Genomic DNA, 253,541 nt, shown 5'->3' on the forward strand with positions numbered 1-253,541 from the left:
ACTATGTGCCTTGCAGAAGGCATTGCGAAGCTTCATTTTTAAGAAGTGCTTTGAGACCTGCAGGTGAATGGTGTGATATAATATGAAGGTAGATCTTTGTCTCCAAGGCCATAGCTCAGCAAGAAGAAAAAGGTGCTATGCAAAGTTGGGCATTTTTGGATGCATTTTTATTTGGGGGCAGGGAGGGCATGGTTTGAAGGGCTGTATGAGTAATAAATAAACACAGTCAAGGTAGCACATGTACAAGGGCATTGGAAATCTATAGGGAATTTTGGGGTAAAATCTACAGCAATTTCTCTTCCCTTCCCCCACTTCCTTTTCTCCAAATATCCACAGAAGTTCTGGGTAGTTGTTTGCTTTCTATTGTATTTGTCTTGGCTTGTCTATGTTAATAGTGAATAATGTCAGAAGATGCAAGGTGGGTCAATCAAAAGCAATTGTTCTCTTATTCAGTGTCACTGTGTTGGCTGCCCAAAGAATATCCCAAGCGCCGCTGCAGGAGTTAAACATTTAAAAATTGACAACACTGTAAATAGTTCTCTCCATCTTTAGGAGTGTAGCAACTGTCTGAACTGTCCTAATAATAGTAACAATTAAAAAATACTTACTAGGGGCTTGTGCTTAAAAAGTTTCTACTGGCTGGGTGGGCCCTTGGGTGGGGCCCATCCACACTGGGGACTGAGCTATATTAGTTTGAACTGTTTTCAATCAAGTTCCCTCAACACAGTTTAACAGTGGGTGGCTGCATTCTGCTCTCTCCCTATGCAGAAGCCTACTGAGATATCAAAGCAGGTTGCATGGTTGTAAGTGAGGGCACAACTGAGCCCTCACTGCTAGGCCAGTGGGCATAACCATTTTAAACCCATTCCGCTAAGACAGTTTAATTCCCAGTGCAGAGATTGCCCTGGGAACTGTAATTGATACAAATATTTTTTTCCTACTCTGGACAATTTCTGGACTAAGTTCTTAGCACAATGAGCTCTTTGTTTTTTTCCCCATAGTAGAAATAAGCGCAAGTATATTTCTCACAGTACAAAGGACCTTATTCTTGTAATGTTATATAAAGCTAAATAGCTTGGCAAGATATAATGTGCACTAGAAACACTAATGGTCAGGAATAGCACAATAGTCAGTCCTAAAAGACAAGTGAGATCCTTTAATGGATGTTAAGGCCTCAGTTTTAAACAACATGGATTAAGTTTAAGTGCCACAGTTTTGACCTTGGTGCCGCAAATTGGGCATCCAAAATTAATGGACACTGTTTAGTTTCTTCCCCTAAATCTCTTTGGTAGAAAGTAACCAAATAAGTGGTGCTGCACACAGAATGCTTACCACCCTCCATGCATTAAAAATGTATTTTAAAAATACGATAGAGATTTATGGACTTTTCAATGAAAGGTGAAATGGTATGCTTTGTGTTTGCTTTTTTTTTAAAGAAAATCCCCTCAAATTAAATATATAATGAGCGAATACTTTACACCGTCAAAGAACCTCACATATATTAACTGGTTAACGCTCGTATCCCCCTGCAATCTAGGTAAATACTTTGCCATTTTACAGATGGGGAAAATGAGGCACACCTCTTTGGGGCAGGGACTGGCATTTATTTTATACTTGTACAGTACCTAGTATAAGGGGGCCCAACTTGGTTGTGGCCTTTACGAGATACCGCAATAGAAATGTTAACACAGGTTAATTGATCAGTCCAGCGCATTACAGTAAGTCAATATCTGACCCAGGATTTGAATGTAGTAGAACCCAGATGTCAGTTTTCTACTCGGCTAAGGTTTCTCTTATTATCTATGTATACTTTGGAATATGCAATTTGACCTTTTTTGTGTACTTGAAATGATCAGAAAACCTGACTGTTCTCAGATTTTATTTTAACTGGGTGATGGCATAGGCTGGGGTTGGCATCTTCCAATGAAGGCAGAAATGGAAATTTCAGGAGAAAAAAGATCCCAGATTTGTTGACTCTGAGTTGGAACAAAATTTAACAAAGTGAGGCTGTCTCCACAGAAGCATTCCTTTTCAAATTTCCCCCCCGTCACACCACCCTTACAGCTGCTTCATCAGCAGCAGCCAGGTGCTAGTGTAGACTGTCTGCCAGCATTTTAACCACAGATCTAGAGGTGACTGTGATTAAAATGCTTCCAGTGGAAATGATCACACAAAAGGAAATGAAGAATTAATTTCTCATCTGCTAGCAACTGCTCAGCTACTAATAGCCACTCACTGTAAAATTAAAAATAGTCCAACTCTAGAGGAATGGTTCAAAAAATAAGGGCATTTGTTATGGAAAAATTAACACTCCACTGATGTACCCAGCAAAATATACACAGAACAAACAGATACTTGGATATTTGGTTACCATTTATTCAATACTCAGGCAAAGTACATTCACTTGCAACCCCCATCCCCCCAGCACACCCGTCCAGTATTCTTCAATATTAACATTTGATAGACATTCCTGGTCTATAAAATGCATGTAATCAGAGATTTCTCTCCATTTAATAAAATCACTAGAAACGATACGTCATGGGGGCTGTAATGGTACTCACACTAAAAGATGGGAACACCCTGTGAAACAGAAAGAAAAGGAGTACTTGTGGCACCTTAGAGACTAACCAATTTATTTGAGCATAAGCTTTCGTGAGCTACAGCTAACTTCATCGGATGCATCTGATGAAGTGAGCTGTAGCTCACGAAAGCTTATGCTCAAATAAATTGGTTAGTCTCTAAGGTGCCACAAGTACTCCATTTCTTTTTGCGAATACAGACTAATACGGCTGCTATTCTGAAACCTGTCACTATGCAAAGCCTGTGAAACAGAGAGATCTGATGACTATATTACTCTATAATGTCTCTTTAAACAAAAAAGAAAAGGAACACGGCTGTTACTCTGAAACCTATCTTTAAACAAAAGCTCATTGTAGTAACGATTATTGTTTTGCTTCTGAATCTTACATGGCAAGGATTTGTAAACCTGTTAATACTTCCTACATAAATAAATAGCAATAAATACTAAAAATGCTTTCAGTGTTCACACTTCAAGTAGTACAATGGTGGGAAATTTGACGAGAAATGAAAGTGAAATGGGGTACAAATGCAATAAAATATAAGGTATTCAAAAGTACAGCAAACGGAGTGGGGGTGGGTGCCAAAGATGCTCCCCACCTGGGCCGTCATTTGGTCTAGGGCGTGCCCTGGCCATGAGCAGTGCCTTTTCCCATTTGTTCATCATCTGCTGATGGGAGCAGTTTATCTACACTCTGGCTCTTGCCACAGCTATCCAGGGCTTAGTGACCCTCTCTCTGCAGAAGCACAGTATGACATCATTGTCGAATGGCTGTGCTTGCAGATCTGTGTTAGCCACACAAAGCATACCACTCCATCATTCCAAGACTGCACTGGCTCCAGATTCACTTCTGGGTGTTATTCAGTATATTTCTATTGATTACATGTGGTGTGGAACCTGGTTACCTGTGGAAGCCACCTCTATCCCATTGTAACAGCTGAGATAAGCTGATGTGCTTTTTCTAACAGTCCACAGATTGGACTGTCTAGGGGTTGGTGGCAGAGTATATTGCATGGAGGCCATATCTACCCTCCATTCAGTTTCCCTGGGCCATTTGTCCAACAAAACCATTCTGCTGTCCTTCAGGGCATGACGTAAAGCTCTTCTGTTTACTGAGAGTTTTGCCTGTAGGGGAGAGGCATATCTCTGCTTAGTTGATTGTGGGGTTATCTCTTTAGATTTAGTTGAACAGACAACTAATTTTGTATTGTTTGTATTGCATCCGATGAAGTGAGCTGTAGCTCACGAAAGCTTACACTCAAATAAATTGGTTAGTCTCTAAGGTGCCACAAGTACTCCTTTTCTTTTTGCGAATACAGACTAACACGGCTGCTACTCTGAAACCGGTATTGTTTGTGATACTTTATGTACATGGGCCCAGAGCCATTGTGATGGGTACATTTAAAAAATATATGTAAGCCCTGTTCCCAGGGGCAGATTAACGCATGGGCTCATGAAGCTCTTGCCCAGGGCCCCTGGCCAATTTGGGGAGCCCCAGAAAAATCTCATGATGCTAGAGCAGGAGGATTTAGCTGCTGGCTGGGCTGGACATGCTTTGGGCAAGGCTTCTTGGATGAATTGGTGTGGAGATCAGCAAATGACTGTGACTGGAGGGAGCAGCAGCAGCCGCCACCTCTACGTCTCCTGCTTGTTTTCTTCGCTGCTGCCCATGGCTTCTCACTGCCGCTGGTGACGGGGTCCCCCTGCCTCCTCCTGTGTCTGGCTGGGTGGCTGGGGACAGGCAGTGAAGGAAGATATAGAACACCACCTTCTGCTGCATCTCCTCCAGCCCCAAGCTGTGCAGAAATGCCCACCCCGGCTGGAGTCCTACGAGCCCGAGCTGAGCTGCGAGGACACGGGCTGCAACCTGCAGCATATCAGTGACCAGGAGAACATAGACGGTAAGGGGGTGGGGTGGGGATCCGCTGGGATGGGGAGCTCCCTACAGCCAGGGGAGCCAGGGAAATCCCCCTACAGCTTCCCCACCCCCCTGGGGCCGGGGAAATCCTTACTACCTCAACCCACAGGGGCAGTCCCCAGGGAAATGCAACCCCCACAAGCACACAGGGAGCCAAGGGCAGGGGACTCTCTGTTGTCTTGCTCAAGGTGGGGAAACATGGAAATCGCCAATCCTTCCGCCCCACATGTACTGTGGGAGCCCCTATTGCCTCTTCCTTACCTCTCAATGTTCAATCACTTCTCTCCCCAAGGCGGGACCTATTCTCTCCCCTCCTCTTCCAGTTTTTTTCCTGGTTTCAGAGTAACAGCCGTGTTAGTCTGTATTCGCAAAAAGAAAAGGAGTACTTGTGGCACCTTAGAGACTAACCAATTTATTTGAGCATGAGCTTTCGTGAGCTACAGCTCACTTCATCGGATGCATACCGTGGAAACTGCAGCAGACTTTATATATACACAGAGAATATGAAACAATACCTCTTCCCACCCCACTGTCCTGCTGGTAATAGCTTATCTAAAGTGATCATCAGGTGGGCCATTTCCAGCACAAATCCAGGTTTTCTCACCCTCCACCCCCCCACACAAATTCACTCTCCTGCTGGTGATAGCCCATCCAAAGTGACAACTCTTTACACAATGTGCATGATAAACAAGTTGGGCTATTTCCTGGATTTGTGCAGGAAATAGCCCAACTTGTTTATCATGCACATTGTGTAAAGAGTTGTCACTTTGGATGGGCTATCACCAGCAGGAGAGTGAATTTGTGTGGGGGGGTGGAGGGTGAGAAAACCTGGATTTGTGCTGGAAATGGCCCACCTGATGATCACTTTAGATAAGCTATTACCAGCAGGACAGTGGGGTGGGAAGAGGTATTGTTTCATATTCTCTGTGTATATATAAAGTCTGCTGCAGTTTCCACGGTATGCATCCGATGAAGTGAGCTGTAGCTCACGAAAGCTCATGCTCAAATAAATTGGTTAGTCTCTAAGGTGCCACAAGTACTCCTTTAGTTTTTTTCCTGTGTCTTTTGCTGATTGTAAATGTATGGTGAGACAGAAGCTTTCTTTGGGTTTCTTTATACCTCCATCCACAGTTTCGAGGCCTTTGGATTCCCCTATTCCTGTATCTCACAAGGCAGCATTATTTACCCCATTGTAATATGTCACGATGTAGCCCTACTTACCCCCACCTGCACCCTGCGACCTTTGTGGACCCCGCCTCCCCAGCCATGTGGTTCAGAGCCTTGGGATCTTAGTGTGGATTCTTGCCATGTACATTGTGATATGGCATTATTTACCTGCCTGCTCAGCTGATATGAGGCCTTCCACAGTATAATTCTCCCTCCTTAGCATTGGATAAAAGACTATAGTGCTATTTACCCCATTTAAGATCTTTGTGTGTATTTCCCCCCTCACCCAGCATGGACTGATGGCACTATTTATGCTGGTCCACTGCTTCCAGACCCAACTCACTCAGCTATGAATTTCACAATGAATTGTGACCCACTCAAATTTACTTAACAAAGATGGTCAGTGGAATCACCTGTTGTCATGGGCTAATGGTTATCTATTGCAAAAAGAAAAGGAGTACTTGTGGCACCTTAGAGACTAACCAATTTATTTGAGCATAAGCTTTCGTGAGCTACAGCTCACTTCATCGGAACTATCTATTGCTGTGTGAATTCCAAAGCCAAGCCTGGTTGGGGGGGATAAAACATAAAGGACAAGCCCAGATAGCTACAGAAGTGGGAGAGATTTATCTTGTGAGGACCTTCAGTTCCAGTGACTTTTTCCTCTCCATTACGCTGATGATGAGGCATTGGTAGAATGGAGTGATGAATATTCTATCTCTGCAGTTTTATTGGAAAAACTATATTCTCATTGGCTTAGTAATGAGTCATGACTGAACATCCTGTTGTGTGCTCTGGCTAATCAGAACCTGGCCTATTCTTAAAAGTGTGATTTAATGTATATGTATAAGCTAGTTTCTGATTGGCTGAAATAGTTAGTCTTAAAACTTAATTGGTTCAATGTCAATTTTCTCCTGGTTTGACATGAATTGCCTTTGGCAGAAAGACAAAAGAGTCACTTTGGCACACACATCAGATTCTTTCAACATTTTTTCATAGCTTATGTGATCAGTTGCAAACTTTATGTTAAACCAGTTCTCACCATTGGCTGAAACTTAGTTCTTAATAATGGAATAATTTTACCTCAGGTTAGGATTATTTCTTTTAATTAAATTACTTTCTGGAATTGTGACTTTTGTCTTTCCGACATCTTTGCTTCCACAGTAGAAAAATTGTAACAGCCTCAGCAGGTGGGGAAAAAGTGCATAATGATCAGGTTTAAGAAAACTGAGGGAGGTGAAAGAACCACTTGTTGACCTGTGAATGACTGATTCTTGTAACCCCAGTTTTGTCCAGATTAGCAGTGAACACTCTTCTGTAATGGTATGCATAATATCTAGCCATATTCAATTTCTATGTGGAAAAACTGAGCACTTAATTTAGGCATAATGAACTGGGATATGATTTGCTTTATTATTAATGCAGTGTGAAAACACTGAATGGAGTCTTTTTATTAATGCATTTTGATACATTCATGTTTTTAATGGGATGTGGGGGCCCCAAATGTTCTTGGTGCCCAGGGCCCCAATAAATCTTAATCTGCCTCTGCCTGTTCCACTAGTTGGCATGAGCCAAAATGGTTGAGGGCTCTGAGTCCTTAAGTTAGGGAGGTATGACCAGTTTGTAGCTTTATCTATTCACTGGCAACTGGATCCAACCTCATCCCTTGATGGTGTAACTGTGTGGTACCGCTGCGTACATAGTGGGCGGCACCCTGACTCAGAGAACAATTCCGATCTCCTGTATAGCTTACCCCATACTCTGCACCTGTGCTTCAAACACAGTGTGGGTGACACAGTGGAGCAGTTCTGATTTGATCAGACACAGGGCAATGATGCACTTACACTGTTTGGAAATCTGTTTTCCCCTCCACAGGCCTAGATTTCAGTCATTGCTTAGCCAGAGGGTAATCAGACCAAGTAGTTTTTTCCCCAAATCCCCTTTGTGTAAGGGGGTAAAAAAGCTCATCTGTGCAGGAGACAGAGTTTTGTTGGGGGGGGGGGGGGCGCTCCAAGTCGGTGGAACAAACTCCTTCAGGAACCTTCTGCTCCAAGTGCCAGGGGCACTTTTTTGTCCACCTGTGATAGGACACATGCCCAGCTCGCTGACAGTAAGCCTAATGAGCATCCCTGCACTCAGGCAATGCTAATTAGGCACACCTGCAGTGCATGCACTGCCTGGAGAAGGGGAGCTTAAAGAGGTGAGGCAGGCCACAGAGCAAGGGGGTAAAGTTTTCCTGAGAAAGAAGAGAGGCTGCTAGAGAGCCCGGCAGCCAGGAGAGCCCCAGCCCCAGCTTTTTCTCCCCCTTGGTTTAGGGCAGACAGACACAACATTCCTGAGAGGGGCTCTGGGTGTCTGCTCTCTGCCAGTGCTCTGTAGCTGGACCTGAGGAGCAGTGCCAGGGCCTGGAGATAATTAGACTCAGAAAGGACCCCATGAGTGAGCTTAGCTCCTGTAGGGAACAATGAGCTTGCCCAGGAGTGGGGGTTCTCATGGCGATCCACAGGCAAGAGGCATAAAGAGATGATGGCTGAGAGCTGGCTGACTACAAGTGTTAGAAAATGTGGGCATGATGCCCTGTTCCTGATACAAGGCCTTGAGAGAGAAACAGGTTCTGCACCAGTCCTTGGAGAAGGGGCATGAGTTGAGATGGATCCGGAGCACTGGTGTAAATGGATGGCAGAATGGCAACAGAGCAAGCCAACCCGTAACAGCAATTCCAGGAGCAGATGTTGCAGCAGTCGACAGCCCAGTCAGCACAGCAATAGCAGCTGCCGGAGGAGATTGTGACCCACCGACAAGAATTTCAGAGAGACTTTTTGCAGCAGTTAAAAACCCTGACCTCTGCTCAGGGAGGCCTGGCAGGGCCCAATATACCAGGGGAGCCATGCCACCTGTGCTAGTGAAGTTAACAAAGATGGCCCCCAACGATGATCTGGAGGCATTCCTCACCATCTTTGAGAGGGTAGTGTTGGCCACTCAGTAGCCTCCGAAGCACTGGGAGTTAGTTTTAGCCCCTGTGATGGGGTGTCCACCCCATACAGGATTGGAAAGGGTTAAGATGGCCATGCAGGCCAATTAACTCTACAGGCTGCACCTGGAGGAGGAGGCAGGGACATAACTGAGAGCAGGCTGAGCTGTGGAGGAACAGGTGCGGCCTATATAAAGCCAGGTAGCTGGCAACAGATATGGGGAAGGCTGCAAGAAGGCAGGCAGCAGTCTCTCCCTTGGAAGAGGGATGAGGGTTTTGGAGCCGCTACACCCAGAGGGAGAAGGGGAACCAGGTGTGATAGGAAGTAGTCTAAGGAAAGAGCAGTGAGGGCTGAGAGAGGAAGGCCCAGAACTGCTGAGCGGAGAGTCCCTGGACTGAAACCCGAAGGAGAGGGTGGGTCCAGGGTCCCCTACCAGCTACTAAGGGAGTGACACCTTGGGGCAGTGAGAGGGAAGACTGCTTAGGACTGCTAGGGAGAAGGAACTTTGCTACCCTGGAACAGGGGAATACGGGGTGATCTGGCCGGAGGGCTGAGTCACGAAGAACACGCTGCGGTTCCTGGGACAAGAGGAGCTGCAGACCTGTCAGAGAGATAAATGATGGCGTGTAAGTTGCGGATGGGGATGTTGACCTCAACAGCTAATCCCCAGGGTGACCAGGAGGAGGCACCAGACCATCAGTGAGTGCACCCCATGACAGCCCCCTTTCTGAGGTACAGGCACAGCTGGTCTACCATAGCCTTGACCCAGAGCAGGCTAGAGACTACCAGCAATTGAAGACCGCTATCTGGATATTAGTGAAGAGACACATCGGCAGTGTTTTAGGGTGAAGACCTACCCTAAGGGGGCATGCCCCCAGGTGGTGGCAAAACATTTAAAAGAGCATTGCTGGCAGTGGCTTTGCCTTGAGGAGTGCTCCAGGGCTTGAGTTGGGCCTCATAGAGCAGTTTGTGTCCATACTGATCAAAGGAGGTACAACAGTAAATAGTGGGAACTGCCTGTAAGTTCTTCGCCAACAAATAAGGGAGTAAATAGAGATTTTGCAAAAGGAAAAGGAGAGAGGGTGGAATGTTGTAGAATGGATTTTATTTAGGTTTGGAAGGATTCAATTTTTATTGGTAAATGTCAGTAAACATTGATTTCACTGTACACACACAAACCCATGAAAAAAAATATTTCCCTCAATACTAATAGAAATTTACAGATAGGCTAAGTAATAAAAAATGTTGCTTGAGAACTTATTAGAGTTTGATTTAAGGCTATTGAATTTGTATATTTTGACGTGATATTTACAATTTGTGTTTTAATGACAGGTTTCAGAGTAGCAGCCGTGTTAGTCTGTATTCGCAAAAAGAAAAGGAGGACTTGTGGCACCTTAGAGACTAACAAATTTATTTGAGCATAAGCTTTCGTGAGCTACAGCTCACTTCATTGGATGCATGCTGTGGAAAATACAGTGGGGAGATTTATTTACCAGCACTCCCAGTTATCTTCGAGACACCACTGACTTCCTGAGGAAACTACAATCCATCGGTGATCTTCCTGAAAATACCATCCTGGCCACTATGGATGTAGAAGCCCTCTACACCAACATTCCACACAAAGATGGACTACAAGCCATCAGGAACACTATCCCCGATAATGTCACAGCAAACCTGGTGGCTGAACTTTGTGACTTTGTCCTCACCCTTAACTATTTCACATTTGGGGACAATGTATACCTTCAAATCAGCGGCACTGCTATGGGTACCCGCATGGCCCCACAGTATGCCAACATTTTTATGGCTGACTTAGAACAATGCTTCCTCAGCTCTCGTCCCCTAATGCCCCTACTCTACTTGCGCTACATTGATGACATCTTCATCATCTGGACCCATGGAAAAGAAGCCCTTGAGGAATTCCACCATGATTTCAACAATTTCCATCCCACCATCAACCTCAGCCTGGACCAGTGCACACAAGAGATCCACTTCTTGGACACTATGGTGCTAATAAGCGATGGTCACATAAACACCACCCTATACCAGAAACCTACTGACTGCTATTCCTACCTACATGCCTCCAGCTTTCACCCAGACCACACCACATGATCCATTGTCTACAGCCAAGCTCTACGATGCAACCGCATTTGCTCCAACCCCTCAGACAGAGACAAACACCTACAAAATCTCTATCAAGCATTCTTAAAAGTACAATACCCATCTGCTGAAGTGAAGAAACAGATTGACAGAGCCAGAAGAGTACCCAGAAGTCACCTACTACAGGACAGGCCCAACAAAGAAAATAACAGAATGCCACTATGCATCACCTTCAGCCCCCAACTAAAACCTCTTCAACGCATCATCAGGGATCTACAACCTATCCTGAAGGATGACCCATCACTCTCACAGATCTTGGGAGACAGGCCAGTCCTTGCTTACAGACAGCCCCCCAACCTGAAGCAAATACTCACCAGCAACCACACACCACACAACAGAACCACTAACCCAGGAACCTATCCTTGCAACAAAGCCCGTTGCCAACTGTGCCCACATATCTATTCAGGGGACACCATCATAGGGCTTAATCACATCAGCCACACTATCAGAGGCTCATTCACCTGCACATCTACCAATGTGATATGTGCCAGCAATGCCCCTCTGCCATGTACATTGGTCAGACTGGACAGTCTCTACGTAAAAGGATAAATGGACACAAATCAGATGTCAAGAATTATAACATTCAAAAATCAGTTGGAGAACACTTCAATCTCTCTGGTCACTCGATTACAGACCTAAAAGTGGCAATTCTTCAATAAAAAAAACTTCAGAAACAGACTCCAATGAGAGACTGCTGAATTCGAATTAATTTGCAAACTGGATACAATTAACTTTAGGCTTGAATAGAGACTGGGAGTGGATGGGTCATTACACAAAGCAAAACTATTTCCCCATGTTTATTTCCCTCCTTTCCACCCCCATCGTTCCTCAGACCTTCTTGTCAACTGCTGGAAATGGCCCACCTTGATTATCACTACAAAAGGTTTTCTTCCCTCCCCGCCCCCCGCTCTCCTGCTGATAATAGTTCACCTTACCTGATCACTCTAGTTACAGTGTGTATGGTAACACCCATTGTTTCATGTTCTGTGTATATAAATCTCCCCACTGTATTTTCCACTGCATGCATCCGATGAAGTGAGCTGTAGCGCAGGAAAGCTTATGCTCAAATAAATTGGTTAGTCTCTAAGGTGGCACAAGTCCTCCTTTTCTTTTTGTGTTTTAATGGTTATCAAGTTTTAACTTTTTTGAATCTCAGGTTTACTGTCTTTAAATAATTGGACCCTCTCCCCAGATTTCCCAAAACTATAAAAATTTAAACCGATAAAAATTTAAAATGGCTTAAAATAAACATTGATATTATCCATCAAAATAACAAAAATCAAATTCTGCCAAGCCTAATGTTTATTCAAAAGTCAGACCGTAACTTTGCAAAGCACCAGTCGCATTCAAGAAGAGCTCCACTAGATGGCAGCAGTGAACTGCTGGCTGGGAGATGACCTACCTCCAGCTGCCCATAAAGAGAACAGCAGGGAAGGAGCTGGCAGCCAATCCCTTGAGTTTCTTTTCATTTTGGAATTTACTGTCAATTTTCACCCCCAATTCTAATACCGTATATATATTTTTTAACTCTAATAAATAGAGTGGGAGCCACACGGAAGTTGGAGAGGAAGGATGGCCCAGCGGTTAGGATGTGAGCCAGTGACCTTGGTTCAGTTCTGTGCTTTGTGACCCACAGACACCCTGTGTGACCTTGGCAAGAGATTTCATCTCTCAGGGCCTCAGTTCCCATCTGTGACATAGGGGGAATAGCCCCACCTCATGGGGTATTGTGAGGAGAAATACAATGACGCTTGTGAGGTGCTCAGATAGTAGAGTAAGGGTGGCCATATAAGTACCTCAGACAAATGGGCAGTTTGGCTCTGGATCCAGAATGTTACAGATAGAAACCCTCTAGCAATAGCATGCTGAGAGTGTATTGACACGGTGGTTCTGGGTTAGAGATCATAGAATCATAGAATATCAGGGTTGGAAGGGACCCCAGAAGGTCATCTAGTCCAACCCCCTGCTTGAAGCAGGACCAATTCCCAGTTAAATCATCCCAGCCAGGGCTTTGTCAAGCCTGACCTTAAAAACCTCTAAGGAAGGAGATTCTACCACCTCCCTAGGTAACGCATTCCAGTGTTTCACCACCCTCTTAGTGAAAAAGTTTTTCCTAATATCCAATCTAAACCTCCCCCACTGCAACTTGAGACCATTACTCCTCGTCCTGTCATCTGCTACCATTGAGAACAGTCTAGAGCCATCCTCTTTGGAACCCCCTTTCAGGTAGTTGAAAGCAGTTATCAAATCCCCCCTCATTCTTCTCTTCTGCAGGCTAAACAATCCCAGCTCCCTCAGCCTCTCCTCATAAGTCATGTGTTCCAGACCCCTAATCATTTTTGTTGCCCTTCGCTGGACTCTCTCCAATTTATCCACATCCTTCTTGTAGTGTGGGGCCCAAAACTGGACACAGTACTCCAGATGAGGCCTCACCAATGTCAAATGGAGGGGAACGATCATGTCCCTCAATCTGCTCGCTATGCCCCTACTTATACATCCCAAAATGCCATTGGCCTTCTTGGCAACAAGGGCACACTGCTGACTCATATCCAGCTTCTCGTCCACTGTCACCCCTAGGTCCTTTTCCGCAGAACTGCTGCCTAGCCATTCGGTCCCTAGTCTGTAGCTGTGCATTGGGTTCTTCCGTCCTAAGTGCAGGACCCTGCACTTATCCTTATTGAGCCTCATCAGATTTCTTTTGGCGCAATCCTCCAATTTGTCTAGGTCCTTCTGTATCCTATCCCTCCCCTCCAGCGTATCTACCACTCCTCCCAGTTTAGTATCATCCGCAAATTTGCTGAGAGTGCAATCCACACCATCCTCCAGATCATTTATTAAGATATTGAACAAAACCGGCCCCAGGACCGACCCTTGGGGCACTCCACTTGATACCGGCTGCCAACTAGACATGGAGCCATTGATCACTATGGGTCCTTCCAGTTAAGGGTGAGTCAGGGTCTTCTCTGTCTCACCGTGGTGGCTGTCCATGAGCTGTATCACCTTGTTCCAGAGCTCTGGGGTGTCCTGGGAAGCCCTCTTGCCCAGCTGCATTCTACTTTAATTGAATTGTTGGTAGGTCAGTCACCAATATGGGCAGCTCCATTCAGTGTGGATGAGCCATGAAAAGTTCAGCAGTGCGTCTGGTGAAGACGCTCTATGCTGACAGGAGAGCGTTCTCCCATTGGTATAATAAAACCACCTCCACAAGAAGCTCTCCCGCTGACATAGCGCCATCCACACTCGCACTTCTGTCGGTATAACTTACATCGCTTGGGGGGCGTGATGGCTTATTCACACCTCTGAGCGACATAACTTATACCAACGGAATCTGTAGTGCCGACAAGCCATGTCATGTTCTCAGGGCTTGCCCAGAGTGCATAGTGTGCTTAAGAAACCCCTAAGTGTGTGAGACTGGGGTGCTTCCCCTGTCATCTGTGTGAGGCATCTCTAGCAGAGACAGTTCTGTTCCATGTAATGCAGTGTTGGAGGCAATGGCACGACACAGAACTCAGTATGTTACACTAACCACTTTTACCTGCTGAAGAATTCAAGGGCAGCCAAAGCTCCAGTGAAGTCAGATCTTTATTTACCTGTTAGGAAATGACAGAGCTCCCTGTAGCAGCATGGGAATTGCCATACCAGTTTAGATAAGTAGGGTCCGTCTAGCCCACAATCCGGTCTTTGGCACTGGCCAGCACCAAACACTTTGGAGGAAGAAACAAAAACCCCATAGCTGATGATTATGAAGTAATCTGCCATAGAGGAAGTTTTTTCCTAATTCCTCTCAGTAAGTTGTTGGCTTAAGTCCTGAAGCAAGAAATGTATAGCTCTGGTTTTTAGGTCTGGTCTAATGTAACTGTGGATGTTCTCACTATCCATATACATTTCTAATCTTTAAAAATCATATTAAGCTCTTGGGCTCAATGGCACCTGGAAGCAAGGAGTTCCACAGATGAAGTATGCTTTGGGATCTTTTTATTATTTGTATTCCAGTAGCAAGCCCACTGTGCTAACTGTTGTCCAAGCACCCTCAAAACACAGTCCCAGCCCCAAAGAGCAGCAGTTTTTATCTTGTTTTAATTACACAAGAAGGACACAGTGTTGGGAATATGCTTTAGTTTCTATCTGCTCATTCTGACAGCAAACAAAAGACTGAGTAGCACAAAGGAAGTCATTATCTACAACAGAGGGTGCTTCAGGAAGTTTTAATGTAAACAAACCTAATGAGATTAGTGCAAATGAGAGTGGCCCATTCTGTTACAGGCAGTAATCAATAATAAAGATTGTAAATCTATTTAGAGCCTTTGAATTGTAATGGTAATGAGCTTACATTTATGGCGGCTTTTAGTGGGGTGGATCACATATACTTTAAAACTGATATACTTCCTAGGCAGGAATCACTCTATTCAACACTGTGATGCAGATGCCTCTGGAGTGAAACATGGCAACTATTTCATCAGTTTCGGACAGGAAGTGAAGAAGGTATTACGGGTGGTGTCTAGCTGCTCTGTAGTTATATTTGCATTAAATTTCTGTTCCACAAAGGTTGAAAGCATCAGGCTGAAGACTGGTAGGCAAGGTCTGGTCCAGAGGGAGACTCTTTAGGGCAAATCTGAGGTCATTTGATCAAGGGGTTTCCCTGTACTCCAAATAATGAGCTGTTTCAAAGTTGCAAAAGTCTTTTAATGCTTTTTTGCACACAGCAAGGGGAAAATGGTGGATAAGAGACCCACAACATATATATCCCTGGACCGCTACAGAGGTTGCCAGCTCTCATGATTTTATCATGAGTCTAGTGATACTTGGTGTTTTTACTTACATCTCCAGCTCCTGGAGTCAAGTGATAATGTGAGACTCTCAGTTTTCATTTTAAAAAAAAGTTTCTAGCCCACATGGCTGTGGAGAAAAGCTTGAAAATGTCACCTAAGTGCTCCCTAAAGGCTCAGAAACCAGAAGGCAAATAAGAAGAACTCATTTAAAAAAAAATCTTATTTTTCTTAAGCCAATCTCATGATTTGGGGAGCCCGACTCATGATTTTTGAGTGCTTGGGATTGCCAGGATTGGAGATGATGCCTTCTTCTGCCCAAGTCATGTATTTCAGCTGGGAATCACTCTTGCCTGTGAATTTTAAATATTTATATGTCTGTGGATGGCCCCTGCCACTAGATACTTTTTCTACACTTCATCTCTGCTCTGTGGAAACCAATAGCAGTGCCTTGAAAAATGGTATGATCCAGGGCATATGTGGGCTGAAGTATGAGCTTGAAGTAACTTTGATGGGCTGCTAGAATTGTCAGAAGACTAGCTCAGGTGCAGCAATAGTTCCTCATTTCCAAGCTGGCTGAAAATGACAGTAGAAATGACTTACACCCACTTCCCCTGTTTATTCCCATCCCTGTGGCACCTGGCCTGAGGAATTCACCAGAAACGCTCCTCCATTTCTCTCTAGTGCACGGAAGACCCAGTGCCGTCTAAGAAACAGGGCAGCTCTGTGAGGTGAGAGTTATACTCCTTTGTGGCACATAATATATGAGTCTCAGTCCTGGTGGGCCTCTCAGAACAGGAGAAAGGAGAAGAGACCTCAGTTGCCACAGAGGTTCAAAAGCAAGAGCTGCTGTGGCCTAGGGCCATCTTTCCTGGCTGATCTCTTCTGCAGCAGCCTGCCGCTGAGGAATTCCACAGACCTGGGATTTGGAGGGGCTGCTGGAAGTGGAGGTGACAATGTTAGTTTGAGAGGCTGTGAAGTGCTAGTGCACCTCAGACCTCCCAAGCTCTTGAGGCAGCAACAGAAACTTCCCAGGGCCCTAAAGCCTAATTAAGAAAAATCCTATGCAATTGGCCAGGGATGAAATCAGTAGGGCTGTATTGAAATATAAACCGGATTTATAGCAATCACTCTAGAAACCTATTACAGTGTTTGAAGAACAATCTCCTTTCTCTAGATAGTTGTACCATCTAGAATTCTGTTGCAATGAGAGAGTTCTCTAAGGTGCTTTAATTGAAAATAAAACTACGGAGAAGTTATTTTCTATTAAAGGTTTTTTTCATGGGCTGGTTGCTCCATAATAGTGATACCTGGGGCCTCTATAACATCTTCTTTTTTTTTTTTCCCTGAGGCTTATGAAGTACTTTTCATTAAGCCCCATAGTTCCCTGTATAAAATTATTTTGGAGATGGGGAAATTGAGGCAAAGAGTGGTTAAGTGACCTGCTCACAGTCATGCAGCGATTTGGTAGCAGAGCCAGGAATGGAACTGAGGGCTCTTGACTGTCTTTCCCCTGCTCTAGCCACGAGGCAATGCTCTCTCACAGAATGTGTATTTGTATGTTTAGAGAGCAGTGTTAGAACTAGGCTTTGAATGTCAGAAGCTCTTTCACAATGAATTCTTAGGGGCCTATTTATGCTGGAAGCAAGGGCTGCCCTGCCAGACTTTGTGTTTATGCCACATTGTCACTACAGCTGAAAAAAGCTCCATGGTTTCTAGCTGCTTTCAAATGGCTGGCTGGCTGTTCAGAGCGTGTGCTTCAAGATTATACTTGAAGTTAGCTGGGAGCTAGAAGGCTTAAAGAGATGAACACTCTACTTCCTCTGTAGGGGAAAAGCCAGTCCTGGCCAGTCTCATGTACATGAATTATAATTTTACTTATCTATAGTGAGGGACTGTGTATCTGGCTGCAATCCTAGAAGTTGTGGGTTTGAGTCTTGCTTGATTTCACCCAGAACGGCCCCTGCCAGTCCACCCAGCTACAAATGGGTACCTGATCCATTGGGTTAAGGAAGTCAAGGGCGGTCAGACCCGCTGCTAGCCACCTCTCTCCCTTGTGTACCATTGGCTATGGAAGTTGATGTACCTCAACCACATCAGCCAAATGGGGCTCGGGGCGGACTTTGACTTTTACTCATAGTTCCACATACTGTATTTTGTCTTAGTTGGAATGTGTCTATGTTGTGATTGTATAAATGACAATGGATTGTTACTGTGACTCTACGCATGAAAGGGCATAAGAATTGTGCAAGATATACCCTGGAGTGAGTGGGTCGCCCTGAATTACAAGTAGTGGACTCTGGCTTGGGAACAGGCTTCAAGCTCAACAGAAAGTGCAGAAGACTCTGTTCTAGATAACAGGGACTGTGTCCAAGGATTCTGGTTTGCTGTGGGTTCTCCCTTCCGCCAGGAGACTCTGAACCCTGTGGGAAGTGATTCTGGGGGACTGGACTGTCTTGGATCACGCTGAACTCATGGTGGTGCTGCTGCTCCATAGCTGACTTTGCAGTGAGGCCTGACTGGACCAATGGCAGTAGCCTAGGGCCAACTTCACAGCACCCTTACCGGTGGTGGCAGCACAGAGCTGACTTTGCTGCAAGACTGACCAGACCGGTGGTATGCAGTGTGGTGGTAGCCATGTCGGTCCCAGGATATTAGAGAGAGAAGGTGGGTGAGGTAATATCTTTTATTAGGCCATCTTCAGTTGGTGAGAGGGACAAGCTTTCGAGCCACACAGAGCTCTTCTTCAGTCAAGGAGTACCCTTCCCAGACCGGTGGTGGCAGAGGAGTTGTCATAGAACTGACCCAGGTAGCTGCAAATCAGAGCAGGACCTGGTGGTTTAGACCTCTCTAAGATGGGGCAGACAAGCGGAAGAAAGCCACATCTGATTCCCCCCTGCTTTTCATTGAGTCTAACTGGATCTTTGAATGAGGTTTTAGGAAGGTGAGGATTGCTGTATGACTAAGGGTTCTGGACCAAGCCAGGCAATGAATATTTGCAATTGTAGGGTTGGCCATGCCAATGGTTTTGCTCATTTTATTGCATTTAAATTCATGTCAGGTGATCATGTTTCTTTTGTCTCTTCACTTGTCTCCAAATAAAAAGTATTGTGATTCCATTTTCTTAAGGACTCCAGAGTACTTGCAAGAGGGAAAAAAACACCTACAAACATGACCAGGGAGGTTATATTGTAATTCCCCATAGCCAGAAGTAGGAGTACAGCCTAACATCAGCACCTGACAGAAGGGTTACACTGATAAAGCCTTGAATGATATAAGAACAGGACCAGAAATAATCCCTGTTGTAAACTATCTCCCCTGGCAGACTGTGGCTGGAACTGCTGACTGAGCCAGGGTATAATCTCAAGAAGTGGAGGTGAGGGCAGGGATATTTTTGCAGGGGGCACATGGTTCTAGAAATCTCTTCCCTTTTGTGTACACCAGGTTACATTTGTGGGGTCCTTTCAGGGTATATCTGTGTGCATGGTCTGGATATGTTGTGTATATTTATTATATCCTGGGGAGGGTTGTTTGCGTTTTTTTCATTCCTCTCTGGGACCCATTGCCCTTCTGTATCATTACAGAAAAAGAAAAGAGCGACAGTACTAGTCCATTTGCTCCTCACCTGCTGGTCATTTACCAGTTGTTCTCTATAGTATATACTGAAGTCTGTGGTGCTCTGTCCTCCTTAGTTTTAAATGTAAATGAAGTAGGAGCCCTGCCTCTTTTAGGCCCTGGTTCAGCAAGGTCCTTAAACACTTGCCTGACTTCACTGACTGCAATGGACATAGAGCTACTCACAAGCTTAAGTGCTTTGCAGAATTGGGGTTACACTGCACACTTTAGCATCTGGATCCACTCACAGTGCAGCCTCCTTCCTTCCCATACAATGTCAACAAATGCTGCAGAATCCCATAGAAACTACTGCACATGTGGAAAGTGCAATTTCCAAACCCTCTTAACTCCGTCAAATAGAAACCAATTTTCACCAGGGCACTTGGGTGCTTCTCATCAGCTAAAACAATTTCTCTGCCCAATTTCAGCTTTCAGCCTCAATCTTCCAGTAAGCCTTTGACAAGGTCCCTCACCAGGGGTTCTTAAGTAAAGGAAGCAGTGATGGGATAAGAGGGAAGGTCCTCTCATGGATCAGTAACTGGTTAAAAGACAGGAAACAAAGGGTAGGAATAAACGGTCAGTTTTCACAATTGAGAGAGGTAAATAGCAGGGTCCCCCAAGGATCTGTACTGGGACCTGTGCTATTCAATATATTCATAAATGATCTGGAGAAGTGCGTGAACAGTGAGGTGGCAAAATGTGCAGATGATACAAAACTACTCAAGACAGTTAAGTCTAAAGCTGACTGCGAAGAGCTACAAAGTGATCTCACAAAACTGGGTGACTGGGCAACAAAACAGGAGATGAAATTCAGTGTTGATAAGTGCAAAGCAATGCACATTGGACAACATAAATCCCAACTCTACATATAAAATGATGGGGTCTAAATTAGCTGTTAGCACTCAAGAAAGATCTTGGATTGTGAATAATTCTCTGAAAACATCTGCTCAGTGTGCAGCAGCAGTCAAAAAAGCAAACAGAATGTTAGGACCCTTAGGAAAAGGATAGATAATAAAAGAGAAAATATCATAATGCAACTATATAAATCCAGGGTATGCCCACACCTTGAATACTGCGTGCAGTTCTGGTTGCCCCATCTGAAAGAATATGTATTAGAATTGGAAAAAGTACAGAGAAAGGCAACAAAAATGATTGGGGGATGGAACAGCTTCCGTATGAGGAGAGATTAAAAAGACTGGGATTGTTCAGTTTAGAGAAGAGCGGGGATATGCTAGAGGTCTATAAAATCATGACTGGTGTACTGTAGAGAAAGTGAATAGGGAATGTTATTTAGCCCTTCACATAACACAAGAACCAAAGGTCACCCAATAAAATTAACAGGCAGCAGTTTTAAAACAAAAGGAAGTACTTCTTCACACAATGCACAGTCAACCGGTAGAACTCATTACCATGTTGTGAGGGCCAAAAGTATAACTGGAATAAAAAACAAATTACATATGTTCATGGAGGCTAGGTCCATCAATGACTGTTAGCCAAGATGGTCAGCGACACAACCTAATGCTCTGAGTGCCCCAAAACCTCTGACTGCCAGAAGTTGGGACTGGACGACAGGGGATGGATCACTTAATGCTTGTCCAGCTCTGTTCATTTTCTCCAAGCATCTGACACTGGTCACTGTTGGAAGACAGGATCTGGCACCGCTGGTCTGACCCAGTATGGCCATTCTTATGTGCTTAATCCATTTCAGTGCTACCGCCACTTATAAAAACTGTACTAAACCAAACTTCACAACAATGCTTTTATAACAGGGAAAATGTGCTCGAGCCTCTCCCTTCTCGTGCAGAAATACCTGAACTATTTTAGCTCAAACTTCTCAGAAAAATTCACCTTTAGGGCAGGGACCAGGTTTGAGAAAAATTTCAGCCCAGTGGGTGAAAATACTGGAAAGTTATGAACAACTGAAAACATGAGATTGTTTTAATGGCGCGCTTCATGTAACCTTAACTATAGTGCTAGCTAGTGTACCAGCTATAATAATGTTTTGATCTACAGTGCCTTTATGTACACAGGGAATTGCCTGCCTGCTACTGTTCACCTCGTGCCCTCCCTCTCAAAATCTTCCAAAGCTCCTCCTTCCACTGATGTGTCTAGCTAGAGCGACATGTATGAATGTGGTGTGTTTTGTGCTGTTCTCTATTCTATCTGCTCATACCTTTAGAAAGTAAGAGCTTTGAGCCAAGGATGCTGAGCCCAACAGTGCGCTTGGTGCTTTTAGAACAAAGACGACACAGTTCTTAGGAGCTCCCAATCTATTTCAGATACAGAGAATTATAGTTTGTGCTTGGCACATCTGATCTATGATACAGCACTGTGGTACACCTGCAGTGGTATATAAATAACAATGATAGCGTTGTCCAGAAGGCTTCAGGCATCAGGAGCCAAGAAACAATTAAAATGTATTATTAGCTGTTGGCAGCAATTGTGAGGGGGTGTTAGTGCATAGCTGACCTGGATTATTTACTAAATAAAACCCTCCAGGATAATTCACACATCAAAGAGATTTGAAGGAGCGCAGAGGTCGATGGAAAATGTCAAAGCAAAGGAAAACACCCTTAATATTTCAATGTACAAGACATGCCAGTGATTACCCTGTGGCTCCTACTGCGTCTCCTGGAACATCAGCAGAGCGTGGGGCTATATAAAGCCCAGTCCTACCCATGGTGCACTCAGTGGAAAAACTCCCACTGGGTTCAGGGGGAGCAGGAGGGGGCCCATATCCATAGGGACCTTACAGGTGCTGCTATTCTGGTGTAGCAGACAAGTAGTTACGGGTGAAATTTCCCAGGTGTCTTTTTGCACCTGGACCCAAAGACGTACCAACTTAATGTTTTTTTGTGGTGTTTGTCCCTGCCAAAGTGTGTTTACTGTCATGGCGACTGGGGCAAGTGTGGAAGATGCAGCAGATGATTTAAAGCTCCCCCCACTCCCCTTTCGTGCTATCCTTTAGGTACATACCACAGGAGATGAGGCTCTATACATATTGCTAGGTCCAGTGATCAGTGCCTGGCCCTCTTCAGCAGGAGGGCACAAGGCTGTGGTGTGGGTTAGGGGTGAGACATGGGGGTTGGTAGAAGAATGTAGGTGGACCTTTTTTCCAGTGCTTTCCCCAACTCCATTTAGGAGAACAAAGTTGCAGAAAGAAATGTAGAACTGTCAGTAAGTGGCAGATGTCCTGGGTGAAAGGAAGCAGCAGCTTGTGTCTCAGAACTTCAGTGACACATGCATTCCCTCTTTCCCTTCCTCTCTCCCCAGGGACCACTTCTGTCTCATCTGAGCAGTGACTATGACAAGAATGGTGCACTTCAGCCAGAGGAGACCTCCTTACCATGCTGCATTTATTAGTGTGTCTGAGCAGTGTTCGCTCCGAAGCCCGCATCCATCCCCCCACTGTGTGGGTTCTAGGGTGCATAGTAGACTGAAAGCACCAGCATCAGAAAGTTTGCCTGACTTGTGCTGGCACAGTTCTCCCTGTGTCTCACCACCCCCACTTGTTATCCCTCAGAGGCATCCCTCCCCCACTGCCACTCCCAGAGCTATCCTCTTTCATCCCTGGCGACTGCCATAGTTTTAAAGAGTGGCTCAACGCTGCAGCCCCCATCCCTGTCTTCCCCAGGGTCTGCTGGGGGCACTACCTGGTTGCCTGCAATCTTCCTTTTGGGATGGGGGACTGCCAGTGATGGCCACTGCAATCCATTATAGTCCTTAGTATGCATGTGTCATGAAGCATCTTCACAATCCCAAGGCAGCAGGGTGGGAGAAACACTCCTGTCCCCTGCAGTGATCTCCTATCCACAGCATCATGAGCAATAGAGCTCCATGAGATATTTTTCAGAGTAGCAGCCGTGTTAGTCCATATTCGCAAAAAGAAAAGGAGTACTTGTGGCACCTTAGAGACTAACCAATTTATTTGAGCATAAGCTTTCGTGAAGTGAGCTGTAGCTCACAAAAGCTTATGCTCAAATAAATTGGTTAGTCTCTAAGGTGCCACAAGTACTCCTTTTCTCCATGAGATATTGCACACCACAGCTGGAGGGTGGGGGCAATACACGCCAGGAAGCAGTTGAGTGTATAGCAGGTCACCTCTCCACTCCCCTTCCGGCTCAGGACAACCACGTTAAAGAAAAGGGCCTGAGGGTTTGGGGGTTCCCTTGGCCTATAGGCAGGTGCCATGTGGAGAAATTGTGAGGATTCTGATTGAAGATGAGGTTTGTGTCAAATCCAAACCTCCAAGTGAGCCTGTAACAACTGATCTGTTGCCAACCTCTATAAATGGATCCTGCCAGGTTCAGTTCATGGACCCAAAAACAAAAGAACCCAAGAGAGTTTGTTTAGCCCTTAATGTGATATGCATTTTTTCCCTTCAATCCTAAGAGAATTAATTATGAATTAGAATGACATCATTATCAGTAGATACGAATTCAGCACCATGACACCCCTGGCACAGCCTGTTCCCAGTTTCAGTCCAAAACAAGAGAACTAAATCTCTCAGGATTGGTGGGAGTTGGAGGCTTGGCAGCAATGCATGCTGGGAAAGGGATATAAAACAGCTCCCTTTTTTTCAGTAAGGCTGAGTCCAGAACCAGTGGTTTCCCTAGGTAAGTGCACTGGGGTAGGACCAGGCTGGAGCACAGAACCCAGGAACTGAAAGATGAATGCCTGGGAAGAGACGTAAGAGAAAGGATAAGAAACACGTAATGGGGAGAAGTCTTTGTCATGCTGCTACAGAGCACTAAGGTGAACAGAGCTGGAGGCTGGTCACAGAGTGTTCCTTAGTATCCCAAGGAGGTGGGAGAATATGTAGGATGCAGCACTCGGGGGGAAATTAAAGCATAGGCAAGGAGAGGATGGCTGCTTCATTGTCTAGGTCCCCTGGAGCTGGAGCTTGTAACAGAGGGATGGTGTGACCTCCTCATTGACTCCAAGGGGATATGACTAGATATACCCTACATTAAGGCCTTTGTGATCTACTGCAGCCAAGGGTTGCACAGACCCTGGGGAGAGGCTGTGGCCCAAGGAAAAGAGCCGAGCGACTGTTTTGTTTCATTTGGACTCTTGGTTACTTTGAAAGGGCTGAGGGTTCTTTCTTTTTAATTTAGCCAGAGGGCTAAATTAAACTACCCAACCACTAAGAGGGAATGTACTGATCAGTGGGAAACTGAGGCATGACTGCATTCTAGCTGCAAGAGGTAAGAGACCCAGCTACAAAACATGGAAGACAAGATCCTTGCATCAGGTAACTTACAGTCCAATTCAGTTTGATGCAATTCAGAGGATAAAACAGCTCCGATATAAAGAGATGCAGACATGGTTGTGAGATCAGCACTGAAAGTCTATGCAAAAGAAATGTTTGAAGTAGGTGAGCAAGATCACTTGGCTTATGGGAAGAGAGAATTAGAACCAAGGGTATTGTGGGGTATGAAGGAAGGTATGGAGCATGAAAAGTAGCCCGGGGGAATAGTTTGTTCTCTGGGCCAGGTAGGGTGACCAGATAGAAAGTGTGATAAATTGGGACAGGGGGTGGGGGTAATAGGCACCTTTATAATAAAAAGCCCTGAATATTGGGACTGTCCCTATAAAATCGGGACACCCTAGGGCCAGAAGAGAGAAGACACTCTCTCCCCTTTTCTACAGTTTCTGACTGGGAGTATTTGTAGGGTCTTCCCAGGTCTGTCTTGGAAGAAATTTTACTCGTAGCTTTGGCAATACAATGAGTTGCTTTGCTATATCCCACATAGCTCACAAAGGGACCAGGCAGGGGATACTGTGTAAAGATTTACTACAAGCAGTTATAGCAATTCATTCTATTCCACCCATTCATTCTCTTCTGTGGAGCAGTTTCAAGGAACATTCTGATATAGTGCAGCCAGTCAAGCAATCTCACTTGGTAGACCATTGTAAGGGCTTTAGGTTTGAATTATTTCCCATGCAGAGGCAGCGGGCCTGATTCTCAAAGACATGGCCCCTTTATGACTTTGGTGAAGTAAAAGGGACCCTAAAGGTGGTGGAACTAGTGTGAGAGGGTTTCCTGGGTGGTGAAGAGCCCACACCAACTGCAGTGCAGACCCGGTGTGTTGGGACCATGCAGGGGGTGAGGCCAAGATGGGACCAGAGTGTGGCTGCGGTCCAGTTATTCCTGGCTATAGATGTGACTCCTAGTCAACTTTGAGATCTCAGCTGAGGTGTGTTTTTGCCCTGTCACACTCCATTTCCTCTTCCTTTTCATGATACCTGTTTGTGAACACTGCTATTTTCAGAGCCTCCATTATAAGGTTCAAGGCCTCTAGCATGCCACCCCCTCAGCCACTCTCTGCTTACCCTGTGGGAGTTCCAGAGGGTTGGCGGGCCAAAGGGCCTGCCCGGTAGCATCCTATTGCTAAGCAACATAGTCCTGTCCTGGCTAAGTTGTACCGCTTGGTTGCTGTAGTAACACCCATCAATTTTGGAATGCTAGAGAGAAATAGAAAGAATAACCTTCATTATTTAATGATTGATTAGTTCATGTTTATAGATTACTTTAAAAAATTTAAATTGCTAGGTAAGGGCTGTTAATTGGTATTGTAAAAGGGTGTCCTGCCCCTTTAAGGGACAAACTTCTGGAGCTAGCAGCCCTGGTCAGTTATCAGACCCAGCTGGGAAGGGAGTAAGTGGTTACAAAAGCCAGCAAGTGGCTCAATGCGGGGAACTGGGATTAGGACTGGAGGAAGGAACTATCTGCAGAGTCTCTGAGGAAGTCTAGGTGGGAGGTCCTAGGAAAGGGGTGGCCAGCCTGAGCTGGAGAAGGAGCCAGAATTTACCAATGTACGCTGCCAAAGAGCCACAGTAATATGTCAGCAGCCTCCCATCAGCTCCCACTCCTGCTCCCAGTGCCTCCCACCCACTGGCAGCCCTGCCAATCAGCGCCTCCCCCTCCCTTCCTGCACCTCCTGATCAACTGTTCTGTGGCATGCAGGAGGCTCGGGGCAGGAGTGAGGGCATAGCAGGCTCAGGGGAGGGCCTCTGGCAGAGTCAGGGGTTGAGCAGTGAGCACCCCCCGGCACACTGGAAAGTTGGCGCCTGTAGCTCCAGCCCTGGAGTTGGTGCCTATACAAGGAGCCGCATATTAACTTCTGAAGAGCCGCATGTGGCTCCGGAGCCACAGGTTGGCCATCCCTGCCCTAGGACTTGTGCCTGCATCGAAATCCCCAGCTGGAAATTTTCTTTTCCTTTTGTCATTTTTTGGTGACTTAGACAATAAATAGAGCCCAGAATCAAGGGCTAAACACTAATTAGATATCGCTGATAATTCCCCAGGCTGGTAAGGAAGCCAGTATCTCAAATATGGTGGAGAATGAGGGCATGATGATTGGCCCTGACACAAAGAGAGCATATAGTTGGTTATAGGGTTAAAAGGGGAAACTGAGGCTTGGCGCTGTACAGCTACCCTTGGTCACAAGGGCACAGGGGCAGCTCACACTGTTACAGGCGCATCCTCAGCTCCCACTGGCTGCAGCAGGAGCAAAGGGAACTCAGCACCTCATAGGATTTGCCTTAATTTTGTTAAAAAGAAGAATTGCTACATGGGAGGCATCTAAAGACACCTCTAATTATCATAGGTGAGCCTGGTAGCATCACCTGCTTATTAAGGTTTCTCAACACTTTCCATCATCATTTGCCATGCTGGGTGTCTGCCTCAGGCTGAATTATTTGGAAAATTTCAGACAAACTGGTTCAATTGTTTCCAAAAATGAGGCTAGGGAAAAATGTTGTTTTGCCCAGGTCAGCATTTTTTTGTGACCTTCTCTTTGAAAAGTTCTAGTGCCCCCATGCTTTGGAGCAGGGACTTGAAATTTGGGAGGGGCTGATCTCTTGGCAGGGATGTTTTTTTTTTTGTTGTTTTTTTTTTGCTAAAATCAGGAAAATCCTCCCAAATTTGGCCAAGTTATAAGCCATTGCGGAAAAAAAATCAATTCTCACATGCTCAGTAGAGACTCCTTAGATTTAAATAGCTGAATTCCCCAAAGATTCCATCCACACTGGGCATGTTCCAGCCTGGGAACAAGCAGGACTTTTCTTGCAACTGCTGCTGTGGGTCAGGCTGGATCCACTTCCAGATCCAGACATCTGAACTGAGAGACTTGTCTCGTGCTCTCAGTTACTCTCCTGCTGAGACCAGGCTATGAGGAGGAGGAGGAGGCTGCCCGATTTGAATGCAGAGGGGACAAGAGCCTGACCTTTTTTGGGGGGTGGGGGGACAGTCTTGGAGGAATAGATTGGGACAAGGAGTGGGGGGCAGGGGCAGAAACTGGGACTGGAGCACTGCCTGGCCTCCATGTTGGTGAATGTCAGGTGAAATGGGCTTTGTTAGCATAGCACTGTATGAGTGCAAGGAGGAGGGACACTTTACAACTCTGCTCTGACTTTACTGAATCAGGCTTGTTAGGAAGCCAAAAAGCACTAGAAGCTGAGATCGTAACTTCCCAAGTTAAACAGAGATCTCTGTTTTTATATCCAGAGCTGGTACTGGGGCCATTTGGCCCCACTGTCTGCAATGGATGTCCCCAGGATTAGTTCCATGACTGGAGAAGAATCAGGCAATGTCTCAAAGCTTCTGCTGCAGCCAGTGGTTAAAGAACACTAAAACAGGAGGGGGAGCTCACCATTGTGGGTGGTTGCATGCCACTATGGGTCATAAACAAACTAAGGAAATACAACCTAGATGGAGCTACTATAAGGTGGGGGCATAACTGGTTGGAAAACTGCTCCCGGAGAGTAGATATCAGTGATTCACAGTCAAGCTGGAAGGGCAATCAAGGGAGGTCCCACAGGGATCAGTTCTGGGTCCGGTTCTGTTCAATATCTTCATCAATGATTTAGATAATAGCATAGAAAGTACACTTATAAAGTTTGTGCACAATACCAAGCTTGGAGGGGTTGCAAGTGCTTTGGAGGATAGGATTAAAATTCAAAATGATCTGGACAAACTGGGAGAAATGGTCTGAAGTAAACAGGATGAAGTTCAATAAGGACAAATGCAAAGTACTCCACTTAGGAAGGAACAATCAATTACACAGATACAAAAGGGAAAATGAATGCCTAGGAAGGAGTACTGCTGAAAGGGGTCTGGGGGTCATAGTGGATTACAAGCCAAATATGAGTCAACAGTGTTACATAAAAAACCAAACATCATTCTGGGATGTATTAGCAGGAGTGTTGTGAGAAACACATGAGAAGTAATTCTTCCGCTCTACTTTGCACTGATTAGGCTTCAACTGGAGTATTGTGTCCAGTTCTGGGCACCACATTTCAGGAAAGATGTGGATAAATTGGAGAAAGTCTAGAGAAGAGCAACAAAATGATTAAAGGTCTAGAAAATATGACCTATGAGGGAAGATTGAAAAAAAACTGGGTTTGTTTAGTCTGGAGAAGAAGACAGAGAGAGGACATGATGAACAGTCTTTGAGGACTTAAAATTTTGTTATAAAGAGGAGGGAGAAAAATTGTTCTTGTTAACCTCTGAGGATAGGACAAGAAGCAATGGACTTAAATTGCAGCAAGGGAGGTTTAGCTTGGACACTAGGAAAAACTTCCTAACTGTCAGAGTAGTTAAGCACTGGAATAAATTGCCTAGGGAAGTCGTGGAATTTCCATCATTGGAGATTTTAAAGAGCAGATTAGACAAACACCTGTCAGGGATGGTCTAGATAATACTTAGTCCTGCCATGAGTGCAGGGGACTGGAATAGATGACCTCTCGAGGTATCTTCCAGTCCTACAATTCTATGATTCTATGTGGCAAAGTGATGTGTGATGTGATGGGACATGACATGGGGAAGAGAATGGGAACAAAGGAATAAATGTGTCTGAAAACAGTCAGTGTAGGCCCATAGCCAGCCAAATAAGGTGTGCATGTGAATGCACATACCCAGTGTGGTACTGTGAAGGGGAACATCCCTTACCCTTGTGACCCATACACCCATACATCTGCTGTTTTCCCTCCTACCCTTCCTTAGAATCATGAACACTATCATTTCATGATCACTTTCACCCAAGCTGCCTTCCACCTTCAGATTCTCAACTAGTTCCTTCCTGTTTGTCAGGATCAAATCCAGAATAGCCTGTCCTAGTTGCTTTCTCCACCATCCGCAATAAAAAGTTGTCTCCAATGCAATTTGTTGAATAATCTTTGCCCTGCCATATTATTTTCCCAACAGATGTCTGAATATTTGAAGTCTCCCGTCACCACCAAGTCCTGTGTTTTGGATGATTTTGTTAGTTGTTTTTTAAAAAAAGCCTCTTCCATCTTTTCTTTCTGGTTAGGTGAGCTAACATGACATCACCCTTTCATTCTTACTCAGAGACTTTCAACAGGTCTGACTTTCCCTTCTATCTCAACCCCAGTGCAAGTGCAACACCGCTTCCCTTTTTTTCCCTGCTTGTCCTTTCTGAACAAGCTGTACCCTTCTATACCAATGTCCCAGTCACGTGATTATCCCTCTAAATTATCTGTGATGTGAATTTTGTCTCAATTGTGATCATTCATGAATATTTCTTGTTCTTCCTGTTTATTCCCCATACTTCTTGCATTAGGATACAGACATCTAAGCTATTTGTTAGGTTTCCCCTCTATATTCCCTCTTGTCTCTCTTTTGTGTCTGCTGTGATTGCCCATGTTCCCCCCAGATTCCAACCCTTCACCCAGGTTTCCAGTTTTGGACTTACCTATGGGTTTTTGTCTCCTGCCCCTGTTGATCCTAGTTTAAAGCCTACTTCACTAGGCTAGCCAGTCTGTGTCTGAAGATACTCTTCTCCTTCCTCAATAGGTGGACTTCATTTCTGCTCAGCAGTCCTTCTTCTTGGAACAGTATCCTATGGTGGAGGAATCTAAAGCCCTCCTGGCAACACCATCCATGCAGCCATGTATTTACCTCTAGGATGTGTCTGTTTCTGCCCGGGCCCCTCCTCTTGACTGGAAGGATCAATTAGAACATCACCTACACCCCAAATCATTCACGCTCACTTCCAGAGCCCTGCAGTCACTTCTGATCTGCTGAAGTTCATCCCTGGCAGTATCATTAGTGCCCACATGGATGAGCAGCATGGGGCAGTAATCACAGGGCCGGATGATCCTCAGAAATCCTTCTGTAATGTCTCTGATATGGGCCCCGGGCAGGCAGCACACCTCCTGGGGGCCAGGTCTAGCTGGCAGATGACTGCCTCTGTCCCTCTTAGAAGAGAGTCACTGGCCACCACCACTCTTTGTTTCCTCTTGGGAGTGGTGGCTGTGATCCTCCCAGACTTAGGGGTACATGGCTTCTCCTCTTCCACCTGTGTGGGAGATGCCTTATCCCTTGTTGCCAGAGCAACATCATGTTTTTTTTCTGTGGATGGTGGGTTGGATCTGGGGTGGAGCACTGCCTGCTGCCAGAAGTAACCAGTAGCCAGGTACCTCCCTATGAAGGAGCAGTTTTCTCCTCCCCTGATGGTGCTACTGCATTCCTCTCCAGCTGGACTTCTTCCTCAGACTTGGAGATCTCCATATGCATGTTTTCAATGAATTCCTCCTGTGCACAGATGCTCCTCAGCATATCCACCTCCTTCTGTAGCTCTCCCCAGCCTGGTTTTTTGTGATGGGGAAATGCAGGCCATAGTCTCTGCAAATCCACACTGCGGCCTGGATAGAGGCATCTATGGTTAGGTTCTCTGTCGGGACACAGGTGCCTGTGGAGGAACCAGGAGCAGTGCTGCCATTGGCGATGAGGCCTTTCTGAACCATGGTGATTTTATTCTTTCTCCTTCCTAAAAACTCCCTCTCATACTCTCCTGTTCGCTAGCTTCCCTTGGTCGCTTAGCATCTGGCTTTTAAACCCTTCTCTCCTAGGTCAGGCATCACAGAAAACTAGGCTGGGGAGACCATCAGTGTGAGAGATGCCTACTGCTAGAATCTCTAAGGTGACAGGTGGGAGAGCTACAGGAGGAATTCATTGAAAACATGCATATGGTTATCACAAGGGTGATGAAGAATCAAAGGATAGGCAGCTTGTGCCTTGAGAGCACCAACTCAACTATCAGACCACCCTGTAAATGTAAGCAATGTATTTAAGTGTAGTGAGTTTGTCAAGTCTGAGATGAGAGTTGTTTGCAAAAAACACTTTATATGGAGACTTGTTTTAGTAGCCAACATAAAGATTTTATTTTGGTGGGACAGCTCTTTAGAGAAGAGGCTACTATCCCTGCAGCCACTAAAAGATTGTATATGTACCTGGTGAACTTTTTTTTTAATATAAATATCATAATGATGAGGTCTTCCACATTGGTACAGTTTTCAGGCTGTGTTGTGTATCATAGACTGATATTGCAAGTGCAGCTGCAGATTCTCCTTTAGCGCAAGTGGATGGGCTGTGCTTTTGGAGCAGGAGTGTCTGAGTTCTGTTATTGCCACTGTGAAATTCTGAAGGTGACAGGTAATGTTTTGAGACTATGAAGTCCAAGATGGCCATAGACATGGTGGTACAAAGTCCTGTGAATAGCAGAGCTCAAGGCTTACAGCCCAGAACTCCTGTGATCAACCCACTAACCTGCTCTCACTCAGAAATGTGCAAGTGTCAGTTTTTGAGCAAAAGTGACTTTTTTTTTATTTCACAAACATCTAAATAACCAGAAATATTTGTCAATTTTGTGCATGTGCAAAGCACTTTGCAAAAACTCTGCAACTTCCTGGACAGTTTGTAAATTTGAAACTGACACATTTTGTCAGATTCTCCTTCTCTTCCTCCCAGCTGCTCCCCTCTTGCCACCCCAACAAAATAAAAAAACAACTCAGAAAACCCCTTTAATTACAAAATTTCACCCAACAGTGTGGTGACACAACAACTCTATAGCTCTTTGGATCAGGGACAGTCTCTTACTATGTTTGCACGTTGCCTAACACAATGGGTGCCTGGTCCTACTTGGTATCCCATGGCACTGTAAAGCAGTAACATTGTCTGTTGAAGAAAATTCACATTCATGTTTAATTTCATGTGTGCAGCACTCTGATTCAAATTTCCATCTTGATTTCTCACCCAGCCCTACTGGGAGGTTTCCTTCATTGCCTGCCATATGCATGGCACTGTTGCGCCCTCCGTACATTCATGCCAACTTTAGCCATCTGGAAAAAGGTTTCCCCTTGCCGTCCTGGTTCACACTTCCAAATATAAACTTTTCTTCCCCCCACATTTAGCGCGTATAATTACCTTTTTACTCCAGTGCCAGCAGTCCTCAATCAGGCAGTGTTATTAACAGAGAGCAAAGAGAAGGGGAGGGAGAGGTGGGAGAGAGAGCCACAAAACTTAATTTAATCACAGCGCCCCATGCTCAATTTAACAGACACAACGGCTCAGAATGGGGTCCCTGTGCAATGGGAGGGCAATCAGTGGAGCGTCCCTGGAAAGAATTAATTGTGGATGACAATGTGTAAACAGTGCAGATGAATAGGGCATGCAGGTGTGAGCCACCGGGGCCATCCCAGGGACTTTTTCACACGAATTTCAGCTCCTGCACTGCTGACCTGCTCCCTAAAACGTGATTAGTATCGGCGTTGAGAAACCATTCAGGGTGTCAGGACTTGGCACATATTAACTAGCTCCGGGGTGAGGGGAGGGAGAACTTTGGGGGCTATGAAAGGAAGAACGCTGGCGGACAAGAGGAGATTGTTAAAGGGCCAAAGCATCCTTGTTGCTCTGAGATGCACTCTAAAGAAAATTCAAGAGAGCTGAAGTTGAGAAGCATTTAATGTTCCCCAAGCTGTGCTGAAAACAAGACATTGTGTCACAGAACACTTGCTGTGTGTATCTGTGATAAATATTCATTATATTTATGTTACTGACTCTCTTCTTTGCTGTGGCAGCATAGCTCTAGATTCTTCATCTCGAGAGATAAACAGTCAAAACGAGCCAGGAAATGTATAACACAGCTGCACTGAAAACAGGAAAATTCTCCTCAGTAATGTGGCCACTATTCAATATATAAAAATCCCCCTTTGCCAACACACTGGTACACATAAGGAGATTCATACAGATGGGAGATTTGGATAATGGGCCTGATTTACAGAAGACAGGCTGGAGAGATCTAAATTATACAACCTGGCCTCTTGCAGCCAAATGGGGAATTCAAGCGGAGAGGACATGCAGTGTTGCTTGTGATTTTTCCACTAGTGGCAACAGCACTGAGTGATGGACAGAGCTTCATAGGACCTAGGAGCCCTGCTGGTGGAGGCTCTTGAGGGGATAGGCTGGATAAGTGCATCTCCTGAACCCTACATCACTCCCTCCCCCTGAAAGGAGCCTTCCATAACCTCCCAACCACTTCAGTGACTAGGGTTGTCACTGGTGGAATCTGACCTTGCAGTGCACTGAGAAGTGGCTCTGTAACAATGCATTGTGAAGTTCCAGAGCTAAGCCAAGTTCCTCAAAAGTATTTAGGTTTCTAACTTCCATTGAAATCAATGAAAGATGGAAGCCTAAATATCTTTATGGATCTGGATCTTTGTGTCGGTCATGATTCCATGTCGGATGTGCTCAGTTTACAAGTAACAAAATGATTCTTCTAACTGCCAGCAACACAAACTCACCCTAGAATCTGACAGTTACGCTGAGTTCTTTGCTACCGTTCATGATCTTTGCAGTGTTGTTGTAGCTGTGTTGGTCCCAGGGTATTAGAGACACAAGGTGGGTGAGGTAGCAGCTTTTAGTGAACCAGCTTCTGTTGGTGAGAGACTCCATAACTTTGCAAGACGCTAAAAATCATGGATTTATGGCTCATTACAACAGTCTGTAACTCAGTAATCCTTCTTTGTCCTACGACTTGCAAAGGCCTGAACTGCCCACTTCACCTTGAATGGTTTCTTGCAATGTGTGTTAAATCCTTTTCTTAACAATCTGTTCCATCTTGTGTGTAGCAGTGACACTCTGAGGCCTGGTCTACACTACAGGGTTAGGTCGATGTAAGCTTGCACTGATGTAACTGTGGAAGTGTCTTCTCTTAAATTTGGCTCCTGCTGACTTAAGTACCTCTCTATGCCAATTTAGTAACACCACCTCCCGAGCGATGATGTTTTTAGGTTGACGCAGTATCAGCGTGGACACTGTGTTGCTTACGTTGACTGCTACTGGCTTTCAGGAGCACTCCTACAATGCCCCACAGTGACAATACAATCGATACAAGTGTTCCTGAGGATGTGCACTGCTGACACAAGGAACCACATGTGCACCCACACAAGTGATGTAATAACTGTGCTGGCTGTATGCCGATGAAAGTTAGGTCAACATAACTCTAGTGTAGACCTGGCCTGAGTACCTTTCCTAGACCTGAAGAAGGCTCTGTGTAGCTTGAAAGCTTGTCTCTCACCAACAGAAGTGGATCCAATAAAAGATATTATCTCACCCACCCTTGTCCCTTTATACTCTATAAGCCAGAAAAATCTTGCAACTGGCACTTGATTAACAATTCAGATGGTGATGCATTAGGCAGAATAGACTCCATCTTAGTTACCCATGGCTGTGTTAGTAATGGAGGGTTAACAGAAGTAAAGTGTCAGTACTAAAAATATATATATATATGTCAGTCAAATCACCAGCACTGCTGGCCAAAATTCAAAGTGAACTTTGCTGAACACTTCTGAAATTCAGGCTTCTTATTTTGTTTCGATGCCTAACTATAGACTTGGGAGTCTAATTTTAAGCATCCGTTTGTGAATCTTGGCTGGGGATAATACTGACTACATTTGAGTACTGTTGTGAGGCTTAAGTCACAGTGCATTATCCTGCTCATGCTGCAGTCAATAGGAGTCTTGCCACTGACTTCGATGGCAGCAGTGCCAGGTTGTGATGTTTGCATAGTAAATCACATTGACCTTCGTGCATGAAAGGTGCTGTATAAGTGCCAAACTCATCCCTGGTATAACTCCATTGAACTGTAGACATGAGATGAGGGGCCGTTATAGTTTTTGCTTATTATTTGTTAAGCAATAACAGTGTGCTAGGCGCTGTACAAAATAGAAATAAAATCATATACATGCCTCATGGAGCTTACAGCCCAGGGATCTGATCTTGCAACTTTTACTCTCTAGACTGTCAATTCTAGGTATTTCCAGAGTGTTCATCACCATAGTACCAAAAGGCTAAATACAATAATTTAGATTTGAATAGTATTATTCCAGATGCCGAAGTAGATCTTGTTTGTTGCCTTTGCCAGGTTCTATGCTTGTGTTGTTGTTGAGCATTAATAATTCTTCACCTCTCTTACGATGGGAAGGCTATAGCCAGCAGATTTTTGCAGCATGCTCTAAGCACAGGTGGGCTTTGATTCAGTCTTCTCTCTTCTGATAGTTTGTTCCACATACAGACTCCATGACTCATAGTGGGTATCCCTTAGTTGCAAAAGTAGCCCAATTTAGTCCAACTGAAGTCAATGAAGCTGCTTCTGTGAGAGCTGAGAGAGGGTTTTGTGGGACTGGACCCTAACAGATGGACAAATATCAGACAAATACACAGTGGGAGACCTGGTAGTGGAGATGGCTTGGAAGATAACTGGGATTGGTGGTAGCATAATGTTGGCTTGGTTTAGCTTTTTCAATCAACCCTGCCATAAGAGCTGATGTGTGTAGTAATGTTCACCAAGGTCTGCAGATTTCCCTTGGATTCCCTTCACCTCTGATGAGCTGGGTAAACATGAGGCTAAAGGTGCCTTCAGCCTCCCAGGAAGTGTGAATATTACGTCTTTCAAATTATATGTAAAATTAAAGTGGTTTTTTAATGATTTGTGGTCATCATGGAGTATATGGCATGTTTCTCAAGAGTAAGCTTGCTAACCTTGGTGTCCTGGACAAATTTCAACTAAGGTATATTCTCCTTATAGTTTCAACTGGATTAGAACAAGAAATTAAGAATAACACTTTTTGTTATTTTGCGCCAACTGACAATTCTGCATGCAAAAAAAGTAAATGCCGAAAGTCAAGTTGTCTTCAAGAGCTCTTAAGTGATGCTCTGAGGGCTGGTCTGACACAAATTTGCATTGCAAGAATTAAATCTGTTTTAATTTACACCCCTGATTATTTCAGTGCAAGCTTTGTAGGTAGACACTATTTTTAGTTTAGTTTAATTTAAGTTTGTGGGGTAAAAATTCCAACAACTTGGGTTAAGTTGATAAGAAACTGTGATAACATCTCAAGTTTGTACACTGGAAAGTTAGGGATCCAAAACATCTTATTTATTTATTTCGCTCAAGTGTTTGCTCTCTGATTTATAATAATAACCTGGATGATTCTAACAAACAGTAAATTGGATGACTTGGTAGAATAGCATCAAATATTGATGGTCACTAAAAATCAGTCAGTAGCCTCAGGATGCTCAGATAACAAATTTCAAATGTGAACAGGATGAAATGGTGACATTAAATGAAATTAGAAAAATAAATGAAATTTAATTAAAAGGAAGTGGAAAACTATTTGCTCAGAATTCAGTCTGGGGAATCGAGATTTGGATAATCTGAATTCTGTGAGATTTGCAGGAACCAGAAGATGAGTTTGAAATGCTGTGCTGGGATTATTTCCCGAGGCTTAGTCTACACTGCACACTTCAGTGTAATTTATGTCACCCAAGGGGGTGAAAAATCCATGATGTAGTTGCCAAAACCAAACCAAACTTTGCCCCAAAACTCAGTCTGAGTACTGTTTCTCTGGGTGGGGTCAGAGAAGTTTGAGTGACTTGTTTTTCCTGCCATGTTTTTAGGCAGCTGAACATCTCATTCCAGCTGGGAGTCCACAACAGAGGCAGGTTCCTTAGTTATTATATTCACTATTATTAAATCTTATCTTGCATTTCTGTGAGTTCCACTAATTAGGGTAGATTCAGAAAATGGTGAGGGGAGGTGTAAATGATGGCAGAAACTGACAATATATTGATTCAGTCCATCTCTCCCCATCCCATAGCAACCATGCTGCCTTCCCAGTCAGTGCTTGGCTTGTGATAGATGGGAGGTTACAGCAACTTTCTATCACTGTGACATCCTTTCTAGGAGACACCTGCCACCTCAGAGATCCTTTACTTGGCTCTATGCCAGCTTCTGCTGGTGTAGACAATTTAGCTCACAGTTTATCCCAATTAATAAATAAAAGTGAAGCAAAACTAAAAAAACCTGAATCTATTTGCTTGTATAATATCTATATGAAGATCATTAATAACTTGTATTAACAATGCGAGTCAAATCTGAGACTCTATGGGAAATTTGCCTTTCTAATGACATATGGTGTAAAAGTCAACTCCTATCAGTGTGGGAGGAGCCCATATCTGAGTCTTCACACATTCAGCATCCCTGCTGATCAGATTACTAGTTTAATAACAGTGAAAGTGGTGATGAAATGATAGTGGATGCTCTTACATGTTTCTTGGTGGGGGAGAATGTCCCCTCCAATGTCATAAGGGTGGCAAAGTTACTCATCTTGGTGGTTTCTTTCACACCTTAAAGAATGTGTGAGATGTCATCTTGGGTCTGCCAAAAGACACTGGAATTTTGCCCAAATCAAAGTATTGGCTTGACCTGATGACAGTTCAAATTCTAATGAAAGAGATTCTGGGGAGAAGGAAGGGGGTGGAAGTGTGAGTGGGGTGAAAGACCAATGGCAGAAGGGTAAATGAAGGTATGTTTTGAGAATGCTTGAGAGATGCTTTGCTGTTTTTTCCTCTCTCTCTTTCACAGACACTTTGCTTCTCATCTGTGCTAGTTTTCTTGCACTTGGGCCCAGAGTGGTAGGTTGTGCTTGCCAGGCTCAGATGATGCCTGCTACAGTCCTGGTGCTAGCTGGGCTAGTGTACAGGGTACTCCTGGCTGGAGATGGGGGTTCCAGTTTTGGTAAAATTGCCAGAGTCAGTTTCCATCATCCAAAACACATGCAGCACGGTTCCTTTCACTTCTAGATCACCCGCTGAAGTCCAGTCCAGGTAGGCAGGGACCAAAAGTTATCTGCCATGCTGCTTGGTGCTTTGAGTAAGGGGTGTCAGTCCATTACCTAGTGGAAACATATGCTGAAGTGATCACTCATTGGCCTGCTTGTTGGCCATCTCAGCCGAGGTTAAGGACGGAACAAACTGTGCCTTCTGATCTCCTCTCTTTGCCCTGGAAGTGGTCCTTCCAGGTCAGGACTGAAGCACATTCATGCGGGGAAGCTGGCAACTCAGCTGCCCATGCTGTACCCTGTTTTATTGCCAGAGGACTTAAGATCAGAACACTATGCTGACATGACTTTTAAACAAAACAAAAAGAGCTAAACTGGGTGTCAGTGAAGCTTTTTGAAGGAGCACACTTAGAGGAGCAAGATGGTAGATTGCTGGGACGTTCATCTACTTTGCTCCAGTTCCTCCTCTGGTTCTGCACCTTTACTGAGACTTTCGACTCACCTTGTGTTATGGAAAGCAGTAAAGAAAAAGCTTCCTCACTCACCCCATTTGATTCCTCACTGTCACCTGCTGTCAGGAACAAGGCCCTACAGCTGTGCCTGCTCAGTCTCCTTGACATTGTAATGAGCACAGCTGGGCTGCATCAGCTAGACTGCCTGACACAATGCCCTGCCTGATTGTTTGAGGAAGCCAGCAGGCTTTCTGTTAAGCCCAGCAGCAGTAGTAGTGGTTTGCTAGCTGCTCTAAGCATTTGTCCGTGGCTGTGATAGTTCTTACACCTGCTTGTTCCTAGCCTTGCTTCTGCCCCAGCCCTGCCTGGCTCCAGGTAACCTAGTTCTGACTCTTGGATCAGATTTTCTCTCTGGTATCTGGCCTCTGACCCTGGGCTCCAACTTCTCGTGGCGAACCGGGGAAGTCCCGGATGACTGGAAAAAGGCTAATGTAGTGCCAAACTTTAAAAAAGGGAAGAAGGAAGATCCTGGGAACTACAGGCCAGTCAGCCTCACCTCAGTCCCTGGAAAAATCATGGAGCAGGTCCTCAAAGAATCAATCCTGAAGCACTTGCATGAGAGGAAAGTGATCAGGAACAGTCAGCATGGATTCACCAAGGGAAGGTCATGCCTGACTAATCTAATCGCCTTTTATGATGAGATTACTGGTTCTGTGGATGAAGGGAAAGCAGTGGATGTATTGTTTCTTGACTTTAGCAAAGCTTTTGACACGGTCTCCCATAATATTCTTGTCAGCAAGTTAAGGAAGTATGGGCTGGATGAATGCACTATAAGGTGGGTAGAAAGCTGGCTAGATTGTCGGGCTCAATGGGTAGTGATCAATGGCTCCATGTCTAGTTGGCAGCCAGTATCAAGTGGAGTGCCCCAAGGGTCGGTCCTGGGGCCGGTTTTATTCAATATCTTCATAAATGATCTGGAGGATGGTGTGGATTGCACTCTCAGCAAATTTGCGGATGATAGTAAACTGGGAGGAGTGGTAGATACGCTGGAGGGGAGGGATAGGATACAGAAGGACCTAGACCAATTGGAAGATTGGGCCAAAAGGAATCTGATGAGGTTCAATAAGGATAAGTGCAGGGTCCTGCACTTAGGACGGAAGAACCCAATGCACAGCTACAGACTAGGGACCGAATGGCTAGGCAGCAGTTCTGCGGAAAAGGACCTAGGGGTGACAGTGGACGAGAAGCTGGATATGAGTCAGCAGTGTGCCCTTGTTGCCAAGAAGGCCAATGGCATTTTGGGATGTATAAGTAGGGGCATAGCGAGCAGATCGAGGGATGTGATCGTTCCCCTCTATTCGACATTGGTGAGGCCTCATCTGGAGTACTGTGTCCAGTTTTGGGCCCCACACTTCAAGAAGGATGTGGATAAATTGGAGAGAGTCCAGCGAAGGGCAACAAAAATGATTAGGGGACTGGAACACATGACTTATGAGGAGAGGCTGAGGGAGCTGGGATTGTTTAGCCTGCAGAAGAGAAGAATGAGGGGGGATTTGATAGCTGCTTTCAACTACCTGAAAGGGGGTTCCAAAGAGGATGGCTCTAGACTGTTCTCAATGGTAGCAGATGACAGAACGAGGAGTAATGGTCTCAAGTTGCAGTGGGGGAGGTTTAGATTGGATATTAGGAAAAACTCTTTCACTAAGAGGGTGGTGAAACACTGGAATGCGTTACCTAGGGAGGTGGTAGAATCTCCTTCCTTAGAGGTTTTTAAGGTCAGGCTTGACAAAGCCCTGGCTGGGATGATTTAACTGGGAATTGGTCCTGCTTTGAGCAGGGGGTTGGACTAGATGACCTTCTGGGGTCCCTTCCAACCCTGATATTCTATGATTCTATGATTCTGGTTCCTAACTCTGGCTGTGATTCTTGGTTCTGGTAGCTGGCTACTGAACTGTCTGTGACCACTAGGCATGACCACCTGTACCCTGGTCCCTTATCACCTGCACAGGAGCAATTTCCAAGTTCTTGTGAATGTTCTTCTAATGAAAACCTCTTTAGTTTCTTGGTTCGTTTTACACCAACTATCTATGGGCTTAGCAGAGAGGGCCCTCAGGCAGGGTTTTATTATTAAAAAGCATTTATTTCTATCAGAATTATTTGCATAATGAGTCCAGTGCAATTAAAGGCTCCGGCATATGCCATATGGAGTCGTATCCCTGTCATTACCTTGGAAATAACTTCTGTGTCAGCAATGCAGCAGGACTCCGCCCAAAGGACCATCTTATGATGAAACTACTATGCTTTATTGTAGCAGTGCTGAGCTTTCATCATGGAACCTCAACTCATACAAATGTACCTAGTTTTGCATTCAACTCAGTCCAAGTTCGCCTATAGGAGAGTGACCCAAGGCTTAGTTTTCAGCAAACATCAGACAATTTATGGATTGACACTGAAAACATCTGACACTCGGTTTTATAGGACTTTGGTTGAAAGCATGGGAATCTGGATGCTTTTGATTGATATTTACTTTGTGTTTTGAGTTGCTTGAACCCACAACTCAGGAGGGGAGCTCATGCAAATCAAAACCGGTAACTGCAGAGTGCATGCATGTGTCAGCAAACCATTTTCTAGGGAATATGCAGCCTTGTGCAACATGGCAGCCGCCTTGTAATGTAATGTGCACATATTTTTGACTGTCATCTACACATAATCCTGAATATAGTCGTTATTCATACAGGAAATGACTATTGGACTCCACTTCCTAAAATCCTTAACACAAAGTTGGATGTATTGCTGTTAGTTACTGTAATTTTCCCTACAACACCAATGTTAAGGTCCGATTTCTCTTGTAAAGAAAATATCTGTGAATAATAAGCCAGACAGCTAGCTAGAGAAAATTTAAGGTGAGTGGGCAACAGATGTTAGTATAGATGTAGGGTGTGTACATACATACAGAGAAGACTGAAGATCAGTGGTAGAAACTTGCAACTTAACTATGGCTATCAAATTATATTACGAATGACCTACTATAACCTCAAAAAGAAAAGGAGTACTTGTGGCACCTTAGAGACTAACAAATTTATTTGAGCATAAGCTTATATATTTGTTAGTCTCTAAGGTGCCACGAGCACTCCTTTTCTTTTTGCGGATACAGACTAATACGGCTGCTACTCTGAAACTTATTATAACTTGTTACAGCTAATATACAGGGAAGTTCTAGTCTCAGTATTACTTTTTACCCTGGAATGTATTATGCTATACATATCTTACCCCCTGAGATTGGTCTTGTTCAAACAGGAAGCCTCACTTTTGTTGCCCATATTATTAAAATTCACTAAGGTACCTTGTTTTAGGTATGCCCCAAATTAAACAGTGATAGGAAAGAGGGCATAAAAGTATTTGACTTCAGAAAGATTCTGATAGCACATCCATATCTATCCTTATGACAAAATTTTTCAGAAGAAAGGATTTTAGAACGCAGAGGCAAATTTGTTCTAATTGCCAGACAACAGATATCTTCCCAATTCAGAGTTGGATCAACCCCCTACAACACAGTAGTGGCTTGCATAACTATTGAGCAGGAAGGGTACACTGCCTAGGCCAAGCCACATCCTTCCTCAACTTGAAATACCAGAAAATCAATATTAGCTGTCAGCAGTAGGAGGGCTTTTATCCTCTTTAGGCTGCAGCTGGCCACTAGAGGGCAACACTATCAATAATTTTTACATTACAGATTTAAATTTCAACTGCTACACACCTACATATTGTAATAAATTGTATAACTCATCTATAAAACAAGCAAGAATGTCTTAAAAATAATGAGTATCTTTGACAACAGACTCTGAAATACTTACCTACAAACATTTTACAGAAATACATGGTAAACCTGTCCTTTAACCACTCTAATGATCCCTTTTCCTTCTGTCTGTTAAGTGTTTGTGTTCCTGCCCTTGTCTCCTTTCGTATATAATAGAGGTGAAATACTTGACTTATTCCTGACTAACAGTATACCTTGTTCTTGAACCCCAAAGATTTTACCTACTTCCTGAGTCAGATTTTACAAGTGAATTTACTCAGTTTGCAAACAGACATGCTGTTGCTGTGTGCAACTCTTGAATTTCTGGTTGTGCGAAAGGGAGTCCTTGAAAGCACAGGGTATGCCATTATGGCATACTGAGAGACTGCTTTGGCAAATTTGGCTGGTAATGTTTTAGAAAACAAATCTATTTGAGGAACAGTTTCCTTATAGAGTGTGTGTATGTTCTTAAAAATTGGTGCTGCTAGTTTTGCTTTAATATACTTGCTCCTTGGGACCAGGACCATCTTTTCACTATATGTGTGTATGATACGCAGCACAGTAGTACCCTGATCCCTGACTGGGGCCTCTTTGTGTTACTACAAACCAACAATGAATGATACTCTTGTATGACTGGTTTCAGAGTAACAGCCGTGTTAGTCTGTATTCGCAAAAAGAAAAGGAGGACTTGTGGCACCTTAGAGACTAACCAATTTATTAGAGCATAAGCTTTCGTGAGCTACAGCTCACTTCTTCAGATGCATATCGTGGAAACTGCTGCAGGCTTTATATATACACAGAGAATATGAAACAATACCTATTCCCACCCCACTGTCCTGCTGGTAATAGCTTATCTAAAGTGATTTCCAGCACAAATCCAGGTTTTCTCACCCTCCACCCCCCCACACAAATTCACTCTCCTGCTGGTGATAGCCCATCCAAAGTGATAACTCTTTACACAATGTGCATGACAATTAAGCTGGGCTATTTCCTGCATAAATCCAGGTTCTCACATCCCCCCCACCCCCATACACACACAAACTCACTCTCCTGCTGGTAATAGCTCATCCAAACTGACCACTCTTCAAGTTAAAATCCAAGTTAAACCAGAACATCTGGGGGGGGGGGGGGTAGGAAAAAACAAGAGGAAACAGGCTACCTTGCATAATGACTTAGCCACTCCAAGTCTCTATTTAAGCCTAAATTAATAGTATCCAATTTGCAAATGAATTCCAATTCAGCAGTTTCTCGCTGGAGTCTGGATTTGAAGTTTTTTTGTTTTAAGATAGCGACCTTCATGTCTGTGATCGCGTGACCAGAGAGATTGAAGTGTTCTCCGACTGGTTTATGAATGTTATAATTCTTGACATCTGATTTGTGTCCATTTATTCTTTTACGTAGAGACTGTCCAGTTTGACCAATGTACATGGCAGAGGGGCATTGCTGGCACATGATGGCATATATCACATTGGTGGATGTGCAGGTGAACGAGCCTCTGATAGTGTGGCTGATGTTATTAGGCCCTGTGATGGTGTCCCCTGAATAGATATGTGGGCACAGTTGGCAACGGGCTTTGTTGCAAGGATAAGTTCCTGGGTTAGTGGTTCTGTTGTGTGGTATGTGGTTGTTGGTGAGTATTTGCTTCAGGTTGCGGGGCTGTCTGTAGGCAAGGACTGGCCTGTCTCCCAAGATTTGTGAGAGTGTTGGGTCATCCTTTAGGATAGGTTGTAGATCCTTAATAATGCGTTGGAGGGGTTTTAGTTGGGGGCTGAAGGTGACGGCTAGTGGCGTTCTGTTATTTTCTTTGTTAGGCCTGTCCTGTAGTAGGTAACTTCTGGGAACTCTTCTGGCTCTATCAATCTGTTTGACTGTAAATGTGTGTTCTTGTTGGAGGGGAGCAGGATTGACTTGCCATTCAAGGGGAGGAAGCCACCATATCGGGGAATGGGGCCCTAAGCAGCCTGCATTTCCCATCTCAAGGGTGTAAAGAGGTCTGTATTCCTAATGTAGTGTCTGATCCAAAGCCTCTTGTAGTTAGTGGATTGACTTTGTTGAGCTTTGCATCTGACCTGTAAAGAGGGGGCCTCCCTAAGGGGCAAATTCTGCCCCATTCTCCATGGGCTTGTGAAGGACCTGCCTGCCCCAGAACTGCTGTGGTCCCACTGCCTGGAGGAGGCTCAGGATCTATGCAGTTAGTTCCACCAGGATTTCCTGGATACTGCCACAGAATGAGGAGATGGGGGATGGGCCGGTGAAACTGCTGCTGCATAAATCTGCCTGCTCTTCTCCCAGCGAGTTGCAGAAAGGGCAGGTAGAAGGGAAGCTACGCCAGCCCTGAAACTGGATTAATGGCTGTGGTCTGGGGAAAAATTATTCTTAACCTCTGAGGAGATTCCCCACTGCACGCCCCATCTGCACTGGAAAGGGCTGACCAGGGCCAGTCTTAGGGGTGAACAAGTGGGGCGGATACCCTGGCTGGCTTCCCCTAGGGAGTGCTGGACTGCTGTTGTGCTGCTTGGCAGTGTGCTGGGTTTTTTCTTCATTCTGATTGGCTGGCCATTTTTGTTTCATTGACTGACTGGCCCCTTTGTTGCTTGGCCGCTGGGGGGGGGGGGCACCAAAAACGTTTTCTGCCTTGGCCAGCAAAATGGCTCAGCTGGGGCCATTCATGGGGCTGAATACAGATGTTACAGGCTCTGCATGTGCAGGTCACATGAGACCTGCAAAGGCAGAGCTTCGAAAGCATTCCCTAAGAAGGCCTGTTCTGTACGTTAAAGCTGCAGCTGCTGTGACGGTTCTTGTCTTCTCACCAGGGGTTGGGACTGAGACTGCTCACAGTACCTCCCATGGGGACTATACTCCTGTATAAATCTTCTGTACAGATAAGCAGGTCTATTCACTTGAAAGGAGTTTTCACATGTAAATTGAGAGTGCAGTGGGATATGGTGTGGCTTATACACAAATATATATAGTACGTAGATCCTACAAACCCTTACTCTTTGGAGTATTCCAGTAATCCCATGGAAGGGGCCTGTTGCATGAGTAAGATTTACTCATATGAGTAAGGGTTCACACGATCAGACCTCTTATTTTCAAACTTGTTTCTGTTCCCAACAGAGTGGAGCTCTTTTCCTGGCATCTTCTGCCTTTCTTTTATTTATCTATATATTTAGACATAAAAGTACATATAAAGTATGTATAAAGAGTATATGTATGTATTAAAGTATAAAGAGAAGGCCTTCCTCTGCCAGGCATTGTCTCCCTGTAAAGGTGCTGGACTCCACTAAGGAGGTTAATGGGAGCTGAAAGTGCTCAGCACCTCTTAGGAGGTACTCTGGATCTGGCCCACAAGAAGCATTTTTTCACGTCTTCTCCTACTCTTTGCTTCATCCTCAGTATGTGTTACACTTTCCCCTGCTTTGCAGAGATCATTTGTACTCTCCTGGTTCATTAGCTGCTACCCCCTCCTGTCTCTGGACAAAAAAACGGGCCTGATTGTTCAAAAGAACACATGCAGTAATCATTAATGCTGACCCTAATTGTGCCAATTCGAACCACTCAATAGCTCTAATTAAAACCTCTCTTGTGCAGGGCATTGAACAGTAACAAATCTGTCACCCTGAACAATCAAATCATGGAATTAAGAATTTTTTTTAGTGGGGTGTGCAAATTTTGTTGTTGCTGTCAAAAGGGTCATCAGAAGAGGATTAAGTGAGGGCTATTGTGGGCTGCAAAGGAGCCTATCTAAAAACAACCCATATCTTTTGGCCACAATTTGAAACCAGAAGACCCTTAACTCTTTTCTACTCCCACCATCCACTCTCCTACCCACCCCCATGCAGCAATAACACCTGCAAGCAGAGCAGACAAGCTCGTGGATACCAGACACATGGATACCACAAGTCAATTTAAACATCCCCAAATGAGGATGGGGGGAAAGGGAGGGGGGACCCTTTCCTATACCTACAGCTTAGTTTCTTAGGGGTCCCTGACTTCACTTTCCTGTGCACCATAAATAACTGCAATTGAATTAATTGGTTGCATATTTGTTGACACTGGGGTGGATGGGGAGGTGGGTTGGTTGGGAGGATTTTTGTTTTTAGTGCTATGTTATACTGCTTTCTTCAGATCTCCCTTAATCCCCAAACTCTCTTTCCCCCCATCATTTTGGATTCACGTGTCTTTTAGAATAGCTTTATAAGTGTGTGTGTGTTGGGGGGGGGGGGGGGAACAGCATTAAAATTCCTTTGATGGCACCCATTGCACACATCTGTTCTGTTATGTTTCCCCAGCAATGTCTATCAATCAAAAGAAAAAGGGTTATATATACCTCAGTGGGATATTCCAAAAAGATGGTTGCAGGCAATTATGTACTGAATGGCTTCTCTCTGTATGTAGTTTCTGGCAGGAGTCAGAGGGAGAGGATAATTTTTATATATATTTTGATACTTCTTACACCTTTTTTTAAGTGTTATATATATGTAGAAGTATCAAAATTAAGGGAATGATTGGATTGGCTAGCACAAATTCCTGTCTGTGTCTGTCTTATTTAAGAGATGAGCTTGTTCTCTGAACTCCAGATCTTGATCCAGATGCAAAAGCCCCCAAACACTTTGAGTGTTCAGATTTATGGCTTTGGTTCAGTCCATTATTGAGAAAGGTGCCAGTCACAACATTTGGCTCTGGGTCCAAACTACTCCAATGTTTAGCTCCGGGGTTTTGATTTGGGGTAGTTTGAGCTAGCATTTGCTTCCAGCATATTCTTAGTTTGATTACAGTTGCTAGCTGGGACTTGCTGGTGGAGCAGGAATGTTCATGATCTAGTATATGGAGCTCCTCCCTTTTAATCTATTCTGAACCAATCCCCCAAGATGGTGTTACGGGGGGCTATCGATAGAACTGACCTCTTCCATGTGAGGCCACAACTGCCTATGCTGACTGAAGATTCTGTGGCAATTCTGATAGGAATAGGGTGGTAGCTTTGGTGTCTGGGCCAAATTCAAACTCTAGAAACTGCATTTGGCCTCCCTGAATTCCCTCTGCAACCTCATTTGTAAATTGCCTCTTCACTTCTTTTTCTAAACCATTGGGTAGTGTTATTGCGTGCTGTTAGAGCACCACAGCATTCTGCTTTAAAGGCAACTTCATTTCAGTGATGGGTAAAATAATCCACATTTACCGTAAAATTCAACTCAGCCATGACTACCAGCTTCATACAATATACACGCATCCATTCTGTATCACATAGCAATGGATTGTGGCATGTTTTTAAAGCATTTTGAGATTTTACGGATAAACAGTGTTGGATTAGTGCAGAATATTAACACGGTGGCCACCTGAACTGAAATCCACAGGATAGTTCTGATTTTCAGTGGTCTGTCCAAGGCCCTGCAAGTCTGGCTCATAAAACAGTGGAAAGAATCCCCATTTTTTTCCACCAGAAAGAGAGCTGTTGTGTTGTGACATGATAAAGCTGTGTCGGTATGTGATTGACACAACTTCATGCTATTTATGTCTTGGCATCATCATGAAGCAGTGTCACAATGCAATTATTTGATCTTACAACAAGATTAACAGGAATAGGTAATAATCCTGCCTAGCAGCCCAGTTACTTTTCCTCAGATGAATATGCCCCGTGGGAGTGGTGAATAAAGTAGTCTTTCATTGTGACTGGTTAAATAAATTGGAGAATCATGTTGAATGTCTTTGATGATAATACATTGCATTGACATGGGGGGCATGGGAGGATTTCACAGCACTTTACAAATCTCATCAGCTGAGTCTTAGATCAGATGGGGAAATGAGGCACAGAGAGGTTATATGACTTGCTCAAGGTCACCCAGTAAGTCAGTGGCTGAGTTGGGAACAAATCCCAGGAGTCCTGACAAGCTGTCACCTGCTCTAACCACTAGATAACATTACGTCCCTTTCTCAGCTCCGCCTTCTATCCATTTAGCCTATGAAGCCTCATATCGCTGCAGCTTTCTGGGTATGGGAAGGAAATTTCTGTAAAACCTGCTCCAACCTAGATTCCCATGTGCTGTCTGCTTTCAGCCTGGATATCCCCATCTTCCAATCAGCCTCTCTCTCCGCATCTCTTGCTCCCATTTCCTTTGCGGCAACATTGGAACCCAGTCTCTTTACTGAGTCCCTTCACTTTAATCTTCAACAGACCTCTTCTGCTGTTGCACCTTGCGTGTGGTTTTTGAACATGTGGCTCAGCAGCTGGAATGCCAAATGGGTGGGAAATTATATATTTTTTTAAAAATAAACTCTGTATCAGTTTAGTACAGAAGTTTGAACTTGCTCAACTTCAGATACATGGAGCTGGTTCTCAGGGCTGCAATTTAAATGCAGGATTGGATGGTGTCACTGTGAAGAATAACATAGTCTTAAGAAGAAAAGGAGTACTTGTGTCATAGTCTTAAGACAGGTTTCAGAGTAACAGCCGTGTTAGTCTGTATTCGCAAAAAGAAAAGGAGTACTTGTGGCACCTTAGAGTCTAACCAATTTATTTGAGCATAAGCTTTCGTGAGCTATAGCTCACTTCATTGGATGTCTTAAGACACCAGTGTCTTTCCCCTCATTTGAGAAGGAAAAGTCCCTACCGCATTAGCCACTGTAGAAAAGGTTCTACTTTTTAGACTCTGATACAAAACTGTTGGACTAGGGCATCTTAAAATTTGCATCTTGCTATTGTGTCCACCAGCCCTGAAGTCAAAACCAAGGGTTCTCTCTATGGAAGATATTTCTGAGTGTTTTAATGTTTCAAAACTTGGGACAATCTGGTCAGAATTAGAACTGTCCCTGGAAGAAGACCAATAGGTGACAATGTGTGACATTAAATCTTTCAGTGCATTTATTTATGAATGTCTATAATTAGGCATGTTAAACTGATTCAAGTGAAGAAAAATAATCCAAATAGAGACATTTAAATAAGATAGCCCATGTGCTCCTTGGGCCCAGTTCTCCACAGCCTTGGTCCTTCCTTTGTATTCAGGTACACCTTTGTAAAGCAGGTTGGATAACATGCCTAATTGAGCACTCCAATTTGGTAATGTTTTACACACACTTTACACAAGGTGCCAGGCATTGGAGAATTAGGACCATTGACTCTGGTGTGGTTGGCTGATTTGTGCAGTTCATATCACTGTAGTCTGAGCCCTGGTCTACGCTAGGAGTTTAGGTCAAATTTAGCAGCATTAAATCGATGTAAACCTGCACCCGTCCACACGATGAAGCCCTTTTTTTCGATTTAAAGGGCTCTTAAAATCGATTTCCTTAATCCACCTCTGACAAGTGGATTATCGCTTAAATTGGCCTTGCCAGGTCGAATTTGGGGTACTGTGGACGCAATTAGACGGTATTGGCCTCCGGGAGCTATCCCAGAGTGCTCTATTGTGACTGCTCTGGACAGCACTCTCAACTCAGATGCACTGGCCAGGTAGACAGGAAAAGGCCTGCAAACTTTTGAATTTCAATTTCCTGTTTGCATGGTCACCTGAAGCTTGCCACGCTGGCCAGAGCTCATTAGCAGAGGTGACCATGCAGAGCTCATTAGCAGAGGTGACCATGCAGAGCTCATTAGCAGAGGTGACCATGCAGAGCTCATCAGCAGAGGTGACCATGATGGAGTCCCAGAATTGCAAAAGAGCTCCAGCATGGACCGAATGGGAGGTACGGGATCTGATCGCTGTATGGGGAGAGGAATCCGTGCTATCAGAACTCTGTTCCAGTTTTCGAAATGCCAAAACGTTTGTCAAAATCTCCCAGGGCATGAAGGACAGAGGCCATAACAGGGACCTGAAGCAGTGCCGCATGAAACTTAAGGAGCTGAGGCAAGCCTACCAGAAAACCAGAGAGGCAAACGGCCGCTCCGGGTCAGAGCCCCAAACATGCCGCTTCTATGATGAGCTGCATGCCATTTTAGGGGGTTCAGCCACCACTACCCCAGCCGTGTTGTTTGACTCCTTCAATGGAGATGGAGGCAACACAGAAGCAGGTTTTGGGGATGAGGAAGATGATGATGAAGTTGTAGATAGCTCACAGCAAGCAAGCGGAGAAACAGGTTTTCCCGACAGCCAGGAACTGTTTCTCACCCTGGACCTGGAGACAGTCCCCCCGAACTCACCCAACGCTGCCTCCCGGACCCGCCAGGTGAAGAAGGGACCTCTGGTGAGTGTACCTTTTAAAATACTACACATGGTTTAAAAGCAAGCATGTTTAATGATTAATTTGCCCTGGCATTTGTGGCTCTCCTGGATGTACTCCCAAAGCCTTTGCAAAAGGTTTCTGGGGAGGGCAGCCTTATTCCACCCACCATGGTAGGACACTTTACCACACCAGGCCAGTAGCACGTACTTGGGAATCATTGTAGAACAAAGTATTGCAGTGTATGTTTGCTGGCATTCAAACAACATCCTTTCTTTATCTCTCTGTGTTATCCTCAGGAGAGTGATATCATTCATGGTCACCTGGTTGAAATAGGGTGCTTTTCTTAAGGGGACATTCAGAGGTGACCGTTCCTGCTGGGCTGTTTGCCTGTGGCTGATCAGATATGTTCCCCGCTGCTAGCCATGTGGTGGGGGGAGGCAAAATGCGACCTTGGAACGAAAGCACATGTGCTGTGTATGTAATGTTAACAGCAAGATTACCGTGAAAGAGTGTAGCCATTGTTCTAGAAAATGTGTCTTTTTAAATATCACTGCCTCTTTTTTCCTCAACCAGCTGCATGTGTTTCAATGATCACAGGATCTTCTCCTTCCCAGAGGCTAGTGAAGATTAGAAGGCGAAAAAAATGCACTTGTGATTAAATGTTCTCTGAGCTCATGCTGTCCTCCCACACTGACATAGCACAGACGAATGCGTAGAGGCAGACAATGTCAGAGTGCAGGAAAGCACAATATGACTGGGAGGAGAGGTGGCGGGCTGAAGAGAGTAAGTGGTGGGCTGAAGAGAGGGCTGAAGCTGACAGGTGGCGGCAGCGTGATGAGAGGAGGCAGGATTCAATGCTGAGGCTGCTGGAGGATCAAACCAATATGCTCCAGCGTATGGTTGAGGTGCAGGAAAGGCAGCAGGAGCACAGACCGCCGCTACAGCCCCTGTGTAACCAACCGCCCTCTTCCCCAAGTTCCATAGACTCCTCACCCAGACGCCCAAGAACGTGGTGGGGTGGCCTCCGGCCACTCCACCCCAGAGGATTGCTCAAACAACAGAAGGCTGGCATTCAATAAGTTTTAAAGTTTTAAACTTTTAAAAGTGCTGTGTGGCCTTGTCCTTCCCTCCTCCACCACCCCTCCTGGGCTACCTTGGTAGTTATCCCCCTTTTTGTGTGATGAATGAATAAAGAATGCATGAATGTGAAGCAACAATGACTTTATTGCCCCTGCAAGCGGTGATCGAAGAGAGGAGGGGAGGGTGGTTAGCTTACAGGGAAGTAGAGTGAACCAAGGGGCGGTGGGTTTCATCAAGGAGAAACAAACAGAACTTTCACACTGTAGCCTGTCCAGTCATGAAACTGGTTTTCAAAGCTTCTCTGATGCGCACCGCGTCCTCCTGTGCTCTTCCAACCGCCCTGGTGTCTCGCTGTGCGAAACTAGCAGCCAGGCGATTTTGCCTCAACCTCCCACCCCGCCATAAACTTCTCCCCCTAACTTTCACAGATATTGTGGAGCGCACAGCAAGCAGTAATAACAGTGGGAATATTGGTTTCGCTGAGGTTTAACCGAGTCAGTAAACTGCGCCAGCGCACTTTTAAACATCCAAATGCACATTCTACTACCATTCTGCACTTGCTCAGCCTGTAGTTGAACAGCTCCTGACTACTGTCCAGGCTGCCTGTGTATGGCTTCATGAGCCATGGCATTAAGGGGTAAGCTGGGTCCCCAAGGATACATATAGGCATTTCAACATCCCCAACAGTTATTTTCTGGTCTGGGAATAAAGTCCCTTCTTGCAGCTTTTGAAACAGACCAGAGTTCCTGAAGATGCGAGTGTCATGTACCTTTCCCGGCCATCCCACGTTGATGTTGGTGAAACATCCCTTGTGATCCACCAGTGCTTGCAGCACTATTGAAAAGTACCCCTTGCGGTTTATGTACTCGCCGGCTTGGTGCTCCGGTGCCAAGATAGGGATATGGGTTCCGTCTATGGCCCCACCACAGTTAGGGAATCCCATTGCAGCAAAGCCATCCACTATGACCTGCACATTTCCCAGGGTCACTACCCTTGATATCAGCAGATCTTTGATTGCGTTGGCTACTTGCATCACAGCAGCCCCCACAGTAGATTTGCCCACTCCAAATTGATTCCTGACTGACTGGTAGCTGTCTGGTGTTGAAAACTTCCACAGGGCTATTGCCACTCGCTTCTCAACTGTGAGGGCTGCTCTCATCTTGGTATTCTTGTGCCTCAGGGCAGGGGAAAGCAAGTCATAAGGTTCCATGAAAATGCCCTTACGCATGCGAAAGTTTTGCAAGCACTGGAAATCGTCCCAGACCTGCAACACTATGTGGTCCCACCAGTCTGTGCTTGTTTCCCGAGCCCAGAATCAGCGTTCCACTGCATGAACCTGCCCCATTAGCACCATGATGCCCACATTGCCAGGGCCTATGCTTTGAGAGAAGTCTGTGTCCATGTCCTCATCACTCACGTCACCGCGCTGACGTCGCCTACTTGCCCGGTATCGCTTTGTCAGGTTCTGGTGCTGCATATACTGCTGGATAATGTGTGTGGTGTTTAATGTGCTCCTAATTGCCAAAGTGATCTGAGCGGGCTCCAGGCTTGCCGTGGTATGGCGTCTGCACTGAAAAAAGGCGCGGAACGATTGTCTGCTGTTGCCCTGATGGAGGGAGGGGCGACTGATGACATGGCTTACAGGGTTGGCTTACAGGGAATTAAAATCAACAAAGGGGGTGGCTATGCGAGAAACTGAATGGCCACCTCAAGGATAGAACTCAAAACCTTAAGGATAGAACTCAAAACTCAGTTTAGCAGGCCGTTGATTTCACAGAAGGAAGGAAGGAGGGAGGAGAAAATGAATACAAAACAAATCTGGTCTATTTCTTGTTTTGAGCCACTTCATCTATCTTTATACATCTTGCTAGCAGCAGACTGTGCAGTACGACCGCTAGCCATCATCGTCATCTCCTGGGTGCTTGGCAGAAGACGGTGCAGTATGACGACTAGCCATCATCTTCTGCTGGCTGGAGGTTAAAAGACAGCTCACTGCTGGTAGGACTGAATCGCCATGAGAGAAAACAAGGGAAATGTCCTGGCTGAGTCACTCCCATGTTTGCCCAGGCGCCTGATTAAAAGAGCACCCAGGACTACGTCAATGACGACTACCAGTCATACTGCACTGTCTGCTGCCAAAAGGCAATTAACTGCTGCTGTGTAGCAATGCAGTACCACGTCTACCAGCACCCAGGAGACATACGGTGACGGTGAGCTGAGCGGGCTCCATGCTTGCCGTGGTATGGCGCCTGCACAGGTAACTCAGGAAAAAAGGCACAGAATGATTGTCTGCCCTTGCTTTCACAGAGGGAGGTAGGGAAGGGGGGCCTGACGATATGTACCCAGAACAACCCGCAACTATGTTTTAGCCCCATCAGGCACTGGGATTTCTATGCAGAATTCAAATGGGCGGCGGAGACTGCGGGAACTGTGGGATAGCCACCCACAGTGCAACGCTCCGGAAGTCGATGGTTGCCTCGGTACTGTGGACACACTCCGCCGACTACATGCACTTAGAGCACTTGTGTGAGGACACACACAATCGACTGTATAAAACCGCTTTCTACAAAACCGACTTCTATACATTCAACCTAATTTCATAGTGTCGACGTACCCTGATGAGGGGGAAATTTCCCAAGGGCAGGTAGTTGCATCCTTAAAGGGCAGGTATGGTGAGAAAATTGACTGGGAGGGCGGGGCAGGGGAAGGGGAAATCAGACACTCTTACTCCACAGATCTGTATGTATGTATTTAGAGTGACGTCTGCTAGCTCGCAGTATGTATTTAGAGTGACATCTGCTAGCGTAGTGACAAAAATGAGTTAAAAACTTTGTTCTGGTTAGCCTTTCAGCTCTTATTATGCCAGTGGAAAATCAGACATAGTGGAGGTCTGCTCATCACAGCCTGCCAGTGGAATGCCCCTCACGCAACCTCTCCCTTCCCTTGGACAGGAGGTGGCAGAGCAGCTTTCTGCTAGCAGAGAGGTCCCCTACACAAGGGGGATTCTCCACCTGCTCTTTCTGGCCTAGGCAGCCCAGAGAATCTGATCTCAACACTTGTCTCTATTCATTCTCTTCCCAGGCAGAAGGAAGCCCTGCATTAACAAGCCAGATAAAATCAGTTAGAACCGAGCTCCTCTCTTCTGGGATTCATTTGTAGTCCAACCCAGCTTAAACTATGTAGCTCATTCAAAAAACTGGGAAATTCCCGAACAACTTTTTGTTAAAGGTTATTAAGGTTGAAAAATTATTTCACTGGAGTCCCCATTAGAACTGAAAGCAATACTACACATCCTTTGGGAAAAGACTACTTTACCCCCCTCCCCCCAACTTTAGAAAGCCTGGAAAGAAACCCTTAGGGAATCTACTCAGTTTCCCAATGCAGTAAATCCCTTGCCATTCACTGCCACTACCTGACTTATCACTGCCAACTGAATCTTAATTTTACCCCCAACAGTATCCCCCCCCCTTTTTATTTAGGGGATCGTTCTTACATATGTTCAAACATTTCTCACTGCAAACAAAAAAAATTGTTGCTATGCACTATACTAAAATATTCTGCTGTATTGTAATATCTTCATACACTTTTCATAAACCCTCAAAATGATCTGATCAACATATTTCATAACACCAGATGGATCAATCATTTCAATTCTATCCATCAAAATATCCTTGTGCTCCAACACCCCATTACACTAAAAAGAAAATGTACAGAAGTTTGATGTAGTTACTGCACACTATGGCTGTATTCCTTTCAAAAATCTTTACTGCACATTTAATAAGTGATGACAATGTCAGTGTACATGCAACAGCATATTACCATTACAGAATAAAAAAAAGAGGGTGAAGTTAAGGTTGGGCGGGTGATGAAAGTAGGTTTGTGGTAGTGGGAAACTGTCTGGAACTCCTAGCTATCCATTGTTAGATTTTTCATTGTTCAGGTTTTTAAAGAGCTATACAGTTGAAGTGTAATACAGTGTTTGGGTGTTAGCTAGACCCCATTGAAACACACTTTTAATCTTAACTCTTTTTTAATAAAGCCTTTGGTTTGGGACTAAGGCCAGGACCACATTTAAACATTAGAGTGACCTAGCTACATTGGGCAGGCTGGGAAAACGTTTGCGCCTTTATCACTGTAGTTAGGTTGACTTAATCCGCTGTGTAGATGTAGCTAGGTTGACAGAAGAATTCTTCTGTTGACCCAGTTACCACCTCTTGGAGAGGTGGATTAACTACATTGATGGAAAAACCCTTCTATTGAAAAAGGAAGCATCTGCACTACAGCAGCACAACTGCAACACCATAGCTATGCTGCTGTAGTGTAGACATACCCTGAGTTAACGTTTTGTACGGCATCTTAAAAGATGAAAATCCCTATGAAGATGCTGAGTACAATTATTATTATTAAGAAGGTTGGATAGGACGAGGCTTGATGTTTACAAGTTTCCTGCTTTATTCAGGCATATAGATTTTTCTTCTAAAAGGTAATTACACCCCTTCTGTACGGATATGATCCCCTACAGAAACACCATGACTGTTACTAGCAATACCATGTCTATAGGGATTCCAACAATCATCACTATTCTCCTTGTGCAAATTCCCCTAGTACCACACACAGCAGCAGCCATGCCTGCAGATTTGTCACACACTATGATTTCAGTCCTTTCAGATACCAGTGATTTTTATGTTTTAGGCTTAATAAGGGTAAAATTCACTTCACCTGCATAAAGCCCAGGTATTCAAGCTCTGTACAGGGAAGCTGGGAAGGTGAAATTCATCCCCAGTTTAAGATGGCTGCATAACTTCCTGCACTTCACAGTTGCTACTTCAGTCTGTGTGGGGGCTACTCGGGCCAGTGGACCTGTGAAAATGTGGATCTGCAGCCTTTCCCCGGCCCACCTTCAAATTGCTCTCTTGCATCACTCCAGCATATTCTGGCATGGATTGCTGTGTGACTGCAGAGCTGGCAAGCCCCTCTTCCCCTCCTGCAGCCCCTAGACAGTGGAGGGCTTTGTGCTTGTTCTCCTCACCAGAGACGGGTTTCACACTAAACCCAGACTTCCACGACCAGGGCAATCTGCTGTGATAGTGGAAAGGCTTGACCATCTTTCTATAAGATGAGGCCAGATAATTTTCTTTTCCCAATACTACTTTGTTTGGGGCAGATGGACATGCTTCTGAAGAGATAATTATCCAGAGCATTCAAGAATCTCAGACTTCAAAAGATTTCCCCAAACTTGCATCTCTTTTTTCTATTATATTTCCTGCTTCCTTCTTATGCAAAGTGGGCCAAACTTCGCTGTGCCAGGAATGGTTGCAACACCCACTGACTTCAAAGGCAGCTGTACACATTAATCCAGGACCCAATTTTCCCTTTTATTAAAGTAATAATACTCCCTAGAAGTCAGCAAATTGTTGATCATAAGTCAGAACAATCACTTCCATTAAACACAAGCAAAGTTGGCTTTGGCTTTTACTATACGTAGGTCAAAGACATGTCCTGTGAAGGTTCTGCAGTCTATTCCAATGCAATTCAAATCACAATAGTAATTTTTGTGGCATTTAACACACACATATGTCCAATTAAACATTTTCCCCAAACAATGGTCATCAGGAGAACTAATAAATATCTTTAAAACACTATACACATTGTATGCAGACTGTTACCATTATAATAATCCTCAACACATATATGCACATTTTGAGATAATTATTTAATAATGTAAGGTGCATATTTGGTGTAATGTGCCAAATAGCCCAAATTGTACTGATTTAGAATCCCACCTCCAACAATATTGTGTAGTTGGGATGGGGTTTATGCCTTCCTTGTGAAGCATCAGGATACTGGGCTTGCTAGAACTTGTTATGCAGGATCCAACCATTTATCTATCTTCCTTTATTATTTCAGACCTCTCTTTCTTAGAAGTTTTCAGTTAACTACCTGGGCTAAGCTCTCTGCTGGTGTAACGCCATTGACTGAACTGGAGCTGTGTCAGCAGAGAATTTGGCCCCACGGTCTTAAAAGTGATGGCTGGGATTTTCAAAAAAGCCTATGGGAAGGAGCTAGGCACTCAATTCTCCTAGGCTCATTAGTGCATATGAAACTCCCTGATGTCCCAGATCAGCCTCTTCCCATTTGCCAGGCGTCCTTGGGGAACTAGTGGACAATTAAACAGCAAAAATCATTCCATTAGTCTAACTTGTTTAGTTTCCTTGGGGATATTTTTCAGCTGACACAGCAGCATAATATATGCACATCAAATTCTGTTGCACAAATTCAAATTAGATACAAATGTTTAACAGTGACAGTGATTAACCATTTGAATAAACCACTGAGGGAAGTGATAGATTCTCTCTCGATGCCTTCAGATCAAGAGTGGGTGCCTTTCTGGAAGACATGCTTCAGACAAGTAAGTCATTGGGCTCAGTACAGGGATAAGTGGGTGAAATTTAATGGCCTGTGATAGACAAGATTTCAGACTAGATGATTTAGTGGTCCCTTCTAGCCTTAAGCTCTATGAATATATGAAAACCTGCTGTGCATAGCCTTCTCCAATACCTTCAAAGAAGGTGTACATCATCAGGGAGAAACAGCAGATGATCATCAGTGATAGGGAATATTGGCTGTGGAAGAAGTTGTACATAACATGCCACTATGATCAGAAAAATTTTTTAAACACAAAAGAATTTGACCCTTTTGAGATTATGGTGGAGAGATTTTGACCCTCTAAGGAGTTTTACCATGGTATCACCACCCTCAATGCCACCAGGGTTGTTATAATTCTGTATGGGGGATTAACAAAGTTACCATCTCTCCACAGTGATGTTATTGAATATAATATAAATAATTATCTAGCAGGAGAATCCCATCTTGCTTTGCCAGTGGGATATATAGGAAGCACTTTACCCCCTAGTGAGATGCAGCCATCTCTAAGGTGGAACAAAACAAGTCTTTAAGAGTACCCAAGAAACTACAAAACAGTATAGCTCAGAAGCAAAGAATACCACCCCCTATTCAACTGAAATTGCAGGAGGAATGTTAGGCAGGCAGACTGTAGCTACCTACACTGGAATTTAGCCTTGATTTTTAATGCCGCTACTCTAGGGTCATGGGATCTAAATGGATACTAGTATAGAGAAGGAATACATTATTGGTCCCCTTCCCCTGCTCAGTGAAACAATAAAAGGTCCTGTCTCCCTTTGCTTATACCGTATTTCCACTGGTGTAACTTCACTGGCTTCAGTGGAATCACTCTTGTTTTATACAAGTGTAAAGTGAGAGGAGTGTTAAACTCAAACCTTGCCCGTTAGGTCTTTTCTATGGCACACAACTGCTGCATGGTATGGCATAAATCGTGCTCTAGACAGGAAAGGCTCTGGACTGGAATATCAGGGGATGCTGTAAATCAGGATTAACCAGAACTGGCAGAGCTGTGCCAAAGCCTAGTTATGGAATAGGAGAGAGTGATGCAGGTTAGGATAATGGTATATTGGCAGAGCTGGGTGGGGTCCCTAGGCTGGAATAAAAGTGAGTATGGGCAAAGTTCTGTGTGAACGCCATACTGCTTATCCAGTCTAGGCTAAAGTAAAATTTCTCTGTATTAGGGTATTTTTAATTAATGATTCTTTAAAAAAAAATTGAAGTCACCACTCAGCTAACCATCCTAGTTTGCGTAGCTTCCAGTGAGATGCCACACTTACAGAACCTCAATCAGATAGGGTTTTCTCATGCGGGTGGTACCTGCATCTTCCCATGCCAGACTAGTGAACCTTTTGGGTAGTTCTTATAAGATCACTGAATAAGCTCAAGCTAAAACAGTCTACTGAAATGATCATGCATGTCTTGTGCATTTCCATCCAATACCAGGAAACTGTGTAGTGCAAAGGGCTTCCTGATTATAATTTCAAGAACATTGGTAATTATTATATATTGGTATAGCACCAGCAGTGTGTGGGGCATCAGAAATGTACATCAAACTTGGACAGACAATTTAAAACTGAGTTTTAAAATTCACAAAGATTAGAGGAAGAAATCAACACAGGAAAGCCTAATTAATGGGATGTCCCAGGCAGGCTCCCAACAAGAGGGCAGATATTGCCACACTTCCATTGATTGATCTTCTCTGACTGCAGCTCCCCTGTACTGACTGACACCCTTGACCCCCTACAATCACCTCTCCCTTTGGCTAGGTGGGGAAGTGCACAGAATCTGGCATTCATGTTGTGCAGTTAATAGGCCTGTAGGGCGTAGTGGAAAGTGATGCAGTTGGTACACTACCCCCCTCAGGGACACCAAGCACATCATTTCTTTGATGTGCCTGAGCATTACCAGCCGCTGCAGGGCTGGAGGCTCCTACTCTTTCCCTGATATGGCACTGAGATGAATGGCTGCCTTTCCAGGTCAGCAGAAGGCAACAAGGACACAACGGTCTTTGTCTACCTTGTTTTGGGTAAGATGTACTTTGACCTTTACCTGTTCCTGTAATTAGATGTAGTTTGTGAGCTCCTTGAGGGCAGGGACCTTGTCTTATGTTTATACAGCACTCAGTGCACCACTAATACTTGACAATTGAATAATATGCTGGCTTTGAGCATAACTTTGTAAACCAGATTTGCGTATCTGCTTACAGGTGTATCCAACTTCTACTGAACAGAACAGTTTGGTGACGAGAGAGTATCCATTCTGAAACTGCTGGCTCATTCACTGCATGAATATGCTGGAGTGGATTCTGCTTTCTGTTTTGCCAGAAGGAGGACACACTGTTACCCTGGCTAGCACTGAGAGTAAGAGTTGTTAGGTCTAATATGACACAAAATATGAGCTTTGTAAAGCCCAACTTTTACTAAACGATGCTAGGGGTGTAGATGTCTTTCATGGTTTCCGGTAGTAGGGATTTAACTCCCAGCTCCGACCTCCCCCACGTGTAAGGGGGAAGAAGCAGGGCTGAGGACTGAAGGCGGAAGCAGATTTTCAGATAGAAGGAAGGATACTTATAAGAGCAGGCAGATGGAGAAACTGCTTTGGGGAAGGCATGGCTGGTGTCCCATTGGTTATTAGCTCCTGTAAGAATCTTTTAAGTCCTGTAAGAACGTTTTAAGTTTTCTTCCTGCAAAGACTGGACTTTATAAAAACGTAGGCCTTGAGGAAGATGGAGGTGGGGGGAATATCTCTGTGTGTGTGTTTGAGGGGAGGGGAGCAATTGCACTTTTGATTGCTAAACCACCTGTCACTTCCACTAGCTCCTAAACCCCATATGGAGGTTTCTAGGCCATCACAAAGTAAGTGAAATGGAAATGTAAGCTCCTCGCTCCTCCATCACCCTTCACTGTAAGCCTTGCAGCATTGTGTCAGCACAGGACAACTGGAAAGTGAAACTGATTATAAACCAAAGAAATGGTCTGGCCTCTCCCTCTTTCTTGCGGGAGCTAGGAGAGCGGTGAACAAACAGCATTGCGGGGGCACAGGGAAAGAGCTCTTTAGGGCACTGCTAGTTTGGCTAATCCCAGGGGCGATTGAGGTGCATGGTGCTTTGAACCCGCCAGTGTCTCCCGTCCCCCCACCCCGGCGTGATTCCTGCTGCTCCTCACTCTGGACCTCTGCCGCTGGGACCCAACATGCAGCCTCAGGGGGCAACCTGAGAAGCCCACTGGCCCCTCCCTCACGGGGGCAGCCGGAGTGAAGGGGTGAGGGCACACCCATCGCTCCCTGTCATTGGCTCTCGCCCAGCACCAGCTCCGCTGTTATGGGTGCCTCCCTCAGTCAGTCCTGCCTGGCCCCGCCCAGGCAAGGTCTTTATAACGGGGATCCCAATGGCTAGAGCTGAGGCATTTAACCTGGTGCCACTGAAGGGGGCAGACCTGGGCTGCTCAAGTGCCCCGCACGCCCCGGCTAGGGCAAGAAGCTGCCTCTGGCTTTTCAGGGCGGCTGTTGTCCCGCAGGCTAAGGGCAGGGGCAGGACTCCAGCAGCAAGTTGCACTCCGGCCAGCAGAGAAGGGAAGGAAGGGGGTTTGTCTCGTGCCTGTAACCCCCAGCTCCCAAGTGACGATGCTCTCCAGACCCTGGTGGAGCGGGGTGACTCCCCAGCTGCTCCTGGTGCTGCTGCTGCCGCCGCATCTTCCTCCGGTTCAGAGCCACAGGGCTACTGGGCCCCGGGTAAGCGCGAGCGTCTTGCTTTTCCCCAGGATCTCTCTCGCGCTCCCTTCCCCCCGCGCGCGCGCTCGCCCAGCACAAGGGAATCATTATGTCAGGTCACAGCCAGGTGCTCCTCTCATTCCCGCTTGGAAAATCCCCCGCCCGCTCCGCACTGACCCTGTCATACTTGTCAGGTACACCACGGGCTTTTGTGTGCTCGGGTGCCTGGGGACTTCAGCAGCGGTCCTGCATTGCTCCTTGTTTCTGGGATGCACCGCGGATTCCCTTCTCTTCCCGCCCCCAAGACGTGCCCGGTGAGCCGTTGCCTGCCTCCCACACCCCAGAGCGGCTCCCCACTCTGCTCAGACGGGCGCTGGAGCGTCTCTCTGGGGCTTGCTCTGACGGAGCCCTGAGGCTTCTAGCACGGGCCCTGCCGGGCTTGACCCATCGCTACCTCTGGAGTTCGGCTACACACGCCAGGGAGAGACGCCTGCTGTGTGGTCAGTGTTAACTGTTCAGAAGATCCCTAAAATCAAGAGCCCAGGCACTAGCTGAGTACCCAAAACACCGAGGCACGCATTTGTCAGCGGTTAATGCAAAAGAGAGGAGCAAGTTAATATGCCTTAGTTTTATATTGCTTGTCTTGCGTTTAATAGGACCCCTTGGTTCCCAGAATGTAGCTTTAGGACTCTTATTATGCTTCCAAGTAGGGATTAAATGAATCTCTGCAATAAAGCTAGATGCCTTCAGCCCAAACTTCTCCCTCTAGGTGTCTAGTTTTGTCTTTCAGTCTATGGTTGGCTCTTATTGGGGTTGATGATACTTACCAAAATATTAAACTGTTCTGGGGGAGAACACCTCTCTTTTTTAAGTATGGTTTTCCAGCTGGTCTGTTACCACTACATCCCCTAGATTGGGGTAATGACTCTGAATTCTAAGGCCCTAAAACAGTAGCTGTTCTCAAGTCAATGCTGCAAAACACAATTCTGGGTAAGTGGAAAAACTTAATCTGTATGTAAGCATGTTGGATGCATTGTCCACACACACCTTTTGCTGATCGCTCTCAAGTATTTAATTTAGTACTTAATCTAACTACCATCCTAAATAGGGATAAGATCTAGATACCTTTATGTAGGAATCTCTACTCTGAGTATAGCAATAGAAGGTTTTTTTTAAAAAAAAAAGTGAAGTGTTGTACTAAACCAGATAACTGTCTGAATAATATAAACCCACTTTAAAAAAACAAAACAAAACAAACAAACCTCTCAATACTGTGGAAAAACTGTAGCTGCCACATTAAGAAAAGTGTGTCCTTGTGTTCAGCTGCACCTTGTAGCCCTTTTATGACCAGATGTGTAACAGCCGCAGTTAAAATGTGGCAGATTGGATCCAGTGCATATCATAAATCCTTGGAGACAGGAATTTTGAAGGTTGGAGGAAACACAAGATTTTGAGATACGCGTAAGTGTTCTTCTAAATGAAGCTGTATTGTTTGATAGTGAAGCACTTGCTTTCAAAATCCCAAAGGTCTGGGCAGTTAATTCTTGGGTTTTTTTTCTTCTTCTTTCTTTCTTTTTTCTTTAAAAAAGAACATTGGGCTGTTGAAGAATCTATCTAGGCACTTATGTGGCCTCTCATCAGTGAAGTAGCTGAGAGTCTTAATTAGGAACAGCTAAGATGAAGAATAAAACAAACAAATCCTGATGCCAGCCTGCATAATTGCACAACAAGCCTGTCTGTCAAACAGATTCCTTGTAGACTTTTTTATATACTGTATTTTACAAGCCACTTTAACTGCTCCCTAGACTGTATCTTTTTTGAAATGCAAGTTACTTCAAGAGAATCTATAACCCAAACACAAACAGCTGTTGAGTCTGTGTTCTCACCCCATGCATTCAATGAGCTAATTTTTTTTTCTCCAAAGAATTTTCCACAGTCAGTGGGAAAAATCAGCTAATCTGACATCCTAGCTTCTTCTTTATTGGAAAGACCTGTGCCTTTAAAAGTTTCTTATGGGCTCTTCAATATAAAATTATGGATTTTATGTGTATTTAACTAGTAAATCCTCTCCACCCTCTTCAAGTGGTTTGTTGAAAAGAGTGGAGTTGGGTAGTGGTGTGTTCTCCCCCCAACTTGTTGCACTAGCATGTTGAAATTCAGATCCTATCTATTACATTCACCTGATGATTAGGTACTTCCAATAAAGCTGTCAATGGTCTAAAGGTGCCATGCTTTAGATTTCCATCTACATTACAAAAAGTTCTTTGAATTATTCAATGTGGTTTTTTTTATGATGGCCACTAAGCTACACCACTCACTGTTTCTGTGATCCTGAGAATAGATCTGTGATAAGAGTGAAAAGAAACATCTGGCTTGCTAAACCAAAGAGGTAGGAGTTCCTGAAGGGGATATGGAAGTGGGCAGGGTTGCAATTTTAGGGTTTGATTCTGCAGACACTTGGCTTTGGGTGCAATGCTTATTACAATGAAATCAGGCTACTTTAGGGTACTAGGCACTAGATTTTTTTTGTAGTGTTGGTAGGCTTTAACACTTAAAGCTTCACCACTGACTTACTCAATTTGTGGTATTGTTGTAGTTGTGTTCCTCCTAGGGTAGGAGAGATCCAAGGTAGGTGAGAATACCTTTTATTGGACCAACTTCTGTTGGTGGAAGGCTCAAGCTTACACAGCTGTGCTTCAGGTCTGGGGAAGGAAGCAGAGTGTCTGAAGTAAATAAAAGTTGGGACAGATAGTTAAGTAGAAGGGGTGACACATGTTGGAGGTGGTCATTTGTGTTGCCTCTTCTGGTTTAATAAACTGTCTCAACTTTTATTTAGCTGAGACACTCCCTGCTTCATAGGTGCTGGAATTTGAAGTGCCTCTACACCCCCTGGCTTGAATATAGGGTTTCTGCCTTCCTCATCCACTCGCTCACCTACCCCCATAAAAATTGTTCAGCACCACTGGTCTGCTTCCTTCCCCAGACCTGAAGAAGAGCTCTGTGAGTTCAAAAGCTTGTACCTTCCACCAACAGAAGTTGGTCCAATAACTGATATTACCTCACCTACCTTGTCTAAATTAGTTTAGTCATTTTCAAATGACTAGAGTAGTTCCAAGTATTACTCCTGTGCCTGAGTCCTCCATATGACGTCTGATTTTTACAATCCCATTTTCCTACTCTAGAAAGTTTTTCTCCTATTGCTGAGTGAAAGACCTGGTAAATGGTGTGAATATATAGGGATAAGAGGGGCAGGTGGATACAGAAAGTATTGATGACTAGACAGAGTAAAACTAGAAACAGTAACCTTTCACTTAGAGTAATCTTGATGTTTCTTGTTACAATATATCTAATATTTTTCAGAAGTCTGTTTTGTACAAATTGACTGCCAATAAAAGTCACAGTATGGTGCAGGTGGTTGACTGCCTACTGGAGTTCTGATATGTGGGTCTGCTGCTTCGCTATGGGTTGATGAGCCCCTCAAAAGGGGCTTACCAATACTCGTACCTGCATCTTTGTCTCATGGTCTAATAAAATTATGACAGCAGCTTGAATCTATTTGATGCTAGTCTAGGTTCACCAGAGACTTGCTATGCAGAAAACACCTCATTTAGTATGTGCAATCTGACCAGCTTTCAGACTCTTAATAATTAAACATACCATCACTGAGATGGTCTATAGGAAGCTTTAATATCTAGGGTTCCCTAAAAATAACTTGGAATTCCTGATCTAATGTTTCATAACATGGCCTATGTCTTAACAGTGACTCTTCTCTTGAACCACTTCTGATCTCTTTTGTGATCACATTACCACCCTCTTCCTGTGCAGTCTAACATCCATATGTAACCGCAGCAATTGATCATATGGAAAAGTAATAATGTCTCTTAGCTGCCTGTAGAGTGTTCTCATTGCAAAGTTAATTGATGTCTTTCCTCTTTCTCTCGGCTGGAATAGAAGAGCCAGAGCCATGTAATTCTGGCACCAGTTCTGCTCGCCCTGCCAGCAATTGGTCTTCAGAGCACCAGTAGGTCACAGACCAGGTTCAGGAGTCTGCTCCTCAGGCTTGAGGAGCACACTTGGCTGGCTTTCAAAGTCCAAGACTGTTATGTGCCATTTAGTAGTACTTGTTCATCAAATAGCAGACAAGGTGGATTGTGCCCCCAAGCCCTGCTTTTCTCACTTGGGGCTGGAGAGGAGTGGTGGCAGGAACCTCGATCCCCCAGCACAAGACCAGCTTGCATGGTCTTCTGCAGATCCATTTCCTCCTCTTTGAGACCAATACCTGAGTGGGGAGCACTAGGACAGCCTCCAATTCTGTATGTCACAGCAGAGGGTCGTGGCACTATTGTGGTGCCTTAGGGCCACGAAAGCAGTGGGTTTATGTAAGAGGGATAAAGTGTGGGTTGCAGTGCTCCAGAAGTCCCCATAAGGAAGAAGACATTATGAGATAGTGGCACAGTCTTGAAAAGTCCTTCTCCCCTTCCCTGAAAAGCGTAGGATTGATGACTTTGGGAGCTGAACCCCCCCAACATCCCTGTAGAACTGGTCATGAGATTGGGGCAGGTTGTGAGGATCTTTCCCTTCCCTGTAGAGCAAACAAAAACAACCATTATAGAATCCTTTCCTAAAAGGCTTATATGCTTCCTAGGGTGGGGAGCAGAAAATAGCCAGATTTACATAGCCTGAACTCTAGTTAGCGGACACTGATCCTGAAAGAGGGTGCATGATGAGAATACCTACCTGGAGAGAACGCAACAGCTGGGGGAGGTGTTACTAGTAAAGTCATGGAACAGAACAATGGGTGCCAAAGCCATAAACCAGTGTAATACAGGGATCAGAGAAATCACTCATGAGATTGCACTCACCATGGGGGGTGGCTTACCATATAGGGTAATGGTAACACTTCCCCTACAGCTGTCCGCAAGTAAGGACCCCAAATCACAACCTCAGATAATGAGAAACTGAAATAGACTACAGCAATCCTGACCCCCTAAATAAGGAGCACAGACTGCACCTGAAGGAATTTGAAATCATAAAACCTGTATGAGGAAGCCTGTGTTGTAGTCATGTCTGTGAATTCTGTAACCTCCTGCAAGGGAGATGTCCCTACTTGTTCCAATAAACCAGATTCCCTCTGTGTTCTCTCCATTGTACCACCATAAGAGAGTGCAGTCTGTGTTGGTCTGAAACTCTGCTTAATATCTTAAACAGAGAAGATTAGGGCCCACACTGCATAATTCAGATCTGGATTAAAACTGCCCTGATGTTTGGTGCTTGGTTTGGGCTCATCCATGAGCTTTCCTTTCAGTCTTATTAAATTTAATTCTCTTAATTTTTTTGATAGAAGATAATGACTGACTGAAAAGTTGTAATGGCTCAGGTGTATTTTGGAGGGGCTACAATTTTCCCACTACTGTAAGTATGCAACAGGGAATACTCTGGGCAAGATTCCTCTGAGCATAATGCTACCTCTATCACAGCAGAATTGCTATAGTATTATGCCTGGCTTCTGGTCTCAAATGTTTAAATTATGACTGGATAAGATCTTCATTTAAAAAGAACGAGGAGTACTTGTGGTACCTTAGACTAACAAATGTATTTGAGCATAAGCTTTTGTGGGCTAAAACCCACTTCATCAGATACATGCAGTGGAAAATACAGTAGGAAGAGATGTATGTATATACACACACTGAACATGAAAAAAATGGGTGTTGCCATACCCACTATAACGAGAGTGATCAGTTATGCTGATCTGTTATCAGCAGGAGAAAAATATTTTGTAGTGATAATCAGGATGGCCCCTTTCCAACAGTTGACAAGAAGATGAGAGTAACAGGAGTGGATGGTGGGTAAATAAGCATGGGGAAATAGAACACCACTAGCCGTCACCTTCAGCCCCCAACTAAAACCTCTCCAGCGCATCAAGGATCTACAACCTATCCTGAAGGATGATCCCTCACTCTCAGATCTTGGGAGACAGGCTAGTCCTTGCTAACAGACAGCCCCCTAACCTGAAGCAAATACTCACCAGCAACCACACAACAAAAACACTAACCTAGGAACCTATCCTTGCAACAAAGCTTGTTGCCAACTCTGCCCACATCTATTCAGGGGACACCATCATAGGACCTAATCGCATCAGCCACACTATCAGAGGCTCGTTCACCTGCACATCCAACAATGTGATATGTGCTTGCAATGCTCTTCTGCCATGTACATTGGCCAAACCAGACAATCACTACCCAAAAGAATAAATGGACACAAATCGGACGTCAAGAATTATAACATTCAATAACTGGTCAGAGAACACTTCAATCTCCCTGGTCACTCGATTACAGACCTAAAAGTTGCAATATTTACCACCCCCCCCAAAAAAAAAATTTCAAAAACAGACTCCACCAAGAGACTGCTGAATTGGAATTAATTTGCAAACTGGACAGCATTAAATTAGTCTTGAATAAAGACTGGGAGTGGATGGATCATTACACAAAGTAAAACTATTTCCCCTTGCTTATTCCCTCCCTCCCCTGTTACTCTCTCCTTCTTGTCAGCTGTTGGAAATGGGCCATCCTGATTATCACTACAAAAGGCTTTTTTTCTCCTGCTGATGATAGATCACCTTAATTGATCACTCTGTTATAGTGGGTATGGCAACACCCATTTTTTTCCATGTTCTGTGTGTGTATATATCTTCCTACTGTATTTTCCACTGCATGCATATGATGAAGTGGGTTTTAGCCCACAAAAGCTTATGCTCAAATAAATTTGTTAGTCTCTAAGGTGCCACAAGGACTCCTCGTTCTTTTACCTCATACAGACTAACAGGTTTCAGAGTGGTAGCCATATCTTCATTTAAGTAAGTCTAGTTCTACATAGAACAGTTCCAGCTCTTTTTTTTTCTTTGTCTTTTGGGTCTGTGTATCTATTTTATGTTGGGGGAGGGGGGTGGAATCTTAGCAGGTTGACAGTTATGGGGCCCTTTTACTATTTGGATTATGTAGAGGTTAATGCAAAAAACCTACTGGCTCTTTAACTATGCACCCAAGAGGCAAAATGTGCTGATCTGACTTGCATTGTTGGTTATGCACTTATGTAGTAGGATAAGGGTTGACTTTACTTCTGAGATCTGCTTAGCGCAGCACCCAAGGACTAACACTTTGCTAGTATTGTACAATATTTGGTTAGCTTTCCTCATTCTGTGTGACTTGAAAAATAATCCATTATACAAATGTTTGTTTGATTAGCCAACTACTGAGGCTTTCTTAGCAACTTTACTACTGGTCTGCATTTCAGGACCTCCCTTATAACCCTCTCATTTTTAGGAATAGAGGGGTTTTGGCTAAGTTTCTACTTTTAAATATCTGTCTTTCGCAAGGGATGAATTTGGCATTCAGCTTCCATGAAGGTTGGTAACATATAAAAGTGGGTAGGTAAAATACATGAAGACCCTCAGCTAACTGTACTGGCAGTAGGGTGACCAGATGTCCCCATTTTATAGGGACAGCCCTGATATTTGGGGCATTTTCTTCTATAGGTGCCTATTACCCCACCCCCGTCCTGATTTTTCACACTTGCTGTCTGGTCACCTTAACTGACAATGTGCCTAGTGCTGTACTGAGGATACAATCCCTGACTCCATGTAACTTGCAGTCACAGGTAAAGTTCATGACCCCATGTATTATGTAGCTACAGAACTTGCTATGGCAGTGGTTTTCAAACTTTTTCATTTGCAGACCACTGTTAACATTTTTTTTGAATGGTGATGCAGACCCTTTGAAAAATCTTACATAGTCTGCAGCCCCCCAGGGGTCTGCCAAACCACAGGTTGAAAACAGCTGTGCTATGGAAGTCATCCATAGCTGTTGTTTAAACAAAGTGTTTTAGCATGTATGGTAGTGAAGATAACCTTAGTGAATCTAGTGTAAAACTGATGCTGTGACTTCCTGAATTTATAGGCCGTCTGAATCAATAGTGGAGAGGGCTGCAAACTCCCCATTTAAATGGGGGAATGGGGATAGTGGCTCCTGCCCCAGCACAAACGTAGTATCTTAGTTTTTATTTGGACTATACATTTACAATAAAAATTAAGGCTATGGAATTGAATTCTACATCACTTACATGCTTTCTGTCCTTTATCTTGCATCCCTCAGTCTGGGATTTTGGCAAATGGCGTGGCAGAGGTTGCCATCACTATTGGCAATGGTGTCACTTCAGCACTAGGTTTAAAAATTACTCTGCTTTTGGGCAATGTGAAGCTACAGACATGATCCAAACATGCTGCTATAGGTGGGGAAGTTAGGTAAAGGCTAATGAGTGCATTTTGTGGTCATGTCCCCATCTAGTGGCTGGCTCACATAGCGCAAAAGCCCTACTACTGTCAATGAAGTCTCCTTAGCTCAGTCATAGAAATTCTGTGGATCGGTCTGTTTGCTTGTTTTACTTTTTCGGATGGAAAGGTCCTGGTTCTATCCTTGATGCCACATGTGCTGTCTAGTTGAACACTAGTGCTTGTCTCTGGGGCACATGGAATATCACCAGCACTATGACTTGGGAGCCTCTCAGGCCAGACTGAAACCCAAAGGTGCTACTGCTTAAAATATAAAGGAGGCAGAAGTAGCTTATGCTTCTTGGTGGAGGCAATGAAGGTGACAACATGCTCATAGATTGCTGTGCTCAGTCGGCATTCTCTAGAACTAAGCAGTGTGACAACTGCATCTGTGTCTGTTTTGGCTGTGATGTACTATTGCAGGCTCCCTAGGTCTGTAGTATGTGGCACTTGTTAACAAAAAATGCGAGCTCATACCCATCAGTTGAACTGTGTGCCTTGGAACCCAGCTAGTAACAGCCACATTCAAACACTGCTGTGCTGCAGTTGCAAGGTTCTGTTTCGCTTTTGGTCAGGGCCTATCTATTTAGTAGAAAGTCCAGTTGTATTGAAACTGGTAGTGAAATGCATGCATGTAAAGGTCTTTTTCATTAAGAGACTTGCAGATCCTTGCATGCAACATGAAGCAGCCTGGCCTCTTCCATGTAAAAATATATTGGATGTGTTTAAGCTAGGGAACAAAATGGAGGTGAAAAGAGCCTAGGGCACTTGTTCACAACTCTGTCTGGGCCATTTCAGAGTGGAGACTTATCTCTCTCAAACAGCGCTGTTACAATATGTAATGCTTTTAATTGTTCAGTAAGATCAATGAACTTCAGGCTAATGTTGAGGTTTGCAGTGCCCAAGAGGGGGTTGATTTGGGTGCGTATTTGACTGGCTTGTAAACTGTTCAGGATAGGTACCTTCTGTCTCCCTTCTTGTACACTGCTGACCACAGCAGCATTCTGACCCTGACTCAGAGCCTGGCAGGTGGCTGCAATAGAATAATAGCCAGTAGTACCTTCTTGACTTTATTCACTCATGCAACATCCTCTTCTCTCAATAGTTTTGTCATCCTTTCCCTGACTTCCCCCATTTTGGATTAGAGAAAGTTCCTCCCTTTTTAAAAGGACACTGCCAACTTGTTTAAAGGTTTATGGCTGGCATGAGATCAGAACAGTCCAATACTCATCTGCCTTCCCTGCATTTTCATATTACCTGTGGACTAGTCATGTAGGAGGACAAGTCCCTCCATGTTCGATGTACAAGTTTGCTTTATCCCTGGCAGTCCTTCTGTTTAGCTTCCCAGTGCTGTGTGTTCTAGATGGCTTCACTCTGTCCTAGCTGGTGCCACTAGGGCAGTACCATGAATAGTACAGGTATTATGCTGATGCAGCAAAGGGTGTCAGGACAGTGGTGACATCGAGATGGGGATGGAGTCCTAGCAGACTAGTGGCAACAAAATATAGCTCGGTTCAGGATTTCCCAAACTAGCTGACTGGGCATGCTTAGTGGACAGTTTCCTGCAGCCTCAGGGAGAGGGGCCCCTAGAGAAGCTTTGTGGTGGGTGGGGAAGTGTGTGTGAGATCCTGTATCTTGTTCCTATGGCAACCCTTAAGTCTGCCTTTGGGAGGCCCTCTTGTGTATAGGGTGCAAGCTACTTCTCTGAGGACTAGAACCAACACCCTGAATTGGATTGAGAAACTAATGAGGAGCCCGAGGAGAGTTCAGAGCATTGGTGGGATGTGCTCTTGACATGATATGTTGCTTAACATGCAGCAGTCCTCATCTTATAGAAGCTGGAGCTTTCATGAGGTGGTCTCCTTCAGCCCTAGGTATTGACTTGCAGTAGTCTCATCTAGAAGTGGCAATCATGTGGATACTACATGGTAAGTCTGCATGTAGATTAGAAGAACAGGTGAAGTCTTTTAGCAAGCTAGTGGTGAAAGAAGGCATTTCTTGCTATCTGAATAACTTAAGGCAATGATGAGATTTCTCACTATCTTGCATCAGCCCTCCGAGTAGCCCTCTAAGTGGTGAGGATGTGGCCAGTGTCACAACTAACAGTGGTGGCTTTCTTCCTATCCGCATCATTTCTACCTTTCCTGAGAGGACTTTGAACTAGTCATCTCTCATCCAGATGGAGTGGTAATAACTGCTAAAAAGGCAGCATGTCATGGCACTGGCATGTTGCAGGTATTGATGGCTGTGGTGACTGAACTGATCCAGGAGGGCTCGTGTGGGTTTACAAGGAGATAAGATCAGTAATTTTGGTTTCTGCCACCTCTCTCTCCTGCTAATCACCTCAGTCTCACCCAGGTTAAACTTGATGGGGCTATTTTTCATCCTAGATCCAGGTTCTACTGACACCGTGGTGCCTGGGTGGTGGCGTATCCTCTTAGAGGAGCAAGAAAAGTAGCTGGGTGGTGGTGGCGGTGGCAGCATACTAATGTCATCTGAGCCCAAAGGCAAAAAGTCTCAAGTGGCTAGTAATGTTGTGTGATTCAATTTTTGAATACCCCACTTGTTGCCTTAAAGGGGCCTGACGTTTCAAAGAGCTGCACACTAGAATAAGGTGGAGAAAGGTAATTCCATTTCACGGAGGATATAGGTATTTCAAAATTTAGTTTTTGTTATGATTTGCAGACACTTAGAGCTGGGCACTCCCAACAACTGCCTCCAGTACATCACTGCTGGCATCAAAACAAACTTCATAGTATGAAGCTACTGTGCAGTTTTCATATTCCCCAGGGATTTTCTTAAAAGCTCACAAAATAGGGCTGGGAAGAATTAAGTAGGCAAATGCTATACGGCTTGTTGTAAAGCAGGATTTGGTTCTGATCAAAACTTAAACCCTTTTTGCTATGGAGTGAGTGACCTTCCCAAATGGGAAGTCTAATGTGAGCTGGCAAACGTGTGGTTTAGGAAGTGATTCTTTATTCAACTAGGGATACTGTAGTTACCTTGGGGGGCAGGGGGCAGATACTTTGCCTACCTTGAAGTACTTTGTCATATTTTTCTATTTGTAGTGACCGTTTCTCTAGCAAAATGTACTGTGTTCTTAGTTGTTCCACAACACTTATCCCAATACAAGCAGAAATGGTCTCTAATATTGAAGAGGGAAAGAAGTGCCCTGAATTCTTTCCACACTGGGTCACCCATCCAATGGCCCTGCCTTTGGGGGAATATCTACATATGGAAGTCTTCTGGCAAGTCCTTTATATTCTAACCAATCAGTCTTCTAGATCAGAAGGCTCTTGCAGCAGCAAGAACCAAACAAAACATAAAAGGACAGAACTTTTCTAATCTTACTCCAACTTGAAGAAATGATTATTGTAAAACATTTATTAACAGGAATCGAAGACCACCTTTCTAATAAGTCGCTCACAGTCACCCCATAAATCTCCAACACTCTACAAGGAGAGAAGAGAACTTAGAGTGTCTGGCACTTTCTGCATGTGTTTGATGGCATGCATGTAACAAATAGAATGTTCACTTTAGTCCTGTTCGTGGTGAATCTGTACTTTCCCCAGATTATCTGGGAAAGGTTTGAGGAAGCCAAAGCTGATAACTAAGAAAGAGACAATGAATCTTTGATAGCTGGATGGTGAAGACTAACCTTCAGATCCCTTCTTCCAGTCAGTCCTCATTCACCTTCTGAAATACATGGATGTACTTTTTTGTATGGTGGAATTGCACATTCATTTCCACTAGCTTTTTATTTAGGAGAGACTTAAGAAATCCCTGTTCATGACTGAACACTTTTAACCAAACAGTAATACTCACAAAGTAGTAATTTTTCCTTTTAACTTGACTTTGTCACCACTAATGGCATTGACACACAAAGTGCTATTTATAATGACTGATGCTTAAAGGTAGATTTAAACATCTGAGTAATTCCCTTCTGATTTGTTGCATGAGAGCAAACCAGGATTTCACTTTTTAATGTTCAACATAAAACAAAACCCAGGGACTTTAGTTGTGTATTAATCCTGCAGTGAAGTAACCAAAGTCAACACTATTACATCAGATGCTTCTGTGTAATAGATGTCAACAGGATTCTGAAGTCCCTGCAGGAGCCAACGATAGGAGGAACTGTCTAGTGATGTAGATGACACTCTTTCAAGTAGATCTGTGAGTCTAGGGAACCTACTGCTCAGTTAAGCACAACTTGGCTCTATGTATTATGGTGGAAATCTGAGAGAGCACATATCTTTGGTTTCCTTCTGTCCAGTTCAGGGCAATTACACCTGTATTTCCCCTCAGCAAGGGCACCTACTCTCAGGCTTCCAGCTCCTCAGCTGTTGCCTCTCAAGTGGAGATATGTATTTCTCTTCCTTTCTCACTGGGATATTTCCAGGCTGAACAGTTCCAGGCCTACAGTATAGTGGTCTCAGCACAGATAGGTTGCCCAAGGACACCTGCTTCCTTGCTCTTTGGAGAGGATTACCAGGTGTAATGCTACAGTTAAGGTACTACGCAGCACATCCTATGCAAGCCTAATTTATTCTTAAGGTAAAATGCATTACAGAGCAAACCATAATAAAAACCTACAGGTATGCTAATAAGATTACCAGAATCGGCCCCAATCCTAACATGGATTCTGGCAGGAACAGTCCTTCAGCCCCCACCCCAAGGGGATTCCTTGTGGTTACTAGTTCATCACAACTTCAGCGTAGAACAAGCACCTACGCCTGCCAATCCAACCCAACGGATTTGGGGGTGGGGGGGCTGTAGACCAGGGGTTCTGTCCAATTCTGCTGGATCAAGAAGGAGGACCTAAATCAATTTAAAACCAGGCTATGTAGCCATAACCCATTTCTGTGTCTGTTGGTCCCTGGAGAATCCACTTTGAACTAGTTTAGGCAAATTCACTCTGGTCCTAAATCTCCAGAGGAGTCACCTCCCTGGAGAGGTTTGCCTAATCACCCCCTGCTGTTCTGTTTACCCTTCCCATGGAAAAACATCCAGTTCCACAGTTACTCATGCAACCTTACTGTGTCAGGTGTTCTGTTTTTGTCTGGACTTTCTAGTCAAAAAGGGGACCTGGCAGTGTCTGGTCTGATGTACTGATCAGACACCAAAAGTCTACTCACCATTGCTTGGGGAGGCACTGGGTCATCAACCTGCACCTGCACCAGCCCCTGCACAGCCAGGGCTGCCTCCTATCTGCATCTCATGAGTTGGCAGGCAGTAGCCTCCATGTGAGGCTGCAGCTCCTCTACCAGTCCTGGAGCAGACGGAGCCCAGCTGGTTTGGTGAGGGAGGTGGAGAGGATCAAGTGATGAGGAAGGGGGAGAGTGAGTGAGTGGTGGGCAGGACCTGGGGTGAAGAGGTAGAGTGGTGGGATCTGGTTTTCAGAAATTAGAAAGCTAACCCTATTACACAGTTGCATTTTTAATACTAATTCAATAAGGTATAACTTACTTTTCTAAATTCCATAAGGTTTGTTCAGAAAATTACAGGATATTGTCAGTCTCTCACCTTCTAAATCCTCCTAGATGGTGGGGGTTTACCCCTCCCGCCCCCTCAATTGAAAGAGCATGGGTCCAGCCCCAAACTTTGTGTATCCACTAGTTGGACAACACTACCTTTTCTGGTTCTGAAGTCCACCGCCAGTCTGCATTTACTGGAGTATTTTAGCTTTTGTCAATTGTTGTACCAAAATCTCTGACTTAGGGACCTCTTGATTGTTACTGGCAGAGGGTGCATAGTTTTATAGGCCTTCTCTGGGTTGGATAAATACCTAATAATTCACGATAAAGTAGCATGTGAGGTCTCTGAGAGCCAGTATCCCACTGGTGGTCATAATGACTGCAAAATGTATATACAGATAATATTTAAGGAGTTGTGTTTTTACTGAAAATATGTTAAGATACATGTCAACTTCTGGTTACCTGTTTTCTTTTGAATAGCAGGCAAATAAAACTTATCTTGCTGTCTGGCCGTATGTGTTGGGCATTTTATGTCTCCCAATGGATGCCTGTTTGCATACTGAGCCAAATGGTAATAGGAGATCAGGAAATCTGTAAATTTCCCTCTCAGGAAGAAATGAACAGCAGGAGGGGTCCTCTTTGGGTAAAGACAGTGAATTATTGGGGTATAGCTGGGGGTGCAGAGGTACCCCCTCGGTGAGGGATTGAGTGTAAGTTAAGTGTTTTTGTCTTAACCAAACCTGGCTGCAAAATGCTGGAAGGACTTTGGGTCCATTGTGCTAAAGATATGAAAGTATCTAGTTAAGTCTAGGCTGCAGAATGCATGCTATGATTTTTATTTGATGTATAGCTGTTTGGTTCCAGTAGTCCAACTTTCCATCACTGGAATCTCTCTAATTTTTTAAATAAACTCTCTGCTTGTTTTCACTATAACAGCATCCAGTACTGTGTGTTAAGTAGAGTGGTGATCTGAGATGTAACTAGTAAGCTGGAGCATACTGCTTCTTTGGAATAGTGTGAATCTGTGACTAGTGATTATCCAGTGGAACAGGAATTAGCATCTCCCTGGAGTGTCCCATGCACGACTCAAGGGCATTCCTTCAACCCCATAGAGAACAACATGAGATGGACTGTGTCAAAGAAAACAGAGGTGACAAGACTGTTCAATGGTTAAAATGCAGGCCTGGCCTTTGGGAGACCAGGTGTCTCTCTCTCTCTGCTGTTTGACGAGTTCTGTGGGAGCGTTAGTCAGGTCTCTCTAATTACAAAATTAAGCTATTGCCCTCTTGGCTCACAAGGGTGCCAAGGCTGAATCCTTTGTCTGCAAAACAGTTTGATCTCTGATGGAAGCGGTTCTTTGGAGAACAGCAAAGGAAAATCTTCCTTTTTCATAAAGGAAAGGGTTCATAAAGGATTCTTCTCTGGAGAACTGTTTGGTTTGTGAAAACTGCAGTGCAGATCTTACCATCCCCTGAAACTTACTTTAAATGGCAATGCTTCAGAAATGTTTCAAGCTGCTGAAGAGGCCATTAAAGAGGGCTGAATAAATAACTGGCAAGTGTCCTTTCTAGCTGAAGTCTGGAATCCACTCTGGTAATTGCAATATAAACTGTTAAACTCGAAAAGAAAAACAAGCAAAAAAAGCAGATGTTTCTTTATCAGTCTGAAAGGTCAACAGTTCCCCTGGAAAGAGGGAAGAGCAAAGCACCTCTGACTTAGTGTCAATCAACGTGACAAGATTTAAAATGCAATGCAATTAATCACACTTGCATTCATTTAATTCCCCCTCCTTCTCAGTTAATTGCTGGAATATTCATTTAGACCTGGGAAGGGAATTCTCCCTGCTTTCCATCAAACTATCTGTTTTTGTTTGTATTTTAACCACAGTACAGTGAAAGCTTTTTAAAGGTAAGTTGAGTGTGAGATGGTAGCACAAAATAGAGAAAAGACAATGGTGGATGGGTGGAACTGGCATTGCAAATGTAGAGCACTTTTGGGAATGGAGGCTCAAAATGTTAGCAGGAAGGGGATTAGGATGGCTTTGAGATATTTCCTGCCTATATTTTCCTCTTTTCCCACTCCATCTGTGGGCTCCAAAAGCTAATATGTCTGCTTCTGAAATAATAATCTGTAGTATAGCCAGCAATACAGATGACAACCAGGGGTACTGGAACAATTTGTATGGTGGGCATGCTGAGAGCCATTGAACCAAACTGTAAACCCTGTATATGATGTTCTCCACTTCGAGCCAGGGGGTGCAGTAGCCCTCCCCTCCCCCCAGCACTCCTAATTCCAGCACCTGTGATGACCACACGAATGTGCCCCCCACTCTTCTGAAATACTAAACTGCTTTGCTGCAAACTATGGGGATAGAAGGGGGTTCACATTCCAATGGGGGCTGGATTGGGCCCTAAAGAGACTCTGCTTCAGCCACCACTTGACTGCATCTGTCTGTGGCTTCACATGCAGAATCTACTTAATGTTACATACAACAACACAGCCACTTGAATTTAGGGAGACAGGATGTAATTTCCAAAGCCAGAATCTGGTCCAACAGGAATGTTAACAGCATGGCAGTGTGTAGTACACCTGCCCCAATTGTTAATCATGAATTGGGCCTCAGTCATGAGACTTGAGGCAATTCTGGTTTCTCCGCCTTCATGGTGCACTTGAGTCATCTTTCCAAGCTCTTCTCTGCAATAGTGAGGGCTTGAAACATTCTCTTCCCCCCCCCCCCCCCATGAGAGCTGACATTCTCCTGGAGAATCCAGGAGCTGAAGCGTTTCCAAAAAAAAAAAATCCGCACCCCATCCCAAATATTGCAAGACTTATGAGAGTTGAACGCTGATGTGCTTCTGTGACTGTAGCATGGGATGAAGTTGGGACATCAGTGATCTATTCTGATCTCTGCCACAGACTTCCTCTGTAATCCTGGGCAAATTACTTCATGTTTCTGTGCCTCTTAACTCACTCCCTTTTTGTGTAATGAACTTTTGAGATTTATAGATGAAAATGGCAAGACCCTTTGTAGGCAGTGTTTTTTGTATTTTTTTGTTTTGCAAAAACAATATAGCAAGATCCTATGTACTCTGCTCCAAGCTTTACCTAAAGTCTGTGGGGCATGAGCCTGAATTCAGTTGTATCTTCAGGCTATTATTGAAATATGGAAATGGATATAGTACAGTATTTCTTGTACTAAAATAAGTAGTTCTAGAATTCTTTATACTGGCTCCTAGATTTTCAGTGTGCCACAGTCTTGCACTGATGGTGGATAGCTGCTCTGTAGCTGTTTTGGGCTGGATGTGCTAAGGAGGAGACCTGGAGGTTTTGACAGTGGGGTAGTGCAATGTTTGTGCCTTTGACATCTGGAAAGGTGTGAAGAGATTTTTTTTTTGGCTCCCAGGAAGCTCTTGAGGATTCAGATTGTGGGGTGGTGGTCTAAGCCCTGGTGGGTTCTGAAATGTTAAGCCATATGGGGTGGGAATTCCAAAACCTCAAGGAGGTAAGCATCCAAATCCCATTTGATTTACAGCAAGAGCTGGGCACTCAGACTCCCTTAAACTCATTTGACAATCCCAGTCTCTCAGTTCTTGATCCAGGCAAGCCCTGATAGTGCTGGCTTCTCCACTGGGTCCAGGGGAAGGTGGAATACTTTTGCATTACATGGGCAATCTCAGGGAAGCAGTGGTGGTGCTTCTCTTCTGCTAAAAAATCATGGATGATCTGAAAAGAAATCCCCTCTTAATCCAATGACCAACTTTAACATAACTTTATACAAGCTTTTAAAAGTCAAGACCTCTCAGTTCTGGACTACCTCTCCTCTTTCATCTTGCTGGAGAGGAGTATTGCTGCAGACATGACCAAGTTCAAAGGCTAGAGCTGCTGAGTTGTCACTACATACTAAAGTCTGATTGTAATCATGTGGGATCACTTGTGATCCCACAGTGAATGAAAACAGTTTATGAATGCAGCATATTGATATAAATGCAAACTACAGTTGCAAAAGTGATATAGTGAAGCCTATTGCTGATTTTCAGAGAGGCTATTTGAGAGGAAACTTCATCAGCGTTCAGGGTTTATAGTCAGTGTATTTCAATTCTTTTAGAAAAGCCAGTGTTTAGAACCTCCCCCTGTGTTTATCTGTTAAACATCCAGTGTGACAGACCAAGATTCATGGTTTTATCTCTGGCTATCAGTTGCTTGCAGAGTTTATTTTTCTCCCTTTCTGAGGTTGAAGCAACAGGAAGGGTTCCAATATTTGTTTTAAATTTTGACCTTTTGTTGGGACAATAAAAAGGCTAACAATTCCACAGCCACAAGAGAACTCCCAAGAGCAGTGAAACTGACCAGTTTGGTGAAAGCTAAAGTTCTTAAACTTTCAAACACTCCAGGATCCATTTGTTTTTGTGCAACAAATAAGTCTCTCTCAGATGGCTGAGGCCTTTACAACCCCATTCCCCAATGCCTCATGAAGGATTCATTTTCCACTTCAGTGGTTTCCAAACCTTAACCTGGCCTTGCATTTATTGTTGCACTTTAAAGCCAAAGTGTAATACTTCCTTTCATTTGTTATATGGGGCTCTTCCACTGCTGGCCATGCCTTCCTGCAGCACTCTGCTCAAAGTACAGATTTCTCTAGTTGAGGAGAGGTGCAAAAAAATGCAGGCTGACTATCCAGAATAGTGACCTTTATTAGCTTCTGGAAATCCCATTGCTTGAGATGCTAATATTGTGGTGGTACTCTTACAGTAATCAAAGGTGTGCTGTGCTGGGTACTTTCTAGCTCTTAAATGAAGACAAGACACCTTTCCCAGAGAAATTACTCTAGACATGCCTCAGTGAATGGTAACAAACAGTAAAAGGAAGGGCTAAAGAAGAAATGATCTCATTTCATTACTCAGGCATGTGTAAATCTTGAAAATTCAATTAAACAGTTTTTTTTCTAACCTCTTTCTTTACTCAAACATGTAAGTGACTACCTGAACTGTGTTGTGAGACAGTTTGTATAAAAGATGCCACGAAATGAAATGAAATGAGGGAGGGTGTACTAGAAAATAGGACAGGAGTATATGTGACAGTGAACATGCCAGTATTGGCTGAGGGGGTGGACAAGCTGATTTAATAGGTTTCTTCCATTCCTTACTTACACAATTCATAATGGCACAGTGGTCAGACGCTAACAGTTAGCATTTTGAAGTGACTTAAGCTAAATTCATTAGCCTGTCATGTGGAAGAAACATTTGAGGCAACTCTGAAAAATGTAAGAACATAAAATCAGCTGCCACTTGGGATTTGGCAGTTGTCACTACTGCAGGGATGGCTATTCAGAACTTCATGGCACAGCAGACAGAACTCTGATCCTCTTGCTTCAGAGACACAGGCTCCTTACCTGCTTTAGCAAAAGTGGAATAATTCTGTCTCTAGCCATTGGAGAGCAATGGCACACACTCTTTTGTGTGGTACAGTATTTGCGCACTTATCTACAAGGTAGGATACCTGAGGCTTGTAAGGCACCTTTTGAGAGCTGAAGTGAAGTACATGAAAACAACATATTAAATCCCAAAGTTTTATATTTAGAAGTGCAAGGACTTGTAGCCAAGTAATAAACTGCCAGTGCTGAAGAGGTGAGTATGCAACTGTAACACTGTCCTGCCGTGTGCCAAGCTACCAAAAGGCTGTCAGCATGGTGGTCTCTTCGGGGGGCTAGGGTCTCTTTAACAAATTTAATGACACTCTCTTAAAGATAAGCCCATGTTCCCTTATGCTTTTATGCTGTGCTGCAGCAAGAAGATAAGCAGTGGTATGGCTTTGCCTTGAAAAGCTAGTACAACTCCCTTTCCACTTCATTGCATTAGGCCTTGTTATAGCCTAAACACATGCTTTCCCTACTTTTTTTTTCTTTTTTTAACACTATTTGGCTGGCAATCAAATACACAACTTGGTCCACTAAGGAGGGTATCTGGTTCAGTGTCTCCTCATGAATCTGTCTGATCTAACCTTAGTATAACCACACTCCTTAATTTCCCATGATGCTTGTTTGCTTCATAAACCATAACCCAGAAAGGATATAACTTGGCTTAAAATACTTTGGGTAGAAACTTTCCAAGCTGAACTATATACATATTTATGCAGCATAACTCTTGTGCATAACACCCTACAGCAATAGCGGGACAACTCAGTCCTATTGTAGTTCCACTGAAGTGGAAGTGCTTAGGGCAAGGTCTCTGCCCTAAGCACTTTATAATCTCTAAACTAGACACACACAGGAATAAACTAGTAAATAAGACCATGTTGGGTACCTGAGTGTAGTGAGAACAGTAAACAGGAAGGGAATACTACTCTGGGGTGTAAAGAATGAGTGCTCTCCATCTTCTCGGGGCATGTGGGGAAGGGCTCAAACTTCCTTTCCAGTCAGAGAGGCTCTGGTAGTGAATATACATCCAGGTGTTTGCATGGTACCCATTGCAGTACTGTGAATGTCCTTAGAACCTGGTTGCAGACTAATAATGACAATATAAGACCAGCCTATAAGTGAGTGTACTTACTGAATTCATACTTATATGGGCTGTTGGAAAAGAAACTACCAACTTTTGGTTCTTGTCATCTTGATTGCTTATTCCTTGGGTAAATTTGGCCTGGCAGTTGTTCTGGGGCAATCTGAAGTGTCAGTTTGTCACAAGAACTGCATATGAAGAGCACCTTTTCCTGCTGAATGTATTTGCTCCCTATTACAGGTAAATATCTTGACTTTGACACACCAGTTTGTCAGCAATCTGTCTTGGAGGGCAGAGGCAGGTTTGGAAGAGAACTGTACTCTGACTTGCACAGCTTCAGTCGCCAGCTGAATTCTGATTCTAGGAACTAAATAGCTCTGTATGAAGCAGAAGGCGGTATTTGACTTTTTTCAGAGTTTGAACTTGGAGTGCAGACAATTGAAGAATGAATCTTGTTTGCTTTCTACACTATTTGATCTGGAAGTGAAGGCTGGAGGAAAAGCAAGATCTAAGCTTAGAGTCACTCTCCTGACTTGAACTTTTTAAAATCAAATTCTTGATTCTGTAACAATCACTTTGGATCAGGGTGGAAAATAATGTTCCTGTTTTACAGTTTGAGAACTCTTTGGATTCTGGAGGTGTGGGTAGAAGGCCAGATGAATTAAACTAGTAAGGGGGCACTGTGGACTTAGTAGCAAAAAGGAGCTTGACTACTAAAACCAATCCCACTGCCAATCTGCTACATTCCTGACAGCTGCTGCTTATTCTCGCTTGTCAAATTCACAAGGATTTGCTTGAAACTGAAGAGTGAGATGATCATATGCATGCTGGGCTTCTCAAACTCCTCTGTTGCTTGTTATAGCTAAAGCCTGGGTTGTCAGTTGTCCTTCAGTTGTCCTTGTTTAGATTTTTAGTCCATGAAAGTGAAAATTTGTCATGTGTACATACAGTATGTCAAGGCATTCCCTTCACAACTAGGATCAAGGTACTTACTGGGGTGATGGGAGTAGTAGATCTGGAACAAATAGAATGCCCATGACTCCTTTCTGCCTCACAAACCTAAACAAATCACAGTGGGGTGGTAGATGTTTAAGTTCCGAGATGACTTAACACATACTGATGTGCCAGGGGAAAAAGGCTTGGATTGGTATGGTTCATGTTTCTTGTCAACCAACACATGTTGGCTTTTGTTGATCTTAATAGTCTGCCAGTTGTAAAAAGCTCAAATTCATTGTAAAGAACTTCTTGTGCCACGCTCGTGGTGTCTGGGAAGTTGGCATGTGCTGTTGTCACAGTTGAGGTCAGCAAAGAGTTCTTATGTGTTCCTTAGATTTGAATGCAGGTGGGGTGTGTGTGTGTCTTGTTTGGGCAAGGGACCTCAAATGTGAATTTGTTTCTTCTAATAGTCAAAGCAAAATCTCTTGTTTTAAAGTCCAGGACAAGGCCCATCTGTGACTCCCAGCTTACTTTCTGATTTCTGACTGTTTAGAAGGCATGTGTTCAAGCTTCTCTCCAAAATCAAGGGCTAGAAAGTGGCTTTTGATTTTTTAGATGAGAGCTGAGATTGGGGTTCCTAACACTAAATATTGTAAGACTCATGCTGACCAGCTCTAACTTTCAAAATTGCATAGGATTCAGTCAAGCACTAATTGTACGTAGAGCTGGGTGCTTTTGGTTGGCAAGTGGCCAGTGAGAACCATTGTTTGATTTCCTTTCCCATGGGCTTGTACATTTATGCATGGAATATGTGTATAAACTCCAAAACTCAAAGCAAGTCAGTCAAGTCTGTCAGCTTTCCCTTTACTTTATAAACAGTGTAAAGTTGGAGGCTGAAGTCTGATGTCCTGCTTTAGATTTAAGTTATATAATCACTGTAGTATCCGCTTCAGTCTGAAAATACAAGGACATGGATCAATACATTAAGTGTTACATGTAGCATTGAGCATGCTAGGTTCAATAAATCCTCTGGGTACAAAAAAAGCAATGATGCCATCTTCCTTCAACCAGCTGTGAGTTGAGCAGCATGGTCTACTGTTCCGATTCCAGCTATTGCAAGAAGGGTAAGGCTGGGGTTGGTCTTAAAGAGCCTAGGAAACCCAAATTGCCACAAACTCCTTCCATTACAGATCAGGGCAAGGGACTTGAGGGACCTTCACTTCCCCAACCCCAGAGATTGCCAAAGATAGTAAACTAATTCTAATGCTGGCTGTGTTTGGACAGCTCCAATCTCTTCTGTTGTGGGGAGAGTTTACTATGGATGTGTTCAGATGGGCTCTGGATGCTTTAAACTTGATTTTTTTTTTATGCACTCTATCAATCTGTTGGTTGGCACTGTGAATACTCAAATGTAACTCCCTTTTTTTCTTAAACTGGAGTTAAGCACCTCACCCACTTGGTGCATACTGCTTCAAAGAGAAGACATACCATAGTAGTCCATTTATTTGGAGCTGCCAGTAAACATGGGATAAACTCAAGGTTAGCTGGGCTTTCAGAGGAGCAGAGTCAAGAGAACTTTTGTTCAAGAAATCTAAAATGGCTACGAGTGTCCTGCAGAAGAAGGTAACCCTCTCTACATTGAAAGAGACTACAGGATTTCTGTTTAACTCTGTTGGGGGGGCAGGGGGAATGAGGTTATGAAAAATGCAAGAATTCATACATCTCTTCTCTCCACCCCAGATTAGGAGAGAGTATTAACTGCTGCCAAGAAAGTGATCTGTTCTAGAACCATGAAATGTTGCATCTTTCCAGACTTTGGTCTTAAAATTTATATTGAGGGAAAACCTTCATTCTCATCAAGCAAGCTTTGATCAATTATAGGGTGAGCATATTGGTAAAGAATTTTGCCACTTCTCTTCTGTTCTTAGTTGTAGCTGGTTTACATTTCCCCTATAAGGGCCTGGTCCTGCTCCCATTGAAGTCTGTAGCAAAACTTCTATTGACTTCAGTGGGAGCTGGACTGAGCCATTAAACAGGAGCTGTTGATACACACAGGTTTTTCCTTCTTGCCCACCCAAATTGCAGACCGCTTAAACGGAATGCTTTAAACAACAATATGTGGGTAACATCATCCCTCAGTCTACTTATGCTGGTAAAACATGATGTTGGATTTCTATCTGGTTTAGTCCAGTATTGTGGAGTTCTCACTAAGACATGTAGAAGCCAGGCAAGTTTGGGTATAGACCCACACGATCAGAAGAAGCAGCAGCCTCTTCATTTGACAGGTTAGCAAACTTTGGCAAATCTCTCAGTGGATTTGATCTGAATTGGTAATGAAATGCCAAACCAGGACCGAAATCTTGGTCTTAAATTTCACTGAGCACTCAATTCAGTTGCAGTTGCTGAATTACCCTTGTCATCCCTGTGAAAGTCTGCTCCTTAACCCCAAACTTTCCAAGTATTGGGCAGGGATGAATGATTCTCATCTTAAATAGGAATTAAGTTAACTCCATGCCATAATGTGACTTGATGCTTGACAGAGTTGTAGAAATTCACAAGACGACAAGTGGGTTGGGTGTATCTGTTAAACCAAGACACTTACTGCTGGGACAATCTACCACAGGAGCAGATGGGCCTGACCCAACAACTCTTAAATCTTCCATGGTATGAAGCCAAGTAGCCCTTCCTCACCCAAAGAACTCTAACTAGTATCTGTTGGACCACTTCTATTTGTCAAATCTGTACTCCATTTCACCATGAACTACATGGGGGGGAGGAATTCTTTAGAAACCTCCTTCTGGTTCTTTGGATTTTTATTTTCTTAAAGGCTTCAAGTCTGCCAGAGGATGGAAATAGCTCATAAAGTAACTGGTTAATCTGATATGCCCCTATTCTCACCCCTTCTAGTGTCTGTCCCTTTTAAGCTAGGGGTTAGCAAGAGGTCACTGCCTTCCCAGGTGTGGTGCTCTTGTGACTGGCTGCTTTGGAGGTCACTTCAGGAACCGGAAAGGGCAGGTAAATGGGTAGAGTGAATCACTCTTTATGTAGGAGGTGCCAGATGTTCTTCCCACTTGTCACTACAGGGAGCTCCTGCAGCTGACATTTGGAGAGCAGGGGTGGTAGTTCCCTGCTCTTGCTGGTCCTCTGCCTTCCATCTGGTGCAGTCTTAGGAGGTCTTAAAACCAAAAAAAACCACCTGTTACAAAGGAGATGAAACAGTTAAATATTATCCTCTTACCATTCTAATAAAAACCAGAAATTATATCAACAAATATTTAAAAATTCACCTATGTCAACATGAATTTTTCATAGACACAATTTAGTAAAGGCTTTGGGGGGGTGGGGAAAGAAGATGTAACTAACAAAACTGAACTGGATATTCCAAGCAAGTGCTTTAAACTTCCCATTACTTTGTGGCTTGCAGCATCAAGGGTTTCTAGCAGATTTAGAAGTGGCAACAAAAATGTTGCCAAGAACTCCACCTAGAGTAAGAGGAGCTTGTTAATCAGGGTAGTTGCAGTACGGAAGGCCAATTTTGGGGGGAGAGGCGTGGGGGAGAGGAAACTGATACTTAACCAAATAGTCTCTACCATTATAGTAGATCAAAAGCATCTTCAAATGTTGTCCTCTTTCAGGGAGTAGAGATGGGGATGCCATGTCAGAACCTGAAAACTAGCAGGGTCATATGTAACTAAGTGTCCTGCTTTGTGTGGGCCATCTTGCAACTGGCCATGACTTTTTAACAGTTGTCCTGCAAGGGCCACATTGCTACTGTAAAATCACAAAGGATCTGCAGGAGTCAGGAGGGGGGCTGTCCCTTCCCTTTGTGGCCTGGCTGAGCATATGATCAGGGCATGGAACCTGTCAGTCCTCACTGGGCAGAGGCAGGAGGTGTGTGTGTGGGGGGAGGGGAGCAGGCACCAAGCAGGTGAGAGGAACGCCACCCCCCCAACACACAGGCCAGGGGAATGTCTGGTGAGGGAGGTTTTTTGGGGGGTAGGGAGAACTTGAGGGGCTGGGGGCAGGCATGGGGTAGATCTGGAGGGTGTGGGGGAGTGATGGGGTCAGATGGGCTTGGGATGCTTGGGGGTGAAGGGTCTAGGAACTGCAGTGGGCAGGTGTGTGGGGTGACAGATCTGCATGTGTGAGGGGCTGATAGGGGACAGGTGGTGCCTGTTGCTGCTTAGCAAGCTTTCCTGGTTGTGAACTGCATATCTTGGATTACAACTAGTGCTGAAGCCAGTCAGCTAATAGTTTCATTATAAATAGTTCTAGGCTATTTTCATATTTGTACTGATTTATTTATATAATTTGTGTGTGTACTCTTTTAAATAAGACAGTATTCAGTAAAGTGTCTATGTATAGAATTTTTAAATGGTATTCAATAAAAATTGATGTTCCTCATTTTCAGGGTCACTGTCCCTCACTCCAGAGCCTGGGGATTGAGAGACATTTAGCAAGAGTGCAGTAGATGGACCAATGGGTGGCTAGAACAATGCCACCATTAAAGGACAGGCTTGGGATTGCATGCATTGTAATGCTTTGAGGGTTTTGGCATTCTAGAGGACATGCTGTATGAGCCTTAAAGGACTTCCTAATGTACGGTCAACTGGAGGCTTTTAATTTAAAAATAAAAAATCTTGAAATGAGATTTCACTAGTTAACACTGATCAGTGCTGTGCAAGGGCTAGGAGCTGGCAAGCGTTCTAGCAGCAGAGTTCTGAGTTAACTTTAAACTCAGCACTGCACCAAGGTCCTCCTTCTGTAAAACAGTAATAGTGGCTTGTTATACCACTGTATATGTTGGGGAAAGTGATCATGTGCAAGCAAGCTGGGGATAGCAGACTGAATTAGGCTTATTAGTTCAACTTCAGGTCAGTAGCTTTCTTGGTGATGAACATGATGGTTTGAGGTGGGTATCCACTCCACTTCAGATGCCTTTCAGGTTGTCTGGACTCACTGGTGGGTGACAACGAGTTGGTAAAGAAGGGCTTTGAATTTAATGCCTGTACCTGTGCTCTGTTTTCAGCTCTTCTGTAGGCTTGCTGTGTGAACTTGAGTGTGTCACTTGACCTTTCTATGTCTTCATCTCAGAAGCTTTTCTCTAAGATGGGATAATGCCTGCCTCATAGGTGTGTTGTGAGCAGAGGCAGATTAAGATTTATTGGGTCCCTGGGCACAGAACACTTGGGCCTCCCATACCCTGGGGACTCAAAAAGTGGGCAGGCCTGGTCCCCGAGTTCTGGAACTTTAACATGGGTATAGTAGCCTCGAGCAGGTATGGAGTGGTGGTGACCTGGGTGCAGGGGGTCTTTGCTCCCCCGAACTGCAAGCCTTGGGCTAGAGGTGACAGGAGTGGTGTTGCACATGGCGGCTGCCTCAGGCACAAAGCCCTGGTGGCAGTGAGGGCAGTCTGTCACCAGGAACAGAGGACATGGTAGTGGGGTGCAGGGCAGCCTGGCAGCAGCAGGACAGGTGGTGGGCAGGCACCAAGAGTCTGTACATTAATCTGCCACTGGTTGTGAGGTTTCGTACCTAATGCAGCTTCTTGAATTCCACAGATGAGTTACAGAAGTACAAAGTAGCTTCTGAAGATGCATAGCAGTTTAATGGGTACAGTATTAGCTCAATTTACACTTGAGGGATGATTTTGACCCCTGCCAAGGAGTGTAAGTGGTGGCTTAACCAAATGTTTTAAATAAGTATAAGTTCTGATCTTTTAATAAAGAAGCTGCCAAATGTGTATTCTACTGAAATCAGTGGGAGTCTTGCCATTACTTATTGGTCCTAGAGGCCCATATAAAAATGGAGGGCCCCCCAATGCATTAGGCGCTTTGCCAACACTGTAGTAAGAGTCCTCACTCTAAAGAGCGTACAATCCAAACAGACAGGAAAGTCAAGGAAAGGGGCAGCAGAGGAGATAAAGTTGATTATCATAGTACAGATGGGATACTGCAGAACTGATATTAAGGGCTTGTTTACATGGTACAGTCGTGCACATCAGTGGGTAGCACATTCAAATGCACACTAATGTGTTGCACACTAACTGGCTTGTGTGGGCCCTGATGCCATGCTCTGAAAGTCCTCAACTCTCAGTTCAGTGCCTGTGATGCCCTGGTAAGGACCTCATTGATGCCCAGGAACTGTCCCGGGCGGGGGGTGGGAATTGAATGAATCAACTCCTGAAATAAAATCCTGTACTAAAAATATCATCCTCTTAATGCTATATAATATTTGTGTAGCGTCTCTTCTTAATGCACTTGGAAATCCTTGTTGAAAGAAGTGATATTGCATTCATTTTACAGGTGGCTAAAGTGAGGCACAGTTTAGGTTACTTCTCCATGAGTGCCTTGTGAAAGAGGATTCTACCGTGTAAGTTTGCTACATTCCAAATATTATCTATCTTGTTCCGTTTTCGATTCTGTTTAACATTTGTGATCTTAAATCTTAACTTGGCTGGCTTGATCTCATGATTTTGTGGGCCTTGAGTATACCAACTCCTCCTTTATACGAATTACTGCATGGATTTATAGCAAAAGTCTACATTGTCTTGATAGCTGTCATTTCTTTTTAAAAAGTTGACTTTCTTCTGATGTGTTTGAACTGCCCATATCACCATTGTATGTTCCGTCTTCCCATTTGCTCTCATGCAAAGAACGAAGTCTGCTTGCAATCTACATCTGGCTAATCTCTTTATGTACAGTAAGACTTGATGTGTATATGGAATACTTATGATAGAGAGCACCCAGAATAGCATTATAATGTATAAACTGGATTTGAATTGGCCAGGCCAACTCTGAACTTTGCTTTTAAAAAGTTTTATATAGCCACTTTTAAATATGAACAGTCAGACTTCCCTTGTTCAATTTGATCTCTGGCCCTCCACTCTTCAGCCAGATCCCAACTTCTTCCTTCTACCTGCTGCCCTACCACAGGCTCGTTCTAGCCCTATTCCTGGTGTACAAGCCTTGTTGTTGGGTTTTTTTTTCCTTTCTCTGTACAGGCTTTCTATGTAAGTGAAGAACGCTTTCTTCAGACTACATTGTTTGCTTAGTGATCTGAAGCACAAGGTGGTATGCAGGCTAGCTGATAGCTTATAAAATGAAATAGCACCACAATAAAATGGCTACCTTGGTGCTGCAATAAATGGTCACAAAGGATGTGGTTGCTGCAAATCCCTATTCACAGCAATGAAGAGCTACTATGCAGACCAAAGCACTGAAGAAGCAATAATGAAGTCCTTGGCATGCTTTTTCATCCCAGACTAAGTGTGTGTGTTAAACATTTTCACCACAGACTAATTACATGCCTTCTGAGATTGGTGAAGTGGGAATGATATTTGCCTGTGGGGAAAACTGAGTCCTGGTTTAGTGACTTGCTGAGCAGGTCTGTGGCCTGTTCAAAAAAAAAAAAAAGACCCAGGAATCCAGCTCTCAGACTTGTCCTATTGTAGAACTGAGGCAAATGGAATTTTAGCGCTCACGACATTCTGAAAAGCCTATGCCTTAGTGAAGCCGAGAGCTCTTGGACTACTACAACGCTGAGGAGTGTGGATAGCAGCAGGCCCTTCCCGAAGCAAGGTGCTGGAGAAATCTCTGGCAGCACCTATATTGCTGTGTTATGAAATATCTTTTGGGGTTTCCATGTTCCTTCCTACTGCCCTGTGTATTCACTTAGTCCCTGACAACCTCAAACTTCCTGCAATGCCAGGCTCCTGATTTTGTAATTTTTAACTTCCCCCAAGTGCAAACATAAATTGTGAAAAGCAATGTATTAAACACCCTTTAATAGTCTGCTGCTTGCTTGCCCTTGAGTTGGTATTCAAGGCAGTTAATAAAACCAATCAGTCAGCCTCTTACCTGACAACTACATTATGTTCTGTCACTGCGCAAAAACAAAACAAACAAAACTCCCTCAAAGCGTTTATTTGAAATACATGAAACTGGCTCAGTTATTCATGGGCTCCTGTGGGGGACTTTTTTGGCAGGTTTACCAGGTGGTGGTCAGCGTGTTTAGACACATTGTTTAAGGGAATCCAAACTACTTTCAAAAGTTTGGCTTTAATAAAAAGACTGCAGTGTTCTTGATAGGGAAAAATCAATCCCCAGCCAGAGTGAGGAATTTGGATACTGTGAAAGGGCAGGAGCGGATTTACTATGAAACTGTGGGGTGGCATGGGACCCCCATGACTGAGAGCCCCCCTAAGTTGCAGGACAAATCTGACCACCTGCACCTGAGACCCAGCCAGCAGGGCTCAGGCAGGCTGCTTGCATGCTGTGGCCGGTAGCCCCACACCATTCCCAGAAGTGGCTGGCTACTGGTGTATCTCTGCATGCCCCTGGTGGGGGTGGGGAAGGAAGGCAGCTCTGCACCCTGGCCCCACCCCAGGCACCACACAGAGACCCACTGCCCCCCTCCCTCTGCATGGCTTCATTCCTAGAGGTGGCTGGCACGTCTCCGTGGCTCCTGGGGTTGTGCATGCACATGTGCTCTGCCCCTGCCCCGAGTGCCAGCTCCACAGCTTCCCATTGGCCAGAAACTGCAACAGAGACCCCTTCTCCCTCCCCCCCGCCTAGGAGCCACTGCCAGAAGGGTGCATGTGCCAGACACCCAAGGTAAGCACTGCCCCTGCACCCAAACTTCCTCCCAGAGCCCTCACCCCTCCTCCCACATCCCAACCCCCTGCCCCAATTAAGGTACCTCACTTTATTTTCGTTCCCATTACTCCTAATATAGGAGGAAGAAAAAAACAATGGAAAAACAGGGGGTGGGGAAGATAAGAGAACCTTCTTTTTCTTGGCTGGGTCTGGGGGCGGGGGGATAAAAATGAAGCTGCACACAGTGCCCCACTAACTCTAAATCCACCACTGTGAAAGGGTAATACTGATGTCAGAACCCAAGCCCGTGATGGAGTAAGGCATAAGGGAATGTGTGGATGTCCTGAGTTCAGAGACCAAGCTGGCTGGCAATTTTTTCAATTAAGTGGCTTTTGTCAGAAAATGCAGATTGGTTGGATCTGCAACAGGTATGTTTCCAGGGAGTGTACATGTACACACGGACCAACCTGATTCAGAGCAGGGACTTGAACAAGGTCTCCCATTACCCAGGTGAGCATCCTGACCCCTAAGTTATGGGCTGTTCTGAGGTAGGTCTTGTGGTCCCTCTTCTTCCCCATTGCCCTCTCAAAAGGTCTTGTTTGCACTCTGTGGAAAGACATGTCGGCCTCATTCTGTTAATCTTGCACAAAATTCTGGTTTTCTGACTAGCCTGACTATTCAGGAGTAGATTCCTGACTATTCAGGAGTAGATTTACTGGATCATTGGGGCTTGTGCTCTTTGGCACACTAGTCAGGTCTCCTCAAAGCCTGTTGTGCTTTGTCTCATAAGGACCCAGTCAGTTTGAGGTTGTGGCCAGGCCCAGACATTAGGATAGGTGCATGCTATTCCTTTTTGGAGTAGGAGTTGGGACAGAATGTTGACTCCAACCCTACCCACTTTCCTCCACCAACCTGCTCAGTGCTGGCAGGATGGCTCCTAGATAGCGATGGGCCAGAGCTGCGAAGTTCAGAGTAGAACTTTCCCAAAGGGAGGGGCTATTTAGGGGGAAGGTGGGTTTTAGTTCTAATAGAGATGAGGACCAGCTGCAATGTTAGCATGTATCTGGGCTCACCTGTTTCCCAATCTTGCTTAGTTGGGACAGCTCTGCTTTTGAGTAGTAGAACTTTTTCCTTCTGTGTAAAATATCCTGCTCTGCAGGAAGAAATGGAATATTGGTTATGAAACTTCAGTCTCCTGGAAGCTATACTTAGCTGCAGCTGTCATCTACTCTAGTGCTGTGTGTTTCACCCAGGCAGAGGTAAGGGAAGAACATAGAAAGCTGACTTGTCAGAAGCTGGTGGTGGTTCTTAATTTACTCTGCATACAGAGTAACTTCCCTTCCTTATTAGGTACTTCTACATACAGCCTGGCTTCTAACAGGAGCTGCAAGGGATAAATGGATTGAAAGGTGGCCATGTTGTGCCCTAGTACTTGCTTAGGTTCTTGGTATCCTGTGCTGAAATGCTGTTTTGTAACTTCCTACACACCAACATACCTCTCTGAATCCCCACAGATATTCCTCTATCTGCAGGGCACTGTGTGTAGAACTCCATCTGTTTTCTCCTTGTCTTCCTGCACCAGCACACCTCTGTTATAAACAGTTGTGCCAAGTAAAAAGAGCTCTGATCTCTTGCTATACTGCAGTCTTGCACTCAAGTAAGTGTGTGTGTGTGCGCGCATGCGCTCTCTCGCTCCCCCACCGCCCCACCTGGAGCAACACCTGAGAATTCAGAAGAAACTGTCTTTAGGTCAAAATAAGCTAATCATGCCTTGAACTGAATGATAAGCTCCCTTGAGTCAGCTTTGTTAGGGGTCCTCTTGTTCTTTGGTTCCATTTCAACCTGTTGTACCTGCAGCAACTTCCAACTGACCATTTTTGGTAGAGGCATATGCTATGTGAAAAATGTTCCAGTCCTTAAAGGTGCAATGCAACAGTCACCACAGCTCTGAAAGCTTCATACACCATAAAAACCCACAACAGCTAAAATAAGGAAAGGGGAATAGAGGCTTGGGAAGAACATTATTAATACAGGTGACACCCTTTTATCCCTGTTTTCAATGGGGGAAATTAGCCAGCTTAGCCTCAGCTCCTTGACTAGTTATTCATTAGCAGACCTCACTGTAGAGTCAGGGACCCAGGCTTGCACACAAAGCTATTCCTCTGCATGTCAGACAACTACCGAATGTGTGTTTCTCCCCCCAATGTGGATCACAACGGAATAGGATTGCTGCTACAGAGGCAGAAATGTCAAACAATAATTGAAGTGGAAAAGAGCTCTGAGTAAAACTACTCCATCTGCCGAAGGTTATTGCAAGATTGGTCACTAGCCTCTGTCTAGACCTGCTTTTAAATGATTCCAGTAACAGGAGACTTTCATAGCCCAACAAACCTGAAAGTTTAGGTAATGTTCCCTGATACTTGGGGTACACTCTGTTTGACAGGTTTCAGAGTAGCAGCTGTGTTCTGTATTCACAAAAAGAACAGGAGTACTTGTGGCACCTTAAAGACTAACAAATTTTATTTGAGCATAAGCTTTCATGAGCTACAACTTCAGCTCAATATGCTCAAATCTGTTAGTCTTTAAGGTGCCACAAGTACTCTCTATTTGTGAACTTAATCATAACTGGCTTTTAGGCTTGAACCAGAATCCTAAATAGGAACTCCCCTAAGCAATGTGGATGTCTGGGATGTGAACCTGTATCTGGAGCCAAATTTTACACCTAAACATGTTTGCTTTCAAAACCCCAGAGTCTACAGTGTCCATGTACTTGGGCAGCAGATGTTTTCATAATCTGGAGCTAGTTCTTTTTTAATCTTTTTTTTCAAAGTACCCTTCTGACTAGTATCTGGGGTTAAAGATAATGAATCTAGCCTTCAAACTGCTGAGGTTAGTTTTTACAGATGAGGAAACTGACTAAGGGAAGCTCCTTAAAAGAGACTCTATTGCAGATCCAGTAATAGAACTTGGTGGTGATTCTCAATCCTATATGTAACCCATACAATCAATTTTTTTCCTCTCAGAAGCTTTCTTTGCAAAACTGAACCCGAAATGGTCTGTGTGCTTGGACAACCTCTGAATGTTTGAAAACTTTTTTCCTTGGTGGTTTTTTTATGTATGGGTTTGCTTCATAGTTGTGTAGTTCATTTTCATTGTCTTATTTTAACTATAATTTTTTGGTGCTTTTTTGTTAGTCCTGCTCTTCTGCACTTCGAAACATGTGACAACATTGCTTGGTGCAAGAGTCTTCAAGAAATTGTTTGACAGGGAAGTTCTAGTTCAGTCTACAATTGGGTGAAACTGAGGACCTCATCTGGAAGGAGGAAACAAAACTACATACTACTTGCCCTGCCATTTTTAAAAAAGTAATGTCAAAATCAAAGTGTAGTAATCCAGCATCTGGTTTGCTGGGTCAAAAAAATTGCAATTTTTTGGAGGATGGTGCTTTGAATAAAAGCTTAAAACAACAACCAGTCCTAAAACCCTGTACTGTTTCTGCAAAAACTAAGGAATACAGCAATGCTGGACTGAAGTATTGTGAACAGAAGATGGGGTGACCTGAATTACCCTCATTGTACAATGGAGCTAGAAATTGGGGTGCAAATGCAGGGCTGTTAAATGTCTGGTTAGTGGGTTTTTAATTCAGATGGGAGGAAAGTGAGAATGGGAAGATCTAGGCTGAACCAGCTTTATGGGATTGTATGTGATACTGAGATAAAAGAAAAGCAGGGGCTGGAAGTCAGGCCAGATCAAGATAGACAGAAGTGGGGAGTGGAAGCTGGAGCATGTGTGCTTGTGATATGGGTTAGAAGGGGAAAAACATAAACTGGAGAGATTGCACTGTGGTAGCTTATTGAAAGCGTTTGGAAAGAATGGCTGTGTGTAGTGAGCTGGCATGTGGGATTTCTTGGTCCTGCTTGTTTCTCTATGGTTCTTGTTCTGAGTTTTAAGAAATAAAGTAGTGTTACGTTGCAAGCTTCCATCAAGAGGACTTACATAAAAACTTCATTGTGAATATGCTGAGAACATACCAGGGAGAACTGGCAATGAGGATGGATTCTAATAAAGAGGAAAATCCGAGAAAGCCAGCTGCTCCCTAAAATGGAGGTGCACAACTCATCCCACCTCACTCTGCTGGCTTTCCACAGACTGACTCAGATAGTATGCTTTCCTACAGAACCCCCTAGTTTGCAAGCAGGATTGAGACCCTCCCCTTTGGATTTAAAGTGACAACTTCTAGTTTTTAGTCTTTGATACACCACAAGGTGCTAATCTATGGTGCCTTACTTCAAAACCTATTGGTTTCGGGGAATGTTCTCTCAGATAAGAGCTAGTTGAAATTGTTCACACAAAGGTGGGGTGTGTGTGTGTGTGTTTTTTTTGTTTTCTTTTTTTTTTAAATAAGAAACCATGGTTTTGTGTTGGAACTAAAAGGGAGTGAGTTTGTGGAGCTGGGGGTGTCTGGGTATTTTGAAGTTTGGGTGCAAAGGACCTGGGCAGGGCTACAGTCTAAAAGACCAAAGCAGGGACTGATCAATTCACTTAATCTTGATTCAAGTAAGAAAGAAACTACTGAACTTTCACCAGTAATCGTATCTTTGTCTCTTGCATTTAGCTCCTTCTCTTTTCAGGTTTGAAAAAGTTCAGGCCATGTAGTCAGATTCCCCCTGCCCACTTTTTTTCCAAGTTAGAAGTCTAGGCAGTTAAGCATTTGAATTAAGGTGACCAGATGTCCGGTTTTTGACCGGAACACCTGGTCAAAAAGGGACCCTGGCAGCTCCAGTCAGCACTGACCGGGCAATTAAAAATCTGGTTGGCAGTGCTGCAGGGCTAAGGCAGGCTAGTCACTGCCAGTCCTGGCACCACGCTGTGCCCCAGAAGCAGCCAGCAGGTCCAGCTCCTAGCTGGGGGTGGCCACAGGGCTCTATGTGCTGCCCTGAGTACCAGCTCCATGCTCCCATTGGCCAGTTCCTGGCTAATGGGAGCTGTGTGTGTGTGGGGGGGGGGGGGCGGCAGCACCTGCAGGTGAGAGCAGCGCTCAGAGCCTCCTGGCCCCCACACCTAGGTTTCAGACTTGCTGGCCATTTTCAGGGCACAATGCAGTGCCAGGAGCCTGCCTTAACCTTGGTGTGCCACTGACTAGGAGCCACCAGAGGTAAGCCTGAACACCAAGCTGGAGCCCCCTCCTGCCCCCCAAACCCTTCATCCAGGACCCACCCTAGATCCTGAACCTCCAGATGGAGCCTGCACCCCTGCCCCAGCCTGGAGACCTCACCTCACTCCCTCCACAGTCCAAATCCCTCAGCCACAGCCTGGAACCCCCACTTGCACCCAAACCCACTCATCCCTGGCCACAGCCCCTTCTGCATTCCAACTCTCTTAGGCCCCACCCCCCCAGCCTGGAGCCCCTTCCTGCACCAAACCTCTCATCTCCAGCCACAAGCTTGCACCCCCCAGCTGGAGCCCAGAGCCATCTTGATCCAACCAGTATGGGAGATGTAATACTACTTGTATAACTCGTCTAGATCAGCTCCTTATGGTTGTATTTGCTCAGGGTGAGGGTTTTTTCTTTTTGGGTTGTCAAATAAAATATCACTAGTTTTTTCCTACTTCTGTGGAGAGGAGGAGATTGTGTGCTTTTGCTGGTAATTTTTTGATAATTTCCAGTTTGCTAAGCACTGGACCTACATGCAGGGTAGAACTGTACCTTCAGCCTACAATCTAAAGTCTCAGTCCTGTGCATGGATCTTTGCAAGTGGAATTCCACTGACTTGAGGTTTCAGGTCCGGTGAGGATTGAACTCTGCACGTGGATTCTGTTTTAAGATCTGGACCTTAAAAGGCAAGGAGCATAGGAAGAAGGGGAGAGGGGAAAATAGAGGTTAAAGTTAGAAGGGCCCATCAGGTCACTTAGTCTGATCTGCATACCACAGGCCACCAACAGGACCTCAAACCTGCACATTAAACCCCCAAGCCAAAATTAGACCAAAATGTTCCAGCCGACACAATGGTGTGTTGTGTGTGTTTTTTTTAAGGTTGGTCTTAATTGTCTGATCTTTATCCAGTCTTTTTAAAAAAAAAGATCTTTGTAATGTTGAAAGGCTGCTTCCTGGTTAATCTCTAGACTTTTTTAACCCCCTACTCAGTTTTATCCTTCCAGATGTGTTGGCCAACTTAAACCACCTAAAATAGGATCTCTTTCAACACTTTTTTGTGTGTGGTGTTTAAGTCTAGAGCTGAGGTTCCTCTGTATATTTTTTCAAAGATTTTAAACTAATGTAAATCATTAATTCATTCAAATCCTGTGCAACTGAAGCAGGTATTGCTGAGCTTGCTGGGAAGTGGTCAGGTACAGTATACTACTTAAGGAGACATTTGAGCAAATGTATCCACTGAAACTAGTAGAGTTACTCCAGGGATGAACTTGGCCCATTTTGTATGCAAACTTCAGGAGAGGAGAATTATGAGGGGGAGGCTAAAGACAACAGTTACTTGAATAATGGTAAACTGCCTCCTGCTGATGCACTTTCTTCACACTTATGTCCTCCACATCTGCTTCAGTGGTGAGTAATTGCATAATTGTATACACTACCTTTTATCTAAATGCATTCTGCACGGGAAGCTCTTTACTCTCACCTGAAAACCAAGTCATTCAGGGTGGGACATGATAGCTGTTGAACAGTGAAGAGCAATACTTTGCAGAAGTGTAGGACATGGAAGTGTGAAAAAACACTGTAACCTAAATTTCTCCTGCCAGGTTCAGTTGGAATGTAAATTTAGGTATGTAAATCCCAGCAATCTTGCAAAGATACCAGTGCCAACAACCCCTAACTCTCTTGTGTAAAATGTCACAGCATTTTTTTAATGGCCACAAACTGTCAGGGCTTCTGCTGCTGTTGTCCTGAAGACAGCAGCACTTGATTCTTCATTGGAGGTCTTCCATTTATTAGTGTAAGCCATATTGGGCGTACTTAACTTGTAAGATCTTGGGTGGAGGGCAGTCAGGGGTTGGAGCCTATAGTCATTCAATTTTAAAGTGCTTTCTTAATTTAAAAGGAGGTGCTAATCTGACTCGTCCCTCTCTTAAATTGGTTTATCACAAAGGTCATAATTAGAGCTGGGTGAAACCTTTCTGGCTAAACTGATTTGCTTAAAATGCAGATTCAGATTGACAAATGTTTGGCCAGCTAGTGTAGGTTTTTGTCAAATTGTTTTGGCCAAAACATACAAAGAGAATTCAGAAATGTTTAAATGAACCCTTTTGATGTGTGGGTTTTTTTTTGAAAGCTAAATTCACAAGGGGATTTAGGCACCGTTCACAAAGGTGGTGGTCGTGCCAGTGCCCCCTTATAACCTTTAGCCAGTGGTTAGGGCATTCACTCAGGATGTGGGAGACCCACTCTGCAGCAAGAACTTGAATCCAATGTCCCGTTTCTTGCCCCGGTGAGTGTTGTAACCACTAGGCTGTTGGCTATTCTGGGATGGCTCTACCTCAATCTCTTTTTTTTTTTTGTTAAAGCTGTTCCACTGCATATAAAACACTTGAATAGTGATTGGGCAAGAGAAAGTGACTGTATAATCTGGTAGTTAGGGCACTCAGCTGGGAGGAGGGCATCTGGGCTCACATTGCAGGTGAGTGTCCTAACCACTGGGCTATTGGGTATAAGAAGGGTGGCAGTGTTGTCACCTTCTCCAGGAAACTAGCCCTTCATTTCCTTCACTCTGTTCCCTTGTGGGTTTTTTGTGTTTTTTTTTGTTTTGACCTAAAACTTTTTCCAATGCTTCTGATTTGCCAAAAATTCTGGAATCTGTTTTTGGCTTGAACCAAACAAAAAAAATTTTTTTTTGAACTGCTAGCAAACCAAAAAAATCAATTCCTGCAGTTTTCTAGTCCGAAAACAAACAGTGTGGTTACACTTCCCGTGCCCTATGTACTTTCATGTGCGTTTCTGTGCACCTGTCTACTCAGTACCTTTTTAGTTTGCCAAGTGTTGCGTACCAGGAAGCTATCAAGCAAAAACAGTTACTCAAAACTGAATAGTGATTACTTTAACCCTCGCTAATGTCAGCCTCTGCATACTGTTATGGACCAATAATGAGCTTTCAGTGTGTAATATGGGTGCACGTGGAACATGGGGGCAGGCTTTTTCAGCCCTTGGAATCTCATCAGAGATGGAGATTACTGAACTCCCACATAGGGCTGTCAATGTGCTTTGTTCTCTGGAGTTTTCCCCCATTGTAAAAATAGTAGAAGGTTAATGTTCTAAGAGAAAATTCATCTGACTTTCTGTCACTTATGGTGTTCTGTATTTGGTAGTATAGGAGTGGAATTTTAAAACAAAAAATCAGGACTGCAAGTAAATATTGCCATATACAAACTTTACGATCGTTTGCATTTCTGTAGTGTTTTGCAGATGGGGATCTCTCCACTCACTGTGCAGTTCTTTAAGCTTCAAGTAGAGCCCTGTGTGTGACTATTCTTTTATCCCATTCCTGCTGTTATGGCAGTGGGTACTGTGGGACCACAGGATCCCTGTCCCACTGCAGGGCTCTACGCTACGCTAGTCCCATGCAGGGCTATACGTCAGTGCCCCAGATAAGTGTTTATTCCTAGCTTACAAATAGAAAATCTCAGGCATAGAATGAAGTTACTTCTGCAAGGTCATACAGCATGTCTGCATCATAGCTGTGACGCAGCTCTTAACCCTTCTGTCACATAAACCCATATTTTAGCTACAAGGCAATCCTTTCATTTCCCATCTTCTATGGATCTTTTAACATCTTGAGACACAATGGCTAGTTTACACAAGTGACTCCTGATCACACTGACTTCTAGGCAGTGTTTGATCAGCACCAGACAGTTTTTTTTGTGGATGAGGGCATACTGAGTGCTGCTATAGTCTAGTTAAAGTTGGACTGCATCTGCACTAGGGTTCTTGTTATAAAATTTGCCACTTTCTAGCAGTGGCCGAGCTCTGTAGATGATAGTAACAATGTGAGCACTAGTTTAGACAGGGCTCCAAGCAGCCCATTGTATTACACCAGGCATTTGAAACACTGTCCTGTCTAGCTCTGTGTAGTCTAATCCTTATCAGTCTGCTAATACCTTGTCTACACTAGTACCACCATGGGTGGGGCCAAATCAATGGTGGTAACAGGACTTTTCTTTTCAAATTGCCTAGTGTAGACAAGGCCTCTATGTGCAGACATTATTTTTTTTTAATCTGGTCAATGTCTTTTTTTTATTGAGTTTTAAATGCATTATTTGCACATTTTTTAGTATCTATACAGTATGAAAGCAATTTGATTTAGTATTGACCATACTTAAACTGCACACCCTCCCCCAAAGGAAAGAAGTCAGACCCCTTTTCTCAGTATCCCTTCAGGCAAATCCCTTGAGGGCTGCCAAATGAGAGATGTGCTGGATTGACAAAGAGGGAGTTCTAGAGCGAAGGGTCCCTCCCCTCTTTAAATCTGGAGGGTGTCAGCACAATCACCTAAGATAGTGGGAACTCCAAACCACGTGGTGTATTATACTGTAAGTCACCATCAATATAGTGTGGTGGGTGTTTTTTTAGCCACAGGAAACTAAATGGAAGCCAGAAAAGACTGTAGAAGCACCACAAAGCAAGTGGGCCGCCATGTTTTGCAGTAGTTTCAGTTTCCAAATAGTCATCTGCTGTAGCACCATTTCAGGAAATTGTAGGAATCCACAGACCTCAATGACTAGAGAAGCCTGTATCTTGAAAGGAGAGGCTGCAGTCTTCTACTCCAGTTGTATACAGAAAAGGAGTTTTGTCACTGCTGCTACTTCATCTAACAGGACACCTGCCCCAGATCACTAAGCAATCCGTCTACCTCTTTCCGCACCATCATGCATGCAACAGATGATAAACCTTGTCATTTCTTCTGCATATTTCCCACCAGCATACTTTCTGGATGGAGCTTCATCCATGCCCTCCTCTCAGGACCTGCCAATGCAGACAATACACTGCCCATTGGCTAGAAAGGAAATGTCATGGGACCTCTCCTCCATATTCACCAAATAACCTCACTCTGGCCCAGGCAGCCTCATATGCACACCAAACGCATACAACAGGAACATGCTGTACCCTGAACAGAACAATTCAACATAGCCCTCCTGGGGGGTGTCTCTCTCTGCGAAAACATCTGCTCACATATAACTCCTATTTCAGTCTGCAAATGTCTCATAAAAACATTAAACTCAAGAGCTGATAGCCCTTTTAAAAATGGATGTTTGATCTGTGCCCGTTGCCAGAAGAAGGGTGCGGACTAGTGAGAGGGGATGTTTCTGTACCACAGCCAGGTCTTGAACCAGACTGAAAGAGATCCAGAAAATCTGAGGAATCTAGATAAAACCACAGCTGTTTTGCCATTGGAGGGGGAGAGAGAGCCCCCCACCCCCACCAGTAATCTTGACAAAGAATTGGCAAGGATTTATTCTGCAAAGGTCTCTGTCTCATTTTAAGAGACCCTAATACTGTACCCTGATTCAGGAAGACAGATTACAAAAAATAGATCTCGTATGTGCACGCTAGCTTAATAGCCAGAAGGGACATGCATGTGGATTGTACCTTGATGTTTGCAAAATGCTTCTGAAACCTGTGAGCGCAACTGGAGGAAAGTTGATCTGGAGACTTTTGTATATGTGTTGGAAGACAGAATTTGGACCTGAGGTAGTCGGCAATGTGAAAAGAGGTGCACATCACCCTTATGTTTAATTCTGTTACTGATGTGGTGATTTTAGTATCAGCCCCGAACAGTTCAGTGTTCCAGTGAGAGTCTGCAAGCAGCTGAGTACTGGTGATTTGATAAAGTTGGAGGCTTTGTTATGTGCATTGGAGGTGAAATGTCGTATACAGCTGGAAATAAATGTCTGCAAATTTGACTTCCCCCCTAAGAATGAAAAATGTAAACTGCAGTGCCTGTCTCTAGAAGCAGGTAATCTGCATCAGTTGCCTGCAGTTCCTAGCCAGGAGTGTGAAAACACTTCATTGTAACTTTGCAGCCTCCCTTTTGATTAAAATAAACAAGCACTAAAACAGTTCTGCAGTACAAAATTATCGTGAAAAATCTGTCCACTTAAGCCAAAAGCCAGTCCATAACTTTTGTACTCGGAAAGAAATACGCAAGTATACAGATGAATTGTTCATGTTCACATTTAAGTCACTTTTTAAAACCCTGTTCAGTCTTTGCAGGGGTATAGGCACTAAGCAGGTGTGGCAAAAGTGAATTTTGCCTTGTATTGGGGGAATAAGTACTAAGAACTGAGAGGAGTTTTCTCTAATGTCTCGATAGGTAGTATGGATCTTCTTTTGGGGGGAACATTTCCACCCCTTCCCCACAATTCTTTAATAGCTATATGTTTTTTCCTCTTCTGATGGGTTTACTGCAGTGGCCATGTTAATGGCTTGCTGGCATTCCATGTAGCATGTTTACATATGAGGTTTTCCTTCAGAAATATCCCATAAGCATTCCTTTCACTTAAGTTCTGGAAATACCCTTGTCACTTCATTGGTGAAACAAAATTTTTTCATGTTAATAGAACTAACCTTCAATCTCTCTGTCAGGATTCTTTTGGCTTGTTCTGCCATGCTATTTGCGTAACAAGACCCTGAAACTTTTTGTGAAAAGAGCTCAGAAAAAAGAATGACAGAACAACAGCATTTTCTCATCGTGCAACAAACTGCTTTCATTTAAATTAACATTAGTAGATATGGAAATCTATTAAAGATAATTATCCCCATTCCTTCCCTCCACCCTCTAATTTTTAGTAAATTGGTTGACTAAATTCAAGGTTTTGCTTCCTAACCATAAAAGGGTTGGGTTTGAATAGGTCAGAACAAGGTCACATACTAGTGTAATCCACTAGGAGTCACGTATTGAGATTACAGACCTTATGCTACTTTGGAAGTAAGTGCAACCTTAGCTTGGTTTCTGCTTTTCCTCCCCTACCAAAAACCCCACCCTCTGATTTGTGGAGTTAGTGCCCAGTAACTGAGAACTTTATTTCCTGCCATTTCCCAGCCAGGATCCCTTTAATTTGTTTATGACAAAGTTAACTAAAATTTATTGTGTTTCTAAATTACGTATTCGCAGCTAAGCAATGTTTGTAATCACATTCAGAAATGCCTGGATGCTTATGGCAGACGAGAACAGATAGTTACATTACGTAGACTTAAACTGTTGATGGGATCTGAACCCCCATGTTTCAGGATGCAAGCAAATCTGAGATGGGTTAGGAAGGAACTTCCTCCTAGTCAAGTTATTCTAGAACTGCTTATTATGGGTTTTCCTGCTACTTCTCCTGAAGCAGCTTGTACTGATATCTGATAAGTAAGGTGCTGATTTTATCAGAGGTCACAGAATCCATGACTTCCAAAGACCACCGTGACCTCTGCCTGCAGGTGGCTGGGAGCTGCAAGGCCGGGGGGAAACCCACAGCTTCTAGGCTGCCATGAGTGGCAGGGTGGGACCAGTGATGAGCTGCCAAAATCTTAACAATGGGTTCCCTCCTTGCCCCACCAGGGGGTCGTTGCCTGCCCCCAGGACCCCGCCCCATCCACCCCATCTCCTGTCCCCTGCCTGCCCCCAGAACTGGGCAGGAGGGTCTCATGGGCCACCATAGTGGGTGCCCACCCCACCCCTAAGAGCCAGAGGCACCTGCCGGGGGTCGAGGTGGGAAGTCCCGGAGATGCTTACATGGGGCAGCTCCCAGGAAGCATCTGGCAGGTCACTCTGGCTCCTAGGGGCAGGGGAGCATAGCTGGGGGGGGAGCAGCTGCTTCCCCCACTGATCACCTCAAAAGTGGCGCCTTAAGCACCAACTCCTTGGGTGCTCTGGGGCTGGAGCCCCCACAGGGAAAATTTGGTGGGTGCAGAGCACCCACCAGCAGCTCCCTGCCCTGCGCCTGGCCACAGCTCACCTCACCTCTACTCCACTTCCTCCCCATAATGCCCCGCCCTGCTCTACTTCTCCGCCCCCTCCCCCAGCTTTCCGCGAATCAGCTGTTCGGCAGGAAGCCTGGAAGGGCTGAGAAGCAGGCGGCGGCTTCCTGCTCAGGCCAAGGGTGCCGGAGGTGAGCTGGGGCAGGGAGTGGTTCCCCTGCGTGCCCCCTACCCTTGGTTACCTGCTGTGGTGTGGACAGCTCACCTCCGCCTCCCTGGGTCTGAGCAGGAAGCCGTGGCCTGCTTCTCAGCCTGCCCCAGCTTCCCGTGGGGGGTGGAGCAGAGCAGGGCGGTGAGTTCTGGGGAGGAGGCGGAGCGGAGGTGAGCTGGGGCGGGGCGTGGAGCTGCCGGTGGGTGCTCTGCACCCACCAAATTTTCATCAACATTAAATTCACACAAAAAGGGCAAAAACTGTGCTTGGTTACACCCTGGAAGTGATAGGAGCATTTGACTTAAATAGGTATGAGGGAAAGAAGATAAAATCAACCTAACACAACAGCCAAATATAGTAGGATTATTAAAGCAAGGCGTCCCTTGGAGACTTGAAAAACAATCCTGCTTTGAGTGGAAATGAGTTTCTTTCATGTGTCCTGATTTTTTCTTCCTCTTGCTCTAAATTCCAGGCTGCCTTTATTTCTTTGGCTAACAGGATTATTTTTGTTCCGTTTTTAAACCATGCCTTATACATCTAGTTAAAATAATACAAGCATCTCTGGGTCAATGTAACCAACCCTGCTAAAGAAGTCCAAAATCCACCTGACGCAATTAACGAAACATCCAGAACTTGGCTCCATGATGATATATGTTGGAAGATATCAGTGTGTACCTCCTGTGTTCATGGGTGTGTACTGTGTGTATATAAAAATAAGTGTTTATTTTACCCATATAGTTAACTGTAAGACTTTTTAAAACTGTGCACCTTATCTTAACATTTTTAGGATGCCATTCTGACAATTTACACCCTCACTACACTTCTTAAAACAAAGACTGTAGTCTTGAAAGATCTACCTGTCATGCAGGTCCAATTTTAAAACACATAAAAGGAAATACCTGTCCACACGATACATGATTGGCTTGTGCATCTCACTGGCACAGTACATTGAAGTCAAGAGCTTTTCCTGTGGACAGGTTGCTTCAGAACTACTCACTATAGAATTTCTTGCATTTTTGTTAGTGGCTAGATCTGGGTGCTTAGTGAGAGCCAGGATACTAGACTGGTGGTTGCTGGTCTAATTTGATATGGAGATTCCTATATTCCCTATAAAGAACATTGAGTTCCTCTTTAACAAAACAAAAACACAAGCCTTAAAATTCCATTTGTTCTTCCAAGTTTTGGTGGAGGGAGGACAGATCGAGAGGTATGTGTGGGTGGTGTAAAATTGCTTTCACCCTGTAAAAATCTTAAATAACTTCAAACTTTTATATCCATAAAGAACCATTGAAACACAGTGAACTCTGGGCTGGAAGATGACTGGCAGGTGAAGGGAACCTAAGGAGAAACTTGAGTTAAGGATGACAGAGAGGTAAATATATGAAAAGTGCAACAGACTCTTTAATGCTCACAAAGAGCAGACTGGGCTTTTTGTTGTGCATTGGTCTCTCAGAGGAGACAGTCAGCCTTTAGAGATCTATAAACTGAATGCAGATGGGCAGCATCAACCTTCCTGGGATTTAAATCTTGTAGCCTTATTTCTTATGTTGGCAGTAGTGACTTATCAAGGCTGTGTTCCAGTTTCCATTGTAATACTTCTTTGCCGGTTGCTTATTAACCTAATGGCATTTACAGAGAATAGCCTTCTTAAGGAGAATGGAACTTGGAAGGCTGTGGAGTTTGGAGGGGGTGGGATCTTCCGATCTGGGGTTGGGAAGGAATTTTCCCCCAAGTCAGACTGGCAGAGACACTGGGGTTTTTTCACCTTCCTCAGCAGCATGGGGCACAAGTAACTTGCAGGTTAAAACTAGCATAAATGGTGGATTCTCTGTAACTTGAAGTCTTTTTAAACCATGAGTTGAGAACTTCAGTAACTGAGCCAGAGGTTAGGGTCTATTTCAGGTGTGGGTGAGTTTCTGTGGCCTGCAATGTGCAGGAGGTAAGACTAGATCACAATTGTCCCTTCTGGCTCTAATGTCCATGAGTCTAGGAGCTCTAGGAAAAATATTCCTTAGATATGTGGAGTGACATGGCAACAGTTGCCCCTCCATTTGCTCCACTGGGGCCCTGCTGTGGCATTATGGCTTCTGCCAGAGCTGTAAGACTATTGGCCAGGTCACCTGGAAATGTGCAGTAAGACCTGTGGAGGAGACCCTTGATAGCTCAGTTGTACCTACCTTTATTTAGTTGTCTCAGCTGTTGCTGGCATGAGTCAGTGCATCCAAACAAAGTGTTCACACACACACACACACACACACACACACACACACACACACACACACGCTTAGTGGACTTGCTGTTAGTTTGCATTCACCCTAGTGCTGTACTCCATTATATTACTGGTAGTGCTTTGTGGGCATGCATTCAGCACTGCCCCAAATGACAATGCTTCCAGGGTGATTCTGCTTGGCCTTCTGGTATACTTTGCTGATGCACAGGGGATTGTAAGAGGACAGGTCTAACTCTCAAAACATCCACAGTCTTCACTAGGAAAGTCTTCCATGGTAACCAGCTTTGCCTCATAGGGCTCTTGATCACCTCCTTTGGCATGGCTCTCCTCTTTGCAGAATGGAGAGTTGTCTCTTTAAGAACAGCTTTCCATGGATTGTTTTTCTGTATTACAACATTGAACTCCATGGGCAGTGATGTGTTTGAGTTGATATGATTCAGTCTGTCAGTCATGGTTCATTCTAGGCATGCCCCAGAGTGCTTGGCATGACTTATGGCATGATCCAGTTGCAACTCTTATGTTGAGACACAAGGCATGTGAGAAGGTACAACATTGCGTGTCTAAATCTTCTAATCTAGACAAGGCCAGAGTTAATGCAGCCACCATTTTTGTATATATAATATGGCACTGAAAGCTTTACTACATGAATGCAATAATTTTAATGTCACTTTAGGGCTTCTAAGCCTTCATAGCTCTGACCTGCTCGGAGTACTGCCAAGAAGGCCCACTAGGGGTAAGTGCTTCCTCTGTGGAACACCTAAGCTATATTGTAGCAGGGCTTTCCTCTGGAGTTACAGGCACTCCACAGTTGGCACATTTGTGCCTTCCCTAGGTGCACAACCTTACGACTCTTGGGGAAAAGAGTGACCTCATAAAGCATGTGGGAGATGGTGGTGTCAAATAACTTCAGTCTATGGAGTTAACCAAACCCCAGGAACCTATAGAAATTAAAGAGAATAACTTATTGCTAGCATATCACTTAAATAATAGAACATAATTTTTTAAAAATTACAGATCAGAATAACTGGTGAAAACATAACCTTCTTGGATATGGAATGAGTGGACTCTTAAAGGAATGCCTTACCCAAATTTGGGTAAGTTTTTTTCCAAATGGTGCCGTGTGGTGTGTATATCGCATTCACGTTTCCGAGATTACAGCCTCTATTTAATTTGGAAATTAAGCTATTTCTATACTCCTAAATGACAGACAGAATGAAGGCAAAAAGAAGGTCTTGCATTTCTCAATAGACTATTCTGGGAGAGCACAATTAAAATCATTAGTAGAATGTTGGCAAAATGACGCTCCTTATGGAAAAAGATGATAGAGAATAAATGCTGGTGGTGGTTTTTATGGCTTTTCTTTCTCCAGCAATGGCAATAACCATAACAATTTTCATGGGGCCTACAGAATATATGGGGGGGGGGAAGGAAGGAGGAAAGACATCTGGATTATATAGTTAAATTCAGTTATGTTCACTTGCATCTTCTAACACTTCAGGAAATTAAAATTAAAGTTATTTTTGGCATTAAAGGCAAAATGGGCAAGATGAACATACTGTACTTAAGCTCACAAATAGAGAAGCTTATCTGTGTTTGACTAGGACTGCCAATTTAGAGCTGGCTCTAGAAAAATAGCTCTAAGACACTGTGCTACTTTGGCTGTTTTTAGGGCTAAATATGTTGCATATGGAATATGGATAGAACTTAACAATGGACAGAGGTGTCTTTTAATTGATATACAATGGAGAGGTGTGGAAAAGGGCAATATTTTGACTTTATACCAAAGTTCAAGAAAACTAACTTCTAACACTAATATTAGGATGCCTTGCAGATTGCAAAGAATATGAGGAACAACCTCCAATTTAAACATTCTCATAAACATGAGAATCTGTGTACACATCTGTGACACTGTTCAAGATTTCTTCAGCTGGAGGTACATTCTATTGCTTATCCCATCCTAGTGGCTTTAAATCCCTGAAACCCTTCTGTTTAAGGAAGATGCATCCCATTATAGTACAATAGCTGTCTTTTAACCATCTAATGGCAACAAGCATCTAATGTGATTGTTTTGGTGGCTCGGGGGACAACCCAGGTACCAATATAATTTACTATAATATGGGATACAACTACATTGGGAAGACTGACTTGCATAACATAGGTCATATGACATTATGTGTATGGCTTAATTCTTGAATTATGCTGAACAAGCAGAGGACTCTCTAAACCAAACAGATTTGAATTATTTTATTAAAAACAATAAAACTTTCAGGATGCCGTTCTCATCTTATTGAAGTCCATAGGAGTTTTTTCCATGGAATTCAGTGGGACCTGAATTTCATGCCTTGACTGTAGGTGAGCATCTGGATTTCTTGTTTTCCTCCAGCATTTATAATAGGAAAATTAATACTGGGGGGAACCCCACACCGTAAAAGGTATGTTGGTCCCTTAGTATGTTTAACCTTTCTTTATTTGTGGGTTAGACTTGCATTTCTTGTATTTGGGGGTCAGTGCAAACATCTGATGGCCTGAATATCTGTTGCACTTTCATTCAAGTAATGTTAAAATACTGCTCATTTTAAATGAGTGAAGTTAAATCCTTGGGGGTGGGGGGAAGGGGTGGGGTGCATGACTACTTCCCAGACTACCCATACAACCTCAGCTAAAGTTAGTGCAGCCAAAATCTTCCTTTCAGGAGCATTTTTAATACATGTTTTCCGTACTGTATGAGTTAGTATTCAATTATCTTCTCCCCAGCTACTCTCTCACCACCATAGCTATTCAACAGCATAGTTGTGTTGCCAGTTTTTGCCTTGAAGTTGCTGATTCCTAGGGCAGAGGACCCGGAAGTGTGTTATGTATTAACTGATGTACAGTACAAGCTAAGCAGAGCTATCTATTTCAACATTCAATATTATGTTCATAGTTGCAGTTCAATAGTATACCTCCCATTCTGGTCTTATGATTTTAGGGGATGTTTAGCCAAACAAACCATTTGATTAGCTGTATAAAACTGAAATGACTTATAAAAATACAGGTGTTGTAATTGCCAGATATTGAAGTGTTTTAAAAATAGTATTCTATCCTATTAAACTGCACAATTGCTAGTTTAGTTTAAATTGGATGTCTTCTTATCCAGTACCTTGACATCTTCCATCATCTTCCATATGGATTGTGATGAAGGAATTGTGCATGTAGACTGTAAATCAAAAATCTGCTTTGGAATTTAGATATTACAGTAATTCCTAATCTGTGTAAGAGTCTGGTCCTTGTCTCCTCTAAATCAATAGCAGAGCTTGTGGAAGTAAAGATCAGATTCTAAGAATTTCTCTTGAATTCTTTCTCTTTGTGAAGATAGTCCTGTGCATCAATGTGGTAAATACAGATCCTTCAGGAAGACCCAGTCCCCATAACATCTTTGACTCTGGTACTTGTATTCTTTCTAGGTCACCAGTTCAAATACTGCTCAGGTCAGTAGCTTTTTGGCTTGTGACAATGCCAAGGAAAAAGAAATCAAAGGTTGAACCAGAACTGAAACTTCTAGTGAATTAAAAAAATCAAGTTTTTGAGTAGAGTCAAAAAGAAACTTTGTCCTGATCAGACTTGTCCAAAATCGATTTTGTCAAAAATGAAATCTCTCATTTTGGAGGACTAGATTAACAAAATGTTCAAATGGGGTGGAGGCAGCCACCTTTAACCCGGTGGTGGAGGCACTCACCAAACATGTGGAAACCTGAGTTCATCTCTGCCTGAAGCAAAGCAATTTTGAACTTGTCTCCCACATTACAGGAGAGTGCCCTATCCACCAGGCTATGGGATATTCTTGTGTGAGACTTTCTCAATATCTCCCCTTCTACTTTTGTATAAGATAAATAGTCATTGGAGCAGGGACTTGTCTCCCACATACTAGGTGAGTGCCCTATTTTTCTTAAATGGGACACTGCAATATTATATGGCCAAGCAATAGGGCTCCCACTGACCATCCTTGTGGAAGCAGACCTATTGTGGCCAGCTCATGTGACTTGATTGTGTCATGATATTTGGGGTGTGTTTCCTTAAGGTCCTACATCCTGAAGTGATGAAATTACATGAGAATTTTTCATTTAAAAAAAAAGTTCCTTGCCCTTATGGTTACAGATGAAAGCTTGAAAACATGAACCCTACACTTAAACTACACAAATAACTAACTTTGTCTGTTTGGCATTTGGATTGGTGATCTTGATAGCAAGCTGAGCTGCTCGCTCTACAAATACCTTGCGGTTCTTGGAGGAAACATTGTGAGCAATCTCTGCACAATAAGACTTGTTACTCATCAGCAGCACCTCAAGTTCTTTGACGTCGACTAGAAACTTTTTGAATCCGGTGGGCAGCATGTGTTTCATCTTTCTATTGCTACCATAACCAATGTTGGGCATCAAGATTTGCCCTTTGAGCCTCCTGCGAGCTCTGTTATCGATACCTCTTGGCTTACACCAGTTGCGTTTGATCTTGACAGTGATCTGATTGATGGCGGATGAACTTCTTGGTTCTCTTCTTGATGATCTTAGGTTTCACCAGTGGTCTGAGGGCAGGCCTGGGGTCAGTTGCTAATGGCGGTCACCCTGAGAGGCAGCGCCAAGAGGTTTGCTGGAAGTCTTGAAAAATTGGGTTTGGGGGGAAGGGGAAAACTCAATTTGGGTTGAACACATCCAAAAATTGTGTGTGACATTTTTAAAAAAGCCTTTTCCACCTCAGGCAAACCACTTATTCACTGAAAAGGTTTTGCTCAGCTCTATTAAAAGCCAGAAGGCAAATAAAAGGAGCCTAAAACTTACCAGCTAAAACGAGATTTAAAAAAATTTGCATGAGTTTTTTGACCACTTGGGGTCGGCAATGCTGATTGCATCATTCTAATACATCTCTTCAGAAACTCTCCATTCTGTGTAGTCTTCCCTTGCTTGTATATCAGTGTTTGGTATATCATGGATATAATACTTAAAGTACATTAAAGTAATATGTATTCATGACTGTCCATGTTTAGTGGTAACACAAAACTAGGTTCTTTTTTTAAGCCCAGAACACAAGGTTTCTACAGTCCATAAGAGAAGCCCATGTGTATGGATGGGGCAAATCCCCTTTTTGAATTAAAAAAAAAACAAAACAAAACAACAAACCTCCAAAAACCTCTTCTCTATGAGCAGTGACTGAGGAATGTGCACCTTTCTTTTAAATAAAATAATTAAACTACACCTGCCCCCTCCCCGCCTCAACTTTGAAGTTTAATGCCCATGACAGTCACAGGCATGTAACGCTGGCTTGAGACATGCTGTGTGCAGGCTTCTTTCCTCAAGCTCTTTTTTTTCTTCAGTCTTATTATGCAGTAATCCCTGCTGTTAGTGGGGGCGACAGGTATGCAATTCTACCAAGGCACCTCACTTCTGGCCTCATCATGTCTCACATCTCCATCTTTTTCAGTCTTTGTCCCCACAGAGTTCTGCCAACTTCTCACATTCTGGATCTTCTGCACCTCTTTCCTGAAATGCAGTTCTGCCAATACACCTTAATCCAGAACTGCCACACCCTGCCTCTTCCATTTCTTGTGAGTACTTCCACAGTCAGTTACTTCCACAAGGTTAGTGCTCCTCAATCCAAACTTGCTATTCCTGTTTCAGGGCAGCTGCTTCAGTAGAGCCTACCATTTCAGAAAGAGCCAGGCTAAATTTTTCAGTGTGCTTATGATGGGGACTAGAAGGAGTGACCACCAAACTCATTTTCACTTGTGGGGTCAGACCTTTCTCTGCTAAATAACACAAGTGGTTCCAGCTGCTGTGCAGCTGCAGGGAGTCTGCTTTCCTTCACAGTCATTAAAAGCCCTTTAATCAGTGTGTGGTGTTGAGGTGTGGGGAAAAAAAGCAGATATGCTTTGCTGGCAAATGTAGCTTTATTCTGACCTTTTATCTCTTTCAAGTCTGAAGAAGCTGAAACTAGTTTGGGAAGTGATTGAGTGAGCACCTGTGTAAATGCATTTGCAGAAGGGAGAGGTTTAGGTTCTGGTACAGAAATGCTTCCCCCAAGGTTCCCTTCGCATATGGTAAGCATTTGAGAGGGGAGGGATGCCTCTTGTGTGCTTTTGTACAGTGCCTCACACAAACTTAAATGGCCTGAAATGTAGCTCAGCATCCATGGCACATTCCCTCCTTGGCTTTTCTGTAGAGACCACCAACAAGGAAGACAATGTTTAAATTTGAAATGGGGCAAAGCATTACAAAGTATACCATAAGGAACAATCCTGCACTGCGTGTATGGTGAGGTGGACTTGCAGATCTAGCGTGTACAGACTAAAGTGGTGGGTTCACTAAATACCAACAGGTTTCAGAGTAGCAGCTATGTTAGTCTGTATCTGCAAAAGAAAAGGAGTACTTGTGGCACCTTAGACTAACAAATTTATTTGAGCATAAGCTTTTGTGAGCTATAGCTCACTTCATGCATCTGATGAAGTGATTCGTAGCTCACAAAAGCTTATGCTCAAATAAATTCTAGTCTAAGGTGCCACAAGTACTCCTTTTCTTTTTGAAAAGACCATCTGTTGGTATTTACATCACTGTCTGTGACAAAGGCTGCTGAGAGGTGTTCACACTATAACTCAAAACTGGACTGAGAACCACCAACTAGACAGATTTGAGAACCATCTTTTCCTTCAGACAAATCTGTTGGCTTACAAGAAATCACTTCTAGTTCTCTACCCATGATCTGGGCTAGATTGGAACTTGTATTCTACAAGTAAAAAATTCCACAGCCCTTTAGAAACATCTCCAACCCACCTAGTCCTGTTGGATTATTAAATAGACTACTTCCCAGCCCTGATCAGACATGCTCTATACAGAATTGTATATCCTTTGGGAATTTAATGCAGACTTTTCAACATAATCTACTTTTCAATAAAACAAGCACCAGCTTGTCTAACGTCTTAGATTGCAAACTTTTTGGCAGGATTGGCATTTTAGGTGTAAGGAAACCACCTTGTATGCCATGTAGGTGCTACTGTAATCCAAACAAATGTTGAAAAGGCTTTTGATTTTGTAAATTGGCTCATTAGAGTTCACTGAATTTGTTTGTTTCAGTAAACTTTCAGGCTGCAAACTGAGTTTCTGTAACTTAGAAGCAGTACTGTGGGGTGGTAGACACTGACTCCACTTTAGGGTGCCTCCTGGATCTTTTGGTATCTAGAGCTCAATCTGTAACGTGAAGAATTTGCAATAATGTAACCTTAATCCAACAAGTTCAAGCCATCAGAATGGATTGTCTGAGAAACCTCCTGTTTCTCCTGATGGGAATGGCTTCTATCTTTGAATGAATATTTATCGCCTTTGTTCTACTAATTGTAGATGTACTCTACAATCTCTTAAAATTCCTTCTTAAAATTTGTATATATGGGCAGCTGCAAAACAGCCTCTGATATCGCAAACTGGTAGAGGGCCTCAACTTCTCCATCTATAGCTTTGTCTCTGGGCCTTAGCATACCTGACTGGATTGTCATTGGAAAAATTTTTAGCACTCCAGTGGGTACAAATAGATCAATAGCAATTTAGAGAAATTTTAATTAACCTATTATACACAGACCCAACTTCTGTCTATTTGTCAAATCCTATTATGTTGTTGCGAAGACCTGGACCAACATTTTAAAAATAATATCAGAAATTCCCAACTGTGATGAGTAATGCAGGAACAGAATTGACAAACTTCAAGGACTCGTACTCTTACCACTAGATACTCATCAAATTCCAGACAAATAAGCATTTAGAATAAAATTGGCTTTCACCGTCCAAATTAAATCCAGCCCACTTTTGTCAGCTGTTTAAATGAGATTTCTAATAATGCACTCGTACCTAAAGATTCAGCAGCATACAGAATGAATTTGATAGGTTTGTGATATTAGCCTTCTCAATCCCTTTACAGCTTATTGAACTGATTGAATGATATGCTTCTCTGAAGTTTCATTTTAAAATAAGTCTATCTTTTTGGAGTGGTAAAAACCAATCCAAACTAGAACATTGGGCAATGGTGGTTCTGCCCCACCTCCCCAAACAGTTTGAACCTCAAAGCATAAAACAGTCAGACAGCTTTGTAGACAACTGTAACTCCAAGGTGATTATGGTGATGACTCACATTTCCCTGTAAGGCATCCAGCTATCAGTGCACTTGAAGAGCTGTGCCTTTGTATATGCAAGGAGAGAGAGTGTCAGTCAGGGACCACTTGCCAGCCAGCCAGCTCTGGACTGCTGAGCTCATAAGTGCTTTGCCAGCAGGCTTGAGAAAGGGACTTTGATTCCCAGGCTTGAGAGTCGGCAACAGAGGAAAGGGGTTTTGAGAAGGAAGGGTGAAGTTAAGTATATAATAGGGACTAAAGAGAGGACTAAAGATCAATCCCTACTTGGTCCTTATAAGACTCATTACTGGAGCTGCACTGAAATTTTGTTGCAAATAGTTGCTCTGATTTTACATAGAAATTGAAACCTGACCATATCTATAAACAATGGGGCATATAAGAGGGGCCAAGAGGGAAATGGAAAAGTAAGAGGCTACTAGAAAAAACAGAACCTGCTGAAACTGTAATCTAGTGGTTATAGCAGGGGACTGGCAATCAAGGTTTCTTGGTTCATATCCATTCAGGAAAGGGACCTTGGTATCATTGTGGACAGGTTAATGAAGACCTCTGTTCAATGTGCAGCTGTGGTCAAAAAAGCAAATACGATTTTGTGATGGAGAAGAATATGGAAAATATAATGCCATTCTGCAGATCAATGGTGTAGCCTTACTGGTGTGCAATACTGGTTGCCATATCTGAAAGGATATTGCAGAATTAGAGGGTTTCAAAGAAGGATGATGAGAATATTTAGGGACCTCAAAAAAACCTCTCGTATGAAAATATTGGGATTGTTTACCTTCAGAAAGAAGTGGGGACATGATAAAAGTACATAAAATAACACATGGTAGAGGGGGGACTTCTGTTTTATCTTATCTTGTAGCACAAGAACAAGTGGCTAGTCAATTTAAATTTAAAAATGACCACTTCAGAACTGATAAAAAGGAAATACTTTTTCACAGAACATGTAATTAGTGTGTGGAACTTGGAGGTGACAGTTACCTCCACCATAGGATGTCACTGAGTCTGAGCACTTAACAAGGTTGCAGGAGGTACTGTACATCTATATGCATAGCAAGAACATCTAGAGTTATGTTATATGCATATTTTAAAATGGTTTTGGAAGGGATATAAAATGATAGTCAAAGCTTAAGGGCTGTTAGAGGTCTGTGATCAGTTGTTCTCAGTGTCCACTGAAGGTAGGACCAGAAGTAATTGGTTTAATCTGCCTCAAGGGAGACTTGGGTTAGAAATCAGGGGAAAACTTTCTAACTATAAGGATAATGGAGCACTAGAGTAGGCTTCAACGGAGGTTGTGGAATCCCCATAATTGGACGTTAAGGACAGGTTAAACTAGGAATACCCAGTCCTGCCTCAGTGCAGGGGAGTGGACTTGATGACCTCTTGGTCTCTTCCAGTGCTACTTTTTTCCATAATTCTATTTTGGTTTCAGGACTTAAATCAATATCTGTACAGATTAGCCCACCTTTGCCTCCTGCAGTGTTTCTTACACCTTTGGGTGGAGCATGTGGTGTTGGCCACTGTTAGCAACAGGATACTGACTAGACTGGTCACGGGTCCATTCAGTACAGCACTTCCTGTGTTGGCTTTGCACCTTTATGCCCACTCTTCCAGAGGCTGCACACTGAGTGGTAGTATTGTTTAAAGAAAATTGGTGAATGGTGGTTCCTCTCAAAATAAGACATTTTAAATCAAGTCAGTCTTCTGGTGAAAATCTAGATGGAGGTCAAGAATTTAAACTGCTTCATTTATCTCTATCTTCAAAAAGTATCTGGGCTGACTTAAACCAAAGCAAATATTTTTGTCTCTCTTCTCCCCCACTTTTTTCACCTTCTTCAGTTTTTAATAAGCGACCGTGACAGAGACCCACAATGTAACCTCCACTGCTCCAGGTCCCAGTCGAAACCCCTCTGCGCCTCAGATGGCAGGACTTATGAGTCAATGTGTGACTACCAGAGAGCCAAATGCAGGGACTCAGGTCTGAGTGTAGTGCATCGAGGCAGATGCAAAGGTAAGTGAATCACAAACTGGTTATTTTTGAGGTGGGGGCGGGAGTCCTATTTACTCTAAGGCTGGATTCTGGCATGCTTATGTTAAATAGTACCTTACTCCATGAGTAACCCATTGAAATAGTATACTCAGTTGAGTATAGTATCTGAATCTGGCCCGTAAGTGGATGGAGGAAGGGATGATTTTTTTCTACAGAGGAAGTAGAGAATACTGCTGATCAAGGGACCAATAAGTGTCCATTGAGCTGTGAGTTTGGGTATACAGAGAACACAGGATCAGCCTCCCCTCGCAAGTGGATTTGCCGCGCCCCCCCCCGCCCAGCCACCAGCAGTACACTCTCATATCTTGCCATATTCAAAGGTTCCTCCCCATGTTTTCAGCTGAAAGACTGGTAACTTTCTTGGGTCATCTACTGTCAGAGGCATTCAACTGGGCGCACTGTCAATTTTTTTGGTCACTGGAACAGAGGTTTGTTTGGATTTGCTAGTATGGCCAAGATTTGGCTAACAATTCAGCCAATCTTTGACTTAGGACACGCAGCCTGCAATAGTGTGGAGACATTCAAGCACAATGGTAACTTTTTCTTAGAAATGAAGTAACTGTAGATGAGATCCTTGTGCAGCCACTACTTGCTATGAATGAGAACTTATTGGGTCCTCCTTGCCATCCAGAGCTGAGAGACGACAACCTGTCACATCAGAAGATGGACTGCAAATATTTTAAAATTGTTTTCCCCTTAGTATTCAGAAAACCAGTATTGGAATTTCCTGTGGGATGGAAACTCTGAATTTCCCTCTGGTCATATCTTCAGAGTGGGCCCCTGCATTACTTACTAGCCAAATGCTGCACAGATTTTAGAATTAATTTCCTTATGGGTGTTCTGTTTGTGATGGTACTCCTATTTTAGTTCTTCAAACATTACTCTTCACAACGCCACTGTGAGATGAGACTGCTACTATCTTGACTTTACAAATGGGGAGGTGATATGCAGACACACTAAGTCAAAGGCTTAAACTCATTTTGAGTGTCCAATTTGAGATGCCTAGAACTTGATTTTTTCAGAATACTTTATTCTATAAATAGCACTTCATATGTTGAAAGTGCAGCTCCTTTGTCTTCAGTTGCAGCTGTGAGCACTCAGTACTTCTGCAAATCTGACCCGAGGTGTCTCAGGTTGGGCACCCAGAACAGAAGTAGCACAATTTTTAGAGGCCACCTGTGGGAAGTTCTGATTTGTGACTTGGCCAGTATCACATAGGAACTCCTGTGGCAGAGGCAGGGATAGAATTCAATTACCTTAGCCATGAAAGCATCCTTCCTCTTCCTGCAAGCCCCTCCCTCGTTGACTATTACCTGACAACTTCTGCAACAAATGAGGCAGGGATCCTACACACAACAGCTTTTTCACAAATCTGATCCAAAGCACAGAAGTGCAAGAGACTGGCAATTAAATGGGTCTGTAATAACATGGGCAAAAGTTTTTGTCTCCCCACCCCCCCAATCTCATTCTCAGAAATGGCTGAAAGGTTTTTGCTGAAACTTCACCCCCACCCGACCCCCCAAAAAGTAGCTGGAGGCAGACACTCAGCTTGGAAAATTTCATCCCAAACAGCTTCAGTTTGACAGTCAGTAATAGAACTATTTAGAATTTTTGTCCCACAGGGAATTCCAAGATCTTGAAACTTTTGTTTTTTTGTCACATCCCCCCAGGCTCTGGATGAAAAGTCAATCACAGGAGTTCTCCTCCTGAAACAAAATATTCTGAAAATGTGTTTTTGATAAAGTTGAAATGTGTTGATTTGTTCTATTTTTCTAAGTATAGTTTTTTTAATTTTCTATCTTCTAGAAAGGAAATGTGATGACTTCCCACACACTCTGACAAAATCCATATGTTCCTGTGAAACGTTTCAATTTAATCAGCATATTCCAATGGAAAACTGTTCAATAGCTAATTGCACAGCCTATCATGCTGCAGGTCACAGATGAAACTTGTCTTTGTGTCTATAAAGACTGCACAAGAGTCTAGACCAATGGTTTTCAACCTTTTTTCACTTGAGAACCTCAAAAAAATTTCAGATGGAGGTGCGGACCCTTTTGGAAATCTTAGACCTAATCTGCAGACCTCCAGGGGTCTGTGGACTACAGGTTGAATACCTGGTCTGTGGTAATGACAACCTTTCACAAACCCCTTAGACATAGTCTGCAGCCCCCCCAGTGTTCCATGGTGGTTTAGACTTTTAGACAGGCACTTCTAATTACACTGAAGTAAATAAAGGGGAATGTCCTCTGCCATTGGATTCAAATTTAACTTTGCTATGCTAGAGCCTTTCTTGCAGTGTTCTGCTGTAATTTACTTTAATGTTCTTTATTGTCAAATTAGAAACTTATCTAATGGTGCATAAAGATCATCCTTCATGAATAATGGTGCCTGTAAGAGACTGAGGTGTGCATTGCTGTGTAATATTGCTACATCAGCTACCTGTATGTAAGAGCAGGATAAAAACCATTCCCAGTCACAAAAGGTATGAATAGTGCCCTCTTGCTGTAGAAGAGGCACCTTCCATTCAGAAGTCAAACTAAAATGTATTGCAAAATATTGTAAACTCTAAGTGTCCTTTCACCCATCACTGGAATAGTCACCTGTAGGATGGAATATGACAGCTATTTTATGGTATGCAACAGCACTAAACAATCTAGGACAGGAAATGAAGAATACTGTGTCCTGTTGAAACTGCAGGTGGTATTTAATCAGGCAGGATGTCATAACCCACATCTGGAATCTCTCCTAGATACTAGGCTAATGCCCTTACTCCTGCAAAGATTACCGGGTCTTCAACAGATGCAAGTTGTTGTACACATTGGCTTTATGTTCCCTTCAGAAGAAGGCACCTGTCACAACAGAGCACTCTAATGCTGTGCTGGGGCACTGGACTCTCACCACACTGACTCAGAGTGCTGCCTGCTGAGTTGCCATCGCCACTTCTGCATTGCAAAGATGTTCCTTGGTCATGTCCCATCCGCATACCCTCCTGACTAAGGTGGTCATGGCAATTTTATGTCCAATTTCCATAGTGGTGAAAGGTCCAAAAACAAAGAATCAAATGTCACAGGCATTCTGTACCCTGAATAATTTACTATTTATGTGCAGATAACTAAAATTGTGCTTGTGCAAACAGTAAACTGATATGAACATAATAGTTGTCATACCAGAGCTGACCCCTTTAAGTCCAACTTAACTCTCTACATTTTTAAAAAGGGAGCAATCTTCCAATTCCTTGATGAGTGGTAGCTCTCACTGAGCTGCAGTGTTGTTGCTGAGCTCTTGCTCCCCATTAGTTCTCCAGGTACTGAAATGCTCATTGAAATTGTTTCACTGCCTATTACCATATACTCCTCATTTCTTACTTTGCCATTTGTATGGGGGTGGTGGATTGAAGGTACTGGGTATCTCAAAACGATTCACAACATAGCATCCAAGGCAAATGTTGCCTTACTGATGAGAGCTGACTAGAAAACCATTCTAGATGGTAGGGCAGTGCTTAAACTACTCTCCAAATGCTTGTTAAATGTTTGTCAATCAACAGGCATTTGAGTTCATGAGCTCACACCACAGATCAGCAATACCACCTCCAAAAAACATTGCAGGGATGGAGGACAAACATTAGTGAAATGAGAGCCAGCAACCTTGCAAGATCTTGCAGAGATTTTAATATACTGGAGATCAGTTCCTTAAACCACATTGGAGCAAGTTCTATGTTTGCTCAGTGACTCCCATGAGGATGCACAGGGTGTGCAGAATTGGCTGACTGCAGAGTGTTTAAATTGAGTAGAAGTGCTGGTTCTGAGAACTTGACACAAGCCTTAAACTCTGATCAGAAATCAGGTATTTCTGAACACATCTAGATGTACAAACATCAGTCAGGGAACTCTCCAGAGCAGGGTCCTGGGAGATTTGAGACCTGAATACACCAGAACTCCAGTGAGAAGTGCTGGTGTGAAGAGATCTGTCATTCTGGCCAGGGATGGTTAGTCTTTTTTTCCCCCTGGATACTGGCATGGCCATCCCAGGGTTCGCAAGAGACTGTGTATCTTAATATCACTACTTAGACTAGCTATGTTTGAAAACAGTATTTGTATAACTGTTACCCCACCCATCCAATTGCACTTCCTTCTGTATGCATGCATGTATGTATGCTATACCCATTAGTTCGGTGGGGTCTTAGACTTGGATTGTAAACTCATTGCTGTGGAGATTCTCTTCTGTACATTTATACAGTGTTTAGTACAATGGAACCCCAATCCTGATCACCTGGCTTTGCAGCACTTCTGTAATACAGATATCAAGTAGAGGATCAGATCCTGCCATTCTTTCCCTAAGAAGCATCCCGGAAATCGGGATCCAGGATGTGGGAAGTGCTGCTCCTTATGCATAAGGGTGGCCGAATCTGGCTCTGCAGAACAGATATGTTGAGTAAGAAGTTGCAGTTTTCAGTCCTCTTCCAAACCCTACAAGTAGCGTTGTAAGAGTGTGTTTGTTTTTTAAATAAATGTAAATGCTAACGTAATACTGTGCCTTCGCAGGGCAGAGGGAAGTTTTCTTTGTGACCCTGCAGGTGATCTGCTTAAGGCTTATCAAGTATAATATTTGTTTGCCCTTTGTCACAGGATAAGATGGGCCTATGAGGGGTTGAGGTTCCAAATGCTGACCTCACCTGATTCAAGTACCAGCCAGAGTTGAGGCCTTAACCCCTCATATGCCCAGCTCCCCCTGTGACACTTTCCTTAGCAACAGGTTGATTGACTTACACCTGATGCAGGAGGGAAACATTGCACCCCACCCTCCAACCAGATTGTACTCCATGCAGGAGTCAGCCCTTAGGAAAGGAAGCTGGTGATGGCACATCTTTGCCCGAGGGGCTCTTATGAAGGAGGGCAACTTCAATTGGCCGCTAGTGCTGTGTTGGTCTTACTGTCAGAAGCTGCCTGGGGGATGCATGCAATTGGAACACCCCATCTGCAGCTGCGGTTACATCCTTTCTGCTGCCAGCATTGCCTGATACTGGGCCTGTGCTGGTTAGCTCAAGACCATCCAGAGAGAGAAGTGGTTAGGAGTGTCTTCCACTCCTCTGCCGACTCTGGTGGACCTTCAACCACTGCAGACCTTGACTTTGGCATTCGTTAGTTGAGGCCAATGTCCCCCAGGGGTGAATGTAGCCAAACATTGTTGCCCATGAAATTTGCCACTGCTTATAAAAGTGTGCAGTGGCTGTTACTTTGAGCTCCTGGATCCTCCTTCCAGGAGATATTAAAATGTCTAATAATTGCATTTCTAATGTACAGATAAAGATGGTAGGAAAACCGTTCTTACTACATGGCTTCCCATTGCATCTTTGCACTGCTGAATGTTGCCTCTAGCTATCTTCTGGGAAGCCAATTGATACTTAAAATGAGTGGATTTTTGGTTCCCTTTGCAGATGCTGGCCAAAGTAAGTGTCGATTAGAGAGGGCTCAGGCACTGGAACAGGCAAAGAAACCCCAGGAAGCGGTCTTCATTCCAGAATGCAATGAGGATGGATCATTCACACAAGTAAGACTTCAGTCAGCCTATGTCTGTTGCGATTTCCCCTGGCTGGAAGGAATTCTCTACTAGTATCTGACCAAAGGGAAATGATGACAAGATGGTAAAAATATACAGTGGTGGGCAATCACCCGCACTGACTTGGAGATCAAAAGTCCTTGCCAGTTGATAGCTGTTTGGCCTGTGCAAAACATGGTGTTGGTCACTCCTGTACCTAAAGGACAAGCCTATGCATCAGCATCCACCTTCACCATGACTAACGTTAATTAGCTCCCTTGTTAAGTCCTCGGTCTGTGCTGAGACTTAATGTGCTGTGAGGCTGAGCTCCATGGTCCTTCCTCCAGGTCAAGGTTGAGGGTTACTGACTGGACAGTGTGGGACAAGCTTCCTCTGCTGCTGGTCATACTGCGTCTGTTCTGGCAAAAGAGGGCTAGTCTCCAGAGCTGTCAACTCAGCATCTTCATCGTCCCTATATTCACTTGAAAAAAACCTCACCCATAAGGACTAACCCCTCCTTATTGCTTTAAAATTCTAGATCACGTGGGAGTTAATGGTGGTAGGATTTTCAATGTTGTCGTCTTGTAGGTGATGAGGGAACAGGCCTATCCAGTAATGGTGCCTCGAGCCTCCAGATATGGGATAGTCTTCTCTTGCTAGACCTGTATGTGCTGGAATTGCAGATTGTCTAATAGGCAAAAGGAAAATTGGCTTGGGAGAGCACCTGCTTCTTACTAAAAGCTTGATAACCTTCAGGTTTATGTGAAATGTGTTTGGTAACAACTCATTCGCAGTTTCAAAGAGTGACCTTCCCAAATGGTTGAGCAGGGAGTGTTGCTACCAGCTTCCATTGCCATTCCAAACAGTTGCCCTTAACCAGAGGGAAGGCTGCTGTAGTGTGGATTTTCAGAGGAAGAGTGGTTTGGGGAGATTAAAAGGGTAAAAGAAATTTAGTCTTGTTTAGTCTAGAAATTTTAGTCTTGCTCAGCTCTCTTGCATGCCAGTGCCTGGAGTGGCTGCTGCAGATGGCCTGTGTGGCACACTAGTGGCTAGGGAGGTAAAAGGGAGCCATGAGCAGTTTTCTCCTGAAGCTGGATAAATGGGAGAGGTGAATAGTCTATTGGACTTGGCATAGGGCTCTAAGCCAGCCATTGGAGGCTCTAATCCTGCCTTTGTGACCATGCCCAAGTTGCACAACCTCTCTGCATTAGTTTCCCCATGGGTAAAACTGGGATAGAATTTCCCTGCTATATAGTGAATGAATTATTCTCAAATCCCTATGTATAAAATGCTTCTGTACATGAAAAGTCTAAGTACTCTTTAATGTTGGCTTCAAAATAATGAGATGGGGAGTTTTGGGACAGTTCAAACAATCTGGGATGCGTTGGGGAAAGGGAAAAGAAGGATTCTCCTTGCAGTCTCCATTCTTCCCTATGCCCCCCACGATGATGAAATCCTTAAAGATACAAAGTCAGTAATTTCCCCTAATTTTATTTTTCCCCCCATCTTCACCTGTCTCCATGTCTGTTGCATTTTTCTACCTTAAAGTGGGTGCAGTCTTATTCATCCTGCCATCGTCCTGGTATGAATGTTGTGTTTTCATCCTCTTTTCCTAAACAGTTTGAGGCAACCTCCTATTTGTGTATAACATGTGCCTTAATTTTAGGAAAGATGGGAAATGGGGTGTGGGGTGAAATGGCAGGTGTTTCTTCCCATCTCATCTTTTTCAGACAATCATTAAGATTGGGTCTTGTGCAGGGGTATGTGGATTATATTGATGTTGGTGTGGGATATTTAGGAAACCTAGCATAGTGGGCTAATTAAATGTACCACCGTGAAATCTGTTGGTTCCCCCTTTCTTTCTAGAGCTGAATTTCAGCGTGTCCCCCATAAATTGTGCTTCAACATTTAGAGATTAAAACATCAGAGGATAGGATGGAATTTCTGCCCTAACTGCTGGAATTAGAGATCTGGTGATGGACAGTCCTTTCTTCTCAAACTGAGTTTTATTAAGTCTGTTGGTGATGGTCACTGGAGAGGTCTTGAGTGAGCTGCTTCAGCATTCATTGTACAGCATTCATTGTACTTGGTCCCAAACATAGGAATGGCTATACTGGGACAGACCAATGGTCTGGCTAGTCCAGTATCCTTTCTTCCAACAATGGCCAATGCCAGATGTTTCAGAGGGAATGAACAGAACGGGGCAATTACTGAGTGATCAATCTCCTTTGGTCCACTCCCAGCTTCTGGCAGCTGGAGGCTTAGGACACCCAGAGCATGGGGTTGGATCCCTGACCATCTTGGCTAATAACAGGTTTCAGAGTAGCAGCCGAGTTAGTCTGTATCCATAAAAAGAACAGGAGTACTTGTGGCACCTTAGACTAACAAATTTATTAGAGCATAAGCTTTCGTGGCCCACTCCTGTTCATCTTGGCTAATAGCCATTGGTGGACCTGTCCTTCATGAACTTACCCAATTCTTTTTTGAACCCAGTTAAACTTTGGCCTTCTCAACGTCCCCTGGCAACAAGTTCCACAGGATGACTAAATTGTGTGAAGAAGTACTTCCTTATGTTTTTAAACCTGCTATTTTCATTGGATGACCCCTGGTTCTTGTGTTATTAGAAGGAGTAAATAACACTTCCTTCTTTACTTTCTCCACACCAGTCATGATTTTTATAGATTTCTAACATATCCCGCTTTAGTTTCTTTTCCAAGCTGAACAGTCCCAGTCTTTTTAATCTCTCCTCACATGGAAGCTGCTCCATACCCTTCATTTTTTGTTTCCCTTCTCTGTATCTATTTCATTTCCAACGTGGTGGTGGTTTTGGGTTTGGGGGGGGGGGGTTTGTTTATCTCTTTTTAAGATAAGATGACCAGAACTGCATGCTGTATTCAAGATGTGGGTGTACCATGGATTTATATAATGGCATTATAGTTACTGTCTTGTCTATCCCTTTCCTAATGGTTCCTAACATTAACTCTTTTGACTGCTGCTGCATGTTGACTAGATGTTTTCAGAGAACTATCCACAATGACTCCAAGATCTTTCTTGAGTAGTAACAGCTAATTTAGACTCCATTTTATATTTATAGTTGGGATTGTTTTCCACTGTGCATTACTTCGTATTTATCAACGTTTAATTTCAGTTGCCTGGTCACGCAGTTTTGTGAGATCCCTTTGTAACTCTTCAGGCTGCTTTGGACTTAGCTATCTTGAGTAGTTTTGTATCCTCTGCAAATTACACCACCTCATTGTTTACCTCTTTTCCCAGATCTCTTATGAAAATCTTGAACAGCGCTTGTCTCAGATCCCTGGTATCTCTGAAGGATACCACTATTTACCTCTCTCTGTTCTGAAAACTGACCACTTATTCCTACGTTTTGTTTCCTGTCTTTTATCCAGTTACTGATGCAGGAGAGGGCCTTCCCTCTTATTTCATGACTGCTTGCTTTTCTTAAGAGCCTTTGGTGAGGGACGTTGTCAAAGGCTTTCTGAAAATCCAAGTATGCTACATCCACTGGATCACCCTTGCCCACATGTTTGTTTGACCCTCTCAAAGAATTCTAGTAGATTGGCGAGGCATGATTTCCTGTTATAAAAACCATTTTGAATCTTCCCCAACAAATCGCATTCATTTATTTGTCTGATACGTCTGTTCTTTATTATAGTTTCAACCAATTTGCCTGGTGCTGAAGTTAGGCTTACCCACCTGTAATTGCCAGGATCGCTTCTGGAGCATTTTTTAAAAATTGGCATCACATTAGCTATCCTCCAGTCATCTAGTACAGAAGCTGATTTAAGTGATAGTTTATGTACCACACTTAATAGTTCTGTAATTTCATACTTAAATTCTTCAGAACTTTTGGGTGAATATAATCTGGTCCTGGTGATTTATCACTGTTTGCTTAATCAGTTTATTCCAAAACTGCCTCTACTGACACCTCAATCTGGAACAGTTCCTCGGATTTGTCACCTAACAAGAATGACTCGGGTCATTTCCTCACATTCTCTGCAGTGAAGACAGATGCAAAGAATTCACTGAGCTTCTCAGCAATGGTCTTATCTTCCTGGAGTGCTCCTTCACCACCTTGATCATCCAGTGGCCCCACTGATCGTCTGGCAGGATTTCTGCCTGTGATGTACTTGGTGTTTTCCCCTCTATAAGGATGTTAAATGTAATACAATATTCCATCTAACCTTTTGGTGACTTGCCTTAACTCTCAGACCTAGATAACCATTTTTAGGTAGGGGTGGGTGTGTGTGTGTACATACACTAAAATATATATATTAGTTATATATACATAACTCTTCACGTGTTCCCTCAGATAAGTGTGACTTTGTCACATAAGTCTCTAATGAAAGCCTTTCTTTGGCAGACTAGTAGATAAACGAGAGACCCAGGGGATCTCTAACTCTGATGTACCCCTGTGCCCTCTGGCATCAAGAGGTCCCTGGGTCGCAGTGATAATATGGAATATAGGGGTATATTGGTAGAGGTGCAGGAGGGACCCAGGATTGAGATAGTAAAGGCTGCTGCAGACCAGGATTGAGCTGCCTTTTCAGAGCTATGTGAAGGAAGATTACACATAGGATACAACTGCTCTATGCCTTGCTTGCTTAAGCCGTTGCTGTGTTCTCCTACTTCTCCAAAGTCCTGGGCTAGTGCCCTAACCACTGGGCAATCCTCCTTACTCATGTCTGAGAGAAGTGTGGTTTGCTGGGAAGGAGGCAACTGAGACTTAGAGGGATTTCTTCTATTGTTCCCAGAAGCACTGTTACAGGGAGGACAGAGTGGGCTCAGATGACTTGTATTCATTACTGTTGCCACAAAGAGCTTCAAAAAACTCCTTCTCTGATGTTCTGGGCTCATCTTTCAGACAAAAACCATTTGTTTCCTCTCCAGAGTCTAGGGCATTACAACCAGAGGTGAATGAACCCACCTTAACATTCAGAGGTTCAGTCACAAACTCTCCAGATTTTTGGACACATGTCTGAGAGCAAGGAACAATCTTATAGCATTTCAGTACTTAAGGTCCTAGGCCCACTTGGAACCCAGATGCAGAGGGACTAAATGGAAAATTAATGGTCAGGAAAGTGGAAAATTCATCTGAAACTCAAATTAACCAAGGTCATTCTAGCTTTTAGTTCTAACTGGTTCACCCATCTCTAATCACAAGAGAAGGTGTAACACGCAGGGTCAGAAACCTGAGCTGCTTTGAACAAAACCAATATCTATCACTTTCCTCCCAGGGGTCCAGTTGGACTCAGTGGTAATCAGGAGGGCATCAGGTAGTGCCTCTCCTCTGCTTATCTGCTGTGATCAAGAAAAGTCCACACTACCAGGGCATACAGTGGTGCAGCTGCTTGCTCTGGTGCTGGGCAGTGAGCTTTGTTGCTGCCACCACCAGCCAGGCTAGGCCTCCCTGAAAGCAGCTCTGCACTCTTGCTGTGAGTTCAGTCTGGTTCAGCACCAGAGAATTGCTCCACACAGGAGTCAGAACCTCCAGCAAAACAGGGCCCTTGGACAGAGTCTCTGCTCACCGAGAGCAAGCTGCTGGTCTCTAGGACAGAGCCCTGTACACTCTCCGTTTGAGCTTGAATACCAAACCAGAATTCTGTCTGTAAAGTCAGGATGACCAGTTACTCCAGGACATACCTTGCACAATTCCTATGTCCTTTCATGAGTACAGTTACAGTAACAATAGTCATTTATCCAGTCAGAACATACACACATTCCAACAAACACATGTTGAACTATAGGTAAGCAATGAAATTTAGACTGGCCCTTCCCCCCTATAGAGGGAGGAGAAAGTTCATCCCTCCTAATTATCTGAGCCCCAGAGGTAAAACATACAGTGGAATCAGCAAGGCGTTGTACATATTTGTGAACTAACAATAAGGCAAAGTGAAAGGGGAGACTGCTTATGGTTAAGGCACTTGACTGGGACTTAGGTATGGGGTTTAAACCCAGATCCATAACAGACTTCCTGTGTGGACTTAATTTCTCTGTGCCTCCGTTCTGAATCTGTAAAATGTGGGTAATACATCTTCTCCCACTCCAAGCTTACCCTCCCAATTTAGATTGTCACCTTTCACACAGAGCCAGTCTTGCTTTTTTTGTACAGTGCCTAGCATAATGGGGCCTGATCTTGTTTGGATGCTTTAGGTGCTACCATAAGTGAGCTGCTTTGTGTTGGAACTGGCACTCCTTTTTTCTACACACAGTGTTTGCAGCTTTGCTTGCACATAGGAGTTAAAGTGCATTTGTGACCCAAGAACCCCTTAATAGCAGCTGGTAAGGAGGTTTCATGAATATCCTGATTCTGGTCTGTACGTTCTAGGTCACCAAAGATGTCATGTGAGGTCTTAAAAGCCAGGGTCACACTGGTCATTAATATTAGTGTCTGTACATACAATTCTTTGTGGGGTGTGTGTACACACAATATTTCAAAGTCTGTATCAAGACAAGGTGAAAAACGAGTTTTCCTCCAGACAGCTGGTAAGTAATGTGTATCTCTCTGACATGTAAAATAAGCTTTATAAGCTAAACACAATGGATGCCCATTTACATACAAAGTCAACAGAGATGGCGCACACAGGAAAAACCAAACCATGAGTGGTATCCTGGCTGTGTGCAAAGATGACAAGCTTTCAGCATATATCTGAGGCAAAGACACCCCATCATCCTGCACCTAGGAAATAGACCAGCTGTGTGTTCAAATTCACAAATATGGGATCTCAACCAGCCTTTTTAAAAAAGCTGCAGAAGACACTGAGTAAAATAAAACACTTTAGACAGGAGGCGGACTTGTTAAGTTTAGTCTCCAGAAAGCATATTAAGATTTTTTTATATGTAACCATTTTTTTAATATTCTTACTATTTGAATCTTCAGTCTTTGATAACCATATTCTTGTTTTCACTCTCAATATATCTAAGTGCTGTGATATTAAGCAAAGTGCTGCTCCTGAGTTGATTTGTACAAACTGGTATGTACTAGTCCATTGGGGATAGGAGACCTGGTATTGCTGTGGGTGCTCAGTGGATAAGAGGCTAGATACTACAGGGGAATGTTTCAAATGGATTTGGGTAGTGGGGTACACCTACTGTTGACCCACAAGGCAAAGTAAGGGTCGGCATTGCTCAGAGGAGAGCATTTGGGTGGCTAACAGGCTGGTGGTATCAGGGAGCTGATGCCCAGCCAAGCTCAAGCAAGACTACCTCATGCTGGAGACAGGGTAACAAGGTGATTCTCAGTCCTAGGGACAGTCACAGCATTGCAAAGATTTTGTTAAATTTAAAACGCTCCAGAGATTTTTGTCAAATTGACTTCCTACTCTGCTTGTGCATATAATAAAGTAGCATTGGGTACAGTTAGTAGGAATTCTGTGACTGCAGGTATGAGTGGGTGGTGGTAAGTTACTCTTGGAAGTGGAATACAACTACCTCTTCCCATTTCAACTCTTCCATGTGGGTAAATTATTTCCCATCTGTCAGAAATATAAAGGGAAGGGTAACCAGCTTTCTGTATACAGTGCTATAAAATCCCTCCTGGCCAGAGGCAAAACCCTTTCACCTGTAAAGGGTTAAGAAGCTAAGGTAACCTCACTGGCACCTGACCCAAAATGACCAATAAGGGGACAAGATACTTTCAAATCTGGAGGGGGAGGGAACAAAGGATTGTCTCCGTCTGTGTGATGCTTTTGTCAGGAACAGATCAGAAATGCAAGCCTTCCAACTCTTAAGTTAGTAAGTAATCTAGCTAGAAAATGTTAGATTTTCGTTTGTTTAATGGCTGGTAAAATAAGCTGTGCTGGAGGGAATGTATATTCCTGTTTGTGTCTTTTTGTAACTTAAGGTTTTGCCTAGAGGGATTCTCTGTTTTGAATCTGATTACCCTGTAAGGTGTTTACCATCCTGATTTTACAGAGGTGATTTTTACCTTTTCTTTAATTAAAATTCTTCTTTTAAGAACCTGATTGATATTTTTTTTCATTATTCTTAAGATCCAAGGGTTTGGGTCTGTGTTCACCAGTACCAACTGGTGAGGATTCTTATCAAGCCTTCCCCAGGAAAGAGTGTGTAGGGCTTGGGGGGGGGGATATTTTGGGGGAAGTGGTCTTTCCCTGTTCTTTGTTTAAAACGCTTGGTGGTGGCAGCATATGGTTCAAGCCCAAGGCAAAGTTTGTACCTTGGGGAAGTTTTTAACCTAAGCTGGTAAGAATAAGCTTAAGGGGTCTTTCATGCAGTCCCCACATCTGTACCCCAGAGTTCAGACTGGGGAAGGAACCTTGACACCATCACAATAGCTGTCAACACTTAACCCAGTGTAGTACAACCAGGCTGATGAAAGGCAAATTTTATTCGCAACACAATATTTGATTTAATTGCATGCGACTGAGCATTAATTCATGTTGGGCAAAGTTGTATGTTACTTTAAAGTAGTTTCTATTTCCAGTATGTTCTTTTTTGTGGTACTATATTTTGTATAAATGCCATTCCTTTTCAAGCTGTATTTAACCTGCTGTGATCTGATCTTCCTAAATACAGACTGTACTGGGTAATCTGTACTTTTTTTTGTGTTTAGTGCCATAGGGCTTGTTGCCATGGGCCCAGGGAGAATTGCATTCTTCATAGTTTTTTTCCAAGCAGGCTTTCCGAAAAGGTGGTTGAGGTTTAAACAGAATCAATCACCGACAAACTAAAGCGAACGCTACTAATCACATTGCTGCTTTGGGAGCATGTCTGTGTGGCTTTTCATGGCATGTCTCATTTTGTCCTTCCTGCGTCCACTGTCCAAGTTGGACACCTTTACTTGGCAGGTTGGCATTCATGTGGTTGACAGCAATCCCAGAAGAGCAGCATTTTTTTTTCTTCAGTGCATTACTTTACTTGGAGTTTCTTCATTCCAAGAAGCAACTGCTGGCACAGTGGTCTACCAGCCCTGCTGTGGTACAGAGTGTGCTCTTTAAGAAAAGCATATGTGAAGCACTAGATTTAAGTGACCTGAGGCTTGGGAGTTAAGCTGATACTGATTGTCAGGAATGTCTTTTGCTCATGTTAAGCAGGCTCACATTCTAACATTCTCCTATATGACTGATTTGATAGAACTTTCTTTTTTTTTTTTTGTACTGGGGGTCCCCCACAGTAACTTTATTCCTACCAAAACTAGCCAATCTGTCAGGACTTCTGCATATTGCTTGTTCCTTAGAAGGGTGTTATATTATTCCTTTTCCCTAGGGACGTCAAAATATTGGAGCCTAGTTCTGCAAGATACTGATCAACTCATGCAGAGTACTGAATGAGTATCCTCTGCTCCCCAGTGACTTCTGTGGGAGCTGGGGTACCACTGAGCCCACCTGACCCACCAGCCTGGGCTCCCTTTGACTATGCTGCTGTGACAGGCTCTCAAGCCCCTTCCAGCACACCTACAGGTAAAGACACACTCAGCTGCAGCTTCACACAGATGCTGAGATCAGCTCTGCATGGGAAGGCTCAGCTAAGGAACTGCCCAGTTACTTTTTAGTGCACACCCCCCTTTGAAGGGTAAACCCAAAATTATATTGTCTTGTGCTGCACAGGGAACTATACAGTGTAAGCTCATGAAATTCGCCCCTTCCCTCAATGTGGAGGAAGAGATGCAACAATTTTGTGTCCTCAGGATTTCCACACACTGGTTTTTAGACACAATAAAAACACTAACTACAAAAGAGAGATTTTAAGTGATTATAAGGTATAGCAAACAGAACAAAGCAGATTACCTAGCAATAAATAAATAAATGCAATCTAAGCATAATATACTAAAGAAATTAGATATGTATAAATTCTCACACTAAAGGTTTTTAGGCAGATTGCACAGATTCTTGGAGGCAAGCTGCACTTGCTTGCAGATTAAAACTCCAGGTATTCCTTTCACAGGCTAGAAATCCCTCTAGCCTGGGTACAACCCTTCTTCCCCAATTCCATCCTTGTTTCTCAGGTGTTTCCAAGCATCTCCTTTGGTCGGGGAGTCAGTGAAAAAGAACCACAATGTCACTCCCCTGCCTTAAATAGATTTTGCATATGGCGGGAATCTTTTGTCTCCCAGTTTTAGTTCTCACCCCTTTCAGTGGAAAAACATTAGTATTCTATGATGGAGTCCAGTACCAGGGGACTTGGTCACATGTCTCTGTAGGGCCATAGCAGCCATGACTCAGAGGCTGTTTGTAGTGTCCTCAAGAAAGCTTCCCAGTGGGAGAAGAATTTTATCAGGCCTATTGTTCTTCCTAATGGCCCTTCACAGCCAACCATATAGACTGATTGCATTCTGTCTAGTGGGCATTTCCCAGGTGAAAACGCATTTGAAATAGATGCATAGACATGATTTCTAACTTCAGATACCAAAATGATATATGCATACAAATAGGATAATCCTATTCAGTGAAACCTTTTCAATGATATCTTACATGACCTATCTTGTATAAAATACATCATAGTTATGCCATAATCATATCTATATTTATAACACTGCTGTAAAGAATAAGTCACACGTGCCTCCTAGTGAAAGACTTGAGTTCAATCTATTCCGTTCACCCAAGAGAAGGTTAAAGGTGATTTTGATACCTGTCTTCAAGTACGTACATAGGGGAGGATTTCTAATGATAGGTAGCTCTCTAATGTAGCCGAAAAAGACATAATGAGATCCAGTGATGGGAAACTGAAGCTTGATGATGATCAGACCAGAAATCAGGTGCAATGTTTTTAAAGTGAATAACAATTGAAACCACTTACCTAGGATGTGGTGGATTTTCCATCACTTGAAGGCTTTAAATAGAGACTGGATGCCTTTCTAAAAGGAATGCTATAGCTCAAACAGAAGTTATGGTCTTGATGAAATTTTTGGATGAGGTTATATGGCCTGCATTATTCAGAAGGTTAGACTAGATCTAATGCTCCTTTCTGGCTTTAGTAATCTATGAATCACTTCAGACCAGTGCTATCTGATGTGGGGGACCTCCAACGTGCGCGCAGACCAGCAGCTGATGGCTTGCAGACCGACACCGGTCCGCAGACCACCACTTTGAGTAGCACTGCTTTAGGCCATCTTAATAGCTGTTTTTACAGTATCTGTTAGCTGCATCTGAATAAAACTGGACCTGGCACCATGTGTACACCACGTGTATAGAGTAGCTCCATTGTACATTCTCTGCCTCATGCTCTGAAGGCTACAGTTTTCTTTTCTTGTGGAAATGTTTTTCTGAATGTAAAAGGAATGTTTTTCTTGCCCCTCTACCCCGCCCCTCTTTTATTATTGAAGGAGTCAGGAAATGTTTTGTTTTTTGTTTCTAATCTGCTATTGGATATGAAGCAGCTATCAAACGCCATGTCTGAAGTCTGAACATTGTTGTGTGGTGTGTGTTGTTGTGCAATGTTGCTCTGAGCTGTTCCAACTCCATATTAGGCACCCTAATGCTGCTTCTAAGAAACTTCTCTTTTCCCTAACCACAAAAAGACTGGGTTGAAGCTAGCCCAAAACTACTTTTCAGCCCCCAATATCTACTTCACACATGCACATGTGACTGACTCCCTTCCCATTTCCAGTTTATCTTGTGGAAAACAACCCCTTGATTCTTTTTTGGTCAAATCCATTGTAAAGGGGTGATCCAGCCAGCTTGTTAAAAAATTTTTGGAATGGTTCAGAATCTCATTCTGGCAACTCCAGTGTAGCACTGAAGAGATCTCAACAATAGCTTCATTCTCCAGACAAGAATTAAGAGGCAGAGAAGCCTGCCAGTGACTACAGTTTTAATGTTTTCATATTCTAATGAATTTGACAAGGGCAGGAATTTATTCATGGGGCCAGTGGCTGGAGTGTTAGCTTCTGTTTGATTTCACACATTGTACTGGGGGGTGTGAGGGGGTGGGAAGGAAGATAGAGGGAGCCACTATAGCACTTTTTAATTAATTTGGGTAACAGGGATAAAGCAATTTTTGTTGGGTGCATCCTTCCTGCTTTTCATTCTTCAGTCAAGACATAATGGAGATGGCATATCCCTTACTCCCGAAGAATAGAAATTGCTTCCTCTTGCCTAATCACTGTCAGGTAAGAGCAGGCTTCCTTTTTTAAAGTTAATGTGTAGTACATAGCATAGTTCTGAATCTGTAAAGGCCTTGTTGGGTTCAGTCTCTTCCCCTCAGTCATTCCATATCCTCATATATGCTCAGGGTTTATAACTTAATGTTCAGCTGTCAGCCAGACAGATTCACAATGGGTTCTGAAAGTCCAGCTGTATCTGACTCCTACGTCTTCACCAGTAATGAAGATTCTGGCTGGAACTTAACTAACAATTTTGTTGCCAATGCATAAGACTGAACAAGATCCATTGCTGTCCCCAATAACTGATTTTCAAGGCTGAGGGGAGCCAAAAGGAGCTGAACTTAATGCTTCCAATAAAAGTGGATGATCCTGAACATTTATAGGAAGGCAACACCCAAATTCAATTCTGCATTTTCACAAGAAGCCGATTTGTGGTGTAAGGTTGGTCTTTTTTTGGGAAACGTTTTATTAAGGCAAAGTTACCAGAACATGTTAATGCTTTTTCTGACTGATCATTGTTGTGTAGTCTGGCCATTGTGCAGCGTGAGGGACAGTTATGGGTGAATCACAAAGCTGTGGATTGGATTTAAGTAAGCATCAAAAATTCAGATACCAATTGGAAAGCACACAACTGTGTGGAAAGCTCCAAGAACTATCAAAATTCCTGAGAAGCAGGAGCTAGGTAAAAATTTCTAACCATCACCTAGTTTGATTTGGGGGAAACTAACCTCAGAAACTTTAACTTTTCCAGTTACCTGCCATTAGAAATCGTGCTGGACCATCAGTTTTCCTACCTTCCCTATAAATACTGAACATAGAAATATACGGTGAGAATGAGATGGGTTAGATTCTTCCAGGCTCATAATTGCACTCTTTGGGTGCTGGCCAGCTATTGTTCTGACCCCTAAACATTCTGTGGTCAAGTCTAATGTCCTGGACCTTAATCTCCCAATGTTATGGTTTTATAGAAAAGCTAGTTTAGGTAAGTTTGAGGTTTCTAAAATGTCTTTTTTGTTCTTAATTTCCTGGGCAGTTGTCTGATCCCCATGTGTGAGGAGGTAAAAGGGGCATAGATGAGCCCAGTATCAGCTAGTGTGAGCCATTGAGCATGGCATAGTCTCAGTGCAACAGCAGGAAGCTATCCAGGGTGCAGTGATGGAGGAGCAGTGTGGTGCAGTGTTGCCAACCCTTGAGATTTTTATCACCAGTCTCATGACGCATTGTGGTGTACTTCAAGCCCTGGCTTCTAGAGATGTGATTACGTGAGGCTTTCAGCTTGCTTTTTTTAACGAAAGTTTCCAGCCCTCATGATTGTGGAGAAAAGCTTGAAAATGTGACCCCAGGGTCTCAAATTCAAATAGAAGGCAAAGAATGAACCAACTTATTTTTAATCTCATGATGTTTGGGGGCCTGACTTATGATTTTTTGAATATTTGTAGTTGGCCATACTGCTCTGTAACAACATCAAACAGCACATCTTCCAGCAGGAGGAGCCCTCCACCATCCTGACCTCTCTGGAAAAGAAGGAAGGAGGCCAAAAATGAAAGGGGGAGGGAATTGGGACTAATAATGGGAACAAGGGGAACAGCCTAGTCGATATGATGGTGCTTCCTTTTCATGGATGGGGCAGTTGACAAGGCTACACATGGGGGGGGGGGGGCCCTGTTCTTTCTTTTCCTGAGCTCAAGTAGGGCCTGAGCCAAAGCCTGTTCAAGTCAATTGGTCTCCATTGAGGTCAATGGGCTTTGGATCAGGCCCTAATTTATGCGTGTGGCCTGGCTCATGGACACTAAACTACCTGACTTTACAGTACAGATGGATGATTACAAAAAATAGAATCAGTTTAAAAGTTTCATAATTTACTTTTAAAATATCCTCTAATGAATGTGACACCTATAGGGGCTGAATGATTGCGTGGCATGAAGGAGTTTTATCAGCTCATTTGGGCATAACTCACCCTTGGATAATTCAGTCACCCCAAATTTATGCCAATAAACAGTTTATACAACACCATTATATATTCAGTATTTTTGTGTGAGTTCCAATAAAACAAAACCACCCACTTAAGTGTCTTTCTAAACTCTCTGGCTTAAGGAATACTGTGTGATCTAAATTACACTTGCAACAGCATATAAGATGCACTGTACTTCACAGAAAACATTGCATGTGCAAAATTTTTTTTATATATAATAAAAATATAGCGTGTGCCATTGAAGCAAACACTTAGCACAAAATGTTAAACACCTTGCAGCTGTACGTTCTGAATGGAGGAACCGCATGTCAATGCCGTGGTGTATACTGCCCATTTCTGAAATAATATCTCAGCAGGATATTACATTGCAAAAGAAAATGTCCTTGTCCGTAACGTAATGCCCTTTGGGCAAAAAGAATTAGACTCCCAATCTCAGTAACTCTTCTAATCCTTGGGCAAGATTTTACTGCTGGTGATCTTGACACCAGCACAATTTAGTGTGTTTTCATGTGTCTTTATGTTTATTTTTGGTAGTCATGTGTTTCACATGAAGTACATTGAAAAACAAACAGTTCCTTTATACTTCAACATTTTACTCTGGTGCAAGCATTCCACTAATTAGAGTGACTAACAAGAATCATTACTAAGTGATGAATGGTTCATTACTCAAATGTGCCATAAATGTAATCTGCAATCCATTCTATGATGTATCGGGAGGGAGTAAAAGTGAAAGTGTGCAAATGGCAATAACAGTGACTAGAAACGTGTGTGCATGTACTTACTGTTGGTTTTGACCACAAGATGTGGGTTTGGCTTGAGGCAAAATGATTGCCTTGTAAGTTAGTATAACCCAAGACACACACACGCAGCGCTAGGTTTATACTTGCTCTTAGATCACATTTTATGTGAAATATGCAAAGCCTTTTAAAAGCTGCTCATAGGGTCTGACCAAACTTCGTTACTTCAGGAAATTGGGTCTAGCTATTGGACAAAGACTACAAATGCCCTAGGTCTGAAGTGGTCCCTAAAGAAGGAAGGGCAATAGTGGGTCAGTGCCACTATCCTGCCTGACACAGAGGACTGATGGGAACTTGGTTTAGAAGGCTTGAAAAAGAGATGGACAGACCAAGCCCAGCAGTTCTTACGCTGTTCTCATTGCAGAACAGAGTCTAAGGAGTCTTCTCTAAGTTTACAGTGGTGTACTGTGAATACATGCCCACCACTAAGGTACTGGAAGTACTGCTACGCAAACCCAGCCAGCGTTGAAAGTGTGTGGTTGGAGTTCAAGTGCTGTCTTTTTAGTGCAATGCAAACAGCTTAGTATTAACACAACCACTTGAGTAGTGGGGGCTTTTGTTTGTCTATAACGTGAAGTGGGAAAAAGTGTGACTGTCAGCCTGCTGCTGACTACTTCATGAACATCTGGAATGGCTTAGTTTAATGTGCTGCCACCTGACCATAGACCCACACTGACATTGCTAGGGATACCACCCTGGTAGCTTTGACTGTTTACCTGAAGCCTTTGAGTATTTATTTAAAATCCGTGGGCATAATCAAAATATGCTTGCATTTGTGTGTGCCTATCTGCTGAGCTGGAATGCTAATGTGTGGTAAATGGAGAGTGTTCAAACTCGCCTGTAGAAGTGGCAATATCAAAACCAGGCCTATATTATACTACTTTGTCCAGTGACTGGAAAATCTATTGTGCTCACAAACATCTGCCACTCAGTGTGGTGTTGGGCCTCGGGATTGTGGTGGCAGGGATTGGGGAAGCCTTTATTGAACCAGCATGTAATTGAGACTGATAGTACGAATACCAATCATATCAGTTTATATGTATGGAGAATGGTAAGTAAAATGGTGGCATGAATAAATATGAACCAAAAGACTGTCCAGAGTGAGGTGTAATGCTACACACCATAGATAAAATGTAAAAGATGGCTAAGGGGAGATATGATTGAGGTCTATAAAATCATGACTGGTATAGAGAAAGTAGATAAGGAAGTGTTTACTCCTTTTCGTAACACAAGAACTAGCGGTTACCAAATGAAATTAATAGGCAGCAGGTTTAAAACAAATAGAAGTATTTCTTCACACAACACAGTCAACCTGTGGAACTCCTTGCCAGAGGATGTTGTGAAGGCCAAGACGATAACTGGGTTTAAAAAAAAAAACAACCCTAGATAAATTCATGGAGGATAGGTCCATCAACGGCTATTAGCCAGGATGGGTAGGAACGGTGTCCCTAGCCTGTTTGCCAGAAGCTGGGAATGAGTGACAGGATGGATCACTTGATTACCTATTCTGTTCATTCCTTCTGGGGCACCTGGCCAGTCGGAAGACAGGATACTGGGCTAGATGGACCTTTGGTCTGACCCGGTAGGGCTGTTATGTTTTCAGAGGAGATTCTGCCAGTTGCTTCAAGCCCTGATCTAGAGACTGGCTAACTGGTTGGTTAGAATAAAGGAGAAGAACTTTTCTTTAGCCAAACAAAGTACCACCATTTTCCAAACCAGTGTCTGCCAAAACTGAAAAAGCATTTTTTATTCACAATCTCCCATGCTGAAGGGATGGGCCTCCCAAGCTGAGGTTCGCTTTTAAGGTGCTGGATAAGCAAGAATGCACAAAAACTAAGGTAGGAGGGCATTGTGGAGGATACTTTGAGAAATGAAGTGTCAGTCATTGCTCTTTCCTTTCCCAAACAGGTGCAATGCCATACCTACACCGGATACTGTTGGTGTGTCACTCCCGATGGCAAACCCATCAGCGGCTCTTCTGTACAGAATAAAACTCCTGTATGTTCAGGTACTGTGGCGTGGGATTAAATAAGCATTTATTTGATTTAAAATATTGGTAGAAGAGAAGGGGTGGGGGAGCAACTTTACCAATTTACCAAACTTAAGTTGCAGCTGTGCCCACTACTCCCGATCAGTTGTGTGCACCCTAGCCATATGGCAACTTGTGTTCCCAATCTCTCTCTCATGGTTGTGGCAGCTCCATGGTTGATTGGAATGCAGACATGCAGTGAAAGATGTACAGAAGATGGTAAGGTAGGGGAAGGGGAACCGCAACCTGGAATCCAGGGATGGGCTATTTTTTTTACTTAACTATACTTCAGAGGATTTATGGGAGTGTTTAAAGAATGGGGCAATACATTTAAAGTATGGTAGACATGGTAAGTTCTTTGTGGGAAGTAAAGCTCACTGCTATTCAATTAGTGCAGAAGGTCAAGATAAAGTTAGAGCCTCTCTCAAGAGCTTCACCATAGCTTCGTAACACAATGAGCACAACTTTCAAGGGGTGAACTACTTTCACTCCTCCAGTTTACTGACATGGTGACCCCTTTTGGTGTACATGGCTGCTGCTCCACTTCTAGCAGCCCTCTTGCATGGGTGTCCAGGTTTAACACGACTTTTTACTCCAAGGGAAAAAAAGTGAGTGGCTTGCAGCAATGCCTGGAAACACTGTAAAACGAGCTTCATCCCAGCCATTCAAAGCACCATCAGCTCTACACTTGTCTCTGGAGGGATGATCCCTTCAGAGGTGAGGGTGTTCATTCTGCTGGACATTCAATGTTGCTCCAGGAACAGTGTATGAGCATACACGGGGGATGGTGGAGTCTGGAGAAGATGGAGGAGAAAATTTCCTGGCTATGCCACTGAACTAGTGCTGCTCTCCTTTGTATCATGGTTATACTATTGAAAGCTGGCAAACTGGGTGATTTAATGGCATCAAACTCCGACCACTGGGGCAAATGTGAGATAACTAGAGGTAGAGTACGAAGGCAGTAATTCTATTAGCTTGCTGCTGTTAGAGTGCCAGGGAGACTGTGCTCCAGTTTCTGCTATTGTTTACTGTAGCTAGATGGCACACTGTAGGGTGAGAGTCTTGTACTTGAACACTCAGAATTTTAATGCTTTACATTTAAAACTGATTACAGATGATAGCAGACCCTCTAAAGCAAAATACTTCAAATCTTTTAAAGATTTTGGGGAGCTGGTAGATTGGGTCTTTTAATGATGGGGTTGTACATACCCATTTGGCCTTGGTTTTTCCCATCCTAATCTCTGGCTCCATGAGCTGGCAGGTAGTGCACACAGCACCCTGGGATGGGTGGATGGGTGACTGCTTTTGTGTAGTTCATTAGCACCAGCTCTGAATTTGAAAAATTGAGTCCCCATATCATCTCCTCACTAAAAAGTGGATTTGGAAATACTGTTTATGATCAATGTTGTATTATGTTCAGAAGTGCCATATATAAACTCCTCGTACATCTATGGACTTGTGCCTGCCAATATGCACACCCAATGTTTATCTTGAATGTATTCTTCACACTCACCTTGCTGTTTGTCCTTTATTCAGAATAGAACAGAAGTTAAACAGTTTTTTTCCCTCTTATTTGGCGTGATCATGTTAACAGATGGCACGTGGTAGTGAGCGAGCTCGGAGCATTATGCTATAGAATTGGGGAGGTCAAATTTTTGCCCAACCAGGAGTTACACAGATACCTGGCTAAGAACGCTGGAACTTGAGACAACTCTTGATGTTTTACAGTCATGTTGTTTTCACACTTGGAGGGAAATTCTAAATTTTGAATGATCTTCTGTAGAAAATAAAATGCTACAGCAAATTGGCTTTCCTCAGAATATGATCTTCTTTTACATTTTCACTGTATAATTTGGTAGATTGGGTCTTTCTGAGAGTGGGATTTTTTTCTCTTATAATATTCACTTTGTCACCAGGAACTGTTTTTTGTAGGACACTTAAAAGCACAGACCCTGTATTTGTGTTTCCCACTGCTAATTCTAGAACAGCAGATTACTGACTAACTTATTCAGAGAGGACGGGATTCTCCCTTAAAAGGGCCCATACGCTACTTAAGACTTGACCATGAGGCTTGTGTAGGTCCTGCACAAGTCCTTTGCCCTGGGGTAAACTTTACCCATAGAGCTCAGTGATGGGTGAGTGACTGACGCGCACGCGCACACGGAAGAAAAACAGAAATGGCCAAGCTGCATATCTTTAGTTTGGCTATTGAAGGAGTTTTTAGGTACAGGGAGCCAGTGGTGAGCTGGAGCCAGCTCACTAGAACCAGTTGTTAAATTTAGAAGCTCTTTTAGAACCAGTTGTCCCACACGGGACAACTGGTTCTAAAAGGGCTTCTAAATTTAACTGGCCAAAAGTGGTGCCTTAGGCGCCGACTCCCTGGGTGCTCCAGCCCCGGAGCACCCAGGGAGTCAGCGCCTAAGGCGCCACTTTTGATGTGATCAGTGGGGGGGAGCAGCTGCTCCCCCTGCTCCGCCCCCAGCTATGCTCCCCCACCCCTAGGAGTCAGAGGGACCTGCCGGATGCTTCCTGAGAGCTGCCCCACGTAAGCATCTCCGGGACTCCCCTCCTCGCCCCCCGGCAGGTGCCTCTTTCTCTTAGGGGTGGGGTGGGCACCCACTACAGTGGCCCACGAGACCCTCCTGCCCGGTTCTGGGGGCAGTCAGGGGACAGGGGTTGGGGGTGGATGGGGTAGGAGTCCCGGGGGGTGGGCAACGACCCCCTCGTGGGGTGAGGAGGGAACCCATTAAGATTTTGGCAGTTCATCACTGCAGGGAGCACTCTGTTTTCAAATACAAAAGGACCAAATCAAGAGCAGAGCTTTTCCTTCTAACTTTCACACTTCTGAGAGAATTGCCCAAATAGCCATTGTCTCCGATTTACATTTTTAATGTGAAATTATTTGACAGTGCCTCTTTGTAGGGCAAACTAAAGAAATACAGGACGTTCTCTTTCACATGAAGATTAAGTGGTGGGGGGTTTTTTGTGATATTTTTTTTAAACTTTTAAAATTAAATCAGTCCCATATTCAAATTCCTGTCAGGACTAGTTCAGGGTCCTGTTTCCTCAATGACAGCTGGTGACATTCACGGGTGGACTGAGACTGTCTGGGCAAATCCAGGTCCTGTTTAGAGCTTTCCTTCCCAAACATACTGCACCTGCTCAGATTCTTTCCCAGCCACCTGATGCTTTTTTTCGCCCTGACACTTACAAATCTACTCATCCTCTCATATCTCCTCTTTCCAGTGACTTACTGATCCTGCCCCAGATCTCCCTTGGATTTACTCTTGGTTTCTTACTGACTTGCTGTCCCGTTAAGTCCCTTCAAACCACTGGGCCCAAATACTAAGGCCTTGACTACACTATGGAGTTTTGTTGATGCAAGTTTAAGCCAACAATTAAAAAAAACAGTATAATTACATTTGCGTGTGTTCACACCACACTCGGTGCTCTAGTGTTGACAGTGAGAGCAGTGTACTGTGGGTAGCTATCCCACTGGCTACTCACCATCTTCTGCAGCTAAGAGTTGTGGGAAGGCAGGATGGCTCACAGCGCATTGTGGGGGTGCACTCAATGTCCCATTATGCAGTTCTTTCCATCCCAGCATTTCATGGGCTTCAGACTGCATTTGACAGCATTTTTCAACAGCCCCCTGTTTACTCTGTGCCCACCATCTCTGTCTGAAAGGTTGGATCCTGCACTGCTTTCTACTGTTGTGGTCACTGTTATGAACACATTGCAGCCGGTCATGCGTCCCATATCATGAGCTCCCAATCTGAACAGGAATCCGAGGTGCCTGACCTGCTGTGTGCCTTGAAAAGAAATACCACATTACTTTGGGCTTTCACAGAGCAGCTGAACATGGTGGACCATCACTTTTGGGCTCAGGAAACAAGCATTGAGTGGTGGGATCGCATAATTATGCAGGTCTGGGATGGCGAGCAGTGGCCGCAGAACTTTCAGATGTGAAAACTCTGTGCAGAGCTTGCCCCAGCCCAGCAGCACCAGGATATCAAAATGAGAGCTGCCCTGTCAGTGGAGAAGTGCATGGCGTTCACTGTGTGGAAGCTGGGAACTCCAGATTGCTACTAGTCAGTTGCAAATCAGTTTGGAGTCAGGAAGTTGACCATTGAGGCTGTGTTAATGCAAGTGAGCAGGGCCATTAATTAATTGCATCCTGCTACAAAAGACTGTGACTCTTGGCAATGTGTGAGAAATAGCAGATGGCTTTGCAGCAGTGGGATTCCCTAACAGTGGAGGGGCAATAGATACCATGCATATTCCAGTTTTGGCCACGGACTATCTTGCGATGGAGTACATCAATAGAAAGGGATACTTCTCTATGGTATTGCAGCTGCTCGTTGATCACCATGACCATTTCAAGACATCAGTGCAGGGTTGTCTGGGAAAGTGCATGACTCATGCATCTTAAGGAGCACTGGCTTGCACAGAAAGCTCCAAGCAGGGACTTTCTTTCCAGACCAGAAGATTCCAGTGGGGGATGTTGAAATGCTCATCATAGTGATCCTGGGAGACTCAGTGTACCCCTTACTTCCATGGCTTATGAAGCCTTACAACGTAAACCTGGACAGCAGCAAGGAACAATTCAACAATAGGCTGAGCAGGTACAGAATGACCACGGAATGTGCCATTGGCAGATTAAAAGCGTGCTAATGCTGCCTTTATGGCATGTTGGGTCTAATTGAGGAAAACATTCCCATGGTCATAGCAGCCTGATGCATGCTCCATAATGTTTGTGAAGCTAAGGGTGAAAAGTCTTCCCAGGATGAAGTCGGCTGAATTTGAGCAGCCAGATACTAGGGCTATTAGAGGGGCAAAACAGGGGGCTATTCGAATCAGGGAGGCTTTGAGGCAACATTCTGATGATGAAAGACACATTGCTGGTGCTCTACACAGTACTCTTCCATGCTTGATGCCTTGCATGAAAATTATGGTGATTCCTGACTAGGATTTGTAGTCCGCAAATGATCAGACTGCAACTAGGTATTACTATCGGCAGCAACCACCTTGTGTAGAAGACAAATGAAGATTGGTGATCTTTCAGAGAGAGTGTGTTTATTAAATACCAATTAACACACACACAAGGCTTGGTGGGCAGAGCAGTGTAGGCTCTCAGAACTGTGCGTAACTCCAGCTATATTTTGGAAGCTGTCTGAAGGTGTGGAGTGAACAGGATACTGAGATGGTCTGGGAAGTTGCAAGGAATGTGTGGGAGGAGTTTTCGGAGGGCACAGAAAGCAATTCTGTATCAGCTGTGAGGAGGGGAGGGGGAGAGGCAAGCACTCGTGTTCTGCCTGGAGCGTGATTAAGGACTTCAATATCTGTTTGCTCTTCCATCACTTTTATCATCCACTCCTGGCCCTTTACAATGCACTCTTCACTCTCCTTTCTGTCCTGCCTTTCTATTTTAAATTTTTCCTTCAGGGTCTTTCCACTCCCTGTGCTCTTTTCTCCCCTCCCCCCTGACCTATGAGGATTGGAGCACCTCTTGGAATGTGTCGTCCTCGCTCCATCTTGGTTGCGTCCTTATCTGGTGGATGCCCTCCACTGGTGTGCATGGAGTTCCCCTGAAGGCCATATCTGCAGAAGCACAAGAAACAATACACAGAAGCATGATTGCTTTAGTTCACACCAAGCATTGAATCATATAGTTTAAAATATACCTCTTAACATACAAATCACTTTCTCACTGTCCCTTGGCAAGCACACATCTCAACGAAAACCCTAAACATGGCGAGTTCGGCCTGGGTGGGAGTTGGGCGGTCAAGGTGGGACAAAGGGTCTAGGTGGTTGGTTTGTTCTTTATTTAAGGGGATAAGTGCAGGCAAGTGGGGACAATATTGTAAATTCTGCTATCATTTTTCACGTGCAAGGGTCACTGAAGCAGATATCTCACTCCTAAGGGTAAGCAAAGATGCAAGAGTGCATTTCCCGCACGTGTGCGGCTTAAGCCCCAGTCCTTATGCTACTTGCCTATACGCTGCTTTGGTCCCTGCACAAGTGATTGCTGAGTGGCGCGGGAGTTTCCTACAATGGGGGAAGGAACAAAGCAGCTCTGCCAAGGAAACTGTGGCAGAGGATTGCAGAGTACCTCCAGGAAAGTTACCTAGAGTTCTCTCTGAAGGATTCCTCTGAAATCTTGGTGTGTGTTTAAAACACTGCTCTGCCACACTGCTTAGCTGCACAAGGGAATGTGGAGCACACTCAGACACAGCTAGTCTTGTACATGTCTATCCCTTCACCCACTTCTAGAATATTCAAAGCAAAGGACAGCTCTATCTCATGTAACCGAGAAGCATCAACTCAAAAAGATCCCTTACCAGGGCTCTCCTCTCCTGCATCATGCGTGCCACAGATGGACTGCTGGGACTGGCTAGACCCCACCCCTGGAGTGGAATCATAGGACTGGAAGGGACCTTGAGAAGTCCAGTCCCCTGCACTCTTGGCAGGACTAAGTATTATCTAGACCATCCCTGACAGGGTGTTTGTCTAACCTGCTCTTAAAAATCTCCAGTGATGGAAATTCCACAACCTCTCTAGACAATTCATTCCAGTGCTTAACTACTCTGACAGCTAGGAAGTTTTTTCTAGTGTCCAAGCTAAACCTCCCTTGCTGCAATTTAAGCCAATTGCTTCTTGTCCTATCCTCAGAGGTTAAGAACAAGAATTTTTCTCCCTCCTCCTTGTAGCAACCTTTTATGTACTTGAAATCTGTGTCCCCCGTCTCCTGTTTTCCAGAATAAACAAACGCAATTTTTTTTCAATCTTCCCTCATAGGTCATGTTTTCTAGACCTTTAATCGTTGTTGTTCTTCTTCTCTGGACTTTCTCCAATTTATCTACATCCTTCCTGAAATGTGGTGCCCAGAACTGGACACAGTACTCCAGTTGAGGCCTAATCAGCATGGAGTAGAGCAGAAGAATTACTTCTCGTCTCTTGCTTACAACATTCCTGCTAATACTTCCCAGAATCATGTTTGCTTTTTTTCTACAGTGTTGACTCATATTTGACTTGTGGTCCACTATGACCCCCGATCCCTTTCCATTGTGCTCCTTCTGAGGCCACCATTTCCCATTTTGTATGTGTGCAACTGATTTGTTCCTTTCTAAGTGAAGTACTTTGCATTTATCCTTATTGAATTTCATCTTATTTACTTCAGACCATTTTTCCAGTTCCAGATAATTTTGAATTATAATCCTATTCTCCAAAGCACTTGCAGCGCCTCTGTTTGGTATTGTCCACAAACTTTATAAGTGTACTCTGTATGCCGTTATCTAAATCACTGATGAAGATACTGAACGGAACCAGACCTAGAACTGAACGGAACCAGACCTAGAACTGATTTCTGCAGGACCCCACTCATTATGCCCTTCCAAAAGTGGAAAAGAGGTCCTGACTGGCCATGCCCCTGGACGACCCTGCAGTGTGCTCCATGTTGTCCTTCAACTCAACCTCCTAGTCTGCAACTTCATTCTCGGGGTTGAGTCTGCTTTCTGCCACCACCAGCCCCACCAAAGTATACATGGGGCTCTTGGCTGTAGAGGTGGGGTCACCACCAAGAATGGCATCCAGCTTCTTATAGAAGCAGCAGATTTTCAGCACCAGAGCTATGGCTTACCTCCCTTGCCTTCTAGTAAGCTTGCCTCAACTCCTTTTATCTTTGCATGGCACTGCTGTATGTTCTGTTCATAGCCCTTATCCACATGCCAGGAGAAATCTGACCGTAGGGATCAAAGTTTCAATGGCTGGAGTGGAGCTAGGACTGCACAGCCTCCTCCCCCCCCCGCTCCCCCCGGGCCAGTAGATACAACAACTCAGCGGGAGATCTACTCCAATCGGGAGAACATTTGCCCCATGGAACCACTATGGTCTGCTGGGAAGATGGGATGTAAACTGTCCACACCGAGCAAACAGGAAGTGGAATTTCAAAAATTTCCAGGCCTTTAAAGGGCAGTGGAAGGGACAGATGCCTATGTATCTGGGTGCAGGGCAGTGGAGTTGAAACTGCCGACCAGAGGGCTCATGATGGGCATTGTGGGACCAGTGTTCCCTCTAACTTCTGACAGGTCATATGCACAAAAAATTTCTTCTGTGCAAATTTTTGTGTGCACGGTCTTTCGCTGTGTGCATGGGGTTTAGGATCTGTTTGCACGCACACAGCTTAGAGGGAACAGTGTGCGGGACATCTCCTGGAGGCTGTTTACAGTGACCTAACCAAGCGCAGTGCCTACACTAACACTTTGTCAATATTAACTTCGCTGCAAAAAGCTCTATGCCTCTTGTCGAGGTGGTTTTATTTTGCTGGCAAAGCAGGAGAGTTTTGTCAGCAGAAGGAACATTGTCGTGTGTACACTTCTGCTGTTTTTTGTCGACAAAACTGTGTAGTGTAGACAACGCACAAGAATCTCTTGTTTAATGCAACCCTGATTTGATAGCCTTAATGCATAAAACTGTTCCTTGTGCTGCCTTACGTATTTGCCTGGACTCCTACAGTGGAGTCTTAGAACCCTAGATGGAGTTGCTGGAAGGTAAAAACAACCCCTGGGGATTAGGCTATTGAAGTATATTTGTGTGTATGTGCTATTTGGTGATGCTGCCTCTAAACAAACCATGTCTTTATTTTTTTGTTTGTTTTTTTCCCCTTTAAGGTTCAGTAACTGATAAGCCATCGAGCCAGGGTAACTCAGGGCGGAAAGGTGAGTGGAGTTCTGTGTTTCAGTAAAGTGTGTGTTTGATTAAGTTTCCCCAGCCAGACCTCTTGAGACCCGATATAACTTCTGTTTTAAAACAAAGCCCTAGAGAGACTGTCTTGCACTTACTCCAAAAGCATGTGGAATGTGGTGGCATCAAATCCAGTACACTGTCCTCATGGGATAGAACTCCGCTTTTATGAGGCGGTCCAGGTTTTTAGAGTCCCTTGGAGGGGCAACAGATTCAGACTAACCTTCATTTGTTTGCTTTTTCTTTTATTATTAACACTTTTTTATTTATTAAGCTCACCCAGAAAAAAATGCAGTCTAGTGGTGAGAGCACAGGACTAGGAGCCACAAGCAATGATGTGATACTTGTGGCAAGTCACTTAAGGTGAGATTTTTCAAAAGTGTCTGCCAGACAAAACTCCCATTGAATGCAGTGGAAGGAGGCTGAATGCTTGTGAAAATGGCACCCTTAAGCCCTTTGCTGCTGCATGAATTCTTTTGTGGAAATCATTAAACGGAAGAATTCTCTGCCACTCCTTCCTCCCCCTATAGCTCCCTTCTCCATGCTGCATCCTCTGAGCTAAAGACTAGAAATGTCACCTCTACTCCTAAATTGTTATACACATTCCTTGGTTTGTAAAACCAGTTTGAAAAATCTTGAACAGGATAATAGATGCTGATGGGATGGGGTTTGGAGAGCAGTAGGTGTTAATGGGAAATCATTGATTCCCGGCCCCATCCCCACCATACACCCCCCAGTTCAGTGTCATCTTCAGTTTCTCCTTGCTTCAAGAAAATGGCGTGTGGTGGGGATGAAGGCCCCTTTCTTGGAAAAAGCTCCTGCTATGATAGCTGAAGCAGCATTCTGATTTTTTTAGTGTGGGGAGAAACCTTTGATGCTTTAATTCCCAGGAAAATACCTGCCTCAGGGAGGTTAAGAAGTCCAAAAAGCTTTTTTCATGGAAGGCTGTCAAAAGAGTCTCTAAAACCACTTAAAATGTTAAACATTTGCCTTTAGATTGTTGACCTTTATTTGAGGAGGCTTTGGAGAAAGAGGGACTTATTACATTTTTAGTCACATCAATATAAATTTCAAGAATACATTTCTTCTCTCTCCATGTACATTCACCAGCATATATTGCACATGTAGGACATTTCTTAGCAAGATATTATGTGGCTCACCTTGAGGCAGGGGAAAAGTGCATGGAAAATATTTGGCTTTTCTCAGATAAAACAACGCAGAATAATACTGGTCAGCCTGCTTCTTATTTTAGGCAAAGGCATGTTTCTGTAAATGTGTTGAATCTGAAGCCCTGTATAATATGATATATTAATAATGTATGTTCAGATTCCTTGTGGGTCTAGCCTTAAATACAGGTAAATCAAGTTACTGTTTAGAGCATGGATTATCATAGAACCCTTGGAAACTTGCAACTCTGTCCTAGTCTCCTCTGCTGACTGCAGGGCTAGAGTTTGAGGCAGTTGATACCACTCTAATTTCCACTGGGCGGAAGAAGCAATGGGGAGAAAACTTGTGCTCTTTCTTCCCCTTTCATCCCTTTATAGAACCGCTTTGGGGAAGGAGGGAATGAGTGAGTAGGTAGAGGAGGAGACTGTAAATTGAAGGCTAACCCTGCCTGTTAGAATCATGTATCACTTCTCTATGTTGCCTCTGCGGAGCACCGTTGCAAGGATATGCTGTACCTAGCCACATGACCACAGAACCATTTGGAGCTGGAGCTGGCAGTTTAGGGAAAAATCCGATTCCCTCTAGCCCAACATGCCACAGACCCAATATAAGTACCCCAACCTCTCTAACCATACCTCTGTTCCTGCCTGCTTATGCAGGCATGCAACCAACTTCTCCCTTTTCTCCATGTCATTAAGCAAAGGCTTGTACACAATTCTATAGCATCACTAGCTAAGTTATAAGACTCATGAGTGAGTTTTGAGGGTGGGGAAGGGAGATGTCTGTGTGTTCTGGATCAGTTACTTTAGGTCTTATAGAACAAATGTGTTTTCATAGTAGTGCAAGAGAAATCCCTATGTGCCCTTCATTCAAAATCCCAATCTGAAAGGGCCTGTTCTCTTGTAAAGGGGCCATGTCCAGAACAGGCAGAAATGCTTCTACAGGTTAAGGCATTTCTTCCAGTTTTAGTGGCCTGTCCTTGGTTAATCAGGAGGTTAGACTGGATGAATATAATGGTCCCTTCTGGTCATAAACTTAGGGTGGCTTAAAGGAGGTTGCACAACGAAGGGATCCTACCAGACCCCAATGTGACAGTCTTCCCTGGATCCTAGGGATCCTCAGAAAAATAGGGCCTCCTTGGATCAGTCATCCACATTGGGATAGCAGTTGGACCTAGTTAGCAAAACTCCTCCTAGGAGAGCTCAGAGAGCTCCATGGGGGAGATATTGGAGTACTTGGAACTAGAGTTGTGCCAATAACATTTTGTTTTTGTTTCCTGACAGTTCTGAAAAATCAAAGAAAAACTCCAGTTCGGGTGGAACTGAAATAGGAATGTTTGATTAATCGAAGGTGGAAAAGCTTAGTTTCAGGCACTTTTATTTTAAAAACAAAAGAAATGAGGGACTAGTCATAAACCCACCAGCTGTGGTGCCCCAGTGTACCTAATAGTCAAGTGGTTAGGGCGCTCACCTGGGATGTGGGAGGCCCTGGTTTGAATCTCTGCTTGTGGACTCTAGAACCCTGGTCTCCCGCATCCAAGGTGAGTGCCCTAATAGCCAGGCTACTGGCTAATCTTGGGTGGGTGTCTCTCTGCTGTTGCAGCTATTCCACGTCCAGCCCTATGTTTCTATGATTCGAAGATTCTGACATTTCCAAAAGGTATGAGTTTGTTTGGACCAAAATAACTTGCTGAAATAGACACCAATTTGTGAAATGTTTCAGTTGACCTGAATCTTTCTGTGTGCGTGTGAAATAAGTTTTAGCTGTAAAACTTCGCACCGTTCTACTCGGAACACCTGCTCCTGAGCAGGCCAGAGCACTGAGCTCGGATGCAGCAGAACTTGAGGAGCAGCTGGGGTTTGGCTCTGCTGATTGTTCTGAGTAGAGCTGGGTAAAGTTTTTTCGGCTGAAAAAATTTGTTGGGCAAAAAAAAAAAAAATTAGATTCAGATCAGCTGAAACGTTTCACCAATTTTTTCCAACCAAAATAACTTGCCAAAATTGACACTAACACATATACCATTTGGAAATGTCAGAATCCTGGAAATGTAAGGCTGGAAGCAAAGACAAACCCTCTTCTACCTGCAGAGTTCACTCGAGCCAGCCAGCCACGGAGATGAATTCATGAACTAAGCAATGATGCTCTTGTTGGCTTGCATGGTATATTTGGGAAAACTTCATAATGAAAAGGAAAAACAAAACCAAATGTCAATGCCTTTGGTAGGCCAAGAGGTACCTTCTACTCAGCCTAGCCAGACTAATGCTGGACAGCTTATTGGTTTTTTGATAAAGGAATCCCTAGGAAAAGCATAGTCTGCAGCAAGGGTTGCTTTAGCTTTTATAGGCATGAACTTCTGACATTTTAAGATCCACCTTTGTTTGTCTGCAACGCATTGCATGGGTTTAAAATCCATATAGTCCAGTGGATACAATCCAGAGTAAGGCAACTTCTGAGCTGTAAACTTCTCAGAGGGGAGCTTGAAGAGAACATTGTGTCCTTCCCTGAATGACAGGGTTCCTTCAGTGCAGGGTCGAACTCCTAGTTTACTCAGATTCTTATGCCATACCTATCACCGTGCTAGTGGAGGACTAGGATTAAGTCAACTTTAGAAATTTTGTGGAAGAACCGACTAATCACAGAGAACTTTCAGATACTTGAGAGCATCAGCTCAGTCACGTGACCTTGTACGATAAAGAACCAGTCTCCCCAGATTGCTCAGGGCTAGTCTTGTCGTACAGATTTCTGAGCTTTTATGAAGACCTGCTTATACTGTAGCCTTATCAAGTATTTGTGCGGTGGAAGAGCGTGACCCTCTTCCTCCTCCCACCCACAGCACTATACAAAGTGCCTATGCCCCTGTATTATTATTGGGTTGGCCTAGATCAGAGGTTCTCAAACTGGGGGACATGACCCCTCCAAGGTGGTTACATGGGGGTCATGAGCTGTCAGCTCTGTGGGACTGACAGCCCTGAGCCCCCATTAATATTACCCTCCCCCACTTTTAATGTATAAGGTGGGAGGGTCACATTCTCAGGCTTGCTGTGTGAAAGGAGTCACCAATACAAAAAGTTTGAAAACCACTGGTCTAGATGTCTGTGGATTTGTGACCCTTCCTCCTTCATTCTCCAGCAGTTGAAGAGGGAGATAGACATTCTGTTTTCTGCCACCCGTGTGATAAGTTATACTGGTACCTTTATTGGTTACACAGGTGTGCTAGCAATGGGTCCCCACTAGTCCTCTTCCAAGTACAGGGAAGGGCACTCCACTAATTCATTTTCTAAATGAAGAAGGGAAGGTCTTTAATGATGAAGGTATTGAGTGGTGTAATAGGAGGCCTCTTATGAATTGGGCTGGTGGTAGGATCTATACTTTCACCTCTACCTGGGCAAGTGGTAGAGGGTTCCCCAGTACCGTCTCTGCAGAAGGTCTCCAGACCATTTTGTCTGGGTGTGAGTGGGATATCTAGTATCCCTGGGTCTCTTCTTTGATCTCTCCCTATCTGTTCCTCACTCCTGCATGAGCCCTGTACTTGTCACATGGGAAACCCCTTAACTCCAAATCACTAGCACTGTGTCATGAGGAACTTGTCTAAACTGATTTACCCCAGCTGCTTCCTACTCTGCTGAGTTACCTTGATTATCCTAGAAGCTTCATGCTGTCCCTACCATTGTGGGCTCACTACTGTCCCACACTGTGTGAAGTGTTCTGAAAGGCAATGAAATGCACCCTTAGAGCTGACATGATTGGATTTCTTCCCTGCTTGAAGAATGCAGGATGGCCCTTTCAAGGTGAAGGGAAACTGTGGCACAGGTTCAAAACAAAACATGCAAATGAAACAAAATGAAACTTCCTTCTTCCTCCCATGGAATGTCAAGGTCTCAAGAGCTCAATGCACCAGCTTATGCAAACGCCAGCAATGAGCAGTGCCTTTCCTGGTCATTAAGGAGGCTTTAGAAAGCAGACCAGTCAGGAGACAGAGGGTGTGGAAAGCAAACACATGCAGGCTTTGTCACTCTTGATCTCCATACAATCTCTCAATCTGTCTGCTTAGAACTGGCAACAAAATGAGTGAATTAAATAAGAGTGGTGAGGGAAGCTAGAAGGGATAGGGCTTTCAAGTGAAAATGAAAATGTAAGCTGACAGGGTTTCTCCTGGATGTTGTTAAATAGGTGTTAGGTCATTCTTTTACTCATCTGGGTAAAGGAAACTGGAAACTAGGCTTGATTTATAATTGAGGTTCAGCAGAATAATGCAAAGCAAGGGTAAATATGTTCTGGATGAGATGTCGGAGCCATATCGCTATGAATAGTGTTTAACCATTTAAATTCCTGTTTCACTTTTATAAACTACATTACCCTTGAGTATAATATTCAAGAGCTGTTTTGTTTCCTTTAGCAAAAGCTGGAGACAGTATTTGAGATTCCTCCAAGTTGGGAAAGGTCCTATGATGTTAGTGAAATGTAACCCTGGGTAATGCCAGAAGAGGCTTATCCTGTGATGAGATCACTAAGATTTCCAGCTCTACTAAGTGTAAACAATGAAAAGTGCTCAGCCTTGTACAAGATGCACAAAACTACATTCTTTGGGCAAACAGCTTCCAATCCAGTAGATCAGAATGGGGAAGACGCGGCATGCTGGGGAAGCCAGGAGTCCCTTGGAGGTGTTTTTATTCTTTAAATGTTTTGACCTGGCTCCCTTTGCATTGGCTTCATGGAAGAAGTGAGGCTTAAAGGAGGACTTGGATATGGGGAGGGTGGCAGCTTGGCAAATCTGCATTCTTGACACAGACTGTCACTCCCCCTCTTGAGGGTTGTTCCCCCAAGAGTGCTACCTCCAGAAGTCTCCTATATTACAAACTGATATCTACTGGTTGTGCAGCTATCCTCAAAGAGGCAGAGGAATAAGAGGAGAACTTACTCCTCGGGCAAACCCAAGGGAGGATAGTTTTAGATTACTTTTAAATAAATGGAACTCTCGAAACAGAAGCTTAGTATGCTGGTAGTAACCCCCTGAGTATATTGACATTAATTCACCTATCTGTTCAGAACAGGGGTGGGCAAACTACAGCCCAGGGGCTGCATCCGGCCCTTCAGACATTTTTAATTTAGTCCTAAAGCTCCTGCCAGGGAGTGGGGTCCGGGGCTTGCCCTGCTCCGCATGGCTCCCAGAAGCAGCAGCATGTTCCCACTCCAGCTCCTATGAGCAGGGGCAGCCAGGAGGCTCCACACACTGTCCCTGCCCCAAGCGCCACCCCTGCAGCTCCCATAGGCCGGGAACTGCAGCTAATGGGAGCTGCAAGGGCAGTGCCTGCAGAAGGGGCACTGCGCAGAGCCACCTGGCTGCGCCTCCATGTAGGAGCTGGAGGCAGGACATGCTGTTGCTTCCGGGAGCCGCTTGAGGTAAGCGCTGCCCAGAGCCTGCACCCCTGACCCCTCCCATGCCCCGACCCCCTTCCCTAGCCCTGATCCCCCTCCTGCCCTACAAACCCCTTGTTCGCAGTCCAGAGCACCCTCCTGCATCCTCAGCCGGAGCCCTCACCCCCGCCCCGCACCCCAACCCCAATTTCATGAGCATTCATGGCCCGCCATAAAATTTCCATACCCTGATGTGGCCTTTGGGCCAAAAAGTTTGCCTACCCCTGGTTTAGAAGGAATCTAGCTGTGAGTGGTTGTGGAGTGTAAGTCCTAAATGTACTAGCTGACATCTACACTACGGTGCTGTAGCACCATCGTATAGACATTTGCTACAGCAATGGAAGGGGTTTTTCCATCACTCTAGTAAATTATCCCATGAGGAGGAAGAATTCTTCCATCAACGTAGCAGGGTCTACACTAGCTGGGGCTTAGGTTGGATTAATTTAGTCTCTTAGGGGTGTGAATTCTTCCTTCTCCTGAGCAGCGCTGCTGGGTAGACCTATGTTTTGGGTGTAGACCTGGCTTTTAATAACATTTAGACTCAGGTGGATAGTCCCACACAATGGAAGGGGGTTAATAAGCTGAAATGTGGTGATTCTCTTCTGATGTACACGTTCACCGTTCTCTTCTTGATTCCATCAGGGACAAGTCCAAATTTGGATTTCCACCTTAAGTTACAGAAGCCCAGCCTGAGTGTCCACTGCCTCTAAATTGTTTCCTGGTTATGAAAGCTAACCAAGTATGGGAAGTCCCTGTGTTGCACACTGCTTAACAGCTTGTGGCAGCTGCAGGGGGGAGCAAATCTCTTCTGTCCTGTAGTGACTGGGGAGATGGTAAAACTACTTTGTAGCAGTAGGATGTCTGGTAACTGATCTTACAAAGCATGGACTGTTTTTTACTTGTCTGGCAACCTTGTGGACACTTTCATTCAGAATGTAAATGGATGCTGACTTGCTGCTACCACCCACTTATCTGGAATGCTTCCTCATTTGGGCCTTCTGAATCATGTAGGGTCCCAGCCCATTGGGCTGGCTGGGGGAGAAAAAAACACAGGACAGCATCTTTACACTCTCTTCCTCCTCCAATATCTCTTCATTGAATTGAGCTGCTCAACCAAGTCTCTTTAAAACACTCTCGGGCTAATCAAGGTAACAAGGCAGATTGAGAAGCAGTTGGGGGGGGGAAAATCAGTGCAACACAACTATCTTATGGCTAGTAATTTGGGGAAAAGGGTGACCCATGTGGAAAAAGTACAGGACAAAGGGAGAGAGGAACAGATAGTGACTGAGACAAAGAAGGGGGGAGATGGGAATGGTCTCTTGGCAACAGAGCTCAGTTCCATCGTGACTTAAGTGGATTTTTGCAAGTGAAATTGTCTATGCACTCTTAGCCTTTTCTGTTCAAGATAAACAAGCCTTGGGTATGATTTGTAACCTTTTAAAAAAAGGCTAGAAAATACCCTGAGTTTGTCATAGATTTCTTTTCAAGGGGTAAACTGACCCCTGACCCACTGAACAACTCAATGTACTATCACTCAGTAAAGGGGCCATATTAATCTAAATATTCAACCAAGTTTAGCTTTGACAGTAGTACAAAATGTAATTTGTTAGTCTCTTTGTACATGTGGGTATATGCATTACATACCAAAATACTGTTTAAAAATATGAAAGTCAAGTTCTATAGTTAAGAAATGGCAGAATTCAGGTTGCTTGTGCAAAACACATTTTTTTCACTAGCCTTGTTCTTGGAAACAGCTGAACTGTTCTGGCTGAAATTTAAATTAAATAAATTCAAGCTCAGGCAGACACCTGGCATGGTAAACTTTGTTTGACAAAGTTTATAAGTAACTGAAAACAGGATCTTGTAATGGGAAATGTTGGGCAACCTTAAGAGGTGGTGTGACCCTGCAATAAAATTAAAAACTTGTTAATGCTTGCAGTGTTGTAGCTGTGTTCGTCCCAGGATATTAGAGAGACAAGGTGGGTGAGGTAATATATTTTATTGGAACAACTTCTGTTGGTGAAAGAGACCTAAAGAAGAGCTCTGTGTAGCTCAAAAGCTTGCCTCTTTCAGCAACAAAAGTTAGTCCAATCAAAAAGAGATTCTCTCACCCACCTTTATTTTTCAATGAAATGTGAACGTGGATTTAAAAAAAAAATTCTTTGGAAATCAAACTAAATTGAATTGTTTATGCAAAACATCTTAGGTGAAAGTTCATCTTTTAGCAAAAATTGGATTGAAAGATTTGACCAGTTCCAATGTATACTTATATGGCGCTCCTCTGAAAAGTGACTCTGTTCCTTAAGCTGCAGATCTGTTTGCTGTAGAAATTCAGTCCTATCAACACACATCAATGACTAAGGAGAAATTCTCAGGCTCCCTTGAAAGTCCCAGCCTTTTTCTGTCTAGTCCTGCAAAGAGCCATCATGCCGAGAGAGAGAGAGATGGATCCTTTTTCTTGGGCATTCTCAACAGAATTGTTCATTAAATTCCAATCCATTATACTTGTGGAAAGTCAGTGGTTTACACAGGTGTCACTGAGCGCATAACTTAGCTTGCAGAAACTTTAGCACTGGTGGGGGTGGGGGGTGGGGAGAAGCCAGAGAATGAATGCAGCTTTGACTCTGAGTCCCAGCTGAGTTTGCAGAGACAGCAGTAACATGTAACCTGGACTATAAGGTGGATAGAAAGCTGGCTAGATTGTCGGGCTCAGTGGGTAGTGATCAATGGCTCCATGTCTAGCTGGCAGCTGGTATTGAGTGGAGTGCCCCAAGGGTCGGTTTTTTCAATATCTTCATTAATGATATGGAGGATGGCCTGGATTGCACCCTCACAAGTTTTGCAGATGACACAAAACTGGGAGGAGAGGTAGATACGCTGGAGGGTAGGGATAGGATACAGAGGGACCTAGACACATTAGAGGATTGGGCCAAAAGAAATCTGATGAGATTCAACAAGGACAAGTGCAGAGTCCTGCACTTGGGACGGAAGAATCCCAGGCACCGCTACAGACTAGGGACCAAATGGCTAGGCAGCAGTTCTGCAGAAAAGGACCTAGGAGTTACAGTGGACAAGAAGCTGGATATGAGTTAACAGTGTGCCCTTGTTGTCAAGAAGGCCAATGGCAATTTGGGCTGTATAAATAGGGGCATTGCCAGCAGATTGAGGGACGTGATTGTTCCCCTCTATTCGACATTGGTGAGGCCTCATCTGGAGTACTGTGTCCAGTTTTGGGCCCCACACTCCAATTTTTCCACATCCTTCTTGTAAAGAGTCCAGCAGAGGGCAACAAAAATGATTAGGGGACTGGAACACCTGACTTATGAGGAGAGGCTGAGGGAACTGGGGTTGTTTAGTCTGCAGAAGAGAAGAATGAGGGGGGATTTGGTAGCTGCTTTCAACTACCTGAAAGGGGGTTCCAAAGAGGATCTAGACTCTTCTCCGTGGTAGCAGATGACATAATGGGGAGTAATGGTCTCAAGTTGCAGTGAAGGAGGTTTAGGTTGGATATTAGGAAAAAACTTTTTCACTAGGAGGGTGGTGAAGCACTGGAATATGTTACCTAGGGAGGTGGTGGAATCTCCTTCCTTTGAAGTTTTTAAGGTCAGGCTTCACAAAGCCCTGGCTGGGATGATTTAGTTGGGAATTGGTCCTGCTTTGAGCAGGATGTTGGACTAGATGACCTCCTGAGGTCCCTTCTGTCATAAATATAAAGGGAAGGGTAAACCCCTTTGAAATTCCTCCTGGCCAGGGGAAAGCTCCTCTCACCTGTAAAGGGTTAAGAAGCTAAAGGTAACCTCGCTGGCACCTGACCAAAATGACCAATGAGGAGACAAGATACTTTCAAAAGCTGGGAGGAGGGAGAGAAACAAAGGGTCTGTGTGTCTGTCAATATGCTGGTTTCTGCCGGGGATAGACCAGGAATGGAGTCTTAGAACTTTTAGTAAGTAATCTAGCTAGGTATGTGTTAGATTATGATTTCTTTAAATGGCTGAGAAAAGAATTGTGCTGAATAGAATAATTACTTCTGTCTGTGTATCTTTTTTGTAACTTAAGGTTTTGCCTAGAGGGGTTCTCTATGTTTTTGAATCTAATTACCCTGTAAGATATCTACCATCCTGATTTTACAGGAGGGATTTCTTTATTTCTGTTTACTTCTATTTTTTATTAAAAGTCGTCTTGTAAGAAACTGAATGCTTTTTCATTGTTCTCAGATCCAAGGGTTTGGGTCTGTGATCACCTATGCAAATTGGTGAGGCTTTTTATCCAACATTTCCCAGGAAAGGGAGGGTGCAAGTGTTGGGAGGGTTGTTCATTGTTCTTAAGATCCAAGGGTCTGGGTCTGTAGTCACCTAGGCAAATTGGTGAGGCTTCTTACCAAACCTTGTCCAGGAAGTGGGGTGCAAGGTTTTGGGAAGTATTTTGGGGGGAAAGACGCGTCCAAACAGCTCTTCCCCAGTAACCAGTATTAGTTTGGTGGTGGTAGCGGCCAATCCAAGGACGACGAGTGGAATATTTTGTACCTTGGGGAAGTTTTGACCTAAGCTGGTAAAGATAAGCTTAGGAGGTTTTTCATGCAGGTCCCCACATCTGTACCCTAGAGTTCAGAGTGGGGGAGGAACCTTGGCATAGTGGTGGGATTAACCTGAAATCACTTCGAGATCCAGTTGAGATTTTTTGAACTAGAAATACGGATTTTAAAAAGGAAATTTTTTTTTCCTTTGGAAAGGAAGTCCAGAAGGCAGCTGAAACTGAAAGCAGCTTGTTTTTTCTCTGCTTTGTGGCCAAGCAGAGACAAAAGGGGATTATCTTGTAAATTGCAGGTTTCTTTGCCTGGAGGCAGGGTACTTAACTCCTGCAGGGAAATTCAGTCTTCCAACCCAGAGTTTTTTTTCTTTTCTCCCTAAAAGTAAATAGGGGGTGTGTGTTCTACCCATTTGCTTTTTCTTTGGACTGGGTAAGCAGGTTTCCAAGTAGTTGGAGGTTTTTTGCTTTAATTTGGGCCCAGACCAGAGACAAGGGAATTGTCTTTTTCTGTAGGCTGACAATCACTATCAGAGAATAGGTATTCTATTCCAGCACAGCAAAATTTTACAGCCAAGTTTTGTTTGTTTATTTCTAAACCTCGGGTGTAAAGTTAGTTAAAAACAGAGAGGTTAGAATGACAAAATCCGCAGCTCGACTACAGCTGGAATTAGCCAAATTTCAGGCTGAGGAAAAACAAAGGGAACATGAAAGACAGATAGAACTCATGCGGCTGGAGAAGGAGGTACGGGAGGCTGCCCACAAGAGGGAAATGGAGGCAAGGAAGCATGTGGAGGAGGAGAAGAAAAAAGAGAAGAGGGGGAGAGGATAAAGGCCCAGCAGAATATATCAACAAACCCTAGCAATCCTTCTCCAAGTACCACTTCCCATCCCAGAAAGTTCCCCACCTGCAAGGCAGGTGATGATACTGAGGCCTTCTTAGAAAACTTCGAAAGGGCCTGCCTTGGGTACAACATCTCTACTGATCAATACATGGTAGAGCTGAGGCCGCAGCTCAGTGGACCCTTAGCTGAGGTGGCAGCTGAAATGCCTATAGAACACATGAACAAGTATGAACTGTTTAAATCCAAGGCGAGAGTCAGAATGGGGATAACACCCGAGCAGTCTCGTCGGAGGTTCAGAGCCCTAAGGTGGAAACCAGACATGTCATTTACCCGACATGCCTACCACATTGTGAAACATTGGGATGCCTGGATATCAGGAGCAAGTGTTGAATCTCCAGTAAATTTGCCCTTCCTAATGCAAATGGAACAATTCTTAGATGGTGTTCCTGAGGAAATAGAAAGATACATCCTAGACGGGAAGCCCAAAACTGTAATCGAGGCAGGAGAGATTGGAGCCAGATGGGTGGAGGTGGCAGAGAAGAAGAAAACTGGTCGCAGTTGGAGCGGAGACCAGAAGGGACAACCCCAGACCCCACCCTATTACCGGGGGCCGCCCAAAGCCCCACCTACCTCCCAAAGAACCCTCCAGACCCCTTATCGTCCCACCACCCCATTCTCCAGCAACCCACCTCGCCCCAGTGACCCATCAGCTGGACGATGTTTTAAATGTAACGAGCTGGGGCATGTAAAGGCCAACTGCCCCAAGAACCCCAACAGATTACAGTTCATTGCACCGGAATCACACCAGAGGTCCACAGGCCCAGATACCTCCCAGATACCCTTGGAGTGGAGGGAAACTGTGAGTGTGGGTGGGAAGAAGGTCACCGCGTGGAGGGACACCGGAGCACAAGTGTCAGCTATCCATGCTTCCTTAGTGGACCCCAATTTAATTGACCCAGAGATCCAAGTGACGATTCAACCCTTCAAGTCCAACTCTTTCAATTTGCCTACAGCCAAGTTGCCTGTCCAGTACAAGGGCTGGTCAGGAATGTGGACTTTTGCAGTCTATGATGATTATCCCATCCCCATGCTGTTGGGGGAAGACTTGGCCAATCATGTGAAGCAGGCCAAGAGGGTGGGAACGGTCACCCGCAGCCAGGCTAAACAAGCCGTGAGGCCTAGCTCTGTTCCAGAAACTTCTATCAGGACCCGGTCAGAGGTGATGGACCTGGACCCCAGGCCAATGTCTGCAACAGCAGTAGTGGATCCAGTCCCAGAGACCCAGACGGAACCAGTCCCAGAACCGGAACCAGCCGAACAACCAACACCAGACCCAGTGTCGGCACTGAATCCAGTACTTGCAACCTCAACACCAGAGGGCCCCACTGACCCTGAACTGGCAGCAGCCGATAACCCGACCCAAGAGGCTCAGCCGGAGCCTGAATCCCAACATAGTGCACCAGCGGAGAGCGGTTCACAGTCAACAGAAACAGCTCCATCCCCTATATCGCTTCCAGAGGGACCAAGCCTAGGTCCACAATCCAATGAGGGACTGATGTCTCCAGCATCAAGGGAACAGTTCCAGACCGAACAGGAAGCAGATGAAAGCCTCCAGAGAGCTTGGACGGTGGCACGGAGCAACCCACCGCCTCTCAGCTCTTCTAATCAATCCAGGTTTGTTGTAGAGAGAGGAGCTTTCCCCTGGCCAGGAGGAATTTCAAAGGGGTTTACCCTTCCCTTTATATTTATGACACCTTCCAACCCTGTTATTCTATGAACCTTACATTGTTACTGGATCACTTTTCACACTGGAACCACCCTTTAATGGTTAATATTAAACACTTTTATGGCAAAAAAAATCAATCCAAAAAACTTACAAGAAAAGTACAATTATCGATGCTTATTTTTGATAATTGTACTTTTCTTGGGCCAGATTAACCTTGGGCCAGAAATAGGGCCAGATTAACCTTTTTGTGGGCCCAGCAGCAAACATATTTGTAGGGTCCATGGGGGCAGCGGTCAGTCCCTAGAGCAGGGGGCCCGCCAGGGGCAATGGGGCATGGCATGGCATGGGCGGCCCCACTCCAGTCAGCCAAGCATGAGGGTACTATTTACACACCAGCAGTTGCCAGATGCACAGTGGCCTGCCCAGTCTTGTGCTGCCAGCATGCCCCTTCACCTTGGGGGTGGGCCCATACCATGCCACACAGCCCCCCCCATTCCATGGGTGCTCCAGGAAAAAAAATTAGTGGGTGCTGAGCACCCACTGGTGGCCCTGCTGATCAGCTCCTCCCCCAGCGCCTCCTGCCAGCCGCTGATAAGCAGTTCAGCGGCAGGCAGGAGGCACTGGGAGGAGAGGGAGAGGAGCAGGGGCAGGAAGAGGTGGGATGGGGACAGGAAGAGGCAGGGTCAGGGTGGGGCATTGGGGTGTGGGGAAAGGGTGGCGTGAAGGTAGGGCCTAGGGCCCCTGGGGAAATCAGAAAGTTGGCACCTCTGCAACACCCCTCTGCCTATGGCCAGAGCCGCCCCCGCGCCTGCTATACCCAGCACACACACCCCTAGATCCCCCTCACAAAAGCACAACACCATCCATGCCCAGCGCCCCACCACAATAGCCCAGCATCCACACAAAACCCCCCACTCCCTAATGCCCCAACACACACATTGTCCCTGCTCCCTCACAGCCCAGCACCCCCCCCCGAGACCCACTCCTCACCTTAAAAAAAATCTTTAATGATGTTGTTCAAGCTCTACCTGCGCTCTTAAAGTTGTTGGGTGTGTTTGCTAAGATGCTCAATAGTGAAATAATTTAATGTTGACCCTATACTACATCACCATCAGTGTTCGGCTTCTGAGTTAACCTCAACTGAAATTAATGGTGACCGACACAAATTTTTGCTATTGTGGGTTATCTGAATCGTCACTTACACATCAGATGCCATTCAGAAAGTTTCCTTTCCATCAAAACGTAAAAGAATTTTTAGAAATTTAGAAGATAGTCTGGAGAAACCAACTGCGGTCACTAGGTAAGGGTAAGTATAGGAAATTGCCCTGCAGGAGCTTAGTCTGACCCCTCATACTGTTGCTTTGGATACTTGCCTCCTATAGCAGGACCTCATGTACACACTAGACTTTTTAGCTTTTAGTTTTCATTCTATTTTCTAAAACTAGTGTAATGCAGCGAGGAACCAGGTCCGAAGTGTTGGCCACAGGGACCTATAGAAAGCACCAGGAAGTGCTTTTCTGCCTCTCTACTCCATACCCCATTGGCCCCATGGGGCTGATTATACAGAGAGATATATTTAATGTTGTGACATGGAAGTTTCTATGCATACTGAGCACCTGTGCCAGGAGAGCTGAGGGGCAAATGTTATACTTGTGAATTGACAGCTATGGGGATTAAGATATCCACTGAACAGATACAGCCAGGGGTCATGGAAACTCCCCTCCACCATGTGGCCATCTCGTCCTTCCCCTCAATAGTTTGTACTGCCAATAAATGGGCAGCTTAGTGGTGACTGAGGACGACACTTGTCCTCTAGAACTCCATAGAAGCCGTAGACTTTGCCCCAAAGAGCTGACAATCTATAGTGCCTAGCTCAATGTGGCACTGGTGCTGACTGAGCCTTTAGGTGCTACAACAATGCAAGCAAATATAAATCAGAGGCACTAGATTGTGCCAGGGATTGAATTGGCCCCCAGAACCTGCCCCCTCACCAATATGTAGGGTGGAGTAGCGTTTCTTTTAATTGAGCTGGTGATTGAAGAGGGTTACTTCTGCTCTTCTAGCCCCCCTTTTTTCTTGGAAACCCTTATGAGCCCTGCATCTTTTGTACATACAGACCTCTTTTGTGACGTGCTAGATTCTTTTGAGGTCCTGGACCGCTTTCCCCCCACCCCAAAGCATGTAAAGACTGTGTCTTAATATAAGATATTTTATTATGGAATTATTAAACTCTTTTGGACAAATGCAGACCTGGGGCAAGGTGCTGCAACTCCAGTTGAAGTCAGTGGAGTTGCACTCGCTCCCATCAGCTCTGAATTCTGCCCTTTGTGGTCCTGAAGAAAAATCTCTGCGGGGGGGAGAGAGAATTTTTTTTCCCCTTCCCCTGACTTGCACACATGCGCTGCAGACCTAGCCGGCGAGGTATCCATTCTCTTTGCCTGCAAGGAAATGAAAAGGCGTATTGTAAGCTCAAGACTAGTCTGGTTGTCAGCCAGGAATTAGTCCTCAAAAGGAGAGGGGTGGGGGAGAGAGAAGAGTTCTGGGTGGGCAGAGGGGTGAAAGTACACTTAAAGATAATTTTTGCCTAGGTTCAGTGCAGATGGGTAGAGCTGTAAAGGGGTGTCCTGGTTCTTAAACATGCAGGTGTCAGAGGGGAGTAAGGAAGAGAGCTTGTGTTCTTACACGTGTATGTGTCTGGGGGAATGGGGTCAAAAATTTAAACTATTTGCTTAATCCCTTGGAACAGCTTTTTCTCTTCTGTGTTCTGTTTGTATTTAACAGACTGCTTTACAGGGGACACGTGTGGTAATTAACACATGCAGCTGTAGGGCTTCAGCCATATGTCTGAATTTCAAATGGCCATTGATCCAGGAAACTTACTGCCATCCCCATCCCCACCCCCACCCCCACTTCCAGGCCCTATGCCTTGAAGATGTGAGGAGATTGTACACAGACTTTCCCTCAGAGACACCAGGGTTGGAGGGGAGGAGGGAAGGGCTGTGTGTGTGTGTGTTTGGGGGGGGGGGGGGATAAACCCTTTTTATATTTTGAGAAATTGGTAAAGAATTTGAAAACTACTAATTATGGGCCTAGTCCTTACTGACAGGCAAAGCTCACATGGAGCTCCCTGTAAAAGCAGGCCCACTAGCTTTCTTTTTTCTGACTGCACTGAAGCAATTTAAAAGCAGTATTGTATAGGAAGACCCCCTTCAAAAGCAAATGGTGCCTGCTTTTTAAACACATGCTCCTTCCTTACACACCCACAGGTGTTAGGTCTCCTGCACCTTCTGGTGGTGTCAGATTCCTGAGCAGCCATTGATGTGATGAGCTTGTGTGGAAGGGGGAGACAAGAAAAATATTTTTTCTACAAAAGCTGGGGACCAACAAGAAAGCATTTTGGGCAACATAGATTTAGTTTTAGTTTAACACAGTTAAGTTCTGTATCAAATTTAAGATTAATCCAGAAGTGTGGTGGTTGCTGTGGCCTATGCTATGACTCATAAGGCGGCTGCTGAGGATGCACAAAGCTCTGCAGCAAGCTGTGTGGTAGAAAGGAAAGGTTGGAAAGAACCTGGATGCTAAAAATTAGGGTGTCACAAGTAAGGTCTGTGCAGGTTTTGTTTTGTTTTTCACCTCATATAAAAGTTCCACTAGTCCACCTGCAGCAAAACCAGAGTTCTAAATTCATCTCTTTTTTGGTTTGAAGAGAGACCTGCAATTCTCAGTCTTATTATCATACTAGCAATACTTACGGGATCAGATAAAATGTTCTCTCCAACCATGTGGGAAACTATTAAAAAGTGAGTCTCTCTCCTCTTCTTCCCCACCCCCAGTCTATTTTTAGAACTTGTCATTGCACTGTGTACTGAGAGAGAACACTGGCTTGTGCCAGTTTCTAGACCACATTACTCACTTCAGTTGAAATAATGCTAGCACACTGGAGGTGTTCCTGTTCTGGGGAGAAGGACAACCCTAATAAAAGGTGTATTCTGTGAGTCCTGTTGCTAGCAAGTGTATGACTTACCTGGCACGGACACCATCGCTGTTCTGCCTGTGCTGCTTCTCTTCCCCCCCATCACCCTCCAAAATCTAGAGTTTAAAAAGGTTTTCTGTAGCAGAACTCTGCCCCCCCCCTTTATTTGGGGGCTGGATGAGCACTTATTTTCTAGTGGAAAGTGGCCTATGTTCCCCTTTGTCAGTGGGCCAAAATCTGCACTGACCTGTACTCGGTACAGCCCTTTTTAAATAAATGCAGGACGTGATCCATTTGTTTTGCACATGATTTATTTTACTATCTTTCTGCTGTTTTTTTCACTACTACGCTCCCTTTTAAAAATCTTTCCCACTGTTTTATTGGTTCCTTCTCCACTCATCTTAATCTTCTCTAATGAAATTTGGTCCTGGGAAAAGGTGCTGGATTGACAGTGACTGGAGAGAAGCACAGATGGCAGGGATGAAGGCTTTTACCAGACCCTGCTGTCGGTGTGCTTCAAACCTGAGATGGGGAGGGGAGTTGTCTCCATGGCCCATTCAGTCCTTGGCTTTTGAGATTTGCCGGTTGTGTTATGGGCAGCTATCCACTAGAAACTGGGTTGAGATCCATGACTTAGGCCAACAAACAACCATCAGATGGTAATGAATTTTGATTACTGCTAACTTAGGCTGCAGTAAAACCATTGTCTTTTTATCTTTACCCAATCCCCTAAACCATTCAGTCTCCTCCATCCTTTTAAATATTGTTCACATCCTCCTTAAATCCCCCTGTGACTGGAGGATTGTCCTTACAGAGGGCTGAGGAACTTAGTAGTTCTCCAACTTTTTCATGCAGTGGAGCATTTCTCACGTCAGAGATCCCCTCTTAACCCCTATGCTGGACCTTAGTTGTGGCAACTATAGTGCTTAGTTATGAGAAATTAATACTAGGACAATATTAAGGAGATAAAATGAAAATAAATTCACTCAAATGGGGTGGGAGGGTGTTGCTAGGTGCTAACATTCCTTCTTCATACCGTGTGACTATTTCCTTCTATGGCATGTAGAAATCTACTGGTATTTAGGCCCAGTGCACAAGTACAGTTAGGTCAATGTAAGGCAGCGTACATCAGCCTAACTGTGTCTACACTAAAATGTAGATCCCACTGATGTAAGTCACCCACTATACCAACTTAATAACCCCATCTCCACGAGAGGCATAGCACTTAAGTCAATGTAGTTAGGCTGATGCAGTGTCTGTAGAGACTTTGTTGCTTACATTGACTGTTGCTGCCTTTCAGAAACCATCCCACAATGCCCCATGCTGGCAATTAAATTGGTGCATGTGCTCCTGGTGAGGACATGCACCGCCAACACAAGGAGTGTAGTATGGATGTGTAAAACCCAATTCAATTGCAGTGGAGGCTTTGTGTACATAATTTAGGCTGACTTAATTTTGTAGTGTAGACTTGCCCTTAATTGCCTCTCTTTTCCTTCAGGTCACATGGCTCTGACCTTTCCAGGTCCCTTTGCTGTCTGGTTCAGACCTCCTATATCTATTTGCTATCCCTCCAATTTGTTATGCTTCCCAAATGTAATCATGGTAGAGGTTACACAAGAGAAACACCTAGTAAATATGTGAAGCACCCCTGCAAGTGCAAAGTCTACAAAGAAGACATATGGGTTTTGTTAGTTTAGCTGGCTGAAATCACTTCTGGAAGCTGCAAAACCTGAACTAGGCTACAATGAGCAGGTATCATCTGTTCAAAAACTTACCGGGTGCTGGAAACAAATCTGCAGAGCCTCTGGAACTGCTGCGCATTCTTTGTCCCACTTCACTTACGGGATTTGGACTTACCTGATTGAACCTGTGGTAATGGGCCACATCACTGTCAAGAGTGAACTCGCAACTTGTGTGTAACATACCAGCTGTAATATTATGTTTTAAATGATCTGCTATAGCTATGGCTGGAAAATATGCTTTAGACCGAAAGGTTAAGCTCAGTTATGTGGGACCCACTTACATCTGTGATGGCAAGTCTTCCTGGTCTGTAGGCCAAAGTCTAACAACTTACACCCTCCACAACCCCCCTGCTTTCAGTAGGGTTGACTAGGGTATAAATGAGAATAGGGTTTGGCCCTATGTATAGGGGAATATACTTGACTTCTGAAAGTGAGAAGAGTGCCTTTTTTATATGATCCTCTCCCCTTTCTCCTGCTGCCTAATCCAGTAGTGAGCAACTGAGGGAACAGAAAGAGGGAGACCAGGAAATTTATTGGGGAAAATTCCTAGCTTTACAGTGATAGGGTGGCCTTTGTGACTGCTTTGCCTGTAGGGGAGAGGGTGGGAGGTGTTAATATGGAGAATTGGCTTAGCCGAAAACTAGAATTTAAGAATATCCACTAACTTACATCTCGGCAAAATCCATTTGGAGCCTTCCTGTATCTTGAGTGACAGATGAGCACATTCTTTTAAGGTTCTTCTGATAATCATAAACTATGCTGAGGGGGAGCAGAAGGATTTTGACTCGGTGTAATGGTGTTAATAAATCAAAAGACAATTAAGATGGCTATCCCTCATTTCATGGCAGAAGCACAGACAAATGAGGTTATCCCTGACTTAAAGAATCAGGGCTTATGGTATCGTAGCCATGGTTAGGTCCTCTGACATCATATGATTTTGTGTCGCTCCAGAGGTGAGACTGATGCATGAGTTACATACAGTACATTGATGACAATGTACAGAGGACAATTCCTTTGTGCTGTGAGAATGATTTTAGGCTGTCTACTCTAGCACTTTTTGTCAGTATAACTTATGTCAATCAGGGGTCTGGAAAAAAACAAATCCACACCCCAGAGCAACATAAGTTACACCGACAGAAGCGCAGGTATGGAAAGCGCTAAGTTGGCAGGAGAGGCTCTCCCGCTAACGTTAACTACCACTACTCATTTGGAAGTGGTTTAATTATGTCAGTGGGAGAGCTCTCTCCCATCAGCATAGAGCAGCTACAAAAGCAATCTTACAGCAGCACAGCTGCTTCAGTAGTACAGACGTGGCTTTAGTCTCTATTTGAATGAAAATAAGGCATTTTGTGCAACTTCCTGTGTAAACTAGAGTGCTCAAAGCTGCAGCCTCAATTATGAGCCCTCTTGTATTTCAGGGAGCATGATTCAAACCTGATCTTGTGGTTTTATTTCCCTGTCGCTTCTAAAACTCTGAAGAGGCCTATTTTTGCAGTTCTGGTGTGAATATGACTGTGAAGACCCAAGATAGGCAGAAATCTAGTGACCGATCTTTTCCATTTATGGCTTAAATCTCATGAAAACATCAGGAGATTTCAGCTGTGTTGAATCTGAACTCTGCAGAACCCTTCCCTTGATTTGACCTCAGATGCAAACCCCTAACTAAATCCAAACCTGATCTGCTCCTATGCTGATCTCTGGTATAAAAGAGATGGGGTAGGAGATGGGCAAATACATTGGTTCTAATTATATTCAATCTGAACTTTTTCCCAAGATGTTAAATGACCCTCTTACAAAGTTCAAAACAGTTAATGTTTTATATCTCAACTCCAAGTTCTTCATTGCTTCACATTCTGGCTGCAAGAGGTTGACAATTCTTATCCAAAACTCAAGGCTGCAAAATGGGGTAAACTGGAGTAAGAGTGCATACTAGAGTGTTTTTCTGACTGACCCTCAGACCCTTTTGAATTTCACTCATTACTAGTATAAAGCACCCCTCCCTGTTTTCCCCACACTAAAACAAAATTCCAGAAGAGTTGTTAGCGAAACTACACAATACAATGGTTAATTTGATTGTACTACCTTTCATGCAACAATATGGGGAAGGGCTTTTCTGCTGACTGTGCACAACTCATGCAAGTGTAAACCAGATATTTAAGTGGTAATTACCACAGAGATAGGTTTGACCTACAGAGTTCAAATTTGGATCTAAACTTTCCCACAGCTGGGGGAGGTTTGCACCTGGGTTTGCTTTGACCTATTATAGTGCCAGCTCTGAATTTCAGATCCAGAGGATTTGGAGTCTGAATGTACCCCAAAGTTTGAGCTATTCAGATTCAGGGTTTTTGTCTGAACCTGCCTCTAGTGAAAATGTATAATCAATATCTAAAATCGTATCAAATTTAGGAGAAGCTACCTACAAAACCAACTTTACTGGATAATAACTTGATAGGCCTTTATTTTTCAAAAGAGGGCTGTTGTAATTGATGGCTACAAAGAGGCTGGGAGGGATATAGATAGGTTTGTTTTGGCTGATTACTGTTGGAGTTTGAGAACTTGGCCAGTAAATAAGGACTTTGGATTTTAGAGAGATACCATCGGAATGTTAGGATTCAAGGCTTTTTTTTTTTTTAAGTCACTGAATCCCAGAGACAAGAGTGATGCCATTAATACAAAGAGTGCTGCTTTGGGTCCTTTTGACACATTGCTTTTGAAGGACCAGGACCAGGAAGAGAGAGCTCTTTGTTTGCAGTCAGAATAAACTCATTGTACACCCAGACAATTAACTCTTCAATTGACTTGCCAGCCTCTTTAAAGCACTCCAGTCCCTCTCTGTCTATCTCAAGTTCTATTCAGACACATAAGCACACCAATGTTTTTTTTTACTTATTATTCTGAAAGTCCTTCACAAGAATAGTCGGAGCGGATCAACATTGTCCTCCAAGCAGCATTTATCTCTGCCTGGCAGTGAATGTGTCAATCAGGAATCAAAAAGCCAAACAGAAGAGGCTTTGAATTGTGTCATCAGGGGTCGAAGCGACTTCCAATGGACTGTGCGTGGGACAGGCTTTCTCTCAGGGCAAAGAATTGTGCTGTCACAAATGCGCTGACTGTACTGGACCACAAAGTCCTCAGGATCTGAGGGGTTTTGTGTTTTTTTCACATTGGCGCACCTGCAAGGAGATGTGAAAAGAGGAGGGAGCATGAAAGGGAAAAGCAAATGCCTTCCGGAAGGCCCAGTGGATGCTACCCTTTCTACTTGGGTTGATTCTCAGAACATATCATTGCTGTAAATGCCATGAGCATTTGTACAACATACGATATGGTTAATTTAGGAAGCACACAGATCTGTTGTTGCTGGAGTGCACAGCAACCGCTATAGTGGAAGCTCCCTAAGCATTTCTGTTCTAAAGAGCCTTTTCATGTTAGCCCAAAATGCAAAAGTTTTATAAAGTTAAAATTTTCCAGATCTGGTCTCTGTGCAAGGGTGTGCTGTTGGTTGTTACTAAGTGTAAGGGGGAAAACATTTCTGAGAATGAAGACAGTGGAGGGGAAAATATATTCGTGTGTGTTTTGTGTTTTTAAGCTGTTTTCCTTAATAGCTGTAGAAGCTCAGTGGCTCATGATGGGGAGAGGTATAGAAAGCTGGTAGGGAGATCAGGCTGGACATGTGCTTTTCAGTTATAGTTGCCTGATGGAAAAACTGTCTTGATCTGGCCAAGTTATAAGGGTTTAAAAATTTATACTTTCTGCGTGAGCACTAATTTTTCAGGGTTTTTTGGCAACGTGCATCTGTGTATAACAGTTGCATGGAATGTTAGATCCTACTAAGAACTTGTAAAAGCCTGTTTCCTCCAGTGTGGAGATGCATATTGAATAAGGCAAAGCTCTATTGCTGTGATCTTGAAATATGCATCTTGTGCATAAAGCAATGTTTTGATGCTATCTGGCAATTTTTTACCATATGGAACGCTTTCTATAATTTAGAATTTTTAATAAAAGTCCAGAAGCTCAGTCAAACTGTGCTTAAAAGAAAAAATATAAGGTTGCAAAATCAATTATTCAAAATTCAGGAAATAACAAAACTAAGATTCTTCTGTACTAAGTTAACTCACAGACCAATCTGTTATGTCATCCATGCCATAGAAAAAGTTTGAGAATCTCTGCTTTATGGTAATAAGTGCGCCAAAAAGGGCAGAGCTAAGGTTGCATGGATAATGTTAACTTCATCATTTAGTGGTTCACTTTGCAATTTTGGGTGTTCTTTCAACAATGATGTTTATATGGACTTAACCTAGAGTTTAAAAAACTGTTTGCTAGACAGTTGTAGAACACTGAGTGGCTGAAATGAGGCCCTGCTTACTTAGTTTGCAAAGTGATATTGAACAGTGAATGAGAATTCAATATACATGTGAATAGAGATCATATGGAAGGTGTTGAGTCTGGCCTCATTCTGCTCACCCTCATGGATCATATCCCCAGGCTCACCTAAAAGTACACATGCAGTTCTATTCCAGCCTCTGATGTCCACCCATAGTGGAACATAGCAGGGCAAATACTTTTTTTTGGAAGCAGGTAGCATCTTCCTTGGGTACAGCTACCCAGTTAGTTTGCATCTCTGAATGCCAGCAGGTTGAATGAAGTCTACAAGCCCTTGGGCTCTCAGTATTTCAAGCTGTCTATTTCACACTGTTATACACATGGAGCCTGGATAGGTGCATGCTTTAAAAATCCATTCTTTGTTTACCCTTAAAGGGCAGAAATGAGCAGTATTAATCTCCCAGGGATTCCAAAGGAGAGGTGGTTCTTTGGATTAGACATGAGAACAGCCGTACTGTGCCAGACCAATGGACCATCTAAACCTAGTATCCTGTCTTCCAGCTGTGGCCAATGCCAGGTGCTTCAGAGGGAATGAACAGAACAGGTAATCAAGTGTTGCCCATTCCCAGCATCTGGCAAACAGAGGCTAGGGACACGTCAGAGCATGGTTTTACATCCCTGCTTATCCTAGCCAATAGCCATTGATGGACCTATCCTCCAGGAACTTACCTAGTTCTTTTTTTAACCCTGTTATAGTCTTGGCCTTCACAACATCCTCTGGCAAAGAGTTCCACAGATTGACTGACTGTGTGTTGTGTGAAGAAATACTTCCTTTTGTTTGTTTTAAACCTGCTGCCTGTTAATTTCGTTTGGTGACCCCCAATTCTTGAGTTATGAGGAGTCAATAAGAAAGTGTTGTTTACTTTCTCCACACCAGTCATGATTAAGGCTGCAAGTTTGTCACCGAGGTCACAGAAGTCAAGATTCCGTGATTTTCCAGGACCTCCATGACTTCTGCAGCAGCCGGTGCAACTGGCCCAGGGCCCACCTGAGCAGCTCAAGCAGCCCCTGGGCCAGCCAGTGGCCACTGCAGGGGCAGTCTCAGGCCACTCCTCTTCCCCCCCCCTCCCCAAGCAACAGGAGGAGTTTGGGTGTGGGCGGGGGCCCAGGGCTCTGGGTTGGGGAGCGGGAGGGGGTGAGGACTCTGGGCAGCGCTTACCTTGGGGGGGCTCCCTGGAAGTGGAGACATGTCCCTCCCTCAGCTCCTAGCTTTGCGTGCTGCTTCTGCAGCTTCCACTGGCCATGGTTGCCAGCTCTACAGCTTCCATTGGCTGGGACTTGGGGCGGGGGCAGTACACAGAGCTAGGAGTTGAAGAACATGTTGCCGCTTCCAGGGACCCACGAGGAGCTTGGTAGGGAGCCTGCCAACCCCCACACCCACCAGTACCCGCGAGGGTCCCAGGTTGTGCACCACTCCCCCCAGCACCTGCAGTGCTCCCCGGGCTACCCCCCAAGATTTAGTCAGGGATATATAGTACAAGTCATGGACAGGTCACAGGCCGTGAATTTTTGTTTACTGCCCATGACCTTTCTGAGACTTTTACTAAAAATATCCATGACTAAAATGTAGCCTTAATTACGTTTTGTAAGCCTCTACCATATCCCCCTCCCCCTTAGCTGTCTCTTTTCCAAGATGAAAAGTCCACATTTCTAATCTATCCTCATATGGAAGCTGTTCTATATCTCTAATTTTTGTTGCCCTTTTCTATACTTTTTCCAATTCCAGTTATCTTTCTTGAGGTGGGGCAACCAGATCTGCAGTCAGTATTCAAAATGTGGCATACTGTGAATTTTTATAAAGTCAATATGATATTTTCTGTATTATCTATCCCTTTCCTAATGATTCCCAACATTCTGTTAGCTTTTTTGACTGCTGCTGCACATTGAGTGGATGTTTTTAGAGAACTATCCACAAGGACTCCAAGATCTTTCTTGAGTGGTAACAGCTAATTTAGACCCTATCAATGTATAGTTGGGATTTGTTTTCCAATGTGCATTACTTTGCATTTATCAACACTGAATTCAATCTGCCATTTTGTAGCCCAGTCACCCAGTTTTGTGAGATCACTTTGTAACTCTTCGGAGTTGGCTTTGACTATTTTGAAGTTCTGTATCATCTGCAGATTTTGCCACCTCACTGTTTACCCTTTTTCCAGATCTTTTATGAATATGTTAAACAGTACAGGTCCCAGTACAGACCCCTGGAGGACACCACTATTAACCTCTCCATTCTGAAAACTGACCATTTATTTCTACCCTTTGTTTCCTGTCTTTTAACCACTTACTGATCCAGGAGAGGACCTTCCCTCTTATCCCATGACTGCCTACTTTGCTTAAGAGCCTTTAGTCAGGGACCTTGTCAAAAGCTTTCTGAAAATTTAAGTATACTATGTCCATTGGATCACCCTTGTCAACGTGCTTGTTGACCACCTCAAAGAATTCTAATAGATTGAGGCATGATTTCCCTTTACAAAAGCGATGTTGACTCTTCCCCAACAAATCATGTTCATCTATGTGTCTGATAATTCCATTCATTACTATAGTTCCAACCAGTTTGCCCAGTACTGAAGTCAGGCTTACTCGCCTGTAATTGCCGGGATCACCTCTGGAGCCTCTTTTTAAAAATTAGCGTCGCATTAGCTATCCTCCAGTCACTTGGTACAGAAGTTGATTTAAATGATAGGTTGTGTACCACAGTTAGTAGTTCTGCAATTTCACATTTGATTTCCTATAGAACTCTTGGGTGAATACCATCTGGTCCTGGTGACTTATTACTGTTCAATTTTGTTCCAAAACCTCCTCTGACACCTCAGTGTGGGACAGTTCCTCAGATTTGTCACCTAAAAAGAATGGCTCAAGATGGGGAATTACTGGAGGTTGCCTTAGACAGAGTACAGATTTTAGTGCTGCTTTATGGCAATGCAAATAGAGATTTTTTTCAGATCACACTGCAGAAATGGCAGGTTCATTTGTTTCTCTTGTCTGCATGCACACATCTCACTTTGGTGCAAAGGACATCTCTACTAGGGAGGCGATGCAGTGGTAGACCAGCTTTAGCCCTTCTCTCCTCCTTCCCCAACTTCTCCCCATATGGTCTATGCCTCTGGTAAGATTGTTGATTAATGTCAACAGCCAATAAGCGTGCCTCTTTCCTTGATAATTGCAACTTATTTTACTCCTGGCATAAACATATAGGTCGTAAGCAGCTAGTCTGTGGCTTGGAGAATAAAGATTGCTTTGTTAGAGCAAAATTATTTTGCCTGCATTGTAGAAAAGGCCTCTTATTTGAAGTGTGGTTCTCCCCTGCATATTCAGTGTGAGTTCTGTATGTGGATGCATACAGAATGCTCCGTAGGGAGGTTACAGGGGAAATTCTCCCTTACTGTCAGTTACCCCATGAAGAGTTCTTGCCCTGCTAGTCAGTGCAGGCAAACAGTCATCTGGGTACTTAACGACGCCATTGCCACACTAAAATGAAGGAATAATCCTCTTCTGTCCTCAGGAGAGGCCCATGATAGTGGAAGCTTAGGTGGCCTTCTGGCTTATAGCCAGTGTCCTCCTGTGACAATGGCATGGGGAGAGAAGTTTTTGCAGCGGTCAGCATCGTACCTTCCAAGGTTAGATTTTCCAGCTCTGCTTGCAGAGATTTATTTTTCTCTCCCTCTTCCCAACAGGTGATGCAAGTGTACAACAGAGGAAGGGGGACTTGTGATGTAGACATATGGTTTCAGGATTGCACACCACACTGTCTTCTCTGCCCAATTAGCCATGTCTGTTTCTTCTTTGAGGGCTTGCTCATGTCGATACCATTCTAGGTGTGTGCACGCCCATGTGCACCGGTGGAGATTTTTTCCTTAGCAGTATCCATAGGATTGGCTGTGGTGCCCTCTGGAGTGCCACGCTCACATGTCGGTATATCAGGTGCCACCGGCCCTATGCCCTTTCAGTTCCTTCTTACTGCCCATCATGGTTGGTCAGAGCGCCTCTGTCCCTGACCTTGCAAGTGGTCAGCGGTTTCCTTCTTCACTTTGTGTATTAAAGTTGTAAATAGTTTTGTTTATTGTAGTTAGTTAGTAAGTAGCTGTTAAGCACTAAGAAAAGGAGTACTTGTGGCACCTTAGAGACTAAAATTTATTTGAGCATAAGCTTTCGTGAGCTACAGCTCACTTCATCGGATGCATTCAGTGGAAAAGCACTGAATGCATCCGATGAAGTGAGCTGTATCTCAAAAGCTTATGCTCAAATAAATTTTAGTCTCTAAGGTGCCACAAGTACTCCTTTTCTTTTCATGAATACAGACTAACACTGCTGCTACTCTGAAACCTGTTAAGCACTGTAGTTAGTCAGTTAGGGTCCCAGTGGGGACTTTTCTGGGTTTTAAGCCCTGCGCTGACTGTAATAGGCCTATGCCTGTTAATGACCCGCTTGGCAGCTATCTGCAGTGCTTGGGGGAATCTCATGTAAAAGAAGTGTCGCACTGTAAGAACTTTCATCCCAGGACACACACAGAGCACGACATCCGTTTGAGAGCCCCCCTGGTGGAGGCTGCTCTTTGCCAGGCCTTGGAGCCGTCCCAGCTGGACTCGACTCCCAGTACTTTGGCCTCGTTGCACAGTGCACCTCCAGCACCAGGCTCTACCCAGCACAGTTTCTCTTTGCTGGTGCCCAAGAAGAAGTCGAAAAAGTGGGACCTGGCACCGAGAAAGAAGGATCAAGGGGCATCGGGTAAAGGACCCTCTTCGGGCTGCTCACCCACCCCGGAGCCACATGGGGATATATCCCCTAGGGGACCTCCTGCTCCCCCCCTCCCTTCCAAGGGATCCACCACCAACTCCAGGGAGCAGAAGGGGACCCATATTCATGGCGGAGTCAACACCTTCCCAGCTCCCAGAGAGCAAAGGGCTCTCCCAGTGCAGCTGGCACCAAGTGCTGCGATGGAATCGGCAAAGGCTCCCTATGAGGGCAAGCCAGCCATGAAAGCCTCCCACAAGGTGAGTGTAAACTGCTGGTCTCCGGAGCTGAGGCAGAGCTCTTTGTTGCTGCGCCCCTGGTCTCGGCATCAGCCCAGGTCACCAGTTCGCTGCTTCAGATCGCTGGCATCGTGCTCCTGGTCTCCACTCTCTCATCAAGACTCACCCAGAGGGAGGCGCCAGTCACCATATGGTCAGCATTGGTCATCCGCCCACCAACCCTATCCATGACGTCAGTCGCAGTCACCTACACCACAAGAACATTCCCCAACATGATGATGATGATGCTCCCCCTATTCCCAGCACAGATCCCTATCTTCAAGGCACCATTCACAATTAGTCCCCAGGTGTAGGCATCAACAGCCCCTCCGTGGTCATCGGAGGAGGGTTCTTCCAGTATGGAGAGGGAGTTCAGCCCCTCGCTGAGACAGCACCACGGCAACTGGGCTCTTGAGGCTGCATCCACCTCCACGATGCCATCCTGGCAGCAGGGCCAGTGGCCAGCCCAGTGGCCCTATTGGAATGCCTGGGGCATGTCGGTTATGCTGATGCCCCCTTCGCACCAATTGTCAGTCGCCACTTCAGACAAGCATTTGGCGGCACTGGGCTTGGTGTGCGAAGCGCAGTCAGATGCCAGGGTGGAAAGGCAGGTGCCCACTCAGAGACCTACCCTCTTCCCCAGGCCTTCCCCCAGTGATGCAGGGAGGAGGGGGAGATGGCGGAGCAATCAGACACCTTGTTTAATGTGCTTTCCTCATTAACCCCTGCCTGTGTCATGCTTCTGGTGCAAGAAGGGGTCCTAAAGATTGCCAAAGCTCTCTGGCAAACCCCATCCTCAATCCCACCCACCTCCAAGAGGGCTGAAAACAAGTATTTTGTCTGAGCCCAGGGGTTTGAATACTTGTACATCCACCCACCGCCGGGTTCATTGGTGGTTTCTGCGGCCAATGAGAGAGACAAGCAAGGGCAATTTAGTTCCACCCCCAACAAGGAGGCGGCCAAGAGACTGACCTTTTTGGAAGGCAAAGTTATTCTATGGCCAGACTTCAGTTCAGGGTCGTGAACCACCATGCTCTTCAATTGACGGGACTCTGTAAATTCAAGGATTCCATGCCCCAGGACGTGGCACAAGAATTTGGGGCCCTTGTTGAGGGCACTACAGCAGCTCAATGTTCCCTCCAAATGGCATGGAACGTGGCTGGTTCGGTTGCCTCAGCAGAGGTCATGAGACGCAGTTCCTGGCTTCAGACCGCAAGCCTGTCTGAGGAGATGCAGTCCTCAATCCAGGATCTCCTGTTTGATGGGTTTGAGCTCTTTGCCGAGCAGACAGATGCGAGGCTGCATGAATTAAAGGACACTCAGGCCACCCTCCGCTCGCTGGTTGCATATGCCGTAAGTCGGCAAGAAAACAGTTCCGGCCACTCCTGCTGCCAAGGTCTTGTCAGTCTCGATGTGGGTCTGCAAGGAGAAGGGATAGGGACAAAGTTTTAGTAATCACTGCCCTTTCTTTTCCCATTCACCTGTGAAACCTGGCATGGCAAAACATCAAAGGGGCCAGAAGCATTCGTTTTGAGGGCACACTTGAGAGCGATGCCCCAGTCAACTGCCTGGATCTGCCACCTCCTTTCCTCAAATGTCTTCATCCCTACTGTTTGGCCTGGTCATGGGTTACCTCAGACCGCTAGAAATTGTGGCACCATGGGTATTTACAAAATGTGTGCCCCTGGTAGCCGCTTACCTGAGGCATCAGAGAGTTCAGGTCTATCCTTAACTGGACAATTGGTTCATCAATGGCAGGTCGCGCCTAGCAGTTTCAATCTGGTGCGTTCCACCTGTCGTAACCTGGGACTGTTAGAAATCGACCCTCATACCAGTGAAACAAATAGAGTTTATAGGGGTGGTCCTCGAGTTCATGCGGACCAGAGCTTTCTTTCCAGAGGCTCGTTTTCAAGCCATGTCGGATGTGATCTCCCATGTAAGGGGCCACCTGCTCAGCACCACCCACGCTTGCCTAAGGTTATTAGGCCACATTGTAGCCTGTACTTGCATGATCTGTCATGCCCAGCTCCATCTCCAGCCACTGCAGGCGTGGCTGACATTGGTTATATCCCCCAACAAGCACGACCTAGACCTCTGGTCAAGGTGCTGGACCACATCCAGTTGTCACTGGCATGGTGGTTGGATCCTGGATGTATGTTGGCAGGAGTTTCCTTCACAGCCCTGGTTTCCAATGCCTCGGACCTGGGCTGGGGAGCCCGCCTGGGCGAGCTCAGCACACAAGGCTGCGGTTTGTGGGTTGACCGCTCCCTCCACATAAATGTCAGGGAGCTCAGAGCGGTTTGCTTGGCCTGTCAGGTTTTTTGGTCCCACTTGAAGGGTAAGGGGGTTCAAGTCCTGGCAGACAACACCACCACAATGTTTTATATCAACAAGCAAGGCAGAGCCAGGTCATCAGCCCTTTGCCAGGAAGCTCTCCAGATCTGGGACTTCTGTGTGTAGCATGTCATTCATCTTATGGCAGTGCACCTCCCTGAGGCCAGGAACATATTAACAGATTGCCTCATCAGAATCTTCTCATCTCGCCAAGAATGGTCACTCCACCCGGAGGTGGTCAGCGTGATCTTCCGAAAATGGGGATCTCCCCAAGTGGACTTGTTCACGACTCGTCAGAACAGGAAATGCCACACATTTTGCTCATTTCGGGGGATCAACAGGGGCTCCTTGTCGGATGCTTTCTTACTCCCATAGTAGGGGGTTCTGACTGGATCTCCTATCCCAGAACCACAGCAGGCTCCTGTACCTGAATCTAGCAGCGCTGCACCTAACAGCTTGGTTGGTGCATGGTTGAATGCAAAAGAGCAGGAGTGCTCAGCCTGTGTCCAGCAGGTCCTACTGGGAAGTAGAAAGCCCTCCACCAAAGCAACCTACCTGGCCAAATGGAAACTGTTCACGTGCTGGGCCTCGACCCAAGGGGTTAGGCCTGAGCAGGCCTTGGTGCAATAGATCCTGAACTACCTTCTGCATCTCAAACTCCAGAGCTTGTCCCTTTCATTGATTTAAGATCCACTTGGCCACCATATCAGCCTTTCACCCTGCATTCCAGGGCAGGTCCGTCTTTGCTCAATACATGATGATCCGGTTCTTGAAAGGTCTGGAGCAACTCGATCCCCATGTCAGAGACCCTGTCCCTCCATGGGACCTGAATCTAGTGCTCACACGGCTCATGAGAGCTCCCTTCAAGCCCTTGGCTTTCTGTTCCCTTCTTCTGCTCTCCTGGAAGATGTCATTCCTGGTGGCGATAACGTCTGCCCAAAGGGTCTCTGAGATTAGGGCACTTACCTCCGGAGATGCCCTATACGGTGTTTTTCGAGGACAAGGTCCAGCTGCCCTGTACCCAGCTTTCCTGCTCAACGTAGTTTTGCAATTTCACATGAGCCAGGACGTATTTATTGCCAAAGCTACATAAGTCTGAAGAGGAGTATAGGTTGCATTCCCTGGACATCAGGAGAGCACTAGCCTTCTACATTGAAAGGACCAAGCCATTCCGTAAGTTGATGCAGCTGTTCATCACAGTGGTGGATACGATGAAAGGTCATCTGGTGACCACCCAGAGGATTTCATCGTGGATGCATTCGGTTTTGCTATGATCAGGTGAAAGTGCCTCCACTGTCAATCATAACTGCCCATTCGACGAAGGCGCAAGCCGCCTCAGTGGCCTTCCATGCCCATGTGTCAATTCTAGGTATCTGCAGATACCTGGTTGTCTATTCATACGTTCATGTCTCACTACGCACTTACCTAGCAAGCCCGAGACAATGCTGGCTTCAGTAGAGCAGTGTTGCAAGCTGCATGACTGTGAACTTGGAGCCCACCTCTAGGGATACTGCTTGTGAGTCACCTAGAATGGAATCGACATGAACAAACACTTGAAGAAAAAATGGTTATTGTTGTTCGTTTGAGATGTGTTGCTCGTGTCCGTTCCATTACCTGTCGTCCTGCTCCTCTGTCAGAGTTGCCAGCAAGAAGGAACTGAGAGGACACAGAACCTGCAGCGTCTGATTAAACCAATGCATGAGGGTGGCACTCCAGAGGGTGGCACAGCCAATCCTACAGATACTGCTAAGGCAAAAATCTCCATCCGCGCACATGAGCACTCGCATGCCTAGAATGGAATGTGCATGAGCAACGCATCTCAAAGAACAACAGTTACGAAAGGTAGATAACATTTTTTTTCTAGCCATCCAAAGAACACCATGAGAAATGAAATATATGATCCCATCATCCATCCTGGGCTGCTATGGATCTGAGGATAGGGCACAGATGCTCTCTCTTCACCCCGAGTTTTGGGAAACTGCAGCCAAGAGCGAAGTCCCCTTGATGATTCTGTAGGTGCACATCAATTCTGATCTGGAAACATTGCCATCTTGTGGTACTAGGGTACATGGTTCACTTTCTATTTCTGTCCCTCTGCCCATATTCTATATGGGGAGCTGCTACATTTGCACAGCTTTCCTAAAGCTATAGGGTTTTTTAGCTCCTTGCAGGAGGCAATAGATTGTAATTAATAAAGATCAAACATTTTCTTGGCATTTTAAAGGGACTACATATCCTGCTTTTTTACTTATGATATTGTATTCCAGGAACTTCTGGGAAATCTGAAATGCCCTAGTTTTTCATTTTATCAGAACCCTCTTTTTTTTTAATAACTACAAAATGTTTTTGTTTATAACTTACTGCTGTGCCAGTGTTTTACCTCAGTGTTTTACCAGGAACAAACAGTCCAGTGGAACGAGAGTTCAGTGTGACGAGCAATGGCTGGAGTGAAAAGAAAACTCAAAGGAGAGTAGACAATATCATAGCTGCTGTTCTGCTCCAAGTCGAAAGCCTTGTGAGACGCAACAAGTTTCACTAAAACTTGTTGGGAACATTGAATTATTGGAAAAAATCCTCTGGTCTGAGAAATAGACATGCAGCTGGAAGCAGCAACACCAGAGTGTACTTTGTAAAATAAAATGTACTACTTGTCTCGTGACTATTACATGACCCCTAAACAAACCAAAACAAAATACCATGAGTTTCTGGTTTTTGATTTTTAAATAAGTTCACCTCTGTTACTGTATTTTTTTAAAAGTAAATGTGAGGAGGAATCGTGTTTCTTAAACAGGACAGGTACTGTGTTGTCTTGTGTTTGGAAAGCATAATTTTGGGTGCAACCATGATGGATTGAATAATTGAAAATTCAGCCTTGGCAGTTAAATGGGGGAAAGTGTTGTGTGAGGTTTTATTTGTAATATCAAGATACTTAATTTTTAGGAAGATCTTTTTATTTATTTCTGTTATTTAATTTATATTTCTATATTTTTATAAAATAAAAACACACAGTTCATAGGCTTGGTTTTTTAGGGTTTGTTTGTTTTTATTTTTCATTTGGGCATTATCCTGAAAATCAAACCAAACTGATCATTAAATGGCTATTTCTGGATAACTCTAAAAGGAAGGCCTCAGTTTTTTGAGAAGAAAAGGAGTACTTGTGGCACCTTAGAGACTAACCAATTTATTTGAGCATAAGCTTTCGTGAGCTACACTTCACGAAAGCTTATGCTCAAATAAATTGGTTAGTCTCTAAGGTGCCACAAGTACTCCTTTTCTTTTTGTGAATTCAGACTAACACGGCTGTTACTCTGAAACCAGTTCTTGAGAAGGAGTCAGTATTTATCAAAAATGTTGTATTTGTGACTGTTTTTTGGGGTTTTTTTTGTTTGTTCTTGAGATAGGCCTAAAACAACCTCCCTGATTAAATCATGCTGAACTTTGCCAAAGTTCAGATCTAGATTTGGATACAAAAGTTGTGGCTCAGATCTATTTCTAGCCCCCCCCTTTTTGATTTCTGAAACTGTTTTTAAAATTGAAATGCAATTCTCGAGTTACTCAGTGGATAAGCATTCATGGTAACATTATAAATAAGCTTATTACCATACTGGCAGTTCATTGTGCCCAGTCCTTTCCTAATCATATAATTTTTTCAGACTGCTGTATGTCGTGTTGACGTCTAAACTGTTATGTTGTTAACTGCTTCAATGGCGTGGTAGAATATCACCTAAAACTTTATAATTTTTTTTAAAGTAGTTGCTGTGGTTTCATGAGTCATATTGAAGCCCAGCACCTTGTTCTGACTTAGTATGAAGGTTGACTTACCTTTCATTAGCCTCATTTTTAAAGGGATAACATCAAGATAAAAATCAAGGGCCAAATTGTCGTCTAATTCCTATGAAGCCAAAAGTGTTATACCAGGAAAGTATTTGCCCTGTATACCTAAAAATTTCCTTACCTCTGTTACCAAGGGTAATACTCAACAATGTTAAAATTAATAGCTGGTTGTAAAACTAAGTTCAAAATTTTTCACAGGGGTTAAAATTGTGGTAGTGAGGAATTAACTGGGATTTTTCTATTTTGACAAAAAAGTAAAAGTGCATCCGTTTGTGTTTTTGGTTTTCCACTGTTCTCCATTTTGAAAGCCAAAATGTTTTGAGGTTTTTTGTTGGAAACACTGGGAAATTTCAAAAGAAGAGTAAATTCCACGAAATTCCATAAATTCCATGAAAATTTCCACATCCCCCATAAAGGGGCCATTTTTGGTTGGGAAAATCTCTAAACCAAAAATGTTATCACTTCATTTCATTTTACTTTTCATCATTGTTGCTGTCTGCGAACTTCTTTCACTTCCCTCAGCTTGGTCAGTAACAGGTCTATTTCACTTTCATTTTCTTGTTTTATTTTCTGGCTCAGCTGTGTGTGTGTGTGTGTGTTTCTGACACTACATGGAAATTTTAAACTTAAATTGAAAGCAAAACCTATTCCTTGGAAGTTCATTGACATTTTTATTCATATTAGGTTAAAGCCTGACCCCAGTGAAGCCAAAAGCAAAATTTCCAATTTGACTTCAATAGGACCAGGATTTCACCTATTGTTTGTTTGTATAGAGCTGGTCAGGAATTTTCCATTAAGGATTTTTGGCAAAATGCAATTTCTGCACAATTGAATGTTGAGAAAATTTCAACTTTTCCAAAACTTTTTGATATTTCTGCCAAGAAAACTGAAACTAAATATGTAAGGTAATGTTTGTAATAAATGTTTTTCATTTCAGTTTGTTGAACTAACTAGAAACATTTCATTTGGATTCAGTTTAACATTAAACTGTTTCTCATTAGTGCCTCATTGCCTCCTGGGAGTTGTTGCTTGATGTCTCTCTCTCTCCTATGGACTGGGCTAGACAGCATCTCCCATGATGCACAACATGGCTCAATCAGACAGGAGATGGTTGCATCATGGGAGTAGTAGTTCAGCCACTCCTGCAAACTTTTTCTTCACCCCATACCATCTCCTATGAAGGAAGCCCAGTACTGAGGCTAGACCTTTTTTTTTTTTTAAGCTGGATAACTTTGGTAACGTTTGTAGTTTTACTTATTAAAAATTACATAAAATCTCATACTTCATGTAACAAGTTGATTCTCTGCAGGGGTCAGGAAGGAATTTCCCCTTCATGTAAGGTATTAAAACAGGACTAGATCCATTGTGGGGGTTTCGACCTTTCTCTGAAGCCTAATATATTGATCACTGTCAGAATACAGGGTGCTGGGCTGGCTGGATCAATAGTCTGAGCTGGTGTGACAAATCTCCTACTCTTAGAATAAGGAAATGATTGGTCTACAGGGAAATAAAATGCATTTGTATATTTACTTAATATAAATGGCTATGCAAAATAGAGGTTGAACTTGACTGTTACTCAGCAGGACACCCTACTAGCACTCTGTTGGTGTCTACCCAGTTAGTTTCCTTTGTTAAAAGCAAAAACACATTTCTAGCCCTTTTAGGTGTAAAGAAGACATTTAGAATGTGCCTCATTGGTATGCTGTTTACCTGAACCTGCCAGGTGAACAGCCAGCATGGAACGACCACTGTAAAGGAGGAATACATTGACCCCATTTTATCACAAGGGCATGCTAACTCTGAAGCCTAATGATGGAAGTGTTAACATTAACTATTTAACTGCTGGTCATTTTAGTAGAAACATCTAGCTATTGTTGGCGTGCAGGCAGAGCTGTGGATTATGGAAGGAGATTGGGTGGAACCCTGCACCCTTCTCTTTGGCCTGATCACTGATGCAAACTCTATTTAAAATACAAAGAATGATTAAAAGATACAGCCAGTGCATAAATGTTAAATGTATTGGGCTAAACCCTGATTCTTTTTTCCTACTTAGCTTTTACTTGGTTTTTATTCAGGCAAAACCATCATTAAATGGGAGCCTTGCCCAGGCCAGATCCCGTGAGCTCCTGAGTACTAGCCGTTACTAGTCTCTTTACTTACTCCTGCAGCATTGGCCATTTCAGCTGAGAATTTGGCCCATGGATATAGCCCTGTTTTATACATTATATGGTAAAAATTGTATGCGTTCTGTGTGTTCAAATGTATTCTAACTACACTTGTTAAACATATAGACAATGCATGAATCAAAGAGGCAAATGAATAGAGGTTCTCCGTTACTGTCTCTCATCTCTCTTTTATTTTCATGGAATTGCACAGATGAAATGAAATTTGAACCACACTTCTTCAGTTTGGGTTCCCTTTCTGATTGATGTACCTAGAAATAAATAATCAGTGCTCTGATGAAAAGGTATTTAAGCTCAAGTCAATTTAAAAAAAGCAGTCTGTAGTCATGAGAATATTGCCTGAATAGTCTTGTTTTCCATCGATTCTGCCCTCACCCCAGCCTCAAATATTCTGTTATGGGCTTTGTAACTGTGAGCTCCCTCCCTTTCCCATAATGTGTCTGGTGTGAGGTCATGCAACAAAGGCTGTGTTGTAAGTTTCTAAAAGCACAACATGCAAGAAATGTACAGGTTTTCACCTCACCCTCACTTTATACAGCACCACAACACACTACAGCAAGACTGAACCAAGGAGTTGAACTGACTGTCCCAATTATTTTCAGTGTAACTCTGTGTTTTTCCCTTTCAGATACTTCTACCACCACCACACATACTATAGTTTAAGGCCATGTAGAGATGGGCCTAGAAAGGGACAACAAATTCAAACACCCCATAACTTTGAGAGGGTGGACCTCAACCTGAGCCCAAAGTTAGCAATCAGTGCCTGTCTGCATAATGTGATTGGCATCTAATCTTTTGTCTCTATGGCCCCTGTGATTTTTGTTTTTTCTTGTGGATTTGATTTTGTTTGATGTAAGCTTTTAAAAGGGAAAGACTTCACCCTTGTTGCCAGAAGGCATCGAAGCATAGTGTATTGGGGAAAGCTAATCTAAGAAGTTTTTTTTCCCCATGTCTTATAATCACGTCGGAGCTAGAGGGCAGCTTGACGTTACCACTGTAAGAAATAAGTTTTCCTATTGACAGACCTTTTCTAACAGCGCTTCAATGAATGGTGATGCCCGGCTCCACGTTGGTAAGTTTCAGAAGATGTTCTTTAAACCAAGAAGATAATTAGAAGGACTTTCGTCCATTAATTCCCAGCTCCCTGGTGTCACAGGATATCAACTGTGTGGGATAGGCCCACCTGATCCTAAAAGATGATCTCTAATCAATGCATCAGGGAGAAGGGGCAAATACCCATAGTTTATATCCGTGTTATGTGTGGGAAATTCTCTCTCAAATCTAAAGGTAGTGATCAGTGCATGTTTACTGTGAACTGTGACATACCACTAGTGTCCAAGTAAACTCTGAAAATGTATTATGTCTTGACTTTCCATCTTTCTGTCTGTCTTTCTTCTCTCTCTTGGACTTGGCCAGGCCATGTACAAATCCCAATTATTCAACAGTACTGGAGAGTAGATAGTATTTACCTCAATAATGGTAGTTTCTTTTCGGTTCTTTTTAACTCTCAATTCAGATGATGGTTCGAAGCCCACGCCCACCATGGAGACCCAGCCGATTTTTGATGGTGAAGGTAAGAGCCTCCCTTTTAAACAAATTTTTCTCTCTCCCTCACATTTGTTGTTCAAACCCTGGCTTTAACCTGCAACGCAGTAACACCCTGAATCTTATAAATTGTCTACAATTCAGAGTGCCCTTGGGACTTGAGGTATTTATCCAAATCCTTTCCCATCCTCCCTTCTTCCCTGGGATCCAGGAATAACACAAGTTGGACGGAACCTTTGGATAACCTCAGAGAGGAAGGCGTCATGGCTAAAAAATGCTCTGAGTCTGAAATGACAGTTTCGTATATTCCGTCCTCCTCCCCTTCACACCCACCCCTCCCCCCAGTATTGGTACAAGGAGTTTTGTAACCTCTGCAAACCACAGCAGCTTCCCCAAAGGGAGGGGAAGACTAAACGGCAGTCTGTGAATGTTGACTTGGAGGGAACATGTTGGGAGGTTTCTTCATTGATTGCTTGCCTTCAGTGATGCACTTTCCATTAAGTAAATGAAGTCTGCGTCCTGGGCCCACCTGATCCATGGTCCGCCAAGGCAGTTTCCTCTTTCAGGTGTGCCGACCCAGTGACTGTTGAGAACTGTTGTGCCTCAGTTCCCTGGAATCCTTCAATTAAAGCGAGACTGCTGTGATCAGTTATAATTTAGATGGGAGCCAAAACCTGAACCTCCACTATGAGCCCCTTTGGATGTCCTGGCCAGGGGAGAGCTGCAGATTTTATGGGTCCCTAAGATTTTAAGATGGAGTTGAAACCAAAAATCAAAGGGATTTGGCAGGTCCAGGTGTTGCCGTCAGTAGCTCCTCCCTTCACCTCACACGAATAGGTGGTCGTGATGGGTTTTGGTTTGGAGGGGTTTTTTACGCTAAAATAAGCGTATTTAATCGCAAGTGACTGCAGTTCCATCATTTGCATGGACCTAGCTTTTATAAAATTCTTTGTATCCGCTTTAAAAAACAAAAAAGATACTTAGGCCAAAATTTTGCATTCCCACATAAATAAACAGAGGAAACAAAACCCTAGTTGTCAGTCTCATGTTTACATACCCCCCCCCCCCCCAAAAGTGTTCCTTCTAGCAGCCATCTGGTATTGTATTAAATTGCTGTTTGTAATAACAGCATGCTGCTGGGCTTTCAGTTTACCCCAAGATAGTGGTGGTGAATGCACAACGGAAGGAATGCACTAAGAAAATGTGGACTTAAGTACAGGAATCATTCCCAAACAGTGCACTGGATTAGTCTGTGGAAGCCTTGTCAGAAGTTTCTTAGATTCTCCTGCCCAGTGTAGACCAGACCTATCTAAGTTAAGCAACTTCAGCTAAGTGAATTACGTAGCTGAAGTCGACCTACTTAAATCTACTCACTGCAGTGTCCTCACTGAGGTGAGTCGACTGCTAACGCTCCCCCATCAACTCCACCTGCGCCTCTTGCTCCGGTGGAGCATCGGAGTCTACGGGAGAGCGCTTGGCTGTCGATTTATCGCATCTGCACTAGACACGATAAATTGACCCCCCCCACTGGATCGATCATTACCCATTGATCCAGCGGGTAATGTAGACAAGCCCTAAGGGAATGGTGAAAGTCTCCAACCCTTGGGTCATTCAGACAAACACTAGAGTGTACGCTGCAGAGACAGTCCTGCCCTGGCCACCAACAGGACATGTAGAGCCTAATAGCTCTTGTGTGCCTCTCTTCTGTGCAAGATATTTTAAAGTCTCTAATATTTGCTCATTCAAAGGACCCATCATTTTGCACTGAGAATGTAGGTGAGACCAAGAGGGAAATGGACCATAGCAAGCTTGTACAGCGTAATGAAGGACCATGCACCAGCTTTGTTTATTTTGTGTGTTACTGTGAATCTTGCAACACATCATGCAATCACTTCTTTCCTCTTGCACCATGCACATCTCGTAACAGGAATGGTCAGATTTTAGGCCTTCTATTAACTAGGGCAGCATTCCTTTTGGCCAAGTGGAGAGGCAGCATGAGACTGGGAACTATCCAAGTTCTGACACTCGAACACTGTGACACCTTGGATATGTCACTTTATCTATATATGTCAGTTTCCCCACTGCTAAAATAGGGATAAGTAAACTTCCTACTGCACTGGGGGTTGTGATGATCACTTCTTTGGTTTGAGACCCTCTAATGGGAGACAACAGAGAAGGCCAAAGCATTGTTCTGTTATCTATTCATTTATGGCTGGAGCTCTCAAAGATGAGAGAGTTAAGTGTACAAATCCTATTGAATTTCGGTAGGATTTGTATGCTTAACTCCTGTAGGCTCTTTTTTGAAAATCTCACCCTCTGGGTACAGAATTAGTAAACAACTCTGGCCCAGTAATGGGATTCTAGTCTTACACCTGTGCTATTGCCATGGAGGCACTGGAGCTTAATGTTGAAGGCCTTGTGGTTGTAGGAGTGGAAGGAAAAGTGGTTAATGTTGCCTTCAGAATCTTTTACTCATGTGACAATCAAAAAGGAAAACTGCTTTGAGCATCACATAGGGTTTGGGGATGTCAGATTGTTAAAATGAAGACTGACTTGATGATCAGAGTTTTAAATACTCTGTTTTCCCCCTGAAATGTTTGTTTTGAAAACAATTTCTTCTTTAGCTAGGAACAAAAAGACCAACCTGGCAGCAAAACCCTGAAGTTAAATTGCTGTTCAATAAACTTTTTTTAAACTAACGTATTTCCACATATCCTTGAAAGGGGAAAAAATTCTTGCTTGAAAGAAATCCCTTAAATGGCATCAATTATCTTTGTTAGGGAAAAGGGAAAAGTCAGCTTTAGATAGTAGGTCTTGGGTTATGATTGAGGCCAGATTTTTCAAATGTGGTTATAAGCCAACGTGCTAGGCTGGTTAGGAAGTCTGGTCATTTATATAAGTGACTGAATGAGAGTAAAGCTTTTTTGAAAAGCAGGCACCAGTTGTGGGACTAGAGCACTCCTTGAAATTTGCCCTTAAATCTGGCACCCGCCCCCCACACACCACACACACACACTCGCTCACTCACTCTCTCCTGTCTCTCTCAAAAAGAATAGCAAACAGGTCAGGGAAGTGTAGCTTCTGACTCTGGGTTGCAGTTCAGCAGCTCCATGACCCTGGATTGAGGTGGAGGTGGAAGTGGGGGGTTGGGGCAGATGACTAAATTGCTCGATTCTCCTTTCACAAGCAAACACTCCTATGGTTGCTGGAGCTGAGAGAGAAAATGTTTGCCCTCCTAACCTTTGTTTGTTTAATTTGTGAATTTGATGCACTTTTTGTATTATTTATTTCTCCTATATAGTTAGTCAGCTTCTTCCTTGTTGAACAGAGCTATATAAATGTCAATAAGCAAACAGAAAAACCCCTGTAACATTTTTTAGAATAAAAAATAAAAACAATCAGGCCTTACTATTTTAAAAAAATATTAGTTTTCAATAGAGGATGCTTTAGTTAGTTTTTTAAAAGTCCCTTTTTGAGACCACTTAAGGTATCAAGTACCCCGCTCAACCTCTATTTGAATATCTCTCTGTTAAGCAACCAGTTTGTATCGACCCTTGAGGGGTTGCATAAGGCAGGGTTTGCTGTATTTTGAACTTGAACAGTATAACATGTTTCATCCACGGATCTCTAAGCACTTTCTGAAAGTTGATATCTGTGTGTTTTGGTTTAGTGCATCAGATACATGTCCTTAATGAGATCTGTTTCTTTAACATGCTTTCTTTTATCTATTTGATTTTGATTTTTTTTAAAAAGGGAATTGACAATTGGAAGTGGGTGATCAATTGCTTTCTGGGGTCTAGGGTAACGTTTACATTCCTGATTTTAAAGTATTTTGCTGAATTTCATGCATCTCTTAGTGGAAAACAAAACATGCAGTACCGCACAACATAGTCCGTACCTCTTCTGAGTCAGGGCTGAAGGGTATGAGGCAGGATACTGTGGGCTAGGGAAAGAAGGAAACAGACGTAATTCATGGAAAGAGTGGAAGAGGTTGTGTGTGCTTGTGGTGGGAGATAATTAAAGGCTCACACTACACAAAATGCACAAAGGAACCCTGGAGGACATGTCAAAACCCAAGAACTAGAATGGACCAGTCAGGACACCTCCACCATGCCTCCCCAACCCCCACTAGTGGAATTAATATGGTTTTGTTAAGTGTTTCTTGTTGTCTTTCAGAAATCACAGCTCCCACACTTTGGATCAAGCACTTGGTCATCAAAGAGTCCAAACTGAACAGCTCTAGTATGAGAAACTCAGGTAACGAATGTTTGCTTTAAAAAAAAAAAATGGCAGTTCACTAAGCAGCCTGATCCTTTTTTCCCAGGACTTCATTTCATTCTTCCTCTTCCAGCGACAATGCTGCGCGCTCTCTCCTATCAACACTGCAGAGTGGGGAAACCCAGGCAACAAATGAGGGATGGTCTCTTCAGTGTGTACCAGATTTATGCTGAGGAGAGTTTGTTCCCTAAAACAGAAACTTTGGATACTGAAGGAAACTTTGGGTTTGTTCACCCGCTGCTTCATACCAGACTGCCAGTCTTCATTCCACTCCAATGCTCTCTCTCATTAACCCTGTTTCATAACTCCATGAACTAACACTTTGCTGAGAGCATCCTTACTGCATTGTGTGTGTGGTTCCCAAGGAACTGAGGTTGTTGCTGTACTTGGGTTCCACTCTAAGTAGATCACCCAAGGCACCTGTAATGATACTTTGGGTAAGTGGGTGACACTGACTCTGAGGTGATTTATCCTTGGTGGGCTTTGCAATAGATGTGAGTTGTAAATGAGTGAAGAGAGAATTATTGCTTTGCATAGAAGGGTGGGAGGAAGTTCCACATGTGAAAGACAGCCCAGAAAAAATAACAATCATGAGAGGAGTGAGCAGGTCACTGGGCTCAGGGAGGTGAGAAGCTCAGGTGGAACAAAGAACAAAAGATGGAATAGGCAGAAATGAGAACAGAGATGTAGGCGGGGTGTGTGATGCTTTCTGGCAGTGATGCATCTGCCCTTCGTGTGAGGAAGCCTTGTGGGTACCTGTGGGTACCACAGGGCTCTCATTGCCACAGGCAACACAAGCATTCCCCTCTCGGCCTACGCAGGCCATGCTGTCCCTCTGCAGGTTAGTGACAGGTACGCTCCAAGCATCCCTCTGGAGCATCCAGCCTCTGATCTACTAGACACTCCACAGAATTCCCAGCTCTGCTATTCACAAAGGAACAGTGCACCTCATCTTACCAGTTTCACCGCTCCACTTAACTCTGAGCATCTGTAAGTGTTTTCACTATAAGCAAATCTAAGTTTATTTAACAAAGATTTAAATAATAGCAGCTAGATAGAAGTATTGGAAGCAATCGAATACATGTAAAATAAAATCATAATGCTCTTTCTAGACCTTCATGCTTAACTAACAAGACATTGTCCTGTCTAATGAAGTTGAGCTCACCCAAAGTCTTCTCCCAGCATTCAGTCAGAATGCTGGCTGTGAGCCTCCCAAGCACACAGACAGCGTGTCCCCTAGGTCAGTGCTACTCAAAGTGGTGGTCTGCAGACCGGTGGTGGTCCGCGACCCATCGGCTGCCGTTTTGCGTGCACATTGGGGAAAAAAAATTTGCTGATCCCTCACATTAGATAGCTTGAGAAGCACTGGCCTAGGTGAAGGATAGTTGGTGTCCCACTACATTCTTCTCATATACCAGCCTAATTCTTTGATCTTAGTCATAAACAGGACATCCTCCCTATTGTGTGTTCCTTCCTGTAGATTTTATGAACTCTTGTCAAAGTCAGCCTTGATTAGCTGTTAGCTCCCTGTTAGCAAATGCATGTACAGTGTAAGACACAATGGTCAGCCGGGGAGATAAGTGTCTACTACCCCCTGCCTGAACAGAGTCTGTCACCTTCAGGTGACCTGCCTTAACTTACATATCTTAAGAACGTAGTTTTAAATCTAGATAATTAACTCTGTAAATATCATCCATACATGTCTCTCCTAATGATTAGGACAACCAGTGCATTAATGACTGTTGGTAGAGACCTTGCATGCCACCCTTTGGCACACTATGTTGGAGACATCAGACCCAGGGGATCCTTGTGTACTCTACCAGTTGGCACCAAGGGGTGTCTGGGTGTGCAGAGATGTGAGAATGGAGAGCTAGAACTTAAGGCAGAGAGTGAGAGATCTGAAGAGGGGAGTGAGATCTGACCCGTGGGTGAAGCTGATGATTTGATCTGCTGAATCTTTTGGGTAGATTAGAGGGAAATGATATGGGAATTGGAAAGACAGACAGGAGGAAGCTGCTAGAAGATGACCAGGATATTGATTTAAAGTTTGACAAATAGCTATCACCATCCACACACTTTCTGTAAAGAGACAAGTAATATACCTGGAACTGTTTCTGTAAACAAACGTGGCCCCCCCCCAAACCCCAGGTAACTTGTGGAGGCAGTTTAAACTAGTTAGTGTCAGTCTCTTGCTTTTATTCCTAGTTTAGCCTAGGACTCTGATCTTCAGTAATTCACTTAACCTCTCTCTGCCTTCTTCCAATCACAAAGTGAAGGTGATACGGAGCTAAATGGCAGAAATAAAGTAGACTTAATTAGCCAATGTAGATAAACTAAGATAGAACCTTCATGACCTCCAGATTGAATTACAGCAGCATGGTCAACATGGAATTACCCTAGAAGGCCACCCAGAAACTTCAGCCACTGTAGAAGTGTTGGCCAGCTGGCTTAGTGGTGTTTCAAATGCAGAGCAAACCACACCTGTGCTCCATGAACTTTACTGGCTACCGATTTATTTCTGATGTCATCCAAAGTGGTGGTTTTTTCTCTGTAAAGCCTTATATGATTTTGGTCCTGGCTATCTTAGCAACCACCTGTATCCTTATGCAACACTCCTGGTAGCTGAGATTCAAATGAGAGACTCTTGCTTACAGTTCCCAGATCTGAATTTGGGGGGGTGGGGTGAAAAATGGGTATCCTCAGTAGGGAAGAGGAGGGTCTTTGACTCTAGAATTTGCTTACCACTCTTGCTTGGCCCTATAGATCTTTTGACCTACCCAGCGTGCTGCAAGCACTATTTATACAACCTTTCCCTCAGGAAACTGCCTTATGTTAGAAGGAGTGTTGCTTGAGAAGGAGTTCCTTTTGTGAGCTTACGCTTGGTCCATTTTGTTCTTAATTAGTGATTTTTTTAATGACTGTAAATGGGCCCAGAGATTGTAATGGGCACACATTACTAATCCAAAAATAAACTCTCAGCTGGAGAATTTCAAATGAGTACAAAAAAGACAACTATCACAGCAAGGCAAAAAGAGCTGTTAAAAAATCTCATTGAGCATAATTGATTGCCCCCATATGATGTACTTGCAATAATACCTTGTAACTGATGTAAGAGGGGAAAGCTGCTAATTCTAGGCTCTGTTTTTCACACTGTGCCACACAAACCTGCAGTCATCTCTGTTCACTACAATGAATTACTGACATTGGTAAAGGCCGGATCATGAAAGCAGTTATGGAACAGCTGACACATTTCACACACCACTCTCAGCTCCCTTCCCCCTCCCTTCCTACTGTTTTTTATGGTGTTTTTTATTCTGGATTTTTGTCACACACACTGAAGGATAATCCAGTATGCATCTGGAAGCTATGGAAGGAAAGCACTATATATGAGCGAAGTCTTAATAAGGAACTCTTCTGAACAGATGATGATGATGATGGTTAATTACTTACGTGTTTTGGATGCCCAGGATGAGATACTTATGTGTCTTAAATTGGGCATCCAAAATTAGTGGATGCTTTTGATAACTTTAGCTTAGGGCAGTTTTACATCTTATTGCACAGTGTTTTCGTTTTCTCTCATTGTATTTTTGTTTTTAACAGGTTAAGGTAAGTTTTGTTGCCAGTTTTTCCTGCATTGGCTTGGCTGTATTGCTTCTGAGCCAAAAGCTCCTCAGATTAAGACAACATAAGAATTTACCTATCTTCTTGCTGTATTTTAATGGACTCATTGAAGTTAGAGGTGGAGAAGGTCTACTAAGTCACCTGCTCCCCAGGCCAGGGAATATTTCTTCTCTACAGTATGTAATGTTTCTGTTGGAGTTTAAATGCCTCCAGCAATAAAGCTTCCGCCACTTCCCGTGGGAGACTCTTCCATTCTCTGGCTACATCTACACTACGAGCAAGGGGTGTGGTTCCCAGCTTAGGTCGACATGCTTGGGTTAGTTGACATCTGAACTCGTACACTAACAGTACTGTAACTGGGTGGCTCAGGTGGCGGCGGCAGCAGCAGCAGCACGGGCTAGCCACCCCACTGGTGTGGGCCCACAGGGTTCAGGTAGGTTTGTACCTGGGGCAGCAAACCTCTGCTTCTGCTGCTGCCCGTGCTACTGTGTCGGTCTTATTTTTCGCATGCTCATGTAACCTATGCCTGCTGGGTTTGGTGCTCTGTCTCCCTCTAGTGGCACATAGACCACTTGGAGATTAATGAGTCTGCTTCAGCCTTAGCTAAGAGGCATTTGGCTTTTAGCTCATGCATTAGAGGCTCATATGTTAAGTTTCAGAGCTCCCAGGTTCGATCCCACCTGCCGACGACCAGGGTTCTTTGGTGTTACACCATCTCAGATGAGAGCTAGCATGAATGTCTAAGTGAGCTGGTTTCAGCATAGCAGCCGTGTTAGTCTGTATTTGCAAAAAGAAAAGGAGGACTTGTGGCACCTTAGAGACTAACAAATAGTGAGCTGTAGCTCACAAAAGCTTATGCTCAAATAAATTTGTTAGTCTCTAAGGTGCTACAAGTACTCCTTTTCTTTTTAAGTGAGCTGGGAATCACACCCCTGGCTTGTAGGTAGACATGGCTTCTAATAGAACTCACCCTCCGGATGTTTCTCCGATATCTAGCCTAAATTTCTTATCTCTGTTTCTTCTTATTGCTCCAGGTTCTCCCTTGTTGTACCAGCCTAAGTCAGCCTTTCATTCCTTCACGTTCTTCAAATGCCTCTACATAGTTCTCATGTCCCCCATAATAATCATTTAGCCACATGTTCAGTAGTGAACCGGGTTCAAGTAAAAATCAGTTTCACAGGAGGTAAGTGTCATTGTATTGGCATTGGACATCCCGGAAATGTAGCATTGTGGCCACATTCATCATGGTAGGAACATAGGAATTGTCATGTCATGTCAGATCAGATAAGTGGTCTGTATAGTGGTGTCCTTTCTCTGGCTGGCCAACGTCAGATGCTTCAGAGGAAGCTGTTAGAATCTTCAATAACTTGCTGACTTTCTTTTTAACTCCCATCAGTTGGTGACTGTGATACAATGTAAATAAAATATACAAATGAAAGGATCATGCTGGGGGATGAACTGCGAAGCTGGGAACTCATAAAAGCAATAGAAACTCAGTTAATGCTTTCCCCATTACAAACAAATTCCAAACAAAACCACCTTCATTAGCATCTTCCCACTTTCTGACTTGGTTACAAATCTCCAGATGCAGTAGTCTGGCCTCAAGTCTTGTTCTGCTTCTGGACCTGTAACTGAGTAGTTGACAGCCACCTTTTTTCTGCTTCCCTCACCTTCCTCATATACTACATATCATAATACTTTCATATAATGTGTAGCACTTTACAGTAATAACTAGCTAATCCTCCCGCTACAGAAACCAAGTGAAGTAGGTATTACCCCACTTCTACAGAAGTGGAAACCTAGGTACAGAAAGATAAGTGTGTGGCCAGAGGTAAAATAAAGAGTCAGTGGCTGAATTAGGGTTAGGATTTGGTGGTACTATCTGGCTCCTAGCTCCAAACTTGATCTACCAGACCCCACTGCCTCTCAGTTACATGCTCCAATACACATGGCACTTCTCTCTCTCTCAACCACTGCAGGAAAATGTGTAGAATGGCCTTTTAAGCTATCTGCTGTGATTCTAAATTATAGATGGGTGGCTGCTCTTCTTGCATTTCCCCCTCCCCCGGCATTATAACCCCATACATGTTATCATGGATACTCCTGCTGTTTGTTACAAATTTTGTTCTGGGGCGATTCCTGAAAACGCCTCTATTTTCAAGAAAATAAATCCAGTAATTGTCCTTTCAGGAGTGTTCCTCTCTACTGAGGCTGCTCCTTGCTGGGCATTCTCCAAATCCATTCATGCTAGTAAGTGACTTGATTTTGGTTAGAGAGAGATTCTAACCATGTAACCAACCTATCCTGACAACTCTTAAGAAAACCACAGGGTGATGTGATGAGCTCATGCATGGAAAGATAAACAGCTCTAGGAAAACCAGCAGTAGTAGTCTCAAGTAAATACTCTGCAATCACCAGGGTTTTGAACATGACGTTACCTGAAAGGAAGAATGAGTAATATATTAAGGTTAGCTGCTGAAGACAAGTGTGTTTTTGAATCTTGCTATTTATTTCTAAATCGTGCTCCTTGGATGTGTGCCAGTTCCATGTGGGTTTTTCTGTTCTGCTCTGGCAGCCAAAGGCCATCTGGGCATCCTTTACTACTGCTTTCCACTGATACAACTTTTTGCTTTTTGAAGCTCTTCCAGCACAGAGCAAAGCTATAAATGAGCTGTGAAAAACAAGTGTAAAGAAACTAGGATAGTATTGTTCATATGTTAGTTTTAAAAATTAATTTACCTTAAAGATCAGGCTCAGAGTATCTTTCGTAGAGGCATCAGGGCTGGAAGCAATGTGAAATCTGGGTGTCTGATGTGCAAGGGAGCAAAAGCAGTAGAGACCCTGGGCAGGGGGATAGTGCACCCCCATGGGCAACATGGAGATGTTCCAAGTTGGTCTCCACAGAGCTTCATGGTGAGGTGGAATGTGGTGGCATCATGTGCATAGGTGGAGATTGGGTTGTTTTACAAAGTTCAGCTCCAAATGGCCAGATACCTGCGTAAGGGGGGAACAGGGAGCCATGTCTGCTAGTCCTTGGGGTGAGGATTGAGTTTCCTCAGTCCCACCCCCTGTACACACATTGTAGCCCTTTTCCTCTGGCTTTTTTGTGTCCTTAGCTAGGCTGTGTGCACCCTGCTTGGTACAACAGAGGGTATGTCTACACGGCAGTGAGGAGGTGCAATTCCCAGCTTGGGTAGACCAACATGCACTAGTTATGTTCAAGCTAGCGCAAAATAATGCAGTGTGGCCACAGTGACATGGGTAGCCGCAGCTTGGGCTAGCGGCTCAAGTATGGCCCAGGGTACGTACCAGACACCTAGTACCAGACACCAGACAGCTAGTCTGACACCACCAATGCCATGGCATCCACACTGCTATTTATAGGTGCTAGCTAGCATGTCTACCCAAGATGGGAATTATGCCTCCCAGATGCTGTGTAGACATATCCTAAGAGCTAACAGCCTTCTTCACTAAGGGCTAGTCTATACTGGCAACACTAAAGCACTGAACATGGCTTAAACTGTGGTCACGGCAGAGCGCTGGGAGAGAGCTCTCCCAGTGCTCTTAAAAACAAACCACCTCCACGAGAGGCTTAGCTCCCAGTGCTGGGAGCTGTGTTCCCAGCGCTGGTGCACTGTCTACACTGGCACTTTACAGTGCTGAAACTTGCGGTGCTCAGGGGAGTGTTTTTTTACCTCCCTGAGCGAGAAAGTTGCAGCGCTGTAAACTGACAGTGTAGACGAGCCCTCATATTGTGTGTTTGTGTGTGTGCATGCATATGCAGCTGCTCTTCTGGCTGTGCATACCTCTCTCTCTCTCTCTCTACAGCTGCAGTCCAATCACACGTTCCTTTCTTGGCTGCTGCCAGAGGGATCCAGATTCCATCACTGAGTCTCTTACCTAGATGCTATTTAAAGTTAGAATTGGAGTGATATATCACTAGCAAGTGTGATCCTCCAGGAGACCTGCAGTGGCTGAGAAGGGGGGGCGAGGAGGGAGACACACTGGAAGAGTCTAGAGCCAGGACCCTTCCCAGCCAGTCTGTCAGCAAACAGTCATAAATAATGTGCCACTGGGGAGCAGTTAATCCGCTCTATGAAAAGGTGCAGAGTATACAAGTGGGAAAAATAACAATGTATAATAATCAGTTTGCAATCCTAGGTGCTAAACTGTATGCAGCTAGGCAAATAAATGAAGCTCCCCGTTAGTGCCATGTGATAAATCATTCCCAAAGAATTCCATCTCCTCTACCCCCAAAGAAAGAAAACAAATTACTCTAGGCACAGTCATAACTGCTACCCCCACAGCCGCCTGTTAAAGAAAATGGGCTGGAGAGAAGGCGGGGGGGAGGATGGGCAGCAGAGAGGTACACGGAGTTGGAGCAAAGCTCTTTGCTAAACCCCCACAGGTTTCCATTTACAGTTAAAACAAAAAACAAGAGGGTCAAATTCTTCTCTTGAGGAACTTCTGCTGAGGCCAGGGGATTAGTCCAGGGATCTTTCTGGCCCATAGAGAGAAGGGGAGGTTGGAGAGAACTGAGTTTGGTTTTACAAAGGCTGTGCCCAACTGAAGGGGTTCTGTGCACCTGCAGGGAGAAGTCCCTCAGTAGTGACACGCATGCACATACATATGCCTATGGCTTGCTGCACACGCATTACATACCCTGCATGACACACACACACACTAGTCTGCCCCCCCACGTTCATGCATGCACACCCTGGCCTGTGCATAGACATGTGCACACACAAGCACCCCTAGATGCAAAAGGTGGCCATCACAGTGGGCAGCCAAACCATGTTTAACGCAAATTAGCCTGAATCCGTTTAAAACAAGTTTCCTGCGTGACACCCTACAGCTATGTCCCCTATCGCCAATACTTTTGGGAAAATGCTATTCTTACACAGTGCAGCCAGCAGAGGCAGGTGACTTTCTTCAACAATAGTTCCTGCTCCTAACAAAAAGTGTGGGAGCAGGAGGGGTAGGGATGGGGGGTTCTCCCCAGGATATTGAAAGGCTGGGGTGGAAACACATACAACTTCTCATTAGAGTCAAATAGGATTTGTTGTGTATTCCTCAGTTGTGCAAAGGGAGCTAAGATTCAATAGTGAAAGCAATGGGGAGTGAAGAAATGGCTCAGCTGTAGGCCAGGAGGCAATCGGGAGTTAACTATGCCACAAACTTCCACTTGGTGTTGGGGAATTATATAGACAAAAGGGAGTGGAGTAATCTTCTGTTTCCATCTCCTGTCTGACACATCATCTGAGTGGAGCTGGCCTGAAGCATTGTTCAAGCTGCATTTGGATCCAAGTTTTCTCAGTTCAGAGGTGTTCAAATTCAGGGTTGTCATTTGGCCATTGTGGAGATAATGCTTAGATACAACCACACTAGGTGCTAAATGAAAACTAGGCTGGCTGTGAAGCTCATTCCCAAACTTCCACAAAGTTTGGGAACTTCAGCAGCTCAGGGGTTTTGGTTCAGGCCTACCACTGCCATTAGGGATATTAGGCTGTATAAGCGGTGGGACTTCAGTGGTCTAGAGTCTAAGAGAGCATCTCAATCTCTATGTACTATAAACCACTAATCTAATCCAATCAAACCAACAAGATGACACAAACCACTTCCAAAGTGCTCTAATGAGCTGTAATTGAATCAGGGTAATAGGTAACCTGTGTGTAATAGGATTATGTGGCCAGGCAAAATTGTTGCTGTAATTTACCTTTTTGCCCGGATGATGCACTGCCTGCATAAAAATAATGTGGTCATTTTCCTGTTGTCCTCTAACTCCATAACTTGTCTGGCTGCTGTTTTAGAAGGTTTGCAAGGACTGTGTGACTGCTTGCCTGGGTGACTGGGGCAGCAGAAAGGGGTTAAGCACAGTCTGGAAGGCAAGTGGGGTAGGCTTGCAGGAATAAATGGCTGCCATCCAAGTAGAGCAGAACTCTGCTCCTGCAGGATTTAGGAGTCCTGCACAGCAGGACCCTTCCCCGGCCGTGCAGCAGCTAATTCCCACACGAATAGCACACTGCTCCTTAGCTGCTACTTTGGCCTCTGAAACTGCAATCTCCTTCTGCAAGTCTATCCTGATCCCCAAGACCATGTTTCACCCCTTCTGCTGACGGGTGTTTTCTGTCTAAGGGGCTACGCAGTATATTGAATAAAGTTAGAATTGGTTACCACTGCAGTATAACTCAGTGCAGCTCTGTCATGTCAATAGGGGGCAGTATGTGTGTGTGTGTGTGGGGGTGGAGAATGTGTTGCTGAATAATTTAGGTCTAATGCGCCACCTGCTACAAGGCACTTTGAACATAGTAAATCAACAGATAAAATTCTGCAGCATGCAGTGTGTATACAGTAACTTTCCCCCTTGTTGGCCGCTGAGAGAGTAACAGTCAAAGCAAGGACAGTTGACTGTGTGCACTAGGGACACCTGCAGGGAATATTTCTTTTTTACTTTAATAAATAAAATAAACCCTGAATGTTCTTTCAGGCTGACTGTCCAAGATTGAGGCAGGCTGCAGTGGTGGTACTGCTGATGAGTAAGAGGTGGGGAGAGATTTATACTATAGCTAGGGCCTATATTTGCTCAGCTGGTATTGTGCTTTTTGAGAAAACAGAAGAGGTTGTTTCTGCTCCTCCACCCAAGTCCCTGCTTTGCAGAGTGGTGTCTAGTACTATTCACCATGCTGCATTAGCAGGCCTGCCAGCCCTTGTGTGCCAGCACCCCCGGTTATTTCAAATCCGTTTGGCCTTTGAAGTAGAAGGGATGCAAACCTGCAGCAACTTGTGTTGAAACTGCTTCCTGGATGGAAATTTCCTTTTCTCTGGTCCATTGCTTCTGAGCGTCCTAGCTCGACAGACAGGCTCCTGTTCTTCCACAAGTTCAGTGCTCTGTACGCCACAATTGATCTGTTTCTCACTTACATTGAGCCTCCTTAGCACTGCTCTGACATTCTAGAAGAGCCTTGAGTCAGTGTAAATTACATCACATTACTCTTTAAGGCCTCTTGATTCTACCTCAACAGTGTAAAGGGGCTTAAGTGTAAATGAGAATCAGGCTCAATGTATTAATCTTCTCTTTGAGAGGAGCAAATGTTGTTCCCATTTTACAGAGAGGGAAACTGAGGCACAGAGGCCCTTACTTGCTGAAGGCCAGTGACTCAATGGCAGAGCTAGAAACAGAAATGAGAGGTTTCAGAGTAGCAGCCGTGTTAGTCTGTAAAGAAAAGGAGGATTTGTGGCACCTTAGAGACTAACAGATTTATTTGAGCATAAATTGGCAGAGTATAAACAGAAATGAGGAACCTTGGCTCCAAGTCTGCCATGTTTCTGCTTTTCAGCCCATCCACCAGCAGCTGCTGTACTCCTTTTTAGCTCCCTGTCTTGTAGCAGATCTTGCAGCGAGGTGACAATGGCATGGCAAGATATAATTTTTAAGTTAAAAAAGTGCTATTTCTAACTGAGCTGGCCCACAGTTCAGCATTGATCTCTTGCCTGGTAGCACGTTATCGATGGAGTTTGGTCCCTCTGTCCATGGGTTAGCTGTAGGCTGTGAGTCAAATACCAGCTCTGCAAAGTGATTCTGTAGCTGGTCCTCCAGGTTCTGTTTGCATTTTAACCTGCAGGTTTGAGCTGGACTGCAGGCAGAAGTCAGGGAAAACCGTGCATGAGGAAATCCTAGTGCCCAAACCAGAGAGAAGATGGTGCATGTTGCTGTTACCACACAGGCATATGTGTCTGTGGAGAAAAGCACCTTACAAGGCAGAGCAAAAACACTCCAAAAGAAGCTGTTCTGTAGGCATGAATCTGGGTAGCTAGTGTTATGCTTTGAATCACCCTGTCTCAAATGATTTGCCTTTCAGGTAACGCATACTGACCTGTGCTGTGTGACCAGTCTACTCCCATTCCTCATGGCCTCTCATCTGTTTTAGTAGGAACTGATGGGTCTGGATAGTATGGCTGGCTGACTAGCACCAGAGCTACCATTGCAGCTAATAATACAGGACCTAATATTAGCGCCTTTCTTTCAAGGATCTCAAAGCAATTTAATTGATAAACTTAACCTAAAAGAGCCATGTAAGCACTGGGGAAACTGAGGCATGGATGTCTTCAGTGACTTACCGCACAAACAAGTCTGTGGCAGAGCTAGGAATAAAACCCTGATTATCTCCTTCAGGTGATTATCCATATGCACATTCCATCAAGCTGGGAATAAAACCCTGAATTTTTTTCAGGCCTGTGTTTTAGCCACTGGACCTCAAGTTGCAGTGGGGGAGGTTTAGATTGGATATTAGGAAAAACTTTTTCACTAAGAGGGTGGTGAAACCCTGGAATGCGTTACCTAGGGAGGTGGTAGAATCTCCTTCCTTAGAGGTTTTTAAAGTCAGGCTTGACAAAGCCCTGGCTGGGATGATTTAACTGGGAATTGGTCCTGCTTCGAGCAGGGGGTTGGACTAGATGACCTTCTGGGGTCCCTTCCAACCCTGATATTCTATGATTCTATGACTGTTTGCTTTCCAAAGCTCACCTGCTCCCTCGAGAGAGAGAGGGAGAAGCAATTATTGCTGAGATTATATGACAAAGCAAGATTTTGGGAAAGCCTTTGGGGGGTGTTTCAATTATTGACCATTAGTGAAACAGTATCTACCCCTTGAGCAGGAATCTAAGCAGTAATGTATCCTACTAGTGCTCCTTGGCATTTGCTCTTCTCCAGTACTACCTTGCATAACCAAATTCCCCAGCTCTTTAATAATCAACTGCCTAGTTAGACAGTGGATGAGTCCCTTACCTCATCAGTCCACTTTGGTTTCTGTGTGGAGATATGTGTCAGACAGTGCATTTCTCAATGTGTGAGAGAGCGAGACCTCTAGGAATGTGGTGATGCACCTCTCAAAAGATCATTGCCAGGGAAAATTTGTTTAATAAAAAAGCCACAACAGGAGATGTCCTGTCCCCATCTCTCCTGCTGTAGCTCATTGCTTCAGAAGATGCCAAAGTTTTTAAAATGCTCTGAAGAGTGTTTAAAAGTAGCCAAGAGTTTAAAAACAAAACAAACAAAAAAACAAGTAGTTAGCATTTTAGAGCTGAGCAGCTACAGTTAAAATGGATTTCTGCCAGTATCTCCCGTAACACACACACACACACACACACACAATATCTCTCTCTCATGCTCACTCTCTCTCGCGTGCCCACTGTCAGTGGGTAATACAATCTTGATTTGCTGACTCCCAGAGGTTTTGTTCCGCAGCAGTAGTTTGGCTGAGCTAGTGGGCTTTTTTGCTGACGGTTGTCACAAGTCACAGCGGAAAATAGGACAACATGATGTCTTTCTTCTTAAAATGGTTACAGTAATATTGTTGATCCTGGGTAGCCTCTCACTCGCCACGCTCCCATCAACTCACAACATTCTCTTCTCTCACTAACTGTAGATATATGCATGTTTTAAGGTTTTCTTCTTTCTTTTTCCTTTTTGCCTCTTGGTGCCTATAACTCCTGCTAACTCAAGTAGGGAGTCATGCTTGTAGACACCCTGCACTTCATTAAGAAGACAAGCTTCTTTTTTGGGCTGCTGATGAATTTTATAGCTGGCGTCTGGCTCACAGCTTATTTGGCATTCCAAAGATTCCACTGTCCTAGATCGAGATGACTTCTTTGGAGGTTCACTAAATAAAAAATCTGAGAGATACAGGAGATCTGTTTAGACATCTTACCTTCGCTGTCAGTGTGACTGCTGTAGCCACCAAGCTACAAGTGCTTTCTCCAGTCTACTTCTAAATGTCTCAAGCAACGGAGAGTCCACCATTTCCCTCAGTGGAACTGTTCCTTACTCTAACAGAACTGGCCATCAGGGAACTCCTCCGGCCTACGTTCTCTAGTCCTGATAAGAGCAAGCTTGGCCTTATGGTTAAAGTGCAGGACCGGAACCCAGGAGATCTGAATTTTAACCTGGGCTTTGTCCCCAACTTTCTGTGTAACCATGGCCATATCACTTACACCCTCTGTGCCTCAGTTTCCTCTTCTATAAAAGAGGAATCGTTCTGCTCGCTACTTCAGGGAGGTCTCAGGCTAATTCATGTAACATCTGTAAAGCTCTTTGAAATCCTGGGGTGGAAAGTGCTGTAGAAGTATAAATTATTGTTGTACTAGTTTTCCATTACTCTGCGTTAGGGATTTGGACTAGTCTAAACAATTCCTTTCCATTAGTGGTGTTAATGCTCTTATAACTGGTTGTCATAGCCCCTAGTTATTACCGTTTGTGGAAGTTACACATATTTAGAATAGGATTTTCAGAAGCCCTCAACATCCATCTAATTCTGTCCCTGTTGAAGTCAACGGTAAAACGCCTATTGATCTAAATAAGAATGGAGTTTGGCCAATGCTGAGGGCTTCTGAAAATACCATACTTAGTTTTCTCAATCTTTCCTCATAAATCAATCCACCTAACCCCTTAATCGCTGTTGCTTTCTGAATTCCACATGTCTCTTGTAACAGAGTGCCTAGAAATGAGCACAGTAGGTCAGATCATCAGTTGGTGTAAACCAATGAAGTCAACTGAGCTGTGCCAATTTACGCTAGCTAAGGAGAGGTCTCACAAGTGCTTAAGTGCCTTCCTGCTCTGTGGCACACTGCATCCATGTATCTAATTCCAAATAGCAGTGATCCTTTTTTTTGCTAATACATTGCACTGAATTCTCTGTTACAATACTGCTTTTTAAGAGACTACTTCCCAGAAAATGTTTGTTTGTTTGCCCTTCATATATTTATCCAACTTGAATTTAATTTTCTAATTTTTTTGGACATCTATCCATTCTTATTTATCTAGCCATCAGCCACTGTTGTGACTGAGTGTCTAGATATGGCACTGAGTATTTTTTTTGTTTGTTTTATCTGTTTTTGCAGGTGTTGGCAGCTCTTCACAATTTTGTATCACTTGCAAATTCTGTTCACGGCTAATGAAAGTATTAAAGATGAAACCTGAGGACGTATTTATTTAACAGATATAGCAAAAATGCCACCACCTGCTAATAAATAAGTCCTATTTCACAGCTGTGGTGTAATTGGGGAGGTGACAGTACACAGGTGTGAGATCCTAGTGTTTAAGAGTAAAGGGAAGAAAAAACTTGTAGGGTTCCTGTACGTAAACTGTTATCACTACGTGCATTTAGATAAACATTTCCCCCCAACAGGAAGCAGCTATCCTGCAACTGTCCCATTCTCCTCTCCCACGACTAAACCAACATCAACTCCTTGCAAATTGGTTGATTTGCCTCTGAAGTTGAGTTACTTACTCTCACATCCCCATACCACACTTAAAAACTGTTTTGAAATATATGTAATATTTAAATTGCAAAGTATATCTTGTAATTTTTTAACATTGAAACTTCCAAAAATCATACCGGAGGGCTCAGGTCAGCATGACATTTCCATATATGATTTTTATAGAAACATTTTTTCCATGTTAAAAATCTTGTGATGCCCTTCAAAAGTATCCAACACAACAGAAGAAAACTGAATAAAACCTGGGCCAGCACCTAAACTTTTGTGTGCACACGCATATCTATGTATATAATATACAATGCTATGTGAGAGAGAGAGAGAGGTGTAGCTATGAGTGGGGTTTTGCATGCCATCTTTATTCATGGATTTGTATGAATGATAAAAAGCCTCTATCCCTACCTTCTAGATGCCCTGCCACTGTCACATGTTGCACGTAGATTATATGGTGCCAGTGAGATGGTTTCCCAGAAAAACAATCTGCACAGTGAGGGCCTGATCCAGTTCCAGTGAAGTCACTGGGAATCTTCCCATTGGTTTCAGTGGGTGTTGGATCAGGCCCTAAATGTTGTAATTTTTTGAACTGGAGTTAACAATATTATTTGGCACTAGTGAAAGGTGCCAGAGCGACCCCTTGAGAAGGAAGTCATTCCAAAGAGTGACCCTGGAGTCCTCCGTCCAGTGAGCAGCACCTCAGACTTGTCTCAGGGAAACTCCTAGAAGGCCTCTTCTGCATTAGCAAACTTCATAGTCAGAATTTACCATCAGTGATGCCATGATGGATGCTGAAATATAGCTAGGATTCTAGTGTTTTCATCAGTGTTTTTCTCAGGGGCCTGCTTGCTGCCTTCCTCAACTGTGTCAGGGAGATCTCAGGGACCAGCGCTGGCCCACAGACTGGTCATTGAGAAACACTGCTCTAGAAGGCATGGTAGTAAAATTACTACGGCAGTCCTGCCTACATCGCAACTTTCACCAATAGTGGAGAGTGATGGCTACACAATTTGTTAGTTTAGACAGGCTTGGGTTAGAGCCTCCATAGGCCGTTCAGTCCTAGGAAATCTCAGCAGAAAGACAGCAAGGAACCAATTAGTGCCAATTATGATGGTGTTCATTGTGACATGGATGCCTATGTGCCATGAACTAAACAAAGGCTGCCAAATTCAGTTCACTGGGTAGGTCTACAAAGCAAAAACAAACAAACAAAAATCCCAAAAAACTTTGTGGCAGCAAGTCTCAGAGCCCAGGTCAACTGACTTGGTTTCACAGGGCTTGTATTGCGGGGCTAAAAATAGCTGTGTAGATGTTCAGGCTTGGGTTGGAGACCAAGCTCTGAGACCCTCCCACTTCAACAGTTTCAGCGTCCAGGCTCCAGCCCAGGGCCTAAACATCAACGCTGCTATTCATAGCCCCCCCCCCAACACACACTACCTGCCAGATCGGTAGGTAGTGATGGATCTATCGGGGATCGATTTATCCTGTCTAGTGTAGATGCTGTTCTCGTAGCTGAAGTTGGGTATCTTAGATTGATCCCCCCCTAGTGTAGACCAGGTCCAAGTTGGTTGACCAGGGCTCTGAGAGCTGCTGCTGAGAGGCTTTTTTTTGCTGTGTAGATGGACCCATACCCCGTTAAACACCCATAAGATGGTAGTGATTATCAATCCGCCCTGAATACTATTAGGAGTTCCCTGGGCCATCCATTCCCCCACATCTCTGCTGTTAGTACACTGGCCAAAGAGAAAATGATTTTAAATGCCACTGGTATAATGCAAGCATAGGTATGTGTATATGAATGTACATTTGTGCACTGCATATACATGCTCAGTGATGTACACTAACAGAGTACTCCATATATGTCAACTAAGGCTACGGCTGATTAAAAGAAAAGTGATTAATTTATAACAAGTTGTTGTGCAGGGCCAAAAAAAGCGTTGGTATTTTTTTTTTTCAAAAGACACTTTTAGTGCCAGGTTTGCAAGACTCCAAGGACTCAAGAGAATTTGTGCACTGAGGAAGCTTTGGGGATTTGGACAGAAAAATGTCCGGAATGCACTTCTCTTCAATGGAGTTTTTTCTTTTGGTTATTAAATAAAGTGAATTAATCAAAAATGAGGTGATTGTAGGCATGGAATTCTGGCTCTCTTGTTTGCTTCATCGAACTAAATGAATTACCCTCTCACCCCACGGCCCAGGTGTACATTGCTGTCAGGCAGGGAGCTTGAGTAAGCTGGCCCCTTGTGATGTAATTGATTTGTTCAGAAGCCCACAGGCCTCTTACTGAATGACTCCTCTGTCTGCATACAGCTCAGGAACAGTCACAATTTTTTTTTTAAGACGTGAAATCTGTCAGCAAAGTGAAGTCAGCTTAAATATCAGCTGAGACTTGAGCCCTTTCAGTTGTGTTGATTTTATGCCCCCCCCCCCGCCACTCCTTGCCAATCATGTTTATTTCTGGTTGAGTCAGACTTGCACATAGTTAAGGCTCTTATGTTAAACCTCATTGGTGTGGATTCGTGTGTGACAAAGTTCAAGTGTCTTTTGTTCACAAGGAGGGTCTGAAATGCTTGGGATGGAGGACATCTGTGGTCTCTTGGAACCTTTTTCATTGGCTGCTATGTTACAATTATAAATAATGGCCAGTTGGCCTCTGGTAACCAAAGCAATCTGTGCCCAAATAACTCCATTCAGAGCTGCCAGACTAATTGTGTGGTTGACACCACCTGCCCCTCAAAAAGAGCAGACAGTTGTGTAATGCAGTGTGTCCCCACTGACCATCAAAATATCTGCAAGTTCAGGTTGAGACACTTCCTGTCAGGGTTCTGAGTTAGTTTCTTTACTGAAAACTTGAAGTAATCCCTGGCATGGGAAAGGATTTGGGGCAATATGGCCTCTTAAAGTGACCCTCAAAAGGGGGTAGGGAAGAGGGGAGCATTTGTCCCCCCCCACTTTTTATCATGATACATATTTTAAGAAAATCCAGAGAGTTTATTGGGGTGTTCTCTACTTCACTTTTTTTTAACCTTAAGAATGTCAAGTCTTGTCTTCCACTTTTTTCTTGATTCCTTAGGTGACTAGAGAACTTGAAGCAACAATTTTCTCAGCCCTCAGGTCAAAGGCCAGGTGGACGTGTCTGCTGTCTTCCAACAAACAGAATTTTTCTCTCAACTGTTTCAGTTAAATAGTTTGTTAACATTATAGGTTTGTAAAGTGTGTGTGTCATCCCTCTCTAGTGGCTGGTCCTACTACAGCAGCCTACTACATCTGCCAGCTAAATGAGTTTGTCCTTTAACTCATGTGATAGAAGCCTGACCTTTGGACCAGAAGGTTCCAGATTCCTGGATGACTCTAGGGGACATTTCCAAATGGTCTGTTCCCTAGTGCATATCACCTGTTTTATCTGTTCCCTCGTGGATGATGCCAACAAGGAGGCCCTTTTTCTGTATAGTAGGACAGAGAGGGGCAAGGCTCTGTCTCCAGTCTCCCAGGGTGTACTGTGTAGGGAAAGGGAAGCCTAGGTGCCCTCTCCATTCCCTAGGACTTACTGGGGAGTAAGGAAGCAATAGCACACTCTTTTCATGCCCCAGGGAGGGGTGATGGGGCTGGACCTCCTCTCTGTTCCCCCAGGGTATGCAGTAGATGCACTCTCTCTAGGACATACTGAAAGCAGGAGCAGCCCTAGCCATTTTGATGGCCAGAGTGGAAAATGTGTTTGGTGCACCTCTTCACAAGTGGCTGGCTGACATTATTAGGAGGAGGATTTCAGGTCCGGAATGTAACACTGATCCTTGTGCATGCTAGGAAACTCCTTTTTGAATACTGGAGTTTCCTAGGGAAGGAAGAGAGATCTAGCATTCTCAGATCTGACTAGAATGCTGAGATCTGAGAGTTGCCCTGAAGCCATGTTTTGTTGCAGAGGGTGATGTTTCTGTTTTTCCTTCTTTTCCAGAGAAAGTTCACTCCTGTGACCAGGAGAGACAGAGTGCCTTGGAGGAGGCAAGGCAGAACCCCCGTGAGGGTATTGTCATCCCAGAGTGTGCTCCTGGCGGGCTGTACAAACCAGTGCAATGTCATCAGTCCACGGGGTACTGCTGGTGCGTCCTGGTGGACACGGGACGCCCCTTGCCTGGTACTTCTACACGGTGAGAGCAACTTGCTTTGAACCTGGCCTGTAAGGTGGAGCATGAAATAACTATGAAGGAGAGGACACCAGTTCAGAGAGAACAAAGGAACCAAAGAATCCGGGAATTGCCACACCAGAGTTATGCAGTCTAGATTCCTGTTTACAACAGTAGATAATGCTCCAGTCAGCAACCAATGCAGTTGGGCCTGAGTTGGGTGCTTAAGCCTCCTTGTCTAAATGACTATTCATATTTTCTTAATATTTTCCCCTCTTCCTGGACCCAGTCCCTTCTACAGCCGAATAGACTAATTAGTATCACATTTCTGTTATGTGCACTGAACTAGTCAGGGCTTAACTATAGGGCAAGGTGAAAGGACAATTCTAACAGAACACACACACACACACACACACAAAATTAAACTCAGAAGTACAGCTATACTAGAAGGATCTCCCTACCTCTATCATATACTCTGCTTTTCTAGTCTTTACCATTAGTTCAGCAAAGGAAGCATCTTTTGATTAGTGAATGAAGCATGGGGGTGGAAATTGGGAAACCTTAGTTCTGTTCCTGGCTGTGCCACTGACTCACTGTCAAGTCACTTCACCTCTCTCTGCTTCAGTTTCTCCATCTGTAAAATGGGGTTAATGAGAGCGGAAAAGCTCTGGGAGACTTAGGGATGAAAAGTGCTATAGGAGTGCTAAGTATTATTACTTGAAGGGTGAGGGGCAGAGGAAGAGGAAACACACATATGGAATGTATGTGTATGTTTACCCACATGAATGCACACTTTTTAAAATCCCACTGATGGGTACTGTACTTGAAGTGGAGAAGAATACATCTTTCACTCCAGTTGTGTGCACTGGACTCAGTGAAGCCGAGAGGAAAGGACCTGTATTATAGCGTGTGTGTGTGTGTATGTGTATATATATATATATATATATATATATATATAGTAGCACCCATCAAACTTAGGGATTTCTCAAGGCTTTCATTATCATTCACTGTTTCCACATGCTCTTAATGTTCTGACAAATGCTGCCTTCAGGCTCAAATATGCCATGTTCGCTCTAAGTTCTTTTTTTGCAGAATCCAGTAACCTATGTGAGAGTTAATGTGAAGTGAACAACCACTTCCCATATAAACTATACTTGAAGAACCTTTACTGCTCTCACACAGCTCAAACACAGCTGAACTTTACAACTTGAAATGCTCAGAATGGCTGGTTCTCTCTGAGGACTGGGCCTGGTTTTTATCTGCAAAGAAAAGAACACCACCACTGAGTTAGAAACACTTGGAAACTTGGTTTTCCTGAGTGATGGTGGCAGTGGCTTAGGTTGAGGTTAGCAGCACTGATACGAACTATTGCACTAAGGGCTCAGTTGCATTGGATAGGCACATGTCTGCATCATGGAGGAGCAGAGTCCCCACAGGAGGAAATTCAGGAGTCCTTTACTGCACAGGGGGAATGTTACTGCTGCCCATCCTTCAGGGTGGTACGGCATGCTTCTTTTTTCTGTCCAGCCAGCAAAGATGGCCAATGCAGAGGAGGAACGGTTCTGCCTCCTCCCTATACCTGCTCTCTTTGAGCTGGCATGCAGCCCTGGACTGTTAGAAAAATACAATCCCTGTGTTCATGGTCCCTTACCACTGACCAAGTGGTACAACAGGGAAGAAAGTGGCTTGCATTATCCCCACCCTTGTGTATCCATATAGTGGCCAGGAATAGTCTGACCCTACGTTGTCATGGCTAGTACTGATCTAGAAAGCTCTCAGAGTAGAGAACTTCATGTGCAGTCAGATTTCAATACAGAAACAGATTCTGTATTGAAATCTTTATGTTCTTGTGCTGCGTAAAGCTCTCCAGGCGGGATCCTCTGTGCCCTGCAACTCGAAAGCTCCACAGGAACAAATTGTGGGGCTAGCAAGCTCTGATAACTAGCCTCTGTGAGTTTGAACCTGGCTTTGTCATTAGTAGTGGACAAAGCTGCTGTAGAGAGGGGCACCCTTGAGATAGCTCAATCCTGGGCTATTTGAAACTTTTTAAAGAGAGCAAACCGAACTTGAACGGTTTGAACTAGCAGCTAGTATAGCTCCCGGAGATGCTTTTATTGGTCTGCTCTATTTAATAGGCTGGTGCATGCTGAAATGTGTATTCTGCAGGTGCTCATCTGGATCAAGGCAAGGTATCACAGAATCAGGGTTGGAAGGGACCTCATGAGGTCATCTAGTCCAACCCCCTGCTCAAAGCAGGACCAATCCCCAACTAAATCATCCCAGCCAGGGCTTTGTCAAGCCTGACCTTAAAAACTTCTAAGGAAGGAGAATGAGGTGGGGGAGTGCAATGCATTTTACCTTCTAAGGAAGGAGATTCCTTCCTTAGAAGGTAAAATGCATTGCACTCCCCCTTGCAGAATTCCTGGCTTGCTGTGCTTAAGCTTGCATCTAAGAGAAATGAGCATGACCACCTGGCCAGCTGGTTTTCTTGGCCATCTAGGCAACCACTGATGGTGAACAGTTCTTGAGGACCCCAAGAGATGACCGCTCTCTGACAAGCAAAGGGAAGAGGCCTGGGATATAGAAGGCAAAATTACATTCATGCTGATTCCTCCAAGTGCTTCCATCTTCCTACAAGCATCACCCTGGTCATATGCAGATTGAGTCTGAGCCAATTTATTTCTCACCTGGATTCCTGTTTTTTGTGTCCTCTACATTGAGCCTATGAGGCAAGACTGAAATGTTCACCAACGTCTTAATGACAACCTGATCTCTCTGAAACTATATCAAATGATTGAACCTCTTTCCCCTCTTCCTTTTCCAGCTATGAGACCCCAGTGTGTGAAACTGACGCCAGATCGAAGAGCACAGAGATTGATGATCCATTCAAGGACCGAGAGCTTCCAGGTTAGAGTGGAGGAGACATCCGTCTGTCGTTAATGCTGGTTACGTGCGAAAAGGGGAAAGTCTATGTTTTGTTTAGAAGAATGGGGATTTGCTGTATGTATATGTTTTAGCATGGATATTGTGTGTGTGTGTGTGTGTGAGAAGTGGTTCCCCACCATTTGAAGGCAGAGGATGAAAATCGCTTCTAATACATCTTTGTGCTCTAATTGCTGTCTCCCTCCCTTTGGAGGGAGATGGTGAAAATTGGCCCCTTCCCTTCATTTGTATGGAGCTTGGACATGGGGTAGAAACTGCAGGGTTGCCCCAACCTTTGTGTGTGTGTGTGTGTGCGCGCGCGTGCAAGAAAATAGCTGGGTGTATGGCTTTGCACATAGGAAAATACAACTGTCTGAGAACAGAAAAATGATTGGTGCAGAGACCACAGGTGGCAGCGGGGGGAGAGAGAGAGAGAGAGAGAGAGAAGCAAGTAGGAGTAATGAGCTGAGAGGGAAATGTTCATAGAATAGGAGGAGGCAGAGAAACTGGGAAAGGGAGAAGGAGAAATTGAAATAACACAATTAAGAAAGGAGAGAACAAAACATAGAGCACTAGGAGATAGAGGGCAAAAAGGAAATAAAGGAACAACTTGCTCGTTAACCTTGTCAGAGAACTAGAATAAAGAAATTAATGCTGAAAAAAACAAGAAAAGATATAAGATTCAGTAGAAGGGAAAAGAAAAGTGGAGTGAAGGAAAAGCAAAGGCAGGACAAATGTAAGGGAGGCATAGTCACTTTTAAAAATCAGTTTATCAGAAGTGTAATGCCTAAATACGTGCACACAAATTGGGTATTATGCTGGAGTAAGACTATGTCCACACTACAGACTGTACAGTGGCACAGCCCTACCGCTACACCTCTGTAAGCTGCACCTCTGTAAGGTCTCCCATGTAACTGCTCTATGCTGACTGGAAAGACCTCTTCCGTCTGCATAAATTAAACCACCCCCAACGAATGGCGGTAGCTATGTCAGTGGGAGAGCATCTGCTGCCGACACAGTGCTGTCCACACTGGTGCTTTTGTTGGTGAAACTTATGTCAGTCAGTGAGGTATTTTTTTTCACACCCTGGCCAACAAAAGTGCTAGTGTAGATATAGGCTAAAAGAGCATGCCCTGGGGAAACTGACAGAAAGCCCTACTTCTTCGCCCGGCATTCCCTGGGGGAATGGGCAGTGTGTGCCCTACTTGCCAGTGTGTTATGGGGGAAACCCGAGAGGGTTCAGTCTCCTATCACCCAGTATATCCCGGGCAATCAGGAAGAGGACCTTATCGCAACCTCTGCATTACAGCAAGAGGTCCTCCTCGCCGGCATGTTCCAAGGGACACACTGTATGGAAGTGGCATCTCAAGATGTCATGGGCTTAGAGAAGAATCACTGCCCCATAAGTAACTGCCCCAGAGTAAAAATTCTCTGTAGTAACTCAGAGCCCTCCCTATCTAATGTCCCATCACAGGCCACTGGGGATATTTTCCTACGAACAGTCAGAGATTGGCTACGTGCCATTGTAGGCAGTCTCATCATGCCATCCCATTTGATTCAGGCTGGAGATTTCTATCACGTCGTCAGTGTATTAACTGGGCTTAGGTATGATGAGCCATTAGTGATCCACACAGTCACATCAAAGGAGTGAGGGAAGGAGAGGAGAGCTATAGGATGTTCTGTACTTCCCCATTCCTATGTGCTCCCCAAGCGGAGTAATACTCCCAAGCCAAACATCAGTGAGATCTTCCCAATTACTCTTAATTATCTGAGAGGAACCCTTTATTGGAGGACTCAGTGCGGTTGTCCAAAGGGTCATCCCATCCTTTGAAAGCTGCATTACTGCAGCCACTACGTTAATTGCCCCTTCATAAAAAATCCTGCAGATACCAAGGGGAGAGAAACTTACCCCCACACGTGTACACGCGCACATACTATGCTATACAAATTGTGTCATGGCTGCTTCCACAAAAACCAGAAGAAGGAGGGAAGGAGAGTTTGTCATTTGCTATCTGCAAGCAACTCTGGTAGTCCCAGCAGAGGGTGAGATGCTGAGACCCCTGAGAGATGACTTCTAGCAAACAGCTTTCAACCTTCTCATTTCTGCAACAAAAAGCTCTTTTAAGTGAGTGGGCTACTGCTGCTGCCATAGCAGCTTACCCTTTACGTTGCTGACATTTTCTGGACTGCCTGCCAAATGAGCGCTAAGGGGCAGATGAGTGTGTGTAATATACATGATATGGGGAGATGCTCGTGACTGTTTTCCTTAGGTTGGGTATGGCAGAAAATGGAGCCTGCATTACTGCAAAGGAGGAATTTAGTTATAATAATTTGCAAGTCACTTTCAGCTGTCAAAGTGATTGTGGTAAGTTTCTAGATCACTGTCATGTGTGTATGTATGGGAACGCAGAAAATGTTGACCATGGTGCTCTGTGTTGGTGGGAGGCTATCTTCCTGGCAGGGGTTACCGTGAGCATGCCAGGAATCAACAGTGAACACTGATTCTGGTCAACAGGGGAAGCTGGTGATCTGAGGCCATTACTAGACCCCAGAGGAGTCACCCAGTGAAGTGAGAAAGACAGACAACTGGGGCACCAACCAGGAAAGAAGTGAACAAAAGTAGTATTCATGCAAAACACAGGCAGATCTGGAGGTGGCTGGAATTAGCTGAGTACATGTGAGAGGCTAAAAGCTGCTCAAGGATTCTTCTACCTTTGGTTAGAGACTTATTAATGGTGTCATATTCAACCTTACAGTTACAGAGACAATGCTATCTCCCAATTGAAGAGCGTTGAATCAGGGTAGGAGATTGACTTTTTGTGTTCTCAAGATACTCTTCCACTTCACATTTTGCAGGCTGCCCAGAAGGGAAGAAAGTAGAATTTATTACCAGCTTACTGGACGCTCTGACTACGGACATGGTACAGGCCATTAACTCAGCCGCACCTGCTGGAGGTGGAAGGTGAGTCTGGAAAGATTTCAAACATGAATGAGACAGCTACAGAGCTCTGGACGTGAGTTAAGTGGGGTAAGGGTTTCTTGCTCTGAACTAGAGATCATTCTAATTCTACTGGATACAAGGAAAACTAATGCCACCGCTCCAAACTCTATTCTGTCACTGTAACCCTGACCACCTGCCCCTGTGAAGCTGTTCTACCATCAAGGTCAGAACATCCCATTTATAGTGTGTAATGAGAGCTCAGTAGGAGGACGTCACTTTGTCTTTCATCCTCTGGGGCATAAAGAGAGGGCTAATAAAATTCTGATCTGTTTATGGAGGCTCTGTGGACTAGTGGCTATAACGGGACTGAGGATCAAAATTCTTGTGTTGCCAACTCTTGCAATTTCAGCTGGGGCTAGAGGCCCTCTGGCCATGTTGTGAGAAGCTCTAACCCTCTTGCAAATGTGAGCCAGGCCCAGAGGCACTGGAACAATTTTTATAGTGCGGGTGCTGAGATCCATTGAGCCAAACTGTCAACCTTGTATATAATGGAAACAACTTTAAGCTAGGGGGTGTGGCAGCCCGACCAGCACCCCTAGTTCCAGCACCTATGGGGAAAACCCCTCTGATTGGCTGCCTTCCCCACTTCCTGGAGAAGAGCAGAGTTCTCCCCCTTCCCTTTGGAGACCAGAGGAATTCTTGGGTGGGGAAGGGGTGAGAAGGAGCAGCCGACACCATTCTCACAGCAGGGGGAAGGAGAGGAGGGAGTAGAAACACCCCAGCAGCTCTGCTCCCTCCTCCTCCCTCCCCCCCCAGAACAATGGGCCATTCTGCTCTTAGCTTCTCCCCCTTTCCAGAGAGGGAGAGAAGGGACCCTGTTGTAGCCCCCCCAGACCTGGGAGAGAGGGTTGAAGAATCCCTGGAGCTGCAAGAGGAGCAGAGGTGGTGCTGGGGGCATAGGCAGAACTGATGTGTGGTGTGAGGAGGTGCCTAGTGAATTGCCGGGCTGAGAGATGGGCAGATGTGGGGCTGGGTGGGACACAGAATGAATTAACTGGAATGTTGGGCTTTGGGGAAAAGCCAGGCAGCCAGTGAGAGCTCCTGCAGCTGACGTCAACATCACCTCACTGTGTACATTTGGGAGAGCTGTTTAAACTGCCACGTATACACTAGGGGTGGGCAGGGGGAGTTCAAACCTCAAAAGACAGGCCAACCCCCCCCAATGCAATCTTTTTAAAATAAATCTCATGATATGTTGAGGGCTGGCTTATGATTTTTGAACTTCTGCGGTTGGCATCACTGGGTTCTGTTTCCAGCTCTTCCACAGATGGCGCATGTAACGTCAGGCAGCCTTTAAACTTCTCCATGCCTGTGGATGGCCATCTGTAAAGTGGGATAACAACACTGTCCTACCTCACAGGAATGTGAGGATTAATATGTTGGTGTTTTGGTGAGGTCTTGGTGTATATAAAGGCAAAGGATGATTATTCTGGTTTATGTATGATCTGCTGGATAACACTGAAGTGTTTAATGCCAGCAGAAAGGTGTGCATGTTGAAGTATTTAGAGGTGTGCATGACAGACATGCATGTATGTGTATATTTTATTTAGAGCAGTCACGCTGGCATACCCTATTGCTCCAGAGAAAGTGAGAACCGTGCATGTGTTTGATGTTGGAGGATCAATGTGCAAATGTACCAGACTTTGATCTTTGAAGATACTGAAGGGAGCAGAATGGTCTCTAATTGCCTGACATAAATATTTATTTTTGAGGGTTTTGCCTTATGCCCAGTTATTCTCAGCATTGGTAGTTGTGCATCAATATTTAGTTAAAGTCTGCCGAATCACCATGGTGGCTGAGGGCATATGAACTGCATACTGTGCAGTCCATCAGGTAACAATATGCCTGGCCTATCAGAATACATACAAACAGAATGAAAAACGTTTGTACAGTAGTAGAAGTTAAATATGCTAGAGTGGAGACGCATTGTTCCCTTCCTAGATATAAGCGCTCCAAATGCCAATTTTGTGAAATTTGCATGGTACAAAAACAGTGGATGTGGGTAAAGGCAAGCCCTCGAGAATATTTCATATTTATTTAGCATCCTTTTTGGATTTCTCTGTCAGCACTCTTGTAAATAAAGCTGACCACAAAGCAGTATTGTAGGGAGGAGAGATGTCCAGCTACCTTTCTAAAAACCTTGCATGCTTACTTCCTAAGTCTTCAAAGCGTTGTGTATTTCTAACCTTTTAATGGGGCCCTTTCTGGCAGCATCCTTCACTATCTTGCTCTTCACAATCTTCATGCTGATTTATTTCAAGCTACAGTATCAACAGCCAGTGTGCAAGGGGAAAAAGAAAGTTTTCAACAGTCCACTCCAAGTGAGGCAAATTGCTCCACCACCCAAATATTTTGCATACCTGCAGCCATAATTAAATGCAAGGAACTCCTCTGGCGTAAACTTCCACATGCACCAGGCCATCTCCAAAGGGCGCATGTCCAACTTTTCCATCGTACCACACCATTCTGGTGCCATATATCTTGCACAGAAAGCATCTTAGGAATCAGAGACTTTGAAATAAATAATGTATTGGTACAGTTTTTATTTTGGATCTCTGAGTCTGCAGAGTCAGGCAGCTGCCTAGTGCTGCAAGTCCCACTGTACAATCCTCCCGGGGGTGGGGGGGGGGGGAGTCTAATTCAGAAATTAGACTTCAGAAATTTCTAAAAATGACCTCAAATTGTTCTTTTATTCTCTCTAATGTTTTATCTATAAGGTCCAACTTCTTACCAGTACTAGAAACAAAATGTTTATCCTCATAGAAAGAGGTATTCCTAACTCTCGAAAAGGCTAAAACCCTCATTATTAGCCCTGAGATTTTGTGACATCTTTGGTTTATGAGATGCTGGACCAAAACCTTGCCACTGTGTCCATAATAAATGTTAATTTTACAGTTCTCTGAACAGGCAGGGCATATACGAGAAGAAAAATACGGTGGCTTTGTTTGTTTACTTATTTAATGTCAGCTGAGGTGATCAAAGTTGTGAGACAAATTGCATTTACTGTGTGGCCATCACCACCCATATTACAAGTATAGCAGCCAGGCTCACTCCAACTAAGCTTGCACAACAGTTTCCATTCTAACACCCTTTTCTGCTTTCTCATAACTTTACTACACTTTCATCTTTCAGGCTGAAATTTCCAGTGCTTGCTGTCTGCCCAAATAGGCTGTCGCTGCCACCCCACTTTTATTTTATTTTATTTTATTTTTTTAAGTTTGAGCAAATATAGCCAATGGTCTGAAGCAAATGTAAAATCATTGCTGATAACATTTCTGGATGACACAAAGATTGGCAGAATGATACATGATCATGAGGACAGGGCAGTCATATTGAGTAGAGCTGGGCAGGAAATAGATTTCTCATTCTGCTGAAATGTTTGAGATTTCAGAAATGTTCCTGTTTGGTATCAGGACCAAACCAAGACATTTTTAAGTTTTTTGATATAAAAAGAGACAGATAGCCAAGAGACACATTTTGGAATAGCCAATAGCCCAATGGTTAGGGCACTTCCATGGGATTCGGGAGGCTCAGGTTCAAGTCCCAGCTCTGCCTGATTCAGACCAAGGATGTGAATCTTGGTCTCCCACATCCCAGGTGAGTACCCTGACTACTGGGCTATTGGCTATTCGGAAGGTGGGGTCCGCTCTCCATCCTAGACCTGAGAAACTTTTCCCAATGGTAGCTACATGAAAACTGGTATGTTCCCTCAAAAAGTTTTGGTTTCAGGGAATTGGCATTTTCCAAGGAAAAACTTCCATTGAAAATTTCCTGATAATACTCTAATAGAGAGTAATTTGTATCATTTGGTAAGCTGGACCCTTTCATTTTAATACAGCCAAATGTGAATTCCTACATCCAGGAACATATAATGCAGGCCAGGCCTACAGAATGGGAATCTGTATCCTAGAAAGCAGTGACCCTGAAAAGAATTTAGGTGGCAAAAGGGCAAGCAGCTGAACAGGAGCTCTCAGTGCAATGGTGTGGCAAAAAGGGCCAATGTTATCTTTGGAGGTATAAACAGGAAAGTAGCGAGTAGGAGTAGAAAGGAAACACTACCTCTGTGTATGACATTGGTGAGACAGATACTATAAACGATTCTGGTGTCCACATATTTAAAAAAGTTCTGGAAAAACCAGAGAAGTTGCAGGAAAAAAGCCACAAAAATTATTTATTTGAGTAACAGCCGTGTTAGTCTGTATTCGCAAAAAGAAAAGGAGTACTTGTGGCACCTTAGAGACTAACCAATTTATCTGAGCATGAGCTTTCGTGAGCTACAGCTCACTTCATCGGATGCATACCGTGGAAACTGCAGAAGACATTATATACACACATAGACCATGAAACAATACCTCCTCCCACCCCACTGTCCTCCTGGTAATAGCTTATCTAAAGTGATCATCAAGTTGGGCCATTTCCAGCACAAATCCAGGTTTTCTCATCCCCCCACCCCCATACACACACAAACTCACTCTCCTGCTGGTAATAGCTCATCCAAAGTGACCACTCTCCCTACAATGTGCATGGTAATCAAGGTGGGCCATGTCCAGCACAAATCCAGGCTCTCTCACCACCCCCCTTTTCCCAGGGACACACACACAAACTCACTCTCCTGCTGGCAATAGCTCATCCAAACTGACCACTCTCCAAGTTTAAATCCAAGTTTAACCAGAACGTCTGGAGGGGGGGGTAGGAAAAAAGCAAGGGGAAATAGGCTACCTTGCATAATGACTTAGCCACTCCCAGTCTCTATTTAAGCCTAAATTAATACTATCCAATTTGCAAATGAATTCCAATTCAGCAGTTTCTCGCTGGAGTCTGGATTTGAAGTTTTTTTGTTTTAAGATAGCGACCTTCATGTCTGTGATTGCGTGACCAGAGAGATTGAAGTGTTCTCCGACTGGTTTATGAATGTTATAATTCTTGACATCTGATTTGTGTCCATTTATTCTTTTACATAGAGACTGTCCAGTTTGACCAATGTAAATGGCAGAGGGGCATTGCTGGCACATGATGGCATATATCACATTGGTGGATGTGCAGGTGAACGAGCCTCTGATAGTGTGGCTGATGTTATTAGGCCCTGTGATGGTGTCCCCCGAATAGATATGTGGGCACAGTTGGCAACGGGCTTTGTTGCAAGGATAAGTTCCTGGGTTAGTGGTTCTGTTGTGTGGTATGTGGTTGTTGGTGAGTATTTGCTTCAGGTTGCGGGGCTGTCTGTAGGCAAGGACTGGCCTGTCTCCCAAGATTTGTGAGAGTGTTGGGTCATCCTTTAGGATAGGTTGTAGATCCTTAATAATGCTTTAGAGGGGTTTTAGTTGGGGGCTGAAGGTGACGGCTAGTGGCGTTCTGTTATTTTCTTTGTTAGGCCTGTCCTGTAGTAGGTGACTTCTGGGAACTCTTCTGGCTCTATCAATCTGTTTCTTCACTTCCGCAGGTGGGTATTGTAGTTGTAAGAAATCTTGACAGAGATCTTGTAGGTGTTTGCCTCTGTCTGAGGGGTTGGAGCAAATGCGGTTGTATCGCAGAGCTTGGCTGTAGACGATGGATCGTGTGGTGTGGTCAGGGTGAAAGCTGGAGGCATGTAGGTAGGAATAGCGGTCAGTAGGTTTCCGGTATAGGGTTTAAAAAAAATGCCTTCCATTGAGAGATTTAGGGAGTTCAGTCCACTTAGCTTGTTTAAAAGAAGATCAAGAGGTGCCTTAAGTACCTTCTTGGGGAGAACAGGCTGGGAACGAAAGGGCTCCTCAATCAAGTAGAGAAAGGCATAAGAACCACCAATGTCTGGAAGCTGAAGCCAGATAAATTCAAAGTAGAAATAAGGCACAGTTTAACAGTGAGGGTGATTGACCATTGGAACAACCAACCAAGGGACACGGTAGGTTCTCCATCTCTTGAAGTCTTTAAATCAAAACTGGATGCCCTTCTGGAAGATGTACTTCAGTCAAACATAAATTATTGGGTTCATTAAAGGGTTAACTGGATGAAATTTAATGGCCCGTGATATACAGAAGGTAAAACTAAATTGTCTAATGGATCCTTCTGCCTGGTTTAAACCTATGAATCTGAGTATGAGAAGAAGCAAGAACTTCTCAATCTTTTCCCATTCAAATTTTTATCTTTAATACCACAAAACCATTCATGTGGCTTCACATTTAATTTCCTTCTTTGTATTTTTTTTTTTTGAGATGGGAAAGACATAGATGGGGAGAAAAAGAGAATTGCATTTAAAACGTAAGTAGAGTTGTGCTAAACTGCACCCTTCTATATTTACGCCCAAAAAATCTAGCTGCAGAACTGTGGGATTGTGCAACTCTGTAGTGCTTTAGGCAATGTCAGTAAAAACCTGGTAAGACCTTTTTTTTTTTTCTTACTGGACATGCAAAAAACCAAATTTGCCATCTGCATAACTCACACAAATGCAAAGCTATTGATTCTAATGGAGTTAACTCCTTCTACTTTATAATAATGCAAATATGATCAGACCTTACGTCTTCCTCCCCCTAACCCCAGTTCACATAACTGGCAAATAGCTAAATAGATTTTATTCAACCTTTAAAAATAGAAAATCTCTGGTAAAATGCATTTCTAACTTCATGTTCGTGAAATAGATCTGGGCATATCTGTTAGTATACAGTTCCAAAAAGTAATTAAACGTATATTTAGCAGAGACTTGGCTTATTATCCTGAGTTTGGTGCCCTTATTGAAAAATATCCACAGTCAAAGTAATACAGAAGAAAATCTAAACACAAATGGAAGCTTCAGTTTTTTTATTTAAATTGTTACACTTGGCTGATTTTGGGTACATTCTAATCTATGATTAATTTTGCAAGAGCCAGGCCCATTCATATGGTGCAGGAATTCAGATTCCAAAATAGACCAAGGTGATCCTTACCGGGATTTCCCTATCCTAAAGACCTGGTTTCAGTTTCTGACTGTGGTAGAGAACTAACTTCCAAAAATAAATGTTAAAAGTTAAAATGTGTGCGCTGTCACTTGTTAGCAATTTTGCTGGTCGTGTAACATCCTGGGAAATTTTAGTTTAGGATGCAGTTTTCAGGAGCTCCCCTATGCATGGCACATCACAGCTCAGCAAGTGTGTCCCTTTGTTTTAAAAAAAGAAAAGGAGGACTTGTGGCACCTTAGAGACTAACCAATTTATTTGAGCATGAGCTTTCGTGAGCTACAAACACCTACAAGATCTCTGTCAAGATTTCTTACAACTACAATACCCACCTGCGGAAGTGAAGAAACAGATTGATAGAGCCAGAAGAGTTCCCAGAAGTCACCTACTACAGGACAGGCCTAACAAAGAAAATAACAGAACGCCACTAGCCGTCACCTTCAGCCCCCAACTAAAACCCCTCCAACGCATTATTAAGGATCTACAACCTATCCTGAAGGATGACCCAACACTCTCACAAATCTTGGGAGACAGGCCAGTCCTTGCCTACAGACAGCCCCGCAACCTGAAGCAAATACTCACCAACAACCACATACCACACAACAGAACCACTAACCCAGGAACTTATCCTTGCAACAAAGCCCGTTGCCAACTGTGCCCACATATCTATTCGGGGGACACCATCACAGGGCCTAATAACATCAGCCACACTATATCAGAGGCTCATTCACCTGCACATCCACCAATGTGATATATGCCATCATGTGCCAGCAATGCCCCTCTGCCATTTACATTGGTCAAACTAGACAGTCTCTACGTAAAAGAATAAATGGACACAAATCAGATGTCAAGAATTATAACATTCATAAACCAGTCGGAGAACACTTCAATCTCTCTGGTCACGCAATCACAGACATGAAGGTCGCTATCTTAAAACAAAAAAACTTCAAATCCAGACTCCAGCGAGAAACTGCTGAATTGGAATTCATTTGCAAATTGGATAGTATTTAATTTAGGCTTAAATAGAGACTGGGAGTGGCTAAGTCATTATGCAAGGTAGCCTATTTCCCCTTGCTTTTTTCCTACCCCCCCCTCCAGACGTTCTGGTTAAACTTGGATTTAAACTTGGAGAGTGGTCAGTTTGGATGAGCTATTGCGAGCAGGAGAGTGAGTTTGTGTGTGTGTGTGTGTGTGTGTGTGTCCCCGGGAAAAGGGGGGGGGTGAGAGAGCCTGGATTTGTGCTGGACATGGCCCACCTTGATTACCATGCACATTGTAGGGAGAGTTGTCACTTTGGATGGGCTATTACCAGCAGGAGAGTGAGTTTGTGTGTGGGGGGTGGAGGGTGAGAGAACCTGGATTTGTGCTGGAAATGGCCCAACTTGATGATCACTTTAGATAAGCTATTACCAGCAGGACAGTGGGGTGGGAGGAGGTATTGTTTCATGGTCTATGTGTGTATATAATGTCTTCTGCAGTTTCCACGGTATGCATCCGATGAAGTGAGCTGTAGCTCACGAAAGCTCATGCTCAAATAAATTGGTTAGTCTCTAAGGTGCCACAAGTACTCCTTTTCTTTTTGCGAATACAGACTAACACGGCTGTTACTCTGAAACCTTTGTTTTAAGTTACCAGTTATACCCTATGTAAGAGTTCTGAAGATTCCTTTGCAAAATCACCCCTGAGGATCCCCGTGTGTGCTCCAGGAATTTGGAGCAAGCAAAGAAAAATCTATCTTTGGTGTGAACATCTCCAGTGCATTCTGAAGTTAAGCCAAACATTCTGAAGTTATTTGAACAAAAGCTAGGGGTTTTCAAAGGAGCACGAGAGATGTCCGTCTCCTATTGAATTTCAGTCAGAGTTGTGTGCCAAACTCCCTTTTAGGCTTATTTGGAAATTCCAGCCTAGAGAAAGATACAAGATAAACCATAAGGGGGTGGATCTTTGAAAAGTGAATGGTGGCCATTTTCCCCCCCCCCCAAAGATTTATCCCATACTTTCCCGAGAAAATGTTATTAAGAATGATATGTCACCTGTATAATTTCAGGTGGATTGCTTTGGGTTTAGATTAGGTGGAGGTAGGGGTAAAAACTGGGTTTACAGAAGGAAGAGAACTTCAGTTTTAACCATGAAAGGGTGGTGTGTCTCTCCATAATGAGTCTGGACTGTGTGGGGTAGCTTTTTGTTTAGTCTGAACACAGCTTTTGGAAAAGGAGGCTGAGCAAACAAATATGCGACCCTGTCACAATTTAATGAGAGTAACCTGCCCCCACGCAAGCTATGTACCACAGTTAGTAATTTAATTTTGGGACAAAGAGAAAAATAAAAGGAAACAAAGAAATAGAAGTGAGAACAATTATGAATTTAATCTCAGGTTATTAAACTCCTTCACTTCCTATCTCTCTACTCCTCCTTTTGGGCATCTATCTAGACATCAGCTCTCACAGGCATTGACAGGCTGGCAGAGGCTATCCTATTAATTCTTTAGTTTCACCCATGTCCATCCTTTCTTCAGCAACCCCACCAAGAAAATTTCAGGGTTAGTTCTTAAAACTCTGTTGATGACTGTGCGCATCCTTATCCTAAGACATGGAAGCTGAATTAACTATGTCTCCTCCTCACCCTAACTCTACCAGCAACCTTGCATTCCTTCCCACTTCTTCCTTCCAGCTTGCACGGGATGAGAATAACTTCCTCTGATTTATAGTTGGTAGCCTGTGTATGCAGCCATGGCCTTCGTGGTACTGCACAAGTCACATCCCTCCATCCTGGAGCTACTCTCATTGCCAAACAGAGGTTGAATCAAAAAGGGGGAGGTTTCTTAATGGGTTTCCATGGGGTACATGCCATGTGTCCCAAAGTGTACACACCTTTTAGTTTTCTTTGTGCACAGTTTCTCATGGTGACAGAAAAGGGGTTGTGTTCTTGATCAGGACTTATACTAACGCCCGGTTACAGTAGGTCTCTAACTACAGTCTTTTTGTATTAGACATAGACATTACGTTAGTCATACCTATTGTGTATCTGGCTTGCCTGCCTTTGGAGATGATGAGGATGCTGTGAGTGAGTGGGAAGCAATGGATCTGTTACTGTGTGTACAAATTTCAATTTACTAGCTACATCCTCTTTCTGATTACTGTGCTCTGATCTACACCCACTGTAATCCTATGGAAGATAATGAGATTTATCAAATGCAGACTGTGGACCTGAGTATCAGTGATGTCTGACACTGCTGTTCTCCTCCACATTATCCTCTGTCTCTCTGCTGCCACATTAACTCTTTGCATCTTGCTAGCAGGACAGACTATGTGGCCCTGTGGGCTTAACGATGTTTTAGACAGTGCACAGACATCAGTTCAGTAAATCTGTCCTTTTGGAATCTTTTCAGATTATTCCCACCTGCTCTGCTTCAGAGTTCAGTACAATCACTTAAAAACACACACATACTTATGTAACCTCTTTGCTTTTTTGTCTGTATGCCAGTTTAGCCAAATAGTATTGAAGTGTGCTACAGACATACAAAGGAATCATAACAATACTGTGCTCTTAGGTAGCACCTTTCATCCAGGAATCTCAAAGCACTTGCAAGTTAACAAATGGATACTCTTTCTCCCCTATGAGGTGGGTACTACCCCATTTTATAGATGGAGAAATCAAGATGTAGTTAGCGAAAATGATATGCCCAAGGCAATACAGTGAGTCAGTGGGGGAGCTGGGATTGGAACCCAGAAACCCTGCTTCCAACTCCTGCACTTTTGACCTATAGATCAGGCTCCCTCCTCTATTGGTATATAAATATTTATTAGCAGAGTAGATGCAAAAGTGAGGCAATCTCTCTGAGATGTGCTAATTCTCTTCCTCCAAAATGATGAAATAAACACACACCCCTCTTTTGAAGACCTGCTTTTGTTGAAAGTCTTGACTGCATATGATGGGGAAGGGGATGATGCAGTTTTTGTGTTTCTCTGAATTATTAATCATCCTTCCTGTATGGGTTGCTTCACCATGCAGTATTAAAGAGCACAGTCAGGAGAAAGGCAAGCATGGTTTTGATGTGGTCAATGAGAGAAGGCTGAGGGGACCTCCCGTACTGTGCACATGACTTGTTTTGGTATGGTTTGTTTTCCCCTGGTTTTACCCAAGGAGTTACTGCACCTTTCCAAGAGAGTTGGAATATTCGGTAGACCTTTTATGTGGCTAGTATTAGCAGGAGATGATGATGTAGTAACATACTGAGCAGCTGACATTGCTCTCGCTCAGTCTTCTCTAGTTCTTGATGGATTGGATCAGGAGAGATGCAACTCAGGAAAGGCCTTTGCTTCCAAGTGCTGATTTGAGCGCTCTCTCCTTAGTGGCAGGACGAGGGTCCTAGTCGGAATGCATGTCCTCTAAAATTTGCCAGTCCCACAACCTGTGAGCATTGTGCTTGCAGGACAATTCTAGTCCCATATATAGTTCAGCTGTTGCAATATAGTGACGTTGCATCACAATGCAGCCTCAAAACATGGAGGCATAGTAATGATATGAGATCACATAAAGCCATGTCACACTGATGAAATATGAGCATCTTTGTGTGGAAACATAGATCTCAAATGTTTTTATTGTATTGTTTAATGTAATACTAAACCAGGGAAACCCTGGACATAGAATTGTGATATTTAAGGGATCCCTCTAAGTCTCTTCTGCTCCATTCTCTCTTAAACTGGCCTACATCCATGCAGTCGAGGGCAGGTTACCACCTTGGAGACTGCAACACTGCATAACTAGTCATTAAGGGTGCTAAAGATCAAGATGAGCTATATATTCTCTTCCCCACTAGGTTAAACACACTAGGTTAAAGTAATCCTTATGGGTTTACCCCCCACCACCACCACCTGCAGTTTTCAGTACAAGAACCCACATTGGCTGGAATGATTGTATTTGATTTTACCCTCGCCCAGTGGTTTGGTGTGTTTATACTAACACCAAGGGCTGCACCTGTCCTCTGTGTTCTTTACCAAGGAGTTGGAGATGGTTGTATTCCCCCCCCACTTCTCCACCAAGAGGAGCCCCTCCTTCTTACCCACTCTTGCTATATTTCTTGAACACAGGGAGACTTCTTCCCTGCCTGGGCACCTGCCCCTACTGAGTTCCACCATTTGTCCTTCCAACAGACAGAGAACCTCACAGTCACATCTTGTCTCCTCTCAGCTGCTGCTCTGAGTTCTGTACCATTTCTGCCATGAGCCACCTCAGCCCTGCTAGTTCCAGACTTACAAAGAGGTTGGGAAATGGCAGCAGGGCAGATAGACGTGGGTGGGTCGGGGAAGTGTTCGTGCAGGTAGGAGGTAAGGCTGGTTGGGACTCAGCCCGGTCAGGAGTCCTAGCCTCGCTCTGTAGCCCAGCAACCAAAACTCCTCTCTCTTCCACAACACCGAACCCCAATGGTTCCCTCAGGCCTTGGAAATCAGCCAGTCCTCAGGTGCTAGCCAACTAGTTTCCACAGGGAAAAAGCGCTAATGACCACATTCACAAATGCAAGTCACAACAACGTCTAATTTGCATTTTCTCCTTCCCTGTCAACCTGTACCTCATGCGGAGTTTCAAGGCTCTGAAAAATCAAGATGGCCCCTTACCTTCACGATGCTGTCTTTTTGTGTGTTCCCATGGCTCCAGTGGTTTGGCTTGTATTTTGGCTCCGAGAGCTAAGCCAGCCTCCTTGCCTGCCTTCTACTGTGGGCACTGATCAGATGCTGTAATTCTGCATGCTTGTATGCTACACAGCCCAGAAGTGAATTATGCAAAAGAAATTGTCAAATAAAATCTTTTAAATAGGTTTTGTAGCTTATTTTATTCTAGCTGGTTGAAGGTTCATTTGTATTTATTATTTCAGACTTCCCAAGGCCTTGGGGCAGAGACTGCCCTTCAAAAATCTATTTTTATCACTTGTAAAGCTGCTTGAGAAGCTTGCCACTAATCACCATCTTCCCGCACACTCTGATCATGACCTTCCATGCCATGCTGTATCTTCCCTTCCTTACTGATCTGAATTAAAGTGAAGATTGACGAGGCTGTTGTTTTTCAATTACTTAAGCAACAGTATCTGCTTTGTCAAAGGATGCTGAGAAGGCTGCAGGGCCCAAAGTACGGCAGCCCTTTCTTCTCCCCAGCCGTGCAACAGAGAAGATGTCATCCTTGCCCTTTTCACATAGATCCCTTATACAGAAGAGACCACTAGTCTCTAAAACTATCACCAGTCTTGTTTCAATGTGTTCAGAAGCTTTACCTATAATGAGATTGAATCTAGGTATATATACTTGCACCCACAACCAGAGAGCCCAAGACTCACACAGGAATCTGAATTTATAATTACCCAACCTTCCTCCTGTCACCATTGGGGTGGAATAAAACGGCATGCTTGGAATCTGGGCTGCACTTCTGGAGGTCGTCTTACAGCAGTAAGTCAGAGGAAGAGCACCAGGTAGCAGTGCAGCCATCTGATTACTGCCTACAAGCTACTTTCTGGGGAGGGCTGGCTGCGCTACTTCACTCTTGGGAAAGAGGCTAAAGTCTTTGTCCTGGTTTAGTCTTAATCTGTCTTGGCCCTGTCTCTAACTCCACTTGCAGAGGAAAGAAAAGGGAGGTCACCTCTGGAAGCCATTCAGCTTTTATAGCGTCATTTCCTTGAACATGTTTTGTTTCCTCCTCATTGAGGACTGTTTATTCACTGCAGTTAGATAGGCAGCATGCAGAGCACAAGACATTGTTTTGATTTTTTTTTTTAATGGCTCCACAAAAACAGTGGCTAGTTTCCCCACCGTTCTCTGCTAGTGAAGTAATGATTTGACATGGAACACCAATGGTCCTGACCCCTGGATTTTTCATCAATTTTTCTTTCTCCCTTGCTCTGCTCCTTTATTCACAGAAGCAGAATGGAATCCACTAGGGTTGCATCAAACCTGCAATGTTGGAATTTGAAATGAGGCAAAATGAGTTTGCCAGTTCCTTATTTTTCCTTATTACTGGATTTGTGACATTTGCCTGCTGCAGTATTGAAAAGTGCCTTAGAACAATGTGAAAACAGTTTAAAAAATGCAGTGAATAAAATATGTGAGGCAAGATCACATAAATAGGCATAGCAAAATTGTCCAAAGATTTTTTTTAAATAAATAAATGCATCTTGCATTAAATCAATTCAAAGAGCTTGATCTTGTTCCTAATGGTTGGGGTCCACATCATATAAACCACTGTCACACTTCACACTAATTGTTCCCTTTGCTGGCAGTCTCAGCTGAGAGACCAAGGACTAAATGGGCCATGAAGACTGAACTGTAGTCTCCCCCAAGAAAAGATCCCTCTGGGACAAGGTTGAGGCACAGTGCTTGGGAGAAAATGGTAGGGAAGTTTGTATTGCTGCTGTTGCCTGGGTTTCCCTGCTCAGTGGATACAGAAAAGATGTCAGTCATTAGGCCTGTCCATCTGCTACCTTTCAGTGGTGTGCAAATCCATTCTTTTCCTGTTCATGCCTCTCCCAAACCAGCCCTAGTCCATGAAACTTAAGTAAAGAGGAAGGAGTTTTTGAGACCTGTGATCACAGAGGAACATTTTACTCAAGGTACCTAGCCTACTCTAGAAATAACAGCCTCCCAGATCAGGAATCTGCTTCTCCTGGTCATAGGAGGCAAAATATGATACAGGTTGTCATAAACTGAGCAAGGGATGTGGCCTGGCGAAAGGCACTTACAGTCATTAACAAGAGCATCCTGGTGGTTTGGGGCCTGTGTATTTTGTTTTCTAGGTTCTCTGAGCCGGATCCCAGCCACACGCTGGAGGAGCGGGTAGTACATTGGTACTTCAGCCAGCTGGACAACAATAGCAGCAATGACATCAACAAGCGGGAGATGAAGCCCCTTAAGCGGTATGTGAAGAAGAAAGCCAAGCCCAAGAAATGTGCTCGACGCTTCGCCGACTACTGCGACCTCAACAAGGACAAGTCTATCTCGCTGCAGGAGCTGAAGGGGTGCTTGGGAGTCAGCAAGGAAGGAGGTGAGCCATTTTCCTTTCAGAACTGGAGCAACAAGGCAGCCAGCTGTGCTGAGTTAAAACAAAATCAGCAACATGGCATTGAATGTTTGAGCTGCTCAGCTTACAGGCAAAAAGATGTGCGCATCTAGCAGCCAGCCCTGCAAACGCACTTCATTCTTGTTGTTTTATTATTTTTACTGATTATTTGTTTTGTGATGGCACTTATGGGAAGGAAGGGGCACAGCCAGTGAGGTTCACCACAGGAAATTTTATAGATCTAACATGCTGTGTAGGGGGAAACGTGCCCCTTGGCTACAATTACAACTCCTGAACCAAGCCGGTGGGGGTGGGGGTGGGTGTGTGTGTGTGTGTGTGTGTGTGTGCATAACCTTCTCCAAGTCGGCCCTGTCTTTGATGCCACATGCAAAACTCATTTGCTCCAGATTAGCACTGGGTGGTTGCATTTGGTTGTTAGCACCTTAATATTAAGGTGCTATCTTCTATGTGCATTACAAACTTTAATTAATGCAAGCCTGGAACATCATTGGTCCACAATGCTAAAGCAACTGGCTTCCCTAGTGTAGTGGAAGTTTTTTCCCTACTCCCCAGTAATTTGCCGTGGAATAATATACAATAATAGTAACTGTATTCCTTAATTTTATTACCTTCTTTCACTAAGATTAATGTGAAAAATCAGAGTTAGTGCTATCTGGCTTTAGAATGTTCCAAAGAGTTCCGCAGGATGACTGTGTGTTGTGTGAAGAAATACTTCCGTATGTTTTTGTTTTAAACCTGCTGCCTATTAATTTCATTGGATGACCCCTAGTTCTTGTGTTATGAGAAGGAGTAAATAACACTTCCTTCTTTCTTTTCTCCATGCCAGTCATGATTTAACCTCTATATCCCCCCCACACCCCTTAATCGTCTCTTTTTCCAAGATGAAAAGTCCCATCTTAATAATCTCTCATATGGAAGCTGCTCGATACCCCCTGATCATTTTTGTTGCCCTTTTCTGAACCATTTCCAATTCCAAGATATCAGTTTTTTGAGATAAGGCGTCCAGATCTGAACACAGTATTCAAGATATGGGTGTACCGTGGATTTATATAGAGGCAATATATTTTCTGATTTATCTATCCCTTACCTAATGGTTCCTAGCATTCTGTTAGCTTTTTTGACTGCTGCTGCTGCATATTGAGCAGATGTTTTCAGAGAACTATCGACAATGACTCCAAGATCTTTCTTGAGTGGTAACAGCTTATTTTGACCCCATCATTTTGTATGTATAGTTGGGATTATGTTTTCCAATTTACATAACTTTGCATGTATTAACATGGAATTTCCTCTGCCATTTTGTTGCTCAGTCACCCAGTTTTGTGAGATCCCTTTGTAACTCTTCACAGGCTGCCTGGGACTTACCTATCTTGAGAAGTTTTATATCCTCTGCAAATTTTGCCACCTCACTGTTTACCTCTTTTTCCAGGTCATTATTGAATATGTTGAACAATACTGGTTCCAGCACAGACCCCTGGGGGACACCACTATTTACCTCTCTCCATTCATAAAACTGACCATTTATTCCTACCCTTTGTTTTCCATCTTTTAACCAGTTACCAATCCATGAGAGGACTTTCCCTCTTATGCCATGACTGCTAATTTTGCTTAAGAGCCTTTGGTGAGGGACCGTGTCAAAGGCTTTGTGAAAGTCCAGGTACACTATATCCTCTGGATCCCCTTTGCCCACATGTTTATTAACCACCTAAAAGAATTCTAGTAGATTGGTTTGGCATTATTTCCCTTTACAAAAACCATTTTGACCCTTCCCCAACAAATCGTGTTCATCTATGTCTGATTATTCTTGTTCTTTACAGTAATTTCAATCAATTTGCCTGGTCCTGAAGTCCAGGTTTAGTGGCTTTTTATTGCTGGAATGGCCTCTGGAGCCTTCTTAAAAAATTGGCCTCACAGAAGAGAGAAGAAATGGCAAAGAAAGATTCTTTATCCCAGGATCCCCCTCACTGTAATAGCCTTTCCGTGTCACATTCAAATGCACAAGTAGGGTGGGTGAGTTTTGGGGGGAGGGAATGGGGTGGAGGCACAATACTGAGCATTTGAGAGTGCCACGGAGGATATTATAGAGTGGGGGAACCTGGGACGCAATCTTCCTTTGCCATTTCTTCTCTCTTCTGTGTGGTTAAAGAGATGGCATTAAACAACCAATTAAAGAAGCAAAGAATCTGTGAAGGATTGAAGAGTAGGTTGGCTCTGCCTCTCTCCTTTGTAGTCTTCCCACTTTAAAACTAGCCAGTAGCTCGTCCCACACCCCACTTCACCTTTCCCGGTCACCATGTCTGCACTCGAGCCGGAAACTGTAAATCCCAGCTTGAGGAGACATACCCACAGTAGCTCAGATCAAGCTAGCCCACTAAAAATAGAAGTGTAGCCTCCATGGCAGCAGGAGCTTGCCACCCTGAGTACATGCCTATGGGCTCAGATGGGATCGTACTCAGGGCTGCTAGCCTCTTATGCACTTATGGTAGAAAGATCACTTGGGTCTGAGGAGTGGAGTTGTCTGCCCGCCATATTAGATCTTCAGTATCAATTTATCTGGAGTTTTCCCACTTGTGTTTTAAAGATAAGCAGATTTAAATGAATGTCACGATCAGCAGTCTGGCTCCGCAATACCAAGTTTGAATGCAAAGGGCTTTCTCTAGCATCTCCTTGTTCATGTGCAAATTCTGCCTGGCTTAAGAGGAGAAGGAAACAGTCGCTGTAAAAGCAATTACCCATTTAAGGCCAGGAGGGGAAATAAACCTTTGAGAGTTACTGAAGTGTAGACTTCAGGTTGTTTTCAACCATATTCAAACAGTACAGTCGCAATAACACAGATTCACAGAGAAATTGTTGAAAGTCCTGCTGAAGGTCAAACTGCCATGGGAGAGCAGGCTTGGCTCTGTGTTCTTGCTCATCAGACTCAGGTACAATGGTGGAAGCATTGCTTTGGGGTGCACAAGGTGTCTTACTAGATTATAGAATGAACAGGGCCTGGGTGGGTCTGAAAAGGTATTCTGTCATGTGATTTCCACTTGTGAGAGTTCCAGGGGTAAGCAGGTGTATGGCAATGCTTTAAATTCATGTGTTTGATGGCGGGAGGAATAGGAAGGGTGCTTGCTTCTGTAGGACACCCAAAATATTCAGAGTAAAAACCACTGCAGTGGTTTCAAGCAGAACTGAGCAATACCCCCTAGAGGCCTCTGCAGGAGGTCTCAGCCAATTGGTGACACCCAGATCTGTATGTGTGTCTAAGCTAAAAGAAGGAGAAACTCCTAGAGATTCCAATTTTTTATTGCTAGGACCCCGAGTAGAGCCCCAGTTAGCTATGGAAGAATCTACCTTTTGACAACATAGCTGTGCTTGTTTTTCTTGTACACCCTGACCCACAGTCAATGAAATAGATTAGCTAGAACTTCTCTGACCTTACTAGGACAGGTGGCTGGCACGAAACTGGTGTTCTGAGGGGCTTTAAATTAGAACCCACAATACAAACCTGTTGGATTATTTAAATCATTAATAAGAGGAACTGTATAAATGTGGTAAATTATTTAAACTCCACTATCTCCCTGACCCCTCTCTCTCTCTCGCCGTTCTCTTCCTCATTCTACTGTTTGTGCCTCTGTCTGCATAGTCAGGACCAGAATTTCAAATGCTGGCGCGCGCGTGTGTGTGTGTGTGTGTGTGTGTGTGTGTGTGAATAATCAAATCATACAGTTTTTTGCACCTCCAGTTTAAATCACATAGACGTCAGAGTCCCTGAATTGTGCATGTGTCTGTCTCCAGCACAGCATGGAAATGGGAAGCTCACTTCCTGATTCTGGCTGGAAGTAGACGTGCTGGTTTTCCTCCGATTTCCAGAGAGTGACCAAAATTATCAAATATAGGTGCCCAAAATCAGCACCTAAAAGCTACATGTGGGCACCTATGTGGACATGGGCTCACTTTTAGACATGCTGTGCTCCTGCAGCTCCCACTGAATTCCCACTGAGAGATGCAATCTCAGCACCTTTGAAAATCAGGCCACTTCTCCCTCGGTGTGGGCCTGGGTATCCAAGTGTGAACATTTTGGCCTAACTTTGTAGACACCAGACATTCAGATAAGTTTGGGCCACCCATTCATCCAGTCTGAGCACTGTATAAACTGTCCATTCCTCTTAGTGGCCTATAGAGAAACCTGAGTGTTTTTCTTCTGTCCTGTTTTCCAGTAGTAGGAAGAAGTCTCAGGAAACTCGTACCACTAAATATCCTTCAGTTCTTACTGCTCTCGCCCCTGCTCAGGAGCAGGCAGAGAAGATTAATCCTGGGATTTGGGGCTTCTTACCCAAACTGAAACTTTGGATTTCATGAGATTCCCACATCACAATCCAAGATCTTAAATTGGATTAAAATGTAGATGTTAAAAGTCTAACTCTAAGAGATGCAGGCCAGGACTGAGAAGCACTGGCAGAGATAGGTGAGTGTAAGTATAAGGGAGTTTTGCACAGAGCCTGCCTACATTACTGCACCCAGCTGCAGTCAGCAATAGTCCTTCATTGTCATTAGCAGAGCAATCATTGCTTTTTCCTAAAATTATCCCCCAAACTCAGAAGAATCAAAAACTGCTCACAGTGCTAAGCAAATAATGTTCTTGGATTTTGCAGGTAGTGCTAGCAGTTTCCCCCATGGAAAAAGACAAGGCATTAACCCTTTCAGTAAGTATTTTATCTCTTCTTTTTGTTTCCTTTTTCTTCTGTCGCACTCACATACCTCAAAATTCAATGGGTCCCTCCCAATTTCTTGCCTGACATCTGTCCAATGAGCTGACCCTGCAGTACAGTACTTCCCAGTACAGACTGAGAGTAGCTAAGACATGGAATTTGGAATCAGGGGACTGTGAATTTCATTCCCCACCCTCCCAGTCAACATGTGTGAGTTTGGGTAATTTTTTAACTGGAGCGTCAGTTTTCCAAACAGGGTAATATCCACTGTTTATAAAGTAGGTTTTTAAGGAATCTTGAATTTACTTCAGGCCTTGTTCTGCAGCGCTTCCCATTCAAATATATTTAAAATTTCCAAAAGCCACAAATTGCATTTCGAAAGCCAGTTGAAGGACATGATAAATCTTATGTTGCCCACATAATAAACAAGCACATGATTCTTTTAAAGAATTAAGAAATGCATATTTCTCACAGATTTGGTTGGTAAAGGTAACTGTGTAGATATAATAGACTTTTGTAAGATGTTTGACTTAGTACCATACACCATTCTCCTTTTAAAAAAATTAGCGCAATTCAACATCAATAAAGCACATTTTAAATGGATTAAGAGCTAGCTAACTGACAACTACTTTCTGAGATCTGTTAATGTGGAATGGAGCCATTTCTAGTGGGGTTCCATAAGGATCAGTTCTAGGACTGATGCTATTTGACACTTATCAATGACCTGGAAGTAAATTGCTGCTGATTTAAAATGTGGATGACACAAAGATTGGCAGAGTGGCAAATAATGATGAGGATAGGACAGTCATACAGAGCAATCTGGATTGCTTAGGAAGCTGGGCCCATTCAAACAAAATTCTTTCTAATACATCTGCAAGGTCATATGTCTAGGAACAAGGAATGCAGGCCATAGCTACAGAATGGGGAACTGTTCACTGGAAATTACTGACCCTGAAAAGGATTTAGGGATCATAGAGAACAAACAACTCAACATTAACTGTGACAAAAAGGGGCTAACATGATCCTTGCATGTATAAACAGGGGAGTAGTGATTAGGGGTATGGAGATGATTTTACCTTTGTTTACAGCATTGGTGAGACCAAGACTGAAATACTGCATAACATTTTTTAAAGGATGGTGGAAAAATTGGAGAGGTTGCAGAAGAGAGCCACAAAAATGATTTGAGGGCTGGAGAAAATTCCTTCCAATGAGAAACTTGGAGTTCTCTCTGTTTAGCTTAGCAAAAAGAAGTTTCGGAGGTGACTTGATTACAGTGTACAGGTACTTTCACCAGGCAAAAATACTGAATACTAAAGGGCTCTTTAATCAAGTGGAAAAAAGCATAACAAGAACCAATGGCTGGAAGCTGAAGCCAGACAAACTCAAAAATTAGGCTCACATTTTAAACAATGGGGTGATTAACCCTTGGAACAAACTACCAAGGGAAATGGTAGATTCTCTGGCTCTTGATGTCTTCAAGTCAAGAGTTGGGTGTCTTTTGGGAAGACATGTTTTAGCCGGACACAAGTTATTGGACTCAGTACTGGGGTACTGGGTGATATGTAGTGGTCTGTGGTATACAGGAGGTCCAACTAGGTGATGAAATGGTCCCTTCTGGCTTTAAAATCTCAGAATCTATTAAAATAATGGAACAACCTGTAACTCTCACCTATGGATTATTGCATTTCTTTGTGTTGTGATTTTGATTCTTGTATCTTAATATTTCCCATGTAATTAATCCTTCGAACATCGATCAATTGACAGAAGAATTTTTATTAAAATATTTTAATTTTATTTTAGAATAGAAATAGTATTTGACAAAACATTAGGCAAGTCAAAATTTCAAACCAGGGCAGTTTTCTAATGAACTGTAGCTCAGATTATCAAATTAACTTAGTTCAGACTTTGCAGGAACATTTCCCTTTGCCTTCAGATAAAAATGGCAATTTTCAGTCCTCCCTGAGCTCCCTGTTGCATATGTGGAACATGGCCATTAAGCCACCATTATAGGAGAGTGTAACTCCTCTCCATGACCAGCCAGCTCTGCCAGCTAGTACAGAAGGGGACAGAGCCATATTTCTGCCTCCTTCCTGCTATTAAATCCTTTCTGTATCCATACAAGGGCCAGCCACAACCTGGTCCAGTGGGCTAGCAAGGGCCAGTAATGTGAACACCATCTGTATGCCAGTCTTGGCTAACAGGACAGGAGAAGCCATAAGAGGAGATGTACTGCAGGGCAAAATGTGTAACTCCATTGAAGTACAAGGATACGTCTCTCGCTCATTTCCAGTTAAGTGAAGGCCAGTGAATTAGTGAAACTTGCAGCTTTGCTTCCAGTAGCTCTCAGCCTTGCTTTGTGCTACTCGGTGTGGGATTTCTAATCTCAGAAGGGTTGTTACTGGAACCACGTAGCAGCAGTTTGTAGCCTCAGACCTTTCATAACAGCAATGTATGTGAACCTCAATACAACCGGCTAAGCAACCCCATTGCTCCCTCATTGCTGTCTCCCCCAGATCTTAGAAGAGCTCTGGGGCTTTTCAAGTACTGACATCCCTCCCCTCCCAGTGAATCCACGCTCCAAGTTTGCTGGGTTTCCTAAAACCCCAGCATTAGTTTTGGAGATGGGGCTTCAGCAGCACAGTGGGCTTTGGAGCCTGTTGTCCAGGAATGCCGCTACAAGGGGTTAGCAGAGACGTTTCCAGGTACTGCTGCTGGACGGTTGGGGAGAGTCTGCTTTGACGTGTGATTGAATTCCTCGCAAACCTGCCTGCTTGATGGGAAGGAACCCAGCTGGCCACCCTTGGAATTGATTCACACTGGTAGTGCAGGTTTCAGAGTAACAGCCGTGTTAGTCTGTATTCGCAAAAAGAAAAGGAGGACTTGTGGCACCTTAGAGACTAACCAATTTATTTGAGCATGAGCTTTCGTGAGCTACAGCTCACTTCATTGGATGCATACCGTGGAAACTGCAGCAGAGCTCCATCCAACTCTCACTAGAATTAGTGGGAGTTCTGCTCTTTAGTGGGAACAAGATTTGGCCTTAGGTGGAAGAGAGGGCTTGGTTGTTTTGCCCAGACCATTCACCCATTCCACAGGAGGGAATGAGCAGCTGTGGTTTGTGTTTAAAAATGCATCTGTGCCTGAGGCTGTAAATGTGACTCCTCCAAAACTGACTCTTCCACAAGGCTATTGCTTGTTAAGTCCTTGTCCTTGTCAGCCTTGTAGCTCACTATGAAATTGTTGCCCTCCAGAAGCATTTCCTGTCACGGAGAGGCTGTACAGTACACTTACAGTGGCTGGCTACAATTTTGGTTTTAATATTGGCTTTCCCCTCTTGCCTCCCCGCACCAATATTCTGCCTGACCCACCTCCTTCAGTAGGACGCCTGGTCTAGGAGCAGATATGAATAGAAGACAGGAGGCCACCCGAAGGATGGACAGACGGACACCCGGCTGCAATGTGGCATTGGCAACATCCAGTGTAGCAGAAGTGGCACCCAGAACGTTTGCACTTTTTTTAATGATTGGTTGTTGTTTTTTTTTCTTTAATGCCATTATCTAATACTTTGGGGGAAGAGGAATGAGAGCATGACTTTAAAAAAAAAAACATTTTGACAGCTACTGACAACTTAAGTTTGAGTTCACGGGGACTCGAGAGGAGAGATTTTTATATACTGTATATAAATATATATGTAAATTGTACAGTTGTCTTGTACAGGGGTTGGGGTTGCTGTTTGGTCCCTTCCCTCGATTTCATAGGCTGTTAGGGTTAAAGGGACACCTTGACTTCTGGAATCCAGTAATGCAGTGGTGTCTGCAACTGATCCATCCTCTGGCCACAAATTGCTCTCTTTCTAGCACCTCCGTGTGCATAAAAGCAGGTGTATTGCCACAGCTTATGCTCACAGATGTGCACTGCAGGTCCCACTCATGCAGTAGGCCAGATGCTTCTTGGGAGTTACTGAATACACCCAGCTGCCACCAGAGTTGAGGGCCCGCTGCAGTATGCAGGATTGGGCCCTTGAGAGACCAGCAACGAACAGCAGATAAGCGAGCAGGAATGGGTGCAAAATTCAAACCTGAATCACGGGAGGCACAAAGATAGCTCCAAGAGCACAAGGAGAGGGGCTCAGTGTAGGCCCCAGCTGTGCCTTCCTTGCACTCCAGTGACACTAAAGTCCTGCATCTTCATGGATCACAAAGGGATCCTAGAAATACCCTCTATCATATATAAGAATGATACAAAAGACAAAGCATGACGCAGCTCTGCTGTGCTCCTGCAGCCTGCTTAATGCTACAGATGAGAGCACATATGTCAACACAGAAAGATACAACCAGAGGCCTGTCTCTGGGAGTCTAGTTTCATCTCTGTCATTTTAGTTCCATGCCCATTAGGAAGGCGTTGTTCATTACAACCTGAACAATAGCTGCTCGTACCCTGGGTTCCTGTGCTTGCTGTGTGTGAATCCGTAACTATCTTCCCGTGCAGTAGTGTGATATATCACAGTTACCATCTCACATCAGTCTCTGTTCTGATGTGTCTCTAATGTAAGCCGTAATGATGCACCCTATTAAAGCCCTGGCAATGGCTCAGCTTGAACAGGCTGCTGCGTTCAGAGATCACAGTGACCATTTCAGCGGGCGGTGCCTTGGCCGAAGTTAGTGTCTTGTTCGTCTCGGTTAGAGACACGTGTAAAATCTGTGGAGGGACAGAATCATCCAGGTCTGTGCATTAGAGAGTGGGGTGCGTGGAGCATGATGGGAAGCAGCAGCGCTTTCCTGCTTTGTACAGCTCTAGCCTGTTTGACCACGTGCACGTTGGTGCGGGGCATTATTTACAGCAGCCTCTCAGATGTCAGACACATCATGCTCTCCGGCCACTCCTATTTGGACTGCAGCCTTTGTCCTCTGCTTTCATGCACACATTCTCTATCTAAACTAGGGTTGCCAACCCTCCAGGATTGTCCTGGAGTCTCCAGGAATTAAAGATTGATCTTTAATTAAAGATTATGTCATGTGATGAAGCCTTCAGGAATTCATCCAACTGAAACTGGCAAGTCTCTACTACCCGCTGCCTGCATTCTGCTCCAATGGGGAAGCAACTCTCTGGTGACATTGTTATCCATGTACTTCGGCTGTTTTGCTCACAACGGGGCTGCTGTGTTGTTTGCATATAATGTGGTGAACGGGATTTCTCATCTCTCTCACCTGTACACCTGCAATGTGTAATCTACTCTCAGGCTAATGACAAATGGTAGGCAGGCACCCATTTGTACAGTGTTTGTGTGATCTGGGTTTGAAACTAGTCCTGATTTGGACAGTGGCAAAGCTATCCATGCAATACCATTGAAGTGTCCTGACATGGATCCTGCTGATAGTGCCAGGCATCGTGCCATGCTGTTGTAGGGTGACCCCAGAACATTGATTCACAGCAGCACTGCATTGTGGCAGAGAGGCCTGGCATCGCGCTGGGCTGCATGGCTTTGACATGGTGTTGTGATGTAGCACACTCACAGGGTGCTGCGGTGACATCACTTGGTGACAGCAGCATGTGTGCTGAACTTGCATCACAACCCAAATGTCCCGACATCTCAACACAGCAAGTTCACACCACACTGTTCACTAATTAAATATTCAGAGGGAGCAGGGCTCGATTGCAAAAACAAAATTGCTCATTGGATTTCAGATCTTGGGACCTTCTGGAGGAGAGCAGGATTGAAGCTGGGTTAAAGTGTTTGGTCTGGATTAAAAAATCAACAACAACAAACTCATGACAAGTCTCCCTGAAGCACAAATCTCACAAACCCACCATAAAGAAGAACTGTTGTCTTTAGTGAACAGCAGCGCCCGCTGCTAGCTTCTCATTGTAAATTACATACATTGAATGTGCTCTTCTGGCTTTTCCTTTTCATACTTTGGGGAAGGGGGTATGTGTACGTTGAAATGATTTGGTTTGGTGTACAATGAGAAATGTCAGTTTCCTCCTCTAATCCTGTTGTAGGAGTGAAGAATGAACCCAACTTTGTAAAAACTCCTTTTCTTTGTATACTAGTTTTAGGAATGATAAGATCTGGCTGCCATTCTCACTTATAGCTACAGCCAGCACGAGCAGAGGGTTGGATGCCAGGGTGGGCTTTCTCATATGGTCTCTGAGAGCAGCAACTCTTCAGCAGCGGAAGCGGGCTGGTAGTGGTCACTTCCTGTTTGCTCAGGGCAGTAAAACCCCCTAAATCCAGTCTTGGTGGCTGACACTCTTAAGACTCATTGCATCTTTTCTGCTGGAAACTTTAAGCCAGTGAGCTCACATTGCCTATTGCCATGTAAATTGCCCTTCTGCAACCTTTGTCCTGCTGTCAGCCCTTCCTCCCTTCTCTCTAAAGGATGCTTAAAAAACATACCGCACCTACTGTCTGCAAGTTAATAGTCTGGGCACCTCTTCAAGGAAGCCAAGCTATTATCTGTTTGTAGGGCCAGCCTCAGAACCTGTGAGGTCCTAGGTGAAATCTGCCAGGGGGTTGCCTTCCGGCCTGGTTCTGCTGATGGAATGGGAATCGAGCAGTACACTGCCTCGCCTTCCGTTCCCGCGGGAGAATGAGTCGCAGCACTCTGAGTTGGTGGGTTTACATAGGGTCCTGAGCAGTTTCTAGCATGGCTTGTGCTTCACATTACTGTGTGTGCATGAGGCTCTGCGTGATTCTGTGCAGCTGGACCATAATTACACAATAAATGTGGTCTAGCTTTTTGTGTGTTGGGCAGTCACACAGACTCCTGGCCCTGTGGCATGAATCAGTCATTCAGCTGTCCATATCGAAACTGCACAGTGGCTGCTGCTCTCTGCCAGTTCTCCTAGAACTAAAGCGAGCAATGTTAGCAGCAAGTCCTCCAGCAGCAGTGCTACAGGTCCCAGCAGAGAACCGAGTGCCACCCCTGGCTGTGGGAGGTAGAGCCGAGCACCTCCTTCTCCAGCAACCAGGACAAGGGAGAAGAGGCCAAGGGCCCCATAGAGTAAGTCCACATCCAGCACTGGTCCTGTTAGAGGGGGAGATACTTCCTTGTTCACTGATCACCAGTGAAGTAAATTTGGTATGGTCTCCCCCAGCAGTTCTGTTGACAGCATTGTTCATTTGACTCAAAGGTGGCTGGTTTTGGTTTTGTAATAAAATATAGATAAATGTTGCTTCGGAGTCTTGTGGAGCTTTAATTTCCAGAGTTCATCCCCTTCCTCCGCAACTCACCTTGATAGTTGCCTACGCAGAGCCTTGGGAACTGGGCAGTTTCTGTTCACGGTGGTCCACACCAGTCCTTAGTTTATTCTGGCCCACATAGGGTGAGCCCCACACGTCACTTTCATGAGAAGGGTGAAACACACCCAAAAGCTCAAAGTGAAACCTGGACAAAAACAGCCCCTTGAATCAGCCCAGGATCACTCAAAGGCAGAGCTGGGTTGAGCTTTGCTGCGCTTCACCCAGAGGTGGCGGCATTTCAGTTGCACTGTCTGTGTAGTTTGTGAAATCTCTGTGCAACTTTTCTTGAGTGAGGTACCCGAATACTTGGATGCTAATATCTAAACTGTATTCTTAAATTTATTCACCTAAATTTGGTTATTGCTGATTATGTACTATATGTACCATATGACTTTTAAAAAACAAACTTTGTATTTGTGGACAATCCAAGCACTATACCCAGATGTACAGACACACTTTTCTCAACCTGTGTATTATATAATTTTAACATTAGCTTTAATAAAATACTTTAGGCAATGCACTATATAAGCAGGTTTCCCTAGTGAACTGAACAGCAGAGCAAATACTGCCACCTACAGGTCATGGGCATTTTCAACAATTACCAATGAAAAATGCTTGTGGTCTTAAGGCGTTGTTCACACATGCTTTCTCCTGCCTTGTGAAATGGCTGCACGTTCTCTCACTTCCCAGAAAGCATGTTGTGATCGTGACTAGTAATAACTTCTTGGCCATCCTCTTGTTAGGACCAGAGAATCCCCATCATCTCTTTCAGCACCCCAAACAGAACATTCGGGGCAGGTGGATTCAGATCATGTCCTTAGCAAAGTCTCTGCTGCAGGCTCCAGTACAGAGACATGCCAGAGTTGTGAAGCTGTGATCTGAATATTCCTAAGTGCAGAGTGGAACAGGGAAATGAATCAAACCCTGCATTCCTGTCTGCAGCCGTCTCTAGCCCATAGAAGGGCTCAGCAGAACGTTGGCTGTGAAATCCCAAACCATGGGAGTCACCTGGCCTCTGTTTTCATTCCACACTCCCAGACAGGGAGTTAATCGTGGAGATCCAAGCCCAGAAGTATTCTGCTTTTAAAAGCAGGCCATTGTTTACCAGGTAAGGTATGAAGGTAAGACCTGTATTGAGGCTGGGATCCCTGAACACCAATGGGAGTCCTGAAGAGAAAATTATTCTTGAAGTAGTAGGTGTGTAGCAATGGCAGTTCTGTTACAGATTCAAAGCAGAGTACTAAGGTCTATAAGAGCTGTAAGAATTTGCTGAAGTGGTGAGAGAGAGGGAGAGAGCAACCACACTGATTTCAATAGATGCTCAGAGCTGAAATATCATTCTGGATCTGACTTAAGATCTTTACCTGAATATTAAGGAAGGAATTAAAATGTTCACAAGTGACTAATAATTTTGTGAGCCTCTATGTTTGGGTGCCCTTTAAAGGGTCCTGATTTTCAGAGCATGAGTGGTCGGCACTTTTGGAAAATCACGCTCCTCTAAAGTGTCTCATTTTGGGCACCCAAAAATGAAGGCACCCAAATCGCGTGTCACTTTTGTAAATCTTGGCCGTAGGCTTGACAGCCTGTTCCTCTAGTTACCATAATGAGAGCAATGGCATAGTCCGTGCCGATCGTAAAGCTACTGCTTCTATCTCTGCAGCCTCAGACAGCCCTGAAGTAGGATCACATTGGGAAGCTTTTACTCACAACTAAGGTTAGCAACTTTAAATTATACGTAATGTAAATCTGCAGAACCTGATGTGCTCAAGTGCCAATATTATGTAATGGCAAATGTATTTTTCTTCACTCCAGCTGCAATACCCCTCAGTCTCTCTCTAGTTATAGACAGAAAAGTAACTGCAAAGTGGACAGTGTGGGGAGCAATCTTTCAATGAGTCCAAAGCAAATGTGCTTAATTTATCAGTGAAAGGAATGATTTTTCTAACTGTCAGCTCTAGAAATTCCACCTGGGATCTGAAACTGCAGCTGTGTTATTCCTGCCTCTGACATCACCACCTGTAATTACGACTGCCAAAGTCCAAATTTAGTTGACAGTTTAGCTGATGCTTCAAGAATCGGAATAGAATCCAGCTCTGTCTGTCGGGGCTGCTGCAGGCCCGCAAAGCAAACAGGAATAAAAATGATCTGTGTACAGTGCTCTTCCCAGCAGCGACATTTCCAGGAGTCCTTTCATTCAAATTTCATTTTTCTGAACTTTGAAATAAATAATAAAAATACATCATTGACCTTTTGGCCTCTCAAATTCTAGGCCTTGTAATCAATTCCCAAGTGCAACAAACAAACTCCCCAAACAAACTCCAAAAGCCTGTGTTAAATGAGAGAGCTGGATGAGCAGAAGTCTCACAAATTACTTTGGAAAATACCTTACAACAACATTTCCTTTTTAAAAAAAAAAAAAAAAAAAAAACCTCAGAAAATGTCCAAAAATTACATTTCACCTAACAGGCACTAGAAGGCATGGATGTGCACAGCTAAGCTATTCATGGAACCTTAACTTTGTCTTGCTCCACTTGCAACATTCCTAGCAGGCCTGTGCCATCTGTTTTGTAAGCGGTGATGTTTTCTGATGCTCTTCTTTTGAATGAATTATTTTAGAGGGCATTTTTATTTTTAAGGGGGTTAAGCCATCCACACCAATAGGCTTTGACTAGCTTTAGTTCAGAAAAGCCTTGGGATTTGAAGAGTTTGGATATAGAGTTAGCGGTAAGCGTGTATTACAGCACAAGTATATACATAGCTGACAGCAAAAAACTAGGTTAAAGGTGGGGCCAGGTTGCTTGGTAGTATGTTGTCCCCTTGCAGAGTGCTGAGTTGAGCAAAACTCAAACTTCTGAAAACCAGGACATGCACAGCATTTCCCTCTGTCAGCAAGGGCCCAGTCTGCCCCATTGGCATACATACCTTTACTCTGCTAACCCCACAGCTGCTGAAATGTACAAGCTCTTCACCTCCTTTTACAGCCCAATCACTCTCACCCACAGGATTACAGCTTACGCTATTAGGTTGTCTATGCCATCTCCCCCATGTTCCCCTGGAGCTGACAGTAGTCAATAGGAATTATTTGGATACACTCCAGGTGCAATCAGCGTATTAGGTGTATCTACACTAAATGGTGGAGGCAGTAGCTGGGCCTGCTTGGTAAAGGCGTGTTTGTAATATGAGGATGTGTGGGTTGCATCGAGATGTGTGACAGCTGTGATTATATGATGAACTCTCTGTGTTTTGCATCCTCCAGTGCGTGTGAGCAAAGGGAAGAGCTGCATGTGTACCTTCAGGATCCAGTATGCGGAATTGTGTACATCATAAAATAAGCAGGGCCCAGAAAGGTTATTACAAAGGGCATTGTCTGTAGCAAGCGGGGATATGAGAACAGGCTGAGCATTTACTATCTGCCTGCACTCCAGGTAGTGTAAGTGTGGTCAGTTTTATGTGTAGCTGTCCTGAACGGTAGATCTGTGGATTACTTTGAGATGTGTGACAGAGCTGTGCCTGTGATGTGAGATCTATGGTTTCCCCTCTCTTGTGTGGGAGGACAGGGAAGAGATGCATGTTCAGGACGCAGTATGCGTCATTTCAGTGCAGAATTGTGGAGGCTATGCTGGTAGCAGGGCATAGGGCTGTTATTACGAAGGATATTGTCAGCAGCGAGATGGACTCTTGGAGGATTCCAGTGCTTTCATGGTGGTTAAGTGGAACTGTAGGTTGAGTTGGTATCCCGTGAGCAAGCGTACGGGCGCTGAAAAAGGTTGGAAAGTGGTTCTTAAGCTGTACAGATGTGGTATTCTTTTGGGGGAGCTGGCTAGTACTGTGAGTGTGTGCCAAGTTCTGGCCCCTCCTGCATCTTCTCGTGCCAAGCACCAGAGTGAGCAGTGCCTACGTGCATATCGAGGCGTTGCTCGAAGAGGATAGAAGGAAGGTGACATGGGCACTTTTCCTTCCTAACCCCTTTTTGTTCTTTAATAGCGTGAGCTGGAATCCCGTAGGTGAGCGTGAATGGTCTGTAGCAGGAGGTGCAGAGCTTGTACATTTCATCAGTGATGGGGCTGGCAGAGTAAAGGGGTTTGTGTGTGTGTGTGTTAACGGCATATTGGGGCACTGCTGAAAGAGGGCAGAGTTAAGGGTCCATGGGCCACTTTAACTCTGCATTCTGAAAACCAGGAAAGTTTGTATTTTGCTCAACTCAGTGTCCTTCAAGGGGATGACAGACCACCAACCAACCTTAACTCTGTGTTAATGTAGTTTTTTGCAATTTAATTTTCTAGGGTTTAAAAAAAAAACAGGAGAAGATAACTGTCGTTCGGAGTTAGCAGTCATTTGGGCAGTTATACTTCTCTTGTCCTGCAAGTAGTGTGCTTAGGGCTTGTCTACACTGGCAATTTACAGCACTGCAACTTTCTCCCTCAGGGGTGTGAAAAAACAGCCCCGTAAGCGCAGCAAGGTTCAGCGCTGTAAAGCACCCGTGTAGGTGGATTTTTAGAGCACTGGGCAACCTCTCAATCTCACTCTGCTGCGACCACACAAGCCACATTAAGGTGCTGCCACAGCATTAGCGTTGCCAATGTAGACTAGCCCTGAGCCAGCATGCTTCGTCCACCCCTCCAAACCCATCTACTGTGCCTTATCAGCCCTGCTTTATGACATCTCTCCAGCTACGCCCCCAACCCATTCACTGCAGAGCCCCAACCTGTCCCCCTCACCACTGCAAGCAGGGAACGCATCTCCCCAAAGCCTGGTCTACAAACGTTTCTATTGCAGTTACCTCCCATTCCTGTAATCAGTCACCTTCAGTACCTGGAGGGAAGGACATTCATGTTACAGTGGCATAGAGTTTGGGTGCAGGATGGTTGAGATCCACTGGTTACTGTCAGAGTTGTGGAGCTGTAGGGAGTGTTGAGTGCACTGGCAGAGCTGCAGATTGTCATGCCGTATTGTTGGGGTTCACTGGCAGAGCTGGAGAGTGCAAGAGGCTGGCGTGCAAGGGGTTGGGGTGAGCTGGCAGAGCTCTCCTTAGCACCCAACCTCTCTTGCTTCCTTTACCATCCCTTCCCATATATCCTCCTCATAACCCCCTCCCCTCACTGCAGCCCCTATTCCCCCACTCCTTTGCCCCCAATATGCCTCTCTTCCCAAGAAGCTTTCACACATCTAATGCCCCACCCCCAAATATTTTGATTACATTCCCTCCAAAATGAAATTGCCACCCATAACTCACAAATTATAGCAACTTCCAGCCACTTTATCTAAAACGCCTTTTGTCTTAGGTGAGGATTGTGGTTAATTTATCCTTAGCTAGGGTAATTGAAGGGTGAGTTCACACCCGTCACTCTCAGAGATCTGTTTAACCACACAAGGCAGCAGAAGGAAAGTGCTTTGTTTAGGGCACCTATAACTCGGGAAGTCTTTGGACAAACGATGCCAAATTTGTATCACTAACGCTCCCCCACATCCCCATGGGTACATGGGATTTCACAGCAGGCCAGTTAACTGTACAGGTTTGAGAGCATTCCCAAAGGGCAAGCTTTCATGCATCTAAAATAACAAGGATAGAAACCCTCTAGCTATTTTTTTGTATTAGGGTCCATTTTTACTCTACATATGCACCTTCTTAAATACCATTCTCAATTTGGATCCTCCAAAGACTTAGTGGGTGCCATGTACTACCTTGGATAAACTTGACCAACTGAGACCATTTTGACCTGGATCACATCAATCATTTGATCTCTAGCTTTGTACAACCCCTGCTTCCTCCAACCTGGAAACTTTTTTTTTTTAAAATGGCTATTTTTACAAAGCTTATATTTCCAGAACCCCTAGCTCAAATGAGTCCAGATTTGGGTCTCTAACCCTACCCTGCACCCTTCTGAGGCACACCAGATTTCAAAGAAATACAATTATGCAGGTCAATTGTAGAGGACTTAGAAAGGTTGACCTTTAAACAGATGACTAGATGCAATCTTAACTACTACAGTACTATAATGTTCTCAATAGTAAAAGTGATCTTTATATTATGGGATTTGCCTGGTAATATGGGTTTAATGTTCTGGGTTTAGGTGGTTTATATGCAAAAATACAGTCACTGTGGGCCTCATTCTTACAAATGACTGTACCTACAGCCCTGATTTGCTCACTTCTTACAATAGGTGAGAAGGTCTGACCCTTTTCAGGACTGTACCCAGCTTAGCTGAACAGATACATCAGGGGAGCTGCCAGCATTTCTGATATAGCCACCTAGGGCGTAACACCAGACTCTGAATGGCTGAGCTGAATCTATAATAAACTATATATTCTGATCTTCCTAAAATCCTAACTGAATCTCCTTACGCAGAACCCACAAACACTACATGGTAGCAGGAGTGGATTCACATGTTTTATCACATATTTATAGATAAGAGTGATTGGAGAAGAAAGTATAGGGAAAAAAAGGGGTAAAGAAAATTTTGCAGCTGATAATTCCACCAGAGTTGAAGTTATCTGCCAGTGCAGCAGGTAATGGGAAGAAGAGTCATCAGAGGTTCAGCCTGTATATGCAAGTAAGCAGCTTTGTTGAAAAAGATAAGCAGAAGGTAGCTCTTTTGAAAAATACTGTGGGGCCCGAAGTGCTAGATGTTTATAATTGTGTGCACTTAAGTCAGGCAATGCAAGCATCCTATCAGATGGTACTTCACAAGTCTGAAACTACTGCATGCCCAAGATAAATTAAGCTTTTAAAAGACACAAATTTCACATGAGAACTCAGAGAGGAGGAGAGTCATTTGAAGAACTTTATATTGGATCTCAAACTGTTGAGCCAAACATCTAATTATGGACAGCTCACAGAGTCAGTAATCAGAGATCAAATATTCAGGATCCAAAGATTAGAAAAAGACCATTGGAAGCATAGGTGCCAAATTTCTAATTTGCTGGCGGGTGCTTCTCCCTGGCTCTGCCCAGGGCCTGCCCCCACTCCACCCATTCCCCCAGGGCCCCACCCTGCTTCTTCCCACCCTCCATTCCACCTAGGCCCCACCCCTTCCCTGTCCAGTTCTACCCTCTCCCCCAAGCATGCTGTGCCCTCGCTCCTGCCAGCCCAGCACCTCCTGATAGGCACTGGGAGGGAGGGGGAGGTGCTGATTGGCGGGGCCCTTCTGCAGGCAGCAGGCACTGCAGGGAGGGGGAAGTTCTGTTAGAGGGGCTCCTGGTGGGTGCTCAGCACCCATCATTTTTTTTCCTGTGGGTGCTCCATCCGAGGAGCACCCACGGAGCCGGCACCTATGATTGGAAGATCATGAAGCAGTAAGACTACTTTTGGAGGGAAAACAAGATGCTGCTTTGATGGATAGAATTGGACAGCCCAAAGGCAGTGCAGAGCAGAAATGTACAACAAGCCTGCAAGAAAGGAGGTTATTGAGGACAACATAAAGAATTGCACAAGGGGTGGAAGCAAACACAGACTTCAGCAATGCTCTGCCTTTGGACAATGTGGCAACAAGTAAAACAGATTCAATCCTTTTGCAAGACTGTGCCAGCAGGAACAGCAGGTGCACAGAAAAGAAACCATGTATGCATGCTGTTTGCCAGGAGAAGAACACTGCTGGCAGCGCAGAAGAAAAGTTTTCTTCAGGAGCTTTGAATAAAGTCACTGCACTAAATGATTGGAACTTTTGTGACTTTCAGACTGGACACTGGTGCTCGAGCAAATGTGGTAACAGAATATATTTTATAGGGCTTAAAGGAAAAAAAGCGAGTACATTGAAAATAGACCACTAAAGTCAAGGTTTTACAGTGGAGAGCTCATTCCTACTCTGGACCCATGAACTAGAGGGAAAGCTAAAAAATGCATAATTGTGCCAAGAAAAACAATGCCTGTACTGAGAACATGTCAAGCTCTAGGGCTAGTACAGAGACTATACTCATTAGAGGGGCAAGGGAACTCGGGTATTGAGGATCAGTTTCAGGTTGTCTGAATAGATACATGAGGGGGAACTGCGAGCAGTTCTGACACAGCCCCCTGAATAGTGACACCAGACTTTGAGTTCCTGAGCTGAATATCTAATAAATGATTGTGACCGAATGTGTCTGTGTCCACGCTGTACACGCTATTGTAATAATCTTTGTACAATGAATGCCCTGTGAGGTATCATTTGAAAACTCATAATTTGCTGGTCATTATTGTCTTGACAAAATGTGTGTTGCAGCACTGTATGTGAAGTTATGAGCGTCCACTCTATGGTGTTATTAACACAAGTTCCAAACCGAGGTTGGCAAACAGGTCTGTCTCAAACAAAGGAATGGTAGCTATGCTTAATTTGCATTTTAAGCAGTAAACACTCATCAAGCAGGAAGGGAGACAAAGAAAGCTCAAACAGGAAAAAGCAGCAGGGAACATCCCTCCCCATAGACTTTGTCTCCTGGTACCCAACTGGAAATGTTTTTTCAAGAGGGGGACTGAAACTATCAAAAGTAAGGACAAACACCCCAAGGGGCACCTCTCTCTCCCCCTGCCCATCACATTCACAGCAGTTGAAGCAACAAAAGAAGTGCTATTTAGATTCTGTGAGAAGGGGTCCTGACCTAAGAAGTTTGATCTGTAAGACCACTGAAAGCCTATGGTGAGAAAACTCTGCTTTGAATTTAATGTAGTTTGTTAAGTTAGCCACTAGTTGCATTTTATCTTTATTTTTCTTGTAACCATTTCTGACTTTGTCTTATTACTTGTACTCACTTAAAATCTATCTCTTTGTAGTTAATAAACTTCTTTTATCTAATCCAGTGTGTGTAAATTGAAGTGTCTGGGAAAGTCCAGTTGGGGTGGCAAGTTGTGTGCATATTTCTTCTAATAAAGAAATAACAGACTTTATATAATTTGTATTGTCCAGGAGATGGCTGGGCAGTACAGGACATATATTTTGGGGTGGGGAAGGGGGAGAATCTAAGACTGGGTGTGTGTTGGGGTCATCCTGCAGTATAACCTAGGCTGGTGAGAGCCAGAGTATAATCCAGTTGTGGCTGGCAGGCCGCAGTCACACACACATACACTCAGGATGTGGCTTGCATACTGGAAGGCTGTTTGTGAGTGGCCCAAGTGGGAACGCCTTCAGCAAGGCATTGTAAGGCACCCAAGGTTGCAAGGCACGTGTGACATAGCTGCTTATTCATCTGGATTGTACCCTGGTATGTCACAAAAATACATTCTGATCTTCTAAAGTCCTGACTGAATCTCCACACACAACCTATGAACACTACACTAGGTTTTTTTATTAGGAGACTTGAAGATTTTCATGTAAAAACAAACAAAATCTTGTTGGAAAAAGCTGTCAGTTTATTCCAATTAGATTAGTTTTAATTATTAATGCCTGTCAGTGGATTATTAATGTGCGCTAATGGCGTAATAATTACCCGAATCTACATTGATCATAAGATAGGACATTGCAGAGTTAAGATGCAAAAAGCTAGAGGGTGGGACGGAAGAGTACAGAATAACATATTAAAACTTAATTAAAATTTCAAGTGTAGACATATCCATAGTTAGTAAATCCATGTTTAAATTTGGAGCAGTTTTACAAGAAGTTTTTCAAAATGGCTGGTGCTATGCAGGGGACTTTTCTAGTTTGCTCAGGAAAAAGGGACCATTTGTCATAAGATTCACCTTTATGTATTGTTTTAAAACTCTTGGTAAGAGTGACTCTAACAAGAGCTAGACCTTTTGAGGGACTTTGTTTTACTACATCCAGGCTCTGAAAAGAGCAGAAAAATTCAGAGCTACTAAGTGTTGTCTGTAACCTGTCATTTAAATCAGCTTTCTGTAGCAGATGACTGAAGGATAGCTAATGTAATGGCAATTAAAAAAAAAAAGGCTCCAGAGGCAATCCCAGCAATTACAGGCTGGTAAACCTAATTTCAGTACTGGGCAAACTGGTTAAAACTACAGTAAAGAACAGAATTGTCAGACACATAGATGAACACGATCTGTTGGGGGAAGAATCAACATGGTTTCTGTAAAGGGAAATCATGCCTCACCAATCTATTAGAATTCTTTGAGGAGGTCAACAACAAATGTGGACAAGGGTGATCCAGTGGATACAGTTTATTTAGACTTTTACAAAGCCTTTGACAAGGTCCCTCACCAAAGGCACTTAATCAAAGTATGCAGTCATGGGATAAGAGGAAAAGTCTGCTTAAGGATCAGTAACTGGTTAAAAGATAGGGAACAAAAGGTAGGAATAAATGCTCAGTTTTCAGAATGGCAAGAGGAAAATAGTAGTGTTCCCCCAGGTGTTAGTACTAAGACCAGTACTGTTCAACATACTCATAAATGATCTGGAAAATGGAGTAAACAGTGAAGTGGCAACATTTGCAGACAATACAAAATTATTCAAGATAGTTAATTGAATCATTGAAATTATTCAAGTCCAAAGCAGACAGCAAAGGGTTACAAAGGGATCTCACAAAACTGGGTGACTGGGCAACTAACTGGCAGATGAAATTCAATGTTGATAAATGCAAATTGGGAAACATCATCCCACT

At 44.1% G+C, this 253,541-nt stretch overlaps 1 protein-coding gene and 1 pseudogene across 9 annotated transcripts; one reads left to right on the forward strand and one right to left on the reverse strand.

Annotated features, from left to right (window-relative positions):
* The first annotated feature begins 61,365 nt into the window (after nt 1-61,365).
* SMOC1 (SPARC related modular calcium binding 1) lies at nt 61,366-242,950 on the forward strand. Of its 9 annotated transcripts, XR_012159431.1 has the most exons (14): nt 61,366-61,734; nt 116,865-117,036; nt 122,510-122,622; nt 139,364-139,463; nt 148,154-148,201; nt 186,842-186,931; nt 191,080-191,160; nt 210,020-210,212; nt 213,013-213,095; nt 215,967-216,072; nt 230,797-231,044; nt 235,283-235,530; nt 235,718-235,768; nt 239,152-239,178. XR_012159431.1 is itself a non-coding variant. In XM_073348486.1 (13 exons), exons 1-13 carry the CDS (start codon nt 61,627-61,629, stop codon nt 239,166-239,168), a joined length of 1,410 nt encoding a protein of 469 aa, XP_073204587.1. In that variant the 5' UTR covers nt 61,366-61,626; the 3' UTR covers nt 239,169-242,950. The 9 variants fall into 9 exon arrangements, 8 of the variants coding, with proteins under 8 accessions (XP_073204587.1, XP_073204588.1, XP_073204583.1 ...); XM_073348486.1 differs by lacking the exon at nt 235,283-235,530 and having other exon boundaries at nt 239,152-242,950; XM_073348487.1 differs by lacking the exon at nt 235,283-235,530 and having other exon boundaries at nt 239,155-242,950.
* LOC140912206 (large ribosomal subunit protein eL32 pseudogene) lies at nt 111,049-111,845 on the reverse strand (annotated as a pseudogene).
* Nucleotides 242,951-253,541: the final 10,591 nt, after the last annotated feature.

This window comes from Lepidochelys kempii, chromosome 6 (genome assembly GCF_965140265.1).
Source record: "Lepidochelys kempii isolate rLepKem1 chromosome 6, rLepKem1.hap2, whole genome shotgun sequence".
In the NCBI taxonomy this organism is placed as follows: domain Eukaryota; kingdom Metazoa; phylum Chordata; order Testudines; family Cheloniidae; genus Lepidochelys; species Lepidochelys kempii.

Excerpts from the sequence above, each read along its gene's own strand:
- SMOC1 (XM_073348482.1), top strand. The coding sequence starts at position 61,627 with ATGCTCTCCAGACCCTGGTGGAGCGGGGTGACTCCCCAGCTGCTCCTG. Across the intron at positions 61,735-116,864 it reads ACAGGGCTACTGGGCCCCGG|TTTTTAATAAGCGACCGTGA; the intron begins GTAAGCGCGAGC and ends CACCTTCTTCAG. Across the intron at positions 148,202-186,841 it reads GGGTAACTCAGGGCGGAAAG|TTTCTTTTCGGTTCTTTTTA; the intron begins GTGAGTGGAGTT and ends CAATAATGGTAG.